Source organism: Corvus kubaryi, unplaced genomic scaffold (genome assembly GCF_017639235.1).
Source record: "Corvus kubaryi isolate FWS band 111438036 unplaced genomic scaffold, C.kubaryi_AGA036_p1.0 71, whole genome shotgun sequence".
NCBI lineage: Eukaryota > Metazoa > Chordata > Aves > Passeriformes > Corvidae > Corvus > Corvus kubaryi.
This window is the reverse complement of record NW_024582059.1, coordinates 14,244,786-14,533,143: the sequence shown is the minus strand read 5'-3', so window position 1 is coordinate 14,533,143 and position 288,358 is coordinate 14,244,786. Positions and strand designations below refer to the sequence as shown.

The 288,358-nt window shown below is 40.8% G+C and overlaps 2 long non-coding RNA genes across 2 annotated transcripts; both read left to right on the top strand.

Annotated features, from left to right (window-relative positions):
• Positions 1–45,625: 45,625 nt before the first annotated feature.
• Positions 45,626–272,475, top strand: LOC121675013. Its single transcript, XR_006019921.1, has 14 exons — positions 45,626–45,741; positions 152,568–152,634; positions 192,094–192,233; positions 211,658–211,842; positions 231,006–231,170; positions 237,396–237,527; positions 249,997–250,185; positions 255,849–256,066; positions 262,015–262,187; positions 263,413–263,596; positions 268,087–268,309; positions 269,028–269,356; positions 269,871–269,989; positions 272,426–272,475. It is a non-coding gene; the product is annotated as an uncharacterized LOC121675013 (long non-coding RNA).
• A 7,357-nt stretch (positions 272,476–279,832) lies between these two features.
• LOC121675029 lies at positions 279,833–282,144 on the top strand. The gene is made up of 3 exons (XR_006019939.1): positions 279,833–279,909; positions 280,546–281,149; positions 281,943–282,144. It is a non-coding gene; the product is annotated as an uncharacterized LOC121675029 (long non-coding RNA).
• The last annotated feature ends 6,214 nt before the right edge of the window (positions 282,145–288,358 follow it).

The following is a 288,358-nucleotide window of genomic DNA, read 5'->3' as shown; positions in this document are numbered from 1 at the left end:
TGTTGTACAATATTCAGTAAATATCTGTAAATGCTGTTAACAGCTTTTTCCCTCTGTTGAAACAGAATGGCCAAGCTTATGTGAAATGTCAGTTGAAATAAGTCCTTTTTACTTCCATCTTATGATGTGTCTGGGGACTGACTGGGTCACTGCACACGAATCAGCACACAAAATCTTAATTCAGAAATAAGCTATTCCAAATAATTCAAATGCAGAAGATATTGCATGCAATTAGATTGTACCTAGCCAAATTTTTGCCTTGAGTACCCTGTTTTAGACTCCAGTCATGTAAATGTACACACTTAGATTTACTTATGAGTACATTAACTGCAGCAGGTTGTTACTTAACAATGAACCAAAATGTGTGCATAAATCCCCTCAGCATTGGGAATTAAATATGTTGAGATAAATTGGTTTGTTGGAATGGGTAAAAACAAACAAAACTAGGCTAACCAGAAATTATTGTTTCCCTTTGGTGGAGAACCTGAGGAAGGATAGAGAGGGAGAGTAAAATGAGAGCGGTTCTTTACCTGCTGATAAGAAAAACTTAACTCTGAAACTTCCCACAGAGTACAAATATCCAATATATTATTTCAGGACTACTACCTATATTATTAGTATTGAAGTGTTTCACTGGGAAAGTGTCTAAAGTCTAACTTACATAATGTATTTATAGATTAGTGCATAGATATATGCATAAATACACTCTACAAGCATGAGTGCCATGCCATATATAATATTACAGGTATTCTTCCAATACCATGATTTGCAATCTTTTATTCCTACTTCTGCTATTTGTAGATTGCTAGCACTTCTCCACGGGAGATGTGGATCCCTATGTGTAGTAGATTTAAGCTCTCTAAAAGCAGGCTTGCTCTTCCTGGTGGTTTTTGGAATTGTCAGAGATTTGCAGAGAGCCATAAAGTTGATAGCAGCTTTGAATTACGTGTGAACGTTTTCCTAGTGGCTTTATTCCTTTCCATTCATTATCAGGAGTGTTGAAAAAAACCAGGAAAATAGTCCTGATAATATTTTGGTGAGGGGCGGGGAGGGGTGTGAAAATAATGTGATCGTGCCTAGCTTTTTTTAGTGCTCCCTAGTGTTTCCCTATGTTCAAGACGGAAAAAGAACCATTCACATTCATGTATGCGTGTGTATTGTTCTGTGCGAGTAGGCTCAGTGTGATGAAGTTGCAGAACAAGGTAGAAAGGCTGCCTTCAGCTACCTGTTGAAAAGGATGAACCGTGGGTTCCTCCTGAGGTTGTGTGTGTGCCGGCTGATTCTCACCACCCTTCCGTGGAGCAGAAGTTTGCCTGGCTCCTTCCAGAAAGTGTCCTTCCAGTGCCACCTCTTGGTAGGCTCACACGCTGACTTAGCTGCAGAGTCTTAATTCCACGAGTGAGGAGGTCAGCGCACCCCTCGCACAGAAACAGCCTCCGTCCCGTGAGCTGCCTGCTGGGCAAGCACTAACCCCGTCTGGTACCAGGACTCCACATTTATTGGTTGAAAATACTCTTGGTCTCATAAAAAGGAGCAGTTGGCTGATGCACCGCTGCTGGGTTTAAGGCATGTTGCTACAAAGGTTTGCATGCATTTGGACTTAGCCCAGTACATAAAAAGCTGTGAAGTAACATTTTCCAGCAGGTTTTTGTCAATTCAGTGTGTCTCGTTGCCTGGATTATAGTGCTGAGTGGTCAGCAGTTTTTACAGCTGATGCAAAAGGAGCAGTTCCTTTTTGCGCAGCAAGGGTTGCGTAACCTTATGTGCTCTGAGGAGTAAAATCAAGCAGCGTGGCCTTTCAGGACTTCCTTCTTCCCACTTCTCCCAAAATATCCACAGTGCTTCAGTTTTTAGGGAGGAATATTTTCAGGTGGATAATGGCAGTACACTTACAGATTCCTGAAACAGCATCCAAGAAGGAAAGGACAAAGTGATGTGGGTACTTAGCACCAATACTACAGATATTTTAATTTATTCAATCTGCCTCAATCTGATCCCTTTCTCCTTTCTTAGGTTGTTGTTTGGGATTTTCTGTTAATTTCCATGGCGGAGTAACTGTTAAATCTGCAGGGGAGCAGTGTGCCCTCCAGCCCTTGCTTGTGTGAGCATGCTTTGGCACAGCAGAGAGTCTCCTGTCAATTTTGACCTTTGGTCAGTTTAACTTTTCTTTATGGAGATGGTATTGGTGGTTATGGTGCTACAATCAATACCTCCCTTACCCTTTACTTTGTTACAGACTCTATTTAAAAGTGCTGAGAAAAGCCAGAGATGAAGAAACAGCTTCAGAGAACACTCCATAAAGATGCTCATCTAATCTAATAATATAGACTGAACAGAAAAAGAGAAATTGAAGTGTACTATTCAAATATGAAACAATGCCAAAGAAAGCGTTTGTGTTTTGCAACGATAATTAGGAAAGAAAACCGCTTGTAACTGTACATAATTAAATGTGAAAGGGAGGTGAAAAACTTTCTTTATATCAGCAGAGAAGGTGAAAAGCTTAATTTTTCTTTCAAGTTTTCTCTTAATGAAGTAGTGGATTCCTGACTGACAACTGAGTCCAAAAGTCCTGCTGCCAGCCTCAGTAAGGGCATTCTTACTCATTTTAACAGCAGGTACTTAATGTTTAATTGTTTCAGTATTTCTAGTTGTTCTCCCTCCATGTGTTTTGAAAGCCTTCATAATGATTTTTGTGTTGTGGCATGCACAAGCATCCTCACTTTCTCTTAGTGTCACTGGCAGGGAGGATCCACTGGCAAGGCACAGATTTCTAGGTACACAGAAAAAAATTAGTTTTCTTTGTAGTTTATCTTAAAGATGTTTCTCATTCCTCTTGAAAATCAAGATTAGGCTGTGTGACTTTCTCATCTGACTGTCCTATTAAAAAACAAAATAAATCTCTAAGCTTTGGGTAAGAGTTACTAGGCCAGAAAGAAAAGTTGGAACAGTTGAGACTCTAGGCTTATCAGTAGGATATTTGCATGGGACACAAGAAACTGCACTACTTGGAATGGGGTGTTTTTATAGAACTGAATTCTTTTTGGGATCAAAATGGAATTAATTTCACTGTGTGGGGGTCAGCGAGAAGATGTTTCTTGCAGCTCTCTCTGCATGATGGTTTTGTCTGAGTAGTTCAAAATTTGGAGATTTGTTGGCTCACTTTATGGGTGAAGCAAGTTATGTGTTCTTCAGTGTAAAACAGTGGGCAGTAAGCCAATCTTCCTAAACTGTTGCTTAAGCTGCATGCCTGCTTTATATCACTGCACTATATAGTGGTTTTATAGTCATCCTGTATTTGTTTCTACTAATTTTAGATGTTCTGAGTAGAGTGGAGTGTTTCTGAAGTACCCAAACCTGAGTAGTAGGTGTTTGTGACAAGACTTGAATTCTGAGTGCAACCCCTTCAATACTGGATTGAAATCTTGGTCCAGCTGAAGCTGATACAACTTCTTCCTATCTTTTCCCTTGAAACCAGCTTTTCCAGCCCTTCTTCTGTGTCCAGACTGTCAGCATATGCCTCCATGTACAGTAGTTAATGCTCTACTCTTAGTATTATCTGCATTAAAACAACCAAAGGAAGTACTAAAATCAGGCTTTGATTCTGCTGTCACATTCAAATTTCTGGGAGAATTGACTTGATGCAGAAAAATTTCTGATTAGGGTTTGAGGACAATATTTTTGTGTCTCAGTTCCATCTGTTTTGCCTTTTGCATAAGGCCTGCATCTTTGACATGGGCAGCTGCCTGTGCCCATTGTAAAATCAACCCGACAAGTTTGGAGTCCATGATGCCCTTTTTTGTAATTACATGTTGTTCTCTGAAACACAGCAGAGCTGATCTTGGTCAAATGTGGTGATTTGTCTCATAGCACATTTTATAGGCAAGTGATTACAGTGCAAGTACTGTGTTGCAACTTGAAATGGTCAATAATACTAAAAATCATTAATGTGTAGTAATAACTCAGATATATGGAGACCTGCCTGAATGGCTTTTATAATTCTGTGTCATGTATGTGTTTGCCCTTTATAAGTTTTTTCCATATAAGCCACAGAATTTTTAACAGGATGTGGGAATCCCCCAAGGCCTCATTCATCACAGGCATACTTACTGAAGTGTGTCTTTGTTTTCCAGGAGATCATCTGCAAAGGTTCTCTTCTCTTAGTTTGATTAGTGGATGGGCAGAGAAGGGTGTGTGGAGTGGTTAGAAGCATTCACCTTTACTGCCTTGCAGAGATGCACCCTGGGCTTGTGGCACAGGGAAGAGCTGAGTTTTCAGAAATGTGGCATGGTTTAGTGTTAGATGGCAAGTAAGATTAAGTCATTAGGTTTGATGGTGATATTCTGATGCACTGGAAAATTGGCAATGGCACTGTAACAAGACTGACTGAACTTGAGTGTTGTTCTTGATGTGAGGTGATTCCTCTACTGTAAAAGCACATGAAAAAACCATTATTAGTACAAGTGGTACACTGATTTAAGATGCAGTCAAAGCAGCAAGAAGTTTTAACAACTTTTGGGATAAGTGAAGCACAGCAGAGGTCATTTTCTCCCTGTGTACACTCCAGACTCACATTGAGGCGTGTAGGAGAACAGCTGGAAAAGAGCTGTAACACAGGAAAAGAGATGCTCCTTTCTTCCTTGCCCTAGGAATTGACCTATCAGATTTCTGCCATGGTGGCAGCAGATGGTCCCAACTGATACTGCAGGAACCAGGGAGCACTTTCAGTAACTAAGAGTCTAAATGATCCCTCCTAGTATTGGTCACATCATCTAAGCTAACCATCAGGGCTCTTTCTGTGGCTGGAGTTTTCTCTTAGTGCAAAACACATCTAAAATGGATGAACTTAGTTGGCTTTTGGTGACACCTCTTTGGTTCCTTAACAGGAAGCTTTTAAATGTCCCAGACAGGATAGTTCTATCTGACAGCAGTCAGGTGGGCCTCTGTTTGAAGGGGATGTGTATCAAAATTGACTGCTAGCTACAGCAGTTGCTGGGAAGAGGCGAGGAAAAATAGAGGGTGGATTAAATAAAAGATAACTTAATAATGCATTTGCTTAGCTTCGTAAGAACTTGATCGCTCTCTCCTTTTGCATTTACATGTTATCTGAGAATTGAGCACTATTTACAGCTTATTCCATGCTGATTTATTTCATCTGCTCATTATTCCAAATAAGAACTTTGTGTAAGTCTCTATCACAGGTGAAGAAATCTAAATAAATTAAACACATCTGCAAACAGAGCTGCTGGTGTATTTCTTATGAACAAATAGACAAATGTTAGGAAAAATATTCTCAGCTCTCTGCTGTGTCAATGTGTCAAATCTCATCAGGATTAACTTCAACCCCTGGGTATCTGCGTATCTTTCTTCACAAACATTTATGATTTCCTGGCACTGGTAACCCTGTCCTTACCAACAGAGAGACTTTTATGCTGAGATGAGTTACACAGATTGAGCAGAAACGTTAGCACAGCAATTTGAAATGATTGATATGTGCAGTGCCTTGTCTGCAAAGCTAGTTAGTTTGCTACTTTTAACAAGGCAATTTAACAATAGAAAATTGCTGATAGTGATCAAAACAGATTGCCATGTGGAGATGGTGGGTTTTTGAAGTGGAATCTAAGCTTTGTAAGCCTGCTAGTTCTGCCAAAAGCTATTTACCTTAAGTTACCCAAGTTCTTAAATTACTTAAATGCTTTGGAAATACTGCCTCTAAAAAGGGCCTCCAGAGAATCACAAAACCTAGATTTCATTTAATTGTCGCAAGGTAAGATTTGAAAAATTGCCCAAGTAGCAATAGCATTTGTGCATTCCTATATCTTTGATGTCTGGCTCTAGAACATCAAAGGCAGACTGCGGAAGTGAACTCCAAAGATACAGGGGTATGCTTTGGCATTTCATCTCCAGATTTACTGTTTAAATTCTTGGATTTGCTATACTAATAGAATGTTGTGCTGTCTGCTAGACTGACAATTTCCTTCTGAAGACCACTGTGTATTCCATGTGTTAGTCCTGAGCTGCATGTGACCTCTGGTTGGCTTGTGCCATTCTGATGTGTTACAGCGGAGCTCTTCCCCTGATGTGCATTTCCTCCTGCCAGGCTTCAGTTGCTCCTCATAGCTATCCATACTCTTGTTATTCCTTGTATCGCAGGGGTACTTGCACATTTGAGCCAGGCTTAGGCTGTTTCCTGAGAGGTCTGAAGGGATAAAAGGTAGGGGGAGAGAGCCAGGACCAGGAATATGGTTTCATTGTCTTTGCTCTTCCTTATTTTAGTTTGACTAGGGATGTGAAGGTCATGTCCATTGGCCTGGGCGGTTGTTTCTTTGGATAAGCTCCAGCTTCTGTCATCTGTTGTGGGAAATGTGTAATGGCACTAAAACAGCATGAAAAAGGGATAGCAGCCCTGGTACTTGGCACTTCTCCATTCTCCATTTTTCTCAGCTATGTTGAGCTTCTGTCAACAAATGACTACACTTTTATCATTGTTGTTCAGCTTCAGGTCACTCCCATGATCTCATCTTGTACAAAAAAGAAAAATCAAATTAGTTTGTCAAAAAAATTGAATTGATGAAATCCAGTTTATGACAGTAGTCTGGTTTCCTTAGAGCAGCAGCTCTCTTATCAGGATCACAGCCTGAGGAGCTCCACAGCCCCTTTGTTTTTATGATAATCAGAGTCTTTCATCCCAGAATCCAAAATGCTGTTGGAGCATATTTAATATTCTAGCCATTCCATGTGTCAAACAAACATTTGGGCTGTATCTAAGGTGGAAAACAAAATTGCATGGTTTTTCCCCTTCCTCTGAAGGGCTGCCTGTCTTACACGTTAGGTGAAGGAATTTTCCGGAGCCCAGCTACTGTGGGGAAAGGTGAATTTATATCTTGGCATCCACAGGAAAACCTAAATTTGTTAGCCATGGCAGAGGCACTGCAGAACAAGTAAGGAGAGAAGCAGATTCTGAATGTCACTTTATGATTGATGAAGATATGGGTGGTGCTGGAGGAATTTTCCAAAGCATCCAGAATTGACTGTGAGTCTCTTGCCATAAATTACTCTGGAAAACCCTGCTTGCAAAGTGATTTTAAAAACTAGGATGGATATAGAAGAGGAGCTGTGAATGTCAAGCATAATTTCTTGCCCAAAGCAAGATTGTCTCTTGCAATATGGTGCAATCTATGTACCTGTCTTTTACAGACCTGATTATGAGGGTAACTGATATCTTCCTTTTTTTCCCCTCTTTTTTTTTTTTTTGGAAATTCACCTAAAAACTGTCTTTAAAATCACAGCCCTCCTTATTCACATAGCAAGATAAGAGACAATGTGCAGACAATATGCCATAGATTATTTTGCTAGGTGATAAGGAAAAGCAAGATGTTCAGAAGACATATTATTTAATTTTTAAAAAGATAGTTAAACATATAAATCTTTCCTCATAAATTCTCCCTGAATGGTCCTAGTTGGAAATTTATCACGTTAGAAGCATTTTAGTTTCACAATTCATTTTTTTCTACTTTACATCTTTAAGTCGAAGATTGATGCCTGATTAAAACATTTCACCCACACCAGAGAAATTTCCAATTAAAAAAAAAAAAATTCCTCAGCCAAAAGGAACATGCCAAGTGAGAAAAATCACAGCTATCTGCTCTGTGGATTTTCTACCTGATACTGACACCTGAGCTCTTTGTAGACTACAAGAATAATTACAGTGCATTTGCATAGGCTGGTGCTGAGTTCCTGCAAAAGAAATCCAGGAAGGGATTAGCATTCTTATTGAGACACCTTGCATATTATATGCTGGATTCTTGAATTAATTGTCTCCTCTCCACCCACAACACATCCCCCACCTCCCAATTTTATTGTTGTATAGTGTTTCTAGCTTGAAAATTTCAGATAGAAACTGACTATATTGGAATATGTGGAGGGAACCAAGCAGAAACAAAACCAGTTTCCTAAGTAAATATTGGCTCTGCCTTTTTTTTAAGTGCTCTGTGAGAGTGGGACCTGTGTCTATCACAATCTAAACAGTATTTTCAGCTAGTTGAACCAGTCACGATTCTCCAGCTAGGATCAAACATCAACCTACATTTTGGTTTTTGTTTTTTTTTTTTTGCTAAAATGGCAACTAGAAACACTCACTGACATCCAGCCCCCAAGTACTCAGTTCTGTACACAAAGCACAGTCAACACAGGACCTACAGGAACAAGACACTTGTCCTACCTACTGCACCTTCTGCTGTTTCATCTCATAGGGTCTTCTGTTTCCTTGTGGACAATATTCTGCCTCTGGTGCAGGGAAAGGTTTTCCTGCGAGGGGAAAATCAAGGAGAGCTGTAACTGTGTGCAGGTTTATGAAAGGCTGCTGCACTGATAGGACAAGCAGAGATAAGGCTGAACTTCAGAAAGGATGATTTAGATAAGATGTGCTAGGTGAAACACTAACAATAAGAGCGGGGAGAGCTTGTGCTGCCTGGGTATGCTGCAGAGTCTCAAGCAGCAGAGATACTGTAGGAAAAACCTGGACATGCTTTTGCAGAGGATAAAGATGACTCCAGGCATTCTTCTAAGGTGCTTTCCTATCTTGTGTCTCTGCCTTTCTGGGCCTTCAGGGAGACCATGCCCTCTCAGAATTACTGATTTATTAGTGGATAGAGCACTAATGGGAGCACACAAGGGCCTGTGTTTTCTTTCTAGTTTTACTGCTAGCCTGATGCATGACTACTTGACCCTGCTGATCAGGGAGATTGCAAGAATCTTCAGGTGTGTCTTTGTACAGGGACAGGGGCACTGCACAGTCCCTCCAGTGTTAGAAATGTCCCATCTTTTTATGGTAATCACTTATTTCAGTAAACAACTACTATGCTTGAAGCAGTTCTACAAGCTTATGCACTGCATTTCAGAAAAAAATGGTTTTAAAATATATTTTTAGTTATTTATATTATTATAGTGTCTACTGTATTCCTTGTATTTATGGCAATTTATTTCTGGGTACTAAAACTGCCTTGTTACTTTGCTTAAGAGGCAACACAAAATAAATAAATGAATAAATTATTTACCCAGCTTTGGTGTGAATCACACCCCTTTCACTGTAAAATTATGCATTGCAGAAGTTATTTTTGATCCTGCAAACTGAAGGGGGTTTTGGATTATGGACTAGTCTTTTGGAAGTGCTCATAGCTGCTCTCGCTCAGAACAAGGGAGAAGAGCTCCCCCAACGAGAACAAAGGGAGCTGTGAGGTGCTGAGCAGGTTTGAAACTTCATCCATACAGCTTTAGAGTGTGCATTTTGTTAAGGATTCTCTCTGAAGGTTCCAGTAGAAAGACTTGGTTTCAGCAGGCAATAACACCAAGGGTTTTAAATTGATGCTTATTTTTCCTCAGTTGGACAAACTAGGCCATGCTGGAAAGTATGACTCCAAGAATCTGGGACCTGAAGAACAATTTTGTTTCCAGCCTGAAAAATTACTGCTGCTACTTAGTATAGGCCTGCTGCATTCACACATACTTTTAAGCTCCAGCCTTCCACCTATTTATATTTCTCCCTCAGTACTTGAACTCAGACAAGACAAGGTCTTTGCCTGTTTTTTTACCACTGAACTCTACCTTCAGCTCTTGGTCTCTCTCATTTCAGGACTCTTTCCTCAGAGAAACTCTTGGGGCTGACTTTTCAGAAATACTGATCTCCACACTGTGCTTTCCCACCAACAAAATCTTGTGCTAAGGCAATAAATGCTTTTCAACACTTACTTTCCTGTGAGAAAGTTGAATGATCGCGGTTTAAAAGCAGATATCTGCATTTCTTTGTTGCCTGTTAATGTCACAGTATCAAAGTGCTTCAGTACAGACTCTCATATCTCTGAAAAGCAGAAAAGTACTTCTATATCTAGTTTGCAGAAAAGATGTAGTACAGACATGGTACTGTGTGACATTTTACTTAAGAAGCAGAAATAAGTAATATCAATATGGTCTATATTAAACAACTTATAATGAAAGTGTAAGTGTAAGATTGTTGGGTAGGGGCTTGGATAAGTTATTCCTTGGCTCTACCTGTATGACATTTTCATCAAACAAAGCCAAAATCCTTACTGATAAAATCTACAGATGACATTAAGGCTAAAGAAATAGCAAATAAAAAAGAAGTGGAAATCATTGCAGTCTGCATGCAGCTTATTCCAAATCTGCAAACATTGTGCATTCCAGCATGATCGTGTGAAAAGGTGCAGAATGCTCCTTGTACGTGCATGGGTGGTGGCTCTGTCCTAGGACACCACATCTCCAGAAAGGAGCTAGGGATTCTAATGGTTGATGAATGGGCTATTGAATGATGGATGCCCTCCAGTGCTTATGAGTCAAGATACTTACATGAATTCCAAATGCATAAAGAGCAATTGTACCATAGGACCACTGCTGGAATGCATCTTTGATTTTCGTGTTGATAGCTGAAGAATCAGTGAGAAGATTAAGAGGAGAACTGTGAGGAAGATAGTTGAGAACCTGAAAACAGAGCTATTGTTTAAAAGCATACTTGGTTATGTATTATATTTGCTCAAAGGAAACCTGGATCAATTTGATCACAGTCTAGCAATGTGTCTTTGAATGTTGAAAAATACAGTAACAGGTGTCCAGCCTTCAAGCAAAGGAACAACAACATACAGTAATGAAAAGCTGAAAACGCTGCTTCATTTTGAATGATCAAGATAATTAATGATTGAAATATTCAAGCATCATTACAGTTTCACTCCACACTGAAGATCAAATAAGGAAGCTTTGCTAGTGTGTGTCATACCAGAGTTGAAATTAGAAGGTGGAATTGGTTCTAGAGAGCTGTACCATCTCACTTTTGGGGCAGTACTTAACAAGTTGCCCCCAAGGCTGTGGCTGCTTGATTTTATTTTCATTCCCTTTTTTTTTTTCTCTGGATGTAAAATGCAACATGCTATTTCCAGCCTTACAAAACTGGACCTATCTTAGTTCCCTCAAGACTAGTGGCTGCAGTGGTCTGCCATATCTGCTTCTTAAGACACCAGTATAACAGCAAGAAATACAGGGAACTCCAGTAGGAAACTAGGAAGCATCCTCTTTCTTCAGTGTAACCATATTTACCTGTATACTAGGTATAGGTGATTGCTATGTGCGTAGCTCAGTACCATCCTCTTCCCTATTCATTCACACTTGCTTTTTGCAAAATTCATTCAAACCTAAGGAGTAAAATATCATCTTTAATGCTTATTTCATTGCATCTAACACTGAAGTCACCAATTCCAATAAAATATATCCAGAAGGGCACTGTGTCATTTTCCTGAACATTGCAGGAGACATATTAAAATGTGTATACTAATTGAATGTAGGGAAGCAGGATTTGAAGGTTATGAGCTCTCTCTTGCTTTTCCAAGCTATTCAGTATTTCCCTTATTTTCATGTCAGCTCCCTGCCAACTTCTTTTCTGTATGAAGTAATCATATTCAGCATTAGACTGTAGGATAGCAATAATAATAATAATAACAATAATAAAAGACTTTTTGAATATTTTCAACGGCATGGCACATATCCATGCTCAAAAAATTCTTTGAATATGACCATGATCTCATTTCCTTCCTGCTCTTTCACCATCACACATGCACTGACAGGAGGGACAGGCATTGCCAAGTTCTGAATCGCATGAGATCCAAGGGGTATTTTCACTTCTTTCATCAGCCAGGCTGAAGTGTTCATTGCAACCACAGTAAGGTCCAATAATGTGCACGTTGATGAGAAAACTGCAGAACAAACAGAAGTACGGCAGCCTTTTGTGTTTGAGATTCAGCAGGCACACCAAGCTGAAAGCGTCTCTTCTGCTTTGACATTATCTACAGGTTCAATCTACAATATGCTGATTCTATCATAATACAGAAAATTGGTTAATTCCCTCTGGAAATTTACAATAAAAATAATTCTCCCCTTGAACTGCTCTTGCTTCTTCCTTTGATTGGATGATGCTATCGCCTTCATTCTTAAGTGGGGGACAAAGACAGTATTTATATAGCCAAGTATGTGCATTTATATAAAATCTGAACGCTTTATGCACATGTTTTACACTTTCTCTAAAAATATTGGCAAGCGAAGATGATTAATCAAACTTATTTCCAAGTCACTAGGACCTGTGCACACTTGCAAGTTGTTATCAAATCACTTGAAATTTCTTCCCCTTTTGTTAAAAAATTTTTCCGTCTCCACAACTTGGCTGCTTCTTTTCTTTTGAGCATTGTCCTCATCCAGGATGTCCAGTGCAGCACTGGAATTACAGGTCACCATGTCAGCAGATAGAGTGATTTTATCATCCCAGTAGCAGCCATTTTTCTAGATCCATTTCATTCATTCACGTATGGAAGACAAGAAAGCTTGGAAATAGGAAAAAAACCCTAGTTTGAAGTTTACATGTTGCTGCAGAACACAAACTAGCCAGAATCTAGGATTAAGGCAGACATTGTTTTGGCAGGGAATGTAATTAAGCACCAGCACAATTTGACTGTCATGTGGATGAACTCTCTAAACTTTATAAAGTAGCTGCTGAGGATCTGACAGACATCATGAGCTTGTCCAGTGCTTAGGAGGTGGGGGCCATGGTTGGCAGTGTAAAAAAGATCAGATGAAGGAGATGGTGATAAATTTCTTCCAGCTTCCTCATCCCAGACACTGCATTTCCTGAATTTTTATGTGTTTATAGGCAATGTGCATTTGAAAGTCATGTGGCTCTGCTGTCAATGCATAGTGAGACAAACCATATTTAATGGGATGCAACTTCTATTTTCCATGTGTGCCATTGTGAAACTTTAAAGCATCTTTGTGTTCTCCTTCTGAATTTTATTATGGGTGAAATTCACATCTGATGAAAGTTCTCAAAATAATGTCAGCTGCTTGCCTTCTGACACAAGTTAGCACATACTGAGTCTTGGACTAGGAGTCAGTATAGAGGGCTGGAAAAAGGCCCTCTGGGAGGTGATCTAGTAGGGCTGCCTTGCCAAGCGTGTGTTTTCCCAAAAAGCATTCTTAAAATTGCCAGGCTCTCTCTGTAGTGTGTAGAAAATACGCACCTTGATAACAACCAGTTACAAGAATTGTAGACTAATAGTAGCCTGGTGGGGATCTCATATTTTTTGTCTATTAATAGTTCTATTAGTACTGGCTGTGGTTGAAAACACAGATACAGAGAAGCACAATTCTGTAATATGCCTCTGCAGACTTTGAAGCATATCAGCAAGTGCTGGAATATCATACACATGCTGGTTCCTAAGCTTGGAAGGCTTTGTGAGAAACTCTCTGCAGTAGAGAGTTGCTTACTAAGATGTGTGATTTCTGCTTCCTATTGAGATTTACCGACTTGCTTAGTCTCCCATAAAACATAGAAAGAAGGAATCCACTGTGTAAAATATCTATTTTCTTTTTTCTCTTTTAAAAATTTATTTATTTATTTGCAAGAAGCCATTTTATGAGCAATTAGGGTTTTTTATTTGCCCCAGAGTAATATTTTTGTTTCTGATTTGGCATATCTTTATTAGGCTAAATAAAAAAGATCTGCTTAATTTCCAGAAGACTAAAGAAAAATAATGTGCCTGCCAAGACATATCGTGTTCATAGCCAGGCACTTAGGTTCAAGTTCAGCAAAAGTGCAAGGAGGAAGGGCTGGCTCTGGCCAGAGAACTGCCACAACCTTTGCACTGCCTTCCTTGCTTATCCTAGGTTTTGGGAAAATCATGCTAATGGCTTGTGACAAAGCCAGTGGAAGAAAACTGCATCTAGTTTTTTGATTTTGAGGAGGAGAAGAGAGCAGCTACTGCCTCTACAAGCAATGTTTCTGATACGAGGAGCAAGAATAGCTGGTCTGGGCTTCCATTTTGTCTTATTCCCATGAGAACTGACCAGTCTCCTCCTGTGGCTGGCACAGGCATGGCTTAAGCCATTTTGTGGTCTCCTGAGAAACTGTGAGGTGTATCTGCAAGGAAAACCAGATAAAGTACACAAGTGCTCAGGCCCCAGGGAAAGGAAAATGAGGCTGAGAATCTGGATGGTCTTTAGGGCTTTCCTCTTAGATCTTCTGCTTCTGAATGCAACAGTCTAGTATTTCTGCTTCCCCAAAAGGGGAGGGATATCTGAGCTAGCTAGAGAGCTAAGCGATTGAAATAAAATGAAGGAAAGAATTTAGAAATATCTTAGTTGCTTGCATTGATCAGGATTTTTTTTTCATTTAAAAATGATCTCAACAGAACAGAGCTTTTAGAAGCAGTTAAAGAATATTAACAAAAGCAATATTTAGTTTAGCATTGAACTCCTTATATGTACAAATCAAAAGGACTATTTTTTTGATCTTTCATAAATATTAAAAACTAAATTTTTTGCAAATTACATTCCTTTTATATTTTTTTGGGTTTTCTTTTTAATGAAGCAACTAAGCAAGCTCTCATTCATAGGGGAAACAATCTGTAAATGCTATATAATACTTTTGCCTGTAAAATGCCTTACTGGTGTAACATATTCCAGACAGCTTGATACCAGCCAAATGAATTTATGATTCTTTTACTCATTACAGGGGAGTAAAAGAATCCTTCTGGTTTTTTAATTACTTCTGTAACTTAATAGAGGAATAGCAAGCCGGAGCATTGCCTGCTGTAAGAACACACTCCCTAAATAACCTCACCCTTAATTCGACATTACATAACAATGATGCACTTTCAGTTTTACATTAGAATGTTAACAAACATCCTGATTTCAGGATTGATAGAGTTTTCTTTTTGAGCAAGAGCTTATAAAAACAAAACTACTTTCTTGAACATAACAGCTTTGCACATCTATTAGGCAGAAAGCTCCACTGATTTAACTTAAAATTAGACAAGATAGAACAGGATATGTGAAGTTCTGTTTGTGTATGCCTTTTGAAATGGATATATATTTCATTAATCTAGTAAAACAAAAAAAGGCAATATCGTAATGGTCTTGTTATAAACACTTTGGGAGGTCCAGGGTGTGGAAGAAATTATTTACTTTTTTTGAGTTGCTACTTTCTGTTATGACAGAGGAAAGGGAATAAGGATGAACTTTAGATTCTCGATGGATGGTCCTCATTGCAAAGTATCATTGTAACCTCTTGCTTGCTCAACAGTCCAACATTTTGGTCTTGCTGAGACATTGCACATGTTGCTTTCAGCAGCTGTAACAACTTTCTGTTGTCCCTCCTGATACAAGTCTCTTGATCCTTTAATTAACCCAGATATGTCCAGTAGGTGAGAGATTACAGCTTTTACCAGTCAGTCCAAAATAACAAGAATTGGAGAGAAGATTGTATTGCTTTGACAACCTTATGTGTTCAGATTTTTAGAGGAGAAACCATTAAAAAAAGGCAAAATAAGAATAATAAACAGTATTATTAATGATAGGGTATGAACTGGGAAAACAGTTCAGATACCATTTAAAAAGTTAAAAGAGAGGGATGTTTTGCTGATGGTTAGCAGTGGCATCTCAGTAACAAGGAGCCAAAATTTCTGTTGGCTCACAAAGCAAGGGAACGTGAAAAACGTAAAAATGAAGAGATGAGAAAATCCCATATGTCTGTGTGATCCTGATGAACCTTGAAGACACAGTTTTGGTAATCTGTGCCAATTCTGCCAGCAATAATTCAATAGGAGCCTCTTAGTGATTAAATATCCTTTTTAACATCAGTAATAATTACTGTGTACACTTAAGCAATAAACTAATTCCTGACTCCAATCCCTTATAATTAAGGTTAATGAATTGAGTTGTCTTTAGTGTCAGATAGGCCTGAACATTGATAAAACTACAAGGAAAAGAGATGAAACGGGAGGCTTTTGCAGGGATAGTGCAGAGATAATGTGACATGCTCTTTCTTTAAAACAGAAATATCTGCAATTGAGCAAAACATGTATTTATCAAAATAAAATATGTCAACGGAATGTTTTAGTTGCATTTTAGCCAGTTGTCTCTCTCCATCCCATTTATAGAGGCTTGTTGAAAATTTTCTGAATTCTAAAAAATATTTTGATTATGCATCCCTAATCTCTTTTTAGCTCACTTTCCTGTATTATTTCTCGAACTGTTGTAATGGGAAAATAGTTACTAGTGAGTTGGATTTCCAAAGCTCTCAGTAATGACTTAATTCTGTTTGCCATTCAGCATAAGAAGCAGTATTAGGGCCAGCAGAAAACCCCAAGGTAAGGGCTAGAAAACTATTCCTTCTCATTCAGTTTTGTGAACTTGTTAAAAATAATAATAATTACCAAATTTAAAAAAAAAAGTATTCTAGACAGAATCTCATAGCAAAAAAAAAAGTTACATTACTCTGTGTCATAGGTTAGCAAGCATAGTCCCGGAAGGGATGTCCTTGCTAAGGGGTGCTTACAGCTTCCTCTGGGACCTGATAGAGCCTATCAGCTGGCCAGTTTGAATATGGACAATTCTTTAAGCCACTTAAAGTTGTGATCACCTCTGTGATCCACACTTAAGAACAGGAAACCCCAAGGCAGACTCTCTCTGTCTCGTTTCCGGCGCTGGGACAGGTGGCTGCGGGCCCCGTGTGGGGGCCAGCGGGCCCGGCCAGGCCCTGCCTGGGCCAGGCCGGGCCGGGCCACGGCCATCCTGGAGCCGATGGACCTGTTCCAGCCATGGAACCCCCCCACTGCCTTGCCGTGGGCAGCCGGAGCGGCTCGGCTCTCCCCCTCTCCACTGCGATAAGAAAAATCCAACATTCCAGCTGCAAAGCTGCAAGGCTGAGGTGAGATTAACCCTTTTATTGCTGTGAAGAGCTGAAAACCTGAGGGAAGAGAGAGAGGAGATGCTTAAAGCTGAAATTCTGTTGTAAAGCTATGATATATCAGAGTATCCCGTTGTAATTTCATGAAGATATGGGGGGTGGAGTGTTCAACTCGTGAGCAAAAGCACCTGCGCTGAGATAGGCAGATGCTGACGCAGCTGTAATTTCATGAGAAGTTTGGACAGGGAGAGATGGACCAGATGAAGACTTTTGCTCCAAACGGGAAAGGAGAAAACCTCAGTCCCTAGAGATGGACCAGAGATAGTCCTAACAATGAAGATGAGGAAGACCCTTTGCTCCCAGGGAAGGAGAAGGGCCTCTGTTTTTGTTTCTGAATGGCTCAACCTTAAAACTGTACCCCAAAAAACTTCAAGAGTGGACCCTCGAACGCGGGAAAACCAATTGCTATCTGTGTGTGACCTTGAAAAGCTGCAAGTCGGGGGAAGGGACTCACACGCAGGCAGAGAGACTCCTCTTCCTAAATGGACTGAACAATATTTGGAAGTGGGCGGCTGTCTCGTTGTGATAATGTTTTCATAGCACGAGCAAGAAGAGACTTCTCTTTCTAAATGGACTGAACAAGGTTATTATGGCAGTGGTAAACAGACTGAACATCTCAAGGGTTGTCTTTTCACATTGTCCGTGGGAGAAGGGAGGAAGGTGGGGGGAGGAGGAGAGTTCTGAAGTTGGTATCATTTGGGGGCGGCCCCCCCCCCCTTCTTTTAGGTCTGTTAATAAACTTCTTTACATTCTTTCAAGTTTGGTGCCTGCTTTGCATTTCTCCTAATTCTTATCTCACAGCAGATAAACAGTACTGAGTATTTTGGACCAAACCACTACACTAAATTGGTGTTTCTGCCTGGTTACAAACCCAACCCGCGACACTCTGTTATTACTTCTATTAACATTCCAAACACTCAGTGGTGTAAAGAGGCATCTCATTCAATCCTGACAGGTTCCTACATGTGGGTAGTACAAGCAGTAGGTGAAAGTGGTTGAGGGATGAAGAGGGATGCTTGATCCAGTAAATTCATCTTGTGCTATTAGTACCTGCTGTAAGGAAGAAGAAATACAAGGAGACAGTGGTTCTGCCTCTATGCCTTTGATTGCTCATCTCAGTGGAGGCTGATTTGGAATCGCATCTTTGTCTGGAATGCATGGTCTTTGGCTCTGTTGCTCATGCAAATGTGAAAATGTACCGAGGCCTGCATCAAAATCTCAGTTGGAATAAACTGATGTCAGTGGGCTTTGGTACAGACCGGTGCAGCCCCAGAAGACTGACAAGTTTGAAAATAGCTGGACCTTCTGCAGGTTTTATGTGCCTACATGCACAGTTTAATGGCTATTTAGTGTCTTTAAAATGTCTGATATTTGCTAGTATTGACTTTTCTGAAAATTCCTTTAGATGGCACTTGGGCTGCCTTTAAAAAAAAAAAATCTAACTCAAGTCCCTTAAGCAATCCCTGTTAAATGAAAATGTTCTGCCATTTCAATCTCAATGGGAGATTTTTGTCTGAGACAGAATTTAATGTGGTGCTCATTCACATCTGTAGGAATATGTTTAAAAAAACAGAATGACCCAATGTACTAAAATGAAGCACATAAATCATATTATGGCATTAATCAGATTGCCATATGCAGTTGCCAGCCTCTGCTTAATTTGACTGGGATATACCAAAACATAATGCATCAAGTAAAAGGTATTTTTAAATGGGCTGAAAGTAGCATATACTCCATTACCATTTCTATTTTTTTATTACCATTTCTATTTTTTTTAATTAGTGATCAAATGGAAAAAGCTCATTTGCAGTGTTGATGACTTGAAAACTTGGCAGTCGTGTTTTGTGTTCTTCATGAAATAAAAAATGAGAGAGAGTACGTGTGCCTCAGAAATGGCACAGGTTTGTGTCCATACATAAGAGTGTGTTCATATTCACATCATTTACATAATCCCTGTAAGGGCTTTTTTACAAATGGGGAGATGGAAAATGTCTTGAGTGACACTTCTCTGGATATCCCCTGTACTTTCAGTGAATTATGTAAAGGTCCAGTGAATCGAAAAGTGCCTCTGATTTTTCCATGCTTTATGCATATGGGATTGAGTGTTCAGTTTTCATGACTTAGACAGAAAGCAACTGAATAGCAACTGGCTGCATGATTTTAAAGGTCTTTTAATAAGGCTTTCCCTTTTTTCATTCTGCAAAATACTTTCTCCCATCAAGATTTGGCTGGTTTTTCGCCATTCTCATCAGAATTTCCCAGTCTTTTATTTTTAAAGAGTGTTTTCAAATGGAATCAACTCATTGTGGTTTTCAGTTCTTTCTGAGTCTGACATTCCTAATTGAAAATCTAAAAGTGTCAGTGTCACTACCATGCTGGAAATTGATATAATGCATGCTAATGAGGACTTCAAAGGAGGAACTGTTTTTATTATTTTAGTTCAAAAATGACAGATATGTTTTCTTGAGTCAAGCCTAAAAGGCACATTTGAGGGAGATCAGGGAAGAAGCAGAAAGAGATAATAATTCATGAAGTGAGCAAAGCTGTTTCTTGCCATCTTTCTTCCTGAACTCTGGCAAACTTAGGTACCTTTTTGAAGAGCTTACATAGACTGATTGAAAGATTCTGTATTGGTTGTAAAAAATCTTTTTCTGTCTTCATACTTTGTGGAAATAAGTTTGAAAGTGCCAGCAATACAAACTAATCACAAACACTGAGTACAAGGGAAAAATGAACTGCTAAGTTTAGGTGACAATTGTAATAAAATGTCTAACTGTGGGAAGAAAGATAAAGTTAAGTTACAGATACACTTTGGTCTCTGCCTCAGAATTGCTGATGTGAATTTTGAAGGCATGAAGTAAAACTGAGGTTTTTTTCTTTTCCCAAAATCCCTGTCATCATTGCCCTTGTTTAAGATAACATTTCCTTTTACTTCTGTTCACTGCTGCCAATGCTTTTGATATACGTACTTCAGAGGCCCGTGTTTCTGAGCCTTCCACATACCTACTTCAAGCCATTTACTTGTGTGATCTGTAAATTTTTAGTGGCCTAATGAATGGGTGTGAGTATGGAATGGGAAGGAAAAGGCACATATGGGCTGCATTTGATCTTTCAGTTCACCTCAGGCTTCAGCAGCAGCTTTTCAAAAGGCTGCTTCTGGAAGAAGATGGGCAACTGTGTGCAGGCCAGTAAATGGTTTTCCTGTTTTGTAGGGAGGTCACCTCTCATTCTGGTTCAGCTGAAGCTGTACTTGCAGAGCAGTAGGGCCAGATTTGGCTCAGTTTCTGACCCTGCTGTCCTTGCACATCCGATCTCTGCAGCTTTCTTCCTGTGCTGCATCTGCTAAGCACTGTCTTGCTCTGTGTTAAGTGACATATTTCTCAGCTGTGTAAGTGGGCTCATAACTAAAACCTGAGTCTTTTTTTATCTTTGAATTGCAGGCTTTGCAGCATAGAGTTAATTGCAGCATGCATTTTTCAGTGACAAAAGGTTAGGAGTTTATATTCTGTGTATGCTTTTCCCTCTCATGTTCTGTGGCTCGCTCCATATTGCATTTCCCAAACGGGTTTCCACTGTTCTGCTGTATTTTTCTAGTCCAAGGTGCTCTTTTAGGACGAGTTTTCTTCTCAGTATTCTTGCATGCCTTTTGCAAGAGCTGTGCAGGGGAGGTGATAGACTCCAGTTCCAGCCACAACCTGAGCTTCTCTGACTTGAATTTCAGAATTGAAAACCAGCCTTGTATTGCTGATAACTTTATAGTTCTATTTCAGCAGCTGCAACTAAAAAAAGTACTTTGTTTTTGATTTTTGGTGTCACATATTAAAGAACCTTGTAACCCAGCTTCTAGAGACTAGAGGGGAAAATGCAGGAAACAAAAGTATAGACCTTTGTGGTGACTTTCAGGGCTAAACAGCATTTTAGTCTTAGAAATTGCTTTCCTTTTCCTCAGCAGAGCTGTGTACAGAGCGGGCTACATTCCCCTCCTGTGCTGTACAGCATTCTCTGCTTGTCAGTGGTACAGGTAACTTTCAGCTTGTCATTTGCTTGGTGTTGCTGGTGCTGCAATAAGCTTTCATATGTGTGCGTTCTTGCCAAGTATATGTCCTTCGTCTGGCTCTGTTCCTTCTGGTTTTTAAGTGTATGTGCCACATTTAAAAACATCGGTGGAATTATCTGGTGGGAGATGACATTCTGAGCTGAAAAAGTGAATGATAAGTAATGAGGGAAGTGGGAAGTAATGTATAAATGCAGAAGTTTTATTTTCTGAAAATTACTGTAGCATCGAAGTCCCTAGATGAGTAGAAACAATGTGCCAACATTTCATCACAGACTCTCATCAAAGCTTCAAATAGAATTTTTACATCCATACACTATCATGAAGTATTTATAATTATTGTGCCAGGAAATCTAGCTGGTGATTCTCAGAAATCAAAGGATGAAAAATAAAAGATACATAAATGAATAAATAATTATAGATTCTCTTTGTGCATTCTCTAAACCTAGAGTGTCAAAGTTTTTCTGTAGCAGGGGATGACTGACATTTTCAATTGAGCTCCCTGGGAGAGAAATAAAAAATGTGCCAGTGGAGGAGGGAAGGCTTCACTGTACAGAGCTCCTAGTGAAATCAGTAGGCATGCTAGCTGTACAGCTTAATATCTATGCCCTGACAGTTAGGGGTAGGTATCTTTTTTCAGATATTTAGGCACTTGATAAATAGGCAGCAGTTTGGTATCTAAATATCTCCCAGGATGTGGCCCTTGTACATGTGAATTGTAATATTTTTCTGCATCACATAAACATTGTGATATGTACAGAACACTGCTGCAGAAGGAATTCCTTAATTCTGAGTGAGGGCTTGCACTTTCTTCATTAGGATCATAGAATGGTTTGAGCTGGAAGGGACCTTAAAAGTCCTCTAGCTCATGGGCAGAGACAACTTTCAGTAGACCAGGTTGCTCAGAGCTCCATTCAACCTTGTCCTCAACACTTCCAGGGATGGGGCAAACACAACTTCTCTGGGCAACCTGTTCCAGTGTCTCACCACCCTCACAGTAAAGAATTTCCTCCTAATATCTAATCTAAACCTACTGTCTTTCAGTTTGAGGCCAAAATGCCTTGTCTTGTCACTACATGCTCTAGTGAAGTAGGGGACAACAGAAGTGTTTTTTGGAAATCATTGAGGCGCTGAGCTCCTAATACAATCAGGATGGAATGATGGAAGAAGTGTAAGCTGGAGGCTTCTAGCTGAGTGGCTGGGCTGATGCTCCTGTCTTGGAATTTCACATGGGGAGAAAGCCAAGCTGTAGGGAGACACAGCTGGTGGAAGGCAACAAAATCTTTTTGAGCAGCAGGGCAGTGAGGGAGATGGAAACCACTCAGTTTGCCTGCTGATGTGGCAGGAGACAGGCATAATTGATTTCTGCTCAGAGTAGAACCTGTGTGATTGCAATTACTGTGCGCTGAGCCCAAGGTAAAACATCATGCTGGGATACCCTGTGTCCCTACCTGGAAGCTGGCAAGGCTGGGGCAGGGTGCAGGGTGAGACTGTATCCAAGTGATGCCCGTCCTGCACAGAGAGGGTTTTCTGTTTGGGAAGTGCCATGCAGGCATTGTGGGTGGAGGAGAATAGACCTGGTGCCGTCTTTGCTGCCCTCCAACTACACAAATGAGACAGAGGTAGCTAAAGGCACTGATGTGACTTGTAGGAAGTGTGCCATACTTGGTACGTTGTCAAAAGAGGCTCAGTTTGTGGAAAATAAAGGTGTCACAAAATGGACAGACTGGGAGGGGAGAGAAAGAAAGGAAAGAGGAGCATGTTACAATCCTGACCATGCATCAATATCTTGATCCAGCAAGTGGCTTTACTCTACTAGATCTCAGTTTTATGGGAAAAGATTCCATATTCTTTTAAGGTCTAGCATGGCAGCCTTATATCTTAACTTACATATTTTTCAGCTCTTGCTTGTATTCAGTTGTTCTACTCCCACTGCAAAGCTGAATCAATCTTTGTGCCACAGTTAAATACTGGGTGATTTAGTGTGCCATCAAAAACTGCATAAACAGCCTATTAGAAATGTATTAAACATTCAGTAGGAAATTGACTGTTCACATATCTCCTTGAAGTAACAATACCCAAATAATACAGCAGTCATTACCCAAATTATCTAAACTTGGTTAATTGTACAACAATGTGATCATGGTTTTGTGACTGCTGATTTTGATTAATAGAATGCAAGGATTTAATATGACAACTATATTTGAAAAGATGAGGCTGTGTTTCCATGAGCAAATGACAGGGAAATATTTGCAGTGGTGTTCCTTAATCCCCACCAGGATCTAGACTTCAGACCTGTGACCTTTTTTCTATAGTAGGTAGATCTCTGTTCTAGTAATCACAATTCCGGTGGTAACGGTAATGAAACAAATTCTGGACACTTCATGTTAACAGCATGAATTTACTGTGCCAGATTTATGCCAAGGAGAGAAAGAAACTTTTCAAATATGTTAAATTTATGAACAGATCTGAAAGATCCTTTTAATCCCAAGGTAATGTGTCCTGACAGTGGTAAACTTCACTGATGGAGTGGGTTCGTTGGTTTATTATTATTACTCACACAGAGTAGCAGAAAAATCCCATGTTAATGTGTGTGTTACTCTCATTTTTTTATGAAATTCTGGATAGGAAGTCAACTCAAATGGTTTCAGAATGTGATACAGTTTATCAGGGTGCTTTAATATGTCTGACACCATTTTGAAATAGATACTGCCTTTCATATGGTTAATATATTGAGAGAGTATGTACTTATCACTTAGAATGAGGGGATCAGTCCAAAGAGATGATGGGGCTAAAAAAGCCTGTTGATTGGAAGATACCATGAGGATACTCTTCACCACCACTCATACATTGGATGAGGCTATGGATATGAAGGCCAGAATTAACTGTTCTCATCATGTCTGGTATTTGTAGGAAATTATGTGGAGCACTGCCATGACTCATAGCTTCCATCTAAGCCTCATTACTTCCATCATTACTCCTCTAAAAGTCTGCCTGCATTTTCAGAGTATTTCTGTGCTTTCATTTTGAAAGCACAGAACAGCTGGAAAACAAAAGGAGTTGTTTGGAACAGGAAGCCTGCCTTGAGTTAAAAGAAATGCAGAGGATATTTGGAAGAATTTCTAACATCATAAGGGAATTAAATATTTTCCCTGAATTGCCAGTGTGTCTGAGGAGAAAGGGAATCATTAAAAGGAATGATGGTCCTCTCACTTCCGCCCAGACTGGTTTATGGTTTCACAGGCTCTAAGCAGGGACTTGACTGATTTGTCTCCAATATGTTTCAAGGGGTACATTTTCTTGTCCCATCTTCCTTGTTTAATATTACTGTCCTGCAGATTTTCCTGAGGTGGAAGGGTAAGTCCTTCTTATATGAGAGCTGCAGGTTCTGAAGGAAATTATTTTTGTCGGTGGTTGGGTCCAAGAACCAGAAGGTATCAGAGTCTAGAGACGGGTTCCCTGTGCCCATTTGGGGTCTATAAAACTGCTTCTCTTTGCCTAGACCCAAACTTTACTTTCAAGTCATGAGAATGAAAGGGAAAATAATGTGTGTCCATAAGGAAATGCATTGGAAATGGGTGCAAATCAGGTCTTCTGCTGATGCTGGCTATCTTTTTGGGATGCAAGGATGTTTTTTGATAAGATTTCTGTGATAGTCCTACACTGTAGGCAAAAGACTCAAAATGTCTCCTTCTTTTCCTGTCTCTGTACTGCTCAGGCTTTTGCACCATCAGAGGAATGAAAGTGTTTAACTTTTAAACACGTTGTTGAAATATTAAACAAAGTTTTTCCTGCTGATTGTTAATGCCATATCAAAGCAGGTTTGAAACGGCTTCATAATCTCTTACATAATGCTGTCATGCTGTTCATGTCACTGATGCTATTTCATCCTGATAGCTGCCACCAGTAGGAGGCTCAGAAATGTGATTGTAACCATTCTCAAATGCATCTTAAATAAATTTCACAGATTACTCTTGGGGAGAGGTGCTTTCTTATGTTACAGCTTTTTAGGTGGAAACCAAATAGAATTCTCCATTATCTCAGTTTCCTTGTCTGTGTATTGCAACACAGATTCTCCTCTTCCTCCCAAAAGGTGGATCATGCTTAAAATAGTTGCCTTTTGCTGGTGTAGGGTTAAGGAGCTAGAACACAAACTATTCCCATGTGTTGAAATCTTTCATACAGATGGTTTGAGGATTGAATCCCGTGTGGTATCTTCCATTGCACCTAACTCTGGTGCAAGATAATCCCCTTGTACCCAGAGAGGAGTCTGTGATTGAAATCAAGGAGTGCCTCCTGTCCCTCTCCCCACAATCTCTGGTAGGATTGATTCATGTGGGATTAGGAGATCCTGCTTCATCTGAGTTAGATCAATAACTTGAATAATGTCTTTCCACTTGAGTGGCCGTAGCAGTGTGCCTGGATATAGGAAATCTGTACTTCTTTGGGGAAAAAGAAAGAATTCTTCAGAGAGAATCCAGCTTAACCTGCTATGGACTGGGATACATACTGAAATAGCAAATATCTTTTGTCAGTTAGGAAAATGACTCAGATATGGGCATGAGAATTTTTTCAAGATTATATCCTTCAAACCTCAGTGTAAGAAAGTTACTGAAGCATGTAATGATGTCTTTTGGAACAGGCACATGCTTGACTGCTTCCTTGAGGCAGAATGCTTCCTTGGAGTTAGCCTTCAGGTAAATATATATTTTGGCATGTTAATTTCTACCTGGAGCCTTCAGAAGCAAACAGGTATTCATGGTCCTCACTTGGAGAATGGTACAGAACACTGTGTGTTAGGTGAGGGAAGGGAAAGAAAGAGGAAGGAGAAACAGAATAGGGACGCCCCCCCCCCCCCCCGCCTTTCTTCCCATTTCCAATTTGGTAGAGTATTTTAAAAAATAATATAAACTCTGAGATACTTGTGCTGTGGTTTAACCAAAAAATTACAGTTGTTGTGCCTCAAGACAGGGTCAACCTCTTTGAGAAAATGCTGGCACGTTTCTTGAAAATCAGACATCTTGTTTCCTTAATCAAAATTTGTACAGACTGTTTTAAAGCAGTAGGGGGCATCTGGAAAGAGAAATGTTCCACTTTGGGATGTCATAGGAAATTTTGATCTAAGAAAAAAATTGAAAATTCTGTGGTCTTAAGGTAGAACTGCCAGAAGGGAAATTCAGAGGAAGTCCATGAATGCGGCCACAGGCAGAAAGGTGGAGGACTGAGAGGCTGAGATCTTGTGTGTACACCTGGACTAATCAGGAATGTGTCCCTGGGATCACAACAGACATTTCCATCAGAATCCCAAGGCTTTGGCATTTGGTCTGCCTTTTGCACCTCTATTGATACTTACTAGATTTGGCAGATTGTTTTGATTCAGTGATTCAGGGTACCGGGCATCTCACGGAGTATGGAATAAGTAGTCAACTAAGTGTTAAATCTAATCTGCTGTCCACTTAATTCAATAGGAGAACTTCCTTCCGAATTTGCAAGGTGCTGGAACAAGTTCCAACCAGTCCAGCCTTTTGAGGTCTGTAAGTGTGTACACGGCTTGCTGAGCAAAGACAGGAGTTGGTGTCAGACTCTCGTTGCTTGCGTGTTTATCCTTTCTAGAAGGCATTAGTTCTCTTTTTCTCTCTGATACAGTGCTTGCCCTGCTTTGTTATTACTGCATCGATGAAAGCACACTCAGTTTTTGCAGTTCAAAACCCCTACCTACTAGAATTTCAGTCATCTGAGAAAGAGAGTGTTTTTACTCTGTAGGAATGTATTGAAAATTGGATTACTGCTGTTTCTGCTGCACAGAGAAGCACCGTTTGTAAGCTTACCATCATGCATGGGAATACACTTTTACAGGATCAGGACCTTAAGAATTGAAAAGTATTTTGAAAGATTTTTTGAATGTAGTCATCGCACCTAATTGTTAAGGATAACAAAAGAAGATCTTATCTAGACTAATGATAGGAAGTTGTCAATCCACATATTTCTTAAGGAAAGTGAAAAAAAAATCAGGATCTTTAAAAAGAGCAGTGAGTTTTAAAGTATTTTAAATACTGCCCGGGTTATTCTACCTGTCCCTATACTTCAGAGCATGATATTTACTATGATTTTCCATCTTGATTTTTACTTTTGCAGAGAAAATTCACAGCAGAGTTCTGTTTATTTGGTGTTGGGATGGGGTTTCCAGCTCCAGCAGAAAAGTGCTTCACTGTTAGCCCACTGCTGATCACCAAGGACCAATGCCAGCCTCGCAACTGGCTGCTTTCTGCACACACACTGGGAAAGCACAAAAAGTTCTCAGGCTCATTCCAGCTATGCCTATAAATCTGTCTGGAAAGGATTCTTCCCCTTCAGCAGTCCTAGTGATTAATTAGCTAGCAGGAGCCTCTGCAACAGCTCAATCACATTGAACAAGTGGTGTCACATTCCCTTCCTAAATGTGATTATTGCAAATGTCCATGACATAGCAGCAGGCTCCTTCACTGAGATCTTTTACTGCTGCAGAGATTACAGAATATTTACTGCTTTCATTTACTACCAGGCACCAGAACATCTCAAACCATTTCAGCTGTAAAGTCAGGGAATACACAGAGAGTTTTTGGATGTATTGGAAACTTAACTGCACTGTTAAAAATTGAGCACATACAGCATCAAACTGGACCTACAAGATAGATAATTTGGAGATTATGTTTTATGACTGATAATTCAGTTTGAAAATGTGATTCTATTGCTTGTTCTTGTCTGCTACTGCTTGCTTGCAAACACCAACCTCTTCTCATGCAGGTAAGTTGTTTGTCGTCAACTCTACAGGGCAGATAATCCCAGAAGATATTCCTCACGGCTCCCCCACTTTTTGGCACTGCTGACCCCTGCCTGACTTCTAATTCTCCAAATGTTCATATCTAGGGAAGACAGACATCCTGTCCAAGAATTAATGAAACCAGAAAGCTGGGGTTAACTACTGAACAATACAATTATGTGATTAGCTCATAGTACTGTCACTGGTAGTTGTGCCTGAATTCTGAACTGGCTGTCCTGTCTCCATATTGTAATTTAAGCATGTCTCAGCAGGATCATCCTAACATCAGCATTTACAAAACAAGTTACCCTTAAAGCCTTTGTCATGGTGCTTATCAAAAGATAAAGAGGAAGGCCATACTAAAGAAACAAGGGAGCAAGGAAGTATTTAATACCAAGATAAGCATTACACTGGGCCCAAGCAGGGAGAGAACGGGGGTCCCATGCATCCTAACCTGATATTCTCCAGAGTAAACTGCATTACAAAAAATGAAGCTCTGAGCTCAGGGTTAAAGGACAAAGCAAGAAAAAAAAAGTGTTTGTTTTCCTGTGTTATAGCAAAATCTTCCTAGGTGTAACTGTTTCTTATTGATACATTTCCCTATGGAAGATGGTACAGGGTTTTTTTACTTTGTGGTGTTTAGAAAAGATGCTTAGTTTTAGAATCTTTTCAGGTTTTTCTGACTTTTATTGTTCTTTTTCTTGGCTTTATAGAAAGTTTCAGATAAATTTTCCTGTAATGCAGTTTCCATTCTAGAATTGTTGTTTGAATCTACCTGCTCTGGTATCATTTTCATTAAATCTATTTACATCCTGATCCACAAATATCACATACTGATAGTTATTAAAACTGGAGATAGGGTCTGAGCAGCCTAGCAAAGAAGCCAGTAGGAGATTAGCCTCTGTGAGTGCAGCTCCAGACTGGAATGCATAATTCAAGTGGAGATAAGGGACAAGAAATGAAAGGCAGATAAATTCAGTTTCAGTTCACAGGCAGTGCTCCTACTTCAGGTGCCTCTAGGAGGGAATTTGTTGGTTAATCAAGAAAGGTGCATAGCAAGACCTCTCTCAGCAACTGCTGTGAGCTTAGTAATATGACATCTTGCCTAGACGCTGTCAGTGAGGACAGGCATCTCTGGCATGTTCCTCTTTGGTAACCACAGACCTCCAGGATTTGGTTGCTTCTCAGACTGTGTGTGTTTCTCTCACAAAATATTTAGGGAAAAAGAAGTGCTTGTATGTCATGTAGATAGTACCATTAGAATAACAGGGTCCCTGACCAGTACAGGGCAAGACACTGCTAGAGGAGAGGAATATGCAGCCATTCCTCCTCTCCAGATGTTTGGGAAGCGTGGTGTGCTGATGTAGAGATCATTACCTGAGAGTTACTGTCACCTGTTCTATTGAATTGCTCTTTAACCTGCAGGACGACACCTTCTTTGCCTTCCTCTCCCTCAAACCTTGAATGTGCACACATTTTTCCTGTTGCTGGGTGTGGAGTAGATGTGTTTCTTTTAGCTGTTTGGTTTACACACCTAACATGTCTTTAGAGTCGAGACTAAGGGACAAGAACTTGTGTGGAAGAAAGGAACTGAGCTTTCAGGCTGTCCATATCTCTTTGCATTGGCACTGGAGAGCCTCACCAACAGGAACCTCCAGCAGATATCTAAACTCTGTGTGTCCAGGGCTGCCCGGCAATGTGTCTTGCAGTGCAAGTGAGCCAGGAAGAAGTAATGCTTTTAAAAGCATGGACAAACGTGTTCTCAATGGTCAGGTGTGCTGTTAAAGGTAACAGAGACGTTAATAGTGTACCTGGTAGTACTAGACAGCTAAAGAAACTCTTACCTTTCAGATGACTCCCTGTATCTTGAGTGATTTCAATCTTCCTTACAGAAACTGAGTCATTAGGTTTTGTTTTCTAAAATCCTTTGTTCCAGAAGACATTTATTCTTGTAAGAGTAAACCGAAAGTGAGGGGCATCGTGGTATTTAAGTGCCTCTTCTGTAAATGCTACCAGTAAACCCTTGTCCTCAGTTTCCACAGCTGGAAAAAGACTGTGATATACTAATGCCTACCTTCTTCCTGTGAGTACTTGGCTCTGACGTGGCTAATTCATTCCTATGTTCAAAGCACAGTGGATTGCAAAATTATGATTATTAAAGCCAGCTATTAGCGGGTGTTGTCTCCTTTGAGAATATTGATTTGATCACATGTGTCTCTGTATTTTAAGTATGAAGTGATATGATATGGAAAGATCAATTTATTCTATATCTGTATCTAGACAATAATTATGGAGTCTTCTCTGTTCTTTCTGTAATGAATAAAAATAGATGGGTCTAGTCAGAAAAGACAAGAGTGCATGCTTGACAAAGAAAGTCCACCAGGCCATGATGCATCTGTTTCTAACTTAATTTGCTTTTTTCAGATGTACTTTTCCCTTCTTCCCCTCTCCCCCCCGCCCCTTTCTGTTCTAGTCAGAGGTGCAAGGAGAGTAGATGCATTGCACTCTGTTGTGTTGGTTTTGTACCATGTCTTCAGAGGGGCAGGGTAACTGGGAGTACCATACTCTGCCTTCTCTCCAAATGTAGGTTTGCTCATGGCCAAGTTATTGTCTTCCTCTCTGTCCTTGTTCTGTTTCTTGCTATGGAAAGAAACACGATACCATTGTTTCCATAGATACATATGGATTATATCTTTCATGTCACTGTTTTTGAAACTGTGTCCAAAAGGGAAACAGATTTGTAATAGATGGGCATTTATCTACTTGAGTACTCCCTGGTCTCTGGCAGTAAAAGCTCCAGCTGCAGTGAAACCTAGATCCTATGAGAGTCTGGCTGTCCTTCTGGGACAAACATTGCCAAATTCATATGTATGGCCTTGTTAGTAGGGATGTAAAACCGGTATCAGTAGGGGCTGACCTTTTCCTACAAAGCCACTTCAAAACTCTCTGAGATTGCGACAAATGTTCTTGTTTGTTGTTACTGGCCGTGCTGCCTTCTCTGTGTTTTATGGCTTAGGCTGAAAGTAGATGTAGAAAAAAACTGAGCCTGCTTCTCTTGAGCAGTTTAGTTTTGTTTCCATGACTTCAGGGGTCCCCGGGTGAAGGGCAAGCAGCTTTGAGAGATGGCAGCAGACCTTTGTAGAATTGATACAACAGGGACACAAATTCTCAGCCCTGCCTGTGTGTGTGCATGAAAATGAAGCTGATGTGGGCATCTTATTTTTCTGTGAGGGAGAAGGTTGTGTTCAAGTCAGGCTTAAACCAAGTTTAAAAAGAAACAGAAACCCACCAAGTATCTCTCCTTTCCAACTCCAGCCCCTAACATTTCCTCAGCTGTCAACATTGTTTTGGCCAGCTTTCCTAATAGCAATTTTGATCTAGCCTTAAAGAGAAGATTTGAAGGATTGAAGCGCTCCTTTGGGGAATGAAAAATATTTTCAGGTCCAGTGACAGCTGATTTGCTTTTATGAGATTCACTTCTCTGTTGTAATAAATGAGGGCATGATGCTGTGAAATGCGTGTTACAGTATTACCAACAATGTCAACACTATTAATATAATGTCTGTAATTCACTGCATCGTGCCTCATTATTTCATCTCTGAAGATTCTTGTTGTTGTGAGTATAATCATATTTATGTTATATTAAATTAACTCTCTAAGAGGTCCAGCACTCTGTTATATTCCCCAAAAATAGAAGGTACTAAGATATGCACTGCCTCAAAGGTGTTACATTTTTATTACAAAGTGATAGACTAACATGAGAAAAATCTCCCCTTCAAAGTATTTTCTTGGGATCAGAATGGCTCCTGCATCTGCTGCTTTGTGCAGACCCTTTTGGGCCAGATACTGTAATTATGTTATTGTCAAAGTAGAAGTTTCTTTGTATCTTACTGACTATCTGAAATCATTTTCATTTCTGCAGTCCACTCGGTCTGTGTTAGCAAACTTGCTTGCTTTATGTACATGTAAGGATGTGACATGAAAGATAGTTTTGGTTCCATTTTTGGCACTGAAATTATTACCTTTTGCCCACTTTATATTGCATGAATATGTCCAACCTTTATTTAATACTAATTTCTGACATTAGGCAGCTGAGGTGCATAGTGTATTGTGGGAATATCTTAAAGTTGCTGTTGGGATGTTGTACTTTAGCCAAGGGCACTGCAGGCTGAAGTAGGGATATAAGGCAGGTACTTGGGAAGCTTTGGAGCCTGCTGGTCTGGATGTAGCTAATCCTGTCCTGTGTCACCTTTCTGAAAAAATTAATGCAGTCCGTGTCTCACAGTTTCTGGCCTATAGAATTCTTTAATTTGAGGGTGGAGCTAAGGCTGAAGTTCAGAACAAATTGCACTATTTTTTTGGCATTTATTTAACTTGAAATATATTTGTATATGTGTGGTGGCATATGTCTTTACCAAGGTGATGCAACTGGTCAGATATTTGGGTTTTATTACAGATCAGGCCTATGGTTTTGGAATTTCATTCTGGTTAAAATTCTTCAAAAGGACATGAATTTTCAACCTTTCTTCCACGCTCATTTGGACTACTCCTGACACTTTCTCAGCAAACTTTCATGGACAAAATTATACAGAATGATATATACTGTAGCAATTATAGGAAGTAGCAAGTATTATGAAAATAGAAACATAATGTATGCCCTATTGAAAAATGGGCATCTTGTAATATTGCATCTTAAACTGAACATGGAGTTTCAACAGGACATGGTTTCCTAAGAGCTAGAGATATCTTTGTCTTGTTTCTAGATTTGAAACATAAGGAAGCCTATTCCCTTTAATACATATGGGTGCAAAACCCATAAGTTTGTAAGATTTGAAGATTATGGTAAAGTGAAATGGAAAATGCGCAATCCCTTGAAGTGTGTGGAAGATTACCCCAAAGCCTGTACTTAATAGTAGGTTTCTGTGCATTACACATACTCCTCTTCAAATGTACATTTTCTTTTAAAGACATAAAAGTCACTCTGGAAACCTACTGCAAGAGCTTTTGAACCATCAGCAATGCATAAAACTCTGTTCTGAGAAGGGCTAGTGACAAATGAGGTGAATTAATTTCAGACAATGGCACAGCAGAGCTGGAAAGTAGGAAAGAACAACAATTAGTGTCTATAATAAGAGCCTCTGGGTTTGAAGAGGTCAGTGGGTCCGTTTCTCTTCTACAGAAACTAGTAGCTGAAGTTTCATTTACCAGCTTCATTCCATAATGAAACTTCCTGCAATGTCCTTAACAAGAACAAAACTTGTGAGGTGGAGGAGAGAGATTTAGCATTTGACTGGCTAAAATTACTTTTTCTATGCAGCCAGGAAGAAATTTTTATTTACTGCCCATTATTGTTTATGCATGCTACACCTCTATGTAAAATAAGAAATCAATGTTTTTTAGCCTTTTTCATCACTGAATGTTTGCAGGAGAAAGAGTTTCATTTATTTCACTTAAGCAAATAGAGTTACTGTGGAACCCATGCTGAATGCCTGAAATTCATTTTTAATAGCAAGCAGGACTGATATTAAAAAAATAAAGCAAGGTAACGAGAACAGTTGTCAGTTAACTTCATCACTTCTTCCCATAGCTGAGATTTTTCCTGTTTCAGTTTGGCTGCAACTGAGGCAAGAACCAGAAATGCTAATGACTGCATGTGTACTGGGAATATGGCAAGCAGTCCTCATTTGCAGGCACCAATTACTCATAAAGGAAATGCCATGACACGAGGGATTTTTTTCGTTCTTTCATTTGTGGTTTGATTCTGTCATCATTATTTGATAGTCATAGGCATAGCAGGGTGTTGCTCAGGCTTTAAAACAAAGGGAAGTCAGCCTGAAGCAAATCGCCTTGCACACTGGGGAAGTTCAGAACTTACTCCTCGCCAGGCTTGCTTTCCCTTTGGGATGTGATTGGAGAACAAAGTTTCCCTCACAGAAAAAACTAAATGTTTTGAGACTTCCTTTCAGCATATATCAGGATGAAAGCAAATCTCTCGACTCTGATTGTTCCCTCTCCTCACCAGCCATGCTGTCTCCTACATCCCTTCACTGCTTCTCTGCATGTCATTGTCTTTTCCCTTTGCTTTCAAACGTGTTAATGTCTCTCTCATGCTACCCTATGACACATCCCCTCTATCCCATCTGCTTCCATCACTGTCGCTTCTTCCCTTGTTCCTGCCTCCCTCTGTGTTTCATCTCCTTTAGCAAACTGTACCGTGGTATACTTTCCTAGTTGTTCATTTCCATGAGTGGGTTGTCCCTGTTCTTTACTTGCTGTGTGGGCTCCCTGCTCAACACTAAGCAAGTCCATCCTGGCTGCTCTTTGCATCCTGAGCCTAAGTTGCCTGAAGCTCTAGGATAAAAGGCTGTGTTTCACAGCTTGGTTCCCCAGGAACTTCTTCCTCAAAGGATGGAGTCTCTGTTCATCAGAGATGAAGTTTACATGTCAGAGTGCAGATTCCACCTTTCTCCCTGCTACACAGATCCAGGGATTAAGAAATGTGTCTAAAAGTCTTCACTCTTTTTCCCCACTGCAAGTTTTGTCTCTCTCACGTGATTGTCTCAGAAACAAGTAAGGAACGGAAGACCTTAAACATATCCAATAAGACTTTTATGGATTCACTTTCCAGTTGCAAAGGAAAAGTGACACAGGTTATAGGTGCCACCCTTCACCTCTCCTGTTTGTTGTCAATGGTGTGACATTTGGTGTTCTGTACTAAAGGTCTGTACAAGACTGCTGGGAGGGCTTTGGTTTGCTTGGGTGCGGTCAAGAGTTCTGTGACGTGTTTAGTGAGGTTCTCAAGCACTTTCTGGATATGTGTTCCATGGTGGACAGTATTTTCAGGAGAATGACATGGATGAGTCAAAGAAATTGTTTACTCCTCAGTCCCTAGACTGGTAAATAATGATTTTTAGTTGTACTGCTGGTGCTGTTTGGATATGAAACTTCAATGTCATGTGGGGAAAAAGTGCCACTAAGAAGAGCCCACTGAGGAGCTGTATGGAGTCTTTTCCCCATGTGCTGTAGATGCTCCTTCAAAATTTTGATTCACTCCACTCCAGAGTTCAGGTCAGCATCCAAAACCTCCTGGTCTTTTTCTGTTCTCGTTTTCCCCAGTGTCTGTCTCGCCTTCATCAGGAGAGATTTCAGTTTTCTCTTCCAGTTGTCCTGGAAGACTCTGCCATCTCGTGGTGGTCTTTTCTGGTGACTCTTCCTTTACTGGGGGTTGCCTTTTGGGTGTGATGGATCCAAACTGTTTTGTATGTGAATTCCCCATGCAGATAGTAAGACCTAACAAGCTAGAATTTGGAGAAATTTTGTATTCTCTCCGCATTTTAGTAGAGCAACTGAACTGTGGGAAGTCAAATAAAGTCCCTGCTCCTGCATGGTGAGAACTGATTGGGAATTTGGCCACAACTGCCTCCTTTCAGCTCTAAGCTTTTGCTTCTAATGCCATTTTCTCTCCCTCTCCCTCACTTTAACAGCTCTAATTTTATTTTTTTTTCATAAAGAAGGAAATATTTTCTGCAGCATTGCAATAATATATACCTGAAATTTAAAAAAAACCCCAAACCCAGCTTTTATTGACCAATATTTTTGGCACTATGACATCATAACCCCTGTGTGTCCTGTCACTAAAACAAATGTATGAAACAGTTCCACTTCTCCTATTTAATTGGAACTAGCTTGTTTCAAGGAGCTGAAGAGGCAGACTACTCACAAAGGTTAGTGTGGAGAAATACATCATTGTCTTGCAGGGTGTTCTAAGTGGGTCTCCTGAGTATCAAGGTCAGAGTTTATTTAGCAGCAAGTTCTGCTGGTATGAATCATCAGTAGTGTTTCTTACACAATTTATCAATGCCTGGCAATTATACTTTATTCTCTAAGGAAATTCTACACATTTTCTCAGGAAATGGTGCATGCTTTTAACTCTTCATTGTCCTTTTCAAGTACAACTTTCAGGTTTTTTGACACAGAAGAATGGAGATGACATAACACCATGTTCTTTTGAGCAGGTTTTATCTCAAAAGTCAGTTCTGCATCAAAACCAGAACTTCTTGAAAAGGAGAATTGATTCAGACAGAATTAATTTTCAGTAAAATCCTGTTTTTCCTGATATTCTGTGCTTTAAAAAGTGTCACCTTGGGCAGTAAAATAAATTATATATATATATTCCTAATTTATAAATGGGGAAAACCCACCTTCTTTCACACTGGGAAATGAGTTTTTTTCACTAGCTTAATTCATGCTTCAATGAAATTCATGCACTAGGTATTTCTGAAAATTCAGGATGGTTTTTTCAGTTTGGTGAAAGAGTTCAGATGAATGAACTTCTGTTAACTGCTAGACTAAGTAGGGGTGGACTCTCCTGGCTGAAATGGCTCTGAAATTCTGGCTGCTGGCACCTGTTGTCTCTAGAAATGAGCTGAAGCACTTGAACTGGGGATGGATACCATAAGTGCCAAACATGGGTAATAAATCACAAACTCCAGCTCACTGAGTTGCCAAGAGGTTTTTCCACAGTTAAAGGAATACTGAAGCAGAGAAGGTAGTAATAATGTAGGCAGAATATTCCAAAAGTATAATTGGATCTTGAACTGTGGTTCACCATCTCTCTGAAAAAAAAAAAAAAAAAAAGCAAACCCAAACAAAAAACCTCAAAAGTACAAATCCAAACAAATACCTAAACCCCATCTGCCAAAAAATCCCCAAACAGAACAAAACTAAAAAAACCAAACCAAATAACTCAAATAAACACACTCCACACCCATGCCTTGATTACTGAGTAGGTGAGAGACACATTTTTCAAAGAAGGCTGTTGTTTCATTGTACTAATAATACCCAGTCTCACTGTCTTTGCCTTCTGGGACCCCTGGGACGTAGCATTCTTCTGTTACACACCGTGCCTAAGTGACAGTGCTCCCAGACCAGCTCCTGTGCTTTGCTGGAGAATACAGGGCAGGGTGAGGCTGCATGTGGCCTTATGTTGCATTTCTGGAGGCACTCCTGGTTTCTAATATACCTGTTTAGAAAGTTTCCCTATGTTTAATCAAACAACTTATTTCTTTCTTCTTCGCTCTTACAGAATCCAAAGAAGATGACTGACATAAAATGTTAACCTGCTGAAAACTCATCCCTCTCCAAACCATTTATTTATTTATCATTTCTCTGACATTTCAAGCTTTAGAATGTGTCTTCAAGATTTCCCTGCAATTAGGCAAAGCCGTTTCCTTTTTGAGAAAAGCTCAGATTCCCATGGAACTGAATTCCAGGGGCTTGGTCTTCAGTGCAAATACTAAAGATCACAAGACTCCCCATGTTTCTGTGGAGTGCCTTTCCCAAGCTGTTCCTCGAGCTGCAGTTTCCCCAAGTTATTTGTGGAGATGAGGAATGCTGCGGATTAGATTGTGTCTGTGTATGGCAGAGTGGCTGACAGCCCTGAGGGAGCAGGTGTAGTGGAGATTACCAATGAAGCAAATGCAGTTATGAACTGAAATGTAAGTGGCAGAGCTACAGACCCTCATTCCTTCCTATCCGTTGTGTGAGACTAAAAACTGGTGCTGGCTGAAGAAGCTGTTGTGCTGTGGGTGCACAGTCAGGGCAGAGCCAGCATTCAGCCCTTTCCTTCAGCAAGTAGCTGAGTGTAGAGTTGAGACAAGAACAAAATACTCTGCCCTGCAATTAAGGAGGTTCTTTGTGTTCAGTAGTAGCAGGGGGCGATGCTGCCTTCTGACCTTTGCTCTATTATTTGGGATTCACAGCAGTGTTGATAAACTTTGGTATTAAATGCATCAAGTCAGCCAGAGCTGCATTGTGAACTGGGCTACAGGGTGAGAAACTCACTTCAATATCTGTGTTTTGCCAAGAGAGGTTTGGATTAGATTTTAAGAAAAAAAAAGTCACTGAAAGAGTGGTTAGGCACTAGAATAAATTGCCCAGGGAAGTGTTGGCGTCACTGTCTCTGTAAGTGTTCAAGAGGTGCCTGGATGTGGCACTCAGGGTATGTTTCAGGGGGAATTATGATGGCTCCAGGTTGATGGCTTGACTAGATGGTCTTAAGAGTCTCTTCCAATCTTGTTGATTCAGTGATTCCACAGGAGCTGTGCAGATTATGCAGGGCTCTGCTGAGAAGTGCATAGGGTGGAAAAAGAAGATTCATGGGGTCTGTGACTGTACTTCTCTAGTTACCCAGTGGGGAGATTTGTTTCTGCTATAAGCCATCAGGAAATAATAACCTCACTGGAGCAAAAGGAAAGGGTAGAGAGCTGAGATGCAGGAGTCCTGGGATCTACATATCTCTTTAATGTAGTCATGTCTCAGAGGAGAGTGTCTGCCCATGAATTTTGGTCAAAATTGGCTTGTTCCACCTTGGAAGACACGTACTTGAGCTGATTTGTGAACTGCACTTTGACACACACTTTCTTTTTTGTACCCACTTGATTGAACAATGAAATATTTTATCAGAAGGAAAATCAAACTGGTACGACTGAGTGTGTGTTGGCAGATGCTGGACACACCTTCTCTGTGCACAAGTTGCAAAGCAGAAATAAGGAGCTAGATTTGACAGACCTATCACCAAGTCTGGAGGCAGTACAACCATGTCAGCACAGCACTAAACCTGGAGGCACAGTTTATGTTCTTTGGCTCCATGCCATGCTTTTAAGGCAGTATCGAGCCAGCTATTGAGTTAGCATCTCCTCAGGGACTGTGTTGTGCAACTCAATGTGTGTAAGATAAGTGTTCAGTGGTGTGGGGGGTTGTTTTGTGGTTTTTGGATGGTTTTGCTGCTGCTGTTGGTTTGTGTTTGGTTTTTTTTTTTTTTAATGTATTATGGTCAGTAAAGCAGTAGGAGGAGGCTATTTGGTGCTCTTGGCTTCAGAGCTTGCTATGGACCTTATTCATCAGTACAGGCCATTTTGGTCAGGCGATGAGAAGACTGTGCTGCATTGAATTTTGTGGGAATGCTTTATGAGAAACCTGAAGTAATGTTTTAAACTTTCATACAGGCTGTACACATAAAATAAAAGCTTTTGAGAGGAAGAGGGAAGAGCTGCATTCTTTAAGGCGGTCATAAGGGGTTTAACAGAGAAATAATAAAACTGGTTCCTCTAGAATGTTCCAGATACCTGTGTAACACCCCAGTCTCCAAGGCAGAAGATGTTGATGTTTCATATAGTGAAAGTTTCATCCCAGATTATCCTGCAAGCCTTGGGTACACAGAGCACAGTGGGGTTTACTAGGACACCACACAGCATTCATGAATTAAAAAAAGGCACCCTCTGTTCTTAAGATCCCCACCCACCCCCTTTTTCTTTTCCCAGGAAAAAATATTATTAGAAGGGAAACAGTGTGAAAAGTTGGTGGAAAGTGTCTTTTTTATTTTATTTGCTTATGAGTTATTGAGCCTGCTGGCTGCCTTTCACAGAGTTTATTAAAGCTGATTCTGATTTCAGCAGAGCTCACGATAGCAAAGGATTTTAGTCTTGATTTTGGGTTACCTTTACAGGGCACTCCTAGAAAATACATGCAATGGTCAGATGTGTTGAAGTTCTGCATGTTGCTTAAACGCTATATTGAACAAGTAGCAATAGCACTGCTGGGGAAGTAGCAGTATGAGATGGTGGTGGATCAAGTGAACATGGAGCAGCGGAACAGAACAGAGGGAATCCTCCTAATATCGTATCTTCTTATAGATCAAGTTTTCTCCCAGACAGCTAATAACTGCTTGAATGTGTTCCCACTGCTTGTAAATTTTCCTCTTGTGACTCAGCTGTGGCATCATGAAAATTCAGTGAACTCTTGACTTATCATAATTCCCACAGTGCAAAGAAATTACTTGGGAATTGCAGTGAAAGGTCACCTTAGATGCAATTCATGGGCATCTGGAACACCTGGTCTACTTCCTTTGCACAAAATTTTACTTCTCCAAGATTCTCTGAGGATAAGCTGTTCCCATTACAGTTTTCATAGAGATGATGGCTCTGGTACATAGTTGTGATATGCATCATGCTCTTCCTGGTAGGGAACATAGAACTTCTGCCCTCTTCCACTGCTAAATCTCTGAGCTTGCTCACTTACCTTGTTCTTTTCTACTCTCATTTCCCTCTTTAACCAGGGAAATTTATAGACAGACCTAGATGTTACTTCTCTCCTTCAGTACTGTTTTGTGAAATGCTGAGAGCACAGAATCCTTAATGTCTGGGGACACTCTGGGACAGAATTTTATGTTCATAGTGCCCTTGGTCTGGGGTAGAACTCAGCTTCAAAGGATGTCATCTGTCTTCTAGCTATCTTAAGTGGAAGCTGGAGGTCGCATATTTGAGAGGTTCATCCAAATTGCTTAAATAATTCAAACTCAAAAACCTGATAATCATAGAGCCATAGAAATAATTAGGATGAAAAAGACCTCTAAGATCATTGAGTCCAATCATTAACCCAGCACTGCTCAGTCCACCACTAAGTGGTGTTCCTAAGTCTACACAACTTTTTAAATACCTTAAGGGATGGTGAATCACTTCCCTGGGCAGCCTGTTCCAGTGCTTGATAACCCTCTCAGTGAAGAAATTTTCCCAATATCCTATCTAAACCTTCCTGTGAGAAACTTCAGGCCATTTCCTCTTGTCCTGCACTTGTTACAAGGCAGAAGTGACCAACCCCCACTTCTCTACACCCTCCTGTCAGGCAGTTGTAGAGAGTGATAAGGCCAACCCTGAGCCTCCTTTTCTCCAGGCTAAACAACCCCAGCTCCCTCAGCCACTTCTCTTAAACCTTGTGCTCCAGACCCTTCACCAGCTCCGTTGCCCTTCTCTGGACACTGCAGCACCTCTTCTTGTAGTGAGGAGCCTAAAACTGAACACAGGATTTGAGGTGGGGCCTCACCAGTGCTGAGTACAGGGTGACAATCACTGCCCTGGTCCTGCTGGCCACACTATCCCTGATACAGGCCAGGATGCCAGTGGTCTTCTTGGCCACCTGGGCACAGCTGGCCCATACTCAGTGACTGTTAAAAAGCACCTCCAGGCCCTCTTTTTCTTGGCAGTTTTCCAGCCACTCTGTCCCAGCCTTTACTGTTGCATGGAATAGCTGTGACCCAAGTGAAGGATCCAGCACCTGGCCTTGTTGAACCTCAATGGCCCTGGACCATTGATCTAGACTGTGAAGATCCCTCTTCAGAGTCTTCCTGTCCTCTCTGAAACCTCTCTCAGGAGTTAGCTGAGAAGTTATTTAGCGTAGTAGGGACAGACAGTGTGATTGTATACACTTTCCTACTCAGGACACAGAACAAGAAAATAATGTGTTGTAATGAGATCAATCAAACAGAACACTGTGTCTTTATAATGGTACCTTTACAAAAGTATTTTTGAAGTATTTGTTTTATAAAACTGGAGAAGGAAAAAAGGACTAATTTTGTTATTTGCCGCCTTCTTTTATATCACATGCTGGTGTTAGTGACTTTAATTTCCAAGAGGCACATATTTTATAACTTTTTCTAATTATGCTGAAGCTCCAGGGGACGTACATGGGAGACTGTGACTCTGGAATTATGGGAACAAAAAGTAGACTAAGCATCAGAACTCTTGGATAAATTGTCCAGATGAAGTCTACATGACTTCTCAAATTGATGGTCTAAAGATCATTTGACTTTGCCATGAGTTTTCCTGATGAATTCAGCCATCTTATTGTTTTCAGGCATTGAATTCCACACTATAACTATACAATCTCTGTTTGAGCAGATCGGTAACTTCAGCTTTACCATCTTCTGCAGCATACAGTGTTTTGGTTTAGTGGTGAGGCACTCTGTTTGAAAAATCATTTTTCTGGGAAATTAAATTTGTGAGGTACTGGAATTTTTTGTAAGACGTTTTCAGCAAAATAGTTTGACAAAAATGTAAATGTTGTCAGATTAATGGTTTGGATTCAGTCATCTGTTGTCTCTGCTTTCACTTTTCTTGCTGTTGTTATTTTCTTTTCTTTTTGAAAATAATAAGAAGGGAAAAGTCTGGAAGAAATAGTCTTGGTTGTATTATGTTCCAATACCAGAAACCTCCCTCTCTGTCTCTCTTCTTTCAGACTAATTTTCAAAGAAATACTTTAGACATTTTTAATTGGTCTTGTAATGAAATCCTCCCTGTCCCATGTGCTTCTGTTATCTGCAAAGCAAGGCACAGCAGGCTGTGTCTGTGCTGTGTGCTTGCTCTCTGGATGCAGGCACACAGGAGAGAAGCCCTTTACCATGCGCTTACTGGGAAATATTTTATCTGGAGCGGTTGTATTTCCTTGACTGCTTCCTAGCAGGCCTAGGATGAAGCTGTGAATCCAAAGAATTAACTCTGTGTCATCACATTACAAACATTTCAAGTGACTCCCTCCCACAGAGCATATGGACTGGTCCCACATCTTTTCTTCTGTGTGCTGCTCTAGAACAGCAGTTCCACAAAATTATAGATAACTAAAGAACCTGACTGCTGTTGAGAAGGAACTCTGTCTTAGCAGCAAGGACAATTTAAGTCAGTCCCTCCTCCTCAATTCCTCCTGTTACCTCATCTATTCAGTACCCGGAGTAAACATGGGGATTTTGAAGGGGACGCAGAGTTGTACTATTCTGTGGGATACCAGAAATGTCTGAGTTTTAATAGAGGTTTTTCTGGTCAGTCAGTGAAGAGTGCTTTTCCTCTATGCAGTCTGCCTTGTCTGAAGTGAAAAGTCCTCTGGAAAGTCATTTTTCCTGTTGTCTTTCAAGATCCTTGGCTTTCTGTAATGATGCTTGAGAGGGGATTTCTTCTGTGCTAGCACATTACATGTCCTTGGCACCTGTATGCTGCAACCACGGCAAATCCAGCTTCTCCTGGAACTGTGCTATGAATAGCTGCTGTAACTTGGATATTTTCAATCTGAATTCCAGACAGCTGGCAACTGTGAAACATTAAACATCACGATTTCTCTAAAGATACAGCTTAAGCAGTTACATAGTGCAAATAAATTGCTCTGAAGATACCAAAGGTGTAAGTTAAGGTTGAGGATGCTATTGTCATGTGCTAAGCTAGTGATATTTTGCAATTTGCTGTGTTGATTCCTCCAGGATTCTGCAGTGGTTTTGCTCATCTGTATCAATGGTTGAAATCAGAGTCTCCTGTTATGCAAAATAAATCAGTAATATCTCTCTCTTCCAGGGAAAATGTGCAACAGTTTATTGCCTTGTAGAAGGAAAAATAAATTAACAATGCTGACTGTAACTGGAGTGAAACACGAGGGAAATCAGTTTGCCTTGAAAACATCTGTAAAGGAATTATCTTGCTGGGAATCAGGTATCAGAGCTGCTGCTTTAGTATGGCCAGCTTAGATGAAAAGTTGAATTGCTGAGAAGCATTTCTCATACTGTGAAGTAATATAACACATTTCTAATGCAAACACATGAGCTCAGGGCCAACTTTATGATACCTAGAGTCCAGATTCTTGGATGCTTGCCTAAGCAGAGCTGAGCTAACCACATGCAGCAAAACTCCAAGCCCTGTGGTTATTAGGAAGAAGGCTTACACTCTTAGTAACATGACCAGAGTTAGAGGGAGGAGGGTCTTAGTACTTCAGAATTGGAGGAACTGCCTGCCTGTTAGGAGAAACACAAAAGAGAAGGTTACCATGCAAAAACAGCTAATGTTAGGCCTGAGGAACAAGTTCTCCTTCCTTTAGGCTGATGGGGATAAACCTGGAGCCACCATGTGGGCCTTGCAATCTCAGTGGCTCTGGTTGGGCAGTACCCCATGCTGAGAACTTCAGGTGAGTGACCTCTACTCCTGCTGAAAACCACCTGCAGCTCATCTGGCTGTGAAGGAGAAGCAAGGCACTGGGGATAGGGGATGGAGGATGAGCTGTAGTGATGCAGATTTCTGCATTGCTATGGAAACAGGTATTGCACTTGCTCACCCAGTGCACTAAGTAGGTGTGGGTAGACCTCTGACCTCTCTTCATTTTACTTTTTTTAAGCTACTGGAGGAACAGGAGAGAACAAAATATGTCCAGGAGGACATAGTCAATACAGTATTTTGCTCAGGGCTCAGAATAGAATTAAAGGGTGTGAGTTTATTTGCAGAAATGGACTGATTATTTTGAGCATGCTGCAGCCACCTATATGAAGTATCATTAAAGTTCTGCAGGGCTCCCCCCCATCCTTCCTGGAAAGATTTGCATATTGGCATTACCTGGAAAAGAGGTGTCCTTAGGTATCTTATGCATGCTCAGAAAGCCCCAGGATGCTATAAGCTCAAATTGAAATTGGTTGCAAGGTTCTCTGTAACATGAATCCTGGTTCATTTCTAGAATTATTTTAGTATTTCCATGTGACAAAGTCTGTGATATTACAAGGATTTTAGTGATTCCTGATCCTTTTTAATTCTATGTCACATTCTACTTAAAATTTTTATACACTTAAATTTTTTATATACCCTGTTGGGAGAAATTTTCTGGCTTGTGAGATTTGGATGGGAAGGGGGGGGAAGCCTGGACTAATTTCTACACTGGACCATGCTCAGCCTGGTAAGTCTTATAGAGATGCCTGAGAAGAACTGGGCTTGATATCTGGTCTGATGATTTTATGCCTCTGCGAAAGGAATTCTGTTTGTGTATCACATGTGCATAAACATATGAGAAGCAGAATACTATCTTCCCCTAGACTGCTTGCTTGTCTTTTTTCTACAATGTGGCTTTGCAGAGTAACTCAACCCAAACTCTTGGACTTAATAGGTAGAGGTGTGACTTTACATAAGGCTTTTGATGGGAAATTATCTTTTAAATTCTCTCTGAAGTCATCAGTTGTTAAAATAATTTTAACTAGTCATTAAGTGCTTCATTAGAGTGTTTTCTTCTTAAGCTGCTTTAGTTAGATTAAAACTGAATGGTGCCTATTTCTTATTACTCATTTTTGCCTTCTTTTTTTCCTAAATGGACTTTGGCTCATGTGTTTTTGAGGTTTAATATCAGTTCAGCTGAATGCTCTTGAATTTCTGAATTAATTCAGTCATTTTGTCTTAATGACCATGAAGAGTTTTGTTAAGCTGGAGTGCCATTAAACTCAAGAGCTGTAGTGTTTAGAGCTAGTGATCACTGGGGGAAAGCTTACAGGTAGAAAATAAGATTGGAAGTTGGACAGAACGCATGAGGGGTTCATTTGCTGTGAATTCATCGATAAACACCTGGAGAATACGTGGTTCAAAGTGATGTAAAATGTGTAGTTTGCTGAAGGAGAGTGTGCTAATTCTTTCAGGATAGATTTTGGTCTGGAGCTCAGCTCTGCATTTTCTTTCTGAAGTCTGATTAATACTTTATCATCTGTTGCAAATAAAAATATTTTATGTTGGGAATATGTTTCACATAGCTACTCTGTAACTAAAGAAAGCTCAGGTGGCCTTGGCATACTTGACATATTCTCTTCCGATTGATGGTGGGGGAAAAAAGCAGACAGTTTCTTTTGTTGTCATATCTGCACCCATTTAAAAAGAAACTTTGAATTGAATAGAAAGGGGCTTTTGTTTTCAGGACAAGCTGCATTTTGTTTTAGGACAACCTAAAATTAAATTACTTTTTTATCTTTAAAAATAAAATGAAAGGCGGCTTGAAATAAAAAGCCACTGAAAACGCAAGTTATTTTTCTCAAATTCTTCTGAATTTTGTTTTTCATCTTTTGCTCAAACACATTTCTAAACATTTTGACTTTACCCAATTGATATTTTCACAGTGAAAAAAACCATCAGATTTAACATGTTAGCTTAATTCTAGTTTAATTATTTGAGCTCCAGCTGTACTCTGTGTACTATATGAATTGATGAGAAAAAGTCCCCAGGTTGCACTACATTTGTGACTGGTAGGGGCCACTCCTAGGAGACAAGGGCAATGTGAATTGTGCTGGCTTATCCTGATTACAATGAACACTTTTGTATGTACTTGGACAAGACAAGGTTTTCAGAAGTGGTCAGCTTTGGGCTTGCTTTCTGCTCACTGGAGTCGCTGGGATTAGCAGCGCTGGCAGGCTGTTGATGAGCACTGTGAGAAGTCCATTTACACCAGCTCTCAAAGCAGAATGGCTTTTCCCATTGCTGACAGGTGGGGGCAGGGGGGGAGGTGGGCGATGCTGTGGAGAAGAAAGGATGTTCTTAATTAAAGCTAGTGAACTTCACTAAAAATCTTAATGGCAGAGCACTTTTCGATCTTCTTGTGAGTTAAAAATTAAGAGTTTATCTTCACTTGTGAAGCACTTGTGAAAATTGTGGATTGCTTTGCTCTCCTTCTAAAAATAAGCTATTGTGGCAGAAAATTAACTGTCCCGGACAGAGGGTGTTTAGAGGACCCATTGGGTTTCTGCTGCTTTGTTGTTTGGTTGTATTGTTGGTTTTGTCTGCTTTTTTCTTGTGTGTGTTTGTTTGCTTTTACAGTGGAAGTATGGCTTTTGCCCTTTACACTAAAAACACATTCATGATTTTCAGGGGTTTTTTACTCTCCAAGGAGCCTCAATTTTTTTTAGTGGGGCTTTCTATCTTGTACCCAACTCCTTGCCAGAGAGGTTTCCTGGCTAATACATCTCAGCAGAAGTTGTTTCCCCTTTGAATATCTGCTGTGAATGGTCACCAAACACAGACGAATGTTTTTGCCTTCATAGAACTTTTAGTTCAGGCCAAGTTAAAGTCTAAAGGAACTGTGCGTATATATACATATAAATATATATATATTTAAATAAATATATATACATATAAATATATTTCATATATTTATGAAATGTGAAAGGGACAAAGTTGGTGTAAATGGTGTTCATAGTGACAAAAGTAAAGAAAAGGATATGAAGCAATATGCCTACTTCAATAACTGCAAGATCACCTTTGAAAGGTGCTTTGTGGTAAGCCTCTGGCTCTCCTTGTATCCCCTTGGCAAACTTGAGCTCATGCCTACTGCATGCTCTGTCTTCTCTCTTCAGTAAAGATGCTTGGCTAGAGCAGGAAAATATGCTCAGATGGGTTTGTTCAATTTCTCCTACTTTGCTCCAGATTATTGATTCTTTCTCAGCATATATTTTTGACATCTCCCTCCCTTCTCTGTTACTACATTTTCTTTTCCCTGGAAGGGTGACCTCCTTGCCCTGATGCACACACATCCAAGACATGACTGAACTATTGAAAGGTGTTCGCCTGCTCTTTTCCACTTGTAAAGCCGTGTGTATGAAATCTTTTCCTACCCTAAACATGGAGATTCTCATCAAAGTAATTAAACAACTTCATTTTATATAATGTTTATGGTGGGTGAGGATCATTTATGGCTTCTGTTTGTGACTAGGCCCTATGACAGCTCTTAGGCTGGAAGGGGGAGGATTTGAGTGAGGGAGGAACTAACTCAAAATTTGAGGCTACTGCTGTAGTCCATTGATCAATTTTCATGAGGGGCCTGTTCACACCACCATTGTCAATGATTTTCACTAATAAATTGATCAGAGACTTGGCTGGCAGAGAGGCAGAACTTTCTGAGCGGTTGTTATTTAGCACATTCTCCTTGTGAGCTTTAAAAAAAGGCCTGGCGTCCCCCTTCTTCCTTTTTGACTGACATGTACATCTTCATAGAATGCAGGCAAAGAGCTACTTCAGCAAAGATTGCCCATGCTTAACAAGCTGCTGTGCACTTAATATACTTCAGCTTTCCTTGAGAGCTTTGAAGTAGAACAAGGGTTGCTTCAAGTTGGACAGCTCTACATCACTGCAGCATGTTAGTACAGCGTGAACACTCCCCATCTTGCGTTAGAACGGATTCTAAACTTATCACATAAAACTGGCAGTAATTAGGTGTCTTCATGTACTCTGAAAGTAAAACTAGGGCTCCAGCAAATGTTCCACTACCTGTAAAAGATACCCAGACCTATGGTTTTGGGCTCTGAAGTGACAGTGCCATTCACTTGGCAGCACGGTGTAGGTAAAGCCCTTCTTTGCTATAAAGGCCCCAGAAGCTGTGCACTTTATGATCTACCTAAAACCATGTGGGAATGGGGGAAATTCTAGCAAGAAACAATATGGCTGGAGTAGAAGCTGGAGCATCTTGAACTAGCAGTAGTGTTTTGCAATTCCAGCAGATTCTGTAACATACCAGACTGGAAATGCTGGTGGAAAACTGGTTGGTTTTGGCCTCACTTAAGTGGAATTTTCTCCAGCTTTTCTAAACACTAAGATATCCTGACAGGCTCTTCAGGCTATCAACACTTCTTGACAGGTCTTTTCCTTATAGTCCATGCAACTCTCCTCTTCCCTTGTTTTCTGTCAATATCCATGGGCACAGCAATGCCAGAAAAGTTTTCCATTTACCACAGGCTGTCCCTTTCCTGTCGCTGCCTCTTATGTGGTTTAAGTGGATCTGAACATTTCTTTATTTTCTTGGATCTCAAACCGCCGACCAGAGGGGTTAGTTGCACTGGATCATATTTGAAAATACGCCAAGCTGTGGACAGGTGCTATTGGATGTAGCCGAGGCTGTTTTATGTGAGTTTTGGGGGCAGGTGCTTTTTCTGTTCTTTTTCAATGTCTGTGAGAAATAGTTGCTACCTTTAATTTATAAGTGCAATAGGAAAAGCTAAAAAAATCATTGCAGTGCTTGAAATGTGAAGGGTTAAATAAGGCGTAATCAGTCAATATTACTTTTTTTGCTTTATTTTTTCTTAGGGCTGTTTGAGAGGAAGAATGCTTTTGAAGCCTTTGTTCAAATTAAAAATTGAAAAAGAGCACAAAATAGGTGAGGTGGGCTGACTGCAGGAGTTCTTGTTCTTGAAGTATGATCGTGTTTCCTTGAAAAGAGTTAGAAATAAATGCCTCTTAAGGGGCTAATATAACAGCAGCAAAATAAACAAATTTGGTTTCTGCACCTGGTGTTGGCTGCAACTAGTAACTTCAGCACCAGAGAAATGGGCAGAACTTGTTGTCCATCATCCAGACAAAGATTGGACTAGCTTCTGCTGGAATGCTTAAAGTTTTGCTTTTCACTGTACTTTCACCTGTTGGTTTATAGAACTGTTGCAAAAGATTCCAGCCGGTTTGGGCAGGCCATGTCCCTACTGTGGAACAAGAAGAGTAGTAAGAAAGAGCTTCTTCTCATCTAGGTCCTTTCACTCTTTCCCTTCGTTTCTTCTCTTTCTTTGCCTTGTAATGGGATCAGGCTCTCAGTGAGACATCTGTAACAGAGAGAGAGGAAAAGCACAACAGTTAAGGTCTAAGAGAATGCATGGTGCTTTCTCCTTTCCTCACCTTTATTTCCTCTTGCCATCCTGCTTTAATTTTCCTTCTGACCTTCACCACATGAAGAATGCTGGAAAGATGTGGTGGTAAACTGGACGTTTTTCTATGGTTGTAGGTGCACCAGTTAAATGCAAGTCTGGCAATGCTTCTGGATCCTTTGACTCGAGAGTCCATACTGTTCTCATTCAGTAGCTGTGCTCTAACGTCATCTGAAAGTGGATGTAGACAGCTTTTTGTTTCAGCTAATTGAGCATTTTTATTTTCAGGTACTATTTTATAAAAATGGGGTGTCATGGAGTCTTATCCCTTGGACACTTTAGAATAAAGGCATTTCCCTAATAACATCTGTGCATTTCCTCTGCATGCTCTTATTACGTAAATAGCAAATACTGCTATTTAATAATGAGCAATATATCCAACTGTTGGCATAATTAGCATGTAAGCTAGTGAGAGTTTCAAAAATGAAAAAAATCCTGCAGCCAATTTTGGGTAACGATTTTGCCATGGGGGAAGTTAGTGAGAGAGACAAAATTCCTCAAGATGTTGCAGCAGCTGGCAAGGTCTCCATGGTTACATTGGCAAGAGATCTGGGAAACCACCAAGAGTACTTCATTACTCCACAATAAAATACCAGAGGGGAATACTCCTTGGTGCATCTGAAGATTATCTTAAAGAGAAGCTTTAATTAAAAAAGAGGAGAGTGAAGAAGATACAAGGTTCGTTTAGGGGAAAAATGTTTAAACTTGAATGCAGCCAGTGACAAAGTTGTGTCTGGGACACCTTTAATCACAGGTTGTGGCTGCAGTAATTATGTGAGCTGTTGCCTCTGCTTATTTCATGGATTTGTGGCCTGACAAGATCAGGGAAATAATCTTGTCTGAATGCAAGCAAATTGTCACAGAAAGAGTAGCTATTCAGATAAGATTGTTCTGCTGTGCGTTGTGGGACATGAAATGTCCCCTGCTTCATGCTCATGGATGGGAAGGTTTTGTGAGACTTCAAGACATTGGGCTTCTCAAAATAATTATATTCTGTCTTAAGAATGCCAACTTTCAGAACAGTATTTTCTTAATAAGGAGGAATAGCAAGCTACAGCTGGTTTTAGGTGGGATGTAGATCAAAATCTGTATATAAGATTTTCTTTGTAAGAATGTCGAGAACAGAAGGAAAATGGCCCCCTTTTAAAAGCCATTGTGATTTTTATCAGCATTGTGTCCAATATTCAGTACAGTGCAGTGAATTACCTCTTTTATTTTCTAATGCTTAAAGTTATAAAAAGTAATTTTGAGCATCACCTTGTTGAGTCTGAGTTTCAGGTAGAGCTTTGTGTATATGCCTATGCATCCATATTAAATACCTGTGTTTTTCAGCCCTGCTGCAGAGTTTCAAGGTCTAAGTCACAATCTAGTGCCTCATGAGAAGAATACTAAAAGATATTTCTCCCAAGGAGATATAAGAGGCATCTGAAGATAGTCTCACAGTTTTAGCAGTCTGGGGTGTTTTTAGTGAAATAGAAAATATTGATTTGCCAAAAATGTTATTTTGTTTCATTAGTTTATTTACTTTGGTGAAGTTTTTGAGGCATAAATGTTTCTGAAATTTAGGGCTGTCAAAATATAGCCAGATGCTGAATGTCAGACAGTAGGATGGACTGGCTTGGGGTTAGGGAGACCCAAACTCTGAACCAGCCCTACCAAGAGGCTAAGTCTGGGATGTACCCATCCTGCAAGTGCTCCTGCAGATATGAGCAGCTGGCTATTTTAAATATGAATCTTTTGGTGTCTCTTGTCATAGTTGATCCATCTTGGATAAATGCAAATTGCTGGCTCATGGGGCTTGCCTCTGTATTTAGTGCTAGAGCATCCGCACGGCTGGGATGTGAGAGCCTGGCAGCCCCCTCCCTATTATGGGAACAGACCTCTTAACTGCTTGGCCCCATCTCACGTACAGCTGCCACAGATATGGCCTTGGAGCAAATCTGGAAAAGCTCTTAGTTAAGCACATGGAATACTTTTTGTTGCCACTCTTGTGCCTAGCTCACCCTAGGGAATTGAGATCCTTGGGAAGGTGATGATGGGCTCCTCCATCAGCAGTGACTCTGCAGTGTTGCTCAACCTGTTTCCTGCACAACACTTTCCAGATCACTAGGCAGTGATACCTTTTTGCTAGAGATAAGCAGGTACAGGAATAATACTGTGCTTGTGGTGTGCTTAGAGAAGAATCAAATACCTTTCTGATAGTTAATTAAAAATAAATGATGTTTTGCTTTTGTCAGTGTTTCACCTTTAGAAAAACACTTAGCCTTTAACCAGGTCACTGTTTTTGACCTTTATAGCAAATGAAGCATTCCTGTGTTGTCTGAGAGATTGAATACATGACCTGCTCATTTGTTTCTGTCAACTCAGTCAGAAAAATAAACCCTCCATTGATGTATTTCATCTTCAGCTCAAATTCTGTGTGGCTGGCTTGTGGAAAAGGCAGCCATTAGTGCACTGATATTTCCTTGAGTGCTACATGTGCCACACTCATTGTTTTCCTCTCCTTGCCAGAGGGAATGGCAGGGGAGGGGAAGGAACTGAAATGGGAAGAGAGAGGTGTTCTCATTTTCACCTCCTTCCTAGTCTGCCATATCCTTCAATCTCTGTGATCTTTCAGAGCCTGAAAATGGTCCCAGGGATTCCTGAACTCTGTGGAATGACTCAGACTTTGGACTCGGTGGTATTAGAGGAAAAATGATTTGAGTAATTATTTGTGGAATGAAATAGTTTTTGACCAAATCTACTTGTTCATCATCAAAGGCCCTGGGTTTGATCTGGCCTAAATCTAAAAGATTGTGCTTGTCATTGAGTGGTGGTCTCTGCTACCAGCTGAGGTTTTTCTGACAGCAGTTAAGGGACTTAAGTTCATTTCTATGAATTCTTCACTCACCACTCGAACACATTCAACAGAGAGGACTGAAGCTAATTATTTGCCTGATTGTGTACAGTCCAGGGATACAACGATAAACATTCATCCATCACTAAGCATTTTCTGATGTCATCAATAGTCATGATAGGTGTATTTTAAACCAGGACCTTTATATTTCTGTTACAATCTGGACTTAGCTGGTCTTAGTAGTTTTGCAGTGCTTGGGCAGTGTAAGGAAAAATCCGGTTTAGTTATATCATGATTTAATTCTTCTGAATACACTTAAATGCCATTGTCTTTCCTACTCTACTTATCCAGGGCTCTTAATGAAACACTTCAAAGTGATGTAAGTATTCCCCATGATGCTCAGTCCACCAAATCTTGCTGGGAAGTTTGTTCCCTCAGGTTTTGTTGCCTGTCCATTGCCTACCTAACAGATTACATGTGGGGCAGGCCCTTTCCATCCCCAAGCTGATGATTTAGCTCACAGAACTCCTCACTCAGGGCTGGGGATTAGAGGCAGTATCACAGAGCAAACTACAAGAGATAACGAAACACTAATTTTTGCTTTCTGACTTTCTCTTCAGAGCCTCATTCTGAAAATCATTAAAGTGAAATGAAACCTCGTATTTATTCTTTCCATGACTCTGAGGGAATAATAAAAATTCATACAGAAAATTATTAGTCCCATGCAATATTGGGAATGTCTCAGCTGAATGCCAGTCCAAACTTGCTTTCTTTCCTCTGTATAGTGGTATCTGAGTCTGCTTGCCAAGATTGCTCAAGCATTTTCATCTAACAACTCCCATGCTACTTCAGAGTTCTTAACATCAGTGGGCAGTTTTGACCTCTTTTGCTCTCTTTCTGCTGTGTGCTGTAGTTTTTGAGGCCTTACTTGTATGTGTGGAAAGGTCACAACTTAGTTGTATGATGCTGGGGAGGATTGCCCTTGCTGCTGGTGGGGGCCTCCCTGGAGTCAGCAATGCATCTCATATTGATGACAGGTTTATTAACATTCCTTTTTCCATTTCTGCTGCCCTGGGTTCTTTCCAGGTCCAGAAACAGAAATACTGTAACCTTCTGAGTGAGGTGATGTGGCTGTGACTGTGACTATTGCCAGCCCTCATAACAGCTCTTCCCTCAGGGGACCTTCAGGGCAGATTCATTAGCTCTTCTTTGCAGGAAAAGTGGAACTTTCCATACTGCTTGTGTATGTTTCAGCATGCTAATAATGAGATTTTCTCTGGAGCTGAAGTTTGGATTTGTTTTGGACAGGTTTGATTCTCTTTTTCATTTGGCACCCGTGCCAAGGGCAATGGCCGATCCCAAGAGGGCTGTATTGAAAGGACTGGTCACTTACTGATCTTGCTCCTCTTGCAGTCAAAGACCACCTAGGAGCTGTGTTCTGGAATGGATTTAGTGATATTTAAGTTCATTGCATCTTGTGGAAGCCAAAGACCTCTTTTTTTTCTCATTCCACAAGTTTGAAGACAAGTAAGAACTGCAGTTTTCTTTTAGCAGAATTCCTGTTCAGAGAAAAACCAGTCCATTTCTGAAATAAAAGGAGCAGAGGTGTTCCATCCCTAAAGGGTCTTTTTCTGGACCAGTGGAAGTTATTTTGTGTGTTCTTTATGGAGTGATCAATACAGAGCAGATATGTTCTACTTTCAATATTGAGTACATATGTGCTGGGTGAGGGAAACATTAAACACACAAAGCTAAGTCTCACCGACCTTATGGAGCCAAAAGGGTTTATAGAAGGGAGAAAGGGGATAAGCCTCTGTGTGGAATCTGGAAATGTGACAGACTACACTATAGATTGTCCTTCTAGTAATATCTTTTGTGTTTTAATAATTTAAGTGCCTTACCTATGTTTTGAACAAGCCAGTAAATTCCCATGTTTGGGGTTTTTTTTAAGTCTAAAGTTATCAGTCAACTTCTGTCTGCTTTTCTTTCATGCTGAAAGTCTCTAATACGGCAATTACACCTAAGCAGGACAAACTAAACTAAGTTGGAAAGGCTTAGCTCTCTAGATCCTAACTAGCAGTAGGGGCTTATGGAACACTGGCTCACTGAATGACATTTTGCAAATGTTTGTTTTGATATTCCCAATTAGGATTAGCATATTATTGGCAATCAACATTGTGTAACATTTGGAGCACGATTGCATAACTTGCCTTTGGTGTTTTGTTGTGCATCAGGTATGGGAGTTCTGTCAGGAGAAGCAGCAGCCTGAATTAAGACCCAGCAACTAATGTCTGCTTTTCATTAGCTCAAACTGTAAATTTCTCTGGGTGTTATTTCTTTTTCTAATGTCGTGTAGACAAGTCCATCTGGCACAGGTGTAAAGCCAACCTGTAGTACTATCAGTAGTACTGGGCTGGTGAGCAAGGAGCTCGTTTCAGCAAGTAACACAGCTCTGTGCTGCTTTAATAGTTCTCATGGCTTTGATTTCAAAATGCTGTCCTGCTTAATCAAAGCAGATCTGAGATAAGACAAGATTTGAGGGACTGACATATGTCATATATGCTATCAAGCAGCTAATATTATCTCAATTCTCTTTTTGTATCAATCTTCTGCCAGGCATTATGTATCATGGACAATACAGCCAAGTTACCCTTGCCATACCACTCCAAGCTACTATTCACTTTCCCTCTCATTCATCACTAAAAACACAGGTTAGGCAAGTCTTTTGCTACTTGTCTACTTGTTGACTGATATAATTTCTTTTAACAATAAATTAATTTCATAATCTGATATTCAGAAATGTGTATTTTTTGGAAATATTCAGATCTTGGGTTTTGATGTTTAGAAAATAGACTATAGGGAAGATGGTTAAAGGAAGTGTAGCAGGGACAAAAATTTCTGAAAGACATGAAGGAGCTCTAAGCAGAGTAATATTAGTGTCCACTGTAGGGTCTCTGTACCTGTCTAACTGGAACATGGAACTTCTCCCAACAGACTTCTCCACAGCCAGTCTTATCCTACAGAACAGGAGAACAGCTGTGCTGGGAGAAGCTGAAGAGACAGAGTAGATGAGGGGCCTAGCTTCCAGTTCTAGACTGCATTCTCCAAATCCTCTTTTCATCAGCAGTCCAATCTGTTAGCACTGGATTTTCTGGTCTCTTTGCATGAACTGTGAAAAGAAATGATGTTACAAGAAATGTAGCTTAAGAACATTTGTCATTAATACCACAGGCACATGGATGGCTGCACAGTGAACCTCATTGCTGAGTACTCCAGGGTGATGTACAAGGGTGTCCCATTAGCCTTTGCTGCTGATTTATATCTTTTACTGAAGCTGGTATTAAAACGTGTTTATGTAGAACAAGAAAACTATGCAGTGTACCATTCAGAACAGACTTTGTTGTCATGCCTGTTTGTTGAATTCATTATTTGGAGTGTCAGTGGATTAAGCCCCAAGCCACAGTGGAAATAGGCAGAGCAAGAAGAATTAAGAAAAGCAATGCTTTCCAGACCTGGCCTAAGTGAACTGCTCCAATTATAGCTCGGTAATGAGTTTATTAAAAAAGACAGATGAGATCAGTAAGTGGTGAGATGGCAATTGTTTTTCATAACTGACCTTAGCTAAGTGTAATTTGAACAGACATACATAATGTTAACTTGGAGGTTTTAATTTTGGTTAGGATAATCAGAGTTTGAGCACTCTATGTTCTCCTAATTCAAGATACTAATATATTCCATATTTTTTAAGGGCCTTGGACATAAAGTTTAGCTAACAGATGTGCAACAGATTGAGCTGGGAACAATTTAAGAGTAGTCAAAAGAGCTGCTTTGATTGTAATTTATAATAGGCATACAGTTTCAAATTTAAAAATGTATAAGTCTGTGTAACTTCTAATGCTTGTGATTCACAGGCAGTTACCACTAGCTCCCATTAATGGAAAATGATGATGATTTACATAATGCTAATATCTATTCATTATTTAAATCCTTAATTATGTGTGCAGCCATGTGGTGCAGTAAAATAATAAAAGGATAAAAAATGCAGGAAATAATGGTTCTTTCAAGCAACTGGGAAGTCAGGTGGCCATTACATTAAAAAGAAAGAAGATAAAAATCATATTTGTACCACCTTTTGATGGTTTTTCAAAAAGGGAGGGCTTCTGTTAATATTGTCTTAATATTTGGGTCCTAGTTCTACCTCTCACTTTTGCAATATAGCTTCAGAACCCAATTTTGTTTCTCTTATTTGAAATGAAACCTTTTCCAATCCCATATGAAAATTGGTTGTTTCTCAGAAAATCGAATCCTAACTTGCTCTTCCCCTGACAGAACTGCCTTCTTGGAGAGTTCAAAAGTTCATTTGTAGGTTTTCCTTGCCTATGTTTTTTTTTTGCTGCTTCAGATTTCTGAATGAACCTCACAGACTATAGGGTACTCATTGCTGGTCTGTTGTGACCTTTTCCATGAGGTTTATATAAGGCTGATCCCATAAACACCCACTCACAATAGATTGATTTGCTATTTTCCTGTTAATTGATTCTTCATTAATACAAATCTATGTGGTACTGAATTTTAATTTCAGTTCATATCAATGCTGAATTTTCATACCAGCTGGAGCTTGCAAACTGTATTGTGTTCATCCTAGGTGTATTTTTTGATAGCAGAATTCAAATGACCATTGTTGTTTTGTTGTGGGTTTTTAGGGTTTTCTTTTTTGGGTTGGTTAGTTGGTGGGTTTTGGGTTTTTCTGGGGTGGATGGTCAGGTAAAAAGCAAGAATATTTCTGAGAATGAATGCTGGAATATTGATCTTGCACTAGATTAATACAGGGGTGCTCTTCCAGGATAAGGGCTGGGAGATAGCATATTAAGATTGGAGGGTTAAAAAGAGCTCCCTTAGGCAATGAGAGAGATGGCTTAAGAGTTGCCCATCAATTCTCAGCACTTCCATTTGACTCCAAAACATAATAATGGACAAGTCTGTGCTTGTCAAATATTAACAATCAAAATCCTGTCCTCAGACACTAAGCTACACTTAAAATTAAATAGATTAATAACTTCCAGGTTGTTAATGATAGATGAAAGGGTTCTGCAATTGGTGCTGCCTTTTAAATTCAATATGTCACTGATGTCAAATGCAAAATTGCTGTCAGTATTCCTGAAATGAGGTCATTACTTTCTTGCCCTGTTGCACAGCTGAGAAAGGTTGGTTGGTGCTATTTTGTATGTTTTTCAAGCAGCTACTTCTACTGGGCTTGTCCAGATCAGTAAATGCTGCTGGGTCTGTTTCCTTCCAGTTTTGGGGGGAGGGAAGTGAGGCCTATGGCATCCCTTTTGTCCAGAGTCTTTTGTGCAGGCATTGCTCTCTCTAGGACTCTTCATTGGGCACTGAAATAGCACATGAAAATGACCTAGTGAAGAGTTTTTTCTGACAGCCCTCCCTGAGGACATGCCTGTGCATGGTTTAACTGGCACTGTTAGGCACATCAGATGCACTCATGCTATCTAGTAACCTCAGTGGGTCTGGAATAGGTGTCAGGAGAGAGGGATGTGTCACTTGAGTTTGATTTGTATGCACCATTACAGTAGACTGCAATGAGCATCCCGAGGACATTCTTTCTTTGGCTCAGGGTGAGAAAGCAAGATGTAATATTTGGTCCTATCTTTTGACTTCTTCTGGCCTCCCTTGCAAACAGATCCCTACTCACAAGTGCTAATTCCTAGCAGCTACAGAGTCACAGCAGTTGGAGCAGGATTTTTCACAGACCCTGCAGAGACATCTTTAGAAATCTGTTCCACTCTGACAGCTTTGTAGGTCTTTAGGTGGGGCAGAATGAATAACCCGTGAACTGACTCTGAAGCTGGGTAAGTACAGTGTAAAGGACATATGCAATGGGGAGTGCAAATGCTTCTGCACAACAGATAGTACAGATGCACTCTAGTTGAGAGCTTGTTGAATGCTGCAGCACAGCTGCAAATATTTCAGTCATTGATCTTTTTGTGCAATGTTTGTTATGTATTGCATATTTTTTGGAGCCCTCCCAGAGTCACTTGTAGAAATAGATGCTATAGGCAACTCCTGTTGGTTTGATCACATCTCGATAGGAAATTGAAAGTGCTAGACAACTCTCAGTAGAAAATGGTCTCAGACTCTAAGCTTGCCTGTTACAAATGGAGCTTTACAGTGACAAAGGGAACAAAGTCTACCTCACTGCAATAACGCTCTGAAACTCTCCTCTACAGGGTGAAAAAGAAACCTGAGGCATTATTAGAGAACCTTGCTTACAAATGGCTTGGCTGCAGCAAATTTCCAGTGTACTTTGACATAACCCTCAGCTTTACTGTGGTTGCACTGGCTGCAAGAAACCTTGACAGCAGATTTGATGACTGATATTTCTGTTTTATTCAGACATTTTATTTTATGCTTGCTCCAATCATCCGTTGAGGAATGGATTAAAATTCAAGCACCATTGGATTGCTTGGACGGAAATAGGAGTTCAATAAATGTCATCTTTCATGGCACTAAATTGACTGTTTATAGGGCTAGGCCTTTGATTCAAACCTTTATTGAACCTTGGTTTATGCTGATTGAAACCTTTGCTGAGGACTTTGTATAGAGAACATATGTAACAGCTGAAGCTTTCTGATTGCTGAGGGCTATTTATAGAAGTCTCTGTCCTATTTTGAAAAGAGATCTCCGCACCAAGCACTCTGAAGTCCTGATGTCCTTCACGGAGCCTTGAGCTGCCTTGTGTCACAGAAACGGCCTCTTAATATGTTTAGGTGCTGAAGGCAAAACTTCACAGTAATTCAGGGATCAGAGCCCAAAAACGTCATTACAAAAAGCTGCCGGCTGAATGCAAGCACCAAAGATGTCGTCTCTTTAAGTATTGGCTTTCTTTTTCCCTAAGGACTTCAGGGAAGTATAGCTGGGACTCTCTCAAGTCCAGGACTGACCCAGTTCAAGAAATTGTCCTTGCTTCACACTTAGTCCTCTTAGATCCCTTCTAGCTTCCCTCAGGGTTTCATGTGCATAGCACTTGCTAGGCAGCTGGGAGACAGTTCCTCTTCTGTTTGAGGGGGATTTAAATCCTTTGGTTTATCTCTCTGAAAAATGGTGAACAAACAGTTCTGTCTGAAGTTTCTTCACCTGCTGTGAAGGAAGTCATATTCTCAACCCAGGTCCACTCCAAATATTTCCCCCATTGTATTTTATATTGTAATGGGAAGTCCATCTCAAACATCCTGGGAGATCAGTTGATTTGTCAACTGCGTATTTCTGCATTCTCTCTTCCCCTCTATTCCCTCTGCCATGGTGAACTTTTAGAGGTTGAGCCAGAGGATTCTCAGCTTTGCCTTGGGGCATCTTGTCTCTTTCCACTGCAGCATAAGATGATTTTAAAGGTCATTTCACCAAGATGCTGTGGCCTGCATTCTCCTCCAGGCATGAAGATAAGGTGTAAACAGTGAAGTCCATTTGCAATACATTTAGAGATTGTAGGGCTCTTTATCTTGTGAATGAGGGGGAAAAGATGCTAACACTTCTGGCTGTGGATGTCAGAGAGGCTTCCTTTTCATAAGAAGATATGGCCGTCCACAGAATTAAGCCCTGAAGAGGAACTTACCATTTGAGCTTAATTTTTTCACAACCATTTACTGCAGCAGTGGGGAAAATGAGAAGGGATTGTCTAATGGAATCCTTCCCCTAGTCTCAGCTCCTGAGTCGTGGAAAAGAAAAATACATTGAACTTCCACCATATACTGAGGTTAGTCTAAGAATATAAGTCTTTCCACGAATATCTTGATCCTTTATTTTTCCCCTGAGCTCTGAGGCTGATGCTTTTGAGCTATATAGACCCTGCTGCTTAAGTCCTCTGTGCCTGTGTGGTAAATATGACGTCGATGCCTTGAGGTAACCGGGCTGCAGCAGTGCATTATCTCTCACCGAGGTGTCCCTGGAGGATTGGGCAGTGAGCTGTGGCTTATCTCATCCATTGCTGCATACTTAACTGGGAGTGCTTTAGCTAGCAGTGGGAGCACTTCTGCATTGCTCTGCTCATCCTTCCATTAACAGAGAGAAATCTGAACTGCTTTTCGTGTCCTGTTTCTCTCTGGCCATTTTAAAGGGTGATTCAGCGCACGATTTTTTGCTCTTTATCCGCATTGATTCTCATTTAAGTGTTTTTAACTAAGCTCCTGAAGTTTTATGGAACAAGTCCATGTCGCAGTGTCCTCCCTTTCCAGCTGACCTCTACAAAGTCTGCTTGCACTGTGATAGCCTTCTGCACACTATCCTGCAGAGCCCTGTCCCCCTCCCAAGTCCAAGACATTCTGTTGTTAGTCAGGCTTGTATTTCTTGCTGAAAGCCTGTTCTGCTGAGCAGTGCTCCTTTTACCTGTTGGCACAGGGATCATCCAAAATTGCCTAAAAACCATTTGGCACACTAATGATCAAAATTTGTAATATTAGTGCTGCTTCCAAAGACAAGCTGCTGTTATACCAGTCCCTGAGATCTCACACAGTATTCACAGAATAACACAGACAGGGCAGCCAACTAGAATAACAGAACCGCAGGTATGAATATTCTATTCCATTGGCAAATTTGAAACTCCCACCAGGATTAGAGCCTTTTATCAAAGCACCAAGAAGGGAAACATATTGCTTGTAGTAGAGAAGCAGAAGTAGGAACCTAAAGCACTGAAAAGTTTCAGGCAGTATTTTTGCAAACCCTTATTTTTGCAAATATTTTTAGCAAGTGAAATGAGGTTACTTCCACAAGCTCCTCTTACTGTTCTGCCTGGAATCTGGGGAGCAGAGCCAGCAGGATTCACTGTTGGGTACTTTCAGATGCTGCTAACTCCATTTACTGTGGAATATTGTCAACAAACCCATCTTCCACTCATTCCTGCTTGTTCATTGTTTATTACTTTCTCAAACTGAAGAGAGTTCATTTCTTGAGATCAGGCTACAGAACTGTACAGGTGCCACACCCTATGTAATACAGTTCATTCTTCAATTGTGTCTTGCCCCTTGATATCAGAAAATGTTTTATTAAAGGAACAGTAGTATCACTCCTTGTTAAATTGCTTCCTTCTAAGAGAGGCTGAGGCATTGTAAAGCAATGTCGGATTTTTCTGCCATTACATGTAGCAACCAGAGGACCCACAGAGCTTTTCTGTTATGGTGAGTGTAGGAAAAGCATCCTTGTTCCTTCTCCTGATCTGCTGCACCCAGCCAGCATGGGGACCTGTACATCCAAAGCTATGTTTGCCTGTAGTAGTTCAGCAGGGGAAATGACGCTATTCATCAGCACTTTTATGGCTCTTTAAATATTTCATTTTAATCCTGTTCATCCAGCTACTTGCAAACAACTAGAAAGTTCCAACAACTAGAAAAAGTGTTTGTTTTAGAATGTCCGGTCCTGGTGTGAAAACGAGGGCCATGGAATAGGTAGACACTGGTTTAAGAAACAGAGCATAGTGTTTTCTTTGTCAAAGTTTCTGATAAATACTTGAAAGGAGACACCCAGTATTTAGTCTGAACACAAGTATGAAAATATGCTACATTTGGAAAAAAATACAACATGACTTAAAAACCAAACACATTAAAATCTGGAGGAAGTAGATCCTCAAATGTAAAATATTCACATTATTCAAAGCTGTGTCTAAAAAAGTGTCAAGAGCTTCTGTGCTAGCTAATAAAACACAGTGAGTAAACATTGGAAAACATGGGGGGATGTATTTGTAGGGTGAGAAATGCACTGCAGTGCAGTACATACTGGAAGGCTTAAGTCATGCCACCCATAATGTAAGGTTCTTTCCTAACTACAATTACGTAAAGATAAACCTTGTTCAATTTCCCTAATAACAGATTCCTTTTAGGTTCTCATTTAGGTACTTAAATATGTACCATGAAAATTGGCAAAAAATTGGAGAAGATGCAGGAAACAACCACAAAAAAATGGGCCAAACGCTAGAGAAAAGTTGTGGTGGTGAGAGATTTAAAGAACTCCATCTCTCCAGTTTAGAAAAATGAGTTGGAGGTAACTTGATTTCTGTTAAAGAACCTTTATGGGAAGAAGAAAGTAGGCACTAAGTGGACTCTTTAATCTTACATAATTGATTTCAGTAATGTCTACATCATGTCTTCCCAACACCATAAGGTAGTAGAATTAAAACTGACTGGAAAATTTCTGTTGAGATGGTTTTGAATTGACACCTGGAAGGTATTGGCTTTGAAAATTCTTTTGATGAGAACTTTCTCAAGCTCCAAAGTGTTTCAAGCCCAAACTAGTGAGTCTTCAGGAGTGCCAAAAGAAGTAAGGTAGTTGTATGGGGTATGGAAAGGAAAGTTACATGCTGTCATAGCACATAATTCATAGGAGTTTTCCTACTGCCTTTATGAAAGGGAATGTGTCATCAGCTAAGCTACGTGCTGCTCTGGGAAATAGTTGTTGACCCTTTTCTTTTACTCTTTTATTTTATCCTCCTTCTCTATATTGACCTTTCCCCTCTACTTTGCCATCATTAACACCTTCTCACAAAAACAACTTTTCCCAAAACAAAAAGACCCTTTCAAAAAAATCTATGCTGCCCAGATACAGGACGGTAAGATCCCTAAATTCAAGAGGGTCCCAGGGTAGGGAGACTGTTTCCTGCAGAGCTGTAGGGAAAATGCCGAGGTAGCTCTTCATGCTGGCTTTCGCCTCGTCTTATTTGGAGCAGCTGGATTTTCACTGCTTATGATACAGGCTGTGAGGCCCCTAAGGCAGACGTAGTAATGGGATGTCATGCTCATCCAGTGAATTTGGTTACACCACCAATCGCACTCCAGCATTCTGTAGAGAAAAATTTCCTATTCAGGTGGCTTCTTCAACAGTTTATTTATGCACCAGCATTTCAGCAAACATCTTGCTTCTGCCACATTCTAAATAAGGCATTTTCCTTGTAAAAAAAATATTGATTGTTCTAACAAGAAAGGCTTGAGTATATACTGCATAGCAGCTCTAATAGAGAAAAGAATGTCTGTGAAAACAAAAGTAAATAAAAATTACATGGTATTTATATGAAAAGAAAGGTGTGACAGTCTGTGAACAGCAAAGACCATCCTTGGGAGAAGGCTGGCAGCAAAACTAGTTATTTAATGTATAAAACAGTGCATGCAAAACAGGACAGATTTGGATCTAAATATCAACTTAACGTCTCATTTCAGGAGGGTTTTGAGCAATAAGGCTTGTCATCTGTAAGCTAACAGCTATCATGGGAGGATAATTTTTTATGAGAATTTATGAATTATGAATTTTCCCTTTTTTACATTATGAGTTAGGACACATTAATCCTGTTTCTTCCTACAGTAAACAAGGAATGTTTCTTTCTCAGTTTAAGTGATGTATTGTAACTTCTTCCCTTGCAAGGGCTTTATAAAAGGAAATTTTGTTTGCTTGTTAGGGCACCCCAAAATAAAGCAAATCTGTGCTGTGCTTATAGTTTTGTTCTCAAAACCTTATGCATTAAAACACAGTGACTATCTAGGTTTTATTCACTCTAGTCTGGTGAAACAAGAGTGGCTGTGAAGGGTCCAGTTGTCTTTAAGCAGCCAAGCAGGGATGAGAGCACAGGATCAGTCTGGGCTAGCCACACACACATTCACTCCCAGTTCCCAGTAGGGTTTGCAGTTTGTTGAAGAACTTTCAGTTCAGGCAGTTTTGCTGCTAGCAGGGAGGAGTTGCCACTTCCTGCAGGTCTGTGTTTTGCCCAGCTTCAGTCAGTCATGGAGCTTCTCGCATTCTGAAGGAACAAAAGAGTAGGACAAGGATTTCATCAGAGCTGCAGCATTATGGTGAGATATGCCAATAGATCCGGTTCAAGCAATGTCTGCTGGAATTTTTCAAGGGACCTAAGGGAATTAAATGCCCAATGGCCATTGGAGAGCAGTTAAAATAGGATGCCCGTGAACAAGAAGCTTCAAAAAATTTTTTTTGAGATTTGTCTTTTCATCAAACATGGCACACCTGTCTGACTTCCTCCTTGTTGATCATCCTGAGGCTTTATTGTCCATAGTGCTGTGCCTGGACTGCTCAGTCCGAGAGAGATGTGTTGGCACTGTAGATAAAAATACGCACTCCAAAAAGGACTCTGTCATTACTGAGAGGAGCATCACAGGAGGCTTTCAGAGCAGAGAGACCAGTGCTGCTTACAGTCAGTCTGCTTGTTACCAAAATATTCTGGGAAAAACTTGTCCCCAGCTGCAGCCAGTTGGCTCAACAATGAAAAATTCAGGCTCCTCATTGGGCTGTGACACTTATGTGCTTAGAGCACAGCAAAGTGAAGCCTTTACCGTCAAGGAGGATGGAGTTGTATTTTACCTTGCACTTCCCACAATCTGTTGTCCTGGTACAGTTTCCCCAGTTCAGCTTGTACATGGCAATTTGGTGGATCTCAATGCTCAGTTTTCTGTGTTTGCAAAAGGGATTATATGGGAAAAATGTTTCGGTTTGGTAGCATCTGAACCTTTGGTGCTTTAAAACTCCACTTCCAAATGCCCTGAGTTCCTTGTGGTCCTGAAATGTTTTTGGTTCAGGAAAAGGTTGGCCTAATTTGTAAATGTTACCTTGTATCCTGGATATCATCTGGGAATCCTCAGCACATCTTTCAAAGGAGTGTTAATCAGGAATTTTTCTGCCTTGTTCAGGCGGGCGTTACCACAGAAATATGCTTCCTTCTTAGTGCCACTTTGAAACATTCACTTGCAATTGCGCTGGCGTAGGTATGCATGAGGAACTGAGTTTAATACAATGTAAATGGGTTCAGCTCCACCGCCTTGTCAGGTTTGTACCTGCTTATCTTAAGTAAGAATCCAGCTCTTGGATTGGAGCAAAACCATAGGATGCTTTTTTTTCTTGTTTCTTATTTGTTTTCACTGCAAAACAGTATTGGAAAAGAGTCTGAAATTAATACTTTTTCTGTTACAGTGGGGATACTGCAACATGATGTATCAGACAATGAGGCCCGTGGAAAGAAATATATATGGACAGATTCTTGCTAGATGTTTCAGAGATGTTTATTTCTCCAGCCGCATGGCCGGAGCTCTGCCGAGGAACTGTCCCAGTCACGGGACCAAGGGTCCTTCTGCCCGCGCAGGGAACACAAACCAACCAATGGGAACGAGGCTGAGCAGGGGCAGGGAAACCCCGTGTCTGTGCCCTCAGGGCCCCTCTCCCAGGGCTACACGGCGGGGGAGGGACCCCAACATTTTTCATCATCACAAGTTCTGCATTTTGAACATGCATTAAAATAACTCTACTTGAGATCACAGGCCAGTTTAAAGAGAGCTTTCCAAATTAACGAAATCTCTGGAGAGGTGTTTTGTTTTGTTGGGGTTTGTTTGTTTGTTTTTGGTAATTAAACTCCATTTTTTATCTGTCACAACAAGAAAGGAATATACCACAAAGAGGATGAGTACATGGGGTTTAGTCATAGTCGAATCACCCTTGGCATTTTTCCTTCATTGATTAAGATTTATTTTTAGCTCCTTTGTATACACTTTGAAAGAATTTAAAGCAGATTTCTCTTGGGATTGTTTCATTGTTTTGGTTTTTTTTCCTTGGGTGTATATCTAAAATATGACAGCAAATTTTCTTTATATTTTAGCAATGCCCAGTTGCCTGCAGCCCTTTCTTTTATTCCTCTCTTGCTGTGGAAAGTGGCTGGTTGGTCTTGGTTGCTTGCAAGTATCCTTATTTCTGAATGTCCAAACTAATCTATCAAAGCTGACATCTTGTCTTTAAAGAAGTAGTTTTTGGAATTTCAGTGTTATTATGTGAGTTAAGAAAAAAAAAGTTCTATGAAACTATTTCAAAGAATTTTGAAAACCAGTGCAGTGGGGATCTTTGTGCTCCTCTAGCAGTTTTCTTTCATCTTCTGTATCAGCCTCATTTCCAGAGCTGATGATAATTGATCACGGTCTCCATCTCTTAAATAGCCTTAAGAAAACATACTGGCATCCCTGTGCCTCGTTACAGGATTCACATCAAGGCCTGGGTGACCTTGTCAGTTTTATCTGTGTTACAGAGACACTCTAAACCATCAGGGAGATGAAAGCTGCACAACAGAGAAGGATGATTCCTGGAGGGAATGCTTCCAAGAGATGCTTTGGCATCTCTGAAGAGGAGTGCTATCTTGGAAGGTCTGGAGATGTACTTGTGGCCAGTGCATCTGTCTATGTGATTTTGGACAAGAGATTTAGGGCAGTGTGTGCCACTGAGTGCCTTTGTGTAGATCCAATGACTGACTGGGCTTATTTTTTTCCATGGGGAGTCAGATGTCTCTTAAGTGTGTGTTCTGTGCTGCATCTCCCCATAAATCCGGAGATATAATACCATTTTATCAGCCTTTTGCACTAAATAGATTTAAAAGCCATTCTGAAGTACTGCTGCAGTGGTCAAGGTGTAGGACAAAAGGTTAAATTTCATTTGCATTTGCATCTCAAACCCTTCTTGGAAAGGAAGGTGGAAGCCGCCAGTAGAAATCTAAAGCCATCAGACCTTGGTATGTGGGGTAAAATCTGCATCTCTGGAAATGAGACCTAGAGACTTACACAGGCCTGGGAATAGCAGCACTGAGGTATTTTGCAAAGCATAGGTACTATTCATACTGTCAGCAAGGCAGACTTTCTCTGAAGGTAATCTCGAGTGGGGTGGTGCCACAAGGAAAGAAAGCTATGATGTGGCAATTACTCTAGAAATATATTTAGAAGTCTCTGCTTTAAAATAATATTGGGACTATATCTGCTTTTGTGCTGTACAGTGCTTGGGTTCTCTGGTGATGAGCAGCATGTGGCTTGAAAAGCTAAATAGTGCTTTAAAGCTTAGATCACAAAGGTCTTGCAACACTAGAGATGGCTATGCATCCTGAGTGATAATGTCCTAAAGGGAGGCCAGATGTTAAACTTCCTTCTCTGTTATCTATATTTATATTCTTGATTGGAACAGAATAAATGTTAAGAACAAAGACAATGAAAATGCCCATATTGTAGTGAGTAATTACTGCAATATAATCTATGTGGCTTTTACTGGAGAGGTTTTTGGTTTTTTTTTTTGCTCTTAAATGTCACGTTTTCCTGCTTTCTCTTGTAGGATGTCTTTTCTTGGACTCACCTTTTGTAACCTCTAATAGCATCACAGCCCTAAGATGCACAGAATCCTCCGTCCCCACTGTCCCAAGCTGACCTGCATATGTCCAGGGCTGTACATTCCAGAGTGACATAGTTCCTGAAGCTGGGGCATTGCTGTGGAATACGTGTCATGCAGGTAGCTCGGTGTGCAGCTGGAGTGCAAACTGCAGGTTGTCCTCAGGATGTCAGGAAGTGGCTGGAGTCCATGGCAAGGGGCCATGACCTGTCACTGACCCTTTTAGCAAAGAGTAAGGAAACCTGTCTGACTGTGAGGAGTGCAAGGACACAAGCAGGGCACCCATCTGGTCACCGGAGCCTCCCACAGTGAAGGGGACTCAGTCCCAGCAGTGACAGTCTCTGGTGGTGGGAGTGTGACTGCCAGAGTGGATCCTGAATGCTCAGGAAGGTTCTCTTAACAGGCAGGTTGTGGTATAACAGGTGTGGAAGTGGACTGTTTGTTTTAGACTGTGAGAAAATGGCTCTGACGTGACCACAGGGTAGATATGTCTCCTTGACCTGGCACTGCTTTACTTCCAATAACTGGTGTTCAGAATTCACAGCTCTCTAAGAAAAAAGAGGCTTGAGTTTTCAAAGGTTAATACTCACTTAATACGTTCATGAATTTCCATCCGGTCCCACTTTCTCTCCTTCTCTGTCACCAGTTTTGCACATAGAAATGAATTGCTGAATTACATTCTGGTTTTGCATGGTGAGAGAAAGGGAAATCAACAGTAATGCATTTAGGGCTAGTGGATGTTGCCTGTATGTGTCTTATTTCTTTGCTGGAGGACCATTATCTTTATTCCACAAGACTGCTTTCTGGCTGCGAGGCACAATCCAAGCAGGGACAATGGAGTACGATTCTTTATGGTGTGTTAGCTGTTGTTTCCTTTCTGGTAGCACGCTGTTTTCTATGAAGAATTCTGTATTCATGCAGACCTGGTTTTGACACTACACCAAAGCTGCATGGTCTCAAAGCTCCTTTCTTCATAAACCAATTTAATAACTATTTTGATTGTTGACAATTATGCACTGTATATTTGGAACACATCTAACCTTTTAGAGTGGCAGCATTGCTGAAGGACAGCTTGAGGAACTCTGAACAGTCTTTTTGTGTGATCTGAAGGTTTTGGAATGTACTGTGAAGCTTTATGAATAAAGCATTTGAATATAATAAGAGTTTTAGTGTAGATTTACTTATGTTATAGCTTCTCTGATTTCCAGGTGCTGGTGATAGTTCAAGGCATAAAGCCAGGCTTATAAAAGTACTTGCTTGGCATTTCAGAGATTCAGTGAGACCTGGATGGCAGGGTCTAGGGATCAGTCAGCTTAGGGGCAGTAGGAGGGCTTGGGCATGGATAATGTCCATGATTGTGATCCACAAGAAACAGTGAATATTTTGAATGTGGCCTTTAATGTATGTATCAAAGTGTCCTTAACAGTGTTCTGTCTCAAACTCTGAATATCTGAATGTTTGATCTACCCTGTGACCGTGCTATATCAGTAGCTGAATATCAGTGTTTCTGTGTTTTTAATGAACATCATGTCATACCTATAGATAAGAGAGAGTAAAACAAAAAAAAAAAAAAGGCCACTTGGGTTGGACAGATTTAGCTTGGTTAACATTCAAAGTGGTCAGCCTCTTGTTATTTGTATGGGATATTGGGTCACTATAGATACTTACTTTTGTTTCTTTATTCATGGAAGCACTTTTTCTGTCCCTCTGTAAAGTGTTGTTTTGTGTTTTATCTTATAAAACACCAAGGTAGCAGATACCTATGAAACAGGAGGAATGTGTCAAGGGCAGGTGAGGTGAAATGGATGAAAACCTGTTAATGAGGAGATCATGTTTTTTTCTGGGAGAGGTTGGAAAAAAATTGGGAAATAAAAGCTTCTTTCACATTATGTAGTAACTTGTGAGTATAATGGAATTTCTTTTTCAAAGGGTTATTATAGACTTTCCAACCCAAGGCTTATAAATATGGCGCAGTTCCTAACTTAGACCAGTTTAGACTTATCACAACATGAGCAGACAAGAAATGGGATTACCCTGAGCAAGGAAAATGTGCCTTCAATCCTGGAATTCTAAAAACTTTGTTTATGTACTTAAAACATTACTGAGACATTTGAAGTATGGAAAGTATAACACATCTTTTGTCTCTTAGAAATGTATATTGTTTAGGAAATGGAATGATTGATTTTCAACAGGGTGTTAATTTTTTTAACTGAAATGTTGGATTTAAACATCACTGTGCAGAATCAGTTTGGGTGCAGCAGAACCCTTGCACTGCTGCATGGCTCCCTCCTCAGGAGTTGTCCATCTCAGAACATTTTTACAGAGGTCTTACAGAGAATGAAATGTGACCAAGGCCCTACCTTCCCAGATTGTGAGTTAAAGCTGGTTTGAAGCACCAGTGGTTTCCAAAGGATTTCTTTTCAAACTCATGCTTTTTTGTTGGTGGTTTTCTCTAAACTTCAGGCATTTGAGGTAAACCAATAGCTCTTTAGCATCCAAAAATGTTTTCAATAAAGAAAAAAATTCTGGTTTTAGCTGCTAGGGAAAAAAAAAAGTAAGTATAGAAGCAGAAAATGGAAAACCACTAGGCCGGGATCATTTTAATACCAAGCTTGATCAGTTTTTTCCCTCCTGTACTTTCATTACGTACACAAGGCCCCTTTTCCAACTTGATAATGGTCTAGTGAGGCAGAGGCTGTTCTGCAATGAAAAGTATGCAAAATCTTTACTGTGTAGCATGCCTATTATGTAGCCATTGTTAAGTAAACAGTAGATAATTGTTAGGTTTATTTAAGATCTGCATTTAAAGTGTCACTGTAATAACTAGGGAAGAGGAGACCAACCTGAGTTAGCATAACTTTAAGGCAGGGGTGCTCTCCTATTGCAGAAAAATTAAGTAATATTAGTCCCACTCATATATTGGTGGTCGATGAAGAATGTTATTAGGTCCTGTCATTCATTCAGAAGTGTTTCTGTAATGAGTTCCTTAACAAAGGTTGCCGAAGTGGCTAAAGGAAAATAAAAGGACTCTTTGTTCCACTTAGGAAATTGCAGAGAGTTATTTCTGTGATGTTTGTGAAACAATAACACTGTATTAGAAAAAAAGAATCAGATTTCAGACTCGAGGTTTAATTAAAAAAAACCAAACAAACAAGGAAGCAAACCCAAATAAAAAGTTGATGAACTGCAAGGGTAGTAATTTTCTGACTCTTCAGCTTCTAAAGGGGATCTCCTTCTTGATGCACGATGAAGCCCGTGTGGATGTTGGCCTTGCAGCGGCAGGCAGTATGCTCTCTGCCCATTCTGGTTTTTTCACAACAAGCCTGAAGACGCTGTAGCAGCAAGTTAGCTATCAACATATTATGGGGTGGGTCAATCTCTTACTGGGGCTTATGAGCAGCATGACATTCTCTGACAGTCATCAGCCCTTCTCCCAAACACCCTGTGCTGGCAAGGGCAAACAATGACAGGGGAGGCGGCAGTAACTGAAAGCGTGTCTTGGAAGTGTCTGTTTCAGCTGTAGACCTCCTATGTGCAGAATGACACTGACACTGCAATGTCTTCAGCCCATTTATTGTAACTGGGCAGGCATTGTATATTGGTGACTTGGGCCGTTTTGAGAACTGCTCAGCTGTCAGGTTGCTTGAGTGAAAGTTGTTATGCGGAGCGGCAGGACACATCTGCACTTGTAATGTACAGGTATTACACTTGTCTTGCTGTCCCTGGCTATTATGCCTCCCACCCTGAGCTTGTTGTGCCACTGCAGAGAAGCTGCAGCTCTTGTGAAATTACCTGAAAATCTTAGATTTTACCCTTTAGTGCATTAAGGCAAATCATCACTCATTTGTTTTACCATAACTGTTGACACAACAGAGCGAAGGGTTGCCATTCAGAGGGACCTGACCTCAACAAGTGGACCCACAAGAACCTCAAGAAGTTCAGTAGAACTGCACCTGACTTGAGGCAATCCCAGATGTGGGTACAGGCTGGAAGAAAGAGTAATTGAGATAGATGTGTGGTCTTACCACCCCAGGATGAATTTCACTGGAAATTGAGTTAATTCATTACTGCATGTTTTGAAAGTGCTGTCTAAATATGACAGTTCAGTGGCTGGACACCAAAGCTAAATACATTTAGAAATTTTACATGTAAGGGTTCCTAACTATTGGCAAAACTTACTTTAGGAACAGGGTTAGTTTGCTATCACCCATACAATTTGATCAGGATGAGGGGTATTCTGGAAAGCACGCTGTTGTCTAGCAACAAAAATGTAGGATTATTGAGTCAGCCCAAGTGTTTAAGAAGCCAAATGAAGTGGCCATAAATGTATTTTCTATGTCTGCCTTGCTTATCTCCCTTAAAAATGTGATTCCTTGGCTGGAGATTGAAATGGAGGACATTAAGGGAAGCCTTTCCAAAGGACAAAATACTAGGAGGTTTGGTTCACTCATGAGGTCTGTGTACTTCCAAATGTAAGATGTACCCAGCAGATGTGACGCTCTTCCAGCAGCTGGCAGGCAAAACAGGCCAGGTGATCCTGCCAGGGCTGTGCTGCTCTGGTTGTGCTTGAACAGGCTTCTCTTCATCCAAGAGCTTTTCTTCTACAGGCTTTCTGATATGCTGCTGCTCTCCCTGCAGGAAAGTGCTCTCAGTCACAGTGCTGTCACCTCCCCCAGCCCAAGGCTTTTGCTCGGGTTGGTCACAGCAAATTGAACCAGGGAAGGCCTTCGGAAAGGAAGCACTTGACAGACCTGTATTGGAGAGAGGCTCCCAGGTGTCCCTGTGCTTAATGGACAGCTGCAGGACAAATGCAGATCTGTAACCCTTCCTGCTGGCTGGCTCAGAGACTGCTGACAGCTGCCTGTTCTCTTCCAGAGGGAGCTTTCCTGCACGCTGCTCTGTCACTGAGATGCGGCTGCTGATGCAATGCATTGTAAGAACCTCGCTGGCAGTAGCTCAAAAGCAGCATTTTTCTGCAACAGACATCCTCAGATATGTCTTTTTACATCAACTGTGCCTTTCCAAGGTTTTATTCTTTGAAGGAAATGTTGAAAAAAAACTACCAGCACTCAGCAAAATTACTGCTCTCTTTTTTGATAAGCCAAATGGGCATAAATTAGCGACAATGTCTGCCCCACATTTCAGAGAGCTTCCTCAGCCTGCCCTGTGAGGCAGAACTGTGGTTTTCATCTGGCATTTGGGAGAGCAGGAGGAGTTTAACACTGACTTTTCCAGTGTAGTGATTTGGCCCTATCAAGTAGACACATATTTAGCAATTTGTTCTACGAAGTACAACAACGCTGTCTGCAGCACTTCAGTATTTCTAGATGATGTTTGGACTGCGCAATCAGACTGTGATTAGGTGGTTTACAGTTCAGAAGTGCTCTGACAGCTGCAATTTTGTAGCTGTAGTGGCAGCAGCAAAGGTAGTTCTCAGCAACAACTTTTCTGACAGTGTCATCTTGCAATTAGTAATTTGAACTTTGGCTAAAGGCCTCGCAGGAGGAATCTGTGTGTGCCTTGGTAGTCTGCCAGTGACTGTGGGTGTTTTTCAGACTTGCATCTCTATAGCAGCTCCTTACCTGCTGTATCACTGGACACTTGAGCCTTCTTTCCTTGCATACGCTTATTAACCAAAATATGTTTCCTTGGTCTGAGAGCAGGATGAGTAAAGCCCTGTCACACTCCCTGTGCTGAAAACACCAGCAGATTCCTACTAAAAACAACAGTAATTCTTGCTTGGAAGTATACAACTTGGTAATGGTAGTTCATTTTTGTCCTGCTGTCAGCAGCATCAAGGGCAATGTAATACTAGCCTGTCTGCTCTCTTCATATCATGCTATGAAAGAATATCCTCAAAATTTTAACCTTGTAACATTAAAAAGCAAGTATGTGATTTCCATTCAGGGACTTGGGAGACACCTGATTAACTGTTACTATTATCATTTTGTCTTGATAATCGTTTTTACTGTAGCTAGACAGTGGTGCTGACTCTCGAGGCTTAAAAAATGATTTTTTTTCTCATTGGAATTTATATAGAGCCTTTGAAAAGGCTTTTTGGGAGACAGACTTCTAGCCAAAGTTTCCTTTTTGGAATGAAGGTCCAGTTTCACCCTGTGTATTTTGTGTTCTTGCTTTGGGTCTTTTTGTTCAGGTGGTGGCCAGAGGAAAGCACCCTGACCCTCCTAAGGCTTTTCAGGGTGCTATTTGCCAAATGTTTGGCTTTTCTGGAAACTTGATTTAGCTTCACACACACATTTAATTGAAAACGTTCTTTTCATTCTGATGATTACCCCCAAAAAATGCATGGTTTAAAGCCAGTTCTTACTGCAACATGACCAAAAAGTGTTCACAGAAGCTCATTTGACAATTTTACACAATGTACTCAGTCCCAGTTGTCTTTATGGAAGAAACCTCTTAAACCAGTTATACTCTTTATACATGATGGCTCTTTCACAGCAATAAATGAGTTGTTTTATTGCACAGACTGTGGCAAAATGGAGTCAGTGTTCAGTTGTGTTATTCCACTAATGCAGACCTATTGAAGATGCAAAGGAAGCAAAGCATGATTTAAAGAAAAGCTATTTATTTACACACCACAAGTTTCTGTTAAGAAAAAGATAAAAACATTCCCTTACGTTTACCACAGTTTAAAAGTATCAGAGTTGCATTTGATAATAAGAGCCCACTTATAAATATTTTATTGCAGTTCAATAATTGATAAAGTGATTTACAGCCACCTTGTTATTACATTAATGCTTGCAAAGTACATTATGCTAACCATATTAGCTGAAAATATGTTTTGTAATTGTAGTGGTTTGTTGGTGCATCATCTGTTAAGCTTTTATTGCCAAAGCCTTTTAATTGTTTCTTTGGTTTGCTATTTGAAATTATTAGCTATTTATCTGAAGAGTGCCTGGCCTTCCTGCCTTTTTTTCATTAGTATGTGTGTGATAAAAGTGCTCCTAATAAATGCAAAGTACCAGCTTGTTACGACCTTTTCATGGCCCAGCATCACAGGGTTGGTTCTGCATGAACACACCTTGCTTTCCCATCTTTGGAAATACCCACCTCAAAAAGCCTGGTAAATTCAGAAACTGCTCTGTCTCAGCTTTTTCCAAGATCAAAAGGCCCCCAAAACGAGTATCACAGACTGATTTTTTCTTGTCATAGGCTTGCCATTGTGTCAGGAAGATGATATGTGCAGCCTAAGAGCTGGCTGCTGAAAAGCCTCCAGGATCTCCCCAGAGAGGATTTACCTCCTCCAGGAAGGGCTTCTCTTCTGTATTATAAAGCTGTGGATAGGACAGCAGAATTTCTGATGCAGGAAGCCACTGTAACAAACATGGCAGAACCCTGTATAAAGGCAGTAATTTCTTTTTATTTCACTTATGAAACTCATTTCATCAAAAACCTGATAGGTGACATTTGCAACAGAATTAAAGACAAACTGGGATTTTGCAGGGGTAACTAGATTGTGACCTGGTAAGAGAAGATAATAAACAATGGAGGCTTTTGGAAGAGGGAAAGAACTTCTACAACAGGAATCATCGTCTGTCTATTCAAAGTTGGGAGAATGCCATCCTATATGTTCATCCAAAAATTTTCCTTGCATCTTGTTCTGAGGTGCCTGGCGTTAGCTGCTGCCAGAAGTTGGTTATGGGATCCAGTACTCATGGTTTAACCCTCTCCTGATATTTTTATCAGACCTTTGAGAGAGTTTGCTATAATAACATTATATCTTGTGTTCCTTTGCCTCTGTGTGCGCAGCCACAAAGGCAGTGACTGATGCATTGAACTACTCATTGAGAAGATGTATCTTTGTTTCCACCGTTGGTTTAAACCATAAAATAACAGGTATGCATACTCAAAGAGATGGCTGCTATAGAGCAGATATTTTCAGTAATAATAATGCTTTCAGTGCAATGTAATTATCTAATTCATCATTATCATGTTCAAACCAAACAGGTTTTTGCCAAGCCAATGTAAAACTACAGCAACTATTTTACCTCCGTCACACACAATTTGATTCTTCTTAATCAACCTTAGTCAACAACTTGATGGGAAAAAAGAAATGGTGCCATCACATTTCACTGAGTGTTTTGTTTTTCTTTTTAGGGGTAAAACACTGACTGGAGAAGTGAGTTTTGTGTGGGCTGGATAGTTATGTTTCAGGCCAGTCTCCACACTCTCCCTTCTGAGAGTAATTAAACAGTGTCAGCATTTTCAGACTTGGCTTTTGTGGCCTTCCAGAAGATTGACTAGGAGCTCTTAGACAATCTTATTACTCTTTAGCTGTGTGGTTTCATACTTTCAAAGAGTGCTGTGGATCATCATCCCTCTCCTCCTTTTGTAGGTTTTGTCTCTCCTTTTTCAGGTGGAACAGCTCAGTTCTACAAACATCTTATTTGGTGACCGACTTCCTAGGTTGGTAATTCTTGGGGCTCTCTAGAGAGCTCCTTCAGCTTGCTTATTTTTTGGGGGAATGGTTTTTTTTCTTATCCATGCTTGAGTGAACTCACTTTTGATTCTTACAGAGGTAGTTTAAATCCAGTCAAGGGAGGTGAATATTCTGTGTACTGAGATGTCCTTGGGTTCATCCTAATGTTCACCCCAGTCACACTTCTCAATCCAAAGCACGAGAGAGTCTTAGCATGCCTGTTTGCAAACCGTTCTGGAAACTGCTCTTCAGTATATGAGGTACTTGGAATATGATGTGAGGCTCGAAGTTGATGATTTTGTAAGATCAATAAGGTTGCTTGTTAAGTCCTAAAGCTTTCATTAAAATGCCTGTTATTTGTTTTGATTTGAGAAATGTGTGTCATGAACTGCTCCCCATGGCCTCCACTGAGGAACCTTGGCTTTTGTCAATAATCTTAGAGTTGATAGAGCTAAAAGGGTCTTATGTCCACTCTGGACTGCCCAGCATTGACCTGTGAGACATCTCTGAGTAGCTGGGGCTTTCTGTGTCACAGAATGTCTGAAGAGGTAGGGGAAATGAGCTTTTGGTAAGAGACTTCTAAAAAATGAAGGGTAAAAACTAAACTTAAAAAATCCAACAAAGCAACTGAGAATTGTCTTAATTGGTTTCTTAGACTATGTGAAAATACCCTCTGAAGCAGTGTGAGACAACATCCTCAGTTTCTGCTAAAGGTTGTCTGAAACACTCAACCTAGAAACCTACAGAAAGAAATCGTTTATCCTAAAATGCTCAAAAGTGCTGGAGCACACCAGGATTCAGCCTGTAGGAAATCTGGAAATTGTAACACTCGTGTCTTCTGCCAAAAAAAAAATGTGCCCCTGGCATTGTACTGAGGTTTCAGCTTATTGTAACTTGAAAAATTAGTATGATTCAGCCTTATGATTTTCCAAGATTCCAGAGAAGTGTTTGACATATTTAAGAGAGAGAGTTTGTTTTATCTGAATAGGCTTTGTTATCCAGAAAGGGGCAGGTCTCCCAGATCTGTGTTATATTTGTCAGCTGTGTGTGGATGTTTTTGGTACCTAGGAAGTGTTGTGATGGTGATCATCTGCCTTAAGGAAGCTGGGTCACCCCAACAATTCACACTAAAGACTGAAGTTTATTCTAGGGCTCTGGCTGTAATATTTTGGATTAAAATTATCAGCAGATTTTAAGATAGGGAGGTGAAGGAAACCAGAAGCCTGTTAAGGGTGTTAAAATGGCATTATCATAACACAGGAATGTTCAGTTTGCAAACCTGGACCTCTAAACGTGTAAATGAACATCTGGTGCTAATTGCAGTGATCTAAAGTAGGTGACTGTGATTTTGGGAAGGAGAGATTAGCAAGGCCCTGCAGTAGTGCTATTGATGTCTGAAAGGCGTAATTTTAGAAGTGTTCCTCCTTGCATGCAAAGACTTTTGGTGACTATTAACTTTGAAATATACCAGCTTACTTACACACTATGTTTACTCTCCTACTACTGACATGGCTTTGGTGTTTAAGATTTGCATTGCTAGAAGGACTATTGATTTTTGAGTCCCTTTGTTTTGGTTTCGTTTTTTATTGGTCAACCTGAGAAATCATCATGGCAATAATTCCAAATTTCTGAAAACTTAGTTCCACTTTTAGGTACATTATATCAATTGCATCTCTCCATCTGATGTCTGTTCAAATATGGCCAAAATAGCTCCTTTTTTAGACCCCTATGTTCTGATTCCATCTAGCACTTTAGCTAATATCTCAGGTTTAATAATCATGTATATCTTTTTTATGTTCAGTCTTCTTCAGAAGAGTTAATTTTACTCTTTTACCAGATAAGGTAAACAATTCATCAAACACTTCTCTGGTGAAAACTGACATTTGTCTGTCATAAGAATCCCAGCCCCCACCTCCCTCCAAAGTTAGTCTTTTAATTTAACCTTACTCATTAAGTGATTTCAGATAAAATTTCTAATTCCACTGTTTTTGTGTGTTTGAAAATATTAGCCAAAATGAGCCAGACTTCCGAAGCTTCTCTTTGGAAAATTCTGACCAATTTACAAGGGGCTTGTATTACTGGTGCATGTTATGCTTTACAGAAGAATTCCATTCATACCTGCGAGTCTGAATAGAGTAGTTAAACCAAAGAGGCAAAGGAAGGAGGTCGAGTTTTCGGTGTTATCATTTCAAGACTAACTGTCTTGAAGAAAGGAGGCAAAAGGACTATTGATTTCAAGCTAAATGGACATGTGGTGGGTGCTTCTACAGCCTCATATTATTCAAGCAGTATTTGTGCCCTTTTGAAATACCGCAGGGGGCACTGATTTGATTACTCTGTTGCTGAGGAGACCACAAATGTATCTCAGAAATTTTCACTTCATTTCTGTTTTTAAGGCCATGTGACATCCCCTCAAAGTGACAGTCTTGGAAAGGGCAGCAGCACCCTTACAGGAAAAAAAGCCTGTGAGCAGGAAACAGGGCTGATGGCATAGCAACATCTTCTCCATTAGGAGATTAGAAGTAACACCTGACAAGGACACCTAATGAAAGATGAAGTAGATGAATTGAGCTTTTCCATCTGCCTAGCTGCAGTAAAGCTACTTCATAAAAGAATAGCTATGAGTTTGGTTCACTCGGGGCATTGGGTGACTGCTGCAATCCTGAATTATAGAAGTGTCTACGAAGGATGTCTGGACTTCAGGAGGCTCTCTTGAAAGCTGTTTCTTGTATAGGTGAAGTTACAGCATTTCAGGGAGTGGGTATGCAGAGCCAGCCCTACAGCTGTCAGCTACAGCTCGTAGGCATACCGGGAGCCGCTTTCTGTTCAAGTTACAAAGCATTCTATAGTTTGCTTTGCTGAGTATGTTAATACATTAACAACCAATAAGCACCATGCACAGTACAATTCCTTTACATTTGCCTATAGCCTATCATAGCTACTACCATCACCATATTATAGTCATTATTATCCAATCACAAGAGTAAGTAAGTTACAGTTTAAGCTTACCATGGAAAATTCTCAGACCTTTCTTCTTCTTGCTACATCGACATTTCTTGTTTGCCTGCCATATCTCTCTATTTGGTAAAAACATGTTTTTTATTTACTTATGCTCTTCTTGAGACTCAATTACTTGGTGAAAAACATGTCTTTGTTTGTGGTCACATACCTTTGCCCTAATCATAAAAATCTCCTTCCAGCTCATCTCTAACCTTTGCCTTCTCAGTTATTCAGTGGTCACTGGTTCAGCAAAACATCTTTTACTTTATATTAAAACTTGCTTTCATTTCTATCTCATTTTCAGTTTCTACATTCACAGATCTTTCTGCCAAGCCTACATATCTGTGAAATTTTCTTACCAAACTTTCCTCCTCCCCAACACTGAATGGCACCTACCTTTTTGGTAGATGGGATTTACATTAAGTCAGTGCTCAGCAGCTCATGGCCTTCAGAGTATTTCTGATTTAGCTGAGATGAACAAGAGAAATTCAGAGAAATAGAAAAACCTGTGAAGGAGACCTGAAGGCATCATGGAGCAGTCCAACCCTCACATGACATGAGTTTCAGGTTCTGTGTTGGTGGCAATGAATACACTCTCCTGAAAGGAAGGCAGCCAGGTGAACAGGGAGAAGGACTGCCCGAGTAACCACAGCTCTCTCCTTCCCTCTGCTCGGGATGATGGTCTGACATTCCCATGTAATATGGGCTCACAACCAGGGACATATCTCAGCTGTTGGAAGGAGAAAAGTTATTGAACTGGAAATCTGGCTAAGAGGGATGCAGATTTCAGGGTGTTTAATATCACTATGAGCTGTGCAAGCCCAACTTGAACATGGCAGGCACAGACTTTGTCACATTGTAATGGAGCTACGAGCTGTGCTTCCTGCATGTGTGCTCCCATGGTATGGAAGGAAATGCTGACAAATTATTGCATGCAACAGTATGATTTTAGGTAGTAGACTTGAGACAGAAGTCTGTGAGACAGCATTCTCCAACATGCTGCCAAGTGTCATGTGAAGGGCCAGATGGAGCTGGGGAATCTCAGGTCACGGCTCAAAGGAAAATAGTATAGGGGAAGGATATCACATCCATTAGAAAACTAGGGAAAATTGGAATGGATAGAGGCCATATGGGGAGAGAGAACCAATGCAGAGCCAGGCAAGCAGTGCTTGAAATGGAAATTTAAAAAAAAATCTAAGGGAGTTCAAAAACCAAAGGCAGGGAAAAGCTAAGAAATGTAGGTTTGTTGAGGGGAGAAACATCTTTTCAAGGAGAAGTTAAGAAAGTATAATTCTGGACAAAACTAGGACACAAGTTGGTAAGAATAAGAGAAAGAATAACAAAAAGAAAGTTTGAGAAGTTGAAGCCTCAATTTATCAGGACACAGAGACATAACCAATGGGACCTCAAATATGTGTGGCCTCCCTGAGAAGACTAGGAGGTACCTATTATAATTAAAGAAACTGATATAACAGCTATTTTAGAAAGTTGGTGGAATATTTAAAAAATGGGACACTGCTATCTTTAGGTATAAGGTCTATAGAGATGATAGAGCAGGTAATTCTTTGGAAGTGGAGTTGCATATTAAGGAAAGCTTGCAGTGAAGGAAGTGAGCCATCAATAAGTATCTTTATGGATTAAATTTCTCCTGAGAGTGGAGAGCAATCCCTGCAAAGCCATTGTACCAGCTAGTCAGAGTAGCTGTGAGATACATAGATCAAAGAGCCTGAGGGGGAAGAAATGCCACGATAATGGGAACCTACATGGAATACACAGGGAATGATAGCAAGACAGCAATTTTTGTCTCAGTTAATTATGGGAAGCAACCGCTCTCCTGAATGCTAAGGGAGAAAACTCTTGATATAGCCCCATGTAAAGCACTGATTCTACTTCAAATTGTAAACTTCCAGTGTTTGGAGGCAGAATTATGCAGCGGCCATGTTTTCCACAGACCTCCTTCCCGCCCCCTCCCCCAAAATGAACACAGGGGAAAAAAAATCACCAATCCAGTGTTTAGCTTTTAAATAGAAATGAGAAAGCTCATTAAAAAGGAGTTTTCAGATAATGTCTCAAAACAGGCACTTTGTCTAAGTAGGGGGCTGAGGAATAGCACCAAATGTAAAGTTATGAGGCTTTTCACTGCTTGTTTTTTTGTACTGTAAAGGAGACGCGTGACAAGGATGCCTTTTAGCTGGCACTATATTTAAATATATGACAAAAATACAGTCTTCATCCTGAAATATTGATGGTTCGAGGGGAGAGTACTAGGGAAATAAGAATATTTTAAAATACAACTGTTTTTTAATGAAATGAACACATGGACTTGTTAAAACTGGAGTTTGCACAGGGTTCAGTTAAGGTAGAATAGAACTATCACAGAAAATATATTCTTTAAAAATAGCAGAGTTGCTAGCCATGGTGACGCTTTTCACCTTTGCTTTCTGAAGTACGAGTTCCAGAAAACTCTTTAAAATTGTGTATACATTATAAATTGTACCTGTATGAGAAAGGTCACGTTCAGAAGTGGTTGTTATGCTGCACTTGCTGTCTCATGATATAGCTCATAATGCTCTATTTGGCATGAAATAAAGCTCACAAATTGTCTCTTGCAAAGAAAGGACAAAAGATTTGAGGAAAAGGAGCCCATAAAAAGAAGGGGATGAACTCTCATTTTGCAGATGTTAGTTCTTCCTGTTCTGGTTGGGATGACACAGCTATTCTGATCAGCGCTGTCCATTTGTGACTTTTAGCTAAACTGCTTTTTTGCTAAATAACCCAGATGCATAGTTCTGAGCTACAAGCTGTCATGTTCATTATAGCAGTTTGGAGTTCTTCCATCTGACTACTTTCTCAAACAAAATGCATTTAGTATGGTTAAGGATCTTGTTTTTCAAAGGGTTTGTGTGTGCATCCCTATTGCAGTCCTGAACAAGTAATTCATACATCTATTGAAATGGATGTTGCTGTGCAGGTGACTCACCCTCCTGTTTTCTTCTGCAAATCCACCCCCCACACATCCCCCAGAGTGTGCTGCCAGGTGAGAAAGGGTCATGGTTCCTCAAAGAACCTGTGCTGTTGGTGAGGATGGAGGCTTGATGGCCTGAACCTACAGTCAGGCACACACTGTGCTTTCAACTGAAATGATTTGTGTTTGGCTTTTAGGTTTCATTCTGTGTGTGTATGTTTGCCAGAGGTCAACTTTCCTCTGAAAAAGTGTTTCTAAAATGAAATTAACGAGTTTAATGTGGAGGAAAGGTCAAGAATTGCTTTTTGGGCTGTGCTGAGGCAAAGTAACTCATAGAAATAGGCTGAAAGAGAATTAAAGAAAATGTCAAGTAAGATTTCCTAACAATGAGGTTCATTAGTCTCTCCAGGGAATGACAGGAACCGGTGTTAAATCCTTTAGGCTAAAAATGAGGAAGACATTCAGTCAGTCCTGCCTTTATATCATTTGGCCCCTTTTGGTGGAGTTAATTCAGTTTGTAAAGAAAAAGCCTCCTGCCTACTCTTCATACCAAGGACTTTTGGGGGGGTTGAAATTATGCAGCTGCAGATAACAGGAAATAACGCTACTCTATCTGCATGGGGTGGCATCTGTATTCTGTCCCTGGTCATCATTTGAAAGTATAATACATCTTTACCATGTGGAGGAACAGGACCCCTTGGAGGCAGTAAAACAGCAAATAAGAATAAGATTATACATAGGTTGTTTAGCATTGGAGTTTACAAAAATTTTTACAGATTGTGCAAACACAGTTAACAGGTGTAAAAAGTAAAAATAAATATTTTTGGCATTGTCAGGCTACCTGGACGTGGCACTGCACCTTCCACAGGACTCTGAAGCAGCAGTTTTTGCCCTGTTGGCCACATCTTAAGCTTTGTGGTCAGCTGGGGAACCAGACTGTTGAGGGTGTGCAGCAAAAAAATAAGCCAAAAATGCAAACAGTATGGCCAGTAGTGATTTTTTATTATTATTCAGTAATATGTGCCTTGCATGTAAATTCTTCACTTGAAATCCAAAGAGCAGCATTATCCACTGTGTGCATTTTTAATTTTTTTTCCCTCCTTATAACTCTTATGTCCTTTTGTTGATAGGTGAGTTTTACACTAAACACATGAAAAAGACAGCATAAGGATTATAGTAAATCCAGTAAGAAAGTTGCCATGGCTTCATCCAGAGTTCATTTGTCATGGAATGATCACATAGAACATTATTCCATTGAGACCCTCCAGCTAATAGTGGGTAAATTCTGCTTGATCACTAATGTATCTGTCAAGAGAAGCAGAACAGAAGTAAAGAAGTGGCTTTTTAGGAATGAGGGTTTCATATTCTGTTTGCATAGAAGATGTTTAAATAAGTGAAGGGAGAACATCTTAGAATGGGTAAATACAGGTAGCATTCAATACTCTTATTTGGCTCAGACATGGAGTGGATATAAGTTGCCACAACTCTCTTAAAAGTCAGTAAGAACAAGGTACTTGTGTTTATGGAGATTGTAATCCAAAATGTGTATCCAGATTCTAAATGGGTTTTGTGAGAGACAGGAAAGGAATGATGAAGACCACTCTGTTTCTGTATGTTTCTGTACTTCTACATGCCCTACAACATGCTTATGCCTTTGTTTTGTGCTACTCCCTAGTGCATGGCATAGTCTGACTCCCTGATGATTGAAAGAAATACTATAAATTCTGTTCCAAAGCACCAAATGGAGGGTTAAAAATCCACAATAATTAAGCTTTCACCTCTCTACAAAATAAAGTAATTAACATCTTGTTATAAAAGAGCTTTAGCAGCTGAGGGTTTTACCCAGCTGTGATTTTTCTGAACATGATGAAGTTGGAGTAGGCGATTAATACGCTTTGCATGTACAGGAATGACCTTTACACAATAAATGTTACCAGACTTCTGAGAAATCTCTTAATAAAAGTAACACCCCTGTACAATGATGCAGTGATTTAATTGTTTCTCCAGGCATGATTTTGTATAAGAAAAAAAAAATAACAACTGCAAGTAAAGCCCTGTGTTTTTTAATATATCTCTCAATGGGAAATAATTTGATGTTAATGAAGAAAATACATCTGGTTTGTAACTGTAGTTCTTCATTCAGGGAAAGACTTATTTCAAGAGCAAGCAAGGAAATGAAATATTATCTTTAAATATCATACTTGATGTTACATGAAGCTCCCGGGTTCGCTGTATCACTTTTTCTCATCACCAAGTGAGAAAGAGTGCCAAGGCTTGAAATCTGGGGACTGTACTTAGGTGATGTGACCACTTAGGCATTGCCAGTGAATCACAGAATCATAGGATGGTTTGGGTTGGAAGGGACCTTAAAGATTATCTAGTTCCAACTCCTCTGTTGTGGACAGGGACACCTTTCACTAAACCAGGTTGCTCTTAGCCCCATCCAGCCTGGCTTTGAATGCATCCAGGGATAGGGAATGCACAACTTTTCTGAGCAACCTGTGCCAGGGCCTCATCATCCTCACAATAAAGAATTTGATATCTAATCTAACCTAGACTTTGAGTTTGAAGGCATTGCCCCTTGTCCTGCCACTATATGCCCTTATAAGCAGTCACTCTCAATCTTTCTTGTAGGTTCCCTTCAGGTACCGGAAGACTGAAAATAAGTCAGCCTGAAGCCTTCTCTTTTCTAAGCTGAACAATCCCAATTGTCTCAGCCTTTCCTGGTAGGAGAGGTGCTCCATCCCTCTAATAATTTTGGTGGCCTCCCCTGGACTCTCTCCAACAGGTCTATGTCCTTCCTGTGCTGGGGAGCCCAAAGCTTGGATGCACTTTTTTGTGTCTCTCAGTAGGCTAAGCTTGGAAACTTTTGATTTTTTTTTTAATTTTTTATTTTAGGGAGGAGACATTATACAATGAAAGTGATCTGTATGTCTGTATGTCTGTCCTGGGCATGATTCAGAGCATTGCTTGAATTACTCATTAGTCTTTCTGGATTTCTCAGTGTATAGGAAGTATTGCATCCATTATATCAATGTGAGTAGCACTACCATTGCTGAAAACTAGACTCTGAAATGCCCATATGTCATCTAACTAAATTACATTATGCGTTTATGATCTTACCAGTATTTATGACCTATGTCCTTCAAAATGTTTTCTGTATGCCAGTACTACTCGTTTGTGCACTAATATATTAAAATTCTGCACTCCTTGGGGAGGCCTGAGTGATTATTACATAATCTAGTGATTCTTCCTTAACTTTATGATACCTAATGGTTTAGGAGCACATGCTTAAGCATTTCAGCCACTGGGACAAGCAAAACTTGTGTTTGTTACCATGGTGGGAAACCTGTCCTCAGTGGGAATGCAGGAATGAAAAGGGAAGAGAACTATGGTCACTGAGCATAAGCTGCTGGGTTTTAACTCAGGTTTTATATATTTAGTGGTTTGGCTATCTCAGGGCTTTGGCAGACAGAACTGATATCCAGATATTTAAACTACGTTCTTCAAAACAAATGCTGGTTTCTCTCTGTGCATATTTCAGATGTAGTATTTCAATTCAAGGCTGTATCTTGATAAACTACCTGTAACTACAGGGTAGCTTTTCATCAGGAAAAGTTCAAATACCTGCTTCTGCATCCATGGGGTTTTTTTGTCCCCATTGCACTGGTCCCATATGTGTTTGACAGTGGATTGCTTTCACCATCTTATATGGGCAGGTCCTTTAGCTTGAATTTATCAATTAAGAGATGACTGTCACAAATCAGCCTTCCTCACTTGAGGGACTACAGATTGCAACTCATGCCTTCATTTCCTAACTCTAGCCTGATGGTGTTAGCAAAAAAATGGAACAATTGCCAAAGAAAAGATGGGAAACAGCATATCAGACATATTTAATGGACAGTTTACTACTTTATTTTCAGTACAGAAGTTGTGGAAAACGACTGGTTAATAGCAGGATTTCGCTAAGAAGACCTTAAGGTAATGGATTTAAAAAACCAGCAGCACTGCTGAGCAGTAGACCTGCAATAAAGTAGGCAAGCAGGAGGGTCACAGGGCCATACCTAATGATGCAGTGACCAGTACTGAAATGTTGCATACGACAGTATGCACAGTACTTATAACTAGGAAATGCCATATATGATGTTATTAAATTAGGTGGCTGTTCAAAGCAGGCATAAGTAAACAGAACTGCACATTCTCTGAGATTTCTTCTCCCCAGCTGATTGTGTTCCACAAGAAAAATTTAGTTTCACTCTGAACTTGAGAAACTCAAATGGACCCTGCAGTTTAAATGCTATCAAAGGTTAAATACTTCACAGAACAAACTGAGGCTGTGGTCACAACTGGGAAACCCTTTGTAATAATGAGGGATGCTCAGTAGGACTGTGGATCTCAACTGTATTAGTGTGGGGACTGTGCCACATAAAAAAGGGGTTTAATACATTTTTATGGTTTGATTTTTGAGTGGATTTGCTTACACAATCCAGCAAAACTTTCTCGCTTAAGCTGTGCTTTTTACATACAGAAAATATTATAGAACAGAAGTCTGGCCCTGATTTGCTGGCTCCTTACTGTGCTGGCTCTTTGGGTCTCTCTTGTTGCATGCATGATCTCTCTCCTGTTCCCAGTGCCTCCAGAACTCCTGCTGCCACCAATGCACTTATGAATGTCTGAATCAGCCTTCTAAGTCTGAAAGTCTGGGTATTGAAGAGTTTTGGTTTACTTATTGATGCTATATTTTCCCTACAGCTTGGTGTATCTCTGTGATGGTTGGTTGACCTTTCTCTCAGGGTTGTGGTGAACAGGTTGTTACTTTTGTAGCAACCTTTTGTGCACTTAGCTACTTCTCAGCAGTGGCCTAGACGTGTATATCCTTGCAGTCTTTACTTACCTGTTTCATAGCTAATTTTTATTGTCCTCCTCAGACCTTCTCCTGCTGTTTCCATATCCTTTCTGAAGTATGCTGAGTGTTTTTGTTGTAGCCTTGCTGCTGCTGAGGTCAGGAGTTTTCCACTTTTTGGGCTGGAGAAGCATTTGCCTTATTTGTCCCCATACTTCACCCATTTAGAGCTAGTTGGGAGTCACCTTACGTTATTGATGGTGATTTTCTTTTGAATTCTGCAGGATTTCAGAAGAGTACTTTGTATCTTATTGCCTAGGTTGTCAGTCATAGCATGGGATAATGCAGGAATAGGAAAGACCTTCCTGGGAGTCTTTGTGATAATCTGATAGTTTGGGCGGAAAATGACACTGAAGGACTTGAAGCACTTTTCTGTAGAGAAATCTGGAATCTGAACAGTTGTTTTTGAGCATTTCAGGGGTGTCTAAACATTCATCTGAGGCTTGCAAATTTCCCATATTTTAACTCCTTGCATCCTTGAAAAACACCCCATCTTGTTAGATGTTTACTCACATTGTGCTTAAATTTACCTTGAAAGGTCATTTGAAGGCATACCTGAAAATGGAATTTACTTTCCTGAATAATTTGTGTGTCTTGTCAGGTTTTATAAAGATAGCATTTCCATTAGTGCCAGGGCTGCTCTAGTATGCAATACTTCAAAACAAAAAAGGAGACGAATATTGGATGCAAACTTATTTACTGAATTTTGTTGAAATTCCTATAATACACCTTACTGCAACCAATAGAGTCAACCATCAATCTGCTTAAATCTTCAGTGAGCAATGTGCTTGTAAGTAACCAGGTGTGAGAATTAATCATTATGTGACAGCAAGTGCTCTTTCTTGTGCCTGGTTTGGTCAGTTTATAAGGCACCACACAGAAACCTAGCAGCTTTTGGTGACATTAGATGCCAGCAGACCTCACAGAGAGCATGGCCCAGAATACAGTCCTTATATCCTCCCTTAATATGCTTTCATGAATTTAAAGAATATTTTTATTCTCTAAACCTAAAAATTACTGAAAGAAAATGAGTAACTGAAGGTCAAATGCTTTACTTGAAAAATGTATTTCTTCCAAGTGTGCTAAGATACTATTCACAATTTCATCTGTAAAGCAGAAAAGTGGAAATCATTATGCAAAGATTTATCCTGGCCAGGAAGAAGCTGAAATTTGAAATAACCTGTCTTTTTATACAAGAATATTCTGCTTTGGTAATACTATGGAGAGCCCTGGTGCTTTAAGCCCATGAAGCTCTTGCATAAAATTGCAGCTCTGTCCTAATTTGGAGAATTCAGTATCCCTACCTGAGGCCCATGGAAACTATGTCTGCTGGGGATGGGACTATTGATTTGTTCCTCTGAAGCTCTGCAGTATTTTTCTTGTCACTCAGACACTCCACACTGATGAAGCCTGCAAGTAACAAAAGGAATTTTTTATGGAAAATACTTATTTTTCACTGAGATGGAAAACCCCTGAATTTTTTTTGGTGTAATTGTCTTTGTTCAAGTAACATTAAAGTGATCCTCTATTTTCTGCTTTGCTGAGGTTTTTTTCAATGTCTATTTATTTCTATAAGTTTGTTTAGGAGAGCTAAGCTGAATATTTACAGAAAAAAGTAGCATCGAACTGAACTGCTGCTACATAGTTCTTCCAGAATAATCTATGAGGGTGGATAGAATCCTTTACCAAAGTATAAAGGAAAGAATGTTTGACTGTGAATTTAGTATTGATATCCTGAGAGAGATAAAAAAACCAGTCCTTTTAATGAGCTGCCTAATTTCACAAATTACCTTTTGTATTAGTAACTGACTTGAAGTGAAGCAACATTAATTATATGAAACTAAAAATCATGGACAGTTTCAAAGTAGCGGAGTCTCTGTGGAATGTTAAGTCTTGGAACTACTTACATGAAGCCCTAAAAATGTTGAATGTTGTTCATAAAACAATTTAATAATGAATCCTCTATGCAAGTTCTCCAAAGAGTGGGGAGAACAGTAACTTGTTTCCATAAGAGAAAATAAGGGCATTTATAGAATATAGTTCCAATTGGTCAGGAAAACTCTGCTTGTTGGTTCTATTTTCACATGCACCAGCCTTAAGGAGGGAAGCCTTAACACGGTTTCCATGCTCTGGCAGAAATAGTCTTTTTCAGCTTCCTCCCCTTAATGTGAGGTTTTCTGGATATGAAAAGATCAGAGATTTTTTTTAAATGTACAATTTTATTAAAAATTGCCTCTCTTCTACCACAGTAGAAAAATGCAGTGATGATTTAGAGTTATCTATGATTTTGTGATATCTGCTTTGAAAAAAAAAAAAAAAGAAAAAAAGGAAAAGGTTTCCAAAGGTTTTGAAATGTTGAACTAATAGTGTAAAATTCCCTGCTATTGCCATCGCAGGTGAGAAGGAAGGAAGTTTCATCCATTTAATTAGGTTTCTGAACGAGAGCAAGGGTCTGAGTGTAGTTCTTGTCTCCATAATCTCCTTAAAGGGCTTAATTTAAGAGCCTGGCACATTTGAGACAGGATAATTTGGAAGTGTAGGAATAAGGAATAATATAGGAAAGCCCCTCAAATATCTTCATGGGAGACAATAGTGTTCCTCTGCGTAAAACAAGGCAGGCCCAGCTGATCATTCCTTGCCATTGTCAGCCAATGTCTAAATAAAAACTGATTAAAGTACAGTCAAAAAAAGCATCACATCAGAAGGGACTTCAGCAGCACCACAAGTCACAGCCAGAGCTCCTGACCTTTCCAGGATAAATAGAAGTGAATGCAGTTTCTTCCAGTTCCCAATAAACTTCAGGGGTTTGAGGTCTGTCTCCATCACCTACTACAAAACGAAAGGTGCCGTTTTTACCCCTTCATACAGATGCAGCAGTAGTTCTCGAGTACCTGTGTCTCAGGCTTTACTACTTCCACCAAACCTGTCTATTTCTTTTTACCTGGAATGGTGCTATTTCACATCTGTGTTGCCTAATTGTGGCTATTTTATGGATCTAACAAAGTGGTAGCAAGCAAAGGGCTTTGAAGCCTGATGTTTAAACAGTCATGGAAAAGCTGCAGATTTTCTGCTCATTAATTTTACTGGGCTTGACCTGTGCACTCACTGAAAAGAGTGTAGGAACTTGAGGTTTTTCAGGTACCCTGAACATACTTTGGGCTGACTGTACAAGAGGTAGGTATCTGCCATCTGCCTTTGCAGCTAAGGAGTCACAACACTCTGACTACTGCAAGATGTGTACTAACCTCTTCCAGCACCCTCATGTCCCTAAAGTATAGCATGTGTTTAATTTTAATAAGGACATGTGCAGTTTCTTTGCTGTATTTATTTGAAGGGCCAGATTTTTTAACCACTCTGAGATGTTAAGGATGAATCAGTTCATCCTATTATAAGATCCCTTTGTGAGAAGTGCTAGTCTCTGTTGCTTGGCTCCCAAATCTCTCTTGGCTTGTGGAACCAAGATCAGGAAGGAAAGTTCTGAACTTGTTGAGTGTCACTACTTTTTTTGTTTTCTTCCTCCCTCTGCATCAGATTTCTTCCATAACTAAACACCCTGTGCATTGATGTGTACGAAGATTTGTTGTCAAACAGGTCACAGCTCCCATGGAATTCCTTCCATCCATACTTTCTCATGCGGCTTTGGTTGAGCTGTTTTGGTGCTTACTTAAACATGGTATACTTGTGACTATGATTGTTCCCAGGTTTTGCACCTTGTTAGCTTCTCGGTCACTTGGAGAAGAAAGTTATCATCAATGCATCCAGGGACTTCATGGATTGCTTATGCCCTGCTTCATTGTCCCTCCAGCAGATGTCAGGGTGGTTGAAGGACCCCAGAAGGACCAGGGCTTGTGAGCATGAGGTTGCTCCTATCTGTCTACAGAGGGATCATCTGCTCAGTGTTCCTGAGTGGGTGGCCTATAGCAGCTCCCCACTATAATGTCACCTGTCCCTGCCCTCCCTTTAATCCTGGCCCACAAGATCTTGGTCAGCTCCTAATCCATCCCTGGGCAGAATTCCATGCACTTCAGCTGGTCACTGACATAGAGGACAACGCTTTCTCCTCATCTCCTCTGCCTGTCCGTCCTAAAGAGCCCATAACCTTTTATTCCAACACTCCAGTCACAGGAGGCATCCCACCATGTCTCCATGATGCCAATGAGACCGTAGTCCTGCAGGTGTGCACGCATCTCTAACCCATCGTGTTTATTTCCCATGCTAAATGTGTTTGCATAGAGGCATTTAAGTTGGGACTTGGATGAAGCTGACTTACTGGCTGGAGGTGCTGAAATTCCTTTGTGCTGTTCTTCAGGTGCTCTTCTGCTGACCTGTGATCCATCTCCACACTCTGGGCATCTTTCACTGTCACAGGCATCACACTTGTAGGAGCGGGATGGATTGAGGTTCAGCTTCCCCAGCAACTTTAGTTTAAAGCCCTCCTCACCCTCTGGGCAAGCCTATGAACAAAGATGCTCTTTCCCTTCTCTGACAGATGGGGACCTCATCAGCCTCTCACAAGCCAGATTTCTCCAAGTGAGTCCCATGGCTGAACCCCGGGCTGTGGCATCAGTCCCATCCATTTGTCAATTTGCCAGACTCCACTGGCCCTTTCAAATTCCTTCCCTCTGACTGGGAGGATTGATAAAAAGGCCCCAGCTGCTGTCCAGAGTCCCTCACCACCACTCTGTAATCCTGTAGTTTCTTGGTCACCTCCCTGATATGAGCCCCAGTAAGCAGCACAACTCTCTAGAGCTGGGTCTGCAAATGGTTGCTGCTGTACCTCTCAGACAATACTCACTGTCTATGTATGCATTACAATCATGTATAATATGCAAGACCTTTTCCAGTAGATTATACAAACAGGTAGTGTACAAACTATTGCTACAGTCCTCTTCTCTGGATATGATTTGATGGAAGCATCACTGATTTGAGAACTAAAAGCCCCAGGGTCACTCTTCTGCCACTGGCTGGTGCTCTTACCTTTAGCAAAACACTTCTTCCCTCTATCACCAGATTTTTTTGGCTGGGCAACTTTCTGGAACAGAGCTGTTCTCTCACTTAAGTGAGTAACTTCTGTGAGGCTTGTCTCTCTTTTTTTCTACACCTGTGGTTTTTTCTGGTATTGACTTTACAGACCTCTCAATCTGGAGATCTTTGGAATTTTTCCAGTGCAGGTGTGGACTCCAGTTGAGTAAATTTCACCCTTCTGATAATGGGCTTTCTTTTCTTCATTACCTCTGCTGCCATAATTAAGTGGTTTTGCTTGGCAGAAATAAAAATCCCCAAAATGTTTGCTTAGCTCACAGCACCAGCAATGCTGGATTCAGCCTGTTCCTTTATGTGCAGTGCTGAGAACTATCTTAGGAGTGCATGAAAACAGAAAATGTGTTTTTCTTCCAGTGACAACATGAACTTCCCCTTTCATTCTGGAAAAATGCTTTCTCAGAGAGACTGATGAAGGGGATTTTGGTTGTATGTTTATTTCCTCCTCTAACTGAAAGACTGCTGCAGGAGATGCATACCTTTAGGTGTAAAACATTTTGCAAACACTTCTAATCCCATCCAGAAATTTTTGCTAACCGTGTCAACAGAGCAGAGCATAGGCAGGGAATTCATTTGTGGCTGTGTCTGATTGCTGCTATTTACTTCCACATCCAGGTGTGCTTGGTCTGGGGAAAGTACCTCTTGCTGCTGTGGCTGTCCCAGGGGGATGAGAGCTGGAGAAAACATGGCAGTGCTTTGAACTTCTCCACATGTTAGAGCAGATTCAGCTCTTTAAGTGTTCCTTGAAGCCTCTGTCAGCGTGAGATGATTAGAGTATCAACTGGGCATTTCCATGTCAGAAGTCTACTGATGTTGCCTGGCCCTAGGGAATGGTTGTTATGTTCCGTTTCACCAGCTTTGCATAAAAAATATTTTATAATTTCTGTGGATTGTGATCTGTTTTGTTGTGCATCTTAAGTTAATATAGGGTGGGGGGGAGGGGTGTGATATCATTTGGATTTATATAAAAAATACCTTTTGAGGACTCTTCTGAGTGAAGTGGCAAGGCCAGTGTTGTCTGCAGTAACTGAGGCACTCCTTTTTTCTCTTGTGCCTGCTTTGACACAGCCAAGTTACCTGAGCATTCCCTCTGTGCTCACCAGCCAGATCTAAGATACATAGTGCAGGAATACTTCTCGGCTCCTGGCTATGCTTTTACTTTTAGACTCAGCTCTTCAGTGTCTGGACAATCATAATTCTGTGCTTATTCATGCTGAGAATCAAAGTCTTTTCTTGCTGAGATAGCACCTTTTAGGTTATAATTTTATTTGGGGAAAAATCAAAAGGAAAGAATTTGTTTTGGCGTAGTTTGAAAAGAGTGTATTTCTGGGCCTGAGCTATTGTGGTGACATTGAGCTGCAGTCCTTAAAGCTCCTGCTGTTTCCTAAAGCCTGGCTTATGGGTTGAATGAAGTCGTCAGTACTTGCCACAGTGGCAAACATTGCCTGTGGTGTTCTCAGAAGTCCTAGAGAACAGAAATTAGCTGTAATATTACCTTGTACAACAAAGGCAGTATCACAAAAGGGCCTTATCAAGCTTACATTGAGAAGCCTAAAGTTGCACCGTTTAGATTTTGAGTACTTAACTCAAAGGGGTGTTCACGTGTCATTTCCTTAGCTTTGTTTATTATGTTTATTATTTGTTTATTATGATTATTTGTGGCACCACAAAATACTAAAATTCCACAGGGCAGTGATGAATGCTGGGTGAACAGCACAAGATGTTGCTGTACAGTTGCTGAATTTCTGTAAGACTCAACCAAGTATGTTACTTCACGGGATCGTTTTTTCCCGTGACATCAATTAAAACTTCATATCTTCAAAACCACGACCAAAAATTGTGAAGTCCAATTCTACAACCTTGCTGCTCAGTAAGAAAGTTGTTCAAATCTGATTTATTTATTTATTTTCAAAAGGGAGAAACAAATGTGGGTTTTGTAAAAAATTGTTTCCAACTTTCAGAAACAATGGAACAGGTGTTTTTTTTTCTCTGAGCAGTTGTTTTTCTCCCATTTCCAAGAAAAACAAAACAAAAAATTCCCAGTCTGGGGTAGATACCTAGCCAATGAAATTGCTGGCAAACCAGTTAATTTGGCAATGCTGTAAATAACTGAATACAAAGTCTTACCATGAGATATGTCAGACCACTTTAAACATTGGTGTTACTGCCAGTTCCTTCTATATTATCCAGCATTCTGTTCATGCTGTTCTGGCCGTACTTTTTTCTAAAATGAATCCAGATTTCTCCCTTTCCTACTGGCAATGGGTTTGATTTCAGTGTCAAAGAGTGAAAGGTACTTTGAAAAGCATTCACTTGCCCCTGACAAACATCCCCTCCAAAAAACCCCAAATGTAAGGCTAAATCATAATGTAAACAGAACCAGTTGGTATCGTGCTGTTTTGCTCTTGTTCAGATGCGATAAGCATATGGAAATCATTATATAACCGGAGACCATTGCCAAAATGGGTGGATAAAATCCTCACTCTGATTTCACCAACAGAACAAATGCTTTCCCATGTCTTTGCAGGTAGAGACTTATGGCTAGGTGTGGAGCAAATGTTTCCAAAACCAGTTGTTCAGCTGTGCTTCAAATTCCTTTCAGAATGAGCAATAAGAAATACATTTTTCCCATGAACGCTGTTTTCTCCTAATGAAACTGTTTACCAGATTAGTGCCCCATTAATATTTTAATACTGTTTTATCGTTTCATGCTCTTTCAAAGGGAATTGCATTTGTGTGGGTAATGAGAATACTTTGACTTATGTTCTGAAGATATTTTTCATATTCTTAAGAAGGGTTTGGGGACTTTTCCTCTCCTTGCATGTGTTGGAAGAAGATGTGACATCTAGAGACTTGCTCTCCCTTGGTGGAGAAAACAACTGATTGGGGGTGGTTGAGGGGATCCTTTTCCTGCTTACAAACCTTTTCCCTTTTCTTATACTTTGTTTTCCCTCATTGGTAGCATGGACTGGACTGAGTTTTGTTACCTGCTTTGAGTACTGCTAATAAGAGGCAATATACAAGAGAGAGTTTGCTACATCTTCCTTTGAAGTATTTTTCCCTTTTTACATTATCAGATGTAACTAGATTTGATTTAGTACAGAGCTTCATTTATGCCTTGAATAATACTCTTCATTGTTGAAATTCATATTTGGAGATTACTTCAACACTTCCAGATCAAGATAAAGTGTTTTCCTGAGCCTAGGAACCCAAGGCAGCTTGGGTTGTTTAACAGTCACTTAATCAGATAATGCAGATATAAGACCAGAGACTGAGACAGGAAGCACATGAAGTGAATGCATTCTTTTCAGTTTATCTAATCTCTTGTACAAAGTTGTTCTGAGAGTGGGTGTACTTGGCAGACTCTTCTGCTGAGTCTTTGTTGAATGACGTATTTGTTGGTGCAGTAAGCAGTGGTACCATCTTTCTGACAATAGTGCACAGGCACCGCCTCAGGGGTCACATGCTGTTACTTTGCATCCGACAATTTGGTGCCCATTCTCATGGGAAGCTGCTATGGCAGAGATCCAGTGACCTGGTTTTGTGAGATGTTTGCTGTCAGAAGCCCAAGCAGAGGTTTAGAGAAGCTGATTCCTTAGTCAGAACAGAAGGATAGGTGCCACACAGATACAGACTTCAGCAAACTGCATTGTTGTGTTTGGGAGTACAGGGGGGTGGCCCTGATAAGCCTTTGTGGCCCAGAGCCAGAGAGGTTGGGAACTAGTAGCTCACATGGCAGTGCAGCAGAGAGGAGAATATGGAGAGAGAATGTGGCTGTGGGATATTTGTGATGGGGTCAGAGATTGTTTAAGAGTATCAGTATCTAGGGATAGGGAAGGACAGGGAAAGGAGGCTGTCATTTTGGTACAGAGAAGATTGAGGGCAGAAGAATTAAGCTCTGTTAGCTGATTGAAGGTATAGAGAAGATCAATGTTGCTAGCATGTTTTAGCTAATATTTTGCATTTAAAAGAGTCCTGAGCACAGACTGAGGTTTTTATAGTGCTGGTAGGAAAGCCTGGCCTTTGTGTCTGCTCTAACTTCCGACTGGGTTTAAACAGATGGTCTTTGTATTCCCAAGATGTTCTGTACTCTAAGATACAGCTTCATGCAGAGCCTATATACAGCCTATGCTCTTCTTTCCAGGAATAAGGTCTTGAGGTGCTGCTATCACTCTGCCTCTCATATTCAACCTTCTTTTGTGAGATATGTTTCATAATGTGAATATTCCCATCAGTAGAGAGATGGGAATATTGTAAAGGCTTCAACACATCTGTAGGAATGGGGAGGAATAAGCAGAAACAGTTACTCTTTCAGTTGCCTACTGAGATCAGTATTAAGGGAATGAACGTTTTTTCCCCAAGGGTTTGAAATAATACCTCCTTCCAAAGGCAGTTTGTTTACTTAGCTCCACCAGTTGCTTTGGATCAGAATCCTGAGATACGCAAAGCAATGGACTTTATAGCTGTTTTGGGCCAGGGGCTTTTTGTTTTTTGAAAGGCTCATTCTCACAGGGTCTCTCATCCACCAAGGGGATCACTCAGCATTTTTGCCACTGCCCTTGATTCATGGTGTCCTGTGTGTTCTCTGCATGAGTAAACCCTGTGGATAGGTGTTCTTTGGGGAGACTGGACATAACTCTTAGCTGGGTTGAGGCTTCTGTGCCAGGCAGGACTCCTCTTTCTGTCACCAGCTTTTCTCTGTCAAGCCATGCTTCCTTCACTGGCATAGGTAGAGATTTTTAAACTCAAGGCATATTAGAAGGAAACAACGCTGCTGGGTAAGAACAGTGTTAGGCCACAGCATGTTTGGCAGCATAGATTTGAGCAACAGATGCAATCCTGTCCCAGACAGGGAATCCTTTTGAGCAACTACCAAGCCTTTTCACCTTTGGTATACATTCTGAATTCTAAGAGTGAAAACTCTTTTTTTAAAGTGTAGAGAAAATTTTTTTCTGTTTCTGTTGTGTTGGCTGTAGATTCTACTCTTTCATGCTACTGAAGTAGAAACTATATGAATGAGCAGGGTTTAGAAAGCTATTTATTGCCTTCAGCGAGCTTGTAAGCTCCTCTGAGTAATGTGGTGACAAGCAGTGGCAGCTAGAAATCCCCAGCCATGAATCATCTGAAGATTTGCTCTCCACTGCAGGCAGCATCTGCTCCAAAGTTGATGAAATTTGAGGTGGAATACCTGGAAGAGAAGGGTGTCTTGGGATTCATCAGCAGTCTTCTTAATTTTTTCCTTGCATGTCACTCTGTGGGATACGCATGCCTTTGCCAGTAATCATATTAACTTTTAAAAAAATTTAAAAAAAAGAGAAAAGAAGGTAAGACAGTAGATCTCAACCCTGGGCTGCAGGAACTGTTTGGCAGGAAGAGAGTGCAACACCAAATGCCTGAAGTGAAAACAGATTTTGGTGATGGCAGCAGCATGTCCTCAGGTGTGAGGGTAATTGAGAATGGCTGTGTGTGGCGTGCACAGTGGTCTCACACAGTTCTTCCCTTTGCAAGCTCTGTGTCACTGGAGTAGTCTGCAGTACTCCAGTGAATAATCCCTTTGCTGCAGCAGGGTTTATGCTGCCAGCAGGAGTGGCTGCCTGCCTGGATCAGGCCTTTCACTTGCTGTGTTTGCCCTTAGCTCCGTTCAGGAGTGCAAGTAGCTCAGCAGGGTGGTGGGTTAGGGAGCTCCACCCTCACCCCTGTTATCCCAGACTGCTGTGGCCTGGACTTTGCAGGATAGCAGAGCTCTGCTGCCTGTACTGGGCTGGAGAAATACACATAAAGGTCCTTTCTCTCCCTTCCTGGAGAGCAAACCAGCAGAAGTAGAGAAACACAGGAGATATAGTTCTCTTCCTGCTGCCTTAAAAACAAGAGGGGGACACCAAGGAAAATCACCTGCAGGAGCATGGTGAGTGAGTAGGCTGCTGATGTGGCTCTCTAAGCTGCAATGGTCACTTGCTTTACCCCTTTGGAAATACAGATGACCTTAGGGAAAAGGGGCTAAGGAATGGAAAGCTGTTGCACAAACAGTAACTGCAATCCTTCATGCTACTTACAAGAGGGGCTCAAAAATATTTATACATAGTGATGCTGAAGTACACTGATAGTTAATTGAGGAGAGAGAAAGGGTTTTTTCTGTTTAATGGGCTTTTAGCTATTCTTTCCTTGTCTGTTGAAGGGAGAAATTGTGTCAGACAAAGGACAGAAGTGAAAGTAAAGCTTGCAGAAGAGATCCTTTGTCAATGAGAGTTTGGGGTTTTTGTGGGAAAGGCATTTCAAGTGTTTTTCCTGAAAGATTGAAATCAGTTCTGCATCTAACAGTTATTTTTGCAGAACCCCTTGTTAAGCATTCACAGAATTGAGCTTTTTGTATGCTAGACATCTTTAATAGTGTTTTAGCCTCCAGTGGCATTTTTCTTGGAAATTCTTTCTTTGAATAATAAAACAAAACAGAATTGTCATTGTTGCTTTCACACTGCATGTAGCAAAGCCTTGATTTCAAGCTTTTGATGTCATTTCAAACAGAATTGTTATGCATAAGACTGATTTTGGAGTGATAAATAGTAGACACAACTAGCTGAAAATAAAAATGACCACCTAATTAGCTTGCAAGGGATAATGAATGCTTGCCTTATTAGTATATTTTATTTCAGCTGATTTATTTAAAAAATATTTAAAAATTCACATAATTCTTTAAAATCATCTCCTTTTCCTCAACAAACCTATTATAAGCGCCCACTAGTATGTTTTAAATTAAGAGCCATGAAGTATATGCTGCATCACACAGTGCTTGAAAAATTAAATCGTGGTGTTTTCATGCAAAGGTTCCATACCTGAGAAGAAGGAAACATAAGTGATGGGGGTAGAAGTGAGTGCTTAAATGAGATGCTGAGGGCCACTTAAGAAGGGCCCCATTTTGAGTTGTCCTTACAGGGATATCATGCATTCCTGCTGTGAGGAGGAAGGCCAAGGAATAATACATTCTCTCTGTCTGAACGGCACTTGTTGGAGTGTGAACAGTTTTTCAATAAGCCCCTGCTGGTAAGAGTGCTCCAGAGTAAGGCTGGCAGTAGGAAGATTGCCAACTGTCCTGCCTTTTAGCTTTTTATCCCCTCCGTCTTTGCTGGGCGGCAGTGAGTAGTTTGAATTCTGATGGTCGACATAGGTTTGTGGCATCTCCTTCCTACAGAGCTGACCTAGGTTTGTGAAACAAGAACATGGCATCCCACACATCCTGGCCTCTGTGTGCATGTGCAGATAAGATTTTTGTGGCCCATTGGATCAGTGTGCTTTGAGGCAACGTGTGAATTTCTGCAAAATGAGGCAGTGAGCCTGTCTATGTAATGTGTGCATTGAGTTGTGTGTGAAAAAGGATGTGTGGAACTAATAAATTTGTTTTACAATGTGGTCTTTTTCTGACACCGTTGTCTTGAAAGATTCTCAGTCTCTATCTCATCTTGAAGAACAAAGGTGATAGATCAAAACCTGGAGTTAAGTCAAAATCTAAGGATGATGTGCTTTTCAAAAAAAAAAGATTTTTTTTTTTGGTGAGTTATGTTGGTGAGAATTAAAGAAATAGCTGCAGGTTAGGCTTCAGGAGCCCTAGGAGGTAAGGGGCTCCACTCTTACATAAAAAGAATGCAAATGATCCAGATTCTGCATTACTTTTGTCTGCAAGACTGCCACTAAAACCAGGGGAGTTGTGGATGCTGTCTCTGAAATCAAGAGTGCTCTCTGGGACCATTAAGTCCAAGCAGCCAAATTTGAAACACTCTATAGCTGTGGTCAAAAATATGACAGTAACTCTAAGCTTTATTAATTGTATGACAGCTTTAGGACTATTGTAGCACAAGTGGAAGAGAACTAGGCCTGAGAGACTTAATTAATGAAGTGTTTTGTTGCCTGGCAAAAATAAATGAATAACACCTATGTAAAGATAGATATAGCAGTTTGCCATTTGATGATCCAAAAAAGTAGCCACACTGTTAATTAAGAAGTATAAAAATGTAAAGACTTTTTAGGCTAAAATCCATGCAGTCTAAGTGTAAGGGTTGTTGTGGTACTAAATGCTTTTATAAGAAATTTGCAAAATTGGGTTATTGTAGTGTCACTGTGTGACAGTACAGTGCTGCCACAGGAGTAACCATGCTGTGGTTAGTTCCTAGGAGGGAGGATGTGGTTCCAAGGTATGTGCAGTATGTGAGTCGGACTAGGTCATAAAAATGGCATGGTAAAAGGAAAACCTGCTGGCACTTGTTTCCCAAGCACAGGCGTTGACTTGGGGCACAGAAGAGAAGATGAAACCCGTGGTTGTGCTGGGTAGGATGTCAATGGGGTGAAGGCAGGAGCAGAACCCCTCTGGGGCCTGTGGTCATTTCTGTAGAGTCCTGCAGCACTTTAAAGCCCCTCTGTGTTACAGGGGCTCCTTCTCTGGGCACATTATGCCAGGCTTTCTTGCATTTTCTTTTTTCCCTTTCAGACTATTTGCTTGTCTTTTGCTCCTTCTCCAGTTTCTCACAAGTGTTCTTGGCCAATATAGTGTGTTTTCATATCTTGTTTTGAATCACAGCAGGGCAAGAGGTGGTTGACATTTTGTTTATACCAGTGCTATTTTGTTACCCTTTTTTTTTCTGCCTGAGCATCTTTTACAACCAACCAAATTTACTGCCTCCTCCTTGTTGCTATTTTCCTCTTTATTGAATTCCCTTCTCCACCCCATTCCTTCCCCTGTGGCTCTCCATTTTCCATTGTCTTACTTCTTTATTTCCCCCCTAAGATCCTGAAACAGATCTTGGAAGATGAAGCATTCAATCTTATTTTCCATCTCCAGTTAGCACTTTATTAATAACCCATATTTATTTAGCATCCAGCGTCTGCCAAACACACACATACATGCACACAAAGCCAGTCACCAGTGTTTGCTGGCAGGATAATGTCTTCCCAGAGGCTTACCTCCCTCTGCCAAGCCTAGCTAAATGCCTCTTTGTGGAAAGGAAAGGAAAGAAAAGGCTGCTCATGTTGAATGATGTTTATGCTCCAGCATCTTTCTGAAGAACAATGAACACTGGTCAGAAATGCTCATGGGCCTTGCTATTGCTGTGGCAGAATGTGCTGGTCGGGAGGATCTGTAAGGTGAAGAGATGAGTTAGAGCTGGCTGCAGAGCTGTGATCTCAGCATTCAGGACTGTGGGCAGAGGCAGAAAAATGTCTCAATGTGCTTCATGCCAAGTTGCCTCAGGAAATATCCGAGACCTTGTCTCCACCAGGATTGGGAGGCTTCTGGGTTGCAGCTGGCTACTCCCTACCATATAACAGGGAGGGCAGAACCAACTTTCCCCCCAGACTGCTGCCCGGGTCTGCACAAAGATCCAGTGCATGAGGAAGCTGGGTGACTGCAGTCTGCTCAGACTGCTGCAGACCATAGGGAAAGGCCATAAAACCCACTCATATAGCAACAATTGTGGATGGCCAGGTCCACCCCAGTAGGGGATTCTGCACTCTGCTGGTGCAGAATTGTGAACAGCAGCTGTAGCAGTGATGACTTCAGACCCCTTTCTTGGGCTTTTGATCAGACCTAGAGCCTTAGGGTCAAAGCTTGCAACATCTGACTTTGCCAATTTTCTCTCTCTGTTACTAAGTAAACTAGGCTGGAGTGTACTCCCTAGCCATAAAAGTAAAGCCAAGGGGCATGGCTCAGTTCACAAACAGTTTGCTAAATCTTCCTCTCTCACCATATTGGATGGGCTCATCAAACCCACCAACAGGTCCTGATAATGCCCTACTTGTGTCCTGAAACTATCTGGCACAGTTCTAACTGGCCTGGCCAAATCCATGCCCAAACCATTCCAATAGCTGCACTGTTTAGATGGTTCTGTGTCTGTGCTAGGGCTCTCTTTGTTTCCTGTGGTGGCATAGATACTGCTGCTGAGTCCTGGGTTCCACAGCTGAGACAGTGCCAAATCCTGAAGGGAAGCACTTCCCAATAAGGAGGCCGGAGTTGAGCTTCACAGAGCAAAATCAACCTGACATGGCATGCTGGCTGTGCCTGTGAATAGCATGATGAGCCATGTCATCCTCAGGGTCCTCCCCATCAGTGAAAAGAGCCGTGAGTGGCAGAGCCCCTTCAGAAGGGGCTGTGAAAGAGCTCTTTGAAAAATAGTGCTAAAGGGTTGTCAGGCAGTTGGCTCAATCTGTTACCATGGAATGATGTAGGTTGGAAAAGACCCTTAAGGTCACTGAGTACAACTATAAACCTAACAGTGCCAAGTCCATCACTAAACCACACACCTGAGCATGACATCTACATATCTTTTAAATACCTCCAGGAATGGTGACTCTGAAGAAATTTTTCCTAATATCTAAACTAAACTTTCCATGGTGCAGCTTGAGGCCATTTCCTCTCATCCTCCCACTTATTGATTGGGAAAAGAGACCAACACCCCTTTATGTGGCATGCCTGTTGCATGGATCAGAGAAGTTGCTGCCCGACTGTTTATGGAACTCCAAAATAAGAAAACCTAATCTCATGTGAGATTTGAATGTCTTCCAGTAATCCAACTATATCCCACTGGCTTCAACAGGCTTTAAATGGTAGGCTGAAAAGCTGGTTGTTTTGTGAAGTTGAATCAGGTTATTTTCCAAGTGTCACTTGTTCCTAGCTGTCAGTTATGGTTGAGAAATTGGGAAATTATTGAGAAATTTCAGTCTCAACAAAGAGTTGGGTTTCCCACTGCCTTTCTTCCCTCTGATTTTTTGAGTGAAAGCAGAATAATGGGAGTTTTACTTGTTTGTTGTTTTGATTGTAAGTAACATTCAGAGAGAGGCCAGAAAAATTAGAGAAGGAGGGAAATCAATCTTTGATTTTCAGTGGGAAGTGCAAGGGAGCCTTCTTCTAAACAATCCTGATGATCCAAAGATCAGCCTGGTCCTATTTTTAAATTAGACCTGTATTTCAGCAGGAATGAACACGAACAGTTTCACTCCATTTGTTACAAAATTCACTGGATGTCTGATTCAGGTAGGTTTAAATTCTTTGTCAGGGACCTAGAAACCCAGAACTGCTGCGGCCTTTCTTGTGGAAACTTATTTTCTCTTGCAAGTACATTCGGTGCCCCCAGAGAGCAATTAGGGTCAAAACAGCAGAGAATAACAGATGAATAAATAAGATACATGAACTGAATACACGCGTTGCGAGCAAGGCACACTTGTGCTGGAGTAGTAGGACTTCCAGACAGAGCAGTCTTTGCTCTGAATTCAAAGATAGGTATGGCCTTTTCTTGACTTGTGCTCAAGTCAGTGATGAAACCGAATAGAAAAGCAAGAAGCTGGGTTAGGGTGAAACTAGTGCTTTTTTAAACCATGGCACACAGCAAAGGGTTCTTCACAGCAATGATACATGTATTTTTTATATGTTCCTGTCTGATATATAGTATGTGAGCTCCAAGAAATGATTCACCTTTTTCCTGATTCTCTTGGTAGTGGAAGGTTCATCATAGCAGCCTCTTTGGAAACCATTTGTCTCAGAGATGGGACTTTATTGTCCTAATAATAATCATAATATGATAATCCTAGTGGAAAGAGAGACACAGTCTCAAACTATGGGGTAGTGTTTGTACTATCAAATGCCTAAAATGGTTTTACCCTTCCACAATGAGCTTTCAAGTTTTGTTCTTATTACCAATGTCCTAGTGCTGTTTACAAATAGAAGAACCCCACAGCCTTAGCCACTGCCTCATTGAGTTAGGACCAAAGACTTGCACTGACTTCAGGGGGTGCTTAAGGGGAGAGCAATATGCATCCAGTGTGTGCAGAACAATGCTGTTGTGAGATTCAGGATTGTCCAGAGCCCAAGTTGCAGGTCTCTTCACTGAAACACAGATGCTGATTTACTGCACGCATGTTTGGCAGCTCCAGACATGCCACTTGATAGCTATGCTGAGGGCACATAACTTTTGTACTTGGTGTCCTTCAAGCCTTCAACTTTAAAGGAATTGCTTTTTAATGAAAAGTGTTGTTTGTATATGGTTTATAAGAAAAAAATAAGTTATTTTTCAGTGTGGGTATAATATGTTGATTTTCTGTAGTACATTTAAATCTCTTTTGCTCTGGGAAGCGTCTTGCTGCCAGTACTCCAAGGAAATGCAGTCAAGAAATACAGGCAGTAAAAACGTTCACTTAAATTCTGCATTGTATCTTTTTTCTGCTTCTGTCTCTGTATGGCATGCTCTTACAGAAAGAAATCATTAGGAAGTCAATGCAGAACTTTGAAATGAGTCAAACTGCAAATATTAAGCCAGGTTAGAAAGTTCTGTACAAACCTTACTGGAGTTACTGACTGAGGTTTTGGAGGATAGTTTCATTAGTATGACACTCGAATCCAAATTAGCTGTTTCTCTAATGAAGCTGGTATCACCTGCCAGTTTCTATTGTGTTGAGTCTCTCCCTTCAGACTGTGCTGTTTTTCTGTCTTCTGAGACCCTGAAGCCTGTTGCTATATTATCTCAAGTAGATTGAGATACCTAATTGTGATTACTCAGGATGGGGGGTTTTTGGAGTTATTGTAGATAGCTTTTTCTGTTTTTCTTGTCAGTCACTTGTATAATTTTACAGGTGACCTTGGTAAGATTTCCAGCTGTGGAACAGCAATTAAAAAAAGTAATAATCACTTCAAGGGCTATTTAAATTCACAGTGTTGCTTTTTGGCTTGCAGAAAGTCTGCATAAGATTGGTGTTAGGAATGTAAAATGTTTTGTGAAACAAAAAAAAATCCTGTGTTTTAGCCAGTGGGACATTCCTGATTTTCTGGGCATGAACCTAGAACTTATCAGAGACTTATAAGTGTTTCATTTCTTGACAAATCCTCATAAATTAAGCACTGAAGAATGACACTCTTAGGAAATGTATTTGTGACATCAATAATTTGCCACATGTATAGAATGATGATGATATCACCATTTTTTTGATTTGGGAAAAAAGTTCTTTTTATTTCTTCCACACAAAAACATCTAAAGAAGGAAACAAGTGCTCCTAGATTTTACTGCAAACAATTAAACAAGTTGATCCCTTTAAGGAAAACCTATGGAGATCTTACAAATCCTTCAACTTTTCAGTGACTGGGATAGCTTCATTTAGCTTCAGAATCTGATCTTCATGTTCCTTACATCCTGTTGTGTAAGTGATCTGATGGGGAGCTAGATCCCTGAACATGTGCCTTATAATTCTTAAACCTCAGGTCCCATTATGGGTGGGATTCATGCAGCTACAATTCCCAGGCTGTTTTAGCCTGAAACTGTTTGGGTTGTTTGTTGGTTTGTTTTTTGTTTTCTGGTACTATTTGGGTTTGGGTGGCATTTTTTTTTTTTTTTTACAAGCAGACATTTTATTAGATGTGTTCAATTTTGAAGATGATTCAAACAGTGTAACAGACAACAATGAAGGGAAATACGAGATAATAACAAATGACCATCAAAGGTTGATTCAACACTCAACAATTGAATTTCTCCTCAACAAATTGTAATAAATCAAATTATGAACAAATTTACAGTCTGGTAAAAAGAACATTTGAGCTGTTCTGATCTAATTAATGTTTGCTATTTCTGTATGCTGAGATTTGGTCTATTTTGTGTCAACCCACTTTCTGGTCCATTAGCAGCTTTTCCAGACAGAGGAGAAAACAGTGTCATGCTGATCTGGCAGAGCTGTGATTGCGGCTGGTTGGTGTCCCTGAAAGCTTTGCCAGCTGGAATTGTACTGTGGGAGATGAAACAGGAAAATTCTGTCAAGACACAGGTCTGCCAATATCCAGTGAGAGATTAGAAGTTCATGTTAGAGAAATCCCCATTGGTAAAAGGAGCAAGTTTGAGAAGTGAGAATTTTCAGCAAGAAAAGGATTTATGGAAGCATAAGAAAAGATTCTTCATGGGAAAAACATCTCAAATCAAGGTGGGGGAGGAGGGGCATTTATTTCCTTCTTTTGCAACATTTCTTGGTTCAGTGAGTGAAATTCTGTTACTTAGGGTGGCAGATCTTATGAGTTCCTGACCTCTACCGCCTTAAAACATGAAGGTATGTCTGGTCTCCCAGCTTTCTAAGCAGACTGCTGCTTTACTCCTTTCCATAGGAGAGATGTTAGCATTGCCTAGCACCCTTAGTGTGAGGGATGCCCAACCACTATTTTAACATCTGGTCCCTTGCCCCAAGAGTGCAAAGGAGAGCTGTAGCTTCGGTGCTTTTCTCTTCTCTGTGGGAATTGGTAATAGAGACCATTCAATGCTTTCAAATTGCTTTAAAAAGCAATCAGGAAGTACTAGAACAATTTTCTTCTTTGTCTTTCCACATCTAAAACCTCTTAGAGGGAGCCTTGGAGCTATAGCTTGATGATTTATCCCAGAGCTTTCCCAAAATTAAGAGAAATTAGAATTAGTGAGAAGGTTGGTCTGGCCTGGTAGAGACTGGTCATTCAGAGAATGAGAGTGACTGAGATAATGAACGCTTTGTGTATTATAAATTCAGGAAGAACAGCATTTTGCCCCTTTTATGGCATTTTTGCTGCTTTTTTTTCTCACCTCTGGCTAGAACTCAAACCAGAAAAAGGACTGTGAAAGTGAACAAAGCTGATGAGACCAATTGTTCCTCATTTTGTGAAAATCATAATAAGCTCAGGTTGTATTTAATTGGCAGTTTGGACGAAGTTTCTTTGGAACATACTTAGTTCTTCCTAATTAGTGTGTAGTCTTTGGTTGAGTAGATTATCATTGAGGAAGGGCTGTACTTGCTGATTTCCTTTGAGGTGGTGCAATGGTACAACTGATACTTTGTCACTTCACCAAATAGCATTTTGGGAGGAAGAGGATGAGTTTGACCTTCTAGCAAAGGAGGTGTGTTTGTTTCCTATGTGTTTAGATAAATAAAAGATGGTGTATGGATGAGGCAGGCAAAGGAAAATCTTCTATGAGGTCATTTAGGGAGCAAGAGTGAAAAGTCTTGCTAAACAGCTTCAGGAAGATTAGATCTGCAAAGGTAGATACCTCTCCCAACTGCAGAAATTTTTCCTTCCCAACCTTTTGTGATGAATGCCTCTATACGCAGTAGGACTGTTCACACTTTGGACTCTAGCAGGTGTGATATACAAAACAGGCTGCCTTAATTCTGGCAAAACTTTCCCTCCTTTTATGTATCATGAAAAGGAAAAAAAAGCAGCAAACACCTGTTTATAAAAACCTTTCTGTTTGTCAGACTGTCCTGGGCATCTCCACAACCCCATCCTGTTTGCCCACCTGCACGAGAAGTAGATTGCTAGAATATGATGGGTTCATTTATTAATCAGAAATTGGAAAACCAGGTTTTTGTGTTTGATTAGTGGTTAGATGGGGCAGAAGAAAATTCTACATTTTAAAGTGTGTGTTTGGAATTTGTTATAGTTTTACCTGGAAACTTCCTGTTAATACATTCTGTAAATAAATTATTGTTTGAGGGGTTCTTGTTCAGTGAGTAAAATGCAGAACCTCCTGAAAAACCTAACCTTTCAAGTCGAAAAAATGTGCCTTTCAAGAACTCAGCTTTTAGACACTGAACACTGGATTAAACGATCATGTTCTTCATTGTAGGGAGAAATATTTGAGACACATGGAGATTGAAATCTATTGCAGAGATGAAGTTGCTGCATTTTGTACTTCACTGGCAGAGTTTGCTTCCAGTCTTGAGTCTGTTGATTATAAATACCTGGGTGTAGTTCTGCTAAAACCTGCTCAACAGTGTATGTGTCTTTGCTTCTACTCCATGAGTTAAGTATACAAATTGCCAACATTTGGGGTTCTCCTGAAATGATGATTAAAATATGGTACCTATGGAAAATATGAAATCATAGTTTTCCCTCACAGTCACAGAATTTACTTTTTTGTCTTTGAGGTTCGTGAGAGTTTGGTTTTCCTTTTACTAGCGATTCTTACTACTTTCTATCAGCTGTATGGTCAGCAAATAGAAAAGCTCTCCTGAGCAGCTTTGCTTTTCTTTTCTGGTATGCTAACATTAGCTCATGGAGAACTCAGTTTTGTTTTGCTTTATTATACTTTTACACCACTGTGACTCTGGACAGTGAGATTTTCTTTTTCCTGATGTAGGAAGTGAGGTTTCTTTCCTCTTGCTTATGCCTGAACTCTGATGACACTGTCTTAAAACCTCTTCTGCCTATTTACTTACCTCCTCTGTTTTTTCAGTGGAAGCAAAGAGAATTGTTTGTTTCCATATTATGAATCTGGCAGATATTCAGAGGTAGCTCTTCAGTTTTGTTTTGTTTTGTTTTTTTAGTTTACATAGTGTCTAGTTTATAAACACCTGAAAACCCCAAGCACAGGAAGGCATGGCATACCTGACTTGTTAATGCTTCCTGCTTCCTTGTTAGTTTACTGTTGTTTTGCTTCTGTTGACAGAAGTCAAGAGGTTTTCATCCTCATGCTCCTTTTCATGACAGTGTGATCATGTTCTGCTGCTCTTGTTTATGGTTCTGTACCTCACTTTTCCATTATGGGTAAAAAGGAGACATGATTTGGCAGTCAATGCAGCATAAACATACCTAAGAAAAAAATGTTTAATTCCTTAATCTATCCTAAATCTCCAACATGACCCTTGGCAAATCAATTGTGCCTTTTCTACTTTTAGAAACATTTTGCATAGAGATTTTTATAACTTTATGATCTCCATCTCAGCATATTTATTCAGACTCTGTGATCTTATAGGTCTTTTCCAACCTAAATGATTCTATGACTTAAAAATGTATCCTTGGCAGCATGCAATGCTGCCAACACCAACAAGTGTTAGCAAACCATAGGAGTGGAAGCAATCCAAATGTAGATAAGGCCTTTACTACTTACATTTAAGTTTCTTCAGTTCAAATTAAAATATTTTAAATGATTAACAAATTCATGCATTTTCCCTTTTGTATATCTTCTGCTTGCCACTTCTGGATACAGAAAACTGAGGTAGTTAAACTTTTGATGTCTTGTTACAAATGTTGCTTCTGCTTACAATGACAGATTTTGAGGGCAGAGTTTATTGGTGGCTGTTGTTATTGTCATCATTGGCATTTCTTTGTTTCATTCTTCTGTGCATCCTCTGGTGTTACTGCATTAGTACTACCAAAAATGTGCTGAACCAGGAATTCCCAGTGTGTAGAAAATCTGTTAGTTTGATTTCAAGGACAAAGTTTCTTAGCAGAAGGAAAAATATCCTTTGAGAACAGAAAACCTGAAATGGTACCTAGAAAAAATTAAAGACATTTGTTGCCCTTTTTTTCCAAGGACTTGTAGAGCTGTTCAGAGCAGCCTGCCAGGGAGCAGAGAAGTCTAGAGAGACTGATCCTTGCAGTTTCCCAAGAGCACACCGAGATGCACTGAGCATCCTCCTATTAATCCTTCTTCCAACAACATGGGAAGCTTGTCTCAGTTCTTTTAAATATGGAAGATCATGCAATATCTGGCTCAGTCTGTCTTTTTGGAGGAGTCTGTCAAGCTGCAGTGCTAGCAGGGAGCAGACTGTCAGTTTTGAACAAATTACAATCCTGAATATTTTCTGTAGTGTGTGACCACATGAAAGCATGCACTGTAAGTTGCGATGGTTCTTAGATTTGGAACCCTGTCTAATGTGCAGTCAGAGAAAAGGAGAGGTGGTACTTCGCTAGCCACAGAGAGTAACATTGCCTTTACTTTTTACTCACCTGTCCCTTGCAACTTTTGGTGCCAAATAATTGGGGGAATTCAGAGGCTGGTGTTAGGACTCTGACACTACCCCTTCATCCAAACTGTAATTGCAAAAATACAGTGCAAGTATGAGGGATATCTTCTGTTCATCAAGTACGCTGTTTGCAGAACCTCACATCATAGAAAGTGTTAGTGAGACAGAGTCTTTTCAGATATTTTTGTCTGTCTCCCCATTTTTTTTAAAGGGTAGGGCCTCTGGTTAAATAAATCTGATTCCTTCTGTAGACATGAAAAGCCCCAACCAAAACGGGTGGTGTGTGAGAGTTTCATCCTTCTAGCTTATTGCTTTGTGATGTGACTGTCTTTAATAAGAGTTCCTCAGAGACTCATAACCCTTTGTGTGATTTACTGTGATTATCCTGCATGGCACCTGTGCATGGTATTAATTAAGACCTGAAAAGACAGTGTCTTAAAACTGAAAAATTCCCTTTGACAAAAAGTAGGCAAGGAAAATCAGCAAACCGCCACATGCAGTAATTAGAAAGTTCTTCCAGAATTGGTTTATGATTTTTCTTCTCAAGAGCTTGAAGGAATATGGCATCTTAAAGATAAACTTACAGGTTCAATTGCCTGCTTAGATGTACAATCATGCATTTTTGTCCACTTGAGTTAAATGTGCCTAAGGGACTGGGTTTATTTTCTACATCCATTCAAGCACACGATAGAAATAAACAGCATGGTCCCAAACATAGCCTGCTAGCTATTAATCTACTAAGTACCCTATTAGTATCTGTCACTTTGGATTAGCAGAGAGTTTTTAATGTTCATCATGTATTTAAGTATACTGACTTTTGGATGGATTAAATCTCTCTTATTCAACTAATTCCCCAAAAGCATCCATCTGGAGAACTTTATGCCTTAGAAGTCTATTTCTCAGCTATAAGTCCAATAAGATGGCTTTATCATCCCAGAGAGTCACTCAGGATGAGGTAATGGGAATAATAATTGGTTTATTCAGTTTTAAGTTTTTCCTGCTAGAAATCGGCTCATACTAAATCAAAGACAGATATTTCCTTTCTGTCAAGCATTTAAATTGTTCAGTGATTGATTAAATGTCAGGCAACCTAATAATTAGTGTATCTGAGAATCATTTAGAATGTAAACTCCCTGGGTGGGGATTTTTCTTCTTCCTTCTTTCTGTATAATCGCCATCTCAAGTCTCACAGTGCATGATTTGAACTCCTTAACTGCTGTCATAAAAGAAATAATAATGTCTGCACAACTCCCCAAACTAATTCCATATTCTCTAGTGATAATCTAATCACTACATCTCTGAGGCATGTCAGTGTGCTGTTTTGGAATGGAGCTTAAAAGGGACAACTTGGAGGTTTATGTCATTATTTTTTCTACCCCTTTAGTCTGTTGTGCATATGAAGTGCCTCTTGCCAAGGCTCTCTTTGAGGTCAGTCATTGATTGAGCCATGTTACCTTCACCAACTCATTTTACTTATCAAGGTCAGTCACTTTTTTTAATTAAGAGGAGTGGAGTGTAGATGGCAGACATAAAATTAATACACAGCTCAAAACTTGACTTTATGGCACTGTCAAACAATTTCCTCCCCCCAGAGAAAACTGGAACAACAGACCTGAAGGTTCACTCCCTGCTTTCGTGCAAGCAACAGAGGCAAAGTGGACTGTGCAAGAGAGGACAGCACAACTGCTGTGCCATGCAGCAATCTGCAAAAGGAAAAATGGGGAAGCTCTTGGACTGTTTATTTAGCTCCTGGTCTCTTAGCTGCGTCTGCAGCTGTTGGAATGGATTTTGATAGTGTTTCCGTTAGTGGTCTCAGTAAGAAATATCCACCGATCGATTTTGTTTGATCAGCATCAAAGAGCCACTTCATAACGTTTTCTCAAAAAAACCTCTGTAACTCTGGGGAGCCAGAATCTCCACAGAAAAATGAAGTTTTACTGCGAAGTGTTGATTTCTTAAGTCTGAAGTGTATGGCAGCCACTGAAATGTTGGTGAATCAAAAGCAATCCATTGACGATTTTTGGCCTTTGACAAAGAATTCTTTTCTGAACAATAATCAATACCAGGAAGAATTTGTGGACACCTTCCTCCCTGTCCAATATCATTTTAGTTGCTCAATGGAAAGTCCTGGTGTTTTTTTTGTGACTGGAATTAGAGGGAACAGGAAAATCCATTTTGCTAATCAATTTCAAGTTCCTAGGGAGCTTCTACTTCACTCAAATTTTCTTGAGTTTTAGGCTTTGAGTCAATGAAATTCAAACAGTATTTTGTGGAAAATAGAGTTTCCAGAGAATGAGCAGCCATTGTTTTGGACCAGTCAAAGTTATACTAGCAGATCCAGTGGTGGGATGAGAGACTTGCACTGGTCCTGGGTCTGTGTTCTACTCTGGTGTGCTGAAGTCTGAAATACAGTCTCTGCTGGCACTTTGCAGACCCTGTGTAATTCCAGCAAAGCAAGGTTCCTTCACTGTGAGTCCTCCTGTGAGCAATAAACCCTATGCTTCTGACAGACTAATATGATTGCATTCTCCAAATTTGTTGTAACACCTAATCTAATTTAATTAAGGGATTAAATTTTGTCAGTAACTTGAAGGCTTAAGGAAATTGAATAATAATAATAGAAAGAAAACCTTGGCATTTTCAGATTTCCTTCACAGTATCCCCACAGACTGTTTTGTTCCTACTTACGTGACTGCTATGTCTGAATCGATGGCATGATTTGGGTTACAACTTTGAGGGTGTTCAGAATTTCTGTGTATCAAACAGGCCTTTTCTCTCCTACCTGATGTACACAATTTTCTATCATTTACCCATTCTAGTCAAGATACTGTGTAAACATGCAAATGCCGCATTTTGGGAGATAACTTGATACATGTGTTTTCTCAACGTCCAGCAAAATAAGTTTTCAGCCAAAATGAAAGGTAATTGCTCCCTCTAAAACATGACAAATGCAATGCACTCCTCTCTAGGCAGCCTAAATTTATGCCATGTTGCTGGCCTTTTTGTTAGGGTAGTAAGAGTTTCATAATTGCTTAGCACAAATGCTCAATTTAATGTTTAGTTTCTACAGGAAAAAATAATATATTAGAACAGACCATCCTTTCTTAGACTTGTGTGCCATGTGCCTTTCACATCCTGTCACTGCTTATATACCATTGTTCTTTCTGTGTGCTGTTCTTACAGGTTACTTGGAAATTGTGAACTCGTGGAAGGACCAAGGCTGGGGTTTTTAAAGTTACTTAAGGACAAAAATAGCCCAGTGAATGGTGAACTGCATCGGAGGTCCAGGATGTGTCTTTCTTTAATGCTTTCTTTCCTCTATAGTTTAGAAGCTGCATGCATATGGCTCTACTTTCTAGTGTATTTATGAAATGTTTAGTACCAAATATAGAATATGTAGAAGACTTTGGAATGGGAAAATTTGTTCAGGTTACCTTGTGGTTTCAAAACTTCCAATTTGAATGTACAAATATCTAGGCTGACATCTGGTACTCAAGCTTTAGCTTGTGTTTCAAGATCAGCTCTGAATATGCATCAGGAGTGATGTCCAATGAGGGGTATAAGTGCCTTAAAAGTCTGCCTGGCATTTGGAATGGATTTGAGAACCACAAGCAAAGCTCCTGAGTTGCCTGAAGAGAAGTAACTTGGTGGCACGGTTTTTTGTTGTTTATATGGCGTTCTGGTGCATGAGCAGGTTACCCTGGGATGGTAAACCTAATCCTGTACCTCCCTGTGATGTCTGGGACTACCCTGGGAGCCTGCAACAGCACAGCTTCACCTGCCAGGGAAAGGGTTTGGGCAGAAGAAGTAGGCAGCAACCAACCTGAAGCATCTCCTGGACTAGGCCCCAGTCAAGTTAATTTTAGTTAATGTAAATTTAGTTAATTTTATTTTAATCTAAATTGCAAGATTAGGTAATTGTGCTGAGTCCTTTTTCATGGTGCCAAAGTTCTTTCGTTGATGTAGTTCCAGGTGAGGTCCCAAATCTTCTGCTTGTCATGTGTTGTGATCAGGTCTAATATGCCAAAGACCACATCCTCACTGTTTCTACTTTTACGGTCTGCTCCAGAACAGAATTTCATGAAGTTGGATAATTAAATTTTCTTTACAGCACTCTCCTTGTGCTTAGACCTGCAGATCCAACTCTTTAGAAACCTGCAGAAATATTTTTAAGAGTTATCTGTATCTGGTTGCTCAAGGAAGGGCAGAAGGAATGTTCCCAGCATACATGTCAGCACAATTCATTTCTTTCCAGCAGTCAGCTGTATAATCTGGGCATAACCCAGTTAATCTTCTCTGATCAGGCACTTCCTAGTCTGTTTTTTTCATTAACTCTCTAAAAGGTTTTTATTTATCTGATCCTTTGTTCAGTCCCAAAACAGCTTGAAAAAGAGATTTCATGTGTTTCTTGTCTGAGTTGCTGTGGCTGTTGGTTGTTTCAGAGCTTACAGAGATTTCCACAGAGGAGAAATGGGCTTAACTGGACTACTGGCATCAGTGAGATATTTGTTTGTTTGAAGGATTCATTTACAAATGCTTCAGGGACTGCCCTGGAAGCTGTTCTAATCAAAACAAGATTGACAGGCATGAGAAACTTGCAGCAAATTTGAATGTGAGAACGTGAGATAGTGTCTTTACACATCAGTTGTGGTTATGATGTTTTCTGTCACACAGTTTGAGGTGGTTTTTTGTCTTAATTCTGCCAGCATTGCATGTTTAAATTTCAGCAGGCCAAATGGATTATGACTTCTGCAAGTATATGGAGAGGAATATCTGGACTTGAGAGTAAAGTGATTTGATTGTTGAGAGATGTCTCTACCCACATTAAGGTGCAAACAAGAACATATGCCAAAGTCTATAGTACAGATTTTATTTAAAAATAAAATGTGTGAGAGTGAAATAGAAAGAAGTAGAAAAGGGGAGGGGGAGAGAGAGACAGAGACACAGAGATAAAGCAGAAGGTATTCAACGCCCATAGATCCAGCGGCATCCTGCTGGTTCTTCTTCATCCTGGGCTTCTCAGTGGTGGGGGTCCTGAGGTCACTAAGAACATTTCACTATTTATACCTTTTAGCAAACAAAGGAGTTAATGGTGCCCAGTTCTCTTATTTTATTGGTTAAATGATTCTCTTGCTTCTAATGCTAAATAATCCCATGTTCAGTGTTTCTCTTCTTTTGAGTTGGTGGGTTTCTTTGAGTTGGTGGTTTGTGAGCAATCTCCCACTGCTGGAATTGCTGGAATTTCACCCTGTCAGAGCTGACCTCAGCACAGTAGCTGTGTTGGATTTCCTTGTGGGTTCTTTGCAGTGATTCATTCTTCTTCTCCTGGGCCTAAGATAACACTCATATTCAGAGGAGGCGGGTGGGGGGTTTCAGTGGTAGATGATGATGTCATCCGTCTCATAACTCAGGGTGCTTTGTTTGACTGGTGATATGTGCATGGGCAGTGGTCCCCTCCACACAGTTTGCAACAGCGGGAAACCTTTTCTGGATGTATTACCCAGGATGTGCCCGCCAGACCAAGCCAGGCCTTAAGCCAGTCCTAAGATTTTGTTTTGTGGATGTGTTGGGTGTTTGTGTGTGGGGTTTTTGGTTTGGTTGGTTTTTTTCTTGGTTGTAAAGTGGTTATCCTGGATCAAAATTTTGGTGGCAAGTATGAAAAGTTTAACAGGAAGAGAGGTGTTTATGCTGCCATTTCAAGTTCACCTGCTGCATGCATATTAACACAATGTAGGTAAGCAACACTGAGTCAGGCTGATGGTTCAGTAGCTTTTGGTCTGGCAGGGTGGAATTGGCTCCCAGTTGCTGTAAGGCACAGACACTGTAGTACTGTACATTCAGCTCTCCTGCCTGCTGGTACTGACTGCATCTCTTGTCCTTGATGCAGCTGCTTTATGCTGTGTTAAAAGGCCAAAGGATCACCAAGGTTTTCTGACAGTAATTGAGTAATCCACTGTGCAAGCCACCCTGAAGGATTGTCCCTGAAATCCTTGTGCTGTCAAGGAACAGTGTTCTGAGTGCTGCAGAAGCTCTGGGAAACCCCCATGCCCATAGGAAAGTGCAGTATCCTTGCCCTGAGGGCTATCTTCTTACATGGGAAGCCTTTCCCTCCTTTAGGACAGCTTTGAGGGGAGGATAAAGCTATTTGAATTTCCTCCTCTTTGTGCATTTTCTGTGCTGCCAAAAGTATTGTTTTTCAGTGAGTTAATAGATCTTGTCATTTTGCAAGCAGGAGATGGACTCCTATCTCATAGAAGTAGCTTTAAAAACAGTCATCATTATTTGTAGAGCAGCAGTGTGTACCAGCTTCTGGCCCACTGCACGGGGGGTCTGTGGTACTGCATCTTTACTGGTTTTTCTGCCCCTTTCTGCGTCATCTGTTTGGCCTGTTGGCTTTTTAGATCTGGAGCATGCTTTCACTGTTTTAACAAACCTCTGGTGTAGTGACACCCTTATTAGTACTGGGATCGCTAGATACTATTACAATAAAATACGTTTCAGCTTGTGCTCCTTTCAGTCTGGTCACTTGGAAAGCTCCAAGCCCATTTTTCCTCCTTGTTAATAAAAATCACTAAATAAAAATCACACTGTACCAATATGTAGCAGCAGGAACAACAACAATCTCACTCCAGCAAGGCCTGATATTTCCTTGCAGCAAAAGCAATGAATTTGGAATCAGAACTGCAAATATTTGATAGCTGTAATAGCTACACTGAAGGAATTGACTACACTAATAATGTTTTGTTCTTTCTGCTCAGTTTTTCTAAAGCAAAAGAAAATGGGAATACCAGGCACTACAGACCCAGAGCCCACCCTCCCCTCACCCCAAAATGAAAAAAAAAGAAGAAAAGTAAAGAGGAAAAGAAAAGTCTAGGGCAAACAGAGACAGGAAAGGTTATTTTTAAGGAAACTGACAAACACCAAAGGAAAATGGTGAAAGCTAACTGAAATATTCCCACTATAATATGCTAAATAATATAGCACAAATCAGCAGGAAGGCAGCAAAACCTTTCTTGTCTTGAGACTAACTTTGCTTAGGTCAGCCAGAGAGGGATTATACCAGGCACTTTGTACCAGAGTGATAGAGCTCACTCTTGTACCACAGCCTGCCCAGGCAGCAATGTCCTCAGTCTGGAGTAACCAGAGTTTTATCCAAGGCATCTTTCAACCTAGCTGTAGATACATATTTGTGAAAATCCCATCCAAATTAAAGCAGTGCCTTTGTTATAAGCTAAAAATCTTTCAAAATGTGGAACATCCAGGAACTTGTTGGCTGAATCCAGCAGACATGGAAGGGAAAGTGCTTTTCCTTTCATTCAAACACACTCACTAATTGATTGTAAAACCAGACCATAAGAGCAGAGTCAGACCATGATAAGGAAAAATGAAATAATTAGTTGTTTTCTCTTATGCTCCAGATCCTGGAGTGTCATCTTAATAACTAACAACTGAAGTGTCCCTTAGTTGTGAGATTTCATATTATTTTGAAGACATTTTGTTGTGGTTTAACCCCAGCTGGCAACCAAACCCCTCACATCTGTTTGCACACTGCCTCCTGCTGCATTGGGATGAAGGAGAGAATCAGAAGAGTAAAAGTGAGAAAACCTGTGGGTTGAGATAAAGGCAATTTAATAGGTAAAGCAAAAGCTGTGCACACAAAGCAAGGAATTCCTTCACCTCTTCCCGTGGGCAGGCAGGTGTTCAGCCATCTCCAGGAAAGTAGGGCTCCATCTCATGCGGCAGTTATCTGGGAAGAAAAATACCAACACTCAAAATGTCCTTTCCTCCTTCTTCCATCAGTTTACGTGCTAAGCAAGATGCCACAGGGTGTGAAACCTCCTTTGGGTCAGTTAGGGTCACCTGTCCTGGCTGTGTCCCCTCCCAGGTTCTTGTGCTCCCCCAGCCTCCTTGCTAGTGGGATGGGGTGAGAGGCAGAAGAGGCCTTGACTCTGTGCAAGAGCTGCTCAGCAGTGACCAAAATACCACTGAATTATTGATGCTGTTTCCAGCACGAATCCCAAACACAGACCCACAACAGCTCCTGGGAAGAAATTAACTCTAGCCCAGCCAAAACCAGGACTCATTTCCATTGGATTATTTAGAAAAAAACTTGCAAGTCCCTTTTAATGTTATTTTAAGAAAAAACTGCAATACAATATAGTAACTCAGGTACATAGGAAACAACTGCTGAGTAGAGAGATTTTTACTCCAGTTGGGTACTGAGTTAATTTACTTTTTGCCTTGGTCATACAAACCTAACAAACCTAAGAAACCTGTGGACATTGTAGTGCAGGAAAAAAAAACAGCAGTAAATCACCATAAAATTTGTACTTGAATTATGTACAATTCTGTGTTTTAACACAGTATGGTCTGGTCCTGACTGGGAGTTTTGGGATACTAAGTCAATCCTAATGTGTGATAATAATAACATATGCTTTTCTGAGGCAGCAGTGACATTTTAATTTTCCAAGTGGAGATCAAATAACACTGGCTAAAAGAACAGGTGCATTTCATTTCTTAATTATATTCTCCAGCAGAAGATGGAGTTTTACTGTCATTGTGTGTACTTAGAAACCCTAATGTTTGTTTTAAAGATTTTTTTTGAGATTTTTAAGGAAGGAAATGAATGACTGCTCCAAACGTTAATAAGTTATTCCTGTGAAGTACAACACATTTCAACTTCAGTAAACAAAATCATGACAATGAATTTAAGCATTTTTTTGTTTACTCTAAAACGATGTTTGCCATTTAGAATGTTCTGAATGAACAGAAGTATTAATCTCTAAATTTTTCACAGAAGATATTTATTTTCATAAACTTCTTTGCCCCCTGTCCTTCTTTAAGGATATTAAAAGAAACCTTTTCAATATTTAACTTTATTTTAACTGGAAATCTTTTGATTAATAACAATATCCATTGCAAAAAACAGGAAAATTTCCTGGCAGAAATCACCTCTGAATCAATGTTGGACAGAACCATGGTCACCTTTGAAGCTGTAAACATCCTGGAAAGCCATCCCAGAAGGATATTTTTTGCCAGGGAGGCACTGATATGATCCAGTTTTAAGGTTCTTAGAAATGCCTCTGCCCGAATTAAGGTACAAACGAGACCATATGCCAGTGACAATAGTAAGGGTTTTATTTGATGGTAAATATGAGAGAGAGAGAGAGAGAGAGAGAAACAAATATAAAATAGGTGTGTGGGGGGGGGGGGGGGGAGGGACAGAAAGAGTGACAGGGACAGAATAAGGAAAATATCACCACTCTGTGGATCCCAATGATGTTCACTGATCCTCTCCAGCTGGTCTCTCGGTGGTGAAGGTCCCCCCAGAAGGCACAGAGTCCCATGGGTGTACATGCTCAGGCTGGGTGGGCATGTCCAGCCATGTCCCCCTGGGGTGGGGGTCAGTCTCTCACAGCAGACTCTGGGTCTGTTGCATCACGTGCAGCCCTGTGGGGCCAAGCCTCTTACGGGAAAGTCCCGTGGATGTGGCCTGTGGGGTTGGGGGTTCCACAGCAGGGCCAGTTTGTGTAATTGGAGGATGGGTGCTCACTGCCTCTCACCAGAGGTTGCACCATGCACCCAAAACCTCCTCCTCCCCCCTCGGCTGGGGGGAGTCTGTGTAAACCTGGCTTCTGTGAGCTGGGCTCTCCCTCCACCCCAAACTCAGCCGGGGATAGCTGCAGCTGGTGGCTTTGGCCTTTTATGGATGCACACCTTTCCCTCAGCCTGAGGTGATTGAACAATGCATTTCCCTTTATCTAATCAACAGTTTCAGTTCAAAGTCTGACTCTTTGGTTGTAGCTTCTTTATAAGGAGCAAAACTTTATATCAATGTTTGAGGCATGAACTATTTTCAGTCTCTGACAGGCACATACCACGATCTTCACTGTTATTGTAAAATCAAATGCCCATCATTTTTTTCTGACTTCAGCTCATTTGTGTTTTGAATGGCAGCAAGTAGAATCTTAGTCTGCAGAGAATTAAAACCATACAGTAATTAATGATGTTTTAAGCTCCCAAATCAAAAAGTTTAGTTCTAGGAAGAGCAAGTACAAATAGCAAAACACATACATTTAGCATAAAGGATCTTGTAGAGCCTTTCTGCTTAGATTTGTCATCATCAATGTTCCCATGAATAATAGAGATACTTCTATCTAATCTTCCGAGGTCTGTATTTGTCACATGCATGTTGCTGGTAGAATTTTGATAATTTTGTTCTGTGTATGCTTTTTCACATTACTGGTCTCTCTAGTGCTCACATGCCTCCCATTTCAATATAGATTTCTGGGAATCTAAGTCATGGTTCAGTTACCAAGACTGCATCTGGTAGCCTCAAGATGCCAGGAATGAAGACTTCACAGAACTCATTAAATGTTTGCACGGCTGAAAGAGTATGAACCAAACATGTTTTGCAAAGAGAATTGTTTGGATTTTTCCCATTAAGGTTCTTAGGAAAAATTTATTCTCTTCCAAGAATCCTTCCTAATGAGGACAAGGGGAAAAAAATATAATAGCTCAGAGGTGACTGTACTGTACTTTGCAGTCTGACAATCTTTTGACCGAGGTTTCTTCCTGGAGTACTATTTTCCCATTTTGCATGCACTCATCTCCTTTAAAAGTTGATTCCAAAATTCAAAGTGTCTTCAACAGGAGTCAGTGCACCAATGCTGGCCATTTTTAAACTTCCCTCTCACACCACTGGATGACTTTTAACTACTCAGTGTGCCTCCCACTGCTGTGAGTCAAGAATGTAAGTGTAGAGAGTGACCTGCCTCAAAAAGGGCCATGGAGAAGCCTAACAGCATAACAGTAAAAAATCATTGTGGAGCTCCAAAACCAAGGACTTCAGTGTGATTCTTTTGCAGCCAAATTGGGCTACTTGGCTCTCATGAGCAAACACGCTCCCGTTTCTTGTGGCATCCTTCTTTTATTCTGTGGTGTGAGCAGCAAGGGAGTTCCTCGCTGTCTTACCACCCAGGAACTCTTACCACTAGGACTGTGTCCTTTTCTTTGCTCCTCTGGACCAGAGAGAAGAAGGACAGGATCTAAAAATGCTACCATGTCCTGCCAATCTTTGGTACATAGGTGGGAGAAAAAATAATGAGAGGTTGGGTTTTTTTGTTTGTTTATTTGGCCTTTTTGTGTATGTGTGCATCATATGCATACCTGTTTTTTTCTGGGGTGCATTCTCAAAGGCTTGAAGTGACATTTGGACTTATATTCACCTTGAAAGCCACTGGGAGCTGACTGAGCATATATTTTCTGCAGCTGTCTAAGAAAAATCCAGCTTTTATTATTTTGTCTTAATTAAATGTGCTAAGTGTGATGCCCTAGGTATAGCCTGTACCTCATTCATGTTTCCCATGAGGTTCCCATATGTGCAAAACTACACAGAACATATACAGGCCCCAAAGTCTTCTGCTCTGGCTGGTACCAGACAGGCTCAATACTCAGGGCTTTTGGCCACCTCTGACTCTTGTTCGTGCTTGTTTAAGATTTTTAGGCCACTGATGTGACCAGAATTAGCTCTAGGGTAGAAAAAGCCTAACAATTCATATTTGAAAAATTGCAGTTTTCTTATGATGTGGAGTATCTTCCAGCGCAATGAAATACCTCTCTTATTGGTCTACTAGTCATTAAATAATTCCCCCAACTCAGTTTATGTCTTTCTGTTGCCAACTTGGAGACTTATATTGCTTTCTCAGTTAAATCATCGGCTCCTAATGATCCAACTGAATTTTTATGTCCAACCTATCCCCCAGGAGACTTTTATACACACTGCAATGATACTGGTTTGCTTGGGCCCTGGCAGTTAAGTGTTCTAGCACCTCCTTTTACAGCCTTTGATATATTTCTGAGAAAGCAAGCGCTTAGACTATTTATGAGAAATCAGAATGGAAGTTGTGCTAAGACTGCAAACGCAAAGCACATGCTGAGCTTTATTTAGATGCTCCAAGCTTTACCTGAAATGAAAATTCCTCCCTGTACTGTCCATTTCTTTTGTCATTGCTATTGCTGAATTATTGATGCCATTATTGCACTCAGCATGAGTGAAGGCACCGGGAGTTTGGCACTGGAGAGATGTCTCGGCACAAGGGAGCCTGGAGGGTTTCTGACCATGTACCTTCATCTCTCAGGCTCTTTGGGGTGTCTCACACAACCTTCCTGTTATACTAGATGCTGCATTAAGTAGACTAAAACAACCAAAAGAGTGTTCTAGGTAGTTTAGTTTTTGAAAAACATGGCGTTTCTGGACTATCAGAAAAAGAAATGCAAACATAAATGGAAAAAAATCCCCATGTGGTTTGAATGTTTTCAGAACAAACAATTGTGCCATTGTGTTTCAAAATATTTTGGTTTCGGCTTAAGGTTTAATTTGTTTCGTTTTTAATTTTAAAAGTAAACAAGGCAAGTTTGGGATGAAGCACAGTATTTTCTTACTTTTTACATTAACTGTTGAGGAGAAATATTTTTAGTGCAAAACTAATGAGGATTTTTTAGGATCAGCATCTTTCTACACATGCTTGCACATACCAACATTTTCAGAGGTTTCCAGTCCAGTTACTCAATCAAAAAAATCAATTACTAGCTGAGCCCTTGCTAGGAGGCAAACTAGTTGAGGTGAGGGCAGCTTTCACAGCTTTGCTTGTTTCTTTCTCTTCTTGCTCAGATTCTGGCTTCCACCTCAGGGCCAGGTACCTGCTGTGGGAGGCACTGCTGGGTATCTCCTCTTTCTGGCAGGGAGACCATCCTTCTTCATCTGCTGAATTGCTTATCAGGCTTTCTTCTCCCCATTGTTCTCTCTGACATGCAGCTTGGAGGTTGTGCATTCATCTCTCCTGCCATGAAGCATTCAAGGATAAGACACCTACATGCCCTACTTGCAAGGTGTCACTGCAGATGTTTTGGGGCAGGTGACCCAAGTATATCCTGCCTTTCTGCCTCTGGAGGGCTGGGTAGTAAGAAGCTGAGAACAGAGATCCAGTCAGGCAGCTGAGGTGTGATGGGTTGGATGTCCCTGTGCTGCTTATAATGGAGATGGGACAACAGCATTTCTCGCTGCTGTGTCAGTCCCTGATAGCCTGGTGCACAGAGTGGCTTTTTTTCTTTTTGCTTCTCAGTTTTACACCAAGACTCAAACTCCTGCCTTCAGCTGGAGACATTTTTCCTGCAATCCAGGGTTATAAAACTGTACACTGTAGCCCAAACCAGGGAGATAATGTTGTGCCTCTTTCTGATTTCAGATATCTCCGTTTCATTTTGGGGGGGAACATATTATGCTAAATGAGATTTTTTTTTTTTTCTTTTTATTATTTTTACTGAAAATCATTGACACGGCTTTCTTCTTCTGAATGCTTTTTCTTTCTGAGCATTGAAATAGTTGTATGAGACAAATCTCTCTTTTGGAGCTTGAATTCCTATGCAGCCATGCAATTCAGTGTGCCCATAATTTTGAAGACATACTGGGGTGTTGCACAGTAAGGCATTAACTGAGGAAGATGGCAGAGTTTGAAGGAGCCATGTTTTGTTTCAGGACAGGAATGTGTGTGCTGTGTGCATGCAAACCAGTAGCAATTGGTGTTCTCTGCAGGCAGTGGGATTGAGATATCTGTGAATAATTTAAATTTCTTTTTGAAGCTTGTTATTTTCCCTTTCTTTGCGTTATAGTTTGCTGTCTTCATTTAGTTGGTAGAGTTCCTTGGTGTGTTTGAGAAATGCTGTGTAAATAATAAGCTAACGATTCCTATTCATCAATTCTTGTTCATGCTGTTTGAGACTGTTAGGCGGACACTGGGCCCCCTCCTACCCATGCCAAATTGCTGTGTGATTTCTAAATAATGATTTTGTGTCATAGAACTTAGGTTAACAGAAACTCCTGGACTGAAAACATAATACTAATTCTTAGTATTTGGTATTGTAAGCATATGTAATAAAAGGCTGCCTTATGTAGTGCAGTTTCTCTCATACTGGATCCGCAGATTTTAGATAATTTGCAATCACCATATTACAAGATCTAGGAAGAGATTTGTACAGCATCAGTGTCATGCTAGTTCCCATTAAAATGAAAGGGAGTTTTTCCTGCTGGTTGCAATTAAAGCAGCTAGACAGCACTGAGCCACAGGGTTAGAGGCACATCCTTCCAATTACAAGTAGCTCAATCAAACCCCTTTGTACTCCTGTTTGTTTACTTATTGAATGGATACCACACGGGGGTATGTGGAATCCCCCCTACCAGGGGAAAGAACAAAGCAAGTCAAGTTGATAATCTCCTGTCACTCTTTGCTGTGGCACAGCAATTTTCTATTTACTGGCATGTTTTGGGATGAGAAGTTATGCATTGCAAAATACCCTTTTAACTATATCGCAACAATTCATTAGGTTGAGACCCTAAGTCATGATTTAATAACTCTAATCCAGAAACTGCCAAAGGAATCTACTCTGAGGCTTGCAGCTATATTTTCCCATCCACACTGGAGTAAGATTTCAACCTGAGTATGTGCAGTAGGTTTCGTTCCTCTGATTATTCAGATACCTACAGGTAAATTTTCAGGCTTAGTGGGGAGAGGAAAAATTGTCGCACAGGGAAAAACTTGAAAAAAATAGTGTTTAAGCTCTCTCTTGGAAATTGCAAACCTTAAATTGTGGGCCCAGAAGGAGCATTTCTGTGAAAAAGAGGCTGCTAAACTATGAGCTCTTCAGTTTGAAAATGCTTTAAGATGACTTCTGCACATGCAGTTTCATGCAGGACGCTGTAGGTGACAAACAAGGTCTATTCCCTTCTGAAAATTGTGAGCCACACCATTTCCTCAAAGCACTGGTATCATTTTGTTGTCACTGTCGGATCCAGCCCTCAGTAACTGTCCAGCTGTACTGTCATCCAGGAGGTGGAGGGGACATGGTGGCACTGACTGGTTTCTCCAACTCAGACTACAGGAACTAAAGCAGACTAGATTGGTCTCAGTAAGAAATAAATGTTTCTTGGGGCAACCCATGATACCTTACCAGCTGCTACCCACATCACAGCACGTGTCCATCTGCTCCTGCAAGGCCTGTACAGTACAAGACCATCCTTGCTGAAAGGATTCATTGAGAGACTGGTACCATGAGTAGACATGGGCCTGCCTGCTCCCTGCCTTTCAGCAAACCTGGAGAAACACTGGGAACAGAGCAGGGCCACAGACTGCTGTGAAAGCGGAAGGTGACAGGTCTGCAGAGGGTGTAGCCAGGATTCAGGAAGGCAAGTTTCCATTCTGAACAGCGGCACATTCCTGAGCCACGCTTACGAGCAGTTTCCCAAAGATATGGGGCTCATGTGGCTGGACAGCCTGTTTGACTCCCTGCTCCCTCAGCAGTGTTTGAATTTGCTTGCCACTTAGAGCCAAAGTTAGCTGAAGGGCAGGGATTGGAAAATGAAATGTTCCTGAAACATGACTGAGAGCTCGGGATGTGGTGCAGGAGAATGACATCCAAATTGATGTCTCCACAGTGGAAAAGAGGGCAGCAGGAGCCCAGCTACTTTAATTAGGCACTGGAGGATCTGGATGGGAGCGCGCTGCAGGAAAGCAGGCTGGGAAGTTCACAGACTACTTGTTATTAGGAGGGTAGCCTGCAGGGGCTCGGGGCTTGCTGCCGAAGTTTGTTTATAATGCAGCACATTCTCCCAGTCTGCTGTAAAGGAAGCCTGGCTGGGGCTTAGAAATCACATTTAACTCTTTGCTGGGTCCAGTTCAACATTAAAACACATGGCAAAGCTGAGTCTCTGTTTTTCTCCTAACCTTGCCTGCTTGCTCTTGCAGCTTTTCCCTGTCTCTGACCTGAGAATTGTTTCCTGTGAGTGTTGTGGGTCACACACACTCCTGTGAATATGATTGGATTTGTCAAGCTGTCTTGTCAGAACAAAAGAGCTACTCATGCTCAGGAGCTTTTACCTGATGGGAAGAAATAGGGCAGCAAAATCTCACTATAGGTAAAAGATCCTGCTTCCATGAGGTCTTAGAGCTGCTTATTTTATTTTTATTTGAATATAAATATAAAAAGGATTTGAATGTTCAGAGGGTAATAAATCATGAAGGTTTCTGTGGTCCTTTTGGGTGAAACAAAATTAATTTTAATCTCTCAATGCTTGTACGAGAGGGAGCAGTAGTATTTATTTGGCAGGTGTGTGGGCACGCTCTCTCTGAAGCACACAGTAAAACAAAGCATAACAAATCTGTATTTACAAATCTGAGGAAGCCTGCACTGCAGTCAACATATTAAAGTTCTTTCAGCAGCTTGAGAGATGATTTGCACTGAGCGCCTTAGCCCAGGTTTACTGAGACAGAGGAAGGTGTTGACACAATATGTGTTTGAAACACTGCTTACATTTTCTCACATGAAACTTCAGCTGTTTCTTCGAAGTTTGCCACATGCTGAGATGAAGCAAGAAATACTTAAAAAAAAAGCCTTGTCAGATGCTTCTCTAGATAGGAGAAAAGATAAGAAAACAAGTACAAAAATGCAGAGGAATTATTTCCACCCATTAAAATCTTGAGTTTGCAGTCTCTAATTCAGAAACTTAGCTAGAGGGAGAAGATCAATATCAGAACTCTGCTAGCAGCATTAGCTGTAATATGCTTGGGAGAAATCAGGAGCTGGACTTCAAAGTGCTCTTCATTTGGTGAAGGTTATACTGCTTAAGGCTTGGAGAATGCTGCTTAGCAGAAAGAGGTAATTGGAAAGCAGAAGTAAGAGCCACTGCTCCAGCAGCATGGAAAAGCGTAAAGCCATTGCCATGTGCATCAGGCTGCAAAATGAGGAAACCTATCTGGGAAATAATGGTTCAGAAAATCTCTGTGTTAAGGGATAATGGAAGGGCTGCACCGCCCTCTTGTTGGTCCTGAGGAGGTCAATGGAAAGATAGGTGAAAGAGGGGAAGCAGCTAAAGATTCCGTGCGTTCCCTTTGCAGGCAGGGGGAAACAGGAAGAAAGCAAACATTCCCCTTAGGTAGGGGACAGCTTTTCCTTCTCTCCTTCTTAGCTGCTTTTTTTTTGCGCCCTGGAATCTTTTCATGTAATTTTTGAATTGAGGTTGGCTCTTTTCTTTAAGATGTGCACCAACTCCTGTGGAGCTGAGGGTTTGGTAAAGGCATTGAAGATCTCTATTATTCACTGGGCCAGATGTGATATGCACATTCTTTCAAACTATCACAGTTTCAGGTGAAGAAGCCTAGGAAAAAACTCCACAGATAAAGAAATAATGCAGATTGTGGCTCCTGCTCATTTTAACTAGCACTGTTGGCTTCCTGAGACTTGGTAATTCTGACAACTCCAATTTTCTTCCAGCAGAGGAATGCCCTAAATCATGATTCAATTGCTTGCAGGAAGGATGGTGCTGACATACACCAGGACTAAAAGAAGACAGTAGTGGTGTTTTGTCCCTTCCACTCTCCAAGACAGATCCTAAATAGACAGTTTGAAGAGCTAAAATCAAGTGGGCTGGAGAGATGATGGTGAGGGGATTCTCTAGTCTGAGAATGCAGGTAGAAGAGATGTCAGTAAGAGCTCTGGCTCTATTGGCTCCCTGTTGTGCTAATCTCCAAAAGAGCTAGGAGGCTGCAAAGCAGGCTGGGTTAGGCTCCCCACAGCTCCTGTTGTCCAACAAATCAGTCCTAATGGAGCACGAGGACAGAAAGTTGTCTTAGGAGTAGAGGCCTGCTCCTGGAGAGAAGATTTACAGACAGGTTCACAGCTTGAAAAGTTGTTGGCTTTTTGCCATCCTTCTATACACTTGCTGATGAAGCCAGAACAAAGAGAATCAAATTAAATCTCATTAGGGTCCTGCTGCTTTTAACTAATCCAGTAGTTATGTCACTCAGGGGTTTTTTTTTTGGTTGGTTGTTTTTTATTTTCTCTGAAGTGTACCAGCCCCACCAAAGGAAAGCCAGAAAGCCATCTGGCCTCCGAGGCTATGTTCAGATGCTGGTCCTTAAACTAGCCCTTTCTAGCAAGAGCAATGCCAGCTGTTGTAAGGGGAGTGATTCCTTTCTCCATGCTCAGCACCAGAACACGCAGTAAGTGACAGCAGAGCTGATGGAAGAATGCTGTCCTTGCTCCTAATCAGAGGAGCTTTGCTCTTGATTTGTATCTCTCCCATATTAATCAGAGGAAACATGATATGGAAAAAGATTTGGGTGGTTGTTTCACATCCTTGTGTTCATTTCCCACCATTCATAAGGCATCTGTATTGTACAAAAAAAATGTAAGGAGTGCTTATATTTTCTCCCAGTGAAAAACAGGATTGCCCTGGTGTCACTGAGGTTTCCCAAGTCTGGATAGATTTTATGGGGAAGGAAAGACAGGCAAGTTTAGTGACTTTTGAGAGCTCCTCCATCTAGATAGCCTTTTAAGTAAGGTTTTTGTATGTGTCAGAGTTCACAAGACCTACCTTGCTCTTTTAATCATTCAGCTTTTCAAGTACAAGAAAAGCTATGTGAAAGCTATTGAGTACCACCTTGCATGGCTTAATTTGTTTTATTTCAGTCTAAATTTAAATCATTGCAGGGGTTGATGTCCCTTTCACTCTGGTCCCATCTCTTGCTGTGAATCACATGCAAATACTTCCTTGGTGGAAATCTTTTCCTTTTAGTGCTTTGGCTACACAGGTGAAAAAACAGATACAAAATGTGGAATTATCCATAAATCCAGCCCAGGTCTACCTCATTTGGGTTTGAATGGCTTAAAAATGCTAAAAAAGTGATTATTCCCAGATTCCCCTTGTTCCAATGACATTCACAACTGTTGTGGTTCCTTTTGAGCACTGCATTTTTATCAAGGTCCCTACTATTTCCTTTTGCATACCACAGCTTTAAATTGCACTACCACGGGTGGCAGCTGGGCCTGATTCAGGTCCAGGGGAATGGAAAAAAACCTCAATATTTCTACAGTGTAAAAACTGTGTTAATGTTTTTCACAAATAGTCAAGAGGAAAATCATGGTTATTTCTTACAGTGCAGAGATACCTGTACAAGTTTACAGACGTTCTTCTGCAGCAAAGGTGCTTCTGTCCACCTGCCCTAATTCAGTTTTCACATTCTCCTGTGCTGGAGCAGAGTGTGCAAGAGCCACCCCAGCAAGTGTAGCATCTATTCTAGGTTCAGTGTTCAGCAGAGATTATTGCACTTTACAGGCCTATCTCCAGAGATATTGTGGGCAGAAGGTTTGCAAGATGGGTCAGATTACTCTCTGACAGCATTAGTAGGTAGGATGGGATCCATCTCCCCAAATCTTTGGCTTACTAGCTGTCCCAGTGTAGGCAAATTAGTTTAGGTTCAGGTATAGACTCTTTAAAAAAAAAAAATCTACTTTGTGAAGGAGGTTGAGATTATTTCATGACCTGCCATTGTAGACTTGAATACAAATATTCAGTTTGCCTGAGGATCTTGCAGGTTTTGACTTTCAAAGAAAACTTTCTGTAGAATACACAGGCTTTCATATTTGCTTTTTTGATGGGTTTTCCCATCATTTTCTGTCAGAGGTAAGTGGGATGTCCTGATGCACCAGGAAACAACCTCTGAGAGGAACACAAGCCTTAAAATACAGATTCTTTCCCTGTACAGAAAGAGAAATATAATCCAGAATCACTAAAACCAGATCCAGCTGTGCTTCTGAATCTGATTGCAGCCCAGGCTGAGGGGGGCAGTGGAAAGCAGTGGATTGTACTTGCAAGGATCCACTAGAGTGGAAGCAGTGGGAATGTGACAGAGTCAGGAACACGAAACTGTGGGATCTGAAACTTTAAGGCTGGGTGCAGAATTCCCTGTTCCCTGTAGATTCCATTAGAGCTTCCCAGTTCAGGTACTGAATAAAGGGGTATTCCATGAGTCCAAGTGGCAGAAGCTGCCTGCTTTCTCCTGTATGCTGTTAGTATGGGGAGATTTTTGCTGGTAAATTCTAGCACTCAGGTGATGCCCACAATGTGTGCTCTGTAGTTACATGCTCAGCTCCTGCGTTTGCAGGTCCCACATCTCAAGGAGCTGCTCCATAAAGTCTCCCTGGGCTGCCTCCTGGCACTGTGAGCCTTTCCCTGACGTGGGACCCAAGAACAGATGACAACTCTTTGGAGAGCAGAGAGTTAGATGGTAAATTCAGCCAACAGCCCCGACAAAACTGTAGAACAGCATAATTATAATAAAGTTTTAAAATATTCCTGTATCACTTGGATGAATTTTTTCATTTTCCACTCTGAGAATAACCTCTGATCTCCTGTGGAAATGCATCTAGCATTTAAATGGAATCTACATGTTCCTCTTGGACATTCAATTTTGGCTAGAGCTTTCAAAAGAAAAATAAAAATCCGACAAAAGACACTTATTCTGTGATAATGGTTCTGTTTCAGTGGTGTCTTTTAATTATGCTAGCCGGCTGTGTAAACTTAATTGCATTAGAGGCTACTAATTATCTGATTAGGAAATGCTTGGCTGTAATAGCTTATTTTAATGAACTGACTATGGATGCATGTGATTTTTCTTTGTTACCTCAAATTGTTAAACTCCATAAGCTGCATTCTGTCTTTTTTTTTTTTTAACTTTTAATTTTAAATCTAATATGTGAAACATGAACACATTTTTGCAATCTGGAATGGTTGCATATTTTTGCTGCTTGTGCTTTCCTGTAAGTGATCACATGTTGTCATTCTTTTGCTGTGGTAGGTTTTGTGTGGTTTTTTCTTCTTTTGTTTTTTGTCCCCTCCTTTCTCTTCACCACATTTGTTTCTACTAAGTGACATGGGAGATTTTATTTAGAAGCTGAATTGTATTTAAGTTGTCTCAAGAAGGAGATATTGGGGCCTTCTGCTTCTCTGAAGTATCTGAGACAGCACAAGGGTTGCCAGAAATTGCATGGGAAAAAAAGATGGTGTAGAGATAGCATCTGCTGGCTAATGAATTTCAGGGGATCTGGTCCTTCAAGTCATCTGTGGGCCTGGATTGTTTGGATCAATGTGGGCTGTTGCATCCATCCTAGAGGTCATGGCCAAGTGATACTATTGGAACGAGAAGCAGAGATGTGAGCCTGACTAATATCATTTCACCAGCTGGTCAGCTGGTTATGCTCATTCTTGGGAAGGCAGTGAATTATAAATCTGTAGGTAGAGTTGTGGCCAGGAATATTTCTGAGCAACTGTCCAAGATAAAACAAGGCATTTGTTCTCTTGGTTTCAATTGATTTTCAAGGAGTGATGTCTTAAAACATTTCTTGCCCTTTCGAGCACTTTCTGAATGTCAGGGGGATTCTGGAGTCATTGCAGAAATGATTATAAAGGAGATGAGATGAAATGGGAGAAATTTGAGGTGTTTCAAACTCCCCTATTCATTTAACCTTTCCAAAGTGGCATATGAGCCACACATAAGTTTTTGAAGCTGTGGAAAATATAAAAATACTTTGGCATAGACTTTATTTAAAATAACATTCAACCTTGATTTTCCAGTTCTGGTAATGCTGAACAAAATATGCATTTTCAAAGTGAAAAATAATTGTTTCACATGGTAGATTTTTTTGCCTCTGATTAGGAGCCAGAGTTGGTTTAAAACCCAACTGTCCTGCTCAGAAGTAGCAGCAAAATAATGACAGCAACTGGAAATTCATTTAGCTGCTGAGAGAAATGTCTCTAGAGAGTTGCTGTTATTTATGTACTTAACCATACCCTGATGTTTTGGTACCTGAGGAGGGCTGATGTCTAGATCTGTTTGCAAGAAAATTTCCATTGGAGCTTCCCAGTTGTGGTTTAGTCTTGTTTCCATGCCCAACTCTTGTTTGGAGTCCTGTCTTCCTTTACTGCCTGCTTCCTCCTGGATGCATCCAAAGCGGGTTTTGGAATATTCCCAAGGAATAGTAGGCAGTCCTGCTCAATGGACAGGTGGAGAAGGTACAGGTGCTACTAAATGAGACCCATGTCTCTTCCCTCTCTCCCCTCTGCCCTCCCTCAGCCCTGTCTTCCCTTCTCAACAGACGTGCCCAGCACAGATAGACTCAATTCCTCTTTTGGGGTTTGTTTATTCCAAACAAACTCATCCTCTGCAGTATGTAACTCTCATATTTACTCATCCTCTGCAATATGTAACTCTCAGGAGTTTGCTGGTGAGGAAATGAAGCCTCAGACCCCTTCAATCTGGTCCAAGAGTGAAGTGGGAACCTCTTGCTCCTCCTCACACCATTACTACTGCAGAGCATTTATCCCATGTGGGCTCACAGCAGCAGCCCATAAGAAGATTTTTCTGTTCCCAGTAGTGCTGGGAGCCTTGTGATGTTGGGTGGTAGGAGAGATACTGTCTAGAACTGGGTGAAATGCTGTGACATCTGTTCACAGGACCTCTGTTTGAACATTGCTTGGTTTCCTTTGGTTCTAACTTACAGATTTCTCTTGGTTTTTGCTCTTGAAGTCAAACGGCATTAATAAGGGATTTAAGTTTCGGGGCAATTTTTAAGTGTGTCAGAGCCCCATATCCTGATGCGTGGGAAAAGGTGTGCAAGATGTATCTTCTCTCACCTGCTTCACCTAGGATAGAAACACAGGCCTACAGACAGCCTCTAGTGGCGAGGGACTGGGGCAGCTGTGAAAAGCATCGTTGTGACAGAGTGGTGTTTGCCTTCAGCAGAAGGATCTCCAGTCTCCTGCTGATGTTCCCTGAGCACATGTGATGATCCCAGGCCTGGAGAGGGGCTGGTACAGCCCGACAGTCCATGGAAGGTCATCAGTTGCCTGCTCTAGCCTGACTGCAGGAGGGGATTTGCTGCATGAGCAGGGAAAGCCATGGACAGCAAGAACCAGAGGAGGGAAGAAGGAGAAAGCCAAGAGACAGACATATACAGCTAGAAAGCAGGGGTTAAGGAACCAGCCACTGTTCAGTCTTCTGTCACTCTCTGAAAGGCTTGTTGAGAGCAATTAGGAGCTGGAAAGCAAACCTCTGTCCTGCTGCAGTCTCAGATTTTGCTGCCAAGTGCTGCAAGTAAAGGTGGGCACTGCCACTTCATATTTAATTGCTGTTTGTTGAGTAAACCTTTGGCTTTTTTTCTTTTTCCTTATTGTCACCTCCAGAGTCTGCAGGTGGAAAAGCTAGAAGAAATAGCTTCAGGAACTCTAAAATGACAGCCCTGTAGGGTTGGTGATAAGAATTAATCTCAGGCATATTTCTATTTCTTATGCTGCCTTTGGAGAGAGAGGGGAAATAAGGGGAAAGGTGTGTGAAGATAATCTGAGACAGTCTTCTGCTTTCTTTTTTTTTTTCCTAAAGGACAGGTGTAGCTATTAGCTACACCTATGGGAGAAAGAATATAAATGGAGAGGGAAGGAATTGCAGTGTTAGTTATTTCTTTTAGGGGAAAAATAAAAATATAATTATGGATTTTTGTGGTTTGAGCTTGAATATTTTTCAAGGGACTGGTGCAACCTAGAGTGCTAGATTATGCAGACTTTAAAAGAGTGTTTTTCTAATCAAAACAAAGTTTTCTTCAATGCTTTACCAAGATTTCACAAGATAAGCACATAATGACAACTAAGTATAGGCACTTGCCGTGCTGAAGGTAGCCAGTAATCTTTAAGTTGCTAAATGTATTTACATGGCTGTGTTGAATATTATTTCCATCTTCAGAGATGCAGTTGTTATTACTGTCGCCCTCCCCAGTATCTGATAGCATTAATGCCAAGATTAACTTTCTCTTTTCTCTCCTAACAAAAAAGAGATTGAGGTAATAAAAAGTAAATTAGTACAGGCTACTAAATGGGAATAGCCAGCTATAGATAACCAAAGCATTTCCTCTTAATTACAGTTTTGATGCTTGCCTTGAAATTTTCTGGTTTTCCTCCTAATATATTAAGAATCTGACAGTGACGAGCTGGGAAAGAATCTTAGGAGAACTGCTGCTACTTTTCATTAATACCTGATTTTTTCAGTGTAAGATTTTCAGAGTTTAAAGATTCAGGAACTTCGTTTCTATGGAGCCTGTGATATCTCACCTCCCACACTGATGCAGTGGAGGTATGAAGCTTGTCTAAAAGGTGTTTGTGAAAGGGTAGCAATGGCCAGGGCAACGATGGTTTGTTTGGGAAGAAAAAAATTACCCGCAGATGTTAAAAATATGATTAATCATGTAGAAGTAGATTGGAAATTTGCACGCTATGAAAATCACAGATCTAATTTGTTTCCAGAGGATATATTTAAGTACAGCTCCATTGACTTTAATAGAGTTACTTGACACTTCACAGTCGTGTCAGCGAGAGGACAATCAAACCCAATTTCCTCAGAGTAAGCAAGTGCAGGGGAATTTCAATCAGCATTTTTTCAGATTTTGGTTATGAAATTGAAGCCTCACATATCCATCTCAAACACAACTTTTAAAACTATTTGTATTTCTTTTTGACTTTGTGATGAAGGACAATAAAAAGTAAAGATGTTTTGTGTTGAAATTGGTAAAATACAAGGTTTGCATACTTTTTTACTGGCTGTAACTTGATACACTGGCCTTTGCAATGGGGTGTGGTTGGCACAACCAGAAAATGAAGACCCCAAAATTACAGTCTTGTTTTGGTAGCTGGTATGCACCTCAGAACAGAAGTTACAGGGGAATTTGTGATCTTGCTCATGAGTGCAGGACAGTTCCTGGCATCCACCTTCCATAAAATCACCCTGATCATTCTCTGGTTTCCCTTTCAGTGTCACTGCAGGCGGCAACCACACTGCACTGCACTGGACTGCTCTTACTGTCACCCAGGCATGTTGTTTTAATTGCAGCCATCTGTCCTTCTGCTGCTGCTGTTTACAGCTTGGAGATTCTTCAGGGTTTCCTCCAAATTTGATGTGAAATAGGTGTTTGTTATCATCTCACAGAATCACAGAGTGGTTAGGGATGGAAGGGACCTTAAACATCATGTAGTTCCAACCCTCCTGCCATGGGCAGGGAAAGATTCCACTAGACCAGATTGCATAAAACCCCCTCCAGCCCCAACCAATTTGAGTGCTGTTGTTGCTTAGGCACTTCAGTTTGAGATGGCTCCAGACACGTGGGAGAGGAGGGGGATGTCAGTCTTCCCACTGTCTAGCTGTTTGGTATCATGCAGAGATGAATGCTGTTATGTGAGCATGGAAGATAACGTGTTTTCTGTGTGAACTGAACACAACAATTAGGCAGCAGGAGGAGGTCGAGCATCATGACTCTAAATCCTGTATTGTGAGGAAAATCTCCATAACCCTAGACATTTAACACAGCTGGAGCTCTATCTGCTCTAGCTCTGTTGACATTGATCCTGATGTGGGAGAGGAGGAGGAGGAGGGTCAGACTTGATTATTGGTCTTTTGTGCCTTGGTCAATGTAAATTTCTGCCTCACTGAAATGTTTTGATAAATGGGAATCTTCTTTTAACTCCCTGTGAGATAAATGACTCTATTGAGCTTGGCTTTTGTTTTACTGTGCAACATCCAACTCTATGCTGCACTTTGAAATATTTTGGAGCCCAGTACAGTAAGCAAGGAACAGTTTTGTGCATATAAGATAAAAGAGAAGTCTTTGCTGAAGTTGCAGACAGCCTCAGCCTTATTTTGGTTAATTTTGGGTGTGCACTAAGATGTCAGTTTATGACTTTGTGGATTTGATTTATTTTTAAAAAATTCCTTGGAGAAATTTAAGTAAAATTTCTATTTGATGAATTAGAAAATATTTTCTTAGATCTAATAGATTTGTTTCAGAAAACAACCTAAAAAGCCTCAAACCAGCTGCACGAATAAGGTAAAATCCATAGTTTAATTTCTCCCCACTTGAAGGTAAGGTGAAATGATGTTTGTAGTCATTTCAACAAGATCTCAAACCAGAAATCTTTCAAGAAAACACAGCAGTTATGGCATGTAAGGCTTACATACATGACCATTAATTTAGCAACACAAAGGGAACATTTAAATATATAAAAAGGAAAAAGGACTCTGTGATCTGTTTCCATAGTAGTAAAAAATTGCCCGTGGAGTTCCAAAGGGTTTGTGCTGGGATCAGTGCTGATACTCATTCATATTCATCTATTCATCCTCAGTATATTCATAAATGAAATGGAAAAGTGGAGAACTGTTATTAAGCACATGATTTAGTGCTATCAATAAACATTATTCACAACAGTAAAGATGAAGGCTGACTGAAATTTATGGAAGGACCTTTTGAGGCTCAGTGGCTGGGCAGTAGATGGGCAGATCAAATCAAACAGATAAACGTTAAGTGATGCATGGAGGGGAAACAATCATAGTTTCACATATTATATGATGCGTTCTGGACTGGCCATTAAGTTCCTGGGAGGCAGATCTGAGCTTATGGAAGAGTTCCCTGAACACAGCAGCTCAGAAGTCAAAAAGACGAGCAGCATTGGCATTATTAAAAGTAGAATAGAAAGGAAAAGTCATGGTACTGTAAAAAGCTGTGGCTTGCATTTTGAAAACTCTGTGTGGTTCTGGTCCCTTCATCTCAAAAAGAACATGACACAACTCGGAAAAGTTTCAGAGAATGGCCAGGGCCTGATGAGGTGTTGGCTGTATGATGGTGGGTAACAACACTGAGTTGTATGGGAAAGGTGACAGGGCTCAATTAAGTACAGTCTGCTTCACTGCAAGAACCTGTGGTCCAGGTTCTAAAGACAGAAATATAATTTTCATGTGAGGTTTAATTATACCCTAGAAGCCTTTGCAATAGGATGTTATGAATACTAAAAATGTCATGGTTTCTGTGGAAGACTAGATGAATTCATGCAGGAGACAAGTGATTCCCCAGAGTCCTGGGGAGATTTCTCGATTGGGGAAAGTACCACATATAACTGATCTATTCTTACTTTGTTCTTACTCTAGGCTTCTGCTTTGGTAGTTGTGAGAGGGTACTGGCTCAGACCTTTGGCCTGACCCAGTGTGTTACATTTATCTTCTGAATAGATGGGCTGCATAGTCTCTCTGATACTTATAAACAAATCCTTATAAATTCCTGCTGCTCCAGAATCCGAGGGCAAGAAATAGAATATTATCAACCATTTCCCTAAATAGGAGAGATTTGATGTATATACTATTCAGTGGATATCATATCCATGGCTGCATCAAAAGCAGCATTGCCAGCAGGGTGAGGAAGGGGATTCTGCCCCTCTGCACCACCTGGAGTGCTGCATCTGACTCTGGGGTACTCAGTACAAGAAAGATGTGACTCCTTGGAGCAGGTCCAGAGCAGGGCCACTAAAGTGGGTCACAGGGCTAGAGCACCTCTCCTCTGCAGACAGGCTGAGTTACAGGTGTTCTGCCTGGAGAAGAGAAGGCTTTGGGGACACCTCATAGCAGCCTTCCAGTACGTAAAGGGAGCTTGTAAGAAAAATGGAGACAAGCTTTTTAGTAGAACCTGTTGCAATAAGACATGGGGTAATATTGTAGACTAGAAGAAGGTAGATTTAGATTAGATATAAGGAAGTAATTTTTTATGATGTGTGTGATAAAACACAGGAACAGATTGCTCAGAGGGCTTGTAGATGCCTCTTTCCTTGAAACATTCAAGGTTGGGCTGGATAGGTCTCTGAACAAACTGATCTGGTTGAAGATGTCCCTGCTTACTGTAGGTGGGTTGGACTAGATGACCTTTAAAGGTCCCTTTCCAACCCACACCTGTTTCATAATTTTATGAAAAAAAATTTCCATCTTCTCGGTCCCTCTGCTGTCCTCCCCAAAAGATAATTGAACCGTTTACGGGTTTCTAGAAAAAAATTGAACTCTGCTATGCTGATAGAACATGTAGATAAACTGGCCAAGAGCTTTCAGAGCCAACAGAGCACAGACTGGGGCATGAGCTCACAGTGCTCCTCTTGCTCAGGTGGGGTACTCTGGGTGTTTCTCCAGGATGAACTTCTGTCTGCCATAACAGGCATGTGTTTGATCTCCTCCTTGTGCAGGGGAGGTAACATTTACATCCCACTGGGAAGCTGAAATCAAGTTAAAGCATAGGTAAAACTCCTATGGGAAATAATTCTGAAGGTGCGTAGCTCTTACACATCTTTATGTGTATGTAGGTGTTTTAGCTGTGGACTTTCAGTCCCAAACATTCCTCATGTGGTGAGGCAATATTATCAGGGGATGCATCATCACTAGCAACTGGTATTCTTTGAAATCCATCTATGTTTTGTCCTTGTGCTTTTGGAAAAAAATCCCATCTACCTCTGACCTTTTGCTTTCAAAAATAATCAGTAAATCATCATGGTGTTTTAGCCTCTCTTGGAAGGTCGTGTTTAATTGTGTATATCATTTGTACATGGCTGTGATCTTGCTATCCCTGAATCTGCAGAAGTCCCTGCAGAGACCTGAAAAGATATTTTACGTGTTGATGCAGAGGAAAAAAAATGTCCAGGGAAGCTTCTTATCTCCTCTGGTAGTGACTGTAGGAAGCCGGAATCCAGGAGGTAGTAGGGAGGATGAAGGGCAGCCTTATACTTTTAATGAGATTTAGCAGAAATGGTAAGGAATTGTTAGATTCTAATTTATAGTCCTTAAACTAAAATCTTTAACATCAGAATTGTGATGTTCATTCAGAGAATCTTATGGGAAAATTAAATGAAATTCTGTTTTTGATTTCTTTTTGTTTATGACAAAGCATCTAAAACACCAGAGTCTGGGAAGAATATTTCTTTCTGCTGCCCAGGTTGGCTTTATCTGGGTAATAGGTCAAAGCAGAGGCCTTCAGGGGTAGCTTGAAATGTATTTTAGATCTGGAATGCACTGCAAAGACCCTCCTTTAGCTGTGTTGTCTCTGCATACTTTGATGCCATTATGACAACCTTCCTATCTGATTTTGTCCATGATTGCATCAAAATTGCCCTCCTGGTAAAGTGCACTATAAACTTTAATTGAATTCTGCTAAGTTTACGACACTCACAGGCAGGAGGAGGCTGTAATGGATTTTTGTGTGCAATGTAGTTATTTCTATTTTCTGAATGCATTTGAGAAATTGGCAGATGTTAAGAGAAAGGACAGAATAACAGAAGCTGCCCACATTGTAGACTCCTATTAGAACACTTGCATATAAATCATATCCTCAAAAATGGTGCCTTTAGACACGACATTTTAAAAAGTTCAGGTACCTTCTGGCCCTGCCAAAACCCATGTACCACTATAAAACAATAAGAAAATATGTGAGCACTGCCAGAAACCTCTATCGCTGTGGATCTTCCATGGTTCAAAGACACATACGTAATCCAGACAGCAGAAAATGCCACAAGCTACAAAAGAGGAAAAGTCAAATAAAAATGTTTGCTGTTCTGAGCAACCACAAACTTGGCAAGGTGTTTAACCTTGAGTGTGCAAGCAAGAGTGTGCAATGAAGGAAAACTAGCAGGTCTCTGTGAAACCAAGAGGGTGTGTTTCTGTTTGGCAGTTGTAGCGGGTTGGGTTTGTAACCAGGCAGAAACACCAATTTAGTGTAGTGGTTTGGTCCAAAATACTCATTACTGTTTATCTTCTGTGAGATAAGAATTAGGAGAAACGCAAAGCAGGCACCAAACTTGAAAGAATATAAAGTTTATTAACAGACCTAAAAGAAGGGGGGGGGGAAGTATACCACCTTCAGAACTCTCCTCCTCCCCCCACCTTCCTCCCTTCTCCCACTGACAATGTGAAAAGACAACCCTTAAGATGTTCAGTCTGTTTACCACTTCCATATTAACCTTGTTCAGTCCATTTAGAAAGAGAAGTCTCTTCTTGCTCGTGCTATGAACACATTATCACAACGAGCCAGCCGCCTACTTCCAAATATTGTTCAGTCCATTTAGGAAGAGGAGTCTCTCTGCCTGCATGTGAGTCCCTTCCCCCGACTTGCAGCTTTTCCCGCAACTGCTTTCGAGGGTCCACCCTTGAAGGTTTTTGGGGTACAATTTTAAGGTTGAGCTGTTCAGAAACAAAAGTTCTCTTCACCCATCTCTGGGAGCATTTCATCTCTAAGAACAGAGGCCCTTCTCCTTCCCTGGGAGCAAAGGATCTTCCTCATCTTCATTGTTAGGACTATCTCTGGGAGCATTTCTAGGAACTGAGGTTTTCTCCTTTCCCACTTGGAGCAAAAGTCCTCATCGCTTCCATCTCTCCCTTCAAACTTCTCATGAAATTACAGCTGCGTCAGCATCTGCCTATCTCAGCGCAGGTGCTTTTGCTCACGAGTTGAACACTCCACCCCCCATATCTTCATGGAATTACAATGGGATACTCTGATATATCATAGCTTCACAACAGAATTTCAGCTTTAAGCATCTCCTCTTCCTCTTCCCTCAGGTTTTCAGCTCTTCACAGCACTAAAAGGGTTAATCTCACCTCGGCCTTGCAGCTGGAATGTTGCTTATCGCTGTGGGTCACATAACCTCTGCCGGACAGTGGTGCAGCTTCAGCTGAAATCTTGGCCGAAGTGGAGTGGGGGGGGGGGCGCACGGAGCCAAGCCACTCTGGCTGCCCACAGCAGGGCTGTGGGGGGGTTCCACGGGTGGAACAGGGCCCATCAGCTCCAGGATGGGTGGAACAGGTCCATCGACTCCAGGACGGCCGTGGCCCAGCCCAGCCTGGCCCGAGCAGGGCCTGGGCCGGGCCCGCTGGCCCCCACACGGGGCCCGCAGTCACCTGTCCCAGCGCCGGAAACGAGAGAGAGCTGTGGGGAGTGGTTTGTCTGTTCTTAAGTGGTTTGTCTGTTCTTAAGGCGGCCACAACTTTAAGTGGCTTAAAGAATTGTCCATATTCAAACTGGCCAGCTGATAGGTTCTGTCATAGAGGTCATAGAGGAAGCTGTAAGAAGAACATCACTTCCGAGACTTAGCTTGCTAACCTATAACAGCAGTAAAGCCAGTGCTTGAGAATAGGTATTAAGTATCCTAGATCTCCCTCCCTAGGAGACTGCAATGGCTTCAGTGGCTTCCAGGCAGAGCAGGAATAGTAAGCTGCCATGAAGGAGAGAACAGGCCACACCCCAAAATGCTGGCACATGAACCAAAGGCCACAGGATGCTGATCACCCACATGATGCTCAGAGAATTTTGTGGGTCCCTTTGTAGGATTTGCTGAAAACTGAAAGCTTTGTGTTTGGATGAATCTCTTTTGAGGAGTCATGAATGTCAGAAAATTGTTGGAAGAAGCACCCTGCAGGCATCAAGAAAGCGTTGAAGAAAGATTCATCTGAGGAAAGAAGTCTCTGCAACTGCAGTACTTAATCACAGACAGAGTAGGACTGCTGAACTTCCCCTGGTTTCCTTAAAAATTGAGGTGCAGTTTGGCTGCCGTACTAACCTCTGGAGAAGTGCAATGTTTGAAGTTTAACTGGTTACCAAAAATACGGCAAATGTTGATTTCTTGCTTGAACTGGCAAACTGAAATGAGTATCTGTCTATTGCAAGTAGACTTTTAACTCCTGATAAGGAGACAAGACTTTCTTTCATATAAAGCAGCAATTCTTCATTGTTAAATTCTTTGCAGAAAATAGTCTCATTTTTATTTATGATGTAGAATTTTAATAGGGTTTTTCAGGTAATGCTAATCTTCAGCAGCCCTCTGCTGTGGTCAGGGATCTCATCTGTTGAAATGCCCCTATTCAACTCATCAAAAACACACAGACAGTTCAGAGTGTTTCTGGGTTTTTTTTCTGAATTTCATGTGTCAATCATTATCAATTTGTGCTGTTTGTTCATTTTTTTTTTTTTTTTAAGCAGAAAAAAGAAGGTAAATCGACTGCAGGAAGGATTTTCCTCTCCTTTGATTCTGAAATTCTCTTTTGATTCCTAAAACACAGCTGCTTAAGCTGCTGGGACTTTGTTCTGCTTATATTCAGTCGAGTAACAGTCCAGCTGATTCCAGAAACCTCTACAATCTGGAGTTTCTCATTTAATAATGCAGAATAAACAGTTACTGATTTACATAATTTATGTTTCCCTTGTTTCCAGCACAGTTTTCTGATTACATTAACAAAATCATGCTTTTACGTTCTCACCTTTGAAGTTATTACTTTGAAAGCTGGGTATATCTGCTTTATTAATTCAGTGTAGGTGACATTAGGAATGGGCCATGGCCCATAGTGCACCAATTACAGGCAGATAAAACAGATTCTCATTAATATGAATATATAATCAGTTTATTAAGGTAGGGTCTATAGTCTGCATGGAAACAGGGCACCCTAGTGCAAATTGCTTTATTTAGAAAAAAAACCAGTTTTGGAGAAAAAAAATCAACTAATAACTAATCAATTGAAGAAGACAAAAAACAGAAAGGGAAATGGATGGGGGGGAGATCAAGTATCTGCTGTTAGTGGAGTTCTGATAATAGCTGAGACCTCCTCAGTGCAATGCACCTTTTCCAGACCAATCTTCCCTTTCATTCCCTTCTTTGTTAAATCAAAGTTCTACCTGATGTTTCTATGTTACTTCAGTCCCTGTATTGCAAAACTGGCTTTAAATTGGAACTAAGAGAAGGTTTAAGGTGGTGGCTTGATTTTTTTGCCTCCTAAGTTTTATTTCCTCTTGTTTTGCCTGTTGACTTGGGGGACTTTGTTCTACATTGTTTGGGTCCTACACTTTTTTCTACACTGTTTTGGGTACAAAACAGCTAGCTGGTGTGGCCAGCAACTTGATCTTCTTATCTGCTCTGCATCTTACATAGTGCTCCTCAGAGTGGCCGTGCTCTAGTGTGACTCGCTAGATGTTATTACCTGTCTCTTTCCAGGAGTCCTCTGGGGGTTAAAGGTTTAAATTTAACCTTTCTCCTTCGAAACTGATGCATTTTAAATTTATTTATGCACCTGTGAGAACAATGTCCCGACAAATTATGGACTGCCTTTTGAGTTTGGAAACCACTTCTGTTTTCATTTGGTGATTAATTTCCTTCAAAATGAGGAATTGAGTGTCCCATTTGGGTACTGCTATGTCCATGTTGAGGATTAAAGTCTCTGCCTAAAGACATTTGAAAGTGTGAGTTGATGAAATGTAACCAATACAGCCAAGTGGAGCAACTGAGTATATGTGGAAGATAGCTGAATCTTGATTCTGACAGGACATGAATGTAGCTGAGCACAGTGACAACATGATTTGCCTTTCCCAATCTGCAGTATTAAGGAAGGTTAAATATGATAAAAACAGTAGGCAGATGTCCTGCAGGTTGCTTAATAAAAGCTGGGCTCAGCTATCCATATTTAATGAGTCTATATTCAGAATGGATAAGCTTGCAGCAGGGAAGACAAATGTTTTCTCTGCAGTCATCTCTACTTTTTTCTTCGTACCATGTGTTAGAGGCAATCCTCATAAATCTTAAAGGATGTGCAGATTATCTAGCCCTGATTATCTTTCTTGGAGGTACTATGGACTTTCTCCTGGATGTACAGCCCTGGCTAGAAATTACTTCTTTTACATGAGCCATTAGAGGTGGATACTGGTACAGAGAAGAGAATTGGGTGCTTCAGCTGGAAATGAGCAAAGCTGTACATTTTTGCCTTCTCTGTCCCGCCTAGAAAGGTAGAGATGGGATATTACCCAGCAAAAAGGCAGGCAAAAGTTGGAAGTCCTAGTACTGCCATATTTTGATATGTCTACCTTGCACCATGTTCAGTCCTGCTTTTTGGAAACATTTGAACTCATTTCTTGTCTTCCCAGATGTGTATGCTCAAACAGCTGCTTGTGTGTTGTGCTGCAGAGGGAGATTCACACCTGTTGGTTTAATGCAACTAGTTTAGTTTTCTTGTGCACAAACTAGGTTTTCTCCATTGACTGTAAAGGGAACTTTGGTAAACACTCTGTGTTGTTTTTCTGTGATTTTCTGTGATTTCTGTGAAATCTTCCTTCATTGATTTTGTTGGAAGCTCAGGGAGTCTAAATATGCTGGCTTATGTGTGGAATGCTTGGCAGTGTTCGTAGTATGTCCCCCTTCCTTCTGGAATAGAATAATCTATTATTGGGAGGCTCAGGTGAAGAGAGCCTCTATAATCTATGCAGTGCAGAAGTGCCCTTAAATTTATGCCCAGGTGTTGTTCTGAACAATTATGTGCTTCTCTTTGTATTCCGTACATATTCCTTCCCAAGTCTTATACATTAACACTCTTCAATGTATCTAATATCTCTCACTTATAGCTCATCTTTTCCTTCAGCAGAATTTTACATACACGGTGTTTATTTAGGACATTTTTGTCCTTTCTAAAGGAACAGAATGGATAAGGACAGAGGACCACAGTCAGTCTCCAGCCAGCCAGAGTCCCCTTGTTTGAGGCTTGTCCAAATAAACCAGCCATCTCAATGGCATTTTGACAGTTTAGGTTCCATGAACAGGACGACGTTACACGGTAGTGAACCAGCGGGAAGGCAAGGAATTAAAGCTTCCAGCCTAGCAAAAGCTTCACCTCACTTTATCTGTCTCATCATCCAGCAAAATGGCTGTGCAACCTATGCTCCAAATGTAGTATTGCCTTTCTTATAGCTGAGAAAATACCTTTCCCTTGTTGTATTATTTGTTGATTCCCATGTCAGGTCGAGTTTGCTTTACTGACTTGCACTTTCCATCGTGAACTTGCCATGGTGTTAATTTCCATCAGCTGTTCTAATCAGCTTGTTTTCATTAAAGAAACAAACAAGCAAAAAACAACCAGAGAAAAAGTCACACACCCCAAATTTGGGCAGCTGCTGTTGCAAGGCCCTGAGGCTAAAATTGTCCTGGCAGAGCATTTGTGTTCTCTTTAAAATAAAACCCAAACCCAAGCAAGCAACCAGACAGCTGTCTCAGCTGCTTACCTGTACCTCACACCTTGCTGCATGCATGTGCACTATCATCTTAACGTACATCAGAAGATCACAATCTGTCTTTTCTAACATAGGAATGGTCAGCCTTGAGTTCTCTTCAGTGGGGGAATTAAAAAACATGTCTGAGCCTGAAGGGTGAGTTCAGACTGGCTGTTGTTGAATGGTCTCTGTCATAACATTGATTTGTGTGGCTCCCAGATGTCCTAGCACCTAAGAAATTCAGTTGTGAAAAGGATGTAAAAGCGGCATAAAAATATATGTGTTTTTCTTCTAATTTTCTGCTTGCTGACATGTAGTATTTAAGCAGAGGGAACTGTTTTGATGCCAAATTCATGAAGAGAAAATACCTAAATTCGTGTCATTTAAGTGTCAGAGCAGGTGTTTTTTCACTTGTAAGGTCTCCTTTTGAGGCTAAAAAAAAAAATGCTGTAAAAATTACGTAGATTAAAAAACACTTAGTGCTTAATAGGAAAAAAGTTATTGTGAAATACATATCTGTCTTACCGAGTTGCAGACTGTGTTTCATACTTAGGTTTCAGTAAGATCTCCAAATAAAGTTAAGATTGAAGAAAATTTTGACAGTAGAAATACAGTGTGTTGGACTCTGTTGTTTTCTGTCTGTCCTGTGGCTGTATATGGCTTTTGATGTATTTTCAGTTTGAATTGGTTTCTCCATTCTTACTACCACATACCACAGGGTATAAACCTGGATGAGCAGAGTTAAGAAGCAGTATTGGGAACAAAGGCTCTCTGTTTGCCTGGTATCATTCTAGAAACTGGAAAATTGGACTAATTTTGGTCTAAAACAAAAAACAACAAAAAAAAATTAAAAATCAGCTGAGGATAATGTTTTACTATAGAGAACATATGAGTTCTTTTAAAGCTCGTGAATTACCTTTCATGGTAACATCTTTAAGGCTTTATTTACAAATAGAAGGCTACAAATTAGGTTACATAAAAATAAAACTTCCTCTCCTTGCCGTGATTCTCATATATCATATGGACTATCTCACCCAGGTTCCCATGGAACTCGTCTCAATGTAAATGCTGAAAGTTTACATGATTATAAAAGAAATAACTGGAAAAATGTATGGGGTTAATATACACACCTCTGACTTTGGAAATCTGAATCCTGTGAGACTGAGAGCACATTCTGGGGAACGTGGCTTGGGAAGAGCGTGAGCCATATCCAAGTTAACCTTGAGGGAAAGCCATGCATCCAGAAGTGACTATAACAGTGCGGTGTTAGTGCTCTCCAACCGGCCTCCAATGGGTCATGCTGTCTGGGAACCTGTTCTCTCTTTCCCTTAGCTCTGAGATGCTGAAAAAATTCAAATTCACTCGTGTTTTCTGTTTTACTTTTAATGCTTAGTCCTTGAGTCTTGCATTCCACAGAAAGTGTTTCCTCCTTCTCTGGGTAGCTCAGAGTAGTTCTTGTGCTCACAGAAGCATCTCCATTCTGATTATTTGGGAGCTTTTATCACTGCTGCAGAACAGATATTAAACCATTTCTTATCCAGGAGAATGGATTGATGGCCAGACAGGGAAACTGTGATAGCCCAAGGTTTATGTAAACACTGCAGCAATTCCCATCACCACACCAGCTCAGTGATGAAGTTTTACCCAAACACGTTATCAAGGAAGGAAGCCAGCATTATCAGTCTTGTCTGCAGTTTGGAGAAGCAGGTTTAGCTTCACTCTGAGGCAGTACTCTCATGTGAATGTGAGCAAGTCAACCTGCCTGTGTTTTAATTCTTTCAGCAGCAGCATGGGGATGCAAGCAACAGTCCTGCAAGGAAAAAGCAAAAGACCACAGGGTGCCCTAGTACAGTGCTAATGAATATGTAAGTACCACAGGCAGTAATAGGCAATGCTACAAAGCTCTTCTGTTTCTACAATGAAGAGTACGCTGTCTGCTTCTGTGTGTGTCTCTGTGTGTTCAGTGCCTGCAGGGATGGCATTCTTTATTGAAATGATGGTGGTTCCACTCAGTAGGTATGGGGCAAAGATGACCAGTTGAGTGTAGTGATGATAAATTAATATTGTTTTAGCCAGGTGGACTATGACACTAGTTAGGAGGTTCCAAGGACAAGCCTGAAATTATTGGGTTTAGGGCAGCTTGTATCAATCAAAAAAAATGATTTTTTCAGTGTCCTGACAAAATGTGAACTCAGACACTGATTTCAGAATATGCCTCACTAACTTTACTCCTTTTTATTTTGAGGACTTTCTATTTCTCAAAGATAGCTTTATATTTGGCATCCTTCCTGAACATACTATGCTGCCACACTACAAATGTGTGCACATGCTCTATTTTTAAATCAAGCTTTTAAGGCAGCTGCTGCTCTCGCTGGTGTTTGCAGTGGAACACAGATGCCCAAGTCCTACTGAGGCTGATGAAATAATACAGGCACAGCCTGTGCCTGCCCTGCCCTCCAGTTATCATCTCAGCAGCTGCAGTAACTTTCCTGCATCAGCCCACAGGGACTTTGTGTAGTAGAAGGGTGTAATTCTTTGATCTGTTCTGCTTTTTCCTTAGAACCTCTAAATCCTACGCTTTATTAAACCCTCCTCATCTCAGAATGTTAAGGCTGTGTTCTGTGTTGTGGTTTCAAAGCCAGAGATTCACAGAAATTAGCACTGGAAGGAACGGCAAGAGTTCCTCTAATCTTTGCACTGATGCAGTGCAGGGCCAGCTAAATCTATTATCCTTCACAGCCGAGAAAGAATAGGGGAGCTTTATTGGAAAGTGTAGACATAGATCTTGAGATCTGTAATTGCAAACTTTATCATGCTCCCATCTTCTTAGAGCACTGCAGCCACAGCAGTACTACTGTGATGTTATTTGTGGCAGATGACTCTGAAGACCCCTTAGGTCTGGAGATGCCCAAAGCAATCTGTTCTGTTGCTTGTCCAGAACACTCAGTGGAACTCGGCTCCTGGGGATATGGTACCTGCTGCTGCAACACTGACCTTTGCCAGCAGATACAGGGAGCTTATTTTGTGCTATTAAGGAAGGAAGATGATGCATTTTTGGTACCGCTCCCATTTACAGACACTGATAAATACTTATAGCGGTAAATGTAGAAAGATATTTAATGCAAGGAGAGAAAACATCACTGTAAATCATCGAGGCTGGTGAGAGTTAATCCTGTTCTCTTAGGTCAAGTGGGAATATGGGCTCGTATGCATGACTGTTGGATGCAGAAGAATCACAGACTTCACAAATAAGGTATTTTTTCCCAAGCTGTGGATGCAGGGTTTTAATTTTACTAGAGGTCACCTTTTGTTTCAAACAACTTCTGTTTCCAGAACTGTTCCAGGAGTGGGCTTATCTTTGATGAAATGTTTTGTCAATGTCGTGCTTGTAGAGATGGCTCTGATGATGTAGGTCACAGCCAGCACCTCTGTTTTGCTATTCCACAGATTAATACAGTGTGCTGTGCACAGAATGTGCAGGGGCTGTGTATATCACCCTAATAGACAGTGTTTGCAAAAGTTATAATTCACAAAGGCAGTCACAGCAATGAATTAAGTGCTCTTGGCATTTGGGAAAGAAAGCCCATTTGAAATCCAGCTGCTTGCCAGCTGTGGATATTCATAGCAATTATTACATTGGTTGCTTTTTTCACTCCATCTTTTCATTTTAAAAGTGTAATGAATGATTTTATTGCCATCTTAAAAGTCTATTTATAATCCATTCATCTTGTGATGAACATGTGTATCCGATTCTCGACCTCTCTTTAATACTCTACAAAGTAGTGTTGTTTAGTTTAAAGTTTTCCTGGCACAAATGCGAGACAATCACATTTCTTAACAGCCTGAGTGACCTTAACTTTCACTTGTACTACTAGAGTGTGAGTTTTAATCAGTATTTAATATATAACTAAGATTTTTTTTTTCCCCTCTACATTTTAGTCATCCCTACCATTCATTTCTCTTGGCTAGCAATATCTGGGGAATGACTGGGAATGCTTGGAGGCTCTACAATATGGGCAGAATCTTGTTAATTCATTCTTCAAAGTGTGCATTGCAGTTTCTGATGCCCATGTGCATCAGAAAGTAAGGCATCTGATGGCCATACGGTCGTGACACTGTTGTTTTAAACCTGCTTGCTCTGGCAGCTGCAATTGCAGGGACCACTTGAGTGCAGCACCACATTTTTCAGCTTGTATTCTCATCTATCCTGCTGTGGCTCTTTTGCTAACAGTGAATTACCCCAGAGCTCATGATGGAAACAGTCACAGTCATTGCCATGCTGCTGGCAAGCTGGAGCCTAGTTGAAGGAGCAGCAGAGGCTAAATGTCTTAGGTGGAGAAGGAGGGGGATTTAGACTCTTGGCACACGGTTGTGGCACTGGGCATTAAAATTTCAGGGTTTTTTTGTCTTATGCTCATGTATTGGCTGTGATCACCCTTCTTAGGTGCTGTGTCCCATCTTCACACTCAAAAATTAGGGGATTTGGGGATGTGACCTTGTTATTTTAAGATGATCAGGTTCTTGATGGGCTCTATCTGTATTTTTAATCCCATGCTCTTTTATGATAGTTCTTCTGTCCTCTAACTTTCATAAAAATTATTATTCTGTCAAGACCCTCTGGATAAAAAAAGTGAAGATACATTCCAAAAAAACCAGGTCAGAGATGTCTCTGTCCTGAGGCCTGGCAACCTCGATACAAAGTCCATGGTCTACTACTGGGTATGGTATTTCCTGAGCTGCTGGGCAGCACTATGTGGGCAGGGTGAGGAACATAGTGGAGCTGGATTTTTCTCTGTAAATCCTTCTTTGGAGGTGCATTCCTGATGTTGCTGCTTATATCAGCCTCCCATTCTGGGTGTCTGAAAGGAGGGCTAGAGCAATCCCCCTTCAGGCACAGATGAGCTGCAATACTTGGGAGGTGGCCCTTGCTCCAATAAAAAAACGTGGAGGCTGTGGGATCTGGCTGGTGGAAGATGATGACTGAGAACACTGGCTCTGATTTTTAAAAGCTCCTTTTTCATAATTCCCTACCTAAGTAATAAGAGAATTGCGTGCATACACAAGCAGTAATTGAAAGGGACAAGCGAAAAATGAATCTAAATGATTTATGACAGGGAGGGTTTGAGGTACTGGAAAGGGATCCTAATCAGGAAGCCAGAAACATATCTGTGCCTTGTGTGAGGGCACACTTTTCTGAGGACAGTGGGTAAGATTGAATTTGAACCTGACAATTTGAACCTTTCTATGCACTAGAAGATCTAGAAAAATATGGCATATATCCATTTTTGCTTTCTTGGCTCCCCAGTTTCCTTATATATAGATGTGGACCTGCACAGTCTTTTTACATATGGTCTGGTATTTTGGGGAAAGTTTTTTTCCTATCTTTGGTCTGCCTCATTTCTTTTTGATAACTGAATGTGAAGAACCAAGGTCATCTTCTGAGCCACCAAAACTCCAAAAAAATTGCTCTTACTTGCTGCTTAACAATTTCAGTGTCTAGAAATTACCACCAGGGAAAAGTACCAACCCAGGAATATCAAGTCTTAAGCAGTTAGGAAGGTATGTGCCTGTGCCCCTAGTTTTGATGACTTCATTTCCCTGAGGAACATAAGGGCAAGCAGTGTGTCAGCACTGACCCTCAAATCACCTCCCTTTCCTGTGATCCTCCTGGAAGGACAAGGACTTGTGCTGTCTAAGCAGAGTCAAATGGACAAGACATGCAGGTGATAAGATCCCAACTCTTTGCATAACCACCTCCCACTGCATCAATCCTATCTTTAGCTTCTCTCTTCCCCTGCTTGCTGGATGTCACTTTTACTGTTGTGATATATTTGGTAGAGAAAGTTACAAGCTTTCCAAAATGTTATCGTTAACTGTACTTAATAGATTTATTTTATCTATTGCTAGCTAGGAAGAGGAGAAATGGCATGCTAAAGGTAGTTCTAGGGATAAGAAGCTGAGAAAGAGAATTAATTGCATATGACTTAGCAAAGAACTAATGGATTGAAAATAGAGTTGCAAATGCTTGTGTGTGTGAATACTACTAATACAAATAACAGTTGCTTGAGTTCCTGTGTGGTTGGAGTAATTTGTTTCATGGAGAGTTACTTGCAGAGTTCCTTATCACTCCTTCTGAAGTTCTTTTTCTCAGTCCTTCTGCGTCCTTGATGAGATTGGACCCTATCTCGCACAGGCTTATACATCTTCATCGTGGTGATAAATGTGGGAGTTGCTTGCTTTCAGCTGGCTAAAATGCAGAAACAAAGATTGCTTTAATATATCATTTAATGATTTTTCACTCTCCTTATACTGTCTTTCAAAACCACATAGGTTACCCCTTCTCCAAAATTGGTTCCCAGTATGTGTTGTCTTGAACTGAGATTGACTAACCTCATTTAAAATCCTGTTAGAAAAACTTGAAGCGATTTTTTTACTAATTAGTTATTCTGTATTTTCTAAAGGGTTTCAAATGTCCAAGTTTTTCAAAGTTGTTACCTGTTTTTATGGATTTCCAATACAGGGGCACTTACAGGGCTTGATTTTTTGCAGACAGTTCTGTGTCTTGGGGGCTAGTTAATGTGACTAAAAATTCCATCTCCTCCAGACAGACAGTTAAATACTTTCATGCAGATGTAATCTCTCTGTGATATTTTTGTGCAAAGTTGCTGTCCAGTACTCAGAAATCTGATCATAAGATCTAGAAATAATATTGTTTGGAATGACTTTTGCACCTTGGAAAGTTTTGGTAGTAATTGTTGTAAAATGACCATACAAGTTAGGAGTATGGTTTTATTTTCTGATATGTAAAACACACCATGAAATTAATAATCAGACACAGTAGGGCAGTTCTTTTCATTACTTAAGTGGGCTTAACTGGAGCTCCAGAAAATTTAGATGGTATACTAGCAGCACTATATAAATTGGGTATGCATTCCTATGAATAATACAGCCATTATCCAATTCGCTGCCTTCTTAATTTCATTCTCCTCCTTAAAAGAAGTTAACTTTTTTGTCACCTACTTAATACAAATGATATTTTACTCTTAGGAAAGAAATAAGAATAATAATAATAATAGAAGGAAAGAAATAATGATAATAATAATAGAAGAATAAATGGTGCCAGACTATAAGACGACTATTAGAAAGTCACTAGGAGCAACAGTGAAAGTCTTTTTGACTTTTGTGGTTAAATGTGCCTTGAATTTGACAGTGATTTCAGCATGACAAGAAACTGTAATGTGCTATGACCCTCTACATTTAGCAGACAATGGAAAGATTCAGAGTCAGCAATAAAAACTTTTTGTTGATCTTTCTGCCCATGCTCACCTCTACTCTGTGATTGAACTAGACACCTGAACACACCCCCTCCTGTGCATCCATTGGATAAATCCTTTCTGAAGCAGTGACACAGCTCCCATACCTACATCTACCAAACTATTCCTCTCTGTCCATCGATGGTCAATAGGTGGTGGGCTGATCTCTGTTAGTAACTTTGAGAGAAAGGAGATATACCCTTGAGGTCAGCTAAAATTTTCGCAGCTGGATGCAAGTGAGGTTGTTTCATAAATGTTGGTCAATCAGCAACAGCAGATGGGAAGCCCAGGCTGCCAGTTTAGCTGATGGGGTGACTTTCACATGGAGACACCACTGAACTAAACACACTTCTAGCAGCTGTTTGCTTAGACAGTGTTTTTAATAGACTATCCCGTATCCTTGAGCAGAGTGGTACTAATTTTCCATGAAAAAAGACCCTATTTTTCAGATTTAGGAGGCCCATGAAGATGTTCCATTTTCTCTTGTCCTTCATCAAAAGAATTGAAACAATTCTCATGAAGTAGGAAATTTTCCCTTAAAAGCTTTAATTTCTTCAAAAATGCTTTTTGAAAAAGAGGTGTCTGGAACAACCGGGCAATTTAACTTTTAATTTGTGCTTAATATTTTATCCAGCTTCTCAAGAAGCAGGGGAAGATTTTTAGGACCCAAATGAGAATTAGGTTTGCAAAGCCTCTCAGCTTTCACTGTAACTGGAATGTTTCTGTCTTTGAACCTTTTAAGTATCCTCTCATAACAAAGACGCTGAGTAAGCATGTTCTTTCAGCTTGATTGAGGGCCAGATTTTAGGGTCAGAGTTATTTTTTAATGGCTGTTTTAGCATTTTTGGTACTTTCCACTCTCATAGTTATTCAGAAGTGTGCATGAAATGGAAATGGCTTTGAATATTTATCTTGCTTCCCTTTCTATTACTTGCCATGCTTTTTATAGGCTTAATTTTTCCTTCAGTATTTATGATACATTCTGCCTAACTTCAATTCTGAGTAGCAGTTGTAACTGAGACTTAATGAAGTTTTTTGATGGTGAATATAGATGCATTCAAATAAAACATTTTATTGTAACATATTCCAAAACTAGCCAGTGGTATTAATTGCAGTGTTAGAGATTCAAACAGCAAGGTGAATTTTTAGTTTGTGTAGCCTTACAATAAGAGCTAAGTAAATCACTGATAGAATAGAAACTAATAAAGCACCTGAAGTCTCATCTCATGGCTTATTTGGCAACAATTTTAAGTTTTCTTTCCTATATTCAACTGAATTGTTTATAGATATTCTTTCTGTATAAACTTGAAAGTGTTCACAACTATTTTTAATGAATATTTCTAAGCATTTCCTTGATCCACGAGTTTTTCTAAGCAGTTGATTGCAAGTAATTGGCAATCAAAATGCAAGCTGTGCTGATTCATTTTTATTAGGCACATCACTTACAGCAAGGTATTGTTTCTCTCCCCAGATGGAGGTTCCAGTTCTGGAAAATATTAAAACAGAGAACTCAAAGGGACTTCATAAAATGCTTACAGGTATGTTCCTCAGCGCTTTACTGAGTCCAGAGTATAATGAGAGTAGTTCTTTAAAGCAAGTTTCTGCTATGCATAGTTTGTGTTTATGAGTTTTAAAGACACTTTCTGTCTGTGTTCTCCGATGATAAATTAAAACTTGCTGCTTCCATAATATCCTTGCCAGGAAATTCACTTGCCAAAAGTATCCATAGAGAGGGAGTAGAAAATGAATGTGAATGCAACCACAGCAAATGCTGGTGAGTGAATAGTCAGGGGAGTAGGAGGTGCAATTCCAGTCTAATTACAGTCTAAACAATGTATGTCATCCATGAAACTAAAGGATTTAAAACAGAGGCCTTTTTATATACATTATCCAACCACCCAAATATGAATTGGTTCTGATATCTCTTGGGGTTTTTTCCCCATATCTGTAGTCATGCAAGACAAACAGGAGTTTATAGTTTCAAGTTCTTGTCCTTCCCATTAGAACAAGAAATTTTAAAAAGCAGTAGGACTGAATTAATTGTGTGCACACATATTGACAGATATGACCATCGTCCTTTCATGCTGCCTGGTTTTGTCATGTAATTTAAGGAATGTAATCCACAGCACTGACAATAACATTTATCATGTAACAGTTTGAAAGACAGTTTGTCATACAGAGGGGCTCAGACCTCATTAAAATCTCATTCCCAGCCAGCATCTGGTGATGGAGGACTTGATACAGGTAAGGAAAGTTCATTGTAAGGTCAGAGCTTGAGGATGGGGATGAAATTTCTTCTGACATCTGCCAGGGGATAGATCTTCTGTGTAGGGTGTTGTGACAAGACAAGGGCATGAGGTAGACCTTTTCTTCCGGACAGCAGAGCCCTGCAGGATCTGCTGCTTTTAGATTTCCAGCCAGTGGATTGGCAGTTCAGGCTACCATTTCCAACTGAGCGTGACAGTGACCTCCCTCACTCCCTTAAAGCAACTTCATTTAGAATCCTTCTAAAATTACTCTGATTTCAAGAACTGCTCATGCACATGTGGATTCAGTAAGCTTTAGTATAATTGATAAGTGTATTTAACTATATTAGTAATTTAGTCTTCCTTTGGACTGTGTTCTCAGTTATCACCTGACAGTGAATTTTTGCTACACCATGTCTGGTTATTTTGTGTATAGTGTGTGAAGCATACAAATTTGTATAACAACTGGAGATGTATTTGCAGGAGTGTGAAGCTTCACTTGCAGAGTTTGAAATTGTAATCAACAAACTGTTCTTTAATTTAGACAAAGCAAGCATATCAAGGACAAATATTAACCATTATATCTTTCAGTGAATGCTTTAATGTAATAACAAAAGATTTGGAAGTGAATCACCAAAGCTATAAAATTCGTATATGCATGTCCCATGCTGATCATAACACAAGTTGTTTACCAAGGAAGAGGGAAGTCTTGCTTACCTGGCAGAAAGCAGTGGAAAAACAGTTTGTCATTTACCATGTCTGTCTGTGTGGGCTTTACAAAAACAAACACATCAAGTATATCAAAATACCAGATTTGCTTTCCAGTCAGTGTTACCTGGTAGAGGTACGAGGGTGGATTTTGATTCATCACATAAGAAACTCCAGACATACCTTCTTCCAAGCTTTGTGGCTTGGAACACTAAGAGGCGTCACTGGCAAAAAATACCTAAATACAGATGGTTGTGAATCAGTGCAAGGACTTTGCAACTCTGCAAGTACATGAAGGAGGAAAAGCCGGTGAGAATGCCAGTGGTTTGTTGCTAGGATTGGGAGGCAGTGGTCTGGGGCCTCAGTTCTGCTATTGATCTGCTGCACACAGACACATAATTTTTTATTTTGCAAATCAGCCACAGCATCTCAGGGTCACAATGAGGCAGTAAGCTCAGTTGGTCCTGTGGGTGCCTTCTGAAATGGAAATTGAGGAAAGCAACCTTTGCTGCAATGTGGGATAGGTCAAAGTTAATCTGTGCTTTCACCCTCTGTTTTCTGCTTCTTCCTCCTGTGAAATACAACCCAAATTTTGAATAGGAGTAAAAAGATCCTTGACTCTTTCTGGCTGTTCTGGGTTTGTTAACAAAGTGGTTCTGAATAACAGTTTTCTCTTCCTGAGCCCTGAGGATAGGCAAGTTTTCTTTTTTATTTTTCCCACAGCGTGTATTCCTGTTTCCTGACAGTGGTCACAGCTGGCTGTGCATCATGGTAGAGTAACCAGATCTTTATTCCCAAGTCACTAAGTTCTGTTTGGCTCAGGGGTGGCACATGGGTGCTGCCAGCCTACTGCAAGCCTACCTCCCCATCTTGCTGCCCCGCTCATTCCATCTACATCTATTTAGACCACTCAGTGAGCCTGTGGGTTCAAAACAATCTATGTCATTTGTATTAGGAAAATAAACTTTTAAAGAGCTTTTTTTGGGTGGGGAGAGGAGGGGGGTGTGGAGGAGAGTTGGAGAGAGGACGTATATAAAGTTACCTGGGAAGATTAAGTTAAAACCTTAGTGGGATTTCATATGTACTGGGGAAGACTTGCCCTGGAAATAGCAGGGATTTAAGGAGCACCGTGTCTCTTGGATGTCCATCCCTTTAAGCATGGTTTTAACGGTTATTGGACACAAGTCAAGCAGTCTGTAGTCTTTTTTTGCTAATGGTTGGTGTTTCAGGGATTGTTAATCCTTCCTGTGATTTTCACGCATAGAAGTTTGTGACAGAAGGGCACAGATCCCCCAAAATGCTGTCTTTTGGGATCTCAGTAGGTGTCATTGCACAGCAGCTCAGAGCTCTGTATAGGCTAATTTCTCCTGGGAGCATTACAAACTGAATTTGTTGGCCTATGATGATTGTTTCTGAGCTGCTCCTTTTCTTATCACAGTACAAAGCTGACCCAGGAGTTCGTGGCATGATGACGTGTACTAAACCTTCCAACAACATAATACGCTCAGCAACTCTAGAAAGTGGTTGCTCAGCAGCAGCAAATGAAACTGGTGAGCCAGTGACTCAGCTCCACACACACAAATTGTCATTGCATTAATCACCATTATCTCTGAAAACCTGCCAACTTTCCCAGAAAATGGCTCTTGCAGAGGGCTTGGAGGGCCATCAAATTCAGCCTGTTTCAGACAGCTTTTCTGACTCACCTCTCTTGGTTCAACAGCAGAAGGGCTTTCAGGGCATTTGCAAGCTATGAAAGGGCAAGGTTTATTATTCTGAGGCAGAAACAGGGTTATGAGTGACTCAGCCAACCAGTAGAGGAGGAGGAGGGAGACCACGTTTTCCATAGTGTGGGCCACAAATACAGAAGCTATGAAGTGGTGAGAAATCAGTGTGAGACCTTTTGCCCCTTCACACCATACCCTGCCGTCTCAAGCTTCTTCCTTAGTAACAAAGTAGCTGGCCCATAGCTAAAGGTCAGCAGAGGTCGCCCCTCCAAACCACTTAGCCCTTTCACTCTTTGCCAGTCAGACTGGTATTTAGGTGAAGTTGAGTTTAGCTTGTGAAACATGCACAAATAACCTCAATTAGTGCATTAACCTGGCTGACCAGGTGGTAAAAGGCTCCATGCAATGCTGAATGCCCTCAGAAGAGACTGATTTGACTACGACTCATTAGCTGGGAAGAGAAATGACAAAACCAAGAGGAAGTCTTTCTCTATACCAGGTTTTAATTATGCTGCATGCACCTTGGTGCCTCAGGATGCTATGGAGTTGGCATTAGAGAAATTTGTGTTAATATCTGACCAGTAAACAGCGCAGTCCCCGTGTAACCTCCTAATGAGAAGATTTTTTAACTCTACATGGCCATTATTAGGAGAAAACTCTCTTAAACACAGTAAGTCCCCACATCTACATTCCTAATCATCCATACTGGCTGTTGTCAGAGGTGGGATCCTGAGTGGAATGTTTAGTCTAAATCCATGTTTTTAAGCAGTTTTTGATCCATCTGTGAATTAAGACATGGGTTCTACACCTCTGTGCTTTGCAGCTTAAGCCTGTCAGTACAGAACTCTCTAATGGAGCTAACTTCTCAGCCAGTAGACTGGCTGTGGGCTGATTGGTGAGGGGTTAGTCAACTGATTTAAAGTAAATCACCCTAGAACTCTCTTCTCTGATCTCCAAAGTACATAGCCTCTTGCCATTGTAGCAGCATCTTCATGTGAAAATGAAAACACAGAATTTCATCTGAAGCTTTAGTTCTCCCAGAGTACTTTAAAGCAGACACAATTTTATATTCACAACACAAAAACCTGATCCATTCTGTATTTCACTTGAGCATGTCATTTATTTTCAATCTCCCTCTGAGTAGAGAAAGGTACTATGATAATAAATGAAAACATAAATTCCCTTGAATTGCTGTTCTTTTGCTTTTTATATTGCTGCTGAGATTTTTGCTAGCCTTGGTTTCTCTTCCTGACTGCCTTTGAGTCTATTAAGTGACATTTCTTAATGGTTCCAGTTGATGTTTAGAAGAGGAGAAAATCCTCTCTCAAATCCAATGGGTTGATGAGACTCTGAATCAGAATTTTTTCAAAACCAGGTTTACTTCAGATCCAATATGATATATCTGGCCAGAGCCAGTAAAAGAAGAGAGGCTTCTCTGCACAGCTAGTTAGTTGGCATTCTTGCCCACACCTGCCAGACATAAAGATCTGCTTACCATAATTTGGAACAGGGTCTTGAATTTTTTTTAAACTTTATTGCAGTCTGTCTTGCTGGGTTTCTTCTTCATGGACACAATGGCTACTTAGACACTCATGGGGACAAAGTGACTGATTCAATAGTTTGTGGATATTTGGCAGGACTGCTTTCAGCTGCATTTGTAGTGCTGTGTGTTTTTCTTCTTTGCCTTTTGTATCCCAGGAAGTTGCTTTGGCTATTCTGGAAAAACATATTTAGCTTGCATGTTGCTTCAGAATTTTTCTGTGAAAGTTCTTCATATCCTCTTGTTTGTGCAACAGAACCAAATGTCAGAGCCTGAGTGTTTGTGATGAAATACAGTTTTTGTTTTCCAGACAGACCTGCCTGTGACATATAAATGCTGGCAGCATGAAGCAACTCCTGCGACACAGTTTGTCAGGAAAGTAAATCTGGGCCCTGGGCTTTCACCACTTTGGGCTCCTGGTGACAGGTGTCCAAGTGGTTGCTGCCTCACTGGTCTACTTGTATCCATAAAACCTCACACCACTAACTCACAGCAAAGAGGCTTGACACCCAGTGAGTACTGTAACAAGACTATCACAGAGCAAAGGCTTCTCAGACAAGATCAGATGCTGTTACATCTCTTCTCGTGTTTCCCTGCTATTCCAGTGAGCAGGGCTTTGTTCTGGACAATGCAAATGGTGTGTTGCTGTCACAGCTTTTAGGGCTACTATGAGCAGCAAGAGCCAGCCTTATATTCAGTTCTTTCAGTGGGCAATGTGCAGTTGACAATTTCCTTTTAAATGTCCTTTAATGCAGTAACACAGCCCTGTTTACTTGTAGGTACTGAATAGTGTATCTGTAGCTTGACTACCGACAGAGAAGTGCCTCTAATACCTGCCAGCAATTCTGTGTTGCTGTAATCCACAGTATGGCAAGCACATGAGGTAAACAGGCTTGTGCCAGTGCTCATGAGACAAGAGGGAAATAATGATTTTAGCAAGTGGGTGTTTGAGTTGTTTTTTTGTTTGGTTGGTGGTTTTTTTGGGTTTTTTTTGGAAGCTGTGTTAAGTAATCAAGTAGTCAAGTGATTTTTGAGATAAATGACTGTCCTCTTGCTGTTTGAGCTGCACAGAGTGAATCAAAGGGCCATGTGACGTCCTTATGCTGCAAAGCTGAGCCGATGACATTGAGAGGAGTGTGAATCCTTTCCAAGTCATAGGAGATCTGTTAGAAGTCTTTAGACCAAAAGGCCATATTCTGAATTAAAGGATCGGTCTGCATGCTCTTCATTTCTTAGCTGAAATTTCTGAAATATTTCTACTGGTGAAGGACACTTTTCATACAAGAGGGTAGCCCCCTGGGGGACAGCTCACAGTTGTAAATTCTGCTTATAAATTTTAATTAATCTTTATTTCAATAGATACTGATTTCTACTAGGTCAACATATACTTAGTGAACAGTGAGAGGCCTCTATACAGTCTGCTGCTTTATGCAGAACTTTTGATTAAGCACGTAATTTCAATTACTGTCAATCTGGCTTTATCAAAAAGCTCTTTTAAGTGTTTATCTTTTTTTCAGCTTACAGATGCCACCAAAAGTAGCATTGGCATTTTCATACCTCATTATTAGCTACAGAAATGCACAACTATTTAAAAAAACAGGAAAAAAGCAATATGTACACCAAGGGCCAGATTTAAGACAGGAAAGTATCTACATGTCCTATAGCCATGTAAATCCTTCTCAGTGTCTGAGCCAAAGTCTCAAGTCTTTTAAAAAGCCCTTGGCTCCTTAAGGCCAGATTTTCAGCAGTATTTGCAAGGGAGTGTTGAGGGACTGTTAACTTTGGTCATTTCAGTATTAGAAGCTTCAAGCTAAAGATATCTAGCTAGTGTGATTTTCAGAGGATTTTCATAATATGAGGTACTTAGGCATTTTTCAAAATTCTGCTGCTGTCTGTATCTGCATCTTTAAGCCCTTAAATACTTCCATAAATCCGGACCTAACATCTTTGGGCTGCATCTGAATGTTAGACTTCAACATTAAAATTTTCCTGGTGAAACTAAGTAAGTGTCCTACTTCTCAGAAGTCAGCAGGAGTGAGTCAGAACTTCTGAAGGTCGGACTGACTATGATTACAACTGTGCTTAACTCCCTGAGGTTTGTTACGGAGTTTTACTACCATTAAACTTGCTTGCTTTGAGGTGCTGCTGTTTACTTCATTTCACTGCAGCTGAGCAAGTTAACCAATGACTGCTACAACCCTGCTGCTGAAAAAAATGGCTTCTGGGTCTTTTTTTCCCCCCTTTTTTGTCTTTTCTTGTCTTTGGTGTTCTGAAACACTTCTGTTAGCACAAGGAAGTGTGCAAGGGCATGCTGCTATGGGGAGAGAGGACAAAGATGTGGAGGGGATTTTGGTTGTCAGTAATTAGGACAGTTGGTGCTGCCTGGCTTCACACTTGGCTTTAGTTTGCATAGTTACAGTGTGAGATTTAGCCCTGCATTGGAACACCAGGTGGCTGAGGGCAAGGAGGTGCAACAGGGCCTGAATCCCACATTCATTGGGGAGAGGTAGAGGAGTGTGCCCATGTGTTCAGGACTCTTTAGTCCCTGCCCACTTCCCACTTTGAAAGCATCAGCTAGGGTGACTACAAGATGTATTTATGTATTATGGTGATAATGGGTCATGAAATTTTGGGGTGTGTTAAACTTCTGGAGAAAAAATATGTGACTTCCCTTCTTCCTGACAATGAAAGTGGTGATAAGCCCTAGGGGATCATACTGTCCTTTGATAGCAGCATTCAAGCTCCTTCCTCTGCTCTGAGGACATTTCATTTCAGGGATGTACGGATAGTAATAAAAGCTTTCTCCACACCTTCTTCCCAGAGCAATTCCCCGGTTCATAGCTGCCTGTCCAAAGCTACGTCAGTAATATTCCAGTATTCAGCCCAATAAAAATTTTGTCAAGAAAGCATAAAGTTTCTGTCAGATCTTTTCCATTAAAAATCACTTTTATAGCAGCAGGCTGTAACAAGAACACAGCTATGGAGTGAAAGTGTGAAATGATGAGAAATTTGGACAGTGTTATCATCCAATGGGGACTCAGTGGCAGGCCACTTAGAATGCCTTCAGTGTATGGAGCGTGACAACCAGAATATTTTTCACAACAGATTATAATGTAAGAAATTTATTACACATCTCAGAGGGGAATAACCCACACCACTGATTCTAGTTCTTCCCCCCAGATATATTACTCAGATAGTATAAAGTCATAACTCCTTGTAAATTATTTATGATCCTCTCCCACCTTAGATTAAAAATATTTCTGCTGGATACTTGCAGGGTTAATATCTGTAGCCCTGTGTTTGATTTGCTGAAAGGCACAGTTATTTCTGTAGTCAATCGGAGGTGTATAGCATTTGCTTTGTCTGGTAACTACACAGGTGGTTGTGATATGATCAGAAACAGCACATACAACCATGACCAGAACAAGTAGATCCAAACACAGAAAGCCACTGTAGCCCAGGTCGAGGAAAGCTATTCAGTGAAAGAATTTGCATCATGATCACTGACTGAAATTAATCTGATTCACAGGATACCTCTGTTTAATCTTACGTGATGGATCATAACACCAAGAGCATTGTGACATGAACCACTCTTGGCATTCATTAGATTAATTCCTCATTTTTTATCAAGAAGTCAGGAATGTTGATAATTCGCAGCATATTTGTAGCAGACAGCAATGTGTGCATGACAGACAATATAAGTCAACTACCAGTTCTGTGTGTGCTAATGCATTCAGGAAACAGCACACTGTTCAAAAAGTGACTTAAGAATATAAGTAGTCTGAGATAGTGGCTTCCACTGTAAATGAGGAGGCTTACCACAAATAATAGTTGAGTTAGTTTAAGAATAAGGAGTACATTCTGATCTGCACCAGACTTTAAGCTGTCATAGACAAAAAAAAAGTTCTGGAAAAGGAGAAGGTTTTAGAGTCCTAAAAATGAAAACTTTATGAGCAGTGCAGAATTCATCATGGAAGATTTACTTGACCTTGCACCTCAAGGTTAAACAAATAGCTTGGGATAAAAAGGAGGGGTTTTACAGAATATAAATTTAGTCAAACTTGTCTACAGCAGTATTTCTTCATTTTCCTCTGAGTATCTTGTGAGTAGTCATTATCAGACACAAGATGATGGACTTGAGGGCACACTGGTCTTACCCAATCTGTTGTTTCTTCTGTAAACTGCTTTCAAACAGCCTTGTACCTCATTTATTAATCATGTGTTATAAGAAGGGAACCAGAATGACAGGGCAAGATGAACACCCCCTTCATCAACATGCTCTTCTATGGTCTCTCCTTCATCCTTATCACAAGAAAATAGCTGCAAAAGTTCATTTTCAGAGAGGCATCTTGGGTGTCCTGACTTGGCAGCTCGAGTTGGTGCAAGGCAATGAATACCTATCCCAATAGCGGTGCAGGGTATCAGTACTGTGGGGCTGGGTTGCTGGATGCAAGGCTTCTTGTTACCTCTTCTGTGAAAGGAAGCAATGCCATGAAAATCAGGTCAGTGATGTACAGGTAAGCAAGGAGTAAAATTAATAAATCACAGCTTTCATTTGCTAGCAAGGTTTTACTTTTACTTCTGTGGTAACTCATAAACTATGATACCTTTTGCTTGGAAAAGTGAGAGAAAATGGTATAGCCAAGATCTGTCCCAGGGTGAAAGTTCACAGTGGGGAATGTCCCTACAGTTCAAACTATCACTGCATATGCCTTCTAGGTGGTTCAATAGCTGGCTGCTGGCTGGACTCCTTTCACATCCTGTGGGCTCCTTATGGTGAGTCTTTTGAAGCTACCCCTTTCTGTGTGTAACAGTCTGTTGTTGTCACATTCCTGGTTACATTCCTAACAGTCCCACTTCTGCCGAGGTGCTGATAGAACAAAGCAGAGCCTGAGTGAGGTGTGTGTTTCTGGGACTGGCACTTGCTCTCAGATCACTGGCTCAAGTGGTGTCCTGTGGCCTAATTAATGGTAGATTTCACTGTGTTAAAAAGCAGTGCTACCCAAAACTCTTTCTGTGTATGATTTAGAAGCCTTTGTTGTGGTACCGAAGAAGAAAATAATTATCCTTCACTTTTATTGGAAAGAATGGACAGTCTATCCCATGCATCAGAAAAAGATAAAATGAATGTTGTCTGTATTCCTAAAGGTGTCTTGATCCCTTAGGGAAGAAGAGAGGTGAGATTGGGTAGGGGGTTACAGAACTCCCAGAATAGAGGGGTGTATTTAAGAGAGCTCCTCCTAGATATTATCCAAAGCATAATTTAGTCATGGACATATGTCTGGCAGGCCAGGTGTAAGGGCAGGGAAAGAAATCAGTTGTTAAGGGACAGGGAAATTGTTTTGAGACAAACATAGTAGAAGTTCGAGTATGGCCATTCTTTTATCACAGGTGTTCTTTGCAACTGTCTAGATGAGTTTAGTGGAGCAAGTTATTTCTCTTGGCTTGGCTAGAATCATAAAAGGGTCCATCCAAAAGGATACAGCACTCCAGCACATTTCCTGGAATGAGAGGAGGCAGAAAAGTGTCTAAAACATAGTGCTTGCTTAAAGCTGCTTGCAAGAACATTAGACCAGAACTAACATTGAAGTCATGCTGTAGGACATAAGCATCCATCCACCTGTGCTTTTCCTCAGTCAGGTCAGTGCACTTCGTGCTGAAAGTGGGGTTGAGGCTTCAAACTAGGAAGAAATTTGTTTTATGCCCTCTTCCAAAGGAAGATTTGAACAAAAAAGTTTACATTTACTGCAATGTGTTGTTAGATTTTACATCCTGATCTGTTGATGATTTTATCACTTGAACTTCTTGATGTATCAATTTGATTTTACTCATGACCTTAATGTGATCATCAGATTGTTCTATCTTTAATTACCTCAGTAAAATTGTAGTATATTAGCTCAATGAAGTGCTAATTTAAGTGCCTCTTTGCTTGCTCAACCTCTTCTAGAAAACTAATTTTAAAAAGTCAACATAACAGGTTTCATCTGTCAAATTTTGCAGCATGGACATTGCATTCAGTGGGTACAAATAACCTTCATCAAAGAAGATTGCAAGTCAGTAGTTTCTGACAAACTTACTATCCAAGCCTTTTGGCCTGACCTACTAAGAGAAAAAGCGAATCTGTACCAGAAACTGTGTGGTGGGACAAGGGAAATAAGCCTTCGTTAGAGAGATTTAACAAACAGAACGTTTTAAGGACTGCCGGTGTGGGGTAGCTTGTATGGATTTAGGGCTTCATCCTACAGCCAGTGAAGGCAGGGAATAGGAACATTTCAGTAAATAATTGGAAAGGTTTCATAAACCAAAGCCTAATTCATTGTGCTCCTACAATGTGGGGGTCTCTCTTCTGTATGTTGCTTCTACTATGGACAGAGTGTCAGGGGAGAATATGGGAGACATTTCCTGGAGTCCTGGTTAAATTTTTCGTATTTCACCCCATAATATTTACATTTTCTTGCTGATTCTCCTCCCACTGGTGGGTGTGAGGGGAGAGTGAGAAGCAGCTGTGTGGTACTTTGTTGCCGGCTGGTGTTAAAGCACTAGAAGCCCCAGATTCCTTCTGCTGAAGCTGCTTGGCTAAAGCTGCACTGCTGCTGCCTCAGCAGGGTAGATGGGCCAGCTGTGCGTGGCAGAACAGTCCCTCTCAGCTTGGTGATGCTTGGAAAATGGAGGGAAGGTGGCAAAAGACGATGCTGCTTGGCAGGGGAAGGCCAAGGATGATGCTACTGAGAAGATAAAGGTACCTTTATCCCAATTATACCTTAGGGGTGGCTAAACGCTTCCCAAAACCTGGATGCAGTCAGCTTCACCACCAAGGTCCATTTTCTCAGCAGCAGCAGCAGCTGTCTGCTGCACCCAGGCACTGTTAATCACTCTGACGCTGCCCAGAGGTCTATACAAATTACTCTGGTGTGTCTTTACAGCCAAACAGTCCCAAAGAATTTTTGAGAGGGGCATTATGAAGCCATGAAAAGCCACTTGGTTGAATGCACAAATCCACAAATAAAAGCGCACAGCCATGTATCTGCTTTACAGTTGTATAAAGCCTGCTGATATCAGCCATTTCAAATGGGTGTGGGATGAGAGGCATCATTGCTCTTTCACAAATGGACACTAAGGTCACTCAAAATCAATAGCAAGTAAGAGGTGAAAAGCAACTCTTATAGAAAATAAGGCTGAAATTGCTTCAGCATTTGAGCTTCGACCAACCACTTCTGTGCAGCTTGCACAGCTGCAGAAGCAGTAAAAGCACCTGGGGTTTGTGGCCTCTTGTGTTTACAAAGCCCCTGCCCTATCACATACCTCAAAGACAGAGCCACACAGTGACACAGGAGAAAGCAGTAACTTATCCAGAAGTGGGAACTGGAATCCGAAGTTTTTATTTGGACACCAGAAGGAGTCCTCTTTGTATTTGCCAGCTCTTCATGTTTTTAACAGCAGCATGGTCCACTGCAATGTTTCATAGTGATGTTCCATTAATATTTGTCTTTTTCTGTATGGTCAAGCACTTGTGAGCTTATGGCCAGCTGTAGAGGTATTAAATATATATATTTTTTAAATGAGCTTACATTTGTGTATAAAAATATTGTCTGAATTTTTGGCTTATCACTTTTTATGCTCGTGCTTATGGAAAAATGCATAAGAAAAAATAGCTTTTTTACTAAAATACCTGTGACAATTATATTCCCGACAGTTGTGGGATATTGTGTATATTTCTATGCAAGTTTTCCAACTCTTGATTTTAATAACTTATTTTGGATTGCTTGATATTGGTGACAAGCTTTCTTGCACTATGGCTCCTAAAAGTAGACACACTGCTAAAACTAGTGTAGAGCAGGGAAGAAGGATAAGTTTTGCACAATAGAGACTTTCCTCCTTTTTCTGTCTTAGTCATTTGCCTTTTCACAACAATTTTGCTGTTGACATACTCAGCTTGTGATCTAATCTGTGCTCATTAGAGGGCATTTTACACATGCACAGAAGGCAGACTGAGGGAGGGGGAGAGCCTTTGCCAGTACTTAGAATTTGAAGTTACTTCCCCAAAGTGAAATACATGTACAGCAGTCACTCTCCAGGCCAGATTTTGAATCTGTCACTCCAACCATAAATCATATATTCACAGGACTGGAAAATTCGAATAGGCACCTGCTGTGTAATGGAAAAAGTTCTTCATTCCTGCTCTGAACAACATTGTTTGTAGCTTTCCACTGACTTGGATTGAATAAATTCAAGCTCTATTAGAGCTTTAGCAAAATTTCAGTTACTCCAAGTGGGTTAGATTTTTGTTAAACTTCATTTGAATGCTTATGCATTTTTTATGCTATATTAAGTGTACCATTTAATGGATTTTGTTTGGGTATGCAGCCTGAAGCCTCATTACTTGAAAGCTTTATAGCTACCAGAATTAAGTGTTTTCAGTCTCTGATGGAGAAAAATCAGCTTTCTGGTTGGAGGCTGGCTTTTTCCAAACTGAGAAATCAATAAACTGTCTCATCCTTTTATGACAGACCTGGAATTTCAGCTCTGTTTGCCCTGAGTTGTGTTCTGTGAATAATATTCCTCAAAGGAGAATTTAGCTGTCATAATTGATGGGATGCAGCTTGCAGTCTGTTATTGGCCACCTCAGTTTGGGCAGGACATCAAAGTAATGCTATTTATTGGGATAACCAAAAAAAGCATGAGCATGTGGAAACTGTCACCCCCTCTTGCCTCTGGGTGTCTAGTTTATATTCATTCTAGTGGAGGCACTCCACACTATTTTCCAAGAGCCTTCTTTCATTCTTCTTTTTTATTTTTCTTTTCTCCTGTCCTACATACTTAACACAAAAGTCATTTAAAGCATGATACTATAGCAAAATGGGATCAAGGTGAAGGAGGATTCTTTGCTACTTTCTAATCCAAAGGAGAAAGGTTTTGTAAGCAAACAAGTGAGATGTCTGCTATTCTGTGACACAGGAATGCAGCTTTCAGAGGAAATACCTTCTGTTTGAAGACATCCAGTGGTGCCCATAGTCAAGGCTGCCTCTTAGGAGGTAAGAAGTGGTCTTAATTAGGATGATGTCTGCAAGAATATAGTCATGTTGCAGGTACAATGTCTCTGTGAATTAAAATTGCCGTGAAGTTGCCCTTCAACTGTGTGCTGAGTGCCTGAGAAAAGCCTTAGTAGAACTGACAATTTTATTGAAGAGAATGTCTGTTGTAAAGCTATTTTTTTTTTTTTAAGTGAAGAACTCTGGCTTCGTGTCATGTTTTCAAAAGGATCGACTGTTTTGTTCTGAATCAGTGTGACAGAACTGAAATCTTATTGTAGATCATGTTTGGTCCAGTAAGGAAGTGCCTTGCCAAGATGCTGCATTGCTGGTGCGTGGGGCCTGAGTTCTTGCAAAAGAGAGATGGAGGTTTCAGGGTGTGCTGGTGTTGAGTGGTGGCCATGTGTAACTCAAAACTTACAGCACCTTGCTTTGCTCTTAGAAGCAAGATTTTCTTCAGATGAGTTTTTTGTCTAGGAGAGAGATATTCTACAAGTTGCCACCTTCTCCTTTGAACAGTAATTGTCCAACTTCTTCCTCAAGTCCAACCTGCCCACCCTTCTGTTTGTCTCCAAGGCAAAATGGTCCTGCAACAGTTGTGTGCTGCAGATGAATATGTGAGGAGGGGGATGGCTGGTAAGCAGGGAGTTATCCTCCTGTCTGTGCCTAGGAGTGGCTGCAGATGGGCAAGATGAGCATCAACCAGCGCAGGTTAGGTCAGTACAGAGAGGAGCTGAACTTCCCTCATATGTGAAGCAAAGGGTGTAGGGATGGGGCTGGGTGTCTTCTGTCAACAAAATGCTGCCTCTTCCATAGAGCAGACAGAAAGTGCTGCAGGCTCTGTATTTACTGTGGAAATTGTGCAGAATACTGCAGAATTGGCTCATAAGTGTGTGTAGGTCATTAACCGAGTGCCATCTACTGGCACAAGGGGACTTTATTGCCTGCTTCTTTAACGCGAGAAATGAGTGCTGCAGCTCACACTGAATGGCTTCCAGGTGGGCCCTGAATGCAAGGCACCAGCCTGGTTTTAACCCTGGCCACAGCTTTTATTCCTTTTCCATCTATTGCAAAGTCTGTGGGAATCCCCATATGCTCTCTTTGGCAGAACTCATAGACTAGAATCACCTCTTGCTACCTGACTGGGCTGCATGGACAGAAAAGGTCAAATTTTTGCATATTGTTGAGAGACCCTGTTTAAGTGGCATGGTATCTTACAGAAGGGTGTACACATTCAGCTAGCTTCTGACAGAAGCACTGCATGTCCTACCACTCTTCCATGTGTCCTCAGATGTCAGCAGGCTCCCTTGGGTCTTTATAAACTCAGGTGGAGAAGCTGGAAAATCATTGGCAGCTCTAAAGGAATGCACAGAGGGGCAGGGGCCTATTATTCTAATTTAATTAATTTAATAAGTATATTTAATGGAATAGGAGCCATATCAGTGTAATCATCACCAGGAGGCCTCTCATTCATCTATTTTTCATGCAGAGCAGATTTTTGTACAGCACAGGTGCAGTTTCAAAAGATGGCAGGAGCGAAGCCTAAGTAGGAGGCAAGCAGATCTTCTAGCACTTGGGAAAAACCAGGCATGATTGGGGCAATTTGTCACCCAGCATTACAGTACAAAGACACTGTATCTATTTTGTTCGTAAGAGAAAAGGAAGCAACTTGCATTTTTTTGTGGAGGGTGGAACTGTGACCTTTTTAGCTGCTTGCATCAACAGATGAAAACTGAAGTCCTCTGACAGACCTCTCTAAGGAAAATTTTTCCTGCTGCTTCCCTTGATTAGGAGAAAGTGGTTTTTCTGCATTGCAAAAATGCTTGACATATGCAAAAAAATACATTCTTCAGTAAAATAAAATGACAGCTTTGCAAAGTTCTTCACCGAGACTGAGGCACTAGGATAGACTGGGGTACACATTCCCATGATGGAAGCCTCAGGCTCAAGCCATTGTTAGAACAAGGAACTCTAACTCAAGCTAGGAAAGATGTTCACATCACACAATTATTCTCCAGTGGAGCCTTCCTCCCTCATGATTTCAGTGTCCGTCTTCTCCACAGGAAGCCCTTGAGAACCATATTGACAGCAGCTCTCCTCACAGAAAAATTTGTCATCTTTGTGTGGGGGAAATATATTTCCTAGAAGATTTCCATCTGTCTTGAGCACACACTTTATTTAACATCCAAAATATTGAAATAAGAAGCTGTTCTCAGAACAATCACCTTATCATAAAACACACCCCACTAAGAACATGATTTCTGTTTCCATTTAATGGGAGGCAGTGTTCCTCATTATTCTCTGCACACTGAGCTTCATCTAAATCAAATTGAACTGAAAAGGACAATAGTGCTATTGATTTCTAGTACCAAAAATAATGCATAATAACCACACTGTACTGTCAAATCTGTTCAGTGAATGAAATTGCTATCACAGAAGATGTATCATTATTCATCAATTTTATTATCCTTGCCAAGCAGGCTGGCGTCTTCATTCAAGTCATTTCTATGGAACTTGACTTGAGCAAGGAGTGACACCACGATCTGCACTTCTTGGTCAACCATGCATACCCAGGAGCTGTTCAAACCTCTTTATTCCTGCGAGAAGAGCATGGAAGCGCCTTCCTGCTGATTGTTTTTCTGAAGCTGCTGGGAATGGGAAAGCTGCAGTTTAGCTGAAAACAAGATGAGGAGAGATGACACGTGCATGTGTTTGAACGTTTTAAATCTGTGTGCAACAGTGCCAGGAGCAAAGATTCCTGAATTAGAAAAGATGTAACAAGAAGATTAAAAGCACAACTAATTTGTTATATGCTATCAACTAGGCTATAAGCTTTTCTCTTCTGTTTTTAAATACTGTTTATAATGAGTGCTGCAAAGGAAACCCTGCAGTACAGGGTGCCAAGAGTCATGTTTTGGGACAAGGAGTCGTAGCTGTATTGGAGGTTCAGCTGGCATAAACTGGCTTGGGTTCACAGATGGCATCTCCCTTCTCTGCAATGTGCTGTAGCTCGATGCACGGGTGCATGCTGGGGGTGATTATTTTTAGATAATAACTGCGTAGTTCTGGAGGGGCCTTTAGCAGTCTTGGAGCCAATAAGGCAACTATGGTATCAGCAATGTGAAAATTGTGGCAGCGTGACATCCAGGGAAAATACTGGTAGGCTTAGGTCAGATTCTGGTCAGAGAGAACCACCAGCAAGTACCGACACCAACAGCAGGGGTTTTGGGACTTGTGGCTTTCTGTTGATTAAAAAACCTGAAGAAACAAACCACCAAAACCAACCACCCCTCTTGCAAGTATTCTTCTCTTCTCACATGCACTTTTCTGAACTGCTGAGCGGTTTGGGTAGGGATACACTTCCTCTCTTTGTTTTTGTGACATGTCAAGCATTCATTATGAAGAGATCTTGATCTTGCATGCCTCTGTAGCCTGTGCTTTGTAACTGTTCCACCACTTGTTGCTGAAGTCCAAAACTGCTCTCCCCTTTCTGGTTTTGATTTGTTGGTGTTTGTATCTGTCCTTCCAGGGCCTGGCTGGAATCTACTACAGAAGGGCAAAAGTGCTGAGTGGAGCATATTTCACTGGTTTTTCAGTCTGACTGCTAGTGGGAAATACTGACACTCTCTCAAGAAAGCTCACTCACGTGGCCATCTCAGTTTACCTTGAAAGTTCAGGCTGACTGCAAGGTTCAGGGAAAGGGGGTTTCACTGACTCCAGCCTTCAAATTTATTTTAGGCAGACTGGTGAGGAAGTTTACACAAGGTTGAAGGTCAAATACTTTGTGTGTAGATGTCAGAAAATTCAGGAAAAAAACATAGTTCCTTTTGTGTGAGGTGCCCAAGGACTTTCCTGTACACCTCATATTTCTGCTCTCCACCTCTTAGATCATGCAGAGGATTATTGGAACACAGCTTACCTTTCTGACATAAACCCCACTCATTTTTGTTCCATCCTTCTTCCCAGGCCCTCCTTTTCATCCTACTCAGGGAGAAGAAGCATGTGAGAGAGGAAGAGTGGTGGGAACTGGCAAAACCCCCAAATTTGCACATGGTGCAGCTTAGCTGGTGATGATGATGGAACAAATACTTCTGCCATTAGCAAGGCCTTTTGAAGAAGGGAACCTCCACAGGAAAAGGATAGGAGCTCTTGGGCAGGTTGCACAGCCTGAGCTCAGTGGATGGTTTAAGCAGTGCACAGCCCATTTAGAGGGCTGCTCTCAAGCAAGAAATTTCCTCAGCTGACCTTGTGGCATGGGCTAACTCAGCATTGAGTTGACAGTGTGCTTTCCAGGACCTACGTGACACCTGAGGTGGAAACGTGCTTCCCACAGCAAGGCTATTAATAAATCTGCTTTTGTGAGCTCTTGGCCACAGTCTGAGGCCATATTCTTCTAATAACCCTGAAATAGGTTTTGTTTTCATGTACTTGTGGATATTAGGTTGAACCTTTCCTACTGTCAGGGATTTCTGAAACCTTAATTGCTTTTCCAGCTTAATTGCCCCTGGAATGAGCTCAGAAATTAGCTTTTTGCTAATGGGGAAATATTTGAGCTGTTAAGGCTCTAAACTATTATTTTTAGACCTAAATTAAGGTGGGGAAATAAGATGCAGATAACAATCAAGGTTTCAATGTTATTACACTCGAATGCACTAGGACATACAGGATTAAATACAGCCTAAAATGACTCCAAGAACTTGTTCAAAATGAGTAGTCTTGAGATGAAACACTCAGACATTCTCCCAACTACATGCCACCTTGATCTTATTTACCCTTGTTTTAATGTAAAGGTTTTGTTGACAGGCATCATTCCAATAATTTCACGGGGTTTATACTCTAAAAGAGTTGGCTTTATTGGAATAAAAGAGTACACTTTTAGGGTTTATATTTTTTCTCTCATCTTAAAGAAAAAATTGGGAAATTGAGTAATGACCTAATTGGTTTTAGCAGATGCTCTGCCAGCGTGTGGAGAATTCATGTGGTACTGTTTGTCACTGGGGGACCTTAACCATTTTTGAGCACTTACAGCCCTCAGAAGCAGTACAGTAATACCTTGCAGTACTTCTGAGGCATATGCAAAATACAGGTTTCAGCTGTATTTTCAGATACAGCTTAAAGCACAGCAGTTGTGAGAGTGAAAACTCGAGTGTAGCAAATTAGCAGTTTTATTTTATACCCAAGTCATTTCTCAAAGATGGAAAAATTATGCTAAAAAACACAGCATGTGATAAAAAACTAATGTTATTTTTATTCCTAGGAAGGAAGTTTCATAGAATAGTTATCAGTGTTGCAATTCTCGTCAATTACTGGTTTGTTTAAAGGACTCTTCTCATATGTAATGATCCCTGTGACAAGGCAAACCACAAAAAAACTTAGATTCATCAGTCAAGAAGTCTTGCAGTGAGTCATTCTGCTTGTATAGGTCCCTCAATCATCTTTTTACCAAGATTTTTTAATTGGTGGGGCCTACATAAGCTAATATTTGAGACCCTGTAGAAATGTAACATCTGGTTCTTTCATTAAAGGCTGTCAAAACATTTATGTGCAACAGGACCTAAGTAAGATCTCATTGGGGAAAAAAAGAATTTGAACCTGAATTGAAACATTTGTTGTATGTTTTGGTGAAACAAATGGAAAATTCTGCATGAATCTACTCTAGATCTTGTGTTGCTATTTTTCCCCTCTTGACTCTGTCTTTATAATATGAACAGGGCTGTTCCCTGCTGGAGACCACAGAAACCTCCCAAATTTTCTGTGAGAAGATATGTAAACATTTGGCTCAGAGGCAGGAGAGTTAATTGGGCCATCCTGGGCCAATTAGATTAATTTGGAACCCTGCTCTTTTTTTGTGAAGAGGATGAGGGAAGAACTGAAGGGCCAGGTACTGAGTTGTTCCTGTATCCAAGAGCTGCCAATACAGGGCTGAACTTAGTAAAAAGGGAGGAGGCACATTCCTAGCGTGATGTATGCACATGCTTGAACATGTCTTGACTTTACTTGGAAAGACAAATATTCCATCGATCTGATCCTGTTGTAGAGCAGAACGGGTGCCAGCCAACACGTGGAGGTCTTCTCCAGGCCTGGCAGCTGGAAAGGCCATGGTTTGTGTCATGGTCGCCACGGGAATGTGCTTTGGTCCAGCTGATTCCTCTCCAGGAATCTGCCTCATTTAAGCTGATGGAGCCGTTCTGGGTTTACAGTGACTGTTGTCTGGCTAAACTGGGCCTTTCAGCAATCTCCCCCTGCCTTCCATGGTTCCTGGCCACACACACATCCTCTCCCCAGAGTGCTGGGTGGCTGCTGCTGCTGCCTCTTGTGCTGTTATTGTGTTTCCAAGTGAATGTCGCATTGTGCAAAACTGGCACGAACTGCATCAGGCTCCATAATGAAATGCTGGTTGTACCGGCAGTGCACCACTTCCATCTCTAAAGGATAAGTAGCATCATTTATGGGAAGTCTTGAGAGCTAAAGCAGATCTGGCTCTGACAGGGGCAATCAGATTTATATAATTTTCTGACAGACAGTTAAGCTTAAAGCTGCACAAACCGGAAATAAACTGTCAAGGAAAGTTAATGCTTTAGAAGCCCAAGGTCTTATGAGGCAAGGCACAGACCTCTCTTCATACAAAGATGCTGCTGCTTTCTCCTGTCTTTTCAGAAGCCCCACAGCGCCATGAGAAAACACCCCACCCTTCCATGAATCTGATCCCTATTAAAGGTAATAGAAACAAGAGCATTTTAATGAGGGATGTGTTTGGGCTAGACTCTACCACGACATAGACTTCAGTGTTTGCGTGACAAGAAGTAGCAGCAATTCTCCTTGGTTATAACTGGAACAATAAGTACATTTTAAACTCACTAATGCAGGGGAGATGGTATGAAATGAGCTAAAAGCTGAGACTGGGTCATGATTTTCCAGCCAGCACAATGCCCCAAAGGTGTCCTGAACCATTAAGTCTGTCTTATGTTGTTTCAATAGAATAATATATCAGTTCCATAAGTTTTGGCACAATGTCTCAAACCTAACATTTAGCTAGGGTGTGCAGGTACAGAAGGCAGGAAGGACATGGAGGCTGACAATCTATTACACACAATTCTTGCAACCCTGACTGTGTTTTGGTGGGAGGGTAGGTGCCTTTATGCTTGTTAGCTCTGTGTAGCAAGTCACAAAATGTGAGGGTGGAATACATGTGTCAAAGAGAAGGCTGCTGAAAGCGGCGGCAGCAAACACAGGTTTGTGCTGTGGAAACCTGTGCAAAGCTTGTTCTGCTTTCCATGTCACATAACCCTGCACTGTGTCTGCGGGATCTGGCTGCACCCTAAAGACACACACGTGGTACCCCTGATGTGGACAGGGGACTGCAGAGCTTTGGGGGCCCAAACTATGTTTTAACAGTGCCTGACTTTAAGTAAGTGATGATTTGACAAAGCCATCTTGCCCAAAGGATCTGGAGATACCAAACATCCTTAATGCACTTGATGGGCTTGCTGATTTTGTTTTTTTGCTCCTGGGACTTTATAGCTGAAAGAGAGTTTCTGAGGGTGAAGCAAGTTTGTCATTCAAGTATTACTGCACGCTCAAACCCAGCAGGCTTTTGCAGGACATTCTGTGATCTTGATACCATATTGTCCCAAGTTCAAGAGGCATTTATACTTTTCCTCCTATCTGAGTGTGGGCTAGAGTGAGGACAAAAGAATGAAAAGTACCAACTCTGTCCAGGTGAAGAACACAATTGATTATGTTTTTATTTAAAAACTAAAAAAGCAAATCTGTTCTTTTGAGTAGCACAGTTTGTGCTGCAACTGCTGTAATTCTACAGAAAATTGTGCTACTTTAGGATCTTTTTGCTGGAGGCAGGAGTTTAATTTAATTCTCCGTCTTCTTATTGTTACAAAATAACTGTACCTGCTTATTGTACATTCAAGTAACTCTTCAGTGTAAGGTTTTAACCACAGATGATGATTGAAAACTCTTCTTTGAAGATGACAGATATTTTTCCCCCTGCAAACACAATCTACTGCCTTTCAAATGAGGTACTTTTGAAACTGAATGTATCCTTACTGCTTTATCATCTCTTTCATTTACATACTGCACTGAAGAAAAAAGTAGGTAGAAAACCAGAAAAGGAGGTGGAAAAAGAAGACAGAACTAGATAAACAAAAACACTTAAAAAATTCTTTGTCTTCAGATATTCCACATGCTTCACCTCTATTTATCCATCCAAAAGGAACTGACAGGAACTTATCATTCTGGAGATTTTTCCATTTGAGTTAGATACCTTCATGCACTGTCAGCTGCCATTAACAATTCATGCTGAGGAAGTGGTGCTAAACAGGTTCCTGTTTCAAAAAAGTTGTTCCCAGAGTTGGGAGGCCCTTCCAGCAGATTGTTTAGGGGAAGCAGCCAAAAACACCAAATCCAAACCCCAAACAGATCACAGGAGGAAGATGAGCAAATGAATAAAAATCGTAAGAGTTTTCAGGAATTTTACAGCATAATTATGTGTCTCATTAAAATGCTCTTCCTTTTATTATCTTTGCATTTAGTACAGTCGGGGTTTTGTTTGATATTGTGGTGACTTATGAGTACTTGTGAAATGACAGAGAAGGAAGAAATGTGATGAAAGGAGAGGTGAATGATTGCCCTTAAAAGACCAAGGGATTCCTTGCAATAGCTTTGCTTGGCAATACTTTCCTAGTTTGTAGAGAACTAGTTGGTACAGGGTTTCAGTGGAGTTCAAATCTTTGATCATCTCTGTGCTAAATGCATATTACCCTGGGTAAATGTTTTGCTTACATTTCAGGTTTTTTTCATATTTTTGGTTGGGTTGGGTTTTTTACTTCTTGGTGGTTTCAGTCATCACAGACGTTAGTGGCTCCCAGGTGATTTCAGCAAGTACCAGGGTGAAGATGAGGTGACATTGAGTCTGTACGGAATCCACAGGACTTGAAGACAGAAAGCTGTAGTATTAGTGAGGCTATATCAGCTTATAGCAGGGGAAACTTACCTATTTGACCCAAGGGGAACACAAGGAATTTTTGGTCAGACCTTTTTATCTGTAATTTTTCTTTTTACTATGGATTTTGTTATATATTTGTCTGTTTATAATATGCTTGCTTAGGTTTTTTATGGGTACTTTAGTAACTCCTTTTGATTTTGGATTTTAAACTGCTTTACAAACATTTCATAGTTTCCTTTCCATTTCACAGTTATTAGGCATTTTTACGTCTAATGTACATGTAGTCTTCACTATAGGAAATCATCAAGTTGAAATATGGAACCTTCTTAGTTGTAAGAGATGGACCTGAGTGTTGGGAAGCTAGTGGACTCTCTGTTTGGATCTATTTTGTTCATAATAATGGTAAGCTTGCTCTGCTGTTCTTACTATCCAGAAATTCCGGGCTCCCAAAGTCTGAATCCAGATGCTAACGATTTAGGCTGGTGTTTTCCTAAAACTCAGCATGCACCACCCTGTAGTAGCAGAAGCTGTTCAATTATTATCTGATGAGATTCCCCACATGAACCTGGCATGAGTATATTTAACACTTCCTATTTGTAATTACCAATGTTCTGCAACATGTTAAAAGCAGTCCAGAGGCTTTGGCCTTGTGTGCCCTACAGTATGTTAAACCTTGTTTGGGCTTACTGCAATGCTGTAATCACAGATCTTGTTGCCTAAGGGAATTTTCTCACGTTTCTTAATTTAATTAAACATTTCCCATTAAGTTTAATTAAATGTTAAGACAGAGAATTCCTCCTTAACCCTACAATAATAAGGCTTTACAAACCAAAGTACAGTTTTCACAGATTTTATTCTGGGACTTCATCTTGTTTGATACAGTGAATAATTTAACAGTGATTTTAACATTCTGGGGTTTTGTGAAGTCTGTTTCTATTCATCTCCCTCCAGCTCATTGGAAGCAAACGAGACAGGTCACCACAATTCCCTAATGATTAGAAAGGAGGTGTACTCATTATTAGAAATGAGGACCACGTCTACACCATCTCTGCTTGTCTGGTAGTTGTAAACTCCCATCAGTGCAGTGCCTGCCTAAAAAGCCTGACAAGTGATCTCTTTTCTGGAATTTTCCAAATTTTCCGGTTTTGAGGCCACGTTAATCAGAGCGTAGTCAGTTCATGCCCCGTATTTCTGTAGTGACAGCACTGGGCAATCACACTGTCTGTTGGAAAGTTTAGGTACCATCTAATGTAAACAGTTGTGCAGGTTAGCTGTGCTTATCTTAATTAAAATGCTGAAGGGTCATGTGAAAACTCTGGTGCTGCCTGGAGAGAGTACTGTTGCAATTATTTCACCAGTAAGGGAGATATTTCCCTATTTCTACTTACTGGGGTTACACTTTTTCCCATTTTTATGTGAGGGTGACTGAAATTGCTCACTGATCCTTTGGACAGAAATTATTTCATATTGCTCTTCAAAGCTTTGCATGTCTCAGGGCTTTTCTGTGTGTGTGTATTACAAACACTTAGCTATTTAAAGGGGAAAAAAAATAGAGAAATGTGACACAAGAAGTGTACATTCCATGTGCCATACACCAGCATGCTGAAGGAATTTTGTCTTTAAGGCTGTTTCTTTAGGCTCCCAGCTGACTTATGATAGCACAACGTGGAATTGTAGAATGAGCAGAGTCCCATCAACACCACATCTGTTCAAATTTCTTGCTTTTTAGCTTCCACACTGACATGCACAAATATGAAAGGGAAGAAACTTACAGTTCTGTCTGATATGCAGAACGTTTTATGGTGTAAAAATTTACTGTAACTATTTTAGTCAAATACATTATTCTGTCATGACCTGGATATAAACATAGTAATTTTACCTTTTATATAAACAGTTTTCACATCAAAAAGAGTTTATTTTACAGTATTTACATGCACAGAAAAATCTGCTGTAGCAGGTAAGTTCCTGGCTGTGTTTATTTCAGTAGAATTTACTACAAATTGCATTTATAGAGCAATGAGGCTTGGAGCCACCCCACCTTGCTTTCTCTCCAGGTCTGCTGTTCACAGCAGGAGGGAAAGCATTCAGATGCCACTCGAAAGCCAGTTGACCCCGTGGAGATGCTCCTTCTTCTCCATGGTCTGCTGGGTGTAAAATGCCTGGACTGCTATTTTAGGCACTATATTTCAGCGGAATGCTGAGCTCAGACCTGATGGTCTCTGCAGCATCATTTAAGGATGAAAATTTTGTAGGTGAGAAATACCAGACCAAGTCCTTTAACTCAAAAAGTTATCTTAGCTTATTGATTTTCATAGGCCACCTCACAGGAGCAGGTTTCCTTAACAAAAGGTGTCTGTGCTTTGAAAGCTACTTGTTCAGTGACACACTCACATATAGCTTCAGGATCAGCAGATCAGGCCTCTTTGGGGATCCACTGCTCTGAGCACGATGTTCCCATCTCTTATGGATTTAACATGGTTCTTTCACCGTGATCTTGTCTTTCTGAATCACATCAACAAAGTCTGCAGCCCCCAAATAGATGCTTGGATATCACTTTATATTGAACATAAAGATTAAAAAAAAAAAAAGGTAAGAAACAAGATCTGCACTTCTTTGCTTCTTTTCTCAGCTCCTTTAATATTTTTTTTGTTTGGGTCATGTTTTGTTGGATTTTGTTGTTGTTGTTGTTGTTTGTTGTGTGGGTTTTTTGTTCCATTGGGATTTTTTTTGTTGGGTTTTTTTTTTGTGAAGCAAGTTTCCTAATTTTACAGCCTAACTTCTAACTTTAGAATACTTATAGCTGGCAGCACAGGGATAGATAGAAAAATACAAAGGATTCATGTGATTCCAGGAAGGACTATATAGTTCATTCCCAGGGAGCTGTGCCAATAGTTGTCAGAGGATGCTGATAAAAAGTCAGTTTCTCATAAGAAAATGAGCAGGTGTGTCTGAATACATGAGGTGAGCCAGTCTGTTGAATAAGAAGATCCTGATTATATGTGACTATTTTTCAGGGCAAATCCTTATTTAAGGTTCTTTCATGGGTCACTCCTGCCTTAAGCTCCTATGCTTTGGAAGGATTAACACTGGGTCATGCCTGTTGGTGTTTGAATTTTTAGCTTAAGACCTGTTAATGAGAAATATAACTTCTGCATTGAGTTACCCATTTCTTTTGATTGGAAATTAAGAAGACAACTTTTTATAAGTTAAATAGTGTAAAGCTCCTGGTAAGTATTACTAGTTTTTGAGAAATAATGCTATGCTGGTTTCATATATTGCTTTAAAAATGAGAAAATCATTACTCTTAGTTCTGTTTCCTTCCAAAGAACTCCAGACCATAAGCAGGGAGCTAGCAGGGGTTAAGAGGTTTGGCAGAGATGTGCAATGTGCTGACTGGAGCAGAAACATCTTTCACATGCTTGGTTCAGCAGCAAGGCTGAAAACTGAAAAGACATTTAGAGATTAAGTCTGCAACCAGTCTCATTGCCTGGGTTGCTTCCCCCACAAAGACAAGCTTTTTTTATTATTCCTAATCTTCCAGAGGGTGCTAGCAGCTATTATTTCCTCTTCTGTATAAGCAGAGAGTCAGATCCACACCTGAAAGAGCAGTCAGTACCTTCCCAGAAAGGATTGTTGGCTCTCAGAGAGGTTGAAAATTGAGAAAGTGCTTTGTTAAATGTTTCAGAGCAGTTGAGACTTGGTCTGCTGTGGCCTCAGTTTTCCTGTTTGCTATTTTCTAAAGTTATTTTTCAGCTATTGTTTTGGGGTTTTTTTGGGTTTTTTTGTATTCTTTTTTTTGGGGGGGGGGTGGTTGGGTTTTTATTTGGGGTTTTGGGGGGTTTGGTGTTTTTTCGGGTGTTGTTGATTGCTTGATTGGTTTTGGTTTTTTTGGTTTTGGGTTTTTTTGAGTTGCAATTTTAAGCTCATGACTCAGAATTTGTCTGAGAAGAAAGCCTTGGAAGCTGCTTGAAAATTGATATCACAAACTTATAGGACCAATAATTGAAGTGTTTTCTTGAAAACTGTAAAATCAAATTAGCAACTCAATTTGCTTAGGATTTTCAAGTGGGGAAAAAGAAAGGGCACTCCTATTTTTGTCTGTGATCACTGCCTTGAAGATAAATGACTTTGCTCCTTGCTGTAGGCCAGTGTACATAGCCTTAGCCACTACACACTTTTTTTGGTTGTAATTGATTTTTTTATGAGGAATTTTCAGAACAATTTCAAACCCAAATATTTTCCCTCTACCCTTTTATTTCTTACTTGCTCCCTGGCTGATTTGGCTGTCAGTGTAGTGCACTGACAAATAAATCATTGTCAGGGCTCTGTTCCCCAGTGCACAAGAGCCAGGAGTCCCCAACTAACCCTGCAGTCATGCAAAGGTCCTTACTTCACAGCTTTATCAAGGCTTGCTGACTTTGCAGCATCCCACAGAGAAGGCAAGCTCACTACATGAAAGACAGTATCTTCTGTACTCAGGAAAAATAGACTGGGAACCAAGGTGCTGCACGAATACAATATTTAACACAGACAGTGTAACTCCTTTTGCAGGGCACATGACCTGATGGGTTAAGCACTGCAGAATGAGCTGGGTGACCAAAATGTGAGGATGTTCTCTGTGACCTTGAGCAAGCAGATTCCTGTAATCATAGCTCAGTTTCCTTTCTTGTTTCATGGCACAGTTGCTGCACACTTGGAGTAAAGAGCAGGCCCTTGGTATCAGGCTTTCCTATCTGATTTCATGCAGGTAGTGCTAATAAGCCATACTGGAAAAACCTCTTTTTCTGACAATTCTGGGGCCAATTTCTGTCTCTCAATGTTTACTAATCTATGGCATCTCATAATTCTGCTGATATTTTTTGAGGCTTTTGCTGGAACCTCAGAAAATGCTAGTTTATTGCTAAATATTTTGCCTTTGCCCCTTTTCACAAATATTGAAATTTCAGATCTGGCATCCTGCAGAGGGAAACTTTAAAATACAGACACGTTTGGTGAAACTAGATGAAAACCAGCAAAGCTTAAATTTCAGCTTTAACTGATCATGTTAAATTCCCATATACTCACAGAAAATGAGTATGTGGGAATTTTCTGTGATGCTGTTTCAGTTTAAGCATGCTAGTGCAGATTTTATGGGGTCTGGGGGTTCCTGTGTGCTGCAATATTTTAATGTTTTTAACTTCTTGCTGTACTGCAGACATTTGTAACAAGCAGAAGGCATCAGATGTAGAATAGTGATCTTTTGAACTGCTGCTAAAGTAAAATGTGCTAAACTGTAGAGTGAAAGGTGATGTCACAATCAGCCTTAGAAATTTCACTTCATTCGTTTCTTCAAGGATAAGAAACAGATGAAAGAAAACCTCTTTTTTTATTATTTTTCTAGTTACTTTCCTCACTGAGAAAAATTGCAAATTCACCTTTCAAGATGAATTAGAAATCTGTCCTAGCCACTTGCTGAAGGAGGGCCAAAGAACAAACACACGAATATTTGAAGTGTAGAAAAAGTATGCTAATATGGCCAAGTTTGGAAAAAGGTAATCTAAATTAAGCACAAGGGGATAGAGAGACAGCAAGGATGTGAAAAGACAAGGAGCCTTCAGAGAGTGCCTCTAACTGATACCATGTTTACTTTGTTAAAAATGGGGAAAGCAATCTCTGTCTGCATTTTATCAGTAAATGAGAGTTTTAATAATAAATTATCTATGTGATTGCTATTTTCTTTCTCTTTGCAAGGAGAGAGGCTCTAAAAGGAAAAATATTTCCCTAAGTAAAGTGTTTCTCTGGTGGAAAGCAAAGAGGAACAAGTCCGGATTTATTATTGTCTTTAATTTACGGAGTGTTGGATTTCTGTGGGGGTTCTTTGGGTTTTTTGGAATGGATAGAGAGAATTGTTGTCTCATGATTGAGTAGTGTGCATTTAACACCTTTGTCACAGTCACTGTGACATTAGCAGTTCAGGAAGCACTGCAGGTTGGAATAAAACTATAATCTTCTAATCCAAGTCAGTGGTTGGGTCAAAATCAGTGTGGGGCCACAACTGACAAAAAACTTGAGTGTGATCAGCAAAAAGGGAGTCATTGGTGTATGACATGATAATATTTGTGCGTCTGTGATTGAACTGAGTACTCCAAGAGGCAGATGGCCAGTGGGTGGTTGCACTCTACCTTTCACTGCCCTTCTCCTGATCATCTGTGCTTGGGAATATAAGATTATCTTGGCTCTCTTTCTTGCTGTTACCCCACTCACTCTCTCTCTCTCTCTCTGAGGATGGCAAGCACACATTCCTCAGAAGGAGAGCACACATGCAACCTGTGAAAATTACTAGGGAAGCTGTGGAAAGGATTGGTGTGGTAGCATGGCTGGGAGATAGCAGCACTTGTGTCAAATTAGTGAAAGAACAATGCTGCAAATTCAAAACAGAATTAGGAGAACAAATCTCATTTTGCTGGTAGTGTTGCATCTGTCCTAAATTTTGGAAGTTCTGTCTGGAGGAGTGTAATTACATGGCTGAAAAGAGGTCTTAGTTGTCTGACCTTAGGTCCTCTAATTTTCATTTTGTGCTTATGGTCACCTAAGAAAGGAAGAGTATGCCTTGGGATGCATTTCTTGTTAGGATGACCATTTGTGCCTTTTTGCCATCTTCTGATTTTCATTCCATTCCAGTGTTGAGCATGAGTCCCTTGCTTCCCTGTAGGGAGAGATAGATGAGCAGACATGTAAATGAACCTTCTGTAACTCTTGCACAGGATTTCATAGTCTGTCACAGAGGAGCAATCGTCTGTCACATTAATATGGTTCTTATTACAGTATTTATGTCAAACCCCCTGTCTTTCATCATTTTCATTAGCATGAAAAGTAAGGTTTTAACAACTATGGTAATAGGTAATAATGTAGCATTAGAACATAAATCTAGTGACGATACAGATACCCATAAAGTGACAGGGAGGTGTTATAATTTGCTTCCAGCACTTATTTTGGGGACAGATTTGTGTAGGTGGCTTAATTTTTAGGAAGTATTCACTATAATTATCAGAACTAACAGGAACGCTTGGCAAAGGGGAAAAGGAAATCTTTGGGTTGCAATTAAATTGAAGATGAGAGGTAGCAGTTACAGCTACAAGTTACCAACTTTCTGATGGTGCTTGGCACACGTTCCCTTCCTACTTCTGACCGACATGTGACAAAACCTCACAGTTACAGAAGGGTTCATTGCCAGAATCTCTGACTTTGGTACAGGAAGGACACTTTATATGCAGTGTGTATTCACAGGCACAAGTGGGATAAACTGAAGTGAACCAGATCATTGAGTTAAATAATTTAAATGTTAGAATATGCTTTATTCACAGTCAGAACTGTGAGGTACTTTGCAAAGATAGTGGAGCCCCTCCTGAGCAGAGGAGAAATTGCTCAGTCATGAAAATTTACCTAAAGAGCCGAGGTAAAGGCAACCATTATTTGGAAGAATAGGACCATTCAGTGGACCTGCATCTGACTGAGAAAACACAGAAAGGAACAATTTCCCTACACAGTAAGGAAAGGAAAAGTACTTTAGTTATCCAAACTAGCACTTGAACACACTGTTACAGTTAATTTGCGAGGTAATGGAGTGTTTAATGGCTTCCAGTGGTCAGGAAGTTGGTTTTAGAAAGATTGTGGGTGAGAAAACTCTGACCCATCCAAAGCATCCCAGTGATTTACAGCGTTTGTAGGCTGCACAGTGCATTGTGCTGCTGTGAAGCCCCAAGCTAGCGTCCTCTGCTCTGATGCCAGCACTGAATGCAAAGCTGAGGTCTCTTAGCAGTGCTGCTATGGATCTAGAGAGTCCTGAGCCCTTCAGATGTGCACATGTATCAGCAGGCTCAGATCTTGAGGACTGTACACGGCCCTGAGCTGCTTTCCACAGGAATAACCCATTTGTTTTGGGCGTGGTGCTGGTTTTCACCCTGTAGCTCTGTCTCCTCTGGCTGAGCTCTGGGATCAGACACCTCATACTGGTTCATACCTAGTCAGACCACATGCCACCACCTGCAGCCATCTTGTGCATGATCAGGTAATGTTTGTCCATGGCAATCAAGTCCTAGTTTTTGGATCAGTCTAGCATAGGTGATGATGGGATTTTGCTTTCACTGCTGACCTAATGCTTTCAGAGGGCTGAAATGTGACTTCCCACATAGTGGTTTGGGAGCAGGCTCCATCACTCTTTTCTTTTTCTTTGTATTTTCCTGGTAATGGTTTCCACATATTAAAATGCGTTGTACTGCCTTGGAAAGAGGGAAAGCAGAGGGACACCGATCTCTTCTCTGTGGTGCTCAGTGAAAGGACCTGAGTGAATGGCCTGAAGTTGTGTCAGGGGAGGTTTAGTTTGGATATTTAGGAAAAGGGTCTTCACCCAGAGCATGACTGAGCACTGGAACAGGCTCCCCAGGGAACTGGTCACAGCACCAAGCCTGACAGAGTTCCAGAAGCACCTGGATAACGCCCAAAGACTCATGGTGTGATTTTTGGGGCTGATCTGTGCAGGGCCAGGACTTTGATTTAGATGATCCTGGTGGGCCCCTTTCAGCTGAAAATATTTTGATTCCTTGGGTAAGAAGCTGGCAGCATGAGGTCTGCACATGAAGATGGTGAAGCTTCATCAACTGGGATATGAATTTATCACATGTGAACTTGTGAACTCTCTTTCCCTGAGCAAATCCCTGCACCCATGTGAGAAATGAGACAACTCTTAAAAACATTAATTTATTGAAAACAGAAAAATTGGAAAATTACAGAAATCAGAAAAATATAAAAATTTGGGATCCTATGGCTCAGTAGATGGTATGTCCCAGGAGCGCAGGGATATGAGATCTTCTGGCTGAGACAGCACTAGACCTCAGGTAGAGAAAAAGAACTTGCAATGCTGGGCTGACTTTTAAAAAAACTACTAAAAGCCCCTTAAAAGGGGTAAGGCTTTGAATGCCCCAGCACCGATGTCTCCCACAGCTAGTCTGGAGAGAGCAAGAGGGGAAAAGAGAAAAGAGCCTGCCACTCGGCTTCGTCCTTTTTATAGTTTTTGCTCCGCCCCCAGTCTGCCCACAGCCCGCCCACAGCCCGCCCCTTCAGTCCAAAGCGATTGGTGCTTTCCCTTTGATGGATCATCTCTGCCCACCAATGGCTCATCGTTGTCGGGGGGGGTGGGAGGGGGGTGGTATCAGTTTGAGATAAGGGGAATACAATACCTTCATTAAAATTCAGGTATTCAGGTTGCCATGGTACTTGCCTGCAGAGTAATGGCTCTGTAGCTAAAAATAGCTGCTGGCTATTAAGACTGGGTGGGGGTTTTGGCCTTGGAATCAAAATGCAAGTGAAACACCTACAAAAAGTATTAAAATACATCCAACACACCTCAAAACACTTGTAAAAGTATACAGTAAACACAGGAAAGGTAACTCTTATGGTGTACCAGTGGTTTGAAGTTTAAGGGGCAAGTTTGTGATTTTTAACTGGGAAAATTTTAACTGGGAAGGGTGCAACTCTATTAATCAACTACGTTAAACAAATGAAAACACTGATAATGGAACTGGATTTTTGTACCTGGGCTGATGGGTTAATTGTAACATTCAATTTAAAAATAATTAACTCAAAATTAATTAATTAAAGCACTTAATATGCAAAGACCAAGCACAAATAGGGATTTCATGTATGACACCCAGCACGAGTATTTGGCCAGTGGGTTCAACAGCTGTCCTGGTAGTTTAGGCTCCTTCTCAGTGCACCGAACTGCTCAAGCAGACCTCTGGTTGGTGGCAAGGTGCATTTGTCAATTGCAGCCCTTTTTTCCTGCTCGTGAGTTAATCAGTCTTTGTCACTTGTGTAACTGAGCTGGCTGTTACTGCGGTTGATTTGTGATACAGAACTTTTTTGTCTGGTAGAAATCAGAGCAATTTGCAGATGAAGGTGAGTGCACTCATCCCCATTTAACTGATGGGAAAACAGCAATGAAAACCAATTCCTGAGAAGCAGCAGAGCTGATAGTTAGCCATTGGGAATAAAATCTTGTCTCCTACTATCCCTGTGGATGCTTCATAAATTTCAAGTGAGCCTAATGTGCAGTTTGAGATATGTTTTGATATATATCCTTTTGACAGACAAATCATAGCCTATCTTTGTGTTTCCAGATAGGATGAGCCTGATTCTTTCTAAAATGAGATTTCCAGAGAATATTCATGTTCACAAAACCAAATTCCACTTAAGTATTCTGCAATAGCTGTATGTTTAAGCACACACTCTTGCCTGGTAGCTTGCTCACTACAACATTCACAGAAATAGTTGGCAACCTGGAACTGGATACAGTCAAAGGAAGTTCACGTGAAGTAGACAAATAATTGCCTGTGCAGCGGTTAGCATCAATTTACCTAGTTTTCAAAATCCAAGTTCATGAATAATGAACTGCCTTTGTTATCTCTGTCATCTCTTCGTTACAGCGTAGTAGATGAGCACAGAAGCATGTGGAATCCAGGCTATTAGCTAGTGCCAGCTGTTTGTGCCCAGGGAGAGCCTGGCTCACAGCATGTCTCTGCCCTTTGAAGGACACATGGAGCAGAAGGAATGCTTGTGTTATGCGACTAGAAAGGTTAAGAGGATGGCTGGTTACACTGTCAAACTTTCAAAATATTGTTGCACAGACAACAGGTTCTGCAAAGTCCGTTCCAAAACGACCAAGCAGTTTCAATTTACTGTAACAGGCTGAAGTTAAACACCTTTGGCTTTGCAATGGGTTGATTCAGCCCCTATTCTCTAATTGTGCTGGACCTTCCAGCAACTGTGACTGAAGTTAGAAAATCTCTCCTTGCAGCCATTAACTCCTGTGCACGTCCACATTCATGCTTAGCAGAGTGACAGTCACCTTTGGGCAGTGTGTGCCTGCACATCCAGGTGTGCCAATCTGCTGGGATTTATACTTCCATTCCCTGGACGCATTTGCAGGGTGATATGTGCATGTTGTGAAAGACAAGCAGGAATAAATGCTGCAGGCTTTTTAATAAAAATGTTAGTGCCTCTACATTTGCGCAGCAGTGTGGCCTGATTATGCAGGAGCTCTGAGGCTTATCCCAAGATGATGATTTTTACATCAAAAGTAGATTAATGGAAGTCGACAGCCTTGTGTCCATCCAAACACAGTATGAAATGATAATAAGTGTAGAATTGCTAGTCAGTAGGGTCTCATGTCACATACTCAGACTAGATAAATGATGAATATGTAATGAAATTACATAGAATTGAGACAGATGGCTCTAGCTTTTCATAAATGCATACATCTTTACAATCAGATAATAATGCCAATGTGTGGAAGATCAATTGGGATATAACAACTTTGAAAAAGAAAGTAATTTCTTTGCTTTCACTTTCAGATGTGCATTTAAATAAGAATCAAGTTTAATTTAATTATAATTTTTTTCATCATGAAATTAAGCACAAAGAAGAAAAGACACCAAGGGGAAAAAATACAGGGACACTTTAATCTTATTTTGCTTTGAATTGTAGTTATTTATCCTAGTGCCTATAATGAAATACCATTGCCAAAAAAAAAAGACAATTATTTTCTCTCCAATAAACATTAAGATAGATTGATGGTCACTGCTATAAAAAGGATTAAATGAAATTCTTGACACCTTTTCAGGAAGATGTCAACTTGTTCCTAAGAACTCCAGTTATGAGGAAGCTTATAATACAGTCCACTTGTTATTGATAGAGATGTTTAATATTTTACTGACTATTTAAGGTGCAAAGTCCTTGAGATAAATCAACTTCTCATCCTCTCTCTGGATTTTACTATTTCACTAGAGGTACATCTTTCAGGGAATTGACATGATTGACTAGGGACATAGTGTAAAAAATATCATTTGAAATAATGTCATTACCAAAAAGGAAGGAATTTTGAGAACAAAATAATTATGAAGCTCATTAAATTCACAGTTTCTGCGTATCGCAGATTAGTGAAAGAGTAATGGCAGTAATGCAACACATAATTTTGCATGCTGGTTGTGTATTATCTGAATTACTGTCACTTTCTTTGAATTTAAAGTCCTTGCTTGTGTAGATAAACAAATATATCTGTCCCTCATTTGCATGGAGTTTAGGATATTTTCAGGTGAAGCGAAAGTAGCTTTCAGTTTTCTGCAGTCTATCAGCCCAACTTTGAGTAATAGTTATAATGAAAGGATACCTGCTGAGATCTGAGGTGGTAGGTGCCGTGCCAACACACAACAAGGGTACTACAGGTATGGAGAGTTTGTAATCCCTTGTCTCCCGATGAGAGTTCTTGAGTTGGGAGGGAGGAAATGGGTAAAAGCAGTGCTGGGTGGGAGTACTAGGGGTAGTCCTCTGACACTCCCACAGGAAAAGCTTCAGGTGAGATATTACCTTGTATGGCTGTGGAGATCTGGAATCAGCAGCCAGCACAAGAGAAGGAAAATCAAGTTTAGGATGCAGTTTGGGGTTCAGCTCCTAAATTGCCTTGATGTCTTCAGAAGATGACACGAATCCCTGCAGTGGCCTTGCGTGCAGACTACGCTGTTTACACCGAGGAACAGAAAAATGAGGCTCAGAGCAGTGGACTTGGAGGCTTTTTGTGCAACCATTGGAAAAAAACCAAAAATGCAAGTTCCCTTTTAGTACTATCTGTGCTCAAGAAACAGGTGTTTTCTCAACTCTGCATTTTTCCAGAGCCTCCCAAATGTTATTTCAGCAGTCTTCGCAGGAAGTTACTGCTGGGTGTTGGCTTGTGGTGGAAGTGGGGCAAAAGGCCTGCCCCTGTCAAGCTGGAGGGCACCGATGCTCCCAAGGGAAACCCTTACTGGAGCAGTAAGAATTTCTCCCTCATAGGCTGTTTGCTGCAGAGTCATCATAACAGGAGCATGTTTCTCCTTCCACCGTTTGCCACTTCCTCAGTGATTCCAAAAATCACTTACAGCTGACTCAAGCCAAGTTACCTAAAGCTGGAGGCTCCCTAATAAGACTTAAGCACTCTTAAAGCAGAAACTCTGTATTTACCTTTCAAGTGGAAGGATCACTGACAGTCTAAAATATTTTAGTGGTATCAGTATTTGCCTTCAGTCTGCATTTACATGCAGTCATGGAGAATCTGGGGTAAGATCTTAAAAGATCACTTTGTGATATTGCCTCAAGAAAATTTCTTTTCTGTGAATCATAACTGTGATAGTTTATTGATCAGATTAAGCCAACTTTCAAAAGAGAAGATAATGCCATGCATTTTACTTAAGATGTTTGTGCAACTGCTAAACAACCGAATGTCAGTGAGCAAATGCCTTGGTGGTGGCAAGTGGAGAGTGCTCTTTTCTCAAAGATATCAAATCTTTCATTTTTTATTGATGCTTTTTAGAAGCAAAACAGTGTTTTCCATTACAGCAAGTCCTCAGCTGCCTTAAAAATCAGCAAAGATGGAGAATTCCTGGTCTGTGCCCCAGGAGCAGCCTACCATCCAATTGTATATGGCCTGTAACCATTTAGTTTTCTGGGCTGCAGCAGATCTATACTATCAGGGGCATTGAAATATGGTTGGCCAAAGGTGGTAGAAGGAACTCTTGGCTCTCACTAAGGAGAAAATTTGCCATCTCTGTGGTACAGCAAGAAGGAAAAATATAAGGGAAAACCCTTATTTCTATACTTCCACTATATAGACAGGAATGAACACAGTTTTCTCTTCTGACCATGGATTATGGGTGCTATCAAAGACAGGCTATCCTATAGGCACAATTCCCAGTAAACAGACCTTACAATTTCTGTCTTTGTAGTGAGAGAGATCTGCAGGAACCAGCAGAAGGTGTCAAAGCACATTGGTGTTTACCACCTTTTGGTCAGTCACACACACACACCCCCCCATACCCACCACACTCTGTTTCTGGCATTTCTCATGCTTCAGCATGACTAAGAAAGACCTTTTCTTCCTCTCCATTCCCAGTCAATGATGCTACAATGATGTAGAGTAGGCAACACTTCATGGAGCTGGGCAGACTTCGGTGGAAGCTGCTGCTGTGGGAATCCCAGAGCTATGTGACTTAGGAAGCCTGACTATTAAAATCCTCAAAACAACAGAGGCTTAAGTTTACTTGGCTCATTTGAAAGATAGGTAGAAGAGGAAAGGAGTTGAAAACTTAGACAAAATGAGTTCAGGAGAACCCTTGATGTGATGGTAAGTATCTTTTCAGGGCTTTGCTTGGATACTTCGAACATCTGTTAGCAAAGGCCAGCACTAGTAAATACTCATTAGCAAAAGGCAGACTATTGCTGTTGGCTGGTTTTGTCCCTACTTTCTAATAGAAGCATGCATCTCTGCAAGTGAATATTGGAGTCAGTGAAGCTGCATGGTATTAGGCAGTTTCCTGCATGTCTCTTTGCTGCTGAAAATGTGTGTTTTCTTTTCCTTTCCTCCACCTCCCTGCTTCCTCCCCTCCACATTAGCTCTGGCTTTAAAGCTGTTTAGCTAAAACTCAAATAAAGGAATATGCTAGAATTGGAAAGATAATTATAAGGTCAAAATCCCTCACACACCACTGGATTCTCTCCCTCCTGATGTGGATTCTGGATTTGTCTGTGAAAGCAGAGAAAAAGCTTTCTTTGGTGCATTGTCATTAAAACAGTTAGAATCTGCAAATCCTGTACAGTCAAGACAACAGCAGGATTATGTTTGAATCGTAAGAATGAGCAATGTGTTCTGCTTAATTACAGAAGTTACAGAGGAAAAGGATTTATTGACTGCCCCATCCTTCACCCCTCTAGTGTAGGATTGTTCTCTCCATAGTGCTTCCTAAGTCCTTTTCTTTCCAATGTTATGTGCACCGCATGATGGATCATTCACAGCTTAGCTGGAGGTCTTGCAGCAGTTCTTAATGGGTTAAAAGGTGTAGTTGAGCCTGCTAGCTGCTAGCAGATCATGTTCTCAATGTGGATTTTGGGAAATTGCCAAGGCGTGCTCATCTGGGGCTATCAAGCTAGAGAAAACAATGGTGTCTCAGCTCACTATCAACATGTTTTCCCTGGAACTTAGCTTTTACCTTGGTTGTCTCAATTTCATCAAAGAGCTTTTCCTCATTATTTCCCTTTGAGGGTTCAAAAATAGTTCCCCCCATCACTCATGTTCACAGCCTCTGGTTTCACAATCTTTCCCAACTGTTTTGTTAATGTGGACTTTATCTGTAAAATGGTGCTTATCTTTGATCACACTTCAGCTGGTAGGAAATTTCCTGCTAAAATCTTCTCTTTTGATAAAGCCCATTGCAGGAAGCCTTGGAATTATTACAACAAATCCCCCCAAACCAAAAACTGAACTTGATTTTTCTTTCTCTATTTCTTCCTTAACTCCCTCCTCACCCCCAACAGAAATCTTTCCTTCTTATTTAAACTTCTGGCGGTTTATGGATAGTATTTGGTGTTTTCTTTTTTCCTGAATAGAAGGCTGAAGTTCTTTTTGTACATGAGAAGACTCTCTCCCTGTCTCTATCTAATAGCCTGCACAGATTTGTGGCAGCAGCATGCCTTCTCCCAGGTGTCAGATATAAACCCATATTAACACATTTTGGCTCTGTCTCCTTCTAGATGCATCATTGAGAAGCACATGAGAAATTCAGGCCAATACTTTCAACTGCAAACCCACTGTTATTTCTCTGTCTAGGCTCTTGGTTTTGTCCATCCAAGGTCTTTCAGTATCATTACTTTCAAGTTTTTATTTTTACTAAGGTTAGAAGTGTTATTCTACCCTCCTGAAGATGCTCTGCATATTTCTGATAAAGGTGTTTTAGTGGCTTCCCCCCCCACAAACAGAAGTTTTAATGACAAGCTGTCAAACCATGGAAATGCTTGTCTTGTAATCCTTTCGGGTTTCCAGTTTTCAATAACTGCAAACTCTTTCAGTTTTTGTCTACTCCAGAATGAAGAAAACTCCTAATCTGAGGAAAGCAAACCCAACTCCTCTCCCTAAAACCACCAACCCCTCCATGAGTAGAAAAACTCTACATACTTAATATATCCTGAGAAAAATAGTTGACATTTTCTGAACAATATCTGTGCCATTCCAACTGACTCCGATTTTGATCTTGTGTCTCTACACTTCCTTCTCTCCCTGTAAACGTGAGTTTGTTATATTTTTGCTCCCTGACATTTAAAGTGTCCCTGACATTCACATTGAATACTGTCTGTAAAATGTTGTTATGAAGATGCTTATTCTACTTTAAAGTTGCTCTGAATGCAGGGATAGAAACATTTTCAATTTTGATTCTTAAACCAAGCTCCTTATAGACTTAAGACTAAAAGAGCAGACGGTAGAAGTACTGAAGTCCGGTTCCAGCTGATGTACTGTTAGTACAGCCCTTCAGAAAGGAGCCCAGTGAAAGAAGAGCATTTTGAAGTTCCACTGCTGTTTTTGAAACACACATAGCTTTTTAATGAATACAAAGGGCCCTTGCTGCTCTGGTTCGTGCTGCTCATCTCTGCTTCCATCTCCAAGGAATGCTGTTTCTTGGCTGAGCCAATCACTGGCTCTGCAATCTAGCTGGGTTTGTAAAATGAAGATCTATCTAGTTTAAGATTAGCTCTGTGAGGTGTGTGCTTTGTCTAACCCCATGTGCCCTCTGTGGGCCAAAAAAAGAGTAAAACCAAGCAAGACTCTTCCAGAAGGAAGTTCATCCTAAAACAGGACTGGATGAGATGCCTGTGTCTCCAGTACCTACTGAAGGAGCCTAGGCCAACTAATTTATACAAGAGCTAAATCTCCCTCTGTCATTCTGCCCTGTGTTACAGCTTCTGAATCAATCCCCAGGAATTCTGTGTGCTCAGTCATGTGCTTGTGGTACCCTGGAATAATTTCAGACAAGTATTGTGATGAAAACAAGAAATCCACAGAGACATCCTAAGAGAAATACGTTACTTTTCTGGAACCGGTAAGTAAAATAAGTGCTACTTTGGTTACTCTGAAAGGTTGAACAGATATCTAGCTTAGGGTATCTCTTTATGGTATTACCTTAAGCTATCTAGGAAGAGAGAAGATTTAATCACCTCTCTAGGTTATAATTTCACTTCCCAGTAGAAAAAAATCCTGGGACATTTCTTTATGAAAGCATTTGCTATGACAAGGGGTGTCTTTAAAATGATTAGAGGGCCATTTGCTACAGCGATCAGTCAATGAGAAGAGGGAGAAGTTAACTTTATCAGTAGCCTGAAGTATAATTCTGGAGTTGCACTCTGCCAAAGTGGAAGAAAATGAAAGGCTAGTGTAACAAATCCATGGAAGAAGCTGGGATCACAAAGCGACCATCTTTTCTCTAAACTGGATTAGCCAGAGGCAAAATGCTTTCCTCAGTCACTGATTGCCAGACCTTTTTTTTTTTTTTTTAACCAGAAAGCTTTAGAAAGTGGATAAAGACAAATTTTCTGCTTCAAAGTGTTCAAATATCAGTTCCTGCAGGCACTCTCAGGGGATTATAGTATTGTTTAGAAACTCACTGATTGGGGGATTTGGAAACCTGAACTGCAGGACTGCACTCATACTAGAAAATTGTTATTGGCAAAGTAGCAGCAGTAGTAGCTCTTTGGCCAAGTTTCTTTGACTTTGTAAGGAGTTCAAGGCCCCTTTAGAGAACCAATATCTCAGGCTGTAGGCAGCATCAGGGCTAAGAAGTTCATAGGGCTTCATTCTCTTGCTGCAGCAAAGTGGTTTCTCCACCAAACAGCTCACTAGCTTTGATGCTACTCACTTGCTTTCATGTTACTGGAAACTTCTACTACGGTGACTGAGCCAAGGCAGGACTTTTTCCCTCAGCTGTGATGTGCAGAGTCCTGTGTCAATGCTAAGTCGTTGAGACCTTCCTTTTCTCTGGAGCTCTCATTGGAGTTCTGTCGGAAGGACATGTATTAGAAGGTAAATGCACGTGCTCTATTTTGGTATCCTCTTGAAGGAAATTCCTTTGCCAGTGCTTCCTTTGGCTCACCCAGTCTGCTCATCTTCACATGGGAAGCTATTTGTAAAACAGGGTTTTGATAGAAGTATGAAGCATTCCTCACCAGGCTGATGTTTGGTAAACCACCAAGCAGTACTGTGTCCTGGAGGTATCACGAGGGTATGTGGTGACTGAAGATTGAGCTACCAACAGTGATGGGAAGTGTTTTAAATAAGTTTATTTAGTTAATATTGAAACTACAGCTTTAAAATAACCTGTTTATTGTGTCATAACACTCAGCAAAGCCCACATTCCCTTTTGGTTATCTGTCAGACATTTTTATGGTCCCTGCCACTTGCTTGCAAGCTTGGAGACAGAAAAATAGGACATCAAATGTATTAGATGGGGCTGTGTTTCCTGAGAGCAACCCCTGCCTTCTGTCTCATTTCAAGTGTGGGCACTTCCCCTAATTTATGAATGGTAGCTGTTTATATCCACAGTAAGAGCGAGCGTTCTCACTGATATAAATTGATCCAGTGCCACTGCAGAGCTTTAGTCCCACTGCAAGGAAAATTGCAAGCACTATGGTCATTTTGAGTAGGAGACATTCCTCCAAATTGGTGACAGTTCACAGCTTAAATTACCTGATTATTCCAGTCTGACCCATGGAGATATTGACAACTTTTAAAAGCTTATTCTAACAATTTACATATCTGGGTAACTTAAAACATTATTTGTTTTGTTTTAGTGGTTTTCTTCTTTCTAGTTAAAAGCCCTGAAAATAATAAACCCCTGTCAGTCTGGCAGAAAAACCTCTTCTTTCTTCATTAAAACCGACAATAGTCAGAACGTCGGGTCTTAAGTGAAAACCATAATTTTTTTAAATCTTAGGTTGGATTCAGCAAAGGAAGAAAAACAACTCTTTTCCTTAAAACAAAGGGAAAAAAATCCATAAATTGCCATGAAATTTCAAGTCTGGTATGTGACAGGTCTGCAGTTTCAGAAATGGGAGTTTTACACTTCTGGAAAGCCATGATCCCATAGTGACATCCTCCCCATCACGAAGTATTCCTGTCTTGTCAAAGAAGCTTTGAAAGGAACAAATGCTATTTCATCAGTATCTTGAAAAGCTCAGTTTTAGTTGTGTTTTGTGTATGCTTTAAATAACATAGAGAAAGTGTGTTACATGATGGCCTAGCAATTAAAGGGCACAGTTGGCTGTCATCTTTGTAACACTGCCTTGCTGGTGTCTGTCGAGCAGCCAAAAGTTTTTTGTGTTGCTGAGCACAGAATTTCCCCACAGGCAAAATCCCATTCAGACAGGACAAAGAGTTTGTTCCAAGTTGTGCTGTCCCTTTTTTTAGGCATCTTCCAAAAATTAGGCCAGAAGGGATATTCCAGCATCTTGCAGATGGTGCATGCATTTATTTTGAACGGCGGGCGGCCAGTTTGCTGCCATTCAGCAATCCATGCTGTGGTGACATGGATTTCTGCCACATTCAGATTTTTCTGGTGTTTTGCTATATTTCCAAAAAAAAACCAAAAAAAACCCCTAGTTTAAGAGGGAAAAAAAAAGCAAACTCCACACTGTTGTTGTTATGAGTTTCAAAGTGTAGGCAGTGAGTATAAAGCCTTCATTTCTCTTACATGGTGATACTTTGGTCTTATAGCTAGTTGAGAAGCTGTATATCTGTGTCCCAAGGAACTGTTACCTGCTGTCTTAAAATGTTCATGCAGATTGATTCTGTAAGGGGTGATTTCCATTCAATATGCCTTCCTCTTCTCATCTAGATTCAAATATGAGACATAAAATTGCAGCCTCATTTATTTTGTAAAAATCCCCAAAAACACAACCTCAGTTATTGGATGAATTGTGTATTAAGTTCCTATGTATTATTTTATGGTTCTATATATGGTTACTGTATGCCACTGATTCTCTGTGCTGATATTTTCTGGTATTTGTTTTTCTTGTATGTAGAGTTCACCAGAGAAGGCCTGCTTTCCCTGCCTGGGGTGCACGTAACAAAGGATTTCAGTGACTATTGTTAGACTGTCTTTCTTTTTCTCTCCTCCTTATTAATATTCATCCCATTTCAGGTAGTGGTGTACTCTCTATACAGCTACAGTTCATTGTGCACAAGAAATAACATGAAAATATTGACATGAAATCCTGGCCTTAGGGAAGCCCTTAAGTACCATTTTTAAGGGCTTGGTTTAGAGCCTAATTAGGAGGTTTTTCTCCTTTCAGAGCCAGGTGCAGGGTACAAGCTGAATCCAGATCCCCTGGAATATGACATTGCCAGGTTGCTGAAGCAACAGAAGGAATAGATGTTGGCTTTTCTAAACCTGCAAGATGGGACTTCACTTAGTGTTAATCTGAGGTCGCTAATCTGTTTCTTGCATGTGAAAATACCTGTGTCGCTGACAGACTACAGCTGCATGACCTGGAGAGGTGTGAAAGGAGCTTCAGAGCTGCTCAGTCTACTCACTACCTTACCTCAAATGATGGAAGTTTTCCCATTCCTAATGTTATCCCCATCTTCGTTTCAAAACCCCATGTCCTTCAGACTTCTCTGCGCCTCCCAGTGTTGATTTTCAGTCATTAAGGAACTTGTACCTCTATGCAGGTGATTCATTCCTTCTCTATCACTTCTTTTCTGACATTTGAAATTGGATTTTTCAGAGGTACCACTTTCCTATAACTGATAAGGAATGTTTGTTTCTGTCAAGATGGATTTTCTGTCTTGCTCCTCTGCTCTTTCCCTTTATCTGCCCACTTTTGCATTGTTCTTGCAGTTCTTCGTCTTCAGTTTTGACTTTTCTCCCACCCACTTTTCTTGCCTACTCTTTCTCTACTATCTTCTCTGCTCTTCATGTGTCTCTTCAGACTCCTTTCACAGACATTTCTGATGCTCTGCTCCATTACCTGAATCTCTCAGCCTGGAGATGGTGCAGTGGCTATAAAGGTAACAGAAAAGAAAGTCCAGCTCCCTCTTTCCAGCTCTGGCCTGTGTGTCACAGACAGTTCTGAGTCTTTTATTTTTTTCCCAAAGCATGTTGGTTTCATTGGCTTTTTCAGTAGGAAAAATTTTTATTCCTCAAAAAAATGTGTTCAGTTGGTACCAGCATGTGGTTTAAGAGATCTTGGTTCAGGCTGTGGTCACCTGATTTTCATTATTCTGGTCATTATTTCTTGTTAGAGTTTCATTTTTTATAAATTATTAAAGGCTAGTTGAAGGCCAAAAACTCTAGGCCAGACAAATCATAGCGTGGGAATTCACCTGGAACAAGGGCACCACAGAGCATTAATGAATTAGTCACTGGGCTTCCTGCTACTCTGAAGTCTTTAGCTCTTTTATTTTCCAGAAGAAATCTGTTTTCTATTGTGCCATCTCTTCTCTTCCCAAAGTGCAGAAGAAGTAAATACCAGGTTTGGGAGTAGAGAGTTCCCTTCCCCTATTCTCCGTGTGTAGGCATGTGTTTCTTGGGAAGGACCAGATATGGATTAGCCCAAGCTCTGGGGAACACTGTGATCTTTTCTCTGTCCTGTGTAAGTCTAGGGGACTTACAGTTTTCCAGTGGGAATAGAAGTGTGTAGGAAGGGGATTTCTACTGAGAGGGAAAGAAAGGAGAGCTGGAGTCCAAAAATCTTGCATTGGTCACAGCTGAAGAGGGGGCTAGAACAGCAGCCCAGATCATGAGGCTGGATAGGGCAGAGAGAAGTGAAGAAACAGGTGAAACCTGACTAGTGGGCAAAAGGGGAGGGAGGGAGGGAGGGAAAGTATCTGAGTACCGGAATAGCTGAGGTGGCCAGCTGAGGAGATGCAGCAATGGATCAGGCAAGACTCATTATCAGGGAAGATGCAACCACAGGAGTGAATAGGGGCTGGATCAGAGCACTGGAAGTGGAAATAGGTTGCTGTGGCACGCAGGGCAGAAAAGAGTTGTGCCTGGGAAGGGTTGGAAGTCGAAGCTGCATGCAGGGGCTGCTTGGAAATGCTTCAGGCTCTGTGTCAGTGTGACTTAGTGTGATTTTCTATCCTATGCACTTCAGGGCTTAGGGGATGGGCTAAGGGAGAAGGAGAAAGGCAGACTGCTGCGATCTCACAGCCCTTCCCACCATGAGCTGTGTTGCTGGCCAAGGATCCTTGGCAGGCTGCCATTGTCAGCTGAGCTTGTTGGGATCACATCAGCACCTTTCAGAAGTGAAAGAGATCTGAGCAGTGTGGCTCTTTTGTTTAGTAGGAATCGCACAGGAAAAACCATGAGCAGTGATACTGAAAAGCAACATCCTGTTACCTTTCTCTTTAATATAATCTTTTCTTATGTGTGTGCTTGACTGTGACTCTCAAAGGATACTTCATTTTAAAAGTTTCTTAGAAAATGCAGCCACGTGAAGTGACTGTACAATCTCACTGCTGTCATTGTACCTTTCATTGAGGATGGAAGACTTTTATCAAGTCTTTAATTTACCTCAAAGTTTTATTCCATCATTGCTCTATTTTCAATTCCATTTTTATAATAACAGGACTTTCTTTTATTTACATTGGTGAAACCTTGAATTCATAAACTGTCAGAGTGATTCTAATGTAGAATAAGGCTTTATCACTGCATATAAATATATTTAGCCTGAGATCCATTCAGAGCAATCTTTTGTGGTTTCAGAATAAACGTAACACTTTTTATGTGTACAAATCACTAGATTTGAAATGAGATTTATGACATTCGTTGCCATTGTATAGAGAACGAGGGGAAATATGGGGAATATTTTCCCAGTGTTTAAGGCTGCACCACTTTGAAATAATAAACCATTCTCTCCTACTTCAAAGTAATTTTATAGATAGGTTTAAAGAACACTGAGGGTTTGTCTACTGCATTTGTAATTTTTATACTCAGCCAGAAAAAGACTCTTTGAAAAATGTTTTTTGCTCATTATTGTTTGTATTAAAATACAGTCAGTGGACCGTGACCAGCATCAAAGCCTCAGCATGTGTTCTGTGCTGCACGTTGCAAGGGATAGTTCATGGTACAGTTGGATACTTCAGGCAGAAAATGTTTTTTCATTCTTCTTCTCTGTTTTGCAAGCAAGATCATGTCACAACAGACATTCAGCCTCCTATTTCAGTGTCTCATTACCAACTGAGAAGACAGCTTGCTGAGGGAGCTTAGCCAAGGTCACAAAGAAAGTTTACAGCAGAGCCAGGAACTAGACCCAGATTCTCATTAGGTCCAGCAAGCATCAGCTTGGCTAAAGCTTCCTTAAGGATCTTGCCTGCTGCTCGATTTTTCTTTTGGTTGTCCAAGTTTATTGGCAAACTTGTTTGGTCCTCTCCTTGAGCAGATAGGGTAGCATCAACACTTTCTCTTGGAAAAGTTTGGAGAAGTTCTGTCTGGCACTATTAGCTCTGCAGGAAATGTTTCGATCGATTTATCAATTGCACTGTAAAATGAACTGTGCAACTGTTGTATTTTTATTAGAGAAGTGACACAGATGAATTTTGTCACAAGATTTGCTCGATATCTGTTTTACCACAAGTGAGGAGTGCCTTTCAAGTGAGAGCAGCTCTCAGTTATGGATATCCTGTCTTCTTTTTAGTTTTCTTGTCACAGAAAATATATGGTAACTACCAGCTTGCATGAAATTGTTAGCGGCTGAGACTTTCTGACCTGCCTGGAAGAAGTACAGAAAGAGCTGAGGGAACAGTGGCTAGCTTAGCAAGCCTGTGCTTTCAAGCTGCTTTGGTGCATGTAAGGAAAAGGTGAGTTCTGGTGGAATATAACACCATTAGGATGACATTGTGGGTACAGAGGTGGAAATAGCTGGTCACATCCATTTTCCCTATATGAAATATTGACAGTATTCCTCCTGTTAAAAAAAACCCCTTTGGGGCTCTGTACTGTGTCTGAAGATCTGCAAAAGGCAGCAGAAAGGAGCGTTAGGTGAGTAGGCTTAAAGTGAATGTGTCCTGTGTGGAAAATGCCTGTCAGTGCAAACATTGGAGAAAATTGGAAGCACACATGTGCAGCTACCACTTTTCACACAGAATCCAATGGTGTGAGCTGCATCTCCTGTATGTGTTCCATGCACACAAGTGGATGTTTTGTGTTCGTACATCCTCATGAGCCAGTGCTCCCTGTGCACGCTGCATGTGCCTGATGGGGTGGGTGGTTTCTGTGTGCCCTGTGTTCTTGAACACACATTGTCTGTAGGCAGTACCTGATCTTTTTCATTTTTATGGAGTCAGGATTCCTGGGAATGCTATTACTGAACATTTCTGGGTCAGCCCTCATCATGATAAATATCAGTGATGTTCCTCCGAAGTCAATGTACTGGCACTGATTTAAGGTTTGACCTCTTCTTACCTATATTCTTTTGTGAATGTGTTTCTGTCACTAATGTACTCCGCTAAGTGCCTGCTAGATATATTGGAATAGGTTGCCAATGGACTTTTTTCATGGTTGCTTTTAGAAAATGCATTTCGCGGACTATTTTTGATTATCTTTGTTCTCTCCTTTCCAGCAGATTGTGCTTTTGATGTGTTTATAATCATGTATTATTCCTTCGAGGTAATGTTTGGAATCTCCTTTCACTTCTAAGGCAAGCTGTCAGCTCTAAGACTGTAACCAGTTTTTCTCTCTTGTTTTGCAATTGGTTTTTTTTCTTTCTTTCTTTCTGTATTTTTTTTGGGGGGGGGGGGGGGGTTGTCTCTGACTTTTGTTGTTGTTGTTTTTCTTTTCTTTGGTGTATTTCCTTCCTTTGCACTAACAGGAGCTTTGTTCTGGCAGATAATGGAATAGAGTCACAATCCCTTAAGTGCAAGTATTTCCTCATTACCCATGGCAACTGGCTATATTTCATAGTACTACAAAGAGATTTTATTTTGCCTGGGTAAAAAGAGCCAGTAATTGAATTTGTACTAAAATATCTAATATACTAAAAAAAAAATATTTGCCTACTCATTCTATCCAACACTAGCAGATGGCTGATAGGCACACGGTGCTTAAAACTTTGAAAGAGATTTGTAACATTATAAAAAGAAAAAAATCTGGATGTTTTTGAGTCAGTCTTGATACAAAGTGGAAGATTTCTGCCTATTATGTAGTTTGAATCTAAAATGTAAGTGTGACAAACCTCAATGACTACAAAAAACTGAAAATGTTTTCTTTTGTATTCCTTACTTGTTTTTTTTCTTTTTACTTGTATGCTGAAGCTCATTGGGAGTGTTATGGTAATTTCATCAGATCACTTGAATGTCACCAATTTCATCCAGAGATGCTTTTCTTGCAGCATCCTTCAGGTTTGGTTTGGCACAGCTGTGACTTTAGCAACAGGCCACTTGGACAGTTTCTTGACACTTGGGCCCATATAGGCAGTGTATTTCAGTGGATTTTTGGTTTTAATAACTAAAAACACCAGTGTGAGAATGATTTGCATAGAAGTAGGCCCAGTTGCTTCCCTAAGCAGATTCAGGAATATTTTTATTATGGAAATCACTAAAGGTGTGTGTAAGGAGGAGAGATGCATATCTCAGTTTATGCCCCAGCAGAGCACCTGGAGCACATTCAGAGCACAGCAAAACATAAAAGCAGGATCCCCTTGCAGACGCTCAGGGAGGGAATTTAACAAACAGAGCATGTTGTGAATGACCCATCCCTTGGATATTTTCCCAACCTCAGGCAGTCTCTGGCAAAGGGTCTGCCTAGATCAGGGGTTACAACCAGGCCAGTGTGTTTACTAGTACCTGAGCAACCTGGACTCCAGAAATTTGGCTAATCCATTTTTAAATTCACTTATTTTTCAGCTTTTGTAGTATCCCATTGTGCTGTATGCAAGGAGTACCTCTCATTTCTTTTGGACTTGCTGCATTGTCATTTCCCTGGATGCCTCCATCTCGCTGATAGGAAAAGCAGCAAACAGAAGCAGCTTCATACTCATCTTCTTGATCTTACCGACCTCTGTTAAAATACCCCTCTGCTATCTTCCCTCTGAGCTCAGCTGTCTGTATCTGTAGAGCCTCCCTTTAAACCAGGCAGCCTTGATTATTTTGATATCCCTCTTTTCTGGTCTAGTGTCCTTCTTTAGATGGGGTGGTGACAAACCTTCATGCTGGTGGACCGAGAACACAGACGGAGGTAATGAGAGTGCTACAAGTGAGCACATCCCTAAATCTTTTTCCACAGTTGTAGCACAGATATCAGCAATAATCATCCCGGTTTTACAAATAAATCCTTCCCTTGGCTGCTTGCAGATCTGATAGTTCATCCTGAGAGATTTAAAATGATGTGATTTTCCTGCACCCTAAGTAAAGAAATCTCAGATGTACGAAATGAAAGATACTGAACTGCCTTTAAATTCCCCATACTCGGAATAAGAAGCCCAAAAATAAAATTAAATACTTGAGTCACTTATTAGGGACAGGGTTTTTCTCTGCCATATCTTGATTTAAATTGAATGTGTCATTTGGCATTAAGCAAAAAGTGAGCTGTATCTTGAAAGACAGCATAACTCATAAATAGTGTAGCCATAAGCCAGCTGATGGCTTACTTATAACCAGGCAAATCTAATATCCTGCTTTGCTGTAGGGTATGTGATTTTCTCCACACTCCTGTAATTGTTTATTGTAGAGGATGGTGAATTTGCCACTTGCCATGAGCTCATTTCTTGTCTTAATGCAGTTAATACAGATGAATATATTTTTAAGGATTCTTTGAAATATTTTAACAGTTTTCTGAATATAATCTTCCCGTGGCAGAGAGAATGTGCGAAAAAAAAAATTACTACAGGCCAAATGTTTATTGAATTAGACTATCACTGAGTTTATTTTAAAAGATCCATATGAGGCTTCAGATTTTTTGGCCACTCTCAGAAAGATATACAGCTAGATATGACATTTCTTGCAAAGTAAACTACCTCATAACAAATGGCTTTATTAAAATTTGCTCAGAAAGATTTAAAGGTGAGTGCCAGAAAAATTTATCATGTAACCATATTCTGGCTTCTTTGTCAAGAGAGGAGACAAAAGGTGTATTTCAGAAGCAGCTGCAAGGATTGATATAAAAATTATGTCACATCCATGTGTATATATTTGAACTGAGTATGAAATGCTTTCTCGACCAAAAAATGAAAAATTAACTTTCAGTTGTTTGACAGACATCTAAACATTAGATATTGTAGAAATAATTCTATGAAATAAAAGTAATATTATAGTTTTTAATGCATCTGAATTTAAAAAATTGGAAAAATATATTCCTAGGCCTTTCATAAGTATAAGCATTTGCTGACAGAAAATACCTGTTTTGTTGTTTGTTACCAGAAAAGGTTTTATAAATGCCTTCAGGAATAAAGCACCAAAGCCATTTACTCATCTTCGAAGAAGCAGAATAATTGACAACAAAATGGAAAGGTGTACTTTAGAGAGTGATATAAAGTAAGTTGGAGAGAATGGCTTTGCCATTAAAATGCCTTGGTAGTTTCAAAGTTCTGATCTAAACTACCGCTAATGGTTTTTCTTGAAAAACATATTTTAAAAAGAAAAGTGCTTGCAATTAAATGTAAAGTCACATGCAATGCACACACAGATAGGAAGCATTTAAAGAGTTGAAGAGAATTCTGTTTTTCAGAGATTACTTTACTTACAGCTTTGCTTTTGAATGAACCCCAGTCCTTTATGTCAATAGGACTATGTAAAAGGGCCTTCCAGGTAAGTGTGAATCGCTGTACGCCTCTACCCTTATTCAGATGTAAGAGCTACTGGTCAGTGACACCCATCACTGATGGAAAAGTGCTCCTGTAATCTCCATTTCTGTGCTAGAGAGAGAAAACTAGAAAAGTCTGGGGCTGGGATTTAGCACTCACCCGCTGTGAGTTTCTCCTTTCACTTGCCCTCTTTATGAAGAAGCAGCTACAAATAAAACAAGAGGCTGCTCTACCTGTGAACGGCCATTCTTCATGTAGAACAACCTTGCTCCTTGATTAATAGCACATTTTCCTGTGATTTATAACCATGCCTGCATTTGGGTGGCATCAGAATAGCAAGAAGAAAAGAAAGAAGAGTCAGGTTTATTAATAGGGAAAACATATAGCTGCTTATTTGGTTTTGCTCACAGTCTCATAACCACTATCAGCATAAGAAGCTAAATTTGTCCAAAACACAAAGGGCCCAGGTGAAGATTCAACACTGGCTGGGATGAGACACACTGCATTTCTGGTCCAAGTCTGAGCCCGTGGTTCCAGTCACCAGCACTCCAGCACTGCCCTTGCTGTGCCCTGCTGCTACACTCTGGGCTTGGTGTCTGGTCTGGTGGGACTTGTGTCTTGTCCTTCTGCTTGGAACAGGAAGTATTTTTAGTTGAAAAGTAAAGGACCATAAAAGAGAGCATGGTAAAGGAGGATAAAACAACAGTGGAAAGTGAAGGAAAGAGACTTTGCTTTAGAAAGAAGTATTGTGATCTGACTTTTGCCAAGGTTCATGGCAGAAGGGCTGTAGCTGTGTTTGATCCTTCTCAAACTGCCTGATGATGGCTTATCTGTGGAGGAGGCATACATGTTTTTTGTGAAAGTCTGATCAATCTTCCATATATTCTCTTTCCCTGTTAGTGTGATTAGTTACCTAGACCACATTTTAAAGCTGATAAAATGGCATAAGCAGTCAGCTTTATGCATTACTACCTGCCTTCCTAAATGTATTGCAGCAAGCAAGACAAGGCTGACAGTACCAGCTGCAGCTGAAAATGTTGCCTGTGTTGCTCTGCAGCCAGTTTTTTGTGGAGATTTCTATCAGCAATTGCATATGGACATGACTGACAGGTGCAATGGCACCTTTAACCTTTTACTTTGGAGTTAGCTCTCTCCCCTCCAGCTCTCCATCATTTAGCATACCTGAAGAGGTGTTTCAGATGTGGCCTTAACAGGGCATTGATACTCTTCTACTGGAAGCCCAAACTGACATGTAGACACAAGAAAGAGGAATTTTACCAAGTGCTTGGGTGACCTGAGTCACCCTGCAGTCTCCATTGCTGCAGGGTCCCTGACTGCATGGTCCCACGTGCCTGATTACTTGCTTTGAAGAGTCTGGCTCCCTGGGAAAAGAAAAATTGACAACCAGCTTTTACCAGGGGACTGAAATTGTATTTGAATGCAGCGATGTGCCTAGTTACATTCATAAGCGAATAGACACTTTTGAAATGTCCTCTATTGTACCTGTCCTGACCCTTCTACTCATCTGGCCTTACTTTCATTCTCCCATGGGATCATATCCTCTGTGAGGCATCTCTTATTGTGTGCCCAAGCTCATTGTACAGGCAGTGGATTGGGGTATAAGAGTGCTCTCAGGAGCACTCAAAGGAGTTTCTGTGACATCTCCTTGTTACAGGAAGCAGGTTCTGAACTTGTCACTGGTATCCTTGTTATCCGTAGGAAAAAAAAATGAAAAGCTTGGGAAAAGGTGTGGAGAGCCCCTGTTCTTTGTCATCCACTGGCAGGCTCAAAGCACTGGAGTGACCCTGCTGTGGTATTAGGTTTGGTGTGTCACTGGGAAGGTGTGTCACCCTAAGGCAAGGGGCTTATGGGACAGCTATTGTGACTGGCACGGAGGGGCCACAGCTTTCCAGACATTTGGCAGGTGTAGAGTTAGGTGCCTGTGTGGGAATTTCAAACTTGGAAAATTTCAGTCTAATATCCTTGGGAACGGCTTTGATTATGGTGTAGTTTAATCAGAAGTAAAAGCTACTTTTAATTTTCTGGGCTGAATTAAGTGCAATAAGCCTGAAATAACAGAGAAGAGCAGGATTTTTTGTTTGCCATTGCTTGGCTCAGTCATACTGGGAAATGTTTTGATGCTCCAGAGCTAAAGGCAATACAGTAACCACTCTGACCTTTGTTTATTCCTGTTTGAACATTACTCATAACCCCCCAAATTATCTTAACATCAAATAAGTCTTTTTCATCTGTGAACGCATTGTACAAAAGGAGTTTGTTTATACACAATTTTGTGGTTTTTTCCTGATCTTTACATTTCAGTCCCCTCTATTTATACTAATTTTCTTAAGAAGATACTTGAATTCTGCAAAGGAACAAAGAAGGACACATGCCAAAAGTTTGCCTTCAACACTTTTTTTTTAGTTGGTGTTAATTTTTGAGCCATTATTCAAGCAGCTGTCCAGGTCAAGAGAGTTCAAGCATGCTTCTTCTGTGCCACTTGCACTCCAAGACTGCAGTGAAGGAAGAGAAGTCTGCAAATTATTAAGCATTTGGCAGTGCCTTCTAGTTGTATTAGGTTATAACTGCATCAGTTGCATGATTAAGAGGAAGTGACAGGTAAGCAAAATGAGAACAAAAGGCTCATGCTGTTAGAAGCAAATGTCACCATGTCATACACACTGCACACGTATATCAATACTCTCTCTGAAAATACAGATGAGAGGAGGGAAATAGGAGAGAGGGTATGTGTTTGTGGGTGTGTTTTCCTGTGTGTTTGTACAATTTGTGTGTCATGTGCACCGAGGTTTACCTCAGGTATATGTGTCTTTCTGTGTGTGGAAACCAGTGCACCCATGGAATGGGTGTAGCAGTGTGCTGGAGATGGAGCACCGTGGTGCCTTCGTACGGCCCACTGGTCTGTTCGCTGGCTTGAAGGTTTCTGTGCAGGCTTTATTTTTCCCCTAATTAAGTGATTTTTGGAAAAGTATTCATCAGATTTTTAAAGGTTTTGCTTCTCAGGTTACTTACAACCTCTGAATGAATCCAATTAAAATATGGATATCAGGAGAAATTGCTACATTTATAGGTTGTTTTTTAAATGAGTACTCTTTATATATGTTGTAATATTTTTTGAATGACGTTTTTCAAATACAAGTTCTACAACTAAGTAAGGGTATTTTCACAAACACTCAGTGATTGTGACATTTAGTTTGGTCGATTATGGTCTGCAACACATGCATGGGGATGGAAATAGTTGGCACCTAAGAGTCAAGGTGTTTTCTGGTTAGGCTCACAACTGGGAGCGAGTCCGAGAGGCAGAAGCATGACAACCAATGCTGGGGTGTGTGAAAGAACACACCCAGTTTTGGGGTGGTGAAAGAAGGTGAGATTGTATGAGGCCCTGACCAAAGTGTCTCTGTCTTGGCTGGGGAGGGCAGAGGGCTGCTCATCTGTTGTTTCAGACTTATGCACACATATACACCGTGTATGAATGGAAGTGAAAACATGAAAAAGCAGAGATTACGAGCTGAGCATTGAAAAGTGAATCAGTGTTCAAGAGATAACATCACCTGAGTGACATTAATTCCCTTGCCTGCTCCTAACCACTACTGTCATATAATGTTAATGGTTGCACTCACAGAGGAAGGAGGAGCAGGCTTTAATACTAGGGATTCGCACGAGATGCTCGCTGAAATCCTAAAGATAAGTGGAATTTTGTGTTCTTGAAATGCCCAAGTTAAGTACGTTTAGAAAATATGTAGACTAGCTTGAGCCTCTCTTGTCGAATTTCTGCAGATATAAAATGAAAATGTCACTCAGCTTCTGCATTACCATGTATGAAGGTTAAATCTATGTATATCATTCACTCACAAGTGAAGGCGGTTTCTTGCAGCAGTAACAGCACTCAGAAGTTTCATGCTGCTGCTAGATAAGGCATCTTCATTTCTGCATATTTATAGTAATAAAACCAAAAGAAGACAGAGACAACACCCCCCATTTTGTGTGCTTAACATGTGGGAAAACATGTCAGAAAGATCTGTTTCTTCATTTCACTTCTAAAAAAAAATAAAAATCTTCTTAAAAATGTTCTTTTTGAGCTTTCTAATGATATGGCCAAAAAAAATAAGACTGATGAAAACTCAAGTGGCCAAGGAGAAAAATCTCCACCAATTTCTTTTCCCTGAAAAGAGACTATGAATACCTAGTACTGGCACACCTGCTTACAGATGGTTTGAAGCTCATGTGAGTGCCCGATACTGAGGCAGCAAAGCTGGTCAGCCAGGCTGTCAGGGATCTGCTTCTGGTTGCAGTTGAAGTTGGTAGCTGAGCTTCTCTTTATTTCTGCACAGGTGTCTGACTCTGCAACTTCATATCTTGGGATGTTGTATTGATTAATATTGTACAAGCGATGAGATGTGTACCTTTCTTTTCTAGCAAGCTTACCTGTACAAGTCAAATATTAATGCCTAGGGTATTCTGCAAATAGCATTCATAATTCTGCTCTGAAGTAACTTTCTGTGAAGCCATTTTCCACTCTGTTTCTTAGAAAAAAAACAAATATATAACAGAACTCCTAGACTCCTTTCCAATATTTCATTTGCCGGCTTTCAAATGTCATCATGGGAGCAATGAGACAAGAAAAGACTCTTTTCTTCCTTCAAGGTCTGCAGTGAACAGTGTAAAGCCCTGCACAATGGTTTTGGAAGAAGCTTTATATATTATGACAAGTGAGTGTATCTCCAGGGTGCTCTGCTGTTGTGGAAAGGAGTTCTAAGCCACATCATCTATTAAGTCGCTGAATGTGGTAAAATTTCTCAGGTTCTTAGAAATGAAAAGCAGATGAGAAGACCCCCATGACTCAGTCCTTATGAATGCAGTGAAGTAAGATTATCAGCCTAAATTGTCCCTACTAATCAACAGTGTAAGCTTGCAGCGATAGCCTCTGTAAATCTGCAGAGCTTTGGGACTGTGCTGGGTGGAAGGAGTCAAATGAGAGCTTTAGGGTCATATTCTCAATATGAGTCTCGAACTGTTCCAGCTGAAAAAAAGAAAAGAAGGCATATGTACTCATTGCTCCTGGGGAGGTGTTCACATGGTTAGGAAATGCATGATTATAAAGCTGCTTCTACAGAGAGGGAGAATTATTGGGTTTGGAGCGGGTTTTTTTCACTTTTTTTTCATCCTCTGCTCCCTCACAGTTTTTCTTTTCTTATTAAGCCCTGAAAGTCAGCCTTTCAAAATTTGTCATGCCAACCAAAGGAGGGGATGGCTCTGTGGCTATATTATTTCTGTCATGCTGAAAATGATTTAGTGTTGACATGCCTGCACTGATGTACATCCATACATTCATACCTTGCTTTTCAGCATTGAATAAAGAATAGTCTGATAAATATGTTTAAAATGGGGAGAATGAGCTGCCTTCTCATTGATAATCAGAGGCCAGTACTGCTGTCAGCACTTTAACTATAATACCTGGCATCCAAGGGATAATAAATACCTTCTTTTATCTTTTTTTAATTTGCTGCCAGTGTGTGTGTACTTGTCTGGATACTTTTCATACCTGTGATCTACTTCTTAGATTGTGTCTTCAACTTCTCAAGTTGTATTTTGTTAATCAGCTTTCACAGGAAAGGGACATATTTCATAGCCAAAAAAAAAGGGATTGCCAAGTTAATTACAGTTGAGAAAAAAGAAAAAAAAGAGCATGCAACAGCCTGACTAGAGACAGAAAGTGGAGAGTAAAACCAGTATCAAGTATGATAATAACTTATAAAAAAATGCACTGCATTAATCAAAGTGGTTCATCATTAAAGGATGCCTATGGAAAAAATTTAAATAGTTTGCTTAATAAATAAATAGACTTTCTACTGGGGAAATCTTCATTATAAGGAATCTTCTCCATGTCCATTTAGGTACAGTGCCTTCCAAGAAGGGGTCAGTAATTTCTGTCCTGTCAAAGTTTACTGCTGGCTTTGGATAGTCTTAAAGAGAGGGGGAAGAGTGAAAAACAATTGAATCTTTTGCAGTTAATAACACTAGAAAATGGCAGACTGCTAAACTCAGTGCCTGGGCCTTAATCTTGGTAGAAAGGGAGCTGACTTGGAGAACTGAACCTCCAAAAGTTTCAAGGTCATATGGGCTTATGAATATAGTGAGGGATCTACACTAGGAGCTGCAGAAAGGAGGAACTGCAAAGCCTGCAAGGTGCAGACTAGGGGTAATTCCCAGTGTGTCTCATGTCACATTGCTGCAAGACACAGTCTCCAGTAGGAAAATGCCCTGCAGATGCCATAACTTGCTTCAGCACATGACATCCAATTTTGCAAGGTCTGATGACAGGCACGGAATTAACTTGGTCTGCAGCCGTAGGCATGCCTGGGAGCTGCTTACCAGCTCCAGCAGCATGTCAAGATATTTGCCCCATCTTTTATGAAAGAAAAATAGCCGTCAGCATTGGCATTTGAAAGAGCACCAATAAATTCAGGTAGAAGCTGAACAGCCATTTCAGTAGTTTCCCCTGTGTCTGAAGTTAAATGTTATGCTAGGTTTTTTTGTTAAACTCAGGTCTCTGAAGACAGGGAGGGAATACTTAAGATTTTCATGACATTCATTAAGGTCCTCTTTAAACTAATACAAAGCCAAGAGAATTAATTAGGGGAAATAACTGGGTATGTTTCTGTTGTGTGTAAAATTCTATAGGTGGAATTTAGTTCCTAAAGCATGTAATGCGACTGAGAAGTCCTATGAAGATTTTTTTGTTTTAAGTTTTTACAAGACTGTTCTGTAAAAGGATACACCGAGGAGATAGATGCTTTGTAGGAGATTCTATCCTCACATAACTGTTTTTGTAAGTGCAATTACTTTTTTTCTGCATATCTCTCATATATAATTTGCTCTTACGAGATGATTTTACTTTATTTTTTAAAAGTCAAGCCTCTTATCCTAAAGAATAGTGCAAAGTAATCCAAGAGAAGACCTCATAAGCCTTTTTGCATCCACCTGAATGAATCCTGATTAGGAACCTGTGCAGTGATGTTAGCCTGATTGGTGGGAAATTGGTGAAGGAAACAACCAATTTTCAATCAACCTAATTGGTTGCTCAGGAGGTTTGAAATCTCAAGGAAAACCTTTGCATCTTCTGCAGCTGTGTTAAAAATTTTTTCTGGAATAGCAAATAAATTGATGGTAAGAATTGTACATTTGCAAAAATATTTACATTTATAAGTAGTTTGTAGAAAAGTCACATGACAGATATTTTAAAAATCATTTATGTTGTAGTATTTTCAGTCATTATTGAAGCTAAATATGTCCAAATTCTATAAAAGACATTTAAAAAAAACCAAGTTCAACCTGCTGCCCAGCTAAGAAGTGCCTTGGTTGATTTCTATAGGTTCTGAGTACATTTTTATTTGTTTGATTATTCAGTCCTGTAACAAAAATCCACAGTACAGTGGTACCCAAAACCTGGTTCAGTCCATCTTCATCTGAGTGTTAAGAAATGGTGTTTAAATGACACCTGCATTACACAGTCCTGCATATGGTTGAGAGTGGTGATGAGCTCAAGAAGAGCAAATGCAAAAGGAAAAGCATTCCCATGGGTTCTAATCTCTGTGGCAATATGGTCTGGTCTCGAGCTGGCTCTAAATCCATCCAAGTCCAAAAAGTCAAAGTGTCTGCACCAGTTTACCCAGCTGGGAACTTTGGCCCAACTTTGCAATTCATCATGCATTTTGTATGCATGGCCTGATGTTTTCCCACTCTAATCTGACTGCACTCAGTGCATAAATAAATTAAGAAACAGTAAATACATTCCCATACAAAACCAGTGTAACTCTTAACTGTTTTTTGGTGTGTTTGAAAGGTCAGTGAGGAACAGAAATGGATCTTTTACTGACCATATTAGGCTGAACCAATTCACCTGAAGTATTTTTTGCTTAATAGCTGCCTGTGAGTCAAAGGTATCCCAAAGCCAGTGCCTTGAAGAAGGTGGTTGCTTCCCTGCAGTAAAACTGGGCAGCACAGCTGAGCATGTGGTGCCACATCTGGCTAAGACAAAAACACACAATAATGGCACACATTTGCCACGTCCCTGCTCTGAATTGTGACACTGCAGTTAGTATGCACCTCCCAGAGGAGCACAATGCTGGACATACATGGCTGTATGCACATATCCTCTGCATTCTTCTGCCTCAGATTCTTCTCCCTTAAATCAGATGAGATGTGGAATGGCCACAGTGTAACAGAACATAAAACATTTTTGCTTGCTGTGCTTCCCAAGCGCTTCCCTTATCACCTTGAGCTGTCCGTTCAAGTGTAAAGAGAAGTTTCACTACCCACCTTCTAAAATTATAGTTTCTATCTATTAAAAGAAAGCGGCTCAAAATCCTTTTGAGAGGATAAATAGCACAGAATGCTTTGATTCATATCTGTGAGCTGGAAATTTCACACATCAAGTAAAACACCATGAATACATCATTATTTTGACAGCTTTGCGAAAAAGGAGGCTAGAGGATCTCATTGCATGGATTTAATTTCTGAAGTTTCACAGCTTTGTGTTTTGCAAAAGAATTGAATCCTTCCAGTAGAGCAGAGCAGGTAGTAAACTGAAGGGCAAAGGGGAGATACTGTCAAATCTCATACTTGGCATGCAAGCCCCCACCAAGGGCTTCCAAGGCAGCTTCCATGTCTCTCACCTTCTCAAAATAATGTCTTTTGTCTTTTTTTTCAGGCTTGGCACTTCTCCACCTGTGAGGGGGGTCACTGAAGAGGGTGAGTTAAAATGCCAGAACTGAGTTTCCCACCAAGACTGCCAGAGGTGAAAGGAAAGAGCTTCACTTTCTCCACCAGAGGATAGCTGGATACCCACCACCACTAGGCCACCCAACAAAAGGAATTTCCTGGGCTGCTCTTCAGGTAAGATGAAAATCTGACTGTAAATGTTGGGGACAAATGCAGTGTTCGTTCAGCATAAAGCTGAATTTAAGTGAAAACCACAGTAGTATCAGAGTACCACGAATAAGGAGCAATATCCCAGCTGTAGTGAAGGACTATTTATGTTGAGGTAGGCAAAGGTAGACTCAAAAAAGGATCCTTTGTTTCTCTGAGCAGTAGTACCCTCCTGTGTCCTCATGTCTCCGTGCCTGTTTGCAAAGCTTGGCTGCACAAATATTTATGAAAGCCGTTTTAAAGCATGGAGGACATTGAACTGCTTTTGTTTCCCTTTGAGTCATGGATATGGACCTCTCTTTGTAATCATGTAATTAAGAGAGATATATTTCTGGACAACAAAGGAGGTTTCCTTCTTCTATCCCATGTCTCCAGACCCGAGCCTTTACAAAAATTAAAGGTACTTTAATACCTTTTGATTTTTGACATAACCTTCTTCTTCCTCTTTTGTTCTCAGTTGCCTTAATTACCTGTTCTCCCTGATCTGATGCATTTTAGGACTGGAGGGAGCATGTACTTTCTTCTGGAATAGAAACCTGACTTTTTTTAAGCTTTGGCATTGACTTAAAAACACCTGGTATGTTGGTGGTGGTATTTCAATACTTTTACTCCCATGGTCAGTAGAACACAGAAATTGCAAGGATAATGCAAAGCCATAATTAAAGCTAAAAACAAACTGAAAGTCTGTCAAAGCTCAGAAAACTTTTCAGTAAAGTTCACATTTTTATGGACTTGTTATTTTGTACAAATCCATTTTCTTCTTTCCTGTCACATCTCCAAGCCTTTCTGTAAGGAATCACCGTCTCTTTTTTCCCCCTAATTTAAATTCTGCTCTATCTGTTTGGAATATTAGGTATGCCTTAGCAGTAAAATTATTTTAATGATGTGGCTGAGTGCTCATATATATTCAGGCAAGCAAACAAAAAATGGTCATTCTTTATATTAAGGGTCTATCTATAGTTTAGAAAAGGTAATAAATGATAGATTGAAAGCATAGGTGGCTCAAGGAGTGGATGGTGTGTATTACTGAGGTTATTAGCTCATCAGTTGAAGGTGCCATAGATGGCTGCAGGCCAAATTTGGAAGCAACCTGCACAATGGCTGGACTCTGTAACAACTGATTTACTATATACTAACATGCACATTAACTCTTTATCAACTCTTTATGAAATATATATGCTTGGCACCCAAATGACAAGTAGGACTGTAAAAAGAGACGTAAAATTTCTTTATGAATGGCGTTATAGTGGCTGTTATTTTAGTTCAAATGTGTGGTAGGATTTGTAAGGGTTCCTATGTCACCTCAGATTCAGGTCCTGTTTTCAGAAGTGGCGCTATGCAGTGACTGCCTCATTTCCAGTCAGGGTTAGGCCTCTAAGAAAAGTGTTGAATATGTTGCTGTCTGTTTCATTTACAGTTAGGCAAATGTCCATTTTAAGCCCACAGCTTTTCCTATGATGTGTGTGTCTGCTTTACCAGAAGCAGTGAGGGGTGTAGTGGAGGAGCTTCAAGGGTGGCAAGGACCCCACTTGTCTCAGATTCCAGTACCTTTCCATAATGATCATCCTCTTACACTCTGGGATAAGAGTAATGCTGATAACTGCATTATCTCCTATGTCTTTCCCTGTGAAACAGAGGAGGATTAGGTACTGGCGACCATGGAAGGATTTGGGGTTTCTCATCTTGCAACCAGCTGCTGCAATTTGGAATAGTGGAAGAATTACCACAATTGAGGCAGGTAGGGGCCTTTCAGTGCCCAAACAGAGCCAGATGTGCCTCAGCCACTCCTCAGAGCTGTCTGGTAGCTGTTGTCAAGGTGGGGAAAGAGACCACTGCTTCATCTTGTGGTGAAGTCCGGTGTTACACTGCTAACAAGTCTTTTTTCTTGCAAAACAGATGTGTTTTGTAACTTAAGCCTGTTATTTTTATCCTGTCTACCCTGGAAGTGGAGAATAAATTGCCCCCTTCCTTTTTCCTGCAACCTTTTATGTAGATGATTACTGCTGCTATAGCTCCTCTTAGTTTTCTGTCTACTTGTGGTGGTTGTCCTTGTTTCATGGCTTCATTTGTTCCAATCAGCAGGAAAATTTCCTTACATAAAGTGGCTTTGGATCAGACCTTTTTCTAGATAAAGCCCTGTATTTAAAACATCATTCTAGTAGTTCAAATGTTACGTATTGGGATGGCAAGCACGTGCTATTTTAATTCTTGCTTAATGGGCAAAAATCTCATCTGGAATAAGGAAGGGTTAGGTCCAGGCTGCTTACAAACATTATTTCTATTTAGCTCCCCAGCCCTATTTTTTTCTATCTGTTCTATTGCTGTTTATGATTCCTTATAGTAAACACTGTAATTTTTTTAAATTATCATAAACTAAGCTTCTATTGACTAGGGACAGCAAAGCCAACGTAAGAATGCAGAAAGCTACAGCGTTAAGGTTTGCAGGTTTTTTTTTACTAATGGAGTTGTTTGTCATTAGGTGCTTCCAGTAATGGCTCTAGAAAGCATTGATTATTTTTATGCCTTCCCTTCAATTTATAAATTCAGTTTACCAGAGAGTAAGAAAACAAAGATATGGAATGGTCTAAATGTTCCTGGGTAGATTTACTGATTTGTTTTCCCTAGGGTTTTCTCTTCTGCTTCATGTAGGCTTAGATCTTTGGGGGAAAAAAATCTGAATAAATGCAAGACCAGTTCACATTCTTATTTTCTTCTGCTAATTTTTTCATAACACAGAGAAAAAGGGAATAATCTTGAAGCCAAGGACAGTGCTACAAATTTTGTGACAAAAAGCTTAAGGACCCTGATGACCAGTCACCTTTCTCTTGGCATGGCTGTGTAGAAGAGAGAGGGTGCAAAGGGCTCCTTTACCTATTCAGTCTGTGAGCAGTAAGGTCTTTGTGGTCTCCAGAGTGTGAGAAGATGTGAGGGTAGACTCAGATAGGGACACCTGGAGCTAAAGATGGAGGATGGGAGCTGGCTGCTTGGAGAGGACTGGGTACACATGAAGGGGTTCTGCAGTAGTTTTGTCTGAGGCAAACCCAGAAAGCACTGGGGAAGGCTGTGCCAAGGCTGCCTCTGTCCTGTGGTGTCTTTCCGTCTGGCATCACCCCTGCTGTCACTCAAAACACAGACATGAAACAGCAGAGCCCTGTTACCAGATAAAATCTGCATTCCTAGTATTGCTTTATCCAGGTTTTGCTGTCAAAAGGGATGGACTTTTCTACCTTGTCGTGGCTGCTGCTGTCAGGCAGAGATGGGCCCACTGGGATGGTGGAGAGGAAGAAGACCTTGCCAGGGGCATGGCTGGCTGGAAGAGGCTGCCAGCAAGCACAGAGAACATGGGGCAGCTGCCTGGAGCACACACTCGAGCCTGAAGGGGACAAGGAAAAAAGGGACCTGTAAGGTGTCTCTCTCCATGATGAGATACTGCTACAAGGAGCAATTCAAACCCTCGTAGCTAAAATTCAGGAGTCACAAGATCAGTTTTCCTTTTTGTACAAATGTTCTTTGTTTTTATAGAGATATCAGTAACCTATATACTATTTTGAGTGAGCACATATATAGCTATTTTCTGAACAGAACTTCTGCCTTTATTCCCAACGGATGAAAAGAAAAGTTTTCTTAGTCCTGGTGAGTTCAGGAGAACCTGAGGCTGAACAAGTTTATAGACCAAGCTGGGCATGATTGCGTATTGCAAAGGTACTCAATAAAGAAAATTCTAAATACTGGAGTAAAAGTTATTAAAAGTGGTTATTTAGGTTATGGTCCACAGTCTTTATGTGAGAAGAGCTGCTGAGAATAGATTAATATTTCCAGAACTAGGCTCAAGTTGCCTTGGGATAAGAAGATGGAGGAGAGTTTTGCTAATTTCCTTCTGTCAGAGTTAGCTTTTTGCCTCTGGGCTTTCAGAAATTCTCATAAGCATAGATCTTCTGAGAAGAAGCTCTATATTATATGGGTTGCCAAGCTGTGTCTATGAAGCAGAACCTCTTCAGAGCACCTTATGAACACAGGGTTTGATAGATATTTTAGCGCTGCCTCTGACTTTCTCCCTGCTGAGTCATTCAGGAGGCGAATGGTTTGATTTCTGTCTGTAGCCAAGGCGGATTGCACAAAATCTGTAATGCACAAATGATATTAGATAAGAAGAGATGATTCTGCATGTGAATTTTTAGCCAGGTTACAGGTATTTTGCTGGGACTTCTCATTTCTCTGCCTTCATCAACATTAAAAAGTATGTAGTAAAGTAATTCAGCAAGAACTGGAATTAAGTTCAGGATCATGCAGATGTCTGACTCATGACTAATTATGAGCGCCCACTGGGAACATTTAAAAAGATTCTTGATGCTGCTGAGCCTCTGTGGTCCACTAGGACATCACAATGCTGGATGTATTGAATCCAATTGAATTTTATGTAAGTTAGACTGAGATTTCTCCCACTTCGTTGAATTTGATTACAGTTGATCAGAGGTTTAAAAAAATTAAACCAGGCTAGAAACATCAGGCTTGTGTTTTATACCTGGCTTGTCTCTACAGTGATCTAGCAGAGGAGTATATGCATGTTAATGGAAGTGAGAATTAGTCATTTTTTATGCTAAAAACCTCAGAGATGGGGGAGGGTTTGGAAGTTATTAGCTTAAGTTTGCCTTGTACATTCACTTTCCTCCAGCCAAATTGAACATGAGATGATTTGGCATGTGTTCTTGATCCTCTGTCATTGATGAATGCCACTTAGGTGACATATTTGCATGATATTTTGAGCAGGATAAATGGATGCTTGAGTCTTTTTTGGAAGCTTTGACTTTGGATTTTTTCCAGAAATGTAGTCTTGCTGTTGTTGTAAACTCACATTGTGAATGTTATTTCCCACACAGTATGGCACAAAGTCCTGGTGTTATTTATTCAGGTCGCCCTTTGCTGTGGCCTGCAACTTCTCTCTGCCGGCTATGCAAGCACTGAGAGAAGAGGGGATGTGAAACCTCCCAACACTACCCCCTCTTTTCATGGATTTCTGGGTGGGGTGTGAGAAATGTGTGAAATGAGATCTTTAAAGATGCGCAGTCGCATGTGAGGAGAGAAAAATTACCCCTTCTTAAACATGGAAGCTGTAAATATATCTTGCTGTGTCCTGCTGTGTCTCCCGCATGCTCACCTAAGCACTAAGTGGCATCTGTCCCTAAAACTCACTGATCTCTATCTGACTGCTTATGACTCTTGTGCCACACTCATTATTTATTTGATGAAACGTCCCCGTGAAATAGAAGAGCCATTCATAAGCGCCTGACAACAAACAATCATGAAAATTGCCTTTGAATTTCCCTAATTTGCTTGTAAGAGTCAGAACAATGGAAGAGAATAATTGCAGTTATTAAAAGAAATTGCTGCAGGCAAAATACAACCCATTTTAAAATTCAGATCCAGAAAAACAGAAAGGGGTGCAGATAGGAAAGCCCACCCAGTAAGATGCCTCACTTCCCTACCTCCTTTTGCCTGTGCAATGAGAGACTTCACCTTGCTGTTTTATTTAGCACTGTTATTTAGGAGGAGAATCAGAGCATTTAGTATCAGCACAGTCAAGCTGTGTGCGGCAGCGCCTCGCCTGGCACAGCCACTGAAGAGCTGCTTTCTTCCAATCTGCAAAAACATCCCTCTCTGGAAACTAAGTGTATTGGAAACCAGTAGGAGGAAAGCTCACTCTAGCATCAGCTACTGTACAGAGGGGACTTTAACTCCTCCCTGGGCATGAGGTAGAATTCTTGTGAAGCTAAGAGGCTTTTCAAAACACACCTGGCTTTTGGCATCACATCACCCCTAACAAGATTGTTTTTCTTTAGACATTTAGAGACAGATTTTAAAGAATTTGGATTCCTAGAGATGTGTCTGTAGAGCTCTGGGGATTTCTGTTGGTCCAGACCCAGCTGACTTGGTGCATGGAAAGAGGTGGTGAACTGCTGCGTGCCCTTGGCCAAACAGAAAACCTCCAAGCAATGGCAGAAACAAACAGGGCGCTGACTTTTGTGTGCCTGACTTCCCTGTGCAAGTAAGAGTCAAGCTCCTCAACCAGTTAAACACTGCAGCACTAAGCAAAGTGATGTTTAAGTACTTGTAAAACTTGTGCCTCAGAAACCAGATGGCATTGTAAGGGGAATCTGCACTCAATACAAATGGCATGCTTTTGTCCTGGACAATTCAATAGAGCTTTGTCCAGTATAACTGAGCACGGTGGTAACTCTCATCTCTGAGTACAAATGAAATGTGTTTGGCTCTCCCACTTTTGTATTAGAAGATAACAGAACAAAGGATTTCTGCAATTTGAGGGCATGAACCCTCATTTTCTTTCCAGTCCACCTAAATAAAAAAGAATTTCTTGTTGGCCTATGATCTTCCCTTTTGCAAGTCAAAGCCTTTTCAGTTCCTACTGCAAGTAATGGCAGTTTACTCACAATTTTTCAGCTGCATATGATATCCAAAATTGGCTGCCTTGTTGTAATGAAAAGCAGCCTGCCAACACGGGGGTCCTTCCAAAGAAGCCTGCCTATTGTCAGAGGGGAGAAAGCAACTGTGGTAATGCTCCTGCATTGCTGTTTCACTTCATGCTTCGCCACAGGAGCAAAGCAAGGCAGCAGAGACCGCTGACAAGTGTTTACAGAACGTGCCTCTTTGACAAAAATGATTGTCAGGCAGTGACTATAATAAAACATTAGCAGGAGATAGTGGGTTTTCTTGGGTTTTTGTGCCCAGGCAGCTGGCTGTCTTAATTGCTCTGAAGAAATAGAAACAGAACTTCATTTTCTTCTCTTGTTATTTGGGGATGTAAATCATTCAACATTTTAACTCCATGACGCCCTGCCTAATTTTCCCTTATCAAAGTAAAGGTGGATGGAACTTCCTTTTACTTGCCTTGCTGTACACATTGAGTATATCCACTAAATATCTCTGCTTTGCATTGATTCGTTGTGAGTAGAATTTAAACTGTATCCAATGGCCAGTATTTGAAGTTATTTGTCCAGGTAAGCCCAAAATATTAAATATAGTCATTTTGATCAGCATTATTCAAGTGAAGCTGACAATCTGTATTCATAGCAATTGAATGCTCTCAGGCACATGGTGGGATTCTTGCGGGTGTCCTGTGCAGGGCCAGCAGTTGGACTTGGATGATCCTTGTGGTTCCTTCCAAATCAGAATATTCTTTGTTTCTATTATTTTCAACAGCTTTTGTAAATCCAAACAGACTCCTCTGTGAACACTTGGGGAATATTAGTTCAAGTCTATAGCAGTCTGAGGCTGATTTAGGAATACTGTAATATTCCTAGTTCTTATTTCAGTTTGCTGAACTATTTTGTTGACTTGGATGTTTTCATTTTGTTTTGGTCTCATGGGTGGTTTTTATGGTATTTAATTTCCTTAAATATCTTGGCACAAATGATTTGACACAGCACGTAGGTTCAACAAATCACCAACAAAATGTTTCCTCTTTTCTGGATAATTCCTGTAGTTGTACAGATAGAAAGATAAGGAAGAAAGTGTGTTAGTCTGAGCAACTGTATTTTAGTCTGTAGCTTCTACCCCCTCTCCTTTGTACTCTGGAATGGTTTTTCTGGAGTTATTGGACAAAACCATGTTAAAAGTGAGCAGAAGTAAATAATGGAAGAAGAATGTTGCAGGCAAAGATTCTTCTGTCATCCTTTCCATTTCTGTAAGAACCTTTGCTGATTTACTTGCCAAATGAAGGCAGACTTTCTGTTCTCTCTCACCTTCTTTTTAATTCGATCAGACAGCTTCACTGTGGAGCCGTGCACGTGGGAAAGCCAGACTGTAGACTCACACCTTGTTTGCAGTGCCTTCCCTGAATTCACTAGTTGAGTGATCCAGAGCTATTATTTGGAACTTCAAGCCACAGTTGGATTTGCTATGAAGCTGTTCAGTGCACGTCTTTCACTGTGAATGTTCCTGTGCATGTAAAGTGAGAGGTGCTAAAGGGTGGTGGCTGCTAAAATCCGCCTTCTGTTGTACAGGGGTAGAAGACAAAGCAGTGGCAGCTCAAACACAAGAGTAGGACATTTTTAGTTTCAGGAAGAGCAGTTCACAGTGTGTGTGATTGTTGTTAAAGCAAAGGATGGCAGTTTGAAGTGTGCAAGGGGATAGTTCACATAAATCTGTAGAAAATGCAGGGTACAAATCAGGCAAAATATTTCCCAGGAACCTTGTTGAATTTAGGGACTGCTTTGGGACACAAGAGCAAGCTTTGGACACCTTGGAAATTCTTATCTCATCTTTCATAGAAGTGGTCATTTCTATAAAAGCATATAACAAATATTTTACAGCAAATAAAAACAGAAAGCAAATGCCGCCCTCTGTCTCCCCATACTGATAGATTCACCAGATTCTCTTCAAAATTGCAGCCTAATGCATGTTACTGCTTCCACTGCACCTCAACCACTAAAAGTTACAGCTCTTGACCTTTAAATGTTAGGAATAATAAAATTCATTATTAACAAGTAGTCAATTAAAAAATAAATGCCCCTCTGGTAAAACCAAACAGTAATGTTTTGAAATACTGCCACCTTCTGATCAGTCTGGGACGGAGAGCTGAGTTATTAGGATCTTGACAAAAAAAAATTTTATCAACTGTAATAATTCAGGTTCTGATTTTTTAACGTTAGAGCCATGTTGCACCATTTGACTTGCAAGGCCAACTTCCGCTGAGACTACATCTACAGTGATGTAAGGAGAGGAGGAAAATGCAGTGTGATTTACAAGTGGTGGGAGAGAGATCAGCAGACTTGTTTGACGTGAAGAAAAGCACTTAAGCGTATTATATGTGAATTTAAGGATTTACAAGCACAAAGCCTGTGCTTTAAGTTATATAAGCATTAAATGTGCTACAGAACTGCAGCTAAATGTTGGTGTGACCTGCACCTGGTGTGAGTCTTAGGGAAGCTGACTTCCCTACTCTCCTGTAACACCTGTCTCTGACATCAATGTGCCCATGAAGGGTTAATTTTTTTTACCATTTTACATTGTTAACATTCAGATGATACTTGTCTGCATACCACCTTTGTGTATATTTTAATTATCCAGATGGTGCTTTATGTGTCCTCTCCCATGTCATTACTATATTACTTAAACTTGGCAGTGATACATAGGAATAACTTTCCCCAAGCTGGCTTTTTCTTGCAAAGTTCATCCAATTTCAGCTTTCCCAATGTCCTTTGTGCTGTAGTAATGTCCATTGTGTACCTAAATGGCTTGCATATAATTTTAAATTCCCTTGATAGGGAAAGCCAGTTCGACAAAGAAAATGTTTAAAAGAAGCAAAAATTGACACAAAAACTAAGATAATGTGACCTTAAAATTATCATTTCAAACTCTCCGAATTCAGACAATTTAGGTTCTTATATTTCCTTCAATTCACTTGAATTTACCCAGGTTTTTTGTTGGGGTCAAGTCAGGTGGGGCTGCCTGTATCACATTCCCACCTGTGGGATTGTTACGGACCGGGGTGATGCCAAGGTCTTGACTGCACTACATTTTCCCAAAAGGGTGCAAATAAGATGTAGGCACAGTGGTTTTTTTCCCCAGTAGAATGGATATTTTGAGATGGTGCCTGAGAAAGAGACTCCCTCCTTGAACTGTTATTTGGGATGGTAACAGGACAGAAGCAAAGGGAGAAAGTGACTCATTTTGAAATCACAGCACTTCTGTCTTGTGAATCCATCCCATATTATAACTCCATCTTGGTAATATTTTAACTTATTTCCTGGTTTCAATCTAATTTTGGAGAGGAGGAATCTTGACAGTGCTGAATTTCTCCATGCTTTCTGAAATATGAGGTAAAATAGAGGATTCAAACTTTATCAGTACCCCTCTAAAGAGAAAGACTGAAATTTGAGCTCAGCTGTGTGACTGTACACCAGGGGATACACATGCTAGAGAGATGTGTTAAATGAAAGCACCCAGAAATATCAAAAACTCTTTTGCTTGTGTAATTACTTGTATGTTGGCTTTGATAAGTCCAATGCAGGTAAAGTGGTTGGGTTTAGCCAAAGCAGCAGAGTCCTGCAGCAGGATTTGTACTGCATTCTGGTAATGGCAGGTGAATATCAAACTGTTATGCACAGAGCAGAGTGCCCTGGACATGAAGCCCCTTATGACCTCCAAAGTGCCTTTTTTGTAATTACAAACTGAAAATAAGAACAGTTTTCTCATCAGAAAGCAGAATAGACTTGACTCGTGAACATTTAATGAAGCACGTGAAGCTGTGCTGTCATCCCAAGATGTGTATTTTCCTTGCTGGTTCCTAAATACGTTTTTCTTGTTTCAATTTAATACAGAACCATCTCTGCTGCTGAACAATAGAAACTTCATCTCTTCAGTTTCAAACAAGGGACTATCCCATAGCAGAGCATTAGAGCTTCTTCACAGAATCTGCTAAACGCGAATGACAAGCCACACAGCAAGATTTGATAGCAATCTGCAAGTGTTTTTAAAACAGATCTTAACCATATGTACAGTGTACCACTTCTGCTGTTGTATATTGAGCTCAGGAGAAAGCAAGTAACATAATTGCCTTCAGCAAAATTGTCAAACAAGGAAACCTTTTAAAACTACATAGAAGGGGGAACATAATGAAAGCCCTGGAAGAAAGAGGCTAAGAGAAGACAAACTGGCAGGGAACATTAATATATACTTTTAACTACTCTTTTCACAGAGAGACGAATGACCCAGAGGCTTGACTGCTGTAGCTCTTTTTTTCAGTGAAAAAATTTTGTATGTGCTGCTGTGTAGAAAAGAAATGCTTATTTTGCCTGTGTTATTTTACATTTCAGTTTGGACAAGCAAGAGGAAGCTTTATTTAGCCTGTTGAGTCCAACCCCACAGTAATAGAGCACATAAAACTTTCATGAAATGAAAGGCATGCTGAACTCACGTTTCAGATAGTTTTCAGGATAAGTCCTTGGCTGTTATATCCATATGTCATAATAGACATAAATTATTAGAAATTATTTGCTACAGTGTGCAATCATATTAGCTCCCAGGGACCTTTTAGACTGGATTTATGAACAGAGATGTTTCCTGAATGTTTTTCCTAAGGAAACTACAGATTCCAGGACAAATCAAGTTTTGATGAAATAAGGGCTCTGGATTTCAATTGCTGACTGATACCTAAGGGGTAGTGAGTGCATCCTCCAGGGGCAATTAGGGATAACTATCTGCAAGGATAGTTGCATCTTGCAGCAATTCCTGCTGGAAGTGGGAGGATGTTTTTTGCCTTATGGCATATGCAGATGTTGCTGAGTAGCAGCCACTTTGGTTCCTCTCCTGCAGAAGTATTGTGGAGAAATGGCTCAGGAGTGAGAAGAGCTTTAAAATTTTCCATCTGGGTGAGCTGAAAGCTGTGAATCAAAATTGTTTTTGGGTAAGGGAAGGTGATGGTCTTTTGGGCCTTACTGGTTTAATGGAAACCTGCAAAATTTAAACAAATATCAGTTACTGTGGTAGTTGTAGTTGTAAGCACCAAGGCTCTGTGCTATACTGTGGTTGTTTCCAGCTTTCATTTCCTTGTGGAATGTGCACTTCATCTCATTTTTCACTTCAGCCCTTGTCTTCTTTTGTTGTAAAGCAGCACAAGCACAGCACATCAGGCAGCTCACAGATCATATGGAACACAAAACTGTTGTCCATCAGAGGTAGGTAGCTTGCTCTGAACACTGTAGATTTACTGTCCCTTTTCCTGTCTTTTTGAGTTGTCCTTGCTGTTTGAAGAAAAGTCTTGCATGAATTCATAAATGCTATCCAGCCTGTGTTTTCTTAACTAGATACCAAGGTCTCATTTGCCCCAGATGGGCTTGGTTGAAGAGTTCTGACTCCATATACCTCAAGACTGTGGGCAGCCTGAATCCTAGATAACTGTGTAAAATAAGAGCGTGCAAGACAGCAATGAGCAGGGCTTTAGCCCTTTGTCTGGTCGGTGTTACTGGAGCCCGTGCAGATAAAATTGTGACAGTCTGGCTTTTCCTGAGACTCCACTGTGCACTGCTTTGTGCTTCTAAGGGTGTGATAATCACAGCACCCTGGTCCTGAGTGGTAGGGGAAGGAGTCTGATAGGAAAAGCTTTTAGTACAGGGATGTGTGAATAGAGGAATTCCATAATTAACAATAATGACCAGCACAGGTGACATTTCTTTGTAGTTAATAGCTGCTGGTGTGAAAGGCCCCGAGGCAGAGCCTCAAGCTGCTAAGCTAACAAGTGAATTGCCAGACTATTTGACCTGCAGTTCATTCCTAATATATATGGTGTGAAAAACCCAAGCAAAATGTTTATAAGCACTGCTTCTTGGGCTGTGTGGGAATGCCAGAAATTTTGTATTTGGGATTGAAGCAGTTTTCTCTTTTTGGCAATAGGCTATGCACCAACTCTTTAGGAAGATGGAGAATGGTAAGCATCACTTGCATTTTCCAGAGGAGAAGGAAATAAAGTCTTATGCACCTGAGAAAGCGTAAAGAAATTGTAGCCAAAATCTGCAGTAGGAAGATTATGGAGTTTTCCACCCGTAGGGCCATGAAATTTGACCCATGATAAGTAAGTAGCTTGACTTAAAAAACAGTGTTGCTGAAAGAGGTGATTGCACCTGGGCCACCCCCTTTTGCACTGTCTTCATTTCTGGAGATTCCTTCTCCAACTTTTATAACAAAAATGGATAAAAAAAGGGAGATTGTTCTGAATGATTCTGCAGGCAAGAGAAATGGGGCTTGTGACCAGGAAAAGGAGATGAGGAAGCTGTTTGCCAGCTGGACACTGCAGTGGTGGTCCTTGGATGTTGCTTTTATTGGTGATTCAGAGGTCGGTCATACTCAGCACATCTGGTCCTGATAATGTTTGGGTTTTTTCAGAGGACTGATTATCGTACTTCACTGTGCTGAACTTTGAGTAGAAGTTGTTCCCAAAGCCTTTTTTTCCAATTACCAGCTCACCATAAAATCCATTATTGCCCATTTTAAACACAACTATCGAAACCATTTCTCTCCAGAGACTGCCAAGGGAACAGCTATAGATGTTGTTTACTATGCTGAACAGAGTGAGAAACACTAACAGATCTACTGTAACAAGAAATAACCCATTACAGTAAGGGAAGACTTTGTGCTCTGAATTATATCTTTAGACTCCAGTCTGAAATACAACCTGCTGTCATGTTTTTGCATGGCTGGCAATTTTATTCTATGACACAACAGATCTCAGTGCAAATATCTGGGGCTTATGCTCTACTAAAAAATTGAACCTTTTGCAATGTAGCAGATGGGAATTGGATTGAAGAAGTGCACTCATTCTTGAAACTGGGTTTTATGAAGGTCTGCAGGCAGAGTTTTTGGTACCATCTTGTGCTCCACTGTGTCATCAGGTTTACAAAATTAAACCCCGTCATTAGTACTGGGTGTGTGCTGCCCTGAAACAAAAGCCATGGAACAAGTTCTTAGCTGGTATGAAGAACTACAACACCAGGCATGACATTTAAAGTAGTCCTTTCCTTTCTCAAATATTTGTCTCATACAAGGTTTGACTTCATATACGATCCTGCGTTTTTAGATGCCAGTGGCCTCTTCTCAGCCAGCCCTGTCTCTCTCTGCTGTTCCATCTCATCAGAACAACTTAGACTCTGCCTAGGTTTCTTCATAAATTCTATTACCTTATTTCAACTCTTGACTTTTGGCAGCTTGCTGAAATTCTTGTGGATTTTTTGACTGAGGGCATGCCCCATCGCTGTTGCACAGACCATTTTTGCATGAAGTGTAAAGCCTTCCACCTCATGAAGAGCTACAATTAAGTAAAGAAAACAGAGACTTTAGAAGCCTGGAGTTTTTGCTGAAGAATGTAAAGGTACTGAGATCACAGCCTGCCTGGCCCTTTTATATCTGCTTTAACTGCCCTCCAGTAACTTCTGAGTCTGTTGACCAGTTTCACCCAGATCTCACAAGGAAGACAGAGGTTTAGAGGAGACTTAGTTATAAGTTATATTAATAAAAATTCTCTTTCCTTTGCCTGCTATTATCTATAGGAAATTTTGCTATATGAATTGCCTGTTAATGCATTCTAGAGAACTCACAGGAAGGAGGCACAGTCCCCATCTCAGAAAAACTTCTGTGTGTTAGACAGCAGAGGTTCCAAAAAAAGAGACAAAAACCCATGGGTCTCCTTCTCAACGTTTCAGTGCAAGCAAACTAAAACAGTTTTCCCTCCTCCTACTGGCTTTTTTAGTAGTGCCTGTTGTGAGGAAAATACCTCACGGAACAAAATTCAGTTGAAATGATAAAACACTGGCAAATTTATAAGCTGCTGAAAGTAAGATCCCATAATAGCCTGTTGGAGAACTTTACTTGGTGGTCTTGTAGGTGTTGGCTAACAAATGGGTTAATAGATGCCAGCCTCCATAATTCCAGATTGTGCAGTCACGTCACTGGGAAGAGACTCTCACATTTCAGAGTAAAACTGCTGGAGAAACTTTGGTGTTTTCTGCACTGCACTTCTATTCTGGGAAGGAAGAGGTGTTAAAATAAAATTTTGGAAGGCTTTTAACTGTGCTGCTATTAAGAGGAAGAAACCAAACATCACAAAACCAAAGAAAAGAAAAGCCGAGTGCAGTTGCTTTTTTTGCTGCAGTTGCAAGTGCTATTTGTGTTAGTAATGTTTGGCCTCATCACAAAATCATACTGTCATCATCTCTTGCATTCTCTCACTTCACCTGTGTGGTTTTTCCTGTGCCTCTATTTAGGGTTCTCTGTTTCAGAGAAACCCCAGCTATAAACCTCTCTAGCTGGAACTCCATGTGCTTAACAGTTGACATATCAGTTTGTTTCTATAGAGTGAATATTAAAATTAATGTAAAAGGCTAAACCCCAAAGACTAAATTAAAATAACAAAAGAGATATTACTTGCTGAAAGGAAATAAATGGACAAAATTAAACCATAGACCATGAATTAGATTTTCCATGGAGCTCAGCTTCTATTAAGCAGTTGTATAAACAGAGACACTGAAGGGCTTGACCTCTGCCTGCTCCCATGCTTTTCTGTGGGAACAATAGGCATAGATAGTTTCAAGATCTGGCCATTTTGCACCTTTTTATTTGCACTTGATTTACTTATCTTGGTTGATCATTAATTGATGAGATGCTGACAGTGGCACCTAGCACAGGTGGTGTGTGTGACCTACGAGAGCTTTGCTGACATGAGATAAGGTGATTGGAGGAGGTCCCCTCTAAACACCAGAGCTGACAGTGAAATGGGTCCATCAGCATCAGTGCAGCCTTAGTCTTGAATATTTCTGTCCCTGGTGCCGGCCCTAAAAGTTTTAGCAAGGACTGTAGTCTCCTTGAAAGGAATATATTTGATTATTTTCCTGAAAATGAACATATAGCTTCTCTTTCAGCATCTCTTTCAGCTGAAACCCTTGATGGTTTCCAGTATGATCCGTATTGTGTTAATGCACATCACATACAGTTATGCTTCATGCTGCAAGGGCAAAACAATGTCGTAGATGTGCTGGGGACTGTGACTTAACTCCCAGGTGTTACAACTTTGTTCCCTCTACTCGAGGGGATGATAAGTCTCTCCTGTTCCTCAAAAAACAGCAGCAACAGCATGTGGGACTGTTTGGGTAGGTATGATCAGTTCCTGATGCTGTGAGAAGGCTATTGTGCTGCATGGAGCAGATGGGCATGACCTGGCAGGTGCTTCCATGAAGAGTTCAGATTCTTGGGTGGTTTGAACTGGATAAGAGTAATGTATAGGAAAGCACAAGGTCCCTTGTTCCCAGTTTGCATAGCAGTAACTGTTAATTTCAGCTAGTGGCTTGGGAAGCAAAGAAAGCATGTTTTATTACCTGGTTTGTACTAGATGGGCATGAAAAAAGAGATGAACGTCCGTGATCATGCAGATTAAGAAATGCAAGTGCTGGGCAGCCTATTCATCCCTAGTCTCTCCATTCTGCCTACTTCCCAAGGTGTATTTGTGGTGGCTCTGTTGGAAATGGGTGTAAAGGTAAGCAGGGAATAATATCCTATAATCCCCCTTATCTCACTCACAAAAAGCTAATATCAGCAATAAATCAACCCCAAGTCATCTCATGCAGTGGGTAATTTTGTGCTCCCTAAAGAACTAAAGTGCCATCTGAAGTCTGAGGCTGAGCTCTAAGAAAATAGGTATTTAAACACATGGATAAATAAGTACCTTACCCTGTAGTACAGGCATCAGCAGTGACCAAGCATGTGAGCTCTGCTTGGCCTGGGGGGAATTTTTTTGTTTGCTTGCTTGTTAAATTTCCAGAAATGTCTCTCATACAAAAAGCTGATGCTGGGTCTCTTATGCTAGAGAGAGCACTTCTGTTCTTACGGTGCTGAATCCCTGGTTCCAGTTACTTGAGCAGTTTGGCAGGTGTCTCCTGTGTTTGAGCAGTAATAATCAACTTTGCAGAAAAAATTAAAAATACTATTTCTGTGTAACTACTGCAGACCGTAACATTTTTCTGACAGTGACTTCACCCAGTCATACACTTAGTGTGTCCCCAGAAAGCCAAATTTTCAAAAGTGATATATTTTCCATTAAAGGCTGCTGCACAGCAATGAGTTTGATTCCAGGTAGGCACATTATATCAAGCTTACCTTATTATAGATTGTGGTGGGAAAGGCACTCTGTGAAGATGCAGCTTACTAAATTATCTCAGTGAATCTGTAGGTGGTAACTTTGAGCATGCTGCCTGCCTGACCCAGTTGCTAATATAGCCAGTTAAAGGCTGATGTGTTCAGAGGAAGAGCTAATCTGTCTCATTTAGGAGGCAATGTGTCAGAGCTTGTATGTGATGTATCTGACATGGTGAGTGGCATGCCTGACTCGGCAGTTGAATAACATTACTCATTCTGGAATATTTCTTCTTCAACAGAGAATATAAACACAAGCACACATTTATATTTTTTTGTTAGTAGATGATCGAGCACATACCAGAATGAATCAATGCCATTTAGTATGCAGAAGGATTTTTTACTCTGTACATCATTCCCCTCACAGGACCATTATTTTACATATCAGTTACTGGGGCATATTCAAAGCCTAAGGGAAACCACTGACTTTCAAGAGCTTCGGATCAGATCCTTTAAGCCAGCCCAGCCATTCAGCAGGCAACATCAAATATGGGTAAAATCTGTTGTGTGTCTTCCTGCTCTGCAGTCCCATGAGATGGCCCAAAGAGAGCATTTCTCTCTTTTCCTTGCCAGAAAGCTGTGCTGTATTTACTTTTGAATAAGATGAGCTGGGAAATTCAAGGCCTTGAAACTGATACAGTCTAGAATTGTGCTTCCACCGTCTGTTGTGGTGTTGTTTTGTCTTTTTGGTGTTGTTTGTTTGGGGTTTTTTAATGCCTTAGTGCTGTATGAAAAAAAAATGCATGTGATCAGCAAAGCTGCCTGAAAGCTTTTTGGGCTCTGAGCACAGGAAAGGTTCTCAGCTTGTCAAAGAAGTAATTGTAGCTCCATTCTGACCACTGCATACTCTACTATCTCTGCTGTAACTTAGTCTTATACCCATTCAGGGATCAGCACACACTCTTTTGGCAGCCCGTGCTCTGTAGAACCACATACTTTTTCTCAAAAGGGCAAGATATTTGGCAGCATTTGGAGGGCTGGCAGTGCACTGCTGCAGGCTGGCTGGTGCTCAGTACCATGGGGTGGGGAGTGGTGGTGCTGTCAGCATCCCCAGGACTGCACTTGAGACAGAGGAGTAACAAGATTATTGAAGGGTAGCTCAGAGGGGAAGCAGGGCTGCCTCCCAAGTTGAGCTGGCATTCCTAAAGGAATCACAGGAGAGTGAATGCTTATCTGTTGAGTTAGCAGAATGCCTAATGGGAAGGGGAACCGATCATCTGATTAGCATTGGCACGTTATCCTTCAGCAGCAGATTGCCTCAGGCAGTGGGCACAGAGCTGCTCATCCCGCACAGGTTTCATGTTGCTCTGCTCCGTTTAGCTTATGCTTTGATTTGCTTCACTTATTTCTCATTTGGTGAAAGATAGAATCAATAAATCTTGAATACAAGTTGCTCAACAGAGGGTTGAACTATTTTTATTCTTTGTGCTGCACACCTGTCTGCCTGTGCTATTAGCATGTTTGCTCTTCCTGTTGCTTTCAGTATCAATAGGAACATTCTCAACTGCTCCTGTTTGTTTCTTTATTTTTATTTCTTTCAAGAGATAAGTCCCCACTGTGCAAATCTCCAACTGTGTGTGCTGTTAATGAAGTCACATAAGTAGCACCACAAGCCCAGGGCCCGCTGGCCAAAATGCTGTGGATGGCAGAGCCATTAATACAAAACCTAGAATCCCAAACATTGGTTTATATTACTCAGACCCTGTGCCCCAAGCTCCTTTTCTCTTATGTGATAAAACTAGTAGGCTTTTTTCTGATGACCACATAAAGAAAGATCTTTGAAAAACAGCCAAAATGCTGCCTGAAACAGCAGCTTGTCTCTTTTTTTCTTGCTTGCAAAATCGTCATTGCAGCAGCTAAGAAATGCAGGCAATCATTCCCAAATTAAAGACACCTGTTCTTTATTAGTTTTGGATGAAACTAGGAATGGGAAACTCACCTTCACATTTATGGAGTGTCCTGATCTGAAATCCACACGGTGGTGAGCCCAAAGCACAAGTGAGATAATGCTGGTTGTGGGCCTTTTCTCTAAGGTTCTGTTCCCGAGTATCTGAAGCAAATCAGAGCACTTCCTCACATGGGAAAACATGTCTCAGGAAGAGTAATGCACAGGCTGTTTATCTACCTGTCTTGGACTGTTCACTGTGGGATGGGGATGATTTGTGATACTGTTGATTCTCCAGCATTTATGGAAGTGGTAGCGGAGAGCCCTCTTGAGTTCAAAACCTTCCTAAAATTTGGGCATAATGTAATTTGAAAGTGGTCTCTGGAGGTCTCTGGTCTGACCCTTTGCACAAAGTATGTCATATAATGCAGGTTTCTTGAGTCTTGTCCAGTTGAGTTTGAGTTTTTCCAAGAAATAAAATCTCACAGCCCCTCTGGACGCTTGTGTTAATGTTTGGTCTTGCTTAACTCAGGATAACTCTTCTGTGTTGCAGGATTAGTAGCAGAGGGGAAAACATAGTTATCAGATATTGCAGCTCTCTGGCTCTTCTACTGTCTGTGCTGAAGGGATCCAAGCTTCTTCAGGACCAAAGACAAATATCTGGGCTCGTGTCTTCAATGAGATCAGCAGTTAAGTACAGCGTCCTGTACTCAGCCTGGTAGGTATTCAAATAAAATACACTCCAGTATTTTAAATAGTTGGAAAAGAATTTTATGGAGGCAGAGCACCCAAAGGAAGCTTGCTGTATCCTTTTAACTCCCCTGAACTACTGTTGTTTGCACCTTTGTTCCGAGTTTTATTAGACCAGTGGAAAAAATTACATGAAAGTAGTAGTTGGGTGCATTTGACAGCTCGGTGAAATAGAAACCTACCAACATGTGTTATGCAAAGACAGTGACTAACAATAAAAAATAAATGTTATTTATTTTATAGTATCTGCAAACAAACTGTGGATTGTGCCATCTAAAGTTAGGACTCAAAGAAATAGTGATGCTATTTTCAAAGAATTTATTAATCTGGATAATGTGTGTCCTTTAATGCTTCTGTATTACCTTTTCATTAAAATAATCAGAGTAAATCCGTGTGCAGCATTAGCTCCTCCTCTCCCCCTGCCCCAACAATAATCAACTTAAACCACAATTTTTAAGAGATAGTGATGTGGATTGCCTGTCTTGATAAACTGCAAATATGTCCATATAAGTTCAAATGTTGACTTCTATAACCTTGATTTCCCTTTATATTGGCAAATCTTTTAAATGGAAAAAGATTTATTTCTTTTAATCGACCAAATATTGCAGTTCAGTTACAACTGTTGCCTGCAGAGGTGAGCTGTAGTACTACAGACATTTGTCATGTGAGAGTTTGCTACAGCACAGAATCAGTGCTGAAAATGTTCATGCCCACCATGTCTTTAGTGTTGATTTGAGACAAGCTTACCATAATTAATTTGCATGTGGAAAACCACTTCTCTGCCAAGACATAAAGATGATGATTTTGAGTTGCCACAATTATGTTATAAAACGTATTTATCCAGAAGCCTGCCTCTTCCAAAGCAGATGTCTTTGTAGTGCGTATTCGGTGTATGCCCCTTTTGCGGTTTCCACACTGTAGCTGCAGTAACTGACAGCTGAAAACATCATTGCAAGTCTGTCAAATGTGCTGTCTGCATAACTGGTGATAATCTAACTATTCTTCAGCTTCACATATCAAACTGCTGGGAACTGAAACTTCAGCGCCTGTTATTGGCAGCGGTAGGTGGAATTGAGTAATGTGGTTGGAGTGTCAAAGGCCTGTGGTGCTGACAGGAATATTAACCATAAATCAAACACAGCACAATGGTGGTGCTGGGCTGGAGTGAAAGGCAGGGTCTTGCAGCCAGGCTGCTCAGACCTTGCGTGTGGGAATATTCCGACTGGCTAGCAGAAGCAAGGATTGCTAGGCTTCAGCTACAGCAATGATCCATTTAACTTAACACTAGGAAGGAATGATAGAGATGGAACAAGTGACATGTGAGATGGCTGCATGCTCTGCTGAGTGTTCCCGCCTGCCTTGCAGCCCTGTCACACTGCAGAGGCTGGTGAAGGGGATGTCTCATCCCTGGTTAGGCAGTGACACTGCTGCTCCTATGTGGCTGCTGTTGTAAACATTTTTGGTGGTGGCTGGGCTTGCACTTGCTGCATTTAAGTGGAGCTTGCAGGGCTTGATATTTAAAATGTCCTTGATTTGGAGCCAGCTTGTGACATTGTTTCTTGCAGCAAATAGTTCCCAGCTTGCAGAAAGGACCCTGCTGCCTGCATTTTGTCTGCTCCTAGCACCCACAGAGAGCTGAGCTGGGGAAGGGGGCTGGCTGCAGCCTCTGTGTTAGCAAATGAACCAAAACACAGGGAACTGTTGGTGGGAGTTTGCGCGGAAGTGTCTGGGTGCCTCATGCAGCCAATTTGCTTGACTGTTAACTTTAGCTAATGGCTTATGGTCCTTCTAAATGTCGCCATCATACATCCTGTTTCTTTTAGTGACTATTCCAGCAAGATGCTATGATGCCAAGCTTGGCCAACTCTCTTTTCATAATGAGGTCCTTGATTATTGCAAGTTTTAGGTGTTCTTTAAGGTCTGTGCGTTTGCCTTATGCTCTGTGTTAAACAGAGATGAGGCAAAAAGATGAAATGGCGTTGAGTTTTGGGGTAGAAATCTGGGTCTAGCTAGCTCTACCTGAAAACCCCTTGGGGAAGGGCACTGCAAAATTTTTTTTGCAATTATGTGCAGTTTCCCAGCAGGGAGTCAGCTAACAATATCCAGTGCAACCCAGCAAGCAAGAAATATAAAGCCAGGAGCTAAGCAAAATACAGAGATTTCATTATAAATTAGTGTTGGAAATTAGACCCAGGCTGTGAAATAACCACAATTAAAATTCAGAGAGCAGAGAAGAAAAAGCTTACCTAGTGACCTCTGCTCGCTGCACAGGGTTAGAAAAGAAGCTGTGCTACTTTAGTATTCTAGCATAATTTGCACATTACTGAAATTGTTAGGAAATTAAAGGAAAACCAAGGGACTGAATTTTAACTGATGAAGGTAGCCTACAGGAAAGACAGGGAGGGGCTTTTTACAAGAGCATGCAGTAGCAGGACCAGGGGGAATAGATTCAAACTAAAAGACAGTAGGTTTACATTGGATAGTGGAAAGAAATTATTTACTGTGAGAATGGTGTGACACTGGAACAGGTTGCCCAGGGAAGCTGCAGATGCCCTATCCCTGGAGATGTCCAAGGCCAGGTTGGATGGAGCTCTCAGCAACCTGGTCTAGTGAAAGGTGTCCCTGCTTATGGCAGAGGGCTGGAACCAGATGATCTTTAAGGTCCCTTCCAACCCAACCATTCCATGATTCTATGAAAAGCAGCATAACCCAGCTGATATCGAGGCAGATAAACTGATCTAGAAGAGCTAAATATGTTCCTCTAAATCAAGAGCTTCCCCTCTCACTAAGCCAATGTAGATAGAGAAAGCAAAGCAGCTTTTTTCTCACAAGTCTGTGCACTGAAACGAAATGATACGCCTCTATTCAATGGATATGAGCTGTTTAGGCATGAAGAAAATGATCTCAAAGTTAACTCCAGAGGGAGAGAGGTCCATAATAACTTAGATCAGTACAAAGTGATTTTTTGGGGTAAATCTTTGGGTTTTGAATTTCATTCAATCAATTGATTTTACTAATATAAAAGCAAATTATTCCCAGGTCAGGTTTCTTATGAACTTTAAAAACCTAAAATGCCAAACCAACAACAAAAAATAGTAGCAGGATTCTAACACAGGAGCTCCCAGGAAACAAATTCAAAGGCAGCCAAATAAAACGAGATTTAAATATACAAAATACTGCAATTTAAAAGAAAATCACTGAATTATTGAAACTGCATAGAGGAGATATCATAGCAGTACTTCTGATCAGCCTGATTTAAAAAACAGACTGTGCTTTTTTTTTCCTCTGCTTTGATGTCAGGAGGTGTATTGTAAACTTTAAATGATGTATGTAGTTCAATCAGATTGATCTGGAAGGTTCAAAGACATTGTAATTTTTTGAGCATTTATGCTTTATCCTATGTGATGGAAAGTATGTTGCATGTCTACACAGTGTAACCCTTTTAGTACTTTGCTGTAGGACTGAAAACAGAAAACACTTTTCTGCAGAGTGACAAAATCAGCAGCATCTATAGAACAGCCCTGTGCTGACCTTCGCTGTTCTGGGTCCCTCTCGGATGCAATCAATGCAATGTCTCACCCACTCGGGGAGTGCTCTGCTCTCCCCAGTTGCTTATTTTGCTATAAATTTCCATACAGTCTTTGCAAGCTGCCTGATAATTGCAACGTCAGCTGGCAGATTTGAGCTCGAGGGCAGCTTCTGGATCCCTTGCTCTCTGAGCACAGATGACATTCTCACCGCCCAAGAGGTGCAGGGGGCTTGTGGTGACAATTTTGGTGAGGATGCAACATCCAAGAACGCTCCCTGTGCAAATGTGTTTCGGCAGAGCTGCTTCCACAGGACACTGATATCCCTGTGGTGCTCCACACATAGCAGGGGGGATGCAATTCGTGCTGCCAGAGGGGTTCTGTCAGTGTTGGCTTCTGAAAGAAGCTCACGTGTCAGCAGGCAAAAGGGTTGTTATTTCCGTAACGGGGCAGAGACTAGGTTTTCTATACATTATATGCTACTTAACATGGAAAGAGATGGTTTTTGTCCTGGCAGGGAATTCTGACCCATGCTTCTGGCTAACCGACCTATTTTGACAACTCCTGCCACTAGTAGTGAGTAGTGGTTTCAGGCTGTGATGGGTAAGTCTGAAATTACCTGCCTGTTATGTTAGGCATGCTAGAATTTGGAGCCTCTCTCTTAAAAACTTCTTCATGTAAGTAAATGAGATGGAAAATATACCATTATTTCCCTTTTACAGAAGGAAAATGGAGTTGCAGACCAAAGGAGTACTTTAAGGCCGGGTGCAGTAGATGGAAAGACAGCATTAAGGTGTAGCAGGCTTTAACAAATAGCTTAGGATTCTGTGCCTTTGCAAAGGGCTGATCTCGGCCAGGAAGAGGTTCAGAGCTCTTCTTCCAGTATAGGCAAAGCTGAATTCAGGAACTGTTGTAAAGAATTTAAATCCTAAAGATTTTCCTCTTCATTACTTGTAATTTTTTAGGTAGAATCTACTTAGAATTTCTTACTTCACCAAAAGTGCCACACACAAATAACGAGGCTTTGTAACTCTGCATCTTTTAATGGAAACTTTAGGTTTATTTTGGCATTTCTGTAGGGCTACTCAAAAGACTACAGGATGGACCTTGATTGCTCAAGTCCTGTAGCAGAGAATAAACGCAACTGGCATAATTGCAGCTACACCTCTTTACACCAGCTGAAATATGTGACCCCTGATCTTTGATTACTCTGGCAGAACAGAGTGCTAGAAGGCAGGGATTTTTCAGTGGTCCTTTATCTACTTGAATTGTCTGGCCAGCTACAAGGTGCAGAGGCTGTAAACAAGGGACAATTGAGATAGCAAACCGATCAATTACAGAATATTGAAAAGATCAAGGAAATGGCAGCAATACTGCTAAAGCAGATATGGAAAAGCCCTTCTTGTCCAATAACCTCATTCTTGTGACAAAGATTATAACAAGATGAAAACGGCACAACATGAATGCATTCTGGTGGTGATGATTGCTGTGAGAATTGGGACTGGTTTGTACTTCACCCACTCTGTCTCTCATTCCTAGATGCTGTATCCCAGGCAACTCAGGCAGAAGGTGTTATATTTATTATGTCCCTGTCGCTTTTTATCTCTTGTAGTGGAAACCGACATTAAATTCTTTCCCCATCTTCCACTCCTTTAAACAAGCAGGGAAACATGACTGCATTACCTTCTCTTAATCGCCTAATTAGCCCAGCAGAATATATCATTTTCTTCTCTAACTGATAAGGTGCGTGCCATGGGTCTCTCAAGTGGCTGCTGCCAGCACATTTTCTGCCTCATCTTGTACAAGGGGCTGCCCTGTACTTATGGAGATGGGCTTGGTTTCATTTCCACTACACAGCAGGTTCAAGGCCTTAAAAGAGGCAAGATCTGGAGACTGCACAGAGAGCTTGAGAGATGGCAAGGTATCTGTCTGGAAAGGGTAACGCTTACCTCGTCTGTACAGGGTCTATTAGATGGCTAAAGGCCATAGTTAAAAATTACATATAAATGAAAGACATTTCAGCATATTGTAAGATTTCTGCTTTCAGCTTGAGAAATCCTTTTTCTTTTCTTCTGTATTGAAAAGGCTTCTTTGAGCCATTGAAAATGCTCTTTATATCCCAGAGGTTGTTAGCAGTAGGAGGTGTGGAGGGAGAATCCAGCTTTGGCAGTCACGGGATCAAACTTGCCCGGTCAGATCTATATTATTTTTGATACGTTGGTGAATGTTAAGGTCATCTAGGTAAGATCAGAGCTGGTAACTAACAATAAAGAGGTGACAGCTTCTTGCAGCTGCCTTTGAATGCAGCTTGTGGTGCAGCTTCTCTCTCTCTCTCTGTGAAGTTTAATGTTCTAGCATAAACCACTGCTGCTGTGGTGGCAGTTTCACCTGAAATAGAGTTTTAAAGTTTGCCATCATGCAACTTTCTGCTGCCATCTCCCAGACGACTGCGTGTGCAAGTGGCACACTCAGCTAAATAATGATGTAGCTTTCATCTTCTCCTAATGGGCTCCTTTCCTTCTACTTATCTCTGGTGTAAATCATCCATTCTGGCAAGGCTGGCCAGAGGACACAAGTCCAGCTAGGGTCACAGTGAAGGCTTCTTTCTCTTGTTTGTTGCCCCAAGGTATGTTACACCTAGTGAAGTCTAGTCTGATTTATTTCAGCCATCACTGCCGTCCACATGATGCTGCTGCCTGTAACTGGGAAAGTCCAAAAGGAATGGAATGGAAGTGTCAACAGCAGTCTGAGTCAACTCCATCTTCTCTGAGCTGGCAACGCAGGGCCGCGAGATCCTGGTAAAGTCACAACCTGTAAGTGCTTACCCTAGCTTGTGAGCTCCCCGCTGTCCTCAATCTCTGCTTGCTGCTCACTTCCAGGGTGCTGCAGTGGGAAGGAAATATTTGCAGCCTGGGACTGCAGCCGGTGCTCCTGGCCTGGGGGGACTTACCTGCTGCTGACTCAGGATCACATGTGAGCAGATAAGCCAAAATTGGATCCACACTTTGACAAAGATAGAGAGACTCTGCTCTAGTCTATTAGCGTCACAAGGCGTAAAGCATAAGCAACTGCAAGTTTCAACACAAAATTTTAATTCCCTTTTGTTTTGCTCTCTGATCAACTTAGCTGACTTCCTTCATACTCCTTAGCAAAACAAGGGTCAGGATTTGGAGTGATAGGTGCTCCTTGGTCTTCATCAGTGCCCAGAGAGCTGCAGAGGACTCTTGCCACAAAGCCAGGGAAGTCCTCATTTAGAGGATGGGGAAGACAGAAATTGCTCTCCTGGTGATGAGGGGAGAAACAATTCCTTCTGCCTGACATTAAGTTATCCTTCAGCACTGCCCATATCAGGCAGGTCTGTCCCACTCACTGTCCCCCTCATTCATTTGCAGAAGAGTAGTTCAAAAGTCAGAGCTGCTGTTTGAGAGTTCATCTATCCCTTTGCTATTCTGCAGATAGGCCAAGACAACATCTTGTTAGTATTTAAATAAGCACATCTGTATTTTTGCATGAAATTCGCAGTCATTTAAGCCTCGTGTCTGGTCACTGAAATTACCTGCTCTCTAACTCGAGCTTTGCTTTTAAGCCTAACTAGAGTGTAACACTATTATGCAGTCATTGCCTCTCAAAGGAGGGATGATTCTGAGCCTAATCTACCATTTCTGGACATTTTTTTTTTCCCCATGTTGCTACTACAGTGTGAAGTGCAGCACCATTTACATGAAAATGAGGCATATCAGAAGGAAATTAGGAAAGGGAGGGGTGGAGTAGGGTGTGCCATATTCTGATGCTTCCCTAAGAGAAATTGCGGAGCACCCTGTCCTATTCTGTCTTGCTGGAAATGCATACCAACCTAGCCAGGGAAAGTTATGCACTACCTAACTCCCTTGCAAATGCAGTCCCTTGTAAATGTAGACTGTGACTGAAATGCTCTTGGCTTCAGCTGACCCAACAACCTGGTGCTGCTGACTCCCCACCCACCAGTAAAAATTATAACTCATAGTCCTCTGTGGCTCTAATCTTTCTGTGTTCAGATGGCACAGGGCTTTTGCATCTCCCTCTAGGGAAGGCAGACAGGTCACTGTTCTTGCAGACAACAGGGACTCCTGGTCCTCAGTGCTTTGCAGCTCTGGGATGCCAAAAGGTGTTTGTGATCCTGGGGTTTTGGTTTTTTCCCTTTTATTTTTTTAGGGAGCAGGGGAGGTTGTTTGCCACTCTTGTTTGCATTAGAGCTTGCAGGTGCTTTATGCCAACCAACAATATGTATGACACAAAAATGCCAGCTGATGTGCAAGTCAAAGAGCTGTAGCTATCACTGGGCTGTATTTTTGGAACTGACTTGGATCCAAGGTTTGCATATTTTGAACAAACCCACACTGGTGTAGATCGACACAGACAAGTCCTCCCCCCATTCTGCTGAGTGACTGACTCTTCCCCCGACCCGCTCTCTCTTGATCTCCTCAGAGGTAACTCGACTACGGCTTCAGGGCAGAAAATGACAGTCCAAAATGAGCTGAAGAAAACCCTCCAGAATATATCTCCTCCTCTCCATTACCTCAAAAAAATTAAACTTCTGTTTAGTCTGAAGAGCTTCTGTTGCTCTTGAACCATATCTCCTAATAAGTTTCTTAGAGAAGCATTTTTCTCTATGCAAGTAATTTAAGCCTTACATGCCCTCTAGCTGTTTTTTAATTAAAAGAAAAATAAAAAAAATCTTGGCCCAAGTAGAGGGCTTAGGCTGTTGATTGACTACAGCAAGGAATTTTGTAGGAATTTTGAATTTTGCACTGCCACATATGAAGTAAGCCCTATAAGTATAACCCCGACCTGAGGCTGGGATTTTTAAAATTAGATCCTTAATAAGAAAGGGAAGAAATAAATTTGACTTTGAATAAGCATAATGCAATTTCCCTTCACACAAATTGCTCCTTTATTATAGCACAGATATTCACATTTATCAGTCTAAATACTCAAGTCATATGCAACTTCATTTTGCTGGACTAAGCTCAGCCCTACCTAAGAGGGAGTCCATTGCTACAGTAGTTTAATTCATAGGTGCTCGTTGTTTATGCTGCCATAGCCCACCAAACTCACAGGGTCAGCAGCTCCCCTCCTCTCCCTGTGGCTGAGCCAGGACTGTCTCTGTAGTAAAATCACAGAATGGTTTGGGTCGGAAGGGACCCTTAAAGGTCATCTAGTTCCAACCTCCCTGCAATGAGCAGGGACATCTTCAACAGGTTCTTTTTGCTCAGAGTCCCATCCAACCTGACCTTGAATGTGTCCATCAATGGGACATCCACCGCCTCTCTGGGAAACCTGTGCCAGTGTTTCACCACCGTGGTTGTAAAAGATTTCTATCTTATATCTAATCTAGACTTACCCTTCCTCAGTTTGAAGCCCTTCCCCCTTGTCTGTCACTGCATGTCCTTGCAAAAATTCCCTCTCCATCTTTCTTGTAGGCTCCCTTCAGGTACTGGAAGGCCACAATTAAGTCACTCTGAAGCCTTCTCTTCTCTAGGCTGAACAATCCCAATTCTCACAGTCTGTCTTCATAGGAGAGGTTCTCCATCCCTCTGATCATCTTGGTGTCTCTCCTCTGGACTTATTCCCATGGTCCATGACTTTCCTGTGTGGGGACCCCAGATGCAGCACTGCAGGTGGGGTGTCACCAGAGCAGAGCAGAGGGGCAGAATCCCCTCCCTCGCCCTGCTGGCCACACTGCTTTGGATGCAGCCCAGGTTGTGTTTGTCTTTCTGGGCTGTGACTGTGTACTGCTGGATCATGCCCAGCCTCTCACCCACCAGCACCCCCGAGTCCTTCTGGGCAGGGCTGCTCTGGATCTGTTCATCCCCAGCCTGTGTTGATATTGGGAATTTCCCCAACCCAGCTGCAGGACCTCGAATCTGGCTTTGTTATACCTCATGACATTCCCATGGGTCCACTTCTTGAGCTTTTCCAGGTCCCTTTGGATGGCATTCCATCCTTCAGCTGTGTGAACTGCATCACTCAGCTCAGTTGCAAATTCGGTGTGAGGGTGCACTTGATCTCACTGTGTCATTGATGAAGATCCTAAATATCACTGGTCCCAATACAGACCCTTGAGGGACGCTACTTGTCATGGATGGATATTGGGTGGTTGACTTCTGCCCTCTGGTTGCCACCATCCAATCAATTCCTTATCCATCTAACGGCCCACCCATCAAATCCCTTTCTCTCCCATTTACAGAGAAGAATGTGGTGGGGTAATCATGTCAAAGGCCCAACAGAAGTCCATATAGACGACATCAGTAGCTCTCACCCTGCCCCTGATGGAGTCACTCCATTACAGAAGGCCACTACTTTGGTCAGGCAGGACTTGCCCTTGCTGAAGCCATACTGGCAGTCTTGAATTACCTCCCTGTTCTCCATGTGCCATGGTAGCAACCATCTGGTGCTGTGACGGTGCCATGCAGCTGGATTTTTCAATATTGTGGAGTAATTGTCCTTTGATTTTCAAGAATATTAGGTTTTCAGACAGGAGAGAAACTGAGAATGAAGGAGATAGCCTCATTTATGCAGTCAAAAGCAAATCTATCCCCTTGCTGAACCTAATCCAAGGGATTTGGTGCATGCGGTATCTCAGACCACACTTTCCCTGCTGTGCCATTCCTTCACCACAGCAATGGACATAAGGGCCCAGAGTTAGGGACTCTGTGGTCAAAGCATTCCTCTACTTGCAGCTTCTCTTGGTGGTTTCCATGGGCATGGGCAGAGTCTTTTGTTCACCATTTCTGGCCTTTTCATTTCAGAGAAAGATGGTCAGGTTTCTGCCCTCTTCTAGCAAAATACTCTCATCAGGCTTACTAGGGAAATTAGGGAAAATTTAAAGGCTTGCCATGAAAAAGGAAGGTACAATTGGGTTGTGTAACTTTACTTCCCTATCCTTGCTGGCAGCACGTGGACGCAGAGGCATCCCACCCCAGACTAGTGTGGGACTGGTAGTTGTGGGCAAGAGGCTGATGACATAGAGGGCTTGGTTAATGCAGCAGAGCACGTCCAGTGGGCAGAGTGACTTTATGTAAATTAACCAGTCAGGAGATAATTAATGGCAGAGCTGCCCCCAGCATGGTATTTGAGAGCTGTTTTCTCAGAATGGGCTGACCTTACACCAGTGGCTGGGGTAGAAAATGGCCCAAGATCAGCACTCTTTCACCTGTCTGTTTCCCATATCTTCCTTTTCTTTTCTTTTTCTTTTCTTTTTTTTTTTTTTTTTTGTTAAGGCTGACTTTCTTAGCTGAGAACAGGCTAAGTATGTCCAAAGCAACTCAGCAGCTGGTGAAGATAAAGTCAGAACTGTCAGAAAACACAGAGCAGAGGTATTTTTGCAGGTTGAAATGAAGGATCGGAGAGAGACAGATTTGGATTAAAAAAAAAGGAATTAACCTTGAACCTCTCTCCAAAGTCTGATTTAAACATGAATCTCATTTAAATTAAAAAAAAAAAGGCAAAAAGTATAATTCACTGAGCTTTTTTATGCAGTGTCTGCAGTTTCTGGTTTGGGGAAGTGATGAGCTAAAGACAGCCAGAGTGCAAGAGAGTGGATCTGACTACAAACATCACCTGCACAGGGGCAGAAGCCAAGAGTTCATTAAATTTTCCCTCGAGTTTGTGCCCTGTCCCCTGTCTGGTGTGCTGGATTGATCATCAGGTGGATTATTATCCCCTTGAAAGTGCTGACAGACATAATTCTTTGCAGCAGCACCAGAGACAGGCTCCTTACATACAGGGTTAGATGAACCCATGTCTTTGTTTAATATTTTGTGAGGTCCTGGTGAGGGATAATATTCCCTGTTAATCCCTGATTTAGGTGGAGCATGTCAGGATGAAACTGCTTTTCACAAGGGAGTGTTTCTTGGTGGATACTGTTTCACACAGAAGTAGGTGGTGAGGGAATGGAGGACTGAGGAGGAGAAATGGCACGTGATTCAGCCTGAATAGATGGCTGAGCAAAGAAAAGTGCAGTAAACTGCTTGCAAGTCAGAGAGGAGCACATAAATGAATCCAATTTCAAGGCAGGAACATACAAAAATGTACCTCTAGCCCTTTACATCTTCATTAGTCTGTTTTTCTGATGCTTGAAATACCTTTTTTTCCACTACATGTTCTCACAACTTTCAAATAACTAGAGAAGGGGTAGGAGAGGAATCAGTTTTGCAGTGAGCTCTGAACACATCTAGAATGATGCTAGTAAACATGAGCTGATGAACCCCCATGTTTGGTTTCGTCTTCCTGAAGTTGTACAGCCCTCTTCTTCCATGCTGGAAACCTTCTGTGAAGTACTTTTTCAGTGATTAGTGATTATCCCTCGGAGAGAGATCCAAGGGGTAATCCCTAATCTGTGAGATGGACAGATCAACAGGGATGCTTGACCAACAAGGTAGGGTGGGCTCTCAGGGGAGGAGAAGGAACTTATTTTATTTTGAAGCACTGCAGTAGCAAAGCCCTAGAGAGGTTTTCCATTTGGGGTTGTTTGGTTTGGGTGATTTTTCTTCTAGTGGAAAATTGTGCTTTTTTCCTATTTAATCAAAAGCCCAGTTTGCCTGATCGGTTTTGATGGAAAATTTTCACATAGGTCTTTGTTGTAAGACACCAACACGACAGAATTATCCCTTTATCTCAGCAGATGTGCTTTCCAGAAGAGGAACATCTCAGATGATGAAAAACACTGCAGCTTTGCTGCCTTGGCTCTATCAGACAGTTTTTTTATGATAGAGAATTTGTCTAAACAGATTCTTGTCATTAAAACTGAAATGCTTTGTGGACAGGTTTTGGATTTGCTCGAGTTTTTACTGCTAATTTTTTACTGCACAGTTATGTGCCTTCTGTAGTGACAGTATGTGTAGGGATATGGGATCAAGCCTCTGCTTTGTCCTTTACTTGAACTAGTCTGTCCTGAAAGGATTCAGATGAAGCCAAGTCATGATATGAAAGACTCCTGTTTCTGAGGCTGTCAAAGGTAGGACACTCTTTGCATTTCACATCTGGAATTAGAAAGTAGTGTTTGACCTAGAAAAAGAAGTTTTGGCCTGAGTCCAATTAAGCAGAAACCTTTGAGGGACTGTATTTTCTTTTCTGAGGACTACAAAAGAGAACTCCAAAATGCCTGTGTAATTCTGCCACCAACCACAGCAGGAAAATCTTGCTTCTTGTCAACACCAGAACCTTTAGAAAAAAATCTTAAAATATAAAAGCAAAATTAGTAGTTTTCATTTGTTTTGAGGAACTCTGACTATTTTACCCAATTTTCATTCATGAAGCAACACATCTGGATGTGTCTGCAAGTGCATCAGTTCACAGGCTCTGGGAAATGTCTGCCTGCTGTGTGTCCTTGCAATCCTCACTATTCAGCTGGTACTGGGAGCAGTGGCCCCTCCCTGGTCAGCAACAGATGCATTTTTCAGCGTGTTTGTTTCTCACCTGTTGTCTTCTAGAAAACCCCATGGGTGCCCCAGATGGAAAATATATATACAGCAATGGCTCTTCAGTAAGGACATCTGGGTATTTAGATTACAACCAGCAAGGACAAATCATTTGTGATCGGTGAGGAAGCCTTTTGCAACAGGATATAATATATTGGTAAAAATCAGCTTCCTGGGAGCCAGTGGAAACACATTTTCTTTTCTTCTTCCCCAGCCATGTTCTCCAGCTCTGCTTTCTGCTGATGAACAACTGCCTATGCAAAGGAGATTGAAAAGGGGATTTACTTTGATTAGACCAAAGCCTTTCCTAGCATTTTCGGTCATAAGTATGGCAGCTTTATTAAGCAGGAAAAGAAGATAAATACGAGTCACAGACTGACAAGAAACTCAATAGGAAGAGAGTAGAAAGTTCTGTTAGAAGCCATGCTCTAAGTTCAGTCTCTTTCTAGCAGTCTCTGATAATCTGCTCAGTCCGAAGAAGGTAACTTTCTGCAAATATCTGACAAATACCGAGTGAAGGATTTCAAAGGGATAAAATTAAAGCTTTAATTGCTGGGCTAGAATTGAATTTATATTCCAACCAGTTAAGGCTGGGAGAATTTCCCCTCAGATTTTCTCTTTCTGTGACCTATTGGTTCATAGCCTTCAATGATCTCCTGCCAACCCTGAACCAAAAGGAAGAGAGGTTGTGAGCTGATCTTTTTCATACAGGGGAATAAAGCCAATTTTATAGGTCATAAATAGGTAGGGAAAAAGCTGAACACAGTTTGTTCTACAGTTTACCCAATGGAAGCTCTTGATTCATCATTTATTTAGGAATACCACTAACTCCTATCACCTTGTTACCCTGCTAGAATTCAAATTAAAAGAAGAAAATGTATGCAACAGTCATGACAGACACTGACTTTATATTACTCACTATGTCCTCCCTCAGTAGCATCATGAAATATTGATAGTAATAATTATTAATGTATGATTAATTATTAATAATGATAATCTGTAGATGAAAACTGAATATGACCCAGCAATGTGCACTCACAGCCTAAAAACCACCTGCACTCTGAGCTGCATCCAAAGCAGCGTGGCCAGCAGGTTGAGGGAGGTGGTTCTGCCCTTCTACTTCACTCTGGTGAGACCCCACCTGCAGGGCTGCATCCAGCTCTGGGGTTCCCAAGCCTAAGAATGACATGGACCTGTTAGAACAGGACCAGAGGAGGGCCACAAAAATGATCAGGGGCCTGGAGCACCTCCCCTGGGAGGACAGGATGAGAGCTGGGGTGGTTCAGCCTGGAGAAGGCTCTGGGAAGACCCTATAGCAGCGCTATAGTACTTAAAGGAGGTCCACAGGAAAGCTGGAGATGGCCACTTTATCAGAACACAGTGGATGAGGGATCATGTTTTTAAATTCAAAGAAGAGAGATTTAGATTGGATATTAGGAAGAAATTCTTTATTATAAGGGTGGCGAGACACTGGAATAGGTTCCCCAGAGAAGCTGTGGATGCCCCATGCATGGAAGTTCTCAAGGCCAGGATGGATGGGGCTCTAAGCAACCTGGTCTAGTGGAAGGTGTCCCTGCCCATGGATGATCTTTAAGGTCCCTTCTGATCCAAACCATTCTATGATAATTCTTCTTTTCAGTCATTTGGACGGGTAACCAGCAGCTCCAGAAAAGTCCTGTTGGCTGTTCAAGGCATTTAAATTTCAGATGGAAGAAGTAGAGAAGGGATGTTTGGAAAGAGCAGCTTGAGCAAAGAGGCAAAGGTCTGGTCTTTATGAGGGTGAATGGCAAGGCCAGCGTTGTTACCTGGGGCCAGACAGTGGCAGAGCCTAGAGTAATGATCAGTCCAGACTTTCTTTTGTCTTATAGGACAAAAACCACTGCTTGATGTTCAGATGTGATTCAGATAAGAGGTTGCAAAGACATAATTTAGCTAGAATTTTATGAAGGAATAGTTATTCCCCATCACAAAAAGTTACATACATGTGTTTTTAGCATAATTGCAATGTATGTGCTAATAAGTTATAGAAACATATAACATACATTACCCAGATTTTATATTTTTATCTGTGATCCTTATATGTTATTATGGAATGTGTCGACTAGTTTTGTTAAGATACAAAAGAGAGTACAAAAATGCCTTTTGGTACCTTTTCCCAAAAATGACATTTTGCTTGCTATTCACCTTATCCCTCCTGTGCTGGTCTGTAAGTTTTTCTATCTCTGCTATATATCAAGTTCTGGATGAAAAGGCATGCATCCTTTCTGGGAACTGTCATACTCTATGTAATGTGGAGATAACAGCCCAGGACAAAGAGAAACTTGTGAAAGTCTCCAGGAAATATACTGCAGCTTCATAGATGTGTTCCCTGTTGGATGCACGTTTGAGGATAATAGGGCCAAGAGGGAGTTGACCCATGCTGGAAAAGACTGGTGTAAAGGCTTTTTGAGATGGGACTACAGGAAAATCTGGTCGACTTCTAACATGATTTTTTATAGGATTTATGTTCCTTACCCTAGAAATCTATGTGCTGCTTTATCTTTCTGATGTGTCTCCCTCAGGTTTGGATGGTGTGTTCCACAGACAGATTTTCTCCTGAGTTAAATCCCCAAAGCATTTAATCTTGAGACAAGATTGCTAGTTCATTTTCAGTAAGGCTTAGTGCAGAACTGTGCTGTTGAATGATATTTCATTATCTGTCACAGCAATAACTGAGAGGGGAAAATAATTGTATAGGGACTAGAATTTGGTGAAATTATCTCTGCATCTGACCAAAGTATGACAAAAGACAGTGTGTTTAACAGCATAATAAAAGTTGCATGTGTCTTTTTTCCTCCAAGTGAAGGAAGAGACCCTGTGGTGTGTCTGAGGACCGACCCTTCATCCTCTTTGAAATCTGGTGAGATGTAAGAACTACTTAATTGCTACACCAGCTACAGGCGTCTTCTCTGGCCATTTCACACCCTTGAACACTCACAAGAGTGGTGCCATTTTGTGACCACAGGACTGTGGTTACAGCATGAAAATACAGTAGTTTTTGATTCTGTAAGAGAACAAAATTATGGTGGTGATTAATCCAGCAGCCGTGAAAGCAGCTTCCGTATCGTCCCGTAGGAAAAAGTGGAAGAAAATGTATTTATTCTGAATGAGTGAGCTTGAAATTTAGTCAGGTTTTTAAGAGAAATTGTAAGACCAGACACTACTTATTTTTTATCATCTTTTAAACACAGGGTTTTTTTGCAAATTGCTGGTCCACTCCCCCATGATAGGTAGATAGATAGGTGGAAAGAAAATCATTGTGGAAAATATGTTCTGCCACAGTAATATATAATTATGTGACAAAAAATACATCAGCCTGTGCTGCAGGCAAGATATTGTGTCTCATTAGTGTTTGGTGGACTTGATCACAAATAACATGTTTCAAAACTGTCAACACCCTCTAATTCCTTTTCTATACTTATACTCACAGTCACATTCAAAATTAGCAGATTTCTGGAAATGCACTTCATCTGGCCACCCCTGTTTCGAATTATTTGCTTGAGTAATTAAAGGAACATGTCCTTCTGCAGCTGCAGTTTGAGGGACTAAAAGCAGGCAGGCTGTTCTCAGTAAGGGAGCAGTCATTTTTTACTCAGTTAATGATACCAAAGTGTCCTGTGTGCTGTGTGTTATGATAACTGGCTTAATGCACCTTTCAAAGACCAGTGCTGGCCATGCCAGGTACTCCTGAGACGCACGGGCCAGAAAGCCAAGACATCCCATTTGAGATCAAATATTTTCCTCTGCTGGTTGAAACTGAATGCAACAAAGCCATTAACAATAGCAGACTCACCCTGAGCCGTGGATCTGTGCCTTGATGCTGATACACTGCAGGATGAAAAAAGTGAGCAACCTGCAGCTGAGGGTGCAATCTCATTTTTTTCAGCAGCACTGCTGAAATAGATGCAAGCTTCCATTGTTCAGTTCCTCTGAACTTAGCAGATGAGTTCCCATCTGTTAAAGCAGTGGAGAGAAAGAGAGGGTTTTTTTCTTGATATCTGCAGGTATTTTGAGACGCAATTGGTTTTAATCTCATAGTTTTTAGTACAGCCAAAGCATGTTGATTGATTTCTCATTGTTTCTATTTTCTTGAAAGACCAGTGTATGAAGTTTGACGTGCCGTATACTCAGAGACAGACAATAATAAAGCATACTCCTTCGACCTTTTCAGTTGCCTGCACTTTAATTTACTGGCTATTCTCATTCCCTTCTCTTTATGGCCCCTCAATATAGCTGGCAAGGAGAAAATAGACAAGACAGCTAGAAAAAAATGCAGATTATTTGAAAGGATAAAGACTGGCTTTGTCATTCTGTTTAAAGTTTATGATGTTTTGTGTGTCCTATTGGTCATTAAAGTCATGATAACCCATTCTTAGCTATAGCAACTCAAAGTGCCACAAGTTCAACGTCATTTGTAGTGCTTTATGGGTCAGCATCCAGTTACAGTAGAGGGATTGTAATCTGGATGAAGTTTTGTAGGAATAAAAAGATTTTTCTCTGAATTTTGTAGAAGTCAATGTGATTTGTTTGAAAGTGGCTGTGTGGGCAGTTGCCTGACCACTGCTCTGACTCTGACACTGCTGGCTAGTGGAAAATCAGGGGAAAAATAATCCCATTATGGCTTTTCCCCCAACCGCTTTGACTCATAGCAGCTAACCCTGCTGCAGGTTGTGGCAGATTTTCTCCACCACATGGTCATGAAGATAGTGACTTTTCTAACTAATGCAGAGAGTTGAAAAGGGGTAACAAGCTGGCTGTGATCTTTCTCCGTGGACTTGTGAAATACAAGCAGCAGTCAAAACTGCATCACGAGATACTCACTGTGTTTAGTTGTTAACAGCGCCCCACAGAAATTCTGATCATCCTTCAATTTGGTGAAAGCCTAGGGGGAATTGTCACAGTGAGAATGGCAAAAGGAGGACGAAATGCTCTGTTGAAAGACTTATTTGTCTGAGTGGGACATAGTGACAGCAGAGCCTAGATTTTTGTGGTAGAACTTTGAGAGAGAGGATAGTTTCAGTTTTCTGGTGGTTCTGAAAGGCTCTGAGTTGGAATCTATACAATAAAAAGAACAGGAGTGATGGAAAGGCAAAAATGAAAAAATAAAGCAGCAGCTTTGGTCATTTGGTTTGTTTTGTTTGCTTTTCATCTAATCATTTTGATTTCAGGCTTCCTGTTTTGTTGTTTTTTTTTTTTTTAATTTTTATATCTCTGTAGGGTTGCAATAAAATATACAACCAGGAGAATGAGGAAGGGTAGCCAAAGCTTGATTACATCTGCTGCTCACTGCATAGATTTGTACATTGTTAAAGCAGAACGGACTGGGATGGTCTTCTAAACTGAGCAGAATGCATTAAATTTTACCACTGAATCCTGCTCCAAGTCCAACAACTGGGACCTGAACTAACTCAAAGTCCTTAGAGTACATATTCAGTCTTGATTTTGAACACTTAAGGATTTACAGATCTAGATTTAAAGATCTAGATATCTTCAAAATATAAGGAGACCACCATCCTCTGGATACTCTCAGAGAACCTCCATCAAGACCTGTGGATATTCTGCCAGTTATAAACTCATTTAAATGAAAAAGCAAATGGAAACACATATGTCTCTTTTTTCATTATTAGTCCCATTATTCTGAGTTCAAATTACAGCCTGCAGAAGTAGGAATGATGTGTCTGATAAACTGAAGGACCTTAGAAGCACTAGGAATGTCTTTTCTGCTTGGATAAATTAAGGCAGTGGTGAACTACTAACCCTTCGCCTTCAGTTTTAGAAAGCAGAGGAGAAACCAAGAGGAAATCCTACCTCATGAGTCTGTAGAGCCTGGCATCACTTGACAGCGCTCCCAGGGTGGCATGGCTCAGGCATCAGTGTCTGGTATTGCTGACTGCACAGACATCGCTTCGCTTGGAGAAAATCAATGGGATTCACTGTGGAGTGAAGCGTTACCAGCCAGGTAAAAATGTCAGAAAGAAAGGATGCAGTTATTTGGCAGGGCTAGCTGAAAATTTTCCATCTTAGTGCTTTTCTACTGAAAACTGAGGGTTTTATTAAAGCCTTTGTTCTCCTTAAGCCAAAGTCATTCTCCAGAGCTTGAATCTGTTGTTTTCATTTTGGCTTTGAAAAATTCTGATTTCGTTTGGAGCAAGACAAAATGAAGGTCTGAGCTAAAAGTCAAAACTCAGCAAAAAACTCGAGCAAATTCAATCACAAGGCATATTTCCACAGAAAGAGATAAATCTGGATTCCAATTATGTTTGTTTAACTTTTTTATCAGTTAGTTCTAGCTTTCTTAAAATATATCAGGATTTTGTGGGTATTCTCTAAAGAACTGGGCCAAAAAAAAAAAAAAATAAAGAGAATTCAGACTATGAGTTGGTTTTGAAATATTTGATATTTGAAAAAGAGGGAGCTCAGACTATGGTTTTACAGGTATAGCCATTTGTCCCAGTTTTCTCCAGTGACATAAATTAGCTCAGCTCTTTTGCAGTCATGGGATCAAACTCCAAGCTGATATGAATCAAAGCACCTCTATTGTTGATAGCCAAATTTATGTCTGGAATAAAAAGACTCTCTTCATGAAGTCAGGTGGACCACATCTGCAGGGGTGTAAACTTCAATTCGTGAAGTTACCTGATGCAGATCAATGGCAGATTTGACCTATTTGAGGCTTTATTGAACAGTCTGAATCATTGCTGAGTTGTCAGCATGCAGTTCAGCAACTGAGAAGCTTTGAGCAGGGTAGCTTGGTCAGACATTGTTAAAATTAATCTTTGGAGGTGTTTACTCTGTTAAGGCTGTTCTACATAGAAGAGCCGAAAAGGGGTGAGATTGGAACAGTATTTGCTGATAATGCAAATTGTACTCTCAATAGGATAAGGTACAGGAAATGACCTTATATCTATTACATTCTTTGCTGGCAACTTTTAATTTTCTATTCTGTCTTTTTTCTCTTGGATGACTTACTGTTGCACCAAGCAATTCACAGACAGTGTCATGTGTGTGGGATGGAAGGACAGAAAGCCCCAAGTCTTTGTGCCCTGATATACAGAGAGAACTCGGAAGGAGAAAGATGCTTTCTTCCACTGTGATTTCTGCTTTTTGCCCAAGCAGCTGCCTGCTGGTTCTTCACAGGGTATTTTTAGAGAGTGGACATACCTTAAATACTAGTCTGAGCCTTTGTATCCACAAGCTTCTTCATAGACATGAATCCTTAGTGAAGATCAGAGAAATACTGGGAGAGGAGAAACTGTTTTCTCAGCCCAGCTCCTGACTCTGTCATTGTCCTATTCAAAGAGGATTTCATAATTCTCACTGGCATAACCTGTCCAGAGAGCCCATCTGAAAAATATTCTCAACAGATAGCACTGTATCACCTGAGGGGGCACCCTTATATTCCCTTAACCACCTCTAAAAGGATACCTTTAAGACAAAGTTTTAATTCTCTGCTGAGTCCTTCCACCCTCCCCTGCATACACAGACTCTTCTGTATTTCAGCCACTACTGGCTCTGAGGAAACAGGATAAGGTTATGTCTTACTACCTGCAGCAAATAACAGCAGATGCCATCGTAGCAGCAAGAGGCAGTCACAGCATGTCAGCAAGATTTTATTCAAGTCCTTGCACCCTCCCCTGTCGGGGAGGTATGGGTTTATAGCTGACAGAAACAGAGCAGCAAAACCCAGGTTCAGAAAGCCCACTGAGAGTCTGAAGGACAAGTGCTGGGTGCTTTTTTTGCCTGAGCTCGTGTTATCGACACACAGTTGAGTTGTGGTGTGCTTGGAAAGCTCACATTTCAGTTTCCATCAAATTGGTGCAAATTAATTTATTAATTTAATTTTCTCACTCTCAAAAACCTTCAAACAAGGTTTTCCAGTCTTTCTATTCCAGTTTCAAGCTAAATTTATAGCTTTGAGGTTTATACTTTTAAGCATTAATTTGGGTATTTGACTAAGCCAACGCAAGGAAATATAACATGAGAAGATCCCTTGTCAGAAGTTGGCTCCTATTTTCATCGGCAGAGCTTGGAGAAGGTAAACTTTCTGGGAAAGATGGTAAGACGGTTGTCAGTTGGAGGTATCCTTTTGCAATTCTCAGCCTGTGATTGTCATATTAAAAAAAATGGAAATAATTCAAACACAAGATGGTGGCATTTATAGAATCAAAAGTGCTGCTTAGAATATTTCTTGACTATTATGACAGTCTTTCTGCTATGCCCATTAAATTTCCTGCAAGTGTCTCCCAAATGACTCCTGCACAATATACTAATGAACAAGAAGGATTAAAAAAGCTACTATGAGGAACATCTACTCTTCCAAAATTATTTCAGCCTTTTTGACTTCTGCTATGAGTAAGTGTGTTCATTTAGGTACATTTATGGAAAGACTTGGGCTTACCCCTGCTTGCAGAATGATGGTGTATCCCATCCCCTGCATAGTGGCTCTCAAACTGGGCTCTGCATTTTCCGTGATGGCAGACTCCTATCCTCTGAATTCCTTGGAGAATTTCTTTGGAGGTAGTTACTTGCTAAGATATACCAGTGCTGCTCGGTTTCAAATTGGAGTACTCTTTTAATGTTCCAGATAACTTGGATTTAAGAATAAAAGCTCATATTCACTTAAAGGTGTAGTTTTTCAAATGAGAACAAAATTAAGGATATATTTAATGAAGAGTCTGCTTGAGTGCTTCTACCTCCTCTTTGGTTAAATTAAAATCTCTATTAATACAAGATGCAACTTTTCTACCTACAAAAAATGCAATCATGTTGCTGCTTTTGTAGCGTAATTTTTTTACTTTCCTGATTACATGGCTTCATAAACTGGGATTATAAGAAAGAATGCTATCTATCAGGACTTGTAATAAAATTAGAAGTGCTGGTCAACTACATAATCCATGTTGCTTTTGTATAACCTCTTGCTGTAAAGGCACCAAGGCAGATAAGTAGGGTGATGAGATAAAGTGTATGTTCTGCTATATTAATATAGCTTGAGATGAATCTTTTCTGATTCATGAGATGTTTTTTAGTGTAAATCCAAAATAAATTTATTTTACCAGCAAAGTTCAAAAAATAATAATAAAAAATTACTTCCTCCCACTCAGCTGACATCAGTAGATGTGTTTGCCTCACCTAGAATGCTCTACGATATTCCAAATTTATTGTGACTGTAAACAACAATTCTGCTTGCTTTATGGCTTTCCTGGGCTCCAACAGTAAAACACAATATCTCTATCTGGTTGGAATTATGTGTTATAACAGTTTTATGGTGGGGGGAGTAAAGCTCTGATAAAAATAAAATAGAGTTTTGCTTTTTTGTGTGACCTTGTCATTTGAAAAAACATTGCACTCTAACGAGATATAATTTAAAAGACCTCTGGGAGCAAATTGAGTTTACTGAGATATTTCTGAGAGTAATTACTTACTGTGAGTTGTCAGTGCACTCTGTTACAGATCCTTTCCTAGCAAATGTAGATATCTGGGACTGTGTAGAATGGATTAAGGCTCCTACCATTAACGTTTGATGGGAGACAGTAGTGAAAAAGATGGATGCTTATATAACTGACATTTCCAGCATTTATGGCCATAGACTAAAATGCCAGGCGCATAATTTCAAGCAAAATGGCAGACCCAACTCAATAATATTTAATGATGTAAGAGACCTTGGCTGGGAGAATAGCTAACGGAAGTCATTGCACTGCATTTATCGAATTGTTAAAATGAGTTGAATAATAATTGTGTTGGGCAGGAGTTTTGTTTTAGAAATTTATTTCTGTGATCTGGTACTCCAAAAATAAATTATTTCTCATTCCAGTCAACACAAAATACAGAAAAAGATTTCAAACTAGCTAGCTTGATGGCTAGACTTTTACGCTGACTTTGTCCTGTGTTTACAGCACAGAAATATATTCAATCACTCAGACACGGTTTGGAAGATTGGATGAGATTGACTGGACAAGCAAGTGAAAGATAAAATGGCCTTCCAGAAGAATCTCCTTTTAGTGTTTGACTCTTTGCAAAGTTGGGCCTTTTTGTCTATCATCACACATCTAGGAATGTTCAGATTTAGATTCTGTGGAACTCGTTACAGAGATACTTGTGAGCCAGGACTATGATATCACTGAGAACGTCAGGAAACAGAATATTAACTTCTTCCGTTAATACTTTAAAGTATTAGCAATTCTGTTAATACTTTAGCCTTGAATAGGCAGAAGGGACTCGAACTGATGGAGAATCTCAAATTGGTAGAGGTCTGTAGGGGTCTTGTTACTAGATCTGCGGCCACAGTCTCCCATGGGTCTTTCCCAGGCAGTGCTTCTCCCTGTGGAGGGCACAGAACAAAGGTGGGCTTGAGGAAGAAGTGGGCACGACCTACCATTTCCAGCCAGAGGATTGTGCAGGCTTTCCAGAAGTTTACAAAGGAAAAATGGACAGTATATGCATTCAGGTTAAACAACAACAAAAAACCCCTCAAATTCTTACTCTTTAAAAGAGAATTTTTAAAGCATTTTGTCTCTTCAAAAAATCCAAATGACTCAATTTGAGTATTCTGAGTATTCTACTTATAAATAAAAGGAAAATTTGGGATTGGGAAGAAATAAGAGACTCATTTTTCCAAAGCCAAGACAGTCTGGAATTTTTCAGGTCAAACCAAAACCAGATACAAAAACAGATCATTGATTTGGTGTATACACCTCTCTATCAGCACGGATTAGCTTCTTTTAGCTGTATATGGAATAATCATCCAGGCACCTCTTTAGCTTTAGCACGTCAGAAGGTGCAGCAATTGAGGACATGAGGTAAGTGGAGGGGTAGAAGCTCCCTAAACACCCCACTTCTGTTGACTGCATCCTTAGCACACCTGTGTATCCTGCTGCCCAATATCCTGCCCCCCTGAGGATTCCTTTCCAATGAATACAATCCCCTTGTTCCCCAGCAGGAGTGGGAGACAGAGTATCCCGTTTGACAGGGTTTCAGCACAGGCTTTACTTTTATTTTTGTGGGCTGTCACCTTGAGGAACCATTTTGATTCTGCTCACCATTGACCAAGCTTTCCCCCCTGCTTTTTTTTTTTTTTTTTGCACATAAATTTGTCAAAGCTGCATTACTGTCAGCGGGCCATGACATAGCTCTTAGCAGTACTTAGTAAGTCTTTCTGTTCTGTCAGAAGTAAAACCAAGCCAGGAAATAGCCACACTCCACATCTGAGAAGTGTAGACCAGGTTAACACAAAACTTATGGGGACTTGAGCTTAACTGCAGAATGTCTTAAAATAGTTCAAGCGTGGGAGGAATGGAAAGGCTGTTGTTAATAGATCTCATAGGTAGGGTTGCTATAAACCCCCAAGAAATGAAGTGGTGGAAAGTTTCCAGATACTAGAGAAGTTTTAGGGGGCATTTCAAGAGCAATGATTAAGTACTTATTTTTAGCCTTGCTTGTTCGGTACTGAAAGAATCTGCTTGACAATCTGAACAGTTTTCTGAGCTAAAATTCCTGGGGTAGAGTAAATGGCAGTCATAAGTATAAATTCTTATAAATGGCAAAATTTCCTCTCACTTCAACAGGAATAGGATATTCCTGTAACATGAATTTCTGAAAATTTAAACTAAGCTTCTCTTGTTTCAGAACTGCCTAAAAAAAAACCCCAAAGGAGTTGGAAATTCCCCCCCTGGAATACATCTCTAGGGTCACTTAATTCTCTGGATCCTACCCAACTGCTATTGAAGTTAATTGAAAAAACTCCCATTGACTTGAAGAGGTTTTGGATCCGACTCAAAAGGCTCTTAGTGGCAGCAGATTACAAGAAGGACTCCCACTGTGCAATTCCAGCCATCTGCCTATGGGTAAGCATTTATTGATACAAATGCATTTGCTTGGGGTATGTCATGAGGCACTTCAGTCCCAATTAGGCAGTATTTCAGAATGAAGGAGATCTCCCCCTCCCATCTGAGGTCTTTGTTATCAGACATAAGTTCTGAGCTGGTGAGCTATAAAGTAGCAATAGAAGTTTACCCACAGCAATGTCACAAGTTCCTTCTGTGTTCTGGGTATGTAAAAAGATCAGCTAGTGCTGGGTTAAGCTGGTGTTCAGATTCCTGTCTGTCTGCTTGCATTAGACAGGACAAAATCTCATCATTTCCATCTCAAACCCATGCTCAGTGATACCGTTCTCATTATCAATCTTTTACTATATCATCTCTGGGTTAAGTTAAGAGAATTGGGAAACAAAACTGAGTGTAATATATAAGGACTTCCTCAATTAGCACACACAGCTGTGTGTTGCCCTTTTAATCTAAAACTGGTAAAGAAGGAGCATGATGTGTGTGGAAAGCACGTTTGAAGGATGGTTGTCTCCAGCAGCATTGCAACATACCAGAGAATCAAATGAGTTTTGATGTAAAACACAGCCAGAGACTGTGTAAATTGCCCCAGCTGATTAGGAAACAGGGAAGCTGTTAACATCCTGGAACAATGCATGGAACAAAATTGCTCACTGGTGTGGCTTTGGAGGAGAGCAACTGATCAGCCTCATCGCGTGCCAGGCCTCAGTGGTGTCCTGTACACACTTTAATCATCAATTACTGTAATGCTGGGGCAACCCACTAACAACTTAATTATTGTCTGGAGTTCTGGGCCATAGGTGGCTCCTCTAGGCTATGTTACATAGAAAATCAAATCAGCTGGTGTGCAGGCTGGAAGGGACTGTGCCACAGCCTCTGTCTCAGGGTGTAGGCACCACTGGAGCTCATGCTGAAAGAGTCTCAAAGTCTTATTCTGTCAGACTGCGCACACGAGGAAGAAACATTCCCTAGTCAGGGAATCCACTGCACAAGTTGAAAAAGAGGCAGCAATATATTTCATAGGCTTGGGGCAGCTGTGTGCTGCCACAGGAGGCAGATGTAGCAGAAGGCACTTCTGGTTATGAAAGCAATTTTTTTCCCTTGACGATGAGTATGAGAGCAGCATAAATTTTGCACCATGACAAAAATCACAGCAGGAAACCCAAAATGGAGTGTAGCCCAAACTCACAGAGTCTCCCAAGACTCTTTTATTTTACTTCAGTCAGTTTAGTTAAGCCCTTGGGCTCTTCTCCAACCAAGTGTTTGTCTGCCTCTAGACATGAGAATCTGCTACTAATCTTATTTCTGTCCTGGGCTAGATTGAGTCCCTGATAGGAATTTCCAGTATGGATAATACAGAGCTTTTGTTGCTTGTGGGTTTTTGCTTGTATTCTTTAGAAAATATTCAACATCCCTGGTTTTGTCCAACAAACAGTTTAATAAACATGCCTACAAGCAAGAAAGAAATTTCTCTGCCTGGAGAGAGCCTTTAGTTCAGCTCTGAAAAATGGTTATGATCAAGAAGCCAGCGATACGATAGATTCAATTTTACTCTGGACTGCAGTTGCCATATAGTACCAGGGCTTATGGAATCACAGAATGGTTTGGGTTGGAAGGGACCTTAAAAATCATCTAGTTCCAAGCCCCCTACCATGGGCAGGGATACCACCCCAGATCAGGTTGCTCAGAGCCCCATCCAATCTGGCCTTGAACACTTCCAGTGATGGGGCATTCACAGCTACTCTTGGCAACCTCTGTCAGTGCCTCACTGCACTCTAAGTAAAGAATTTTTTAATAATATCTATACTAAATGTCTCTTCCTTTAATATAAAACCACTCCCTGTCCGTGTAAAAAGTGGCTTTCCCTTTTATTTATAAGACCCCTTTAGGTACTGGAAGGTTGCTTTAAGGTCTCACCAGAGCCTTATCTTCTCCAAGCTGAACAATACCATTTCCGTCATCTTGTTTCATAGGACAGGTTCTCCAGCCCTCTGATTTTCTCCATGGCCCCCTCTGGGCTTGCTTCGGCGAATTCCTGTCTTTCTTGTGCTGGGGACCCCCAGACATGCATGCAGTACTCCAGGTGGGGTCTTACCATAGTGGAGCAGAGGGGCAGAATCACCTCCCTTTACCTGCTGGCGTTGCCTCTTCTGACGTAGCCCAGGATGCTGTCGCTTTCTGGGCCACATGCATGCACTACTGGCTCATGTCAGTTTTCATCCACCAAAACCTCCAAGTCCTTGTCTGCAGGGCTGCTCTTAATGAGTTCTCCCAGTCCATACTGTCTGGGATTGCCCTGACCCAGGTGCAGCACTTTGCACTTGCACTTTTTAACTCCATTAGGTTCTCATGAGTCCACTTCTCAAGATTGTCCAAGTCCCTCTGGCTGGCACCCCTTCCTTCTGTTGTGTAAACTGCACTGCTCAGCTTTGTGTCATCTGCAAATTTGCCAATTTGCCCTCAATCTCACGTTCTCTGTCACTGATAAAGGTATTAGCACCTGTACAATGACAGAGCACTGTGGGACACCACTTCTCACCAGCCTCCACCTGGACATCAAGCTGTTGACCACAATCCTCTGGTTTTGTCCACCAGGCCAATTCCTTATCCACTTTATTCAAACCCATGATTCTCCAATTTGGAGATAAAGGTATCATGTGTGACCCTGTCGAAGGCCTTATAAAATCTGGGTAGATGACATCAAAGTCTTAACCCCACTAATGAGCTCATCTGCACTGATGAGCAACAGGTCCAGTAGTGCTTCTCCTCTGGTTGGTTTGTGCAACACCTGGACAAGGAATTTGTTCTTAACACCTTCTAAAAGTCTCCTGGACTGCTCACAGCCAGCTATATTGATCTCCCAGCAGATGTCTGGGTAGCTGCTCCTCGGCATCTGTCTCAGACAGACACCTGCACATCCTGAAATCTCATGGCTGTCTCCATGTGTGGCATATAGCAGCTTGTTTTGCAGGGAATCATAGTAAACTGCAGAAAACTAAGAGTTAACATGCAGCCCAGAAAATCTGATTTACTAACTAAATTTCCCTTCAAGATAATAGATTGGAGGAGCTTTCCCATTGTGGTAAAATGCCCAGTTAATCTGAGAGCCAAACAGATGGGAAGTTTTGAGAAGGTAGGAGAAAAAGGGAGCTAATAGAAGCTGCAGTTACATACATAAGATCTGGTCTGAAATAACAGCTATAAATGGAAATTATTTGCAGGATATTGCCCATATGCTTCCCGAACCTGTGTCCAGGCAGCAGCGTTTTCAATTACTTCCCCAAATGCTGTCACATCTTTTGTAGCTCTGTATCTGAAGGGGGTTTTGAACGTGAAGCTGGGCCAGCAGCAAGATTAATTTCAATATTAAAAGCTGATGATTTTTCACAAAGGTGTGCAGCAGCACCAGACCAGGACAGCTGCTGATCTCCCCATGGCCAGGCTGCAGGAGCAGGTTTCCTGTCTGTTCATAGCTGGGGGGCTCATACCAGCCCACTGCAGCCTTGCCAGGGACATTGGCAATGAGCACACACCTGCTCTCCTGCTGGTAGAACACCAAATTCTCACCTTCAGAGCCCTCTCCTGGTCTCCTCATCCCAGTTATGTCTCCTTCCTGTGGCTCAAGTGACTCCATATTCCCTATTTCATATTCATCAGCCAGCTGGTTACAAGAAAGGTGATTCTTTAGATTTAACTTGACTAACTGCTTTGACAGATGTTTTTGAACATCTTGGTATTAAGGCCATAAATGCCTCTCCTTGGAACCAATTTCTGGCACTTTAAGGACTTGTTTGGCTGTCCTTCCATCTTTAAAATCTCTCAGATCTCATCTTCCACCCCTGTGTTTACTTGTGGGGCTTTTTTTCCCTTTTGTATACATTCTTCCCAGTGCTGGAAGCAAAGGGAAATAGCTGCTTTTGTGTGGATCCCCTCAAGCACTGTGGGTGTACAGGAACATCAAAGGAGTTTGAGAAGAATAGGGCTTTCTCACATTGAGGAAAAGTGAGGATGTGGCTGACCCATATTTTGCCCTCTGCCCTTTTGAAATCCCTGTATAATCTTCATTCTTCTGTTTCTTACCTGTGAATTGGGAGCAATGTCATTATGTCACAATTCTGGGTGGTTGGATAGTAAAAAAATCAAATTCAGGGTAAAAAGGACCCAAGCACCCAAAGTGAAGGATACTGGGGACAAAAAAACCCCAATCCTAACTGCACACTTAGTAATGGGTCATCAGCTTTAGGTTAGTCTTTCAAGAGGGAGAGGTTGGGGCTGAAATAGTGATATCTCAACATTAGGTTAATGATCAGTAGCAGTTCTGAAAGCAGATGTAAGGTTAGGAATTTTTATGAAGGAGTAGGTACCAAGGTAGAAGTCATTATGTAGCACTGTATAAATTCATGCCTCCCACATCTTGAACACTGTATTTCTGTCAGCCTTATATTTGAGTAACATTACTGGAAAAAATTCCAAAAGACATATTTTGACAACCCACTCTTAAGGAGAGGGATTTCTACACATATCAAGGACAATCAAATTATGGAAGACCCTCAGCACAGGGAGTGATCAAGCACTTTAGGATTTTTCAAGTTGGAAAAGCAATGGCTGGAGGACTGTGAAATGAGATTTTGGCAGAGAACAATTGTTCTATGATTCTTCCAGGGCTTCAAGTATTAGAGTGACTAAAAACTATCTCATGAAGGCTAAAGAAATTCAAGTATTTTTTTTACAAACTATATAGTTCAGCCATGGAAACTCTTGACATAGAATTGTTTTAAACACTGAAAGTTTGCAAACATTCGAAAAATCCCTAACCAAACCCCCAAACAATCTACTGGAAAAATTCACACTAGAGTTGTGAAAAGCTAACTGCTCAAACAAAGGCAACACTTCTTCATCTGGGGTCTCCTGAGTTTCAGGTGCTTTGTGCAGGGAGGGAGCGTTATTCCAGTCTGTATCTTCCAGTCTGTATCTCGTAGTTGAATTTCATGCGAACCCTTTATTTTATCCTTACTTGGGTCTGTAAAACAACTTTTTCTTCTCCCTTTCAACTTCGTGGAGAGATGGTTAAACTGGTCTTTTCCCTCTGTGAAGGTCTGTGGGAGGACTGTCTCACAGAGGAAGACTGTGACCTCCTGTTTGCAGGATGGATGGCAATTTCTTTGCTTTGTGAAGAACCTTTTCTCTTTAAACCTTGTCCTACAGTTCATAACATGTGAAACTGATCTTCTCTGAAGGAGTTGTTTTGGGGTTTTTTTTTCATGTGGTTCTTGCGTCTTTGAAAGAAAAGTTGAGAAGAAAAATACAAGAGATCACAAACCACTTATTTCTCACAGTGTGATTCAACAGGAAACAGGAAGGCAAGAAATGAAAGTAAAATAGCAATCTGTGGAGAAGGGGCTGAGGACAGGAGGCAGAAAAGAAGCCTCCTATCTTGCAGGGAGGCCAGAATCACTTGCTTGTTTAATGATTTTATTATAACCTTAAAAGGCGAACTGTGATGTTAGGAGTAACAACTCCAAGGGCTCTTTTGAAGCTAAACAAACCCAGCCCATCTCATGGAACTTGGCACCAAATGGAGGCTCTTTGGGACACAGGGAATTACAGATCATTCACTGGCAGCAGTGGCCAGTCTTCACCTAGTAGATTATTGCTTTATTTCCTCTTCTCTCTCAGATGAGTTTTGCTAGGGACTTCCTAGTCGAAATGTGGTATAATCAGGTTTCCTTCAGGCTAAACAACCCCAGCTCCCTCAGCTGCTCCTCATAACACTTGTGCTCCAGACCCTTCACCAGCTTTCTTGCCCTTCTTTGGACAAACGCCAGCTCCCTGCAACACTATTTGACCCTGATGTTTTAGGGTCTACACAAGGTACTCCTGTGGGTCCCCTGGGAGTTCTGAAGAAGTTGTACCACTATCTGCACCTTACCTTTCCTTTCTTATCCTTTCAGGAAGGATGCCGGTCCTCACAGCTGTGGTGTCTCAAACCTCTGCAAGATTTCTGATCTGTTTCAGTGCTGTGTGATTTAAATGAATCTGTGTTACTCTGAATTAAAACAAATTGGGAGCGCTTGCCTGAGCCACCAGGTGTGTCAGCTGTGATGTGTTATGGCCAGTAAGCGAGGTGAGATCTTAAACTGCACTGGTGAGGTCTGCCAGAGAACATTTGCTCAGCCATTTTTCCCACACACATGTGCCATCCGTTGTATGGCAGACCTCTCAGCTGATGCTGGAACAGCCTTCAGCTTTCACAGCTTTAATACTATACACTCCGCCATATATCTCCCATGACAGCCTTTGTGGGAGCCTCTAGCTAAGCCTTTTTGAACCTGCTTGTGCTCCATCTATGGGAGAATTCATATGTGTCCTACATATTTGTCCTACTTCCTATTTGGAAGCAGGCTCTGGGGAGAAACAGTCAGGGAGCTGCTTAGCAGCACAGCAAGTTTTGAGAAATGGCATCCTGTGTAGTAGCTCAAAGAAGGGGAGCTGACAAACCACAAACCTGAAATTCATTAATGATTCTAAATGCATCCCAAAAGCCATGGAAGTTCAGACCTGAGTTCTTTCAAAGTGAGAGTACTGGGGCTGTGGTCCAGTCATGCGGTGCCAGAGCTCTCCTGCAATGTTTTTGCCTGGAGAACTAGCAGCAAAGCAGCATACAGCTTGTTCCAGGCTAGCTCTTCCTTCTTCAGGTCAGAGCAGTGGGGAAGGCCGAACTTCTTGGGTCTGTTCATCTCTCATTCAAAACTGCAAATTTCAGGGAGCAGTGGTGGGTGACAGGCAAGGAAGTGCTAGCAGGTGGCTTCTTGGCTGTAAAAGCAAAACTGGGTTTTGCTGCTCCCTAGAAAGAGGGGTGTTGGCAGGACTGACCTACAACAATACCTCCAAGGCATTGTTCTCTGAAAGAACTCAAAGCCCTGTCTTGCTTGAGGAGAGCTGACTCATTTTACACCTGCAGCCTGTGCTTGAGCTAAAGGCCCATGAAAGGCAGAAGGGATCCCTTCTGTAGCTTCCCTTGGTACTTTTTCACTTTAAAAAACACAAACACACAGGGATTACTGTGTCATTTGAAGTCATCTGCTGAAATCAGATGTTAAAATCTGAAGTTTAGTGATGAGAACAAAAGATGGGGATTGAGGTTCCAAATGTTTTCCTTGAGTTACTGGGGTTCAGTTACTCTTCAGACCTAAGAGAAGGCTTACACAACTTGTCCATGTTGTCAGGCATGCATGTTATTTCTTCAAGTATTGTATGTTCAGTGTCTGTGATATTTATATTCTTCTTCCAGCACTGGAGCTTTCTTTTTTATTTTTTTTTTCACACTATTATCTTTGTACCTCCCTAAGTTATAGTACATATTGTTTAAAAAGTGACTGAGACAGTGAAGATAAGCAGCTGAGTATTATTCTCTACGACATACAGCTTTCAGAAGCCATACACCCACAAACACCCACCAAGCTGTCTCCATCCTCCTCTGTGAAAGAAAGAAATTGCTGCTGGGAAATGATGAGAAGAGATCCTTGCAAAGAGGTGAGGCTGAGTAAAATGCAGCAGGACATGGGAGTGTGCTCATGGCTTCTCATTAGTGGAGAAATCTGTGCAGCACATCACAGCACACAGAAGCTCGTGTGACAGCTCCTGCACCTCGATTCTGTAATACGGTCAAGCTGGGAGGACACAAAAGCAAGAATTTTTTCTTTATTCTCCTAATATTTTTTTCAGCAGGTTTTAACTTACACAGTCTCTCACAATATACTGACAACTGCTTTCAAAGATGAAATTTTAAGTGAAATCAAATTGTTTTGTGAGAGAAGGTTTTGTGGCTGCATTTTCATGTCAGAATTTTAAAAATCTGAAGCCAAAAAGCATTTCTTTCTAAGTTATCTATTTTAATGTAAAAAAAACTCCACCCACTAACAAACCTGACCATTGTCTCTATTTTCTACAGAAAGTAGTGAGTATTTACTTTGATTGAGCCTTGTGGTTTGTTTTTGTTTGATTTTTTTTTTTTCCCTGGGGTTCAGCAGTGATTTATTCAGTTACACGAAAGTATAAAGCTGTTGTTATTTACAGAAAAGTGGAACAAATATTTGTAGTAGAATCATAGATTTTTGGTTTTGGAAATGTGTCCAGTAAACTCTGTAAAGCATTGATACATACATAAAGCAAGAAAATTATACAGGCTTTTACAGACTGTATGGAACAGATGCTAAATAGGCTTGTAAAGGATTTTGCACAGTATATATTTTACCTTAGAAAATGCATAAATAAAAATGCAGTAAAAAAACCTCAGAGGAATAAAGTATTTATATCTTGTCTACTCTGTTACCATGGTCCTTTATGAGAAAAACTCATGTATTTATCAGAGATTACAATTTGCAATGACTTCCTTGGTGCAAAGGACCAGTAGTACTATTCTTTAAAAGAGTTGTTATTTTCCCAATGAAATCTATAGGAATTTTACCTTTGCAAGACATGTAAACCACTAATTAGTTACACTCGTGTCTGAATAAGCTGTGTATCATGGCTACCGAAATGAGAGAAATGTAGGCTGAAGTGAGCCGCACTATCTTTCTCTTAAAATTAGTAAGATTGACCTCAACTGGTAGAGTTGCCCCTGTATTGCATGTTTTAAAAAGTGGAACTTTTTTACCTCAACTGTGCGTTTTTTCAGGAGTAGAAACGTAAGGGTTTTTGTATTTGTAAATATTGATTTACAGGTAGGCTCTCTAATGCTATTTTCCCACAAAGTACAGGTATTGTCAAATGTAAAGGTGCAAAAGTCTTGGTCTAATAAGAAACCTCATCAAAATTAGGCTCTCAGTTGGTCTTGGTTTATTGTATTTGACTTGATTGTAGGTATCCTTTCTATGAAACAGAGTTTTGAAAGGTCTCAGCCCACTGATGTCAAGGAATTGGTTGCCACTGACTTTATTCTGATGGGTAAAGGATGCCCCTGTGGTCCAAAGGGCTTCAGCCTGGAAATTACTACTCAATCAGACTCTTGCCTGGAGAAATGCACTAATCAAAAAGTACTTGGAACTCTGTCTCACTAATGCCTCTCTCTGAGTACCAAGTCAGAAAACACTACCAATTTCCATCATTAAAACTTGCCTCAGATCAGGAGGTGACAGCTTTGCTGTCAGAGAGCCAAGAAACATTGATGCCATAGACATTCATCTTCCTACAAATGGAAGAAATTACAGTGGAGTCATGTTTTCCCATTTATAGGGGGGTATCAAGGTTTACAGAGCACACCAGAGAGTAAATGTGATGTATCAGACTTACAGAGTTGAAGGTTAGTCAAGGCTAGTGAGACATGACTTGGGTGGGAACAAAGGAGCAAGCAGCAGAAAAAGAACCCTAGCATCATGCCTTGTAAACAGATTACCAGTGGCCTTTGAGTGTGTGTGTCTCAGGGACCATCAAATGGGATTCCAGGCTCATATAATTAAAAACAAACATGAAAAGCAAACCCTCATGATATTTTCATGCTGTAACTTAAATATTTTCCTCCTCCCTGTTTTATATTTTCATTCGAAGCATGAAATTGTAATCTGTTTTCTAACACCCTTCTGCAAGAAAAAAAAAAACAACCAAACAAAAAACACAGCAAAATAAGAAACCTAAACCAAAAATCTCCCAACCCCCACCAAAAAATAACTGTCTCCCAAAAAAAATATATTTCACTCTGTTTTCTCTTGAGGCTACTGTTTAGATTGGACTGGATTCCGTGCCCTGTTTTTAACATAGAAATGTCCTGCCATTCTTTTTGATAGTTTTGGATCAGGCTCCCAGATGAAGATTTTCACATTGTTTTCACTGCTGGAATTCAACCATTACACATTCAGAAATACCACTGAGCTATTAGCTGTGAGACTGGGATCCCTGATCTATGGGCTGCACAGTTGTGGGGATAATTTAGCCAGCTGAGGTCTCTGTCTGAGGAAAAAAGGAAATCAGAGATTTGGCAGGGGACCTGCGAGATCCAGAAAAAGTGGGGGTTGGAAATGCTCAAAGAAATAAATATTCAGATGTTTCCTATCTCACTTCTCCCTGACATATATATTTTGCCGAAGCCTGCGTTGAACTATGTTGTTTTGAATAAGACTTTTGAAATATTTGAAAAGAAGAAAATTTCAAGGATATTTCCAAATGGGTAAGCATTTCAAAAGGAAAAATTTAGATGCTTCGTCACAGTTTCTGAGACAGATTCAGAGCAAGCAGTCTAGTTCAGGATAAGGATTTGTGACATGCTTGCTGATACTGTGAAATCTGCAGTTGTGGTTGAAAAAAATCCTTTTCTTGGCCTGTCTGGAAAGAGAAGCACTCTGATTTCTTGTCACTACTCATAGGAACATTTTATTTTGTGCACAGTGTGATGTCTGTTAATGATATAGACACAGAGCTCTCAGTGGGCTCATTCTTCATAGAGTATTTCTGTACTTCTACACAGAGCTAGATTTAAACACGAGCATCCCAAAATCTTATCAAATTTGTGGGTCAATGCCAGAGTAATTTATTATTAGTTAACAATTAATGCTGGGCACTTTCCTGCCAGAAGCAATTGGAACCATACACTGGTGCAAGTGTAGTCTCACTGTGTCCCAAATTGGGACGTGGCCAGTCATAGCAGCACATTTTTCAGTCCCCATTAATGCACAAAATCAATAAAAATCAAGCTTCTGTTAATACATGTATACCCTTTAGGCATGAGATATGAATGTGTTTGAGGAGTGTGGGTGTAGGGATACATCTTCTGCAAAAAAGTACTTTTGTTAATTTTTTATTATTTGTTTAATTACGTGCTTGACTTAATCTTCAGTTTTGAAAATCAGCCATGGATGTGATCAGTAAGTACATCAAGGTCTTGTCATTACTCAAGTTTCAAAGTTTTTTTTGGTTTATTGTCAGAAACAGCTAGAAAATAAAGTATTTGACAACTTTCCAGTGTGCTGCTATGATGGTGCACCTGCTGCAAGTAAACAAAGATTAGAAATGTGGTTTTAACGACAGAATAGGTGCACAAAATTGAGGAATTAATTTTTATTGGACTTATAAGTTATGGAGGTGTCCTGGTTTCAGCTGGGATAGAGTTAATTTCTTCTCAGGAGCACTTGCAGTGCCGTGTTTTGGATTCAGAATGAGAATGGTGTTGGTGCTATGGGTTTTTACTAAGGTGTGTTTATCATAAGTCAAGTTGTTTTTTTTTTTTTATTTGTCTCATGCTCTGCCAGTGAGGAGGTTTGCAAAAGAAAATGGGAAGGATCATGTCCAGGACAGATAACCTGAACTGGGCAAAGGGATGTTCCACACCATAGAATGTCATGCTCAGTACATAAAATGGGGCAGTTACCGGGAAATGTGGCTAATCTGGGTTGGATAAGGGGGATCTGTCATTGGTCACTGGCTGGTGAGAAATTGTGTTGTGAATCACTTAGGATTTTTTTCACTTTTTATTATCATTATTTACCATTATTATTGCATTTTCAACCATTAAACTGTTCTTATCTTGACCTACAAGTTTTACAAGTTTTGATCCTCCTTCCCGTTCCACCAGAGTGGGGGGGAAGGAAAGGAAGGCTGAGCGAGCGGCTGTGTGGTGTTTTATCTCCAGCTAGGCTTAAAACCACAGCAGGGGGTATTCCTTGAGGATGGCAATTATTTTTAGCTGAAGAATTTGGACTAGATTGGTTTATTTACAGGGTTTTCTACTAAGGAAATTTAATGAGTTTAGGCCTAATATCTACCTTAGGCTTTGGCCCTTGAGTAAATTCGGCCCAAATTCTTGGCTCTGCCCCAGTCTGGGAGGAAGCCTCTCGGTCACGGTGGCTCACGGGAACAAGACTGCTGGTATGAGTTTCAATTTGCTCTGTTCCATACAGGTACTAAACTATCCCCTGTTAAAATGATTATGTTTTTAGCAAATTATTCAGCATGCTGAAAGGTTACCCAATGTAGCTACTTATTAGTCACTTCTCAAATCATTAACAAGCTATTTATGACACCTTCATGTGCAGGTACAAAGCCTTCTGGAGGATTCCTTCGATTTAATTTCTCTAGCTTAAAGCCGAATGGAGAGAACAAAGGCAGAGCTCACAGTCATTAATTAAGAGGATGAAGGAAGGCAGAGGGGATGCTGACAGGAGGTGACAGGCTCATTGAAAAGAAAAAGTTACATCCTGAGAATGGGGAGATATTATAGACAATTCTTTGAGGCTTGCTGAAGTGCAAAACTAATCCGTGAGTATCTCGCTACCTCTTTTTGTTAAAAACTGCTTTGTCCTTAACTATTTACTTAATACTGAACAAAAGCAGCTTATAACTTCACATCTGAAATAATACCAAGTGCAAATTCTGTTTTTCTTTGCCAAAGGACTTTGGTAGGACATGTAGTCCCTTGATTACTAAATGCTTCATGAGTAGCTGTCACAGGAGCCAGGCTATGAATAGGATTTCCCAGGTCCTACATGCATGCTGCCCGAGGTTGACATACCACAGATGTCAAAGTCTCAGCAAAGCTTGCTGTCCAGGTGGCCTGAGTGTTCTGGCCAACTCCTCTAGCAAAGAGATTTCGCTGGAGCCGTGTTGGCAATGAGAGAGCTTTGCTTTGTGGGACAAAGATGGGCTTTTCTGTCAGTGCCCAGGGCCTCTCTGGCCTCAAGGGCAGAAAGATGGAGGAAATTTCTGGGGTATTAGCAAAACCAGGCAATGCATTTTAAACAATCCCCAATCCCCTAAAAAATAGAGAGTCACTGATAATCACTTTGCCATAAACTGATTGTCAGATTTTCTGCTGCCCTCATCTGCTCTTTGTTTTCTCTGTGGTTACTCAGCCTTTTCATTTCCTGGTTTTCCATCCTTCTTTTTTCTTCTCCCTTACTCCCCTGTGTTTTTAAATATTAAGATGCTGGGCTTTGTGCAGCTGTGATATTCACCAAAATAATTTTCTCACCTTTAGACAAGGGAGCAATTCCCATCGCGGAGCCTCATTTCTTCAGGGAATCACCAGGGACTTTGCAGTCACAGTGAAAATGCAAATTCTTCAATTTCATTTCTCCCTTGCTGTCTTTGCTGCCTCATACCTGTGGCTGTGATGAGTTTGGTGTCAACACCAACAGAAATTCCTTGAACGACCCAGTTCCTCCTTGGGAGACTGAAAACACCAGCACCCCAAGCAGGGGTACTGCATCTCCAGCACTGCCTTGGATGGGCTGGCAGAGACCCTGTGTGATGTGGCTGCCCTGCATCCTGGTGTGGGGGCTCCGTGGTCAGCACCACCAGGCACAGGTGAGTCCCACCAGGTGTGGGCTGTCAGAAGTGGGGACCCTTGCTGTGTGCTGGGCAGTCCATGGCACAGCAGGCTGCATTCCCAGTTGCGGTTTGGGCTCCTTAGCTGTGACTTTATTATAGTAATAACCATAGGATTGACTTGGTTGTTCTTGGTAAATTCCTGTAATGTTTCTAATTGGTTTATGATCCTGGGGAGAAAGAAGTGAACTGTTGAAGTAATAAAGCTTAAGCACTGCTGAAGTGCTGTTTTGTTGCTCTTGAATTGAATGGCAGCCCTAGCTGAACAGGAAGGCTCATTTGTAAAGCTACCTTTTTGCCAGTTTCTAAAAATTTTTATTAACAGAACAACAGCTTCATTAGCACTCTGATTAGCTGCGAATTTCTGTACTGTCTGTGTGAAGGACAAGCTCTTAACACAAAAGGAACAATCTAGGGGAAGAAACTTATTGCAGCTTGCAGAACTGACTGCTAAATGTTCTTACTCTGTCCTATTGTGTTTGCTCTTGTACAGAGGTCCTGGTCCTCATCACACAGGGGACAGGAGACAGGGCAAATTTTACAAGCAGCTGAGCAAGGACCTGGAGACCTCTGTGAAAGACACCTGCTTCTGAGTATTCCCAGTCTGAGGAGGTAAATGCAACAGGGAAAATAGGGAATGAGGTACTCTGAAAGGTCCTCATAGAAGAAGTGAAGGCAGATGGGAAGTGGCCTGGAAGGGGAAGCCAAATTTGGTCATCTAGTGCTTGCTAAGGAGCCAGAATTCAACTTGTATTTTTTGCCTTTCTGGGAAAAGCATTCAGTCTCCAGCAAAAGAAGCCTCAAGTCTGTCAGCTTAGAACCACCCGTGCTGGAACGAGGTACAATGCAAGAAAATGGCTGAGCTGGTTTTTCTCTTGTGTATTCAAGTGATGAGCACTGATGAGCAGATTGGGGTGCTGCAGGACAAGTTGCACCCTCTGAGAGCAGTGGCTATAACCCCTGGCTGGAGCATCCCAGGGTATCCAGGCCATGTATCCACTTCCAAGCTGCAGACAGTATAGGTAGCTCTGGGTCTGGCACTACTTGTAGCTACCAATCACCCTAACTCTTGTATTTGACAAATAAAATGGGAGTGTTGTGGATAGTAAGAAGTTGGCAATATGACAAAGATAATTTTTATCTTTTCTTTTCTCATCTGTGGGTGTAGAAGCACTTAGAATACAAGGACTGTCCCAAAAGGTGTGACTTAATGTTCATTGAATTCAGTGGGATTTTTTTTTTGTTCAACACAAAGGTTTTCTTACAGCTTTTGAGAAGTCAAAAGGATGTTTTCAATTTTTTTTTCTTGTAATTGCAATGGATGCCTTATTTTCATGTTATGAAACTTCCTTTTTGAAAGTACTTTGATTTTTTTCTCAGAAAAATCAACTTTGAAAAGTTATTAATTGCAAATTAGTTTTTTATTTTTTAAAACTGAAATTAGACAAAAAGATTGCCCAGAGGCTATATTTGACTTATTTCAATTTTTCACAGTAAAATAACGTCCTCTAAAATGACACCACTTGTTTCTGGTACAAAATGAGGGTCAGATTCTCCATCCACCTATGTCTGTGGTGTCTTGGCATCAAAGTCAATGTTCTTCCTGCTCAGTACCTGTTATTTTCATTATCTATCCATTCTTTTTTTTAATACAATAGCTGACTTTTCTGGTGTGTGATTAATGTCCTCAAACAGGTACAGATATCAACTGACATGTATGGGCTAGAGGTACTACATGAATTATGCAGGCAGCTGCAGGAAGTTGGCATTTAAATACAATTCCCTTTATAAAACTGATCTCTCATTTTTTCCCCTAATCACTCATTTATACTCAACTTATTTTTTTTCACTCTGATCCTTCTTTTCTAATTAACTCTTTCATCCTCCCCTGAGAAATTTTGCAGCCTGAATAGAAGCAGATCTGCTGAGAAAGCCTCTCTACTACCATCATTAGTAGCAGCTCCAGTTTGTTTCAACGTACCACGAATGGTACATTTTGTAGGCCATAATTTTAGAAGAAATCATAAATATGGAAAGATACCATTCCAGGAAGGTTTTAACTGCCAATTTACAGAGTCTTCAGCTTTTGAGCTGTGCAAAGTACAGGTATATACTACACTACACTCTGCCCCAGAGAGCTTGCAGTCTTATGAGCAGGTGGGAGTGACAGGATTTTTGCCCACAGCTGAAGTAGCTGTTTGTATCCAGGGGCAAGTGGAAGTACCTTTTTTTTTAGCTACTGATCCTAGTACCCCCATATTAATTAAGCTGTGCACTGTGAGTACAAGGGCTGTCATTTGTGGGATAAACCCAAAGTGATCTCTATCCTCACTGTGTAATTATGTTTTACTTACAAGGTAATCACCTAATTATTCTTCTCCATATTTGTAATTAAACAGTAATATAACCAAAGGTTTTTCTGCAGAATTTATAACAATTGTAGAGTAAGTATACTTAGCTATTAGCAGCACATCCCTTAGTTTGTCAAAAAGGTAATATATACAATGTTGTTACTACCTTCAGCTTCATGTATATCACCTTTAATTACATGATGAAAAGCAAAACTTTACAATAGAACAAGTTTGTAGTTATGTAAATCTAACTGGAAAATATGATTGTGTATCTATTAATATCCATAACAAAGCTTTACTTTCAGCAGATATAAATTCTGGCATATCTCTAGTGACTGCTCTGGAGTGTGGGTGTAAAGTAATAAGCTCCTTTGCACTAAGTGATAATCACTATGAGGTCCTGCCCTAAATTGCCTCTCAGCACTAGCAGATTATGAAATGTTTAATAAATGCATATAATGGGAGGAGAACTAGACCCCGGGGTTTAAATGAGACATGCTTATAGCAAAGGAATAGTTATGTTATGTTTAAAGCAGATTAAAATACATCTTAATGATTTCATTCTTCTTGTAGCCTTCTCTGTGTAAAGTTTTAAGTAGAGTGTGCACTGCAAACCTTTGGGTGCACAGAAGTAACCTGGTGGTCCTGATGCTGTGCCACCTTCTGTACAAGTGACTTTCCATTTTACTTTTTCCAGAGTCTGTTGTTCTTCCACCTTCTTCTGTTTTGGAGGTGCAGAAAGAAGTGAGGATCTGCTCTGGTGCTGGCATTTCAACTCTCTATTTCTTGGCTCTAAATAGGGAATACTGCCTACAGACCTCAGGCCTTTTTTTTTTTTTATTACTTTTATTTTTAAGAAAAATTGTGGTCATTTGTGAGGCTCCTAAGTACTATGATAATGGAGGCTGTAGTACTTCATGTAAGTGAAAGATGAGGAGACACATCTGTAGGAAAGTTTCTTGTATCATATGGAAGCTCTGATTAGAAGTTTCGGATGAAGGAATGCATTTCACCCTAATGGTATTCTGACCCTGCTAATATTAGCGATGTATGTTATTTAATAGCCCTACATAAGATCATTGGGTATCATTAAAGTGGGCAGACTTTAGTAAGTAAGTAAGTCAAGATTCTGTTTCCAAAGGGCAAATCTAGCTGAGTAATCATTGCTGTTCCATGCTCTTAGAAATTAAAGTTTGGAAGGCTTTCTCCTTTCTGATACCTGAGGGACACACTTGCGTGTGTTTTCCCTAGACTCCCATTTCCCTTTCTCTGCTGACCGGCTCTGGCTGTTCCTGGCTCAGTTTCATCTAGTTTATATCCTCATTGTAGTGACATGCTTCTTTCCTGCTTAACATGTATGTCACATACAAATTATGCAAATTATGGTGCTTCAGCAAGGTCTGAGCTTGTAGAGAAATCAGGATGTCTGTGAGTGTTTGAGCATGGGAATGTGCCAATGTATTTTATGTGCATGTGTAAGAGATGCAAAAAGAATTGCAGCTTGTTAATGAAATTATGCTTCAAGTGTGCTTTAACTTTTTTAAGTCCAGATTTTAAAAGTGCCCAAGATGTTAGGTGGTTAAGTTTTAGTTACCTAATGTGTATTTAGTCCGTGCTTTGATACAAGATCCCTTCACAAAAACTCTGAAAAAAGTCAGTGCTGAACTACCAGTCTATTGATTATGGTTAATTTTTAACAATGACACATGTTATGCCATTTGGAGAGGCAGGATGCCCTAGGTTCTCATGGAAACAATAGTGCTTAACTTTAGTTTGCTTGGGAATAATTATGTCAGTGTTGGACACATGTTTTCATTTCTCCCTTCAGAGGAGTGTTGGATGATCGTCAGATGCCAGTATCTGTCAGTAAGCCCCTTCCTTTTGAAAACCACACAGTTAGTTTCCAAAGGTTTCTTTCCCTGACATGGCATAAATGTGATTAAATATATAATATATTTAAGTTACAGAATCCCTGAGCTTTTAATCTTGGTAAACCTGAGAAGTTAAACACCTCCTATGGCTTTCAGAGCTTTATTCCATCCAGAAGAAACCATCTGCTTTCCACAAAATATCACTCTGTTTCCTTGATCTCTTCAAATTAATCCTGCTGTGATTAACTTCAATCCAATTAAAAAGAACATGTAGGCAGCTGCACAGGTCTGATTACATGTGGACATGATAGTAGGGCTCCTCATGGGGGAACCAGATTAAGGGCCAATATGTTATGCTAGACGAGGCTGGTAGCAACACTTCAAACTCTGGTATCCTGGTATGACATGCAGTGTATAATAGTACCATACTTGCAAGCTATAAAACTCCTTGCAGTGGAGGAATTTAGAGGTTTTCATGTGAACATATATTATTTCACATCCCTCTAAAGATGCTATGAGTCTGAGCATTTATGTCTATAGCAAGATCTTGAAATAGAGCTTTATTGAGTGCAGAGGACTAAGGCATGATGAAGGGGAAAGGAATTCTGCACTTCATTTCCATGAGCCTGTGGCAAATAGTGTCTTCCTTGTTTATTCTCACTGAAAATGCCAAAGCCAGAGGGATTTAGGGGCCTAATGTTTGTTGGAGCTTTTTTTGTTTTCACAGAAAAGCATGCAGAGAAGGGGCAGAATTTTAGGTACAAGTTCAGAGGAATGATCCTGTACCTCAGCCTCCAGACTCATGACTCTCACAAGTTGCCTCAGGGTCTTGCTGTGGGAAACAAGGCATGGAGTTTGCCACAAAAATCTGTGTGAAGCTTGCGTGTTCCTCTGCTCTGCACTTAGCAGGCTCCCAGCATTGCAAAGCCTTGTTCCACATCACAGAGGAATTACCATCAGCTTGTGCGCGTAATTTAATGAGAAGCACTTCAAAAACGTTTATTGTTATGAATCATATTGCCATGAATAGCCCTGCAGTTGGTGGAGGGCCAGAGCTGGAAATGGCTCAGTGCCCAGCGCATCTGCTTTCAGATACCTAAGTGGGGAGTTTTGGTGGCTGGGATTTGATTGTTCCCAGGTGGGACTGCTGGAGACTATCCTCCCTTGAAAAAGAAACAAGAGCAAGCCCCGTTTTGGATTTTTTTTTTAGCATGTGTAAAGAGAAAAGGAGAGAAAATTTCACTCTCAGTTTGATCTTTGAGTCGTCTTTGAAGGACCTGGCCATGGTGTGCCCAAACCTGAAAGCTACCCCAGAAACACAATTATAAGACAATAGGAAGAGCAGAGCACTCATGAGTAATGAGTTCAGCATTACAAATTAAGGCTGAAAGCTTTTATGATTCAATTGGTAGCATTGGTAGCTTTACTATGACTGAAATAGATTTGGGGGGTTTTTTATTAGGGCTGTTTTATATATATCCATAGCTTGTCATTAGTGGTTAAACACTGATTTGTAGCAGCACAAAATTATTCCATTGAATGGCACTGCAGCTCCTATTTTTTTCAACATCTCTCTTCTTTCTTTCACTCCCTCTCCCTTTTTTTAACTAAAAAACAACAAAAAAACAAAAAAAAACCCACCAAAAAAAACCCAAAAAAAACCCCAAAAAAAGGCAGAGAAGACCATTACCACTCTGATTTATGTAAATACAGCCCTAATTCAGGCTGGTGTGCCAGCAGTCACATAAAAATGATTCAGTGCCACGATGTTGGTATCTTTAATAGCTTCTGAGATGGACAGAATCCTCGTCCTAGTAAGGCCACCTCTGAAGGACTGGAAACGTGCAGATTTTTCATCTCAGTTGCACTGAGAACTAGAATGATGAATCAGTGACTGCTGAAGCATCTAATTCAATTAAAGCTCTTCATCAAAGGACTGTGGTCGTCAGCATTAGAAACAAGGTAAGGATCCTGTTGACCTGAGTATTTAAGATGATCTTCTGAGATTTTGAGAACAGATGGCAAATATCCATCTAGTACTGATCCAGCCTTATGCCAGGGAGAAAATACAGAGCTAACTAGTTGCTATCTGATTAAATCTGAAGATTAGCAAGAAATCTAGAATGTGCTATTTATTAGTCAACCACATTTTTGTGAATTTTCCATCATATTTGTAGGTAATCCTCTTACACGTCATAATTGTCATTCTCTGGGTTACTCTGCATACATATAGGATATGCAAAAGTGAGAAATATAAAGCATTCCTTATAGGCTAATGCACCTTATAGAACTATTCAGTCTGAGCATTAAACCATTCAGTACTCCAATTAAACACCCAAAGTCTTTACTGGCCAAGTCATAGGATGGGGACATCATCTTCCATTATTCCTTGGACCAGAGTTGATTCCTGATGTTGCAGAGTTTCCATTTCCTGAGTCTTCTTGTATTACCACCACCACCATCTTTCCCTGTCAGTATTTTTCATGTTCACACTCTGTAGTGCTTACTCTCCCCAACTCAAAAATTGCACTCTGTGCTTTCACATTTCTGACTTTGCATGGCCTTGTGTTCTCATGGACTTTCTCACACCATAGCATTTGGCCCAGTAAAACACACCTGAGGCAAAAGAAGAGCAGGTGCTGAAATACAGCCTTGCTATTAATATTTCCCCTCATCTTCTCCAACTTTTCTCAAGCATTGACTGCAATTTGAACTAATTGTTTCTGGCTAATCTTCAGAGAAAAAAAAAGGGTGGTTGACCTTCAGTTCCCTCTTCCTCAGAGTTTGCAAGTCCTTTGCCTGGCTGCTGGGCTGCAAAAGCAAAGGGAGCTCTGCCTCCCTTGGTTTCCAGTATAACTGTGCTGCCTTGTATGCGCTGTTAGCCCAGAGATATCTCTGTTATCTCTGAATAAGGCATAATAATGTTTCTCTGTGGAAATCAGCCTTTCACTCCAGCACCAGTATCTTTACAGGGTTATATTTCAGCATGTATGAGGAAGTTCATATGCAAAGGTTTAAATAGCCAGATCTCCTAAAGCACTAAGCAGTAATATCAGCTGAGATCCCTTAAGTAAAAATGATAGAGACAAAAGAGAATGCAGTATTCCTGGGTTTTGGAGTTTGGAGTTGGTTGGGGCTTTTTTTGTGTTAGGTTCTGGGTTTTGTCCTTGTTTTTTACCCTTAGCTGGTTTAATTGGGAGATACTGGTTGGTTAGCATATGTAACAGGAACTTGTCTCACCTCTGGGTCTTATTTATGCTGTTTAAAATAGTCTGGTACAGACACGAGCTTTTGCAGTATCTGGCTTCAAAAGTCATTAGATGAGATTCTGTGAAGGTGGATGCTGTTCAGTGCACAGATAGCATCTGCCTCTCTTCTTCCACACATGCAAATAAAACAGTGATAATGCCACAGAGGGCTTGAAAGTTACAGTGACTTAAAACTGCTGTTGGAAACAATGTCTATGTGGATCAGTGTGATCCCCTGCACAGACAATAAAGTGAGCAAGGACTTTTAACCTCACACAGGGACTTTGCCAGTTAGGTTCAAGAGGTGTTTTGCCATTTTCCAGAGCTGCAAAAGGCTACCTTGCAAGTATCATAGATTAAACTCTTCCGTCGCTTCTCTGGCAGAACTGATTTGAATATCTGTCCGAGTTACTAGGAGGTTACCAACAAGTAGGTCATTCCCAGTAGTGTTCTTTTCTAGGGCTGAATGATCCCATGCAAAGGCAGATGAAATGAAGCCAAAGTGAGGGTTTGTTAGCTAAGGAAAACATTCTTTTCTGTTGCTGTCAATCACATGCACAGAAAGAGAGATTCAATCATAGTGAAGACCTTGGACATTCAGCTCCGCTTGATTTTTCAATTTTATAAACAGCAGGAGGCTCAAGAAGAAACAATGAGGAAAAGCAGGGCTATGGAATCAGAAAAGAGAGTCAACTTTTGATTCCTGTGTCATTTAAATCCAAATTATAGTAATTTACTCAGTCCAGAGAGTCTGAATTTTCACCGTTTTCCAATTTAGGCAGCTGTGACAGCAGACTCCATGAAAAACTCCTGCTTCAAATTTAATTGATAAATTCACAACTCCTTTGTTGTTTTTTTTCCCCTTCTTATTCTGCTATGGCAAATGTAATCCCACGCAGTTTTTTGTGCTAGAAACAGCACAGACTGCAAAATAACCTTTGCACTTAACAAGATAAAGGATGTGTCATCAGCAAATCCATAGCTCCAGATTCCCATCCCGCTCAACCTCACAGATCAACATTGCAGAGGCAAAACCTTTACTTGGAGTCCTGGTTCCTGCCTGCCTCCTGCAGGAGCTGAGTGGACACCTAAGGTTCTGCCTTTCTTGCTGAAGAACAATTTTTAAAGACATTGATTATAATAGTCATAGTTACTTCTAATTGAATATTTCAATGTCAAAAGCAATATTTGGGGTTTTTTTCTCTATTTTAAAAACTCCCTACAAAAAGGTGATATTTCCCATACTGAAAAAGCACCACCTTATTTATCAAATGTTGAAAACCATAGATTTATTCCAGTTAGCATCCATTTTTTCAAAACTGGAAAAAGAAAAGCAGTGAAAATTTTGCTTGACCAAAAAACCTTGAGCATCTCAGTACTGTTGGGCATTAGGACATAATATTTTTGTCCAAGCAAGTTAAGCACAAATTCCTCTAACTCAGACTCCTCAAGATCTCCATGCTTGATGTTTTCTGTGGACTGACTGGAGACTTTCATAGCCTTTCCTGGCAGAACACACGGGATTTGGATGAAATCTTAATTCCTTATGCTTAAAGTCCAGCAGGCAGAATCCCACATTTTAAAAATCTTATCCAGTGGATTCGTCTGTATTCAAAAATGTTTTTTAAAGGGCTAGATTAAAATACCTTTGAAAATTTTAAAATATTAATTAAGAAGTTCTCTGTTCTTCACGTTGGTTCTGGCAGTTCCATGTCAGTGGCTGTGTGCAAGTGTCCCTGTTCCCAGGGCCTGATCAGCGTACAGGATCTTCTGCTTATTGTTGAGCACCCTCTCCTGGCTCTCTGATATTTGCACAGAAGTTGGATCATGGATTGAGTGCTCTGGAATAAGCTGCAGTGCCCAGTTGAGTTTAGGAGGGTGTCTGCTCAAATAATATGAGTTGCTGCTCTCCTTGAAGCATACCTGGTTTTTAACAACCTAGCTGGTTTGCAGCCAAGAAATCCTTCTAGTGATGAAATTCCTCAGTAAGGATTTTTTCTTGCCTCTAATGCTGCTTCTAATTGATCCCAGAAAGGCACTTGCAGACTAGGGAATACAATGCATAAGGCACGATCTGATAAGGGCATGATGCCCAGCTGGTGTAAAGGTTCTTTATTGGGTGACTAAGCCAACATATCTCTCAATGGTTCTTATCTTTCTGTAATACCTTAATCTAGGTATGAATTGGTGTGTCATAAAGCAAGGGGTTTTTGCTGGGATTCTAGCAATAAACAGTAGCTAGAATGAAAATAGAAGGTGAAGCTGCAGGGTTACCACTCAGTTAAGAGTTACAATATGAGAAACCATCATCTGATTTTTGGATCTCATAATAAATAGGGCTGGAACACATGAAGGTGCTCTTGCAGTATGTGACTGACTGCTTGCCGTGGCTAAGGCAGTCCAAAGTTCTTTGAGCAAGTCATAGCAGAAAGGGCAAAATTCTTCACTCTTTGTTGCTCTCCTGTTATTTCACAGCCACACAGCCAGGCAGCATTACTGCTAAATTTAGCAGTTCCCACACACATCATCTGGATCCATCCAGTATCTTCAGGGGTCTAATGAAGGCACCTACTTCTTGGTCATCTCCTCTTCATAGTTTGTAGAAGCTGAGGGAGAAGAAATTCTTAATTTTGTCTCTTTATGGATTGGCAGGGGGTTCTGCTGTTGTCAACAGCCCATGTCCCTGGTGGCTTCAGAGAGGTATTTGCCCTTGGGACCTACTGTACCTTGAGGCAATCACCACTGCACAGAGACCAAGAACCAGGCTCCTCCTAAAGGTGCCAACAAGACCTTCAAAACAGCATCATAGCCAGTTCCCTGAGTGCTGACAGTTTTAAGCATTAAATTTAAGTGCTTCTAGGCTGGTTTAAATTTGTGTCATCATCCAAAGTCTCTGTGATATTTTTTCTAATTATCATGTTAAATAAAACATTGATTTAGAGGGGCATTTCTAACATCAGTCCCTCTCATCTTAATCCCAGGTGCCACTCTTGCCCTACCTGAGGAATTCTCAGAGGAAAAGGACACTTCTGAGCACTGGGGACATTGTCACTTACCAAAGAGTAAGATGCCAATTTGCAGTAGCTGAGGATTATACTCCAACATTTTTTATTGCACTGTGCTCTGTGGCTTTTTCCTACACAGCTAGTATGACCCTGGCTTTTATGGAGGAAAGGCATCATTCTCTCCTAGATGCTTTTGTGGGACTGTTTGGTGTAAGTAAAAATATCCTATTCAGCTCTTTGATTTCAGCCTTCAAGTCAGCTTTCATTTTGGATTACCCTCAATTAGAAGGATCTTTGAATTTTTCTGCTGTTTAATTGGAAGATGGGAATAAAGAAGCAGGTAGAAACAAAGAGAATACAGAAGTATTTTCAGGTCTTTGCAAAATGAGAGCAGCGGTGTTACTGAATTTGAGTGGATGCAAGCAGGGGCTGTTTCAGTTTCTGTGTGACTTTGATACTGGCAAAGACACCAAAGTCTTATGGTTTTTAAGTTAAGAGGCTCAAAGAATAAATTGACTGCAGCTGAGATCTGAAGCAAAACACTTTGTTTATTTCCTTTGTATGTGTTAGAGTACACCTTTTTAACAGCAGGAGAAACTCCCTAATTTGTAATAATGAGATTAACTGGAAGAGAAAGAACAGCACGAAGAGAGACACCATATCATGAAATGTTCTTATTTATTTATTCCACAGTGGAAACAATCATCCCAGCTTTCTTTTGTCTGATTCCTAAATCACTCGGATGGAGTTTCATCAGGAAGGACTAAATGCAAGCAGTTCCACTGAGTTGCAGAGGACCGTGTTCAGCAAACTACCCATGTTTCTTTCCAGCTTGAGTAAGCAAAGAATTGATAATATGTGGCCTCACTGTAGCTGTGGCTTGGCTAGACAATGCTTATTGCTATTGATTAACATTTTTGTCGAGTAATAGAAGCAGGCAGAGGCCATTATAATAGGAATGGAAGAAGAGGGTGAGATGGAAGGCTTTGGGGGTGAAGGCCAGAGTGGCAGCAGGTTCCTTGCCCAGCTGCAGGGCTGCTGTCTGTCCTACAGGCCTAATGGACAGCACCAGTCCCCTCCATGGGCAGAGAGCAGTTGCAGAATGAGGAAAGCCCATTATACTTTCCCGTACAGCTGTAAAACCCCTCGCAGGATCCTGGTGCAGAGCAAGGCTTTCCCAGCTCACACAGCATTTGCACGCCAGCCCCTCGTCGGGAGGAACTTGGCAGTCCTCCACTTGGCAGAGCCAGCAGAGCACAGCCAAACTGCAGCAGCCAAGGAGGCCCTGCATCTCGAAGTAAGTGAATTTGCTCGGCTAATTGCACGCAAGTGCTCCCTCCGAGCACCTGTAAATTGTTAAGTTTAATAGGGTGGCAGCTGTTGCCGGCTGCCTGAGTTCTTGCTGCCTTGGAAGTAGCTGAGAGATAAGAGCAGCAACTTGTGGCATGATTATCTTTTTCTCCATTTCCTCTCAATTTCATTGTCATTTTCTTCTCTCTTAAGAGTGCTTAAAAGCATTTTTTGCTCCTTATAATACCCACAGGAGCTGTTGTGAAGTGCACTTTTTGCGTTTAAGGTTTCAAAACCTAAAATCTCTGACTTTAAGAGGTTTGGAGAGTGGCTTAGTTGGAAGACTGCTGCTGTACAGACACCTGCAAAACACTGAACTTAAGCTGGCACAGCTGGAGGGAGGGATAGCTCAGAACGATGGGTGGCTACACCGTTGTGCTTCAGTGCCCTCCATCTCCTGTAGGAATGGGAGTCTGTTGCTGACTGAGTGGAAAGTAGATGCCTGAATATTTGGATGGATCTGGACTTTGGTTTTGAGAACTTGATGGCTGTTGTGGGACAGTTACTTTTCTGATTCTACCATCCTAGTAGGAGGGACATAAAGCCACTACTAATAAGTGAGAGAGGTTCTTTCAGTTGTGCAAATTGTGGGAAGAATGCAGCACATGTATCCATGGGATTTACTGGGCTGGAGCAACCCTCAATCTACAGAGGGTAGAGGGAGCTGAAGCTCTTAATGCAGGTACCTCCATCAATTCTTGAAGCATGTTAGAGGAAATTATCTTCGTGATACATTACAGATAACCAGGAAGGACTGGCCGGAGATGCATTGCTCTGAAGTGTAACTGAGCTTATCAGAAGCCCTTCACCACTCCTGAAGTAGGTAAAGGTTGTTGCCTCTGCAGCTATAATGGTTGAGTGCAGGAAACTCAGGTAAGATTTGGGATCTATGGGCTTTCTAATCTTGCTGTTTTGCAGGGCAGAAGCATTTGTGCGCCTGGAGTGCTCTAGCAAGATTTGCCTTCAGATGTAAGTCTGTGCCTCTCTGTCTCTTCCATCCTAGGTTCCAAGGCATGTGCCTCCCCAGGCACATTTCCTTCAGTGGCAGCTGAATCTGGGTGCTTGACCTACACAAATAAATGAGTGTTGAGGTGTATGTGAAGATCCCCTGCTATAGGAGCACTGATTGTAGTCTTGCTTTAGAAAATACAACTTTTCTGTTAATGTGCTACTAGTAAGAGAGAAACTCCTGACCCCAAGCAGTCAGAGCAAGACAGGGAGGATTCTCCCCTCCCAGAAATTACGAGGCAGAGCAGGAACATACTCTGGTGTCACAGCGATGCCATGGCACAGCAAAATCCTCAGGAGCGACTGGAAGGAGAGGGGAGAGGAGAAGGGAAGGGGAGGGCCACACACAAGGACCTGACTTTGTAAGGTGGTGGGTAGGATGCTCTGCTGGTAGGGTGTGGGGGAGCCTGGGCCCGGCTTCCCAGCACTGTCAGCATATTAAATTCAGCAGATGAAACAAAGAACGACAGATCTCTTCCCCCAGTCTGACCCAAAATTAGATGGCAAACAAAGGAAATATCCAGACTAATGAGATTTTGAAAACCTGTCCGTGGGTTTTGGAATTGGATTCCCCCTCCTTTGTTTATTCTTGTACTTGCTGAGTGGCCAGGGTCTCCTCTCTTCTCCTGCACACAGGTTGCCTTTCTTTGGCTTTGAGAGGAGAGTAAGTTTAACTGCTGTGATAATAAAAGGACAAAGCCTGTCATGATTAATAGTCACATGAAATCATGTGTGAAGAACATTCAGTTATAGCTATCCTCAGGAGAGAAAAGTTTCCCAAATATCTTAAAAGAAAGAAGGAAAAGGGACAATTTGTCTGTGATTCTGTGAGATGAGTCACTTTGCACACAGACAAAAGGTAAGGAATACTGATGCCCACAGAGAGCATTTGTGGGGGAATTGGTAGTGAAGGGGTAAAAAAAAAAAGTTTATGAAACATTTACAAAAAGTTTGGCTTCTGCTAAAACTTGGAGCAGTACTCCACTGGGAGCTCTTCTAGCCTGGGGGCTGCTGCTGTTTAAAATCATTAATAGCTAGCTCGATTTCTGCCTGTGTGATTGGCTGAGCCAATATATTCCTATTAATTTGACTGAGCTTGAAGATAAAGAGGAAATATAAAAACCTCTTCAAGTTGCTGGTACCTTCTGAGATCTCAGGCATACGGAGGGCTTGATAAATTCGTACTTGGGGGGAAAATTTGCTAAGTGGTTCACAGGGGCTTAGCTGCATGTTAATGGGTAGTGATCAGGCAAAATGTTGTGGAATGGTTTCAGCATAAACCTTATGATGTCTAATCCTTGTTTTTAGAGGGAGGGATGCTATCTCCAGGAATAACTTAGCCTTTTATTTGGACTTCCAGAGCTTGCTGATATTCTTACAGTGACAATTTTTACAGTGTAAATAAAATTGGTCTGGATGTTTATCACCCCGATCAGCAGCAGTTGTAAGTTATATAGCCCAGATAATAGTAGTGAGATGTATTGAAATGCTCCTGGGCTATAACTCAGGAGTAGCTGCCCCAGCCTGCTTCCTTCCCCTGTGTTTTGTTGAGTGGTTAGGAGCACTTGTCCATTGACTAAGCTGTTCCCTCACCCTAAAAATAAAGCATGTGAATTAATAGAGCAGGAAAGTGAAAAATTATCCTTCTAGTTTTTGAATTATTGCGAGGTTTGCTACCTGGGTTTTGCTGCTCCCTGGAGCAAAGTGAGGGTTTTGAATTGATGTCCCTGGTTTTTACCTGGAATTCTGTCCTAGTCAAACTCACAGTGATGTTCGTGTTCATTTCCACAAAGTCTTGAATACGCTGGTTTGAAAGCAACTTGTATCTACCGTTTATCCAGGTGCCTTTATGCTTGACTATGAAAGTGTAGAAATCCCCAAAGCATAGTTCCTGCCCAAGTCACTGCTCTCCATGCCTAAAATTCCAGGCAAGGAGTGGATTCAGGTATAGACCTGTAAACTGCTGAGAGAATACTGGGAGGCATGTGACACAGCAACCTCAACATGGGCTACTTTACCATTGCCAAGGGTGTCCTGAAAAGGTGTATGTGCAAGGAAAGGATGGAAAATAGCTCAAGTATAAAAGACAGAGCTTTTATACATGCATGTAAAAGGAATGAGATGTAGAGGGTTCAGCTGCCTACTGAACTCCAGAGAGGACAATGCTTTGCTGGGAGAAGAGAGCGATAGGGTTTGCTCATATGTGCCTGTGTGTGTGCGTGTTAATCAGCAAAGTGTGCAACAATTTGCCTTAATGTGAAGCATGTACCTTGATCAGCAAATTATCTGCTTGCACATTAAATTATGCGCTGTGATCTCTGAGGTGTATTCAATATTGAAATCAGAAATTTTATCATTAATGGAAAACTAATGAGCAACAACCACATTACGTGCCTGGGTTGACTTTTGTCAGAAGCAACCCATTGTAGTTGGAAGGTGACTTTTCCAAGTCTCTGGTGGTAATATGCCAATTATTTCAGTTATCGATGCCCCTGGAGGCTCCAAATGCCTCCCATGGATGTTTTACCTCAGACTGTATATGGAGCAGGGTTTCTCAGTATGTAGATAAAAGCCAATTTGAACGGACTGGAGGAAAGAGAGAGCAGTTTTTACCATGCAGATTTATAGCTAAAGGCATTTTACCAGCTTCTGTATTTCAGTTTCTTTCATCCAATGGCATGGCTTTTAGGATGTGCAGTTTCTTTGGGTAATAAAAGCACAAGGTGATGCCTTCACCTACAGTTAACATATAGGTGCCTAAATTAGAATAAATACATATGCAATGTGTAAAGTGCCTGAGGATGACTCTAGGTAATTCTGTCTCTGAAATGTTTATTATTGGATTATTGAGCCATCAGAAATTTCTGTCAAGATCAAGGTCCCATTATAGCAGACTACCTTTCCTGTCCCTGCTCTGCAGTTTAAACAGGGCTAGGAAAGTTGTGTGACTTTTTCAAGGACACTCGTCACTGACAGACCAGGAGCTAAATGGGGATCTTGTGCTGTTTGGTTTACCCTGAGGTATAGATACTGGATTGCACATCATATATATCTGTGTTCAAGTTAGCTTTTACCTAGTAGTATGGGCTTCATTTATGGTAAAGAGTGTCGGGGTGGGCTTGTTGGAGCCCATGTCACTGCTATGCCTGCCCATACTGTCCTTCCAAAGTATCTCAGCATGTCCACACCATCCCCGTTCGCATCATGAAGTCTTGCACAAATGAAGCTGAAGGCTTTACAAAATGCTTTCACCAGTGCACTTACCTGCTTTTTTCTGCTGAAGTGGATAAGCTGAAGCCAGGTTTGGATACAACTCTAATTACCCACAACACAGCAGATGTCATGGGCTCACTGCTTGATGGACTGTGAATTCCTGGTCTCTGTTCCTCATCTGCTCTGCAGCCATATCTTTCCCCCTCCACTGCTTGGATCTGTGCAGCAGGAGTGGGGCCAGGAAGGTGGTGGCGCTGCTCATCCCATTGTAGGAAGCAGTGCCGGGAGCCTGGCTAGCCGGTGTGTGCCTGTGGGTGGAGTTGGGTATTGGCTTCCCTGGGAGGCTAACCCTGCCCACAAACACAGAGCTGGATGAGGCTATTTGTAGGGCTTAGAGATGTCTTGCTTTTACATCCCTCTCCATTGCTGCACATTATTAAACTCCCTTGACTTTTATGAAGGTCCTAAATTGCTACAGAAAACAGTGCTGTTTTCTGCTGGCTTAACTATTGCATTCCTTAAGGCTTGTTTTTCAGTGCTGCACTTTACTGCCTGTTAAGTTAACTGGATTTTTATCTCCTCTGCCTCTGAATGTCTTCTGTAAAAGTCCAAAGTAAGCCACAGCTTGCCCAGAGGAATATTTCAGGAGAGAAAAAGGAAGAATTCAGGAACAGTAATAATGTAACCCTGGCAATACTGTTGCAAAATAATACTACAAAAACATTGTGGCATGAAAGAGTGGTTGCCGCCCGGCCGCCGCCAGACAGCTACTTAGAGTACAAAAGAAAAAGCTCCCCAGGGACTTGCTCTCTTAGAAGAAATTGCAGGTCTAGTTTACTCTCTGTAGATGCAAGTGCAGCTTACAGATAGCTTTGAGGTGTGCATTAATGGGGATGGTATTTTCTCTCATTCATTGCTCCTGATTCATTTGCCCCCAAATATTGGAGGAAAATGGATTATGTATCATTATACTCCCTTGGGTGTGATAATTACCCTTCACTGTGTTGAGGCAGCAATCTGCCCCTTCTTCCTCTCAGTCCTCAAATAACCCCTGTTTGATGTGGGGACAGAGCAGAGATGCACAAAAGCAGATGCTTTGGTAGCCCCAAGCAGCATGGCTTAGCAGTGGGCAAAGGTTATTCCCCACACCCTCTCTTGTGGAGGATAGGGCCGAAATGCAGAATAGGCATTTGATGTCCTAGCCTAGTGCACTATCCCCCTCAGTTCTAAGATACTGGGCTGTGCTCCTCCCTTGTTGGCTATAGTTTGCCTGAAGGCTTTGCTAACTTTACCCTGAAATATGTTCCCACAGACTGTTTATGCTATTCTGAGCCAATTAAATAAAAGCACTGCTAAGATGTTTGTGTTTCCTTGTTTAGCAGTCACTGGGCTCTTGATGCTACAGCACGAGCAAGGGCTGCTTTTGGAGGGGACTTAGTGTGCTCATGCAGAGCTGATCCCACCAGAGCCCAAACCAAGGCACAGAAGAAACACAGAGTACCCTTTAGAAGGCTGGCTGAATGAGAGGGAGGGGTTTTGAGAGAGACATCTGTATAGATTGTGAGGGTCCTGTAACAATTTGAATAGTTTGGGGTAGCATGTTGAATGGTCTCCCAACATTGCTTTGATAGCCAAAGGTCGCTGTGGTGAAACTAAGGGTAATGGAGAGTGTTTGTACCACTAGTAGGGCTAAAAGTGGCAGTAGGTTTAAAATTTCTTTTATGAGAAGTTACTTGTGAGCTAACATTGAGGGCTAATCCAAGCTGCAGGCAGCTTGCAAGGAAGTGGTACATATCTCTTGTTTGCTCTTCAGTGTGCGTTTGGTCATCAGCTGGGTGATTAATGGGAAGAGGAATAAAATACGGGTTCAGGTAGTGAAATTTAGGGAACGCTCAGAAATACTACTGAAGCTCTTGTCTTATTTTACAGGAATGTGAAGGATTCATTACTTCACAGAGCAAATAATATATTTTTTTTACAAAGCAAGTAATAAATGATGAGGAGGAAGAACGATCTTTAAATATCAATGGGCTCTGTTCATGGTCATATAGTGTCACATGGAAGAAAAGAAAAAAAACAGTGAAGGAGTTTCAGGAACATTCAGGTAAACAAAAACTTGATGCAGGGATACAACCAAGGATAGTCCTAAACCAAGGCCAGGCTTCAAATTAATGTTCCTAGAAATGTAGAGGGGCTGTCATGATATTTTATTCTATTCTGCTTCTGATAGAAGAACAAGAATTCTTCTTGAAGGGCAATTTCTGTTGCCAAACACACTATCCTCAGTAGCAGGAGAGAGACCAAAATCTTAAGATTTCTTCTTTGATTTTGTATGTTTGATAGCTTCTAATCATTTAACAGTGGCTTGCTTCGCGTGTTTCAGTTTTTAATTGTATCTCTCTGAATTAGTTACTAAAATGATTTAAAAAGACAGCTGAAGCTGTCTGTTAACCATGAATATTGAGGTTTATGGAATGGATATTTTGAGTCTTTCAAAGCAACAGCAATACTTTTGGCTTAGAGGGTATGGTTTCAGTTCAAACAGATAAAGAGGAGGAGGACACTGTGGCTGAGTGAACACTGCTGTAATCTTGTGCATAGTTGGCTTTCTCGAGCTCAGTATACCGGGCTAGGAAGTTGCCTTTCTCCTGTGTAAAGAGACTATGATTGCATTTAAGTATGTTAAAATATTAATTCAGCAGATGTGTGCCTTGAGACACCAAACGACTTTCTGGAAAGGAGCAATCAATAGCTGATAACATGAGAAATGGTTATTTTCAAATATTCCAGAGCTATTCAACAGCCAGATGTGCATTAGTTTAGCAATACCCTGGCAGATCAGGTTGGCTTTTTAACTCATAGAATATGGATGGTAACAGATGGTGTCCAGTTAAGCTGAGTTGCCCATTCCCAACCTGCTGCCTCCAACTTGATA